We start from the raw sequence: 285,213 nt of genomic DNA, 5'->3' as shown, positions 1-285,213 counted from the left end.
TTCCCCTTCCTGACCTTATTACTGGCTCCTTCCTGACAGGTATGGAGTCCTGTGGCATCCATGAAACTACCTTCAACTCCATCATGAAGTGCGACGTAGATATCCGTAAAGACCTGTATGCCAACACTGTGCTGTCTGGTGGTACCACCATGTACCCAGGCATTGCTGACAGAATGCAGAAGGAGATCACAGCCCTGGCACCCAGCACAATGAAAATTAAGGTATGTTGGTGATCCCAGCACATGTGCTCTCTGTGTAGTTCCAGCAATGGGAGGGGTTGTCCTCACTCTGAGTTGGGTACTGGAGATACAATCTTAAATCCTGGGAATAGTAGGTAATAGTCTTTGCTGGTGATATCTGTGCCTGCCACTTCTGGGTCAGATGTCTGTCCAATTAAATACCAACATGGTGGTGGTTATGGTTGATCCTTTTTATCTGGCAAGTTTATGGGCTTGTACCAGGCCTGGTCTTCACATTAATCAGTGACACAAGGTCTTCCAAGTTGCAAGAGCTTTGAAGCAGTGTCCCCTCCTCTTTCTACCCACATATGGAATGAATTTATTTGTGCAACTCTGCACCACTAATGGGTACTCTGCTAAGCTGCTGGGCAGCAGCTGAATCTCTCTGGGGCTGCACAAGCACCCAACTCACTGCTGAAGGGTTGTGATGCAGCTAGAGTAGCACTGGTGGCATTGGTTGGCATCTGATAACCAGCATGTAACTTTTGTCTCCTACAGATCATTGCTCCCCCTGAGCGCAAGTACTCTGTCTGGATTGGTGGCTCCATCCTTGCCTCTCTGTCCACCTTCCAGCAGATGTGGATCAGCAAGCAGGAGTATGACGAATCCGGACCCTCCATTGTCCACCGCAAATGCTTCTAAACCGGACTGTTACCATATCCCACCTTTTTTGACAAAACCCATAATTGCGCATAAAACCAGATGAGATTGGCATGGCTTTATTTGTTTTTTTTGGCGCTTGACTCAGGATTTAAAAACTGGAAGGTGACAGCCGCAATCTTAATGTGTCGGAGCGATACATCCCCAAAGTTCTACGTCTGAAGGACTTTGATTGTACATTTGTCTTTTTTAAGTCATTCCAAATATTGCATAATGCGTTGTTACAGGAAGTTACCCGCCTCTCTAGAGGCAGCAGCCCTGTTCAAAGGAGCTCTCGCCAGCACTGGCGTTTGAGTATTGCTTGTTGGTAAAGTATGTAACCCAGCCAAGTGTCTTTGCATCTGCCGCCTTAAAACAAACCACACTTGATCTTTTGGTTTTTGTCAAGCAAATGGGCTGTATTTTCCCCAATGATAGATGTGAATGAAGGCTTTACAGTGCCCCTTCAGTCCCAGGAGAAGTGGTGCCAGTACACGGGTTAGGAGGGGGCTCCCTGTACACTGACTTTAAGACCAGTTCAAATAAAAGTGCACACAATAGAGGCTTGGCCGGTGACTCCTTTTTCTCCATTCACTGCACACATGGATCACTTCCAGGTACTGAACCTGTTCTCAGCAGGGTGGGGGTGAAAGTAAGACCAGGCCTGCGCCAGGGGGAAAGGCTTGGCTTTACAGTACCTGATTCCAGCTACATAAACATAGCTGGAGGCTTTTAAGGTACATTGAACTTTGGTACTGTCTTCTACAGCAGGAGGTTGGGAGAATGCTCCCGCCAACTCACCTTACTCATGGAAGCAAAGAGGGCTATTGGTTTGATTTGGTGGATTTTTGCTAGATCGAACACTGCAAGATCAACTACTGCAGTGTTCTTTTAAAACTTGCAGAAACGAGATTCTGTGCAGAGTGGGAATGCCTAGCTGAACGGTGCTGCAGCGTTACAGCAAGAGCAAGTTTCTCTTTGAGCATTCTCAGTTTTGCTATTGCTTACAGCTGTTAGGTGCCACTTGTGTTACAGCAGGCAGACACCTTGTATCTTTACCCCATCTCTCTACTTCCACACGTGTGTGTGAACAAAAGCGGATTGCTCTCTGGGGTTAAATATGAGAGCATCTTGGGGAGGGAGTGACAGAATCTGTCACTGCCATAAAGGAGTGGAGGAGTATTCTGCCTTGAATGCTCTAAGGCAGAGGTAGGGAACTGTTTTGGGGAGCCTGGAGGCTGCATGCAGATGGGGAGGGGGAGAGCACTAACATGGCCCCTGACACACCTCTTGCACACCAGAGCCTTAGGGCCAAGTTAGTAGACTTTGTGCTCTAGCCCCACAGAATGGAGGGAGGGGGGACAAGCAGAGGGGCTGGAGTGCCGGTGTGTTGTCCCCAAAGCTGGCTGAATCCAGGCAAACTGAGGCCCATGTCCAGCCACTGGGTTCCCTACCCTTGCTGTAAGGAGGTGGACAAAGAATCCCTGTTTCATTGGAAATGGAGGGACTACATCTCCAGTTCCTACTGTCTCCATTTCCTGCCCTAGCACACCCATGACTCCCACAAGGCTGTTCCACAGCTCAGAATCGAGCCCTGAGGTAATGAAAAGGGTCAGGAGAAATCTCATGCTGGAACTTGCAGGGGCTGGACAGTAGCTGCTGGATTGCTGTCTGCCCCATCCAATGGCTTTGAGCTCTGGTGGGGGTGAGAGAATGATGCCCCAGGCAGAGCTGTGACATCTGCTGTTGGGATACGCTTCCTTGAGGCAGAAGCCCGAGCCGGTACTAGAAGCACATGTTCATCTCATCCCTGCTAAAAATACCCAGGAATCTGGCATCTTACACATCACCCTCCATGTTTATAAGCAAGAGGATTTCTAGTAGCTATGTTGCCTGCAAGTAGTCACACAGGCATGAATGTACTGCGCAGCCCTTGCCCAGGCAATGGAAGAACAGACACACCCCTTGATATTTAACCCTTTTAGTCCAGGTGTATCTGCACTCGTTTCCCATGTGCCTGCTGGAACAGCTAATGAAGCCAACAGCAGAAACCCTGGGGGACTCTGGGATCAGGGGTTAGTTAGATAGGCGGGGCCCTGCTATAAAGTGTTTTCTATTTAAGGCAGGGGTGGGGAACCTAAGGCCTGGGGGCTGAATGTGGCCCCCTGGTTTGCCTGGATCTGGCCCCTGAGGCTTGGGGCTCCCTCCAGCATTGGGAACCTGTGCTAGTGCATCATAGAATCCTAGAAAGTGGAAGGGACCTTGAGAGACAATCAAGTCCAGTCCTGTGCCCTCGGCAGGACCAAGCACCATCTAGATCATCCCTGGTAGATGACTATCCCACCTGCTCTTAAATATCTCCAGTGATGGAGATTCCACAACCTCCCTAGGTAATTTTATTCCAGTGTTCAACCATCCTGACAGGAAGTTTTTCCTAATGTCCAACCTTAACCTCCCTTGTGCAATTTAAGCCCATTGCTTCTCATCCTATTATCAGAGGCCAAGGAGAACAGTCTTTCTCCCTCCTTGCAAAACCCTTTTAGATAGAGGAGACATGATAGCAGTTTCCCACTAAGTCTTTTCTAAACTAAACAAGCCCAGTTCTTTCAGTCTTCCCTCATGGGTCCTGTTTTCTAGACCTTTAATCATTTTTGTTGCTCTTCACTGAACCTCCAATTTCTCCACATCTTTCTTGAAATGTGGTGCCCAGAACTGGACACAATACTCCAACTGAGGCCTAATCAGCGCAGAATAGAGCGGACGAATGACTTCTTGTGTTTTGCTCACAACACTCCTGTTAATGCCTCCCAGAATCATGTTTGCTTTTTTTGCAAGTGTCACACCGTTGACTCATATTTAGCTTGTGGTCCACAATAACCCTTAGATCCCTTTCAGTAGTACTCCTTCTAAGACAATCACTTCCCATTCTGTATGCGTGAAACTGATTGTTCTTTCCTAAGTGGAATACTTTGCATTTGTCCTTATTAAACTTCATCCTATTTAGCTAGATTGTTTCTCTAGTTTGTCCAGATCATTTTGAATTATGACCCTATCCTCCAGTCCACTTGTAACCCCTCCCAGCTTCGTATCATCTGCAGACTTAATAAGTGTACTCTCTATGCCAACATCTAAATCCTTGATGAAGGTATTGAATAGAACTGGTCTCAAAACAGACCCCTGCAATATCCCATTTCTTATGCCCTTCCAGCATGATTGTGAACCGGTAATAACTACTCTCTGGCTATGTCTAGACTGACCAGTTTTTCCGGAAAAACTTGCCAGCTGTCTACACCGGCCGCTTGAATTTCCGCAAAAGCACTGACTTCCTACTGTGAGAAATCAGTGCTTCTTGCGGAAATACTATGCTGCTCCCGTTCAGGCAAAAGTCCCTTTTGTGCAAAACTTTTGTGCAAAAGGGCCAGTGTAGATAGCTCAGATTTGTTTTGCCCAAAAAAGCCCTGATTGCAAAAATGGCGATCGGGGCTTTTTTGCGCAAAAGCGCGCCTAGATTGGCCACGGACGCTTTTCCGCAAAAAGTGCTTTTGCGGAAAAGCGTCCGTGCCAATCTAGACGCTCTTTTCCGAAAATGCTTTTAATGGAAAACTTTTCCATTAAAAGCATTTCCGGAAAATCATGCCGGTCTAGACATAGCCTCTGAGAATGGTTATCCAGCCAGTTATGCACCCACCTTATAGTAGCCCCCATCTAAGTTGTATTTTCCTAGTTTATTGATAAGAAGATCATGCAAGACCGTGACAAATGTTTTATTAAAGTCTAGGTATACCATGTCCACCACTTCTCCCTTAGCCACGAGGCTTAATATCCTATCAAAGAAAGCTATCAGATTGGTTTGACATGATTTGTTCTTTACAGTTCCATGCTGGCAGTTTCCTATCACCTTATTATCTTCCAGCTGTTTGCAGATGAATTCTCTAATTACTTGCTCCATTATCTTCCCTGGCACAGAGGTTAAACTAACTGGTCTGTAGTTTCCTGGGTTGTTCTTATTTCCCTTTTTATAGATGGGCACTATATTTGCCCTTTTCCAGTTCTCTGGAATCTCTCCCAACTTCCATGATTTTTAAAGATGTTAGCTAAAGACTCAGATACCTCCTCTGTCAGCTCCTAGAGTATTTTAGGATGCATTTCATCAGGCCCTGGAGACTTGCAGACATCTAACTTTTCTAAGTAATTCTTAAGTTGTTCTTTTTTTTTATTTTAACTTCTAAACCTGCCCCATGTCCACTAGCATTCACTATGTTAGGCATCCTGTCACTATCAAACTTCTTGGTGAAAACAAACAAATAAGTCATTAAGCACCACAGCCATTTCCAAGTTTCCTGTTATTGTTTCTCCCTCTTCACTGAGCAGTGGGCCTACCCTGTCCTTGGTCTTCCTCCTGCATCTAATATATTTGTAGAATGTCTTCTTGTTACCCATTATGTCTTTAGCTAGACTGAGCTTGTTTTGTGCCTTTGCCTTTCTAATCCTTGACAGCTTGACAAAGCCCTGGCTGGGTTGATTGAGTTGGGATTGGTCCCGCCTTGGGCAGGGGGCTGGACTTGATGACCTCCAGAGGTCTCTTCCAGCTCTAAGATTCTATCACCCTAACTGAGCTCAAACCCCCATTATTTTGGCACTTACACAAACAACTCTTGCTCCAAAGACCTTGTCTAAACAAGATGGGCACAGAGGGAGAACTGACTGGAGTTACGTCCTTATGCTCTGTTGTCCAATCCAGTGGTTTTCAAACTAGGGGTTGCCACCCAGTACTGGCTGGTGGAATGTCGGGCAATGGGTCTCGTTGCTGCAGGTGGATCAGGTGACCAGTGGGGGGGGGGTGCCAAGGCAGCTACCTGCCTGTCCTGGCACCTGCTGCTGGCTGCTGCTGGGTGCAGCATGGTCTGGGGTGCCAGGAGAGACAGGAAGCTGCCTTAGCACCACCGCTGACTGGAAGCTGCTCAAGGAAAGCTCCTCCTGCCACTGCCCTGACGACCCAAAGCTGGAGCCCCCTCCTGCACCCCAAAGCTCTCATCTTCACCCCAATCCCAGAGCCAGCACTCTCGTCAACTTACGGTGGGTCGTGGGCATCGATAATTTTCTTCAGCTGGGTCATGAGAAAAAAAGTTTGAAAACTGACGCTCCAAACTGCTGCCTCTCCATTACATGCACTGTGACATGGTCTAGGCAGGACTTGGTCCTGCCATGAGGGCAGGGGAACTGGAGTCGATGACCTCTCGAGGCCCCTTCCAGTCCTAGTATTCTATGATCTCTATCGACTTTTTACACTGTTGGGTAGCTCGGAGGGATTCCAAGGAGGATGTTCCAGTATGAACCACACAGCCACGCAGGGACTGGGCCCTCGCCTCACATTCAGCTGAGAGCGCCTGACTAGAGACTGAGTCTGAGCTAGTGTGTGGAATGACTTTGCTAGTCTGCCTGCTGCCAGCGCGAAAGGCCTGCCAGCGGAACGCTCTTAAAACAGGATGAAGGCGGGAACCAGCTTCCCTTGGAGTCTCCTGGCCTTTGTCTGTCACCATATTAATATATACTCACATACAGAAGCTGTGTGTCCAAACACCTGTTTGGGGGCATTGGAGATGATCTAACCCGGGGGTGGGGAACCTTTTTTTGGGTCGGGGGCTGTTGACCCACAGGAAAATCCAGTTGGGGGCCGCATACAAGTGAGAAACACGCATACACCCCTCACTGAGATGACCCCCTGCCTGAGAAGAAAGACACACCCTGCATTCCCCTTGAATACCAGGGTCTTGCAGGGGCTGGCTAGTAGATTTTGTGTGCTCCAGTGCTGTGGGGGGCTGGAGTACCAGCACAGGCTCCCCAGTGCCGGAGAAGAACCCCGAACCTTGGGGGCTGGATCCAGGCAAGCCATGCAAACCCCGGGTCCTGAGGTTCCCCACTCCTGATAAACCCACGTCTCTTAGCTTCTTAGTATGTGGTGATGCCCTGGGATTAATGCATAAGGCTGTGTCCAGACTCAGGGTTTTTTTCGGGAAAAGTAGCCTTTTTCCGAAAAAACTTCACCTGCGTCTAGACTCATTTCACGAGGAAGAACGCCTTCTTTCGAAAGTGCTTCTTTCGAAAGAAGGCGTTCTTGAATGTAAATAGGGCTTCTTCGAAAGAGAGCATCCAGACTCACTGGGTGCTTTCTTTCGAAAAAGCGGCTTGCTCTTTCGAAAGTTCCGCGTGCAGTCTAGATGCTCTCTTTCGAAAGAGGCTTGCAGTCTAGACATAGCCTAAGAGTCCAACTTCTACTTTCCTTCCTGATCAAAGAAGTTGCTGTTGAAATGGTAGTTGCAATACACACAGAAACTAATGACTTAAGAAGGTGCAGAGGAGAGAAATGGGAGGAGGCAGCTATTTATGTAGCTCGAAGGGGCCAGACCCCTAAGAGACACAGGAAGATCAAATACACACATAGCTCTGTAACAATCAGGGGGAATGATTTCACTAGTGGATTTTTTCTTTGTAAGGTGGCAGCGCTTGTGTTTCCTGCTTACAGGGGCAAGTCAGTGAGGTCAGGGTTATAAAAGTGGTTTGGGTAATGCTTTTGCAAGTGCATCTCTTTGATTCTTTTCACTTGCAGCTACCGTCTGGTGAAATGCATGTGCTTCTTACTAGCTTCTTATGGTGTAGCTTATAGCTTGGGCTAGACAAGAACCTTCCGCATTTTGCCATGTGGAAGCAATGTGCATAGATTCTTATTTAGGTTCCTGGGATAAGGCTTGGCACTTATGTCTCCTTGGCTACATCTACATAGCGGAGCTATTTCAGGATACCAGAAGTATCCCAAAATAGCTATTCCATGTCTTTTGCACACGCCCGTTTTTTCGAAATGTAACTGGCTCGCTATTCCGACGTCCCTGTAAACCTCGTTCCACAAAGGTCAAAGGACGCTTCGGAATAGCGCTTTATTTCAAAATTACCTTGAAATAAACTATGCAATTTGTGTAGTGCAAATTGTGTAGGTTATTACAAGGTAAGAGTGCAGAGTAGACGCACCCGTAGTGATTACATGATGGAGAGAGGAAATTTGTGTCACCTTGAGGAAAACATTACTCACTCCTCAGGACTCTGAACTCCTGGGGTGTTTTCCTTCAGTGAGCTAGGGAATGTTTATTATACCTTGTCATCTCTTCCTAACGGGTTAAATAGTGTTGAGCTAAAGCTAGCCCTTTCATAGGGTTGTGGGTAATCTAACTAGTCCCACTGATTTAGTGTGGACTGGCCACTAGAAGAAGGCATGTCTTTGATCAGAAGCATTCATGCATGATGTACTGGTTGTGGCTGAGCCCTGGGAGTTAGGAGAACTTGACACTATTCCCTATGCTACCACTGACTCACAATGTGACCATGGGCGAGCTCACACTCACTGGGTTGATTTCTCAGCTGTAAATTAGAAAAGAAAACGAGAACCGCTGTGGCAGAGTGCCTTGAACTCCTTAGAAGAATGAGGCTATGGAAGGGCAACATGTTATTTGCAACATTGCATGAATTCATCAGTGAACCGTGACATGGACTCAGCGCTAAATATAGTACGTTTAGTCATCAAATGTATTTGCATTTCAAGTAGGACCCTCAGCTTCCCAGCTAGGGGAGTCCCTCTTGGTCCATTCTCTGCTTTCCCGCCTTATACCTCGTTGGGCTTCAGATCCAGGTCAGTGATCAGATGCGTCTCGTGTGATGCTTCTGGGAGTGCCTCAGTACATGCACAATACAGAATCCAAGTGAATCCCATTTATATGTGGCACTTTGGGAAGTGGATTTCTCAAACGTACCAATGGCAGCTGTGGCGAAAGCCTCCAAGCAGTGTGTATGTGCTCTGCTGTTCCTCTGGGGGTTTTTGGTGGGTGGGTCAGTATTGTGAGTGCTCATGACTAGCATCCACCCTCATTTAGATGTGTAGTGTTTTTTTCCACATCCTTCTGGAAGGCCCAAGAGTTCCCTTTTGTCTTAGCTTCACCTCCCTCAAACCTCTTTGAGATACCATGTCATGGGGTTAAATCTGCATCCTTCTAGTCTTCACTTTCCAGTCATTTGATCAGAAGAAAAAGGCTAACTGGGCCCAGATTTACCCAGTTTTTTGTCCTCCCCTAAGGCAATGCCGCAATGCCAATTATTTTCAGGAATAACGGCATTGCACAAGAGGGTTTTTCTTGTGCACGAAGGGTCAGAGTAGACAGCTCCTTCTGGTGCAAGAGCCTCTTCTGCAAAAATGGTGGCTCATTAGGTATGCAAATGAGGCTCGGCGATATTCCATGCTTATCCACATTTGCATATATCTTGCGCAAGAAGCCGCGGGTGTAGACATAGCCTAAGAGTGCTCAACTTTCACCAGTAATACAGGCAGACACCAGAAGCAAGAGGTGTGCTCTGCAATCTGCTTGGGAACAAGGATGTCACCTCACTGATCAGTTTATGGATGCAAACCATTGAAACAGTGATAGAAATGTAGCCGTGTTAGTCTGGGGTAGCTGAAGCAAAATGCAGGACAATGTAGCACTTTAAAGACTAACAAGATGGTTTATTAGATGATGAGCTTTCGTGGGCCAGACCCACAATTTGAGGAAGTGGGTCTGGCCCACGAAAGCTCATCATCTAATAAACCATCTTGTTAGTCTTTAAAGTGCTACATTGTCCTGCATTGAAACAGGTTAGTGATGTCCTTAGTAAAGGAGATTGTTTCTTCTTTTGGGATTTAACTCCTGAATGAATTGATCAACAGCCTCATTACTTATCAATGGTTCCCAAACACCTGGATTATTATTGGGTGCCACCAGATGGCACTGTTACAGATAGCCTTACAAGCTCAAATTAACGGAAAGCATAGCTAGTTATAAGGGTGTGTCTACACAGCAGGGCTTAACTCGAAATAAGCTATGCAAATGGAGCTACGTCAATTGCATAGCTTATTTTGAAATACCTTATTTTGAAATTGGGAGCATCTACACAGTACTTATGTTGAAATAGAGCATTCTTCCTCTGACTTCCCTTACTCCTCATACAGGTGTCGGAGAAAAAAGTCCTCCAGCTTGACAGTATTTCGACATTTCGAAATCACGCTAGTTACTTCGAAATAATGTTGCTGTGTAGACAGCAGAGAAATGCTTATTGTTACTTGTGGTACAATTCTTTTTAGCAGCTGGATATAACACCTGTGAAGTTGCAGAATGTCTGACTACAGGTTATACTCACGCAAACAAAGTAAACTACCACACGGGGTCTAAGCATTACATGCTGTCTTTGGGAAATGTCTATTGTCAAGCAGCTAATAGAGAATGCTGTGCCTGGGATTTAGGCACTGAAATGGGTTGTAAATACCCTTTGTGCTCAGAGGAAGTGTTCCATGTTCTGAAGCTAATGTGTGTCTTTTTTTTTAAGTAGCTGCTAAACTATGTTGAGGTGACATTGTGCTCTGGCTTGTCCCCTGTTGTCTATAACTCCTAAGTAGGTGGCAAACTGCTGATTTTCATCCCAATGCATGACTATCCCCAGGGAGATTACCGTAATTTACAGCCACACCCAAAGGGCCTAAATTACACTGGAAGCTTTAATATTCCCTCCACCTTTACTTCCTGGAGGTGCAGCCCAGATGCTGCCCTACCGTGCGGGCCCTGTTGTTTTCCTTGTTCATTTTGCTTGTATTTTACATTGGACATTTTGGACTTGTCTACCCCTTTTTCCTGAAAAATTCTATGGATGAGGAGAGAACGGGCAGGTTAGTGGTCTCACAGATACTGAACAAATCAAAGCTGATGGAGCAGGCTGTATGATGTTACTCGGACTTTAAAATATCAATTTGGTTTGGTTTTGCTACCCTCTATTTAACTCCAGTGCTTGCCAAACAGGGAGCTTAAAACATACCTTGTTAAAATGCTATACTGTCTGCCATCTTAAGTAAGCTCTCCTTCTATATTGCTGGGTCAACCAAGGGATGCTGCTAGCAAAACAGGTTTGACAAGACGTGAGGCTCCTGATATTTCTAAAAGGTTAACAATACAAGCAACCCCCTCATCTTTAAGTGCCTTGTTCATGACTTCATAAAGAATAGTGTGAGCTATTCATTTTTTGCCCTTTCTAGGTCATCTTTAAGGAGCCCTTTATCTGAAAACAAAATCTAAAATGATACGTGTAGGAACAGAAAATCCATCATTTGCAAATGAGGCAAGTTGTGCTCACCCTCTGAACAGGGCAATTTCAAGTGATCTATCCCCTCTCATCCAGGCCAGGTTTTGCAATTGGAAGTTTAGGGAGCCCTGGAATATGTTGGGCTTGCATCCCTGATGATATTGGCTGATAGCTATTAGTAGATGTGTCCTCCAAGAACTTGTCTAATTCTTTTCTGAACTCAGTTATACTTTGACCTTCACAGCTGCTGATGGGGAAAAAAGGTGGTGGGAAGGAGGCAGCTGTCCTGGAGCTCTGCGATTTAAAAAGGCTCAGGCAGTGCTGAGGGCCGACTGCTAATAATAATTTAGGTAAATGCACAATAAGAAGTTTCCCTTCAATGCGTTGAGCCATAGGGATGGATTCTTGACTAGACTTTACTGCTCATAAATTATTTAAACAATACACAGACAACTAACTAAAGTCAAATTAAATCTACAGAAACTTAACCCCACAATCAGCACTATGCAGACTGCATGCCCATTTTCATTTCATTGAGTGAACCTTGACTAAATGGACAGGTTTAATGTGTCGTAATAATATATGTTTATTTTTATGTCACTTGATATGGATTGAACGCATTGTCATTCATAATAGGATTATTCTGTGTATTGCAATAGCACATAGAGATCTACTACAAGGTCGGGGCCTCATAGTGCTTGGCACCATACAAACAGTTGGTAAGATGTAGCTCTGCGGGCGCCCCAATGTGATTACACTCTAAGGCTGCAGCTAGATCCACGCAAACAAAGAGCCCATTGGCACGGATTCAGCTTTAGGATTGAGGCTCAATGAATGAATAAATATCTGAAATCTTGTACTCTGTCTGCAACAGGGTACGATAATCACTGCCAATGAGGGAGTAGCCTGAGACAGCAGACAGACAGGCCATAAGTAGGGTTGCCAGATGGTTTCAGAAAAAATACCGAAAAAAAGGACCGTGAGAGTTGTTAAGCAAAAAAAAAAGGACCCTGAGCAGTCACCATCTTGCCTTCCTGCACGGGGCTGGACAGCTCCCCTGCGGAACCTGGGAAGCACTAGGGTTGCCAGGCTGCCTCCATATTGAGCCGACAGCCCATGATTTTCGCCCCCTGGCCAGGAAAAAATCAGAAAGTACCAGACATTTTAGCTGTCGAGGATTTTCTGAATTTTTTTACCAGACAGGAGGCAAACATACCGAACTGTCCGGTTCAATACCGGATACCTGGCAACCCTAGCTGTAAGGAAGAGTCCTATACAATAAAATAGGGCTGAAACCAATAGGAAGAAAGTCCTACAGAAACTAATCTGAAACCAGCATTGCCAGCTCTTAGGAGCTTATTTCAAATCTCACCCTATTTGCTCCTTGTCTTCAAGTCCCACCTCCCGGAGTCATGGGATTACATAACACACTTGGCTTTCATTGAACAAAGGAATGAATTGTTAGCTGCAGATGACTGTTTTAAAACATGCCTCTCTGTTGGCTCAGAAAACAGAAGGAAAATTAAAACCTCGCTGCCAGGTATTAATTTAATCATATCTGCGGCTTTCTGGTTGTGAGTTTTTTGGGGGGAGGATGATTTGTGCTGTTTGGAGCTGGCAATGTGAAAACCCTCTGGCTGCAGTAGGGAGTGGGATCTTTTCTAGAGGTTTACTTGGCCCAGGCTATGGGGCTCTATGGCAGAGAGAAGGATGCTCCCTATACCATTCCATAGCATGGCTCAAAGAGCAGCTGCCATTAAGGGAAGTGCCTACGGCCACTCCCAACATGGCGGCTAGAAAGGGGCGAGAGGCAAGATGGCGGCACGGGAAGTGCGCCAAGGCCACTCCTAAAATGGCGGCGCAGCCGGACCTGAGAAGCCGTTGGCCACTCTCGCGAAAGAAAGACGGGGACACGGATCTAGGAGAATGATACGTCCCCGGAAGTGAGGTCAGAGGTGCGCCGGAAGCGTGGGGGTGATCCTGAAGCCGGGGAAGCGGCTTGTTTAAGCGGCTTGGCAGGGCGGCCCGGGCTCTGGAGGCGGCGGCTGGGGGACCATGTTTGACCCTGGACAGGTGAAGCTGGGCTGGGGCGGGGCGGTCGGTCTCCATGGCAACGCCCTCTCTTCTGTGGCCTCCTCCGCCTGCTCGTGTGCCTCCCCCCAAAGCCTCTTCCCTCCGGCCCCCGCATCCCCTCAGCGCCCCCCCCACTCGCTGCCCCCCCCCCGCAGGGCCCGGCGCCTCCCCTAGCCCCACCCTCTGCCCGATGCCCCCTGGCGCGGCGGGTGCCGCCTCTCCCTTTGGCGGGACCTGGGGCTTGGGCAGCGGGGGCGCAGCAGAGCTCGCGTGTCCCGGGTTTGGGGGCTGCCCCGGTGCGCAGGCGGGGCGAGCTGCTGCCAAGGGAACGACGAGCTGATTGACAGAGAGACGGGAAGTTGCGGGGAGTCCTCCAGCAGGGAGGGCAGGTTGCGTGAGACGTCGCGGGAGTGAGCCCCGTGGAAAGTTGGGCGAGTGGCGTGGAGAGTGTGGTTGTGGGATGGAACCTGACCGTTTCCAGGGGATGGTGCTTAATGGATTTTGGTACCTGGTCATGAGCCGGCTCCACACCCGGAAGGGATGGAGTCTGGGGCAGAAAGGGGTGAGGCTGGGGATTAGCCTCCCCCCAGAGTTGTCGGGGCTGGAGGCTTTGATTTAAAAACACAGCAAAGGGCGCCTGGCTCCTGGCCCTACCACTACTGCATTGCCTGGCAGCTGTCCAGGATTGCTATGGAAAGGGCTCACAGCCATGGGTAGGGCCACAGCTGAGAGCTGTGCGCCATTTAAATAGGATCCGGCTGCCTGAGCCACTGTCTGGAAATTCAGTGGCATGGGCAGCAAAATATAAATAGAAAGCAGCCAGATGCAATCCACGGGCCAGATCAAAGTGTTAGGTGGGCTGGATCTGGCCCCTGGGATGCATCTTGCCCAGATGTGCCTTAAGGTATAAGTAGTGTAGTAGATATGCCTCTACTACACGAGCTAAAAGTCAACACGGTGTTAGGTAAAGCTGTAGATCAGACTTCACTTGCTCTTTCTCAACTGATCTCAGTGCCTCCTGAGTTATGCTTATAAACCATATAGGTGACCAGGGCTTGACAAACCACGGCAAGAGCTATTCGCCAGCCCTGCACCGCACATGCGCCAGACTGGCACTGCACATGCGCGCAGCGCTGGTGAATGGGGTGCACGGAGCAACTGGCTGAAATCTACTTACCGTGGGCGAGTAGAATCAGCGGTTTGTCGAGCCCTGCAGATGACATCCAGCTGGTGGGGATAGCACACGCTTTGTAGGAAAGGATTAGAATTCAGAATAACTTGGACGAATTTGAGAATTGATCTGAAATTAACAAGATGGAATTCAAAAAAGATAAGTGCAAAGTACTACATTTAGGAAGGAAAAATCAAATGCATGACTACAAAATGAGGATTAACTGGTGAGGTGGTAGTACTGCTATATAGAATCTGGGGGTCCTAATGGATCACAAATGGAATTAGTCAATTATGTGATGCTGTCTTGAAAAAGGCTAATATTCTGGGGTATATTAACAGGTATATTTAAGTAAGCTACAGGAGAAGATTATTCCACACTGTTTGCCCTAGAACAGACTCCTGATGGACTATGGGGCTGACCTTGCATGGGGGAGAACAGGCCCTGGGGGAGAGAGGCTGGAGTGGGAGAGAATGGGCCCTGGGTGGGGAGAGAACAGACCCCAGATGGACTGGGGGCGTGCACTTGGGGGTTGAGGACAGGCCAAGTGCAGTCTGGGGAGGGAGAAGAACAGATTCTGAGCAGACTGTGGCGGGGAGGGGAGAGCATACTGGTCTCTTGGTGGACTGTGGTGGGGGGTCAGTACTGTACTCTGGGCAGTCTGTAGCGGGTAGACTGCGGGAGTGGGTTGGGGGGATGGAGAACAGGCCCTGGGTGTGCTGGAGAGGTGGTGTGGGGGTAGAGAACAGGCTTTGGTGGTTTGGGAAGGGAGAGAACAGGCCTGGTGCGGGGAGAGAAGAGGTCCTGGAGGTGGTTTGTGGGGAGAGAGAACAGCCCCTGGAGGGGTGGTGGTGGTGGGCGAGAGAAGAGGCCCTGGGGTGATTGCAGGTGAGAAGATTGCAGAGAAAATAGGCCCCGGGTGGCCTGGGGATGCGGGGGGAGGGGAGGAGAGAGAACAGGCCCCATGTGAAATGAGGTCCCTGTTCCCCAGCCTCCTGCACCCTTCTATCCCCAAAGCCCTGCTCTGAAGGATCCAGGCGACGCCAGGTAAGTCTGCTAGTAATATATATATTCAGGGTATTGCACTGCTTTCAATCAGTTTAGCAAACTCAATTTGAGACCTGTGAAAGACAGGAGGAGAAATCCTGGCCCTCATCAAAATCAATGTCTAAACTTCTATTGACTTAAATGGGACAGGATTTCTGTGAGGTCTTTAATAATCTAGTTTGGTTCTTATCTCTGTCTAGGCATGCTGTGAAGGCCATGCACTCAAGCCTGGGTGGAGAGGGAGAATGCTGCATCACTGCAGTGTTGATGAGCTCTGGGATTAATAGTCTTTTAGCAGGGAATTCTAGCTACAACATGTGATCTCAAGGGAGGGGGAATATGGCTTTGCACTAACCATAGGGAGAATATGGCTTTGCAGTCTCTGTAGTTTCAAACAATGTCAGCATCTGACATAAAATGTACAAATAAACTGAAGACAGATGGTGGCATAAAAGAGGAGGCAAACTAAGAGGCTCTTACATATGTTGCATGTCTTGGCGGGAGGGGAATAGAGGTGATAGGAAACATTTCTGAAGGAGGGCGCAGTCACTTTCCCAACTTCAAAGCAGGGTTTGGGCAATACTGGAAATTAACTAATTTAATAACACCGTAACAATCAACTACAAGAGCAGAATGAGCACAAAGGGGTTTTCTTCTGTTTCCAAATCAGCACTTAGAAGGAGGCTGACGAATTGGCAAAATAGTGAAGCAGATGCTGCATTATTGGCAAGGAGTGCAAAATCTGATCTAGAGGGAAGTTTGGCTCTGTAGACAGAAGTAGCCAATCTTTCAGTATGTGAGGGTTAGTCCATTTCCACCTTTGCTTATTTTATAAATTCTGCTTTTCCCAGGTTGGTCTTTCCTCACCCATCTCACTAACTCCATGGGGCTTGTGGGCTGATGTGCTGCTCTTTCCTTCCAGGAGACGCTGAGCGCAGAGATTGCGGGAGTCAGTAATGGCATCAACTTGATGGAGTTCTCAGATGAGATCCTTTTGCACATCTTGAGCTATGTTCCTTGCACAGACCTTGTTCTAAATGTGAAGAGAACCTGCAGGAAGCTTGCGACTCTTTGTCTTGACAAGAGTTTAACCTACACTGTGCTACTTCATAAAGACTATCAGGTGAGGAAAAGCTGGTTTTATGGCCAGACGGGGTATGGAGATTGTGGCAGGCTGCCAGAGTGAGCATATGAAGACAGGCTGATTTCTCCAAGTACAAAACAAATCATAAACATGTTGACAAGTATCAGAGGGGCAGCCGTGTTAGTCAGAATCTGCATAAACAACAAGAAGTTCTGTGGCACCTTATAGACTAACAGATTTATAGAAGCATAAGTTTTCGTGGGCCAAGACCCACTTCGTAAGATGCATGTGACGAAGTGGGTCTTTGCCCACGAAAGCTTATGCTCCTATAAATCTGTTAGTCTATAAGGTACCACAGAACGTCTCATTGTTTATCATAAACATGGTTATATCCTACTAGCCTTGATTTGGAGGAAATTAGGACAGCTAGTATGGCTGCTCCAGAGACCTAAGTGGGATGAGCCAATGTTACAACCACTTGTAGATTTTCATATGGTTGCTTGCAGAGCTGGGTTTTTAAAAAAAATTCTTAACTAGAATGTACATTAGAACTATTTCAGAATATCAGCTGTATTCTAAATCACTTCAATTGTGTGTGTAAAATTTAGGGTTTTGTAAAGGGACAGTAACAACTTGAAAGCAAGTAGCTTTAAATAAAAGTTACATGTAGCTTTCATAACTTCTACCTTCCCAGGATGATGTTTTAAAGATTGTTACAGTGTTTCATATTTCTTCCCAATCTGTTTCTCTTCCTGTTAGTGAAACACCCACATAAACAGGGGGAAATGATTACATAAAGTGCTGTCAAATACATTGGGCTGTCATAGTTGACTTTGTGTATTTTTCTGACTCTTGGTTATAGAAAATCTTACGCGTTGTAATGGTAGTAGGTAGTAAGAACAACTGCCAGGTAGAAATGTGATTTAGGTTGACTGTTTCTCGAAGTATAAGAAAGGGAGAGCATATTTCATCAAATGTGGAATGGGCTGGAAAGTGGATGAAGCAGAGAGAAGCAATACTAGTTCCTGCAGCTGGAAGTGATGATTACCCTCAATGCCTGTTGAAGTAATTGTAACTTAGCACCTGTCAGGGTCAGTCAGAAATGCAGACTCAAGCTAGAAACTAAATGAAACGTGGTCTTCTAGCTCCTGAGACTGAAGGGTAAAATAAACTATCAGCAACTATAACAGTATGATACTTAGTACTTATTGTGCATTTCATCCAAACAGTCAATACAGGCTATGTGTCTTTATCCCCGTTGTCATGTGGGAAACTGAGTCACGGAGACTTAAGGCAGTATTAAGTATCCTTTTTAATATTATTGAAGTAATTTGTGTTTAAATGCAGGTGAGCAAGGACAAAGTGAGGCAGCTAATGAGGGAGATTGGAAAAGAGATCCACCAGCTGAACATGGCTGGCTGCTACTGGCTCCCTGGTTCCAGCATTGACCATGTAATACGATGCAAGAACCTGGTAAAGCTGAACTTGTCTGGCTGCCATCTCACCTCCCTTCGCCTCTCCAAGATGCTCTCAGCTCTCCAGCACTTGCGCTCACTGGCAATTGATGTAAACCCTGGTTTTGATGCCAGCCAATTGAGCAGTGAATGTAAAGCTACACTTAGTCATGTACTGGAGCTCAAGCAGACCCTTTACACGCCATCATATGGCGTGGTTCCATGCTGCACCAGCCTTGAGAAACTGCTGCTCTATTTTGAGATCCTAGACCGATCCCGAGAAGGCTTCATTTTGTCTGGCCAGCTGATGGTGGGTGAAAGTAATGTACCCCACTACCAGAGCCTTCGTGTCTTTTATGCTAGGTTGGCTCCTGGCTATGTCAATCAGGAGGTGGTGAGGCTGTATCTGGCAGTGCTAAGTGACCGGACCCCAGAAAATCTTCATGCCTTCCTCATTTCTGCCCCTGGAAGTTTTGCGGAGAGTGGAGCCACTAAAAACCTCTTGGACTCAATGGCTCGAAATGTATGTCTGGATGCTTTGCAGTTGCCCAAATCCTGGATTAATGGATCTGGCCTCCTTCAGCACTTGAAGTTCAACAACCCTTTCTACTTCAGCTTTAGCCGCTGCACCTTATCTGGTAGCCACCTGATCCTGCGGGTTATTAATGGTGGGAAGGACCTCAAAAGCTTGACTAGTTTGAATCTCAGTGGTTGCATTCACTGTCTGTCTTCCGACTCCTTGTTTCGGAAGGCAGAAGATTATATTGACAGCAGCATTCTGGAGAGTCTGGTTGTGTCCTGCTGCAATCTGAGACATCTGAATCTTTCTGCTGCTCACCATCACAGCTCAGAAAGCTTAGGGAAGCATTTGTGCCAGCTCCTGGCACGGCTAAGGCACCTGTTGTCTTTGGCACTACCAGTTTGCTCCATCGCAAATGTTGCTATAAACACAGACAAGCCACCTGTGCAGTCCGTAACAAATGTGGTGCCCCAAGGCCTTGGAAGGAAAATCCGGATTGGGGTGCCAACATACACCAAGAACTTCTTGGAGCAGTCAAATCAGAAGTCTCAATCCTCTGTGTTTTGGACTCTGTTGGAGAACCTCCTGTTTTTGAAAAACTTGGAGTTAATTGGGTCCAGCTTTTCCTCTGCCATGCCCCGGAATGAGCCAGCAATTCGGAACTCCCTACCCCCTTGCAGCCGGGCGCAGAGTGTTGGGGATTCAGACGTGGCTGCCATTGGCCAGTTGACCTTTTTACAGAGCCTCACTTTAGCACAGCTGCCTAATATCCTCACTGGTTCTGGGCTTGTTAACATTGGATTGCAGTGCCAGCATCTGCGGACTCTCTCGCTAGCCAACCTGGGCATGATGGGAAAGGTGGTCTATATGTCTGCCCTCCTGGACATGCTGAAGCACTGCAGGTGCTTGAGGGATCTCAGGTGAGGGCCTCTTCTTGATCTCCAGTTTCATTCATGCATGTCTAGAACGGTGTGTATGTGAGAGGGGGATCTTATTGGACCAACAGAAGAAGAACAATATACTAGATTTCCAATTCCACAGAAGGTAGCTGTGATGGTCTAAAAACTAGAGGGTTTTCTTCCATAATAGCAGGATTGTGGTGATGGGAGCAGATGATGTGTCCCATATTTTGCCCTTGAGCAGAACTGGTCTGTGTATCCTCCAAGTCCATATGGGTGCCAAGGAAGACATATTTGTAAAATTATTTTGGCAGTGTAGAGCATTAGAAGTCAAAATGTTGGCCTAGAGAGAGCAATCTCCTCTCTCTGATTTCATATCAGACCTCTGGTTAGCTTTCTTAGCTGGTATTTACTTTATAAGGCAGAACATTTACCTTTCAGAAGCTCTGTTCATTGGTGCTTCTGAATTGGCTTTTCTTCATAGAATCTGAGAGCATCATCTCTCACAAACATAAGGTAGCACAGCTCATTCAGATGAATAAAGAAACCTCAGCTATAGCTAAATAACAGTAATCAAAATGAAATGGTTTAAATTCAGTAAACGGTCTCAACTGATTTCTTCATGAGCTGTGTAGATGGCAGGTCAATAGAATGGTTTATTTTTAAAACTTCTTTGTGTTCGTGGAATAAAGCTGCTTGATTCAGAGCGCTGACTGACATCTGCCCAAAGCAGGTGCAGCATGGGTTGTCTACATGAGGGACTTCTTCTGGCACAGCTATGTTGGACAGAAGTGTGATTGCTGACCAATGTAGCTATGTCAGCAAAAATTCCTAGCACAGATGCAGCTATACTGTAAAGCCGTGTGTTTACTGATATAGCTTGTTTCACTGTGGGGTTGGATTTATGCCAGTATAAAACACAACTTTGTCATTATAGCTGTGATCACTCTAGGAGCATTTTGCCGGTATATTCTAGTGGTTGGTATTCCAATATTGGGAAAGGGCTTCTAATGTAGATCTGACCTTTTGAGAAGCTCAGCATTTGTCAGAGGCTGGAAATGGACGGCAGAAGAGGGATCACGTTCACTCTCTGGGGCATCTGGCATCAGCCACTGTTTGAAGACAGGATACTGGGCTAGATGGACCTTTGGTCTGACCCCGTATGGCTGTTCTTAAGTAAGAGCTAGTTGCACAGTAAGACAGGTGCAGCAGATGTGCAACAGTTGGATGCGTAGTGGTCATTTCCATTTGGCCAGGCCCAGAGAACTTTGCATCCAATGACTGTGTTATGCTTGTTCTCAGGAGTGCCCACTCTGTGGCAGAGAGGGTATATATTAAGGATGTTAAATAACTATTAATTTACCAGTCAAGTAGTCGATGGAATTTCCATTGACTACTCGACTAGTCGATGGGCAGTTCTGCATTCCTCCTTTGAAATGTACAAGAGCCCTAGCGGGGGTTCTTGTGCATTTCAAAACTGGAACTCCGTGTGCAGTCTAGGGCCTATGGGAAGTCCAGCTGACTCCAAGCTCCACGAGGGCACTTCCGCTCTGAAATGCACAAGAGCCCCAGGCTGCACGCAGTGTGCCAGCTATGAAATGTACAAGAGTCCCCATCATGAAGCCTGAGATCAGCTAGGGCAGTGCTGCATGGGCTCCCCAGCTGACTCCAGGTTCCACGGAAATGCTGTGGGGAGCCCAGGGTCAGCTGGGGAGTCCCCAGCTGACTCCAGGCTCCATGCAGCACTGCCGCTTTGAAACACTGCAGCAGCATTTCAAAGGGGCAATGCTGCATAGCTGATCCCGGGCTCTGTGTGGCGCTGCCCTTTTGAAATGCTGCTAAGGCATTTAAAAGTGGCAGCACCACACGGAGCCCGGAGGATGGGCTCCATGTGGCACTGTCGCTTTCAAGTACCCCCCTCTGCTCTCTCCTCCCCCCTTTTTGCTGCCTCTATCTATAGAGGCAACAAGGTGAGGGAATCGACTAGCTTATTCGACTGTCCGATAAGCGTTTGCTTATCGGATAGTCGACTAGTCCTTAACATCATTAGTATGTACCCCTTCCCACAAAGGAAATGCCTGTCTGTCTTGCATGGTAGTGACATCATAACCCTCTTCTTCAGATGTAATAACTTTCCCAGTGCTGTTGGGGAAGGTGTTGTGAAGGAATTACTCCACCTTCAAAACCTGGCAATACAGTTGTTAGCCAAATGACACCCAATCCATTTTTCAATTATCTCCCCTGCCCTCAAAATTTTTCTGCAACCGTAGAAATTAATTTCTGGTGATGTTACAAAGCAGCAGTGTCACCTAGTGAGTAAAATAGAGTATTGCTAGCATGCGTTTTTCTGCCACTTCTCCTATTCCTGCTTGGAAGTTATTAACCTAGAAGAGGGGTCAGCAACCTATGGTACACGTGCCATAGGTGGCACCCGAGCCAATTTTCACTGCCACGTGAGCCTTCCTGCTGGATCTGTGCCGAGATGCTGCAGGGGGCCAAGAAGGCCTTTCACAGCGGCAACTTCAAGCCGTTGGCCAAGATCTACGGCTTGCAGCTGGACAAGCTACCGCAGCCTGATCAAGGCCTCTGGCTTTGCCGAGGAGGAGCGGGGGATATGCTGAACCACACCAGCCTCGTGGCTGAGTCCCTGGAGGCCTTCAGCACCACCTGGCCCACCTGTGGTCAGAGGAGCTGAGGGAGCTGGCTAAGAGTCTGTCACTCAGCCTGCTCGAGAAGGCACTGCCAATGGGAGTGGCAGGGGCAGTGCTTGGGAGCAATGGGGGCGCAAAGCTAGGTAAGCTCCCCTGCTTATGCCCAGACCCCCGCACCTCAAGCTCCCCTCGTTCACCTCCTGTCCCCCTGCCAAAGCACCAAATCCCCAGCTTGCTCCTGCACCTTCCCTCCTGGCCATACTCTGCACCTTCCCTTGTTCCTATACCCTTCCTCCTGGCCAGACACCCTACTCCCAGCCTATTTCTGCACCCCATCTCCCACCCAGACCTTGCACCTTCACTGCTTCTGCACTCTATCTCCTGCCCAGATCCTGCACCCCCATCCCTATCCCACTCGCTGGCAGCCCTGTCCTGAACACTTGAACCCCGCATTTTTGTCCCTACCCAGAGCCTAAGGGGGTCCACAAAATCTACTCACTCTGGAACCTCAGAAAAGTAAATCTGGCCTATGGGAAGCCCTAAACCTCAGTCCTCCCTGACCCTCCCCCTTGCCCTATGGGGCTGGAGTGCCAGAATAGTGAGGTGTTTCAGTTGGGGGCCCCATCAGTGAGGGTTGGGGTTTTTTGGAAGAGTTTTTTTTTTTTTTGCTTCTCACTTGTGTGGTCCCCAACTGTATTTTCTGTGGGTCAGTGGCCCAAAAAAGGTTCTCCAGTCCAGCCATAAATAAATCAAACATTGAAATCTTTTGTGTTGGACATAAATTAATATTTTACGTTATTTAAAATGAAGTTCGATAAAGCATTTTAACTTTCTCATGTTAGTGTATCTGTTTAATAATATAAATTAAACCATTCTCCCTAGCTGCAGCACTAGCAAAATGGCTCGGGTGTAATAATGTAATTAATTGTGAGTTTCCAGTAGCAACTGGTGGTCCGTGGAAAGGTTTGCATTGACCCAGCTGGTCCACGAGGTGCATGATGGAGACAGCTCCCCCCTCCAGGAGAGCGGCACAGTCCAGGGCAGGAGGGTTAAATCTTGGCACGCCACTTCAGAAAGGTTGCCGACCCTGACCTAGAAAATGGGAGCCAATGTGTCTTTGTGTCAGATTCACAGTTGAATGATGACATTATGGCAGTTTTTCAGTTAACATAAGTGGAAAATTGAGTAAAATGCGGGCTCTCCCCCAGATATTTCTTACATCCACAGTGAATTGCTGGATAACTGTAGAATAGAAGCACCATACCACAAAGTCCTGGGTTGGCAGAACATGATTTTCCAGTTATCAGGATGAATTGTTTCTCAGGTACCCCACCATACCACAAAAGCCTAGATAGAGTATCCAGTGCAGGGTGGTTTTGCTTGCTGGATATCATCTAATGAATGACACTTATCCAAGCTCCTGGCTGTGCTGACCCAATGACTAAGTCTCCTAACTGCTTTGAGATCCTTCAAGCAAACGTGGACTGAGCAGCTATATATTTCTGGTGACTCTGACCTTTTGCAGTGGAGATACTTTTTGTAAAATGGTTATTTGCAAGTGTAGCATCTGGTTAGTCTGAGAGTTACAGCATTGAAACTGATAGTTTCCAGAAACTTCCAAAAGGGGAGGGAGGTATTTGGTAATTTCCACTGTGAATTTTAAAATTGACACATTCCTTTCTGAAATGAGCCATGTGCTGCAGACTGTCAGATTCCTTTATTTAATCAAATCCAGACCAGCTCTACAGCCCATGTGAAATATAGAAGAGGTTGCATAGAAGTTTATGCTGACAGATTAGTCTCCAGCCACTCCTTCTCCATCTCTCCGCTGCTGACCTATGAGTGCTTGAAGGTGCTCAGCCTGGTCGTTTAAAGCAGGAGGTCTCCATAAGTGTTTATTGTGAATCAGTTTTTCATGCTTGGTTTGTTTTGCCTGGAGTCTTACCTTGTTCTAGAGGCAATGAGCTCAATGTGATTACAGGTTCAACTTCTTAAATCTGGGACTCTGTTGCTGGATCAGAGAGTCCCGTGCCTGGGAGTGCCAGTCGGCCAGGTGGCACTGGCAAGCCCCATTCCCACGGAGCCCCAACAGGGTGGGGCAGCAACAGAATTGGCAAGCCCCATCCCTGGGGAACCGCAGCTGGCAAACCCTGTTCCTGGGGAGCTCCAGCTGGGCGGGGCTGGTGGCAGCTGGGGAGTTGGCTCCCCGGCTGACCAGCACAGTGGGGCCAGAGCCTGAGCAGGACTGGAGTCCAGTGGCAGTGGAGCCAGTTGCTGGGAGGCTGGTGGCAGGGGACCTCTCCTGATCCAGCAAATTCTCTCATTTGGAACCTGTTAGGTCCCAAGGGTGCCAGAACAGGCAACCTGTAGGTCGCTCAGCATTGGTCTGCTGGAGCAGCAAGCCCCATGGTCCATACCAGCTACTGGTCTCCTCACCAGATGCTAGGTAGCCAAGTCTGGGTGTCTCAGTCCCTGTTTGCTGCTGTCCATGTAAACAGCTCATTGTTAAAGGGTAGCACTCTGTAAGCAAGAGGGCTGAGACTGGAATATCAGTTTTGCTCTGGTGCTCCCACTCAGACATGACAGTTCTGTGCTGTGTATATAGATAGTGCCAGGCCACTTTTGATCTCTGAATCCATCAGCTGTTTTCAAGTGGGAACAACACATGGCTAAATTGGAGACATTGCGCTGTTCACAGCCCCATAGGAATGCTGCATCCCCCACTTGTTTTACAGCGGCAGACTTAAAATTCATCCTCTGACTTGTTTTTTTCTTGCAGGCTAGAGCAGCCGTACTTCAGTGCTAATGCCCAGTTCTTCCAGGCACTGAGTCATTGTTCTTCTCTTCAGCGCTTTTGTATCATCTCCCGGAGTGGGACTCTGCAGTTTGATGCAGTGATGTCATTCATGGCCAGTTGCTGTGAGGTCATCATGTGCCACATGTTTATGGGAGAATCTCTCACAGTTTGCAAAAATCTTCAACAGTCCATTGTACGGAGGTGAGTGAGAAGGGGGCTGAAGTCACATTTCTGGGGCTGATCAGCATTTATTCCCATTCCTTTTCCCTCCTGCTTTTATATTGGTAAAGTATGGGAGCACTGCATAATGTTCTCCTGACCTTTTAGCATGCAAAGAACATGACAAGGGAAATTTAACTCCTTGGCACAAATGGTGGCCTCTTATTTTAGTAAGAGCCAGTCAATGAGCTACTTGTAGGTATTCCATAAGGTTTTTAAATCCCCTTGTTCCATCGTTATTATAATTTGAAACGTCAAATCAATTACATGATAATTCAAGTGACAACTTCATGTAAACAAAACAAACAAAAAAATCTGGCGGCATTTTAAGGACTGAAGATGTCCGACTTTGAGCCTTTCCTTCTCTCCCACAAGTAACTACAGCTTATTCACCGACCACTAATCCCTTGTGAATGTCGCTTGCTGATTGTGCCCTAGTAGAGCGGTTCAAAGCCTTCTGATTGGCTGGGGGGGGGTTCTTTTTTGGTGTAGCTCTTGCATGTTTGGCAGTTCTTAAATAAGTCTTGTCTAGCCCCTTGCCGTTTTCTGAAGCTCCCATGATGGGAAGCGTTTGTGCATGAACCATGGACTGCTTTTGAAAATAAAGCTTTTAATTACACATGGCATTTCTAATGGTGGCAGCCATCCTGCAAAATATTTTCCATTCAATGGAGACTGCCTGCTATTTTTTTTCTTAAGGTATTTGGCGTGTTTTCTTAGTCACCTACTGTGGCTTTCCTCTGTTACATTTTCATAAAAATTTCAAATCAAATGGTATTACTATTATTATTGTATTCTAGATGGTAGCTCTACCCCAGCCTTTCCCCAGCTTCAGGCTGGTTTTCTAGGATTAAATCCAAAAGAGGCTATGTCTACATTATCTGCTAGCAAACTATGTACAAGGCTGCTTATTACTGCTTCTAGGAGCATGCCTTCTCCTTCGGGGTAGTAGCTATTAGAAAATGGACCAACATCTGAGTAAATAAAGTCCTTGTGATGTCAGACTTTTTTGTGTTTTCCTGAGCTTTCATATCTGTAAAAGCATTTCTTTATCTAATTCATCTGTGTGCCATGGGGATCTTTAGAAAGATCCAAAAATCCCCTGTCTGCTCTTCTCATTCTACATGCCTGTTCGAGATGTCACTGCAGTGCTGGCCAGAATTTTAATATCCTTTTATTATGCAGAACTATGCTATTCCTCACCCATGTTGCAGATCTCTTCTTCCTCCTCCTTTTCTGTGCTGTATCCCTTCTGTAAATTCTGTCTCTCTTTATATTTTAACCCCCCAGTAATTTTCCAAAGAGCAGCTGATGCCTGGTGGAAAATGCTGAAAACTGTCTTATATTTAGCAATAATTCTGCCTGTCATATTATTATTCTTCCCTTGTGTTTTATTAATGGGGATGTTTGTATAAAAAGGGTATCTTTGGGGGTTTTGTAAAGAGAGCATCTGCTCCTGCTGTTAATTCCCTACCTGAAGTCATAATCCTCTGACACTGTAATTGGTGGCTCTGGAAACGATTTTGATGTCACGTAAGATTATGACTTCAGGAAGAGGATAAGCAGCAGGAGCAGATGCTCTCTCAGCAACAAAGATCCTGTTCTCATGCAACTGTCTTGAGTAATAAAATACAAGGAAAGAAATACAGAAAATGATGTGTAAGCAGAACACGAAAGCTACCATGCCACATCAGCGAGTCTTTATTCATGTGACTTCCAGCGTTACCATTTTAGTCCTTGTACAAATATGCCTTCAAATGGGGTCAATAATTGACTTTCTTGACTGTGGTTTTATCTGCAACTGCGAGGGTAAAAAGATATGCAGTAAAATTGAGACGAGATTATTTTTGCTAGCTAGTTCATTGCTAGGTCTTTGAATGAGAATTCTGGTTTGCACAGCATAGCTCTTTTGTATGCTGTTGTTGTTCCCCCAAATCCATCAGTCTAATACTACAGAAAATGCACAAGGGTACAGCAAATATGAGATTAAAATACCCTTATTCTAAAGTAAGAAAATAGTGATTTTTGCTTTGGAAAATATTTATATGGTCTCCGTGTATCTGGGGACGGGGAAGGGATTCTAAAAGCTGAACATATCTTTGTTTTCTTCCTTCCCTCTGAGGCATGTGTCAGTACTTTGGGACCTTCTCTGTCACTGTTATGAACTAAACTTCCTTTTTTGAAATATGGGGATGATTTGATTCGGATACTGGAGGGCCCTGGGGATAGCTAGTTTTGAATGTGGAGGAAGGGTACACCTTATGTGAGCTTAATGGTCATTTTAAAGGGATTTTGAGAATTAAAGGGTAGCTCTGGAAAAGGTTACTATTAAACATGCTCTTGTAGGAGCCTGTAGAGTTTGGAACATTAAAAAACATGGTATAGTGCAGTGATATTCAGACACTGGTCCATGCCATGAAGAGACTCATGCTGCTAATCTGGGGAGAGTGGACTAGAGAATGAGCTGCAGAATTGTATTAGAAGAAACTGAAAACACATTTCTGTTACTATTTTTCTGTGTAGGTACTTGCTACCAGCTTCCCAGGGATGTTGATTGTTAGTGGGAGGGGAGGTGACCCATAATCATAAAGAGGAAGGAGACTGATGTCCAGAGTTTGAGAATCCTCGTCTGGTAGATGGAGTGCATGGGAGTAGAGGCAGGAACTCTGGTGTTTCAATACTAGTTTGGAGTTGCTGTGCTTTAAATCCTCAATTCTCTTCAACTTTCTCGTCATCTGCAAAATGAGCATCATATTTCAGTGCGTATCTCGCTGATTGACTAGTGGGAGGCCCCGCAGTTCAGCTCCTATTGAGTAGATATGAATTGTATCTTTTTAGTTTTGTGACTACAATAGGCAAGGAGCTGCATAGGTCCAGCTTTTCATGGAATTCATTCTCTCATAAGGTTTCTGCAACACTGTAATGTGGGCTGGGAGTTTTGCAGCTAGATCTATACTTAAAAAAATTAGGATTTTAACAAATGAATTTTCATATTTAAATCAGTGCAGTACCCTCTCTGCATTGGTATTAAATTCTATTTTATGTCCCACCATCTTTGATGCACTAGATATGTTTATATGAACAGCACAGTTATAACATAAAAGTGGCACAGGCGAAAGTGGGTTTCCTGCCAGTTGATAGGGAACAATTTTTTTTCATTAGATGAGAAGTAAAAAGATTAGGATCTGGGACAAGCACAGTCATTTAGATGCTGACACTAGAATAATCTGTGAAATAGCTAATGTTGAAACTGAAATTGTTGTAAGATTTGGACCGTTCACGCCTCTCAAAGCTATTCAGCAGAGTGAAGAAGAGATCACTGCCTCAATTTACACCTGGTTCATGTTTTCATGGTTTTCTTCCCATCGTAAGGTGTAGAAATATTTTTAAATTGAGTGCAACTCTGTGGTAGGGAGTTCCTTCCGTCACTGTGGAACATACTGTCCCCCGATTCTTGACAACTTTGTAACTGAAAGGTGTTGTGTAAATGTTGGCTTGCAGCCAGTTTCAGACATATAGTTGTCCTTGTTGGTAGCTGAGTATTAATGGTGTGTGTGTGTTTTATTTCTGTCTCTAATGTAGATGAATATTTTTGAGCTTTTAAACTTTGGTTTGTTTGTGGTATTTGGTTCTAGCTTCCCTCGCTGTCTGCTATACTGGGTTGGCTGCAGTGGTCACCTTTTCCTCCAGATGCCTGATAGAATTTTTTGTCCACTTCACTGAGACACAGTAGAGATTGTAGCACTGATATGGAGCTCTCCCCTTGTAGTTCATCAAACAAGATGACAAGACTATATTCCTCTCTGAGCTGCAGAGGAGACTCACTACTGCACTGTAAGCAAATATGTTTCTTGGTATTGGGGAGAGGTGAAGAGAGGGGTATTCTGTCATTCATTTCTCATGCCAAGCACATACACATCGCTCTTAGGAAAGGAAGGACAATCCAAGGATTAGAGCACTAACCTTGGATTTGGGAAACCCATGTTAAGTTCCCTGTGCTGCCATAGACTTTGTATGTGCTCATGGACAAATCCCTTAGATCTGTGTCTGTTCCCCATCTATAAAGCAAGGACAATGGCACTACCTCACCTCATGGAATGTTGTGAAAATAAATCTATAAAAAGGTGGTTGGGGTCCCAGATTCTTTGGTGATGGGTACCATCTGAGTACCTAGCCAAAAAGGGAGCGAATGAGAACACTGCTGTTTTCTTTTGAGATTTGCACATTATCACTACCAGAAATACACTTCTGAAATATTTCACTCCAGATGGGCACTGAATTTGCTTAAGTAGGTGTTCCATTAACACTGCTTCATGTGTTAATTCTAGAACCATACTGTAAATACTATGTTTCCTGATGAATATGGAGCATGACAGTTTTAGATTCCAGTCTGACCAATTCTGTTGAGCAAGAAAGTTTCCACAGGAGGCAAAATTAAATGTTTCCTTCTGAGACTTGTTTTACTAACTCTTGCTGTAGATTTAAAAACTAGTTGTAGATAGGGTGTCAAACCCTGTTACAGCCAGACACTTGGATAGCTTTGGACATGGCTTTCTCCAAACTGGTTTCCCAAAATAAACTTTTTAGTTGTAGCTCTCATAAATCTCCACTAGATGGAGCTGTGGTATATAGTAGATCTGTCACCAGTGTTGACTGTAGGTGCTTGTGTATGTTGCAGGCCATGTATTTCTTCACCCCAGAAATTTTGCAGAAGAGGAATTCATAACACTCTTCATAGTACTTCTGCATGGCACCATTAGTGGGCATGATACTTCACAAATGCTGAAAGAAGTTCCTTTTCCAGCAAAAGAATGGACTGCAGAAAGAGGTGTGGTATTCACTGTTTGGCAAATGTGTTACTGGCTCCAGAGACTTTTTTTTTCCAGTTTATTTCTAATAATTTGTAATTGGCAATCTTTAGGCTATTACACCTATCGCTGCAGCAGTTTTTAAGGACAATTTAATAGTAAACAGTAGAAATCTCTGAAAAATCCCTGACGCATCATAGAAACAGAATAGAAATGCAACTATATCTCAGTGATAAAAGGCATTTGTCAGAGAGAAGTATCACTGAGCATTTTTGGAATACAAAGCTAAAACACTGAGGAATGCATTCATGTTGATATTTATAGCAGTGGCATCACAATTAAGACAAGTGTCAGATCAGGGCTGTATAGCTTGTTTCACACTAACTGCAATGAGTATTTTGAAAAGGTGGATGATGAAGGGGGGTAATTGTACTGCTTGGTACAATTATCTCTCTCTCTCCAGAGTGCACTATTATAGTACTCAAAACTTGGTGCTACTACTGAAATCTGCTGGCTAGCAAGGCAGCCACCAGCCACTCTAGCAGCAAAGGTCCAGGGGATTGATTCAGGATTGGGAGCCAGATACCCTGGGACAAGTCAGCCCCTCTGCCTCCGTTTTCCCATCTGTACTGGCTACCTTTCTCCAGGGTGCTGTAGAAGATTGTTTTTACAGTGCTTTGTGTATTTAAAATGATGTTTAGTATTATACCTATGCTGCAGAGTGACTGACTCCGTAAGCCTATTACTCCAGCCACCACTGTTCTCAACCGCCCTTGTGAAACCTAGCAACTGGAGATTGGGGGGAGAGAAGAGCAAAAATAGTATTAAATCATCTTTTCCAATTCCCTCTCACCCCCTTACTCCCCACCAATGTAGGGTTCTTCCCAGCATTGCAAATTGAATGCTGTCAATTTTGCACTGATTTTGGCAATAGGATTCCTACTACTTCCCTTGAGTGGCTGTTCCACAGTCTAATTAGACCTCCCTGTTAAGCTAATACTAGGAAAGATTCCTAAATCTTCCCCTGCTTGCCTTCATCTTTTTCTAACCCTAAACTCTTAGATCCTCCTAAATTTTCCTATGGTGATGGTTATATCCTTAAAACTTTTATCCAATTCCCTTCCCCTGACTCTTAGGCATTATCTACACAGATAGATGTAAAGTATCAGGGGGTAGCCATGTTAGTTTGAATCTGCATAAACAATGAGAAGTCCTGTGGCACCTTATAGACTAACAGATTTATCGGAGCATAAGCTTTCGTGGGCAAAGACCCACTTTGTCAGATGCATGTAGTGAAAATTCCAGAAGCAGGTTTAAATATACAGGCACATGAAAAGAAAGGAGTACCGATCAAGAGGAAGGCCAGAGATGTAAAGTGTGAGCAATTACAGCACTGCTCACAGAGTGCAGCAGTGAAAACGCTATGGGGTGTCCACACTGTCAGCTGCCAGTGCATTAGTGTGACCACACTCACGGCATTTGCAGTGCCTTTTGGAGTGGTGCATTCTGGGCAGCTATCCCACAGTGCCCCAGTGTTTCCCTGTAAGCTGTGCAACAGTGCAGCTTCACTGGTGATTGATCAGCCCCATCCAGTCAGAGACTCGGGGCTCTGTGCAGGGAGTTGACTGACTGGGCAGGGCTGATTAATCTCCTGTGAAGCTGTGCTGTCTCACAGCTTAGAAGTTAACACTGCAGAGCACCTCTTCCTCTTCTGTAGAAGTATGTGGAGGGACAGGGGGCATCTCAGTTCTTGTCCCAATGACTTGGGGTACATTGTTTCACATCCAGTCATCCCTGCACTTCCATCTGCATTTGGTGCCATCTTTCTATGGCTTTTGTGCTGCACAGTCTGCCTCCTCGCTGTGCGGGAATGGATCTGCAGCTGTTCACAGAAATGCTGCTAGGTTTCACTAACACGTCATGAATGGCAGTTGAGCTATTCTTGAAGCTGCAAAATGGCGATGACAAATGCGTGCGGCGTTTGTATGATAGGAGATTTCTTGAGATATTGATGGAGGTGCTGACCACAGTGGAGCACTGCTTTTGGGCTTGAGTGGTGGGATCACATTGTCATGCAAGCCTGGGATGATGAGCAGTGGCAGCAAAACTTTTAGATGAGGAAAACCACTTTCTTGGGACAGTGAGCTGAGCTGAGCACAAAGACACATGAATGAGAGCTGCCCGGTGAGTGGAGAAGCATGTGGCAATTGCACTGTGGAGACTGGCTACTCCAGACAGCTTCTGCTTGGTCACCGATCATTTCTGAGTGGGAAAATCAACAGTTGGACTCATGCTGATGGAAGTGTTCAAGGCCATCAATCTCATCCTGCTCCGAAAGACCATGAGAGATCTAGGTTGGATATTAGGAAAAACTATTGCACTAGGAGGGTGGTGAAACACTGGAAGGGGTTACCTAGGGAGGAGGTGGAGTCTCCATCCCTAGAGGTTTTTAAGTCTCGGCTTGACAAAGCCCTGGCTGGGTTGATTTAGTTGGGATTGGTCCTCCTGAGGTTTCTTCCAGCTCTATGATTCTATGACTCTGGGCAACGTGTGGAATTATGGATGGCTTTGCATGGATGGGCTTCCCAAACTGCAGTGGGGCAATAGATGGCAGGCACATTCCAGTTCTGGCACCAGACCACCGAGTACATTAACTACAAGGGGTATTTCTCCATGGTTCTGCAGGTGCTTGTGGATCACCATGTACATTTCACAGACATTTATGCAGGCTGGTCTGGAAAAGTGCATAATGCACGCATCTTTCAGAACACTGCCCTCTTCAGGAAGCTGCAAGTGAGAACTTTCTTCCTGGACCAGAAGATCACCATGGGGAAGTGGAAATGCTCATTGTGGTCCTTGGAAACCCTTAATGTCATAGCTCATGAAACTTTACATGGGGAGCTGCAAGGAGAGTGGTTAAATAACAGGCTGGGCAGTTGGCAGAATTACCATGAAGTGTGCTTTTGGCTGTTTGAAAGCCTGTGGGCACTGTTTGTATGGGAAGCTGAACTTGGCTGATAACATCCCTACAGTTATCATTGCATGTTGTGTCCTGCATAACATTTGCAAAGGGAGGGGTGAAAGCTTCATTCAGGGCTGGCCTGCTGAGGAACAGCGTTTGGAGGCTGAGTTTGAACAGCTCCAGACCAGGGCTACTAGAGCAGCACAGTGCAGAGCTGTAAGGATCAGGGATGCCTCTAGGCAGCAATTTGATGTTGCAGGTCAGTGCAAGTTGTTGCTATGCATAAGGGAGTGCAGTGGCTGTGTTGCTAGGGGGTTACCCTGCTCCGTGCACTGAACGTGGTGCTTTAGCGACCATAGCTTTGGTGGGGTATGCTTGCTTGCTTATAAGGGAATAAAGATTTCTTTGAAATACATGATATTTTTTTATTAGACATAGTAAACTTGGACACCGATGAAACATGAAACATTGCATTGTGGGAGACAGGAAAGGAAGGCGGGGAGGCAGGTGGTCAGGCATGTGCTGAGAATATCACAGGTTTGTATATGTCCAAGGTTCATATGCAGCCCCGCCATCTGATGTGCTGTGCAAAGGGGGGTTGCAGTTCATCAGCGCTAAGCTGCATGCAGATCAGGAACCTGTGGGAGCCTACATAGCTGGAGGTTGGATGGGCAGGTGCGGAGCGTGGCAGATGGCGCCTGGGGACAGGGTGCTGCCCAAATGGCATTGGTGGTGACGAGGAGGTATATTGAAAACAGTTTTGGGGCACCAGTTGCTGGGGGGGGGGGGGGGAAGAAGGGAAGAGGAGGGTGCAGTTGTGCAGCTGCTTCAGGTACAGTGCTAGCATCGCCTCCAGCATGACCTCTTCCTGCTCTACAATGTTTAGGAGCTGCTGTGTGCTCTCCTTCCGCTCTTTCCTCCCGCTGTCCCTTCACTCCTGCAATTTTTCATGTTCTGCATCAGTGTGTCTCAGGACGTCTTGCAAAAACTCCCCTTTAGTCTTTCTTGGGCACTCCCATGCCAGCCTCAGACTTTCTGCGGGAGTTAGAACTTCCTAAGGGGGCTCTATTGAGGGCAGAATTGCAACAAGTTATAGATTAGGTCGGTTGTTAACACTAGACACAGCACTGCCCCAACCCTTATGAAACACTTGCACTGTTCACATACCTAGCACTGCCTGACTGTCCCAGAGCGAGCGTACATAACATACAGGAGCTCCACAAGGGTGAGTTCACTGCTAGGGCAGTGGGGGAAACCCTAAGTGCAGCAAGGCAGAGGAAAGGGCTGGGAAAACCCTTGCAGTGGGAGTATCTCTTGGGGTGGCTGGGCAGGGGAAAAGGAAGGAGAAACCCTTGCAGCAGACTGGCTGGGAAATCCCTTGCTGGGCTGGGTGCCAAGAAGCAGGGATTCTCATTCGCACTAGGCATGTAAATTGCGTTTAATCAACTAATCGAGTAGTCGATGGTATTTCCATCGACCACTCAATTAGTCGATAAGGAGGAAAACTGCAGAGCCACAGTGGAGGTAGCTGCCGGCATTTTAAATTCATTGAGATGCCAGGCTCTTTATACATTTAAAGGCAGAGTCGTAGCAGGGGACCGGGAGCGAGCTGAGAATTAGCTGATTCCTGCCTCATGCTGGTCCGTCCCCTCCCCCCGCTACTGCTCTGCCTCCCCATCCACCTGCAGAGACAGTGCTGGGGGGAGCTGGCTTTTAAGCTGGCATTCTCTAGCACTGGCTCCTGCTCCTTCCACCTTGCTTTTCCTCTCTGATAGATAGCATATGCTTATCAGGTAGTCGACTAGTCGCTTACATCCCTAATTTGCAGGAGTGAACTGGGAAGAGCATGGGGGGTGATGGGGAGAGCAAAAGTAGTAATGGCCACCCATTTGCACAGGCTGTTTGTGCCCTGGAATACAAGGAAGCAAAGGAGAGTCTTTTACTTAACTACAGGTTCCATCTGGGACCATCCAGGACTTGTCTTTGCATGGCAATTTCCCCCCTGAAGCAGTACAGTGGGGAGGGAATGCCAGCTTTCTGGGGTCAAGTACCATGTTTACTTTGCCAGCTAATTTGAGAAGGGTGGCAGAGCAGCTGCATGGAGCTTTCAGTGAGGTCTGTGAGGCAGATTACTGAGATGTAAGAGATGGTCTGTTTGCCATCTGCTGGTAGCAGCATCTCACCAAACCCAACCTCCTGTAACTCTCCTGCTCTGGGCAAGTTGCTTTTGAGTGCTTTGCAGCCCACTTACCAGTCTCCTCATCTGCAGCCTCTAAGGGCTGTGAGTGGTTTGCCTCTTCGGGAGTTCAAAACAGTTCCTGGCTGCAAGCCTCTATGGATGCCTAGTTCTCCTCTGGCTCGGGGTCCCTCTCCTCTCAGCACACTCTGCCACAGCTTTCTCCTCCTGTCTCAGTCCACTGCCAGATGCCTCCTGAGCCTCGGAGGTATCCAGGGGAGTCTTGGGAGTGGAGGTGGGGCCACCTCCAAGTGTATCATCCAGCTTTTGTACAGCCTGCAGGTCTTGGGCGCAGCGCCAGAGCATTGGTTTGCTTCCCACACCTTATGGAGGCGCTTCGCAGCTCCTTCACTTTGACCCTGCACTGCAGTATGTCCGAGTCCATGCCCCTTTTGGTCATGCATCTAGAGATGTGGCCATAGATACCATAATTCCTGTGGCTGAAGCGCAGCTGGGACTGGACTGTTTCTCTTTTCCCCAAATGCTGATGAGGTCCAGCACCTCGGCCTGGCTCCAAGCAGGGGATTTCCTGCTGCTTGGAGCAGGTATGGCCGGCTGGAGAGATGCTCTGAGAACACCACATGTTGCTGAGAAAACAGCAAGGGGACTTTCAAATCTCAAAAAGAGAGCCAAGGGTGGGTCTGAGGGTTGGCCACCTGAGAGCAGGGGACTAGTGGTCAAACAGATGACCAGAGAGACAAGAACAGGCATTATGGGAAGGGTGTCAGAGGCGCCACGACACAGTACTACACCAGGGTGTCCACTCTGGCACCTCAGCACACTATGCAGAGCGCAGCAAGCTCTACCTTTCTCTGTGGTGGTTTAACCAGAGCACACCAGCTGCAGAGCCGAAGCACACCAAGTGCCTTGCCAGTGTGGACACCTCGAAAGTTACAGCACCGAGGGCTGATTTACTGCTGATTTACTCCATTAATCGTGATATTTATACTTCTCTAACAGTCCCTCCAATTGGTCAGCTGCTTTCTAGTAAATGCACTGTTTTGACCCATTGGGTTCTTATTTTGCTTGATGCTCAGTTCAGAATTTGGTTGAAGCTCTGGCTGCTATGGATGTTACCTCTGACTTGCAGAACTAAAGCTCAGGGGGGAGCGTAACCCTGGGAAGGTGAAAAGCTAGCACAGAATTACAGATCTTCTTTGTGAATCCTGCAAAATTCTCCACCATCCTCTTCTGCGCTGCCCACCTGGCAGTTGCAATTATCTTGACATTGCAAAGAGCGGGTATTACTGCCTATGGCTTATGCTAGATTTAAAGCTCAGTCTTTGTCTTCTCTCCACTTCCTTCTGACCTTGAAAAACTACCTCCTAGCACACAGCTGTTCTTTGTGAGCCCAGTGTTGGCACATTAGCTGCCAAACCCACTTCACTAGCCTAAGTACGTTGTGGTCTTGGTCCCTGCCTCTGATTGCAAGAAGGTTTAATGTATTGCTAGATAGGTATAGTGAATCATTACACTCTGGTCCTAGCTTTCATTATCTGTTTCCTTTCCTGCTCTTAGAACCCCTGAATTGTCCTGTGTCAGACTGAATAATAATAAACTGCATCCATGTCCGCTTGCATTACCCTTTGGAGTGCTTGGTGAAATGGGACTGTATACTGGGCATGGCATTGCAATCATTATTCGCAGGGCTTGACAAATAATGCAATCTATTCGCCCATGGCAAGTAGATTGCAACCCGGAAGAGCCAGGTTTGGGCGATCTGTGCATGCACAGATCGCTGGACAGCACGGCTGGCGAGCAGGGCTCGCCGCAGTTCAGCGAGCCCTGATTATTAGTGCTGCCTAGCTTTGACACTGGCCAGGTAAAGGTGTCTCAGTATAGGCAAACTGGTCTGGTTTGTAGGTGCACTCCTGATGGGATGTTAATGTTTTCTTTTTAGAGCCACCCATTTATCCCCTTTTTGGCTGCATTCCTGTGGTTAATTCCCTAATTGCTGGTATGCATGCTGTGGTGGGTGCTTAGCTGGGAAAGTGTTGAGTAGGGGATGCAGCCCCCCGGCTTGCCTGGATCCAGTCCCCAAGGCTCAGGGCTCCCCCCCAGTATTTGGGAGCCTGTGTTGGCACACCCCCGCACACCACTGCGGGGCTGGAGCACATAAAATCTACTAGTCTGGGCCCATATAGGCTCTGGTGTGTGCAGGGAGTGTAGGGGAATGTCTGTCTCCTTTTCAGTCGGGGGCCACGTCAGTGAGGGTTTGTTCGTTTTGCTTCTCACTTGTGAGAAATCCCGACCGATTTTTTTGTTTTTTTTTCCTGTGGTTCAGTGGCTCCTGACCCAAAAAAGGTTCCCCATCCCTGTATTAGAGGGTTGTATGGTATGGACACAGTCCTCCTCAAATAGATCGATAGCCCTGTATCCCGAGCAGCATGATCTCTTATTTCCTTCTAGCTATGCAGTCATAGTGGGCTCTCTGCCCTGGTATCTCTTTGCACTCATGAATGTGGGTGTGAAGAGGTCTGAACAGAAACATTGCTTTACTATGTTTCCAAAGTAGAATTACACTTTAATTGAGCAGCTATTGCAATAACCTCTTATCTACAGAAGGTGTTAAGAAAAAACTTCCCACTATGCCTCAGTTTGTTCTAGCCCTAGATCTTGTGGTCAGTGCTGTGGTATCTTTCTTTTGGTTATCCCAGCTGCCCATTCATGTTTGACTGCTTAGTCTGCGTGTCAGTGGGCATAATAATTTCCTCTTGTTAAGTACTCCAAATCTTAAAATACTCTCTTATTAAGCCTCACAGCACCCATGTGGAGTTAGTGACATACTGTCCCCATTTTTCAGATGGACAAACTGAGGCAGAGAGCAATGTAGTAATTTGCCCACACTTTCACAATGAGTGACAGATCTCACTCACTGTTCGTATTTCCTACCCTCAACACTATCCTTTCCCTGCTGGGAAATGGTGTTGTCACTGAAACTGAGACAAGCAGCAGGATAATCTGTCTTATTACTTGACTGGCTTCCAAAGGGTCCTGTCCATACCTGTTTGTCAGAGTTTGGAGGTTGTAATTACGAGATTTAAAGTGAGGGAAATGATGGGATTCCTTAGGATGCTTCTGGAGACAGTTCTGGTCATGGCAGATGTGGGCAGTGCTTTTTTTGTGACGGTACTGCCCGGTACACAGTTCCGGCACCTCCAGATGCAGTACCGACACCTCCAGTCAGAGCTCAACACCTTTTCCCCTGGAGTACCGGCACTTTTTTTGGGGGGGGGAGAGGGGGAAGCACTGGATGTGGGTATGAAGGAACCCTGCTATCAAAAAGTACTTTCAGTGAGAGCTGTGCTGTAAATGTGGCTGGCTTGTTGAAGGGTATTTTAATGACCCAAGTATCTTGCTTTCCTGTGATGCTTTTGACTGCAACTCCTGCTCTGGGGTTATGAGCCAGAGTCTGCTAATCATTGATATTCCAAAGGGGTCCACAAAAAAAGGCACAGGGGAATTGGCCTACTTTACAGTGGCTACAAACCAGCTTTGTTCTCTCTTGGGAGGCTCAGTGAAAGACAGGTAGATGTAAATGGAGCTCTCTGTCTCCTGAAAGAAGGCACCTTGGGGATAATTATACCAGCACATTCCAGGGAGCCAGAGCTCTGGCATGGATGGAAATTAGCCCCATAGAAGTTGTTGGGGTAGGGAGGATGGGGTGTGCACACATGCGTGCATGTTTGCTTTGGAGAATGACATACCAGAGTGTGGTGACTGAAATTTCTGAATACCATTTAGGATGTAAGTGACTGGTTGACTGTCCAATAAGCATAAGCTTATTGATTAGTTGCTCTCCCACCCCCCACTCTTGCTGCCTCTCTTAGAGGCAGCCGTGGGGGGAGCTGGTGCTGGGGGAGCCAGCCTTAAAAGCCAGTTTTTTTCCCCCCAGCACCATCTCTGCGGGCAGCAGGGGAGGCAGAGGCATAGCAGGGGCTCACGCCTAGTCCCAGACACCGCGCCTCTGCTTTTTAAATACAGGCAGTCCCCGGGTTACGTACAAGATAGGGACTGTAGGTTTGTTCTTAAGTTGAATCTGTATGTAAGTCGGAACTGGCTTCCAGATTCAGACACTGCTGAAACTGACCGCCAGTTCTGACTTACATACAGAATCAACTTAAGAACCCCAGGCGTCCCCAAGTCAGCTGCTGCTGAAACTGATCAGCAGCTGATTCCAGGAAGCCCAGGGCAGAGCAACTCTGCCTGGGGCTTCTTGTAGTCAGCGCTGGTCAGTTTCAGCAGAAGCTGACTTGGGGACGCCTGGGGCAGAGCAGCTGGGGTGCTGCTGGGTTGCTCCAGTAGCTCCGCTCCTCGGTGCTACTGGACCAACACAGCAGCACCCCATCTGCTCTGCCCCAGGCGTCCTGATTCAGCCGCTGCTGAAACTGACCAGCAGCGGCTGAATCAGGACCTGGGGCACAGCAGTTGGGGTGCTGCCGGGTTGGTCCAGTAGTGCCCAGAGCTGGCGTTGCAGGACCAATCGGCAGCGCCCCAGCTGCTCTGCCCCAGAGTCCAAAACAAAAGCCTGGTCTGCTGGGGGGGGGGGGGGGAGCACACTAGCTGCGCCCCCCCCCCAGCAGACCAGGGACACGGGGAGCAGAGCCGCAGCGGGGTGCCGTGCCTCTGAGGCTTTGCTCTGGCAAAGCCTCAGAGGCGAGGGACCCCGCCGCGGCTGCGGCTTCAGTCTGGGTGCCTGTGGTCTGCTGGGGACCGTCCCCAGCAGACCACAGGCACCCAGACTTAAGCCGCAGCAGCGGCGGTTCCCCGCGCCTCTGAGGCTTTGCTCTGGCAAAGCCTCAGAAGCGCGGGAACCAGTCCGGTGCCCCTGGTCTGCTGGAGACGGTCTCCAGCAGACCAGGGGCACCGGAGCAGCTTATGAACGGGGCTTTCTCGCCCCGACCTTCGGGGCGAGAGAGCCCCGTTCGTAAGTGCGGATCCGACATAAGTCGGATCCGCGTAAGTCGGGGACTGCCTGTATATTAAGAGTCGGCAGGCTCTTAGCATATTTAAAAGGCTGAAATGCAGCAAGGGGAAACAGGCGTGAGCTGGGAATCAGTTGTTCCAGCTTGCGCCTGGTCCCCCCACCACTGCACTTCAGCCTTTTAAATGTATTAAGAGCCTACTGGCTCTTAATACATTTTAAAAAAAAAAGGCAGAGCCACAGCTCCTCAGCTTGTTGACTAATCAGCTAGTCGATGGAAATTCCATCTACTAGTCGATTAGTTGATTACACACAATTTAATATCCCTAGTACCAGTGCAATGTGCTAGAAGTGACCCAAGCTTCAGAACCTAATAGTATGGTTGCTTGATGTGATGGGAAGGAGTAAAGTGCATGTAGGTCATGCCACCTAAGATGACCTGTCTGCCACTCTCTGTCTCTCAGCCTTTATTATACTTAATTAATCCACCATGAACTGTGCACACTGTGTGCCCTACTGCTCATGTGCTCTTTGTAGCTTCTGCCATGCTGCTGTTCAGGGAAGAGCATTTCAAGCCCTGGCATCACTTGTATGCTTCAGCCCTACATTTCAGTCATGAATGTCTCTTCCAGTCAAAACCAAACTGCTGGAGTTTCTGGTTTAGGGTGAAACAATGCGCACCTATGTCCAGGTGCAGCCGAAACAATGTTAGAGGGCAACATTTGAGTTGTATTGCATTCCCCTTTCTTGGTTAATCAGCTGCTTTCTGGAGTAATGCTCCAAAGTCAGAAGTGATGTGTAAGTGCTGTTACCAAATGGTAAGTGGGTGTAAAGGAGGCTAAGATTGTATAATTTACACTCAGGGAGAGGCTGGCAGAAGGTAAGGCAGAGTGTAATAGGGCTGGAAGGATAGACGATTAATTCTAAAGGGAGACTTGATCTGGTTCATCCAAAGGTTACTCTGCTACCCCAAATCCAGGCCTCCTGCTCCCTACCAGTTCGTCGTCCTTCCTAGTCTCCCTGTAGGGTCCCAAAACTCCTAGATGGTGGATCTAAATTTGGTGTCTTCATGACCCTCCTAGCCCAGGTCCTGACTTTGTGCATTCATGGAGCCTGCCTTAATACCCTAGCAGAGGAGCTTGTTATCCTCCTGTTTTTTTTTTCTAGCTACATATCACTCCTCCATCCCCTCTTTGTGTTAGTTATACCAGCTAAGGTGCCCTTAAAACTACTTACTGGAATGCATGAAGTTGTGTGCCAAATTCAGAAGAAAATACTGTAACAGTACAGCACCTTTATTATATTCCTGTGGAGGTCCCTAAATAGCTGGTATCCCGAAATAGCTATTCCATGTCTTGGCAGTGTGTCTTGACAGCGTGCCTGTTATTTCAAAATATCTTTCGTAATAATGGGCGCACTGTTCTGACATCCCGGTAAACCTCGTTCCACAAGGATTAAGGGACATTTCGGAATAGTGGTTTATTTCAAAATTTGTGCTGTGCATACCGCGCCAAATTACAAAATAAGTTGTTTTGAAATACACTCAAAATAAGCTACACAATTTGCGTAGTGCAAATTGTGTAGCTTATTTTGAGCTAAGGGTGCTGTGTAGATGCGCACACAGGGAGGGGAAGATTTGTTTGAATGCAGGATGTCACCAAGTCTCTTCAAAGCCCCTCCTTACAACTAGGAGAAAATAAGTTTGTACAATGCCTATCACATTGGGGGCTTTTCCTAACGACAGTCTGAGAGCAGCTGCAGTACAAATAACTGAATTGAGATATTTAAAAATCTGTGCCTTAGTATTGCAGATTCTTTGCTAAACTTTGCTTGTTTTCAGCTGCTTGTTCTCTGCAACTCTAGTAGGTGGAGTTTAAGGGGCTCATTCTGTCTCCACTTTAAAAGTACATCTGACAGCACATACATGGGTATTTGCCATGAGATGATAAATTCAGTCTAGTGACTCTTTTGTCCTGCAAAAAATCAAGGAAATCTGATTGAAGTACAGATTTGCTTTCAACTTTCCCTTCCTTTTTGACTTTGTCCGTGACCTACATATTGGATCCTGCGGTGCCAGTTGGAAATAATTGAGATTGTAGTGTAGGTTATTTACCACACTGTTCCTTTGAAAATACTCTTACTGTGCCCAGTCCACACCCACTCTGACATAATTCTAGGGTGGGCGACAAAGCTCCATTAACCCTTTTTTGGCCAACAGGCTTGTGTAGCATATTAGGTGTAATTAAAGGATGGGATAGGGAAGCAAGGGTCTTGCCTTTACAAATGCCAGTAAGAATTTTAAGTGTGCTCTGCATCACAATGAGTGTGTCTATTTTTGAGCTCCATGGATGATAATAGCCAGTTGCAGATGTTCACATCCAAATACATACTATTTAGAAACCTGCTTTTGCAAAAAGAGCCATGGGGCTCTTGTTGGTTAGAGGCTAACTATATTGGATCAAAGGCTGCTTTGGAAGGATTGTCCTTTTCTTTATCTCAGAGGTTTTCCTTGGTTTAAAGATAAATACTAAAGAGCCAGCTAGTCAACGGCAGAGAGAACTTACTTTCATGTAATTAATCATGATCAGTCTAGTTTGGAGATTGATTGTAGGAGAAAGCAAGCAATCTTCACAGTTTTTGGCTTGTTTCCCTTTGAATAGAACAGGGACTCAAGTCTGGAACTGCAACACTTTTGTCTCCCCAGATCCATATCCCCCTTAATCTGACAGGTTTTCTAAACATACCATACACTTTCAGAAGTAGATCCTGTTTGAAAGCCATCCAGGTGTGGAATGAGGGAAGAATCTTCAAGAAGATTACAGCAGCTATGCTGCAACTCATTAACTCAATCTCTTCCCCTTCTCCCCATCTCCACCCCATGCCTGGGGTCTTTTAGTGCTAGTACTAAGTGCTGTTCACTTAATCTAGCCCACCTGGACAGGTATATGAAGAATGGAATTGCCTTCCGGCGGAGGACTGAAGGAACATTCACACAGCTTCTGCAGAGGAGTCTGCTTTTGGGAAATACTAATCCTGTTTTAACATTATGACAGCAGCTCGTTAAAAGCTGTTTTGAAATGTGCAGCTAAAGCAGTGGTTTTGCACGCACACACAGCTGAGAATACTGGTGAACCATGTGTGTTTCATTTTCATTTTAAATTGCACAAATTGAACATGGAAAGAATTTGCAGGCATAAACTTGCTGTGGTATGCAATTTACAAGTTTCAGAGCAACATACAGTTTCCAGTTTAAAAAAAAAAACACAGATCACAACATTCAAAGGCGTATTTGGGCTTTTTTTCCCTGCAGCTCATGTTCAAAGCCCTTCAAAAATATTTACATAAATCCAGCTTCTTGGAAGGCTTATTTAATGTGTATTTTTCCAATATTCCGAGGCAAATTATGTGTAAACTTGGTTAGTCCTGCTTTTTAAACTATGTATAAATACTGTTTGTCATTTGTATGGTATTACAGTAGCATCCAGAGACCTCAACTGAGATTGGGGTTTTGCTATGCTGGATGCTGTACAAACACAGAAATAGGAGATGCTTTTCTTTGCCATGAAGAACTTACAATCTAAGGCACCAGTTTTACAAAGAGAGCTGTGTGAGTGGACCCCAACATGGAGCCCCAGTGAAGTTGGGGTGAGGGGGCATACTTGCACGATTATTTCTGCAGCAGGAGTGTTGGCCTTAGTTGGTTACTTACTGAAGAGCTGAGGAGGAGAGAGAATATCCAATACGTTTGCTACATCCTAGTGCCGAAATTATATAAATACCAACTTTACCCAGATGTCTTTCAACTAACCATTATTTGTTGGCTAATTTCTTGCAAGCATTGCTGCAGAACTGGGTCATGAGATAGGAACTGGAGCAAGAATGGTAGGTTTATGGATCTGTTAGGAGGATGTTTCTATGCACAAGGGTTGGCATGGAAGGAAGCACAAATGTGTCGGTGGGAGGTGCTTCTTGGATCCATCACCCAGAGTGAAATGCCAGCCTCTTGAGGATCGAAGTGCAGCATGATATATCTGCCAGCATTAATCTTTAATCAGCAGCAATTACTCTGAAGTTTCATGTGGGATTCTAGCACTTGAACTTATAGTCTCTCTGCAGCACTGTAACACCATAATATGGATAATGATTTTAGTGTGATGGTTGTGCTCAGAATTGTACAGCATCTGCATAGACAAGAACCTTGGACTAGAGTGAACACCACTACAGTTCAGACACGATTCACAGACTGAATGTCAAACTAGATTGTGCCTCATTGGGTGTACGTTCTTACCTGGATCCAACCTACCTATAGCAGTTAAGAAATAACATGCTCTGGGCAACCCACTCAGGCAGATTGCTAGAACCCCGCTAGCAATAATCGATGTGCTTAAATATGGTTATATAACTATTCCAATAAAAGCAACATAGACATAACACAAGCCAATCAATATTAAAGAACTTACCTCTCTTCATTCTAATAGTCTTCTCATACTCTGTAGTCCTTCCCCCTGTCTATGTTCTTCTGTTACTTCTCTAAGTTGCTGTCAGGGTCCTGCTTTCATTTAAGAAAATATTGCATATAGATTTAACTTCTGGTTTTTCTCTTCCTGTAATTACAACCTTGCTGCTCCTGTCTCTCCTGTTGTCACATCAGTCTGCTTTCCATCGAAAGGTCTATGGTGCTTAATGTCTTCTGAATAAAGTGACACAAAAATTAAGAGCAAACAGGGCTGGGACTAAAGAGATTGGTGTAGAAAGAAATAGAGGTAAAGGCTAAAAGATTTTTTAAGAAGAGTAGCAAACCAAAGTTGTAGTGGCAAATGTGGCTATTTGCTTGTGGGTTCACTCAAGACTGGAATTGGTCACAGGCTGTTATGTGGCTTTTATAAAAAATGACACTGTAACCAGCGTATTATTCTAACACTCAGAAACATTTAGTATTTGCAGCTATACAGTTTCCAGCCTTTTATTTTTCTCTAATTGCAGTGTTTATACTCTATATGCTGTACAATTGAGCCTTCAGTGGTAATCCCAGGACCAGGTCAAATCCCAAGCAAGTTGGTCTTGAAGTTGGTGAGGGCTTACGTTGTTATCCATCAACATATGAATGTCTCAAGCAAAATTCTGAGAATCCTATCCTCTTCTCATAAGATCTCCATATTGTGGTCCCTGAGCTCCATTTTGGGTTTGGATCAGGCCTCCTTTCAGACTCCTTCTAAATTAGCCACATGGACCCACTGCGAAGTCCCACCCAAGTTGGAGAACTTGATCTAGACTACCTTCCTTTCCTGTCTTAAAGACTTCCTTTCCCCCTGTGCTGCCTCCAGCTGAGCCCCTGCATTTTTTCCCCTCATTGCAGAGCTAGCACTTCTCCTTGGCTAATAACCTGTGTCTGATTCAGTTTCCAGGCAGATCGCCCTGCATTAAATGTCGTCATTTTCCCTCTACTCCATGAGGATTTGACAGAGGTCATCAGAGATGTCCCCATGATGCACTTGGATGAAATTACCTTGTTTAAAAGCAGAGTGGCTGAGGAACCTCCAAACTTGTGGTGGTGATTGTGCCATAGCACACGTAGAACAGCTGGGATGAACATGTGAAACAGCTTCTTATTGGCCTGGATCCCCCTTCTCAAGCTTATGGCCGCCTTACAGGATGCTGTACAATCACTTTAAATCAGTGCAATTGAAAAGCAAAAGAGCCTTGACAGACACTGCTGTGGGCAAACACAGACCTGTCGGGTAATGCTTGCACATGAGAATACAATATCCAAGCCTTTTGGAACCATATGGATATTTCCTTGTGGCTAATAATGAATTTCTTTTTTACCTTATATCAGTTAAAGGTAAGAGAAACTAATTTAAAGAATGCTCCCATTCTTACCCATCCCTGCTTGTTGCCTAATCTATTTCTGTAGGGTTCCTGTGTACTTTGGTGGTATGCTCTGTTGTTTCCTCAGTGATCATTCTTTGAGTCTGTTATTAATGGTAAAGTAGGAGGCCTGGTTCTGTGTAGTGTTAGTATCCCTCATTTACAAGGAGCACAAAGATTAATTGCTCGAATGAAATTCATCATACCTCTTACTATAAATGTGTGTACATGGTTACGCATGTGTGATGAGAAATATTTAAGGGTATTTTCTTTAGGGAGAAGTACCTCAGGTTTTTGTTTTCCCTCAAGTAGCAAATCGTGATTGTTAACCTTTCGAGCCCATGGTCATATTAGTTTTTGGGCCGTTTGGCTTGTGGAGAGGTTTCTTCCTTTGTGTCTTGAGATTCCTCTCTAGATTTCACAAACTCCATGTTACCAAATCTCCAATATGGATCCCATCTACCATAAAAATAATAAATAAATAAAAGTGGTCTAGACATGGTAGAACACTGTTCCAACCTGCAGTGTACGGGGGAGCCTGGTGGACCAGTTCTGTCCCCAAATCATGTATATGAGCATGCATTAATTTCAGAGACTATTTGGAGTATTTTCAAAGTGTAACTCCATTAGCCTTGCCTGCTCTACGGAATGTCCTTAGGAGTTTGTGGTGGGGTGGATCACTTTTCAGAGTGCCTTATTGATGGAGCACTTTCTAAAGTGTCAAATAGTTGTGCCAAAAGCCAAAGAGTGCGTATTTAGCAGAAACGTTTTAGGTGGTAGTGGGATTTCCTTTTAAGTGAATATTCCATGGAAAAATGTGGGGCTAATCTTTTTCCTTAGAGGTTATCCACTGAGTTTGAACAGTTTCTATCTACTGGTGTGCTGAACAGCTGAGCTGTTGCATACTGCTTGGGACCTCACTACTTCCATGGGTGATATCACAGAATCAGCTAATCAGTATTTCCTACGTATTAGTGTCATAGTTTCATAAGCAGTGGCTCCTGGCAACAGTGTCGAAAACATGATTTCAAATGGATAGCAGAATACATCTTTATGCAGGCTTCAGACACTTTTCCCTAGTCCCCTTCCCACTACTTCGAAATTTCCAGATTTGTTTGTTCTGTTCTGCGTGTTAAATCATGGTCCAGCCTGATGAAACCCATATGTGTACAAATAGGATGTAACTATGCATGTGCTTGTTGATGCTTTCTCAGCATTAACCATTTATTAAGCGTGAGACTGCATGTTACCAGCTTAATTCTTGGAAGCACATTTGTACTCCTCTTTGCTTTAGATTCACCCGTATCTTGAAGAGCATCCTGTAGCTAGTTTTTGGCTTAACTTTCTGTACGCTTTCTTTTCAGCAGCTCCTTCGCTGACTAGGAATTCCAGATCAAAGCTCTCTTTCCCTTTACCTTCCCATGGGACAAATCAGCTAGCAAGGGTGTATGAGCGTACGCTTCTAGTCTTGTAGCTACCATATTAAATAAATGAGAAGATGGGTTCATGCTTTTACAAGAAGCAGCTGCTCTGTAACACTTCAGCAGAGGTAGCCAGAGCCCTCACAGATTGGCCACTAGATGTGTGCTCCAGAACTAAACTAGTTTCCAAATGACCTCTGACTTGTATGGGATTTCTTTAAATGTGAGTGATTAGGTAGATAGCTGCTACCCCTTCGCTGGAGTCCTACCCCTCTTTTCTGTCTAGTTCTCTCCAGAATCCTGTCTCTCTCTTCCAGCCTCTCTTTGTATCTGTGGCTTGTTGGAGCCCCACTCTGTCAGGATGGGCTCCTTTCTCCCTCACAAATCAGATGTGCTTTTTTGGGGAGGGGGGCGGAAACTAAGTCGCTGCTCTGTCCAGGTGAGGCCATTTCAGATCTGTACAGTTTCTGAGTAGATCCATGCTCCACCACAGATTGTCAAGGTCAGGCAATGAAGAGAGCTTGAAACATCACTAAAGCTGCATTTCTTTTCCTCCTGAACCCTTAGCAACTTCAGTACAGAGCAGAGAGACAGCTGAGGTAACAGGTTGGGAGATGGTTCTTTCCTATTCAGTTCATAATGGGAACTATCCTCACCAATAAACAATATCCTCAAGTAGTGCATAGAGTGATGCCTGAAAGCTATCGGTGAGAACTCTTTTGTATTTGAGCAGGGGTTTCTCTTTTTAACTGAGCACTGTTCAGAGATGCTTCAGTGGATTCTAGGAAACTTTCAGCTACCATTTTCTCCCTGCTAGAAGGCTCTGATTTCGTTGGTATCTGCTGAATAGGCAGAAAAAAATCTATTCAGATTTGTTTCTGTTGTTCACAAAGGCATGATGTTCTAATGGGTCAGTTCTTTTCCTAGTCTTTTCTTTTGAAGATTCTATTGATGTGATAACACAGGCTTCACTTAAAGTCACTTCCTTTGTAAAGAGATACCTAGAGGTTAAACAGAATACAGGTAAAATGGGAGTGGATCTTCTTTATCAAGTATGCAACCTTTATTGTATTGCCTCTGGCATGATGCTTAGACGTCTGCATTCAGGTGAGCAAGTCTGTGTTAATATGAATCATAATGTCCATAAAAAGAGCTAAGAAAGTCCAGTCACATACCTCAGGTCGTGATAAAGGCATCAAAAAGAACCTCCCCCTTCCAAACTGAGGGAGCATGCTCTGCATCCCTACTACAGATCTTCTGACTGAGAGTGAGAGTTTCCGCTGCTTTTGCACTCCAGGCAGAAGTCACCAGATGTTAATAATGTGCTTATTTTCGCTAAGTGCTATTTTGGCATCAGTGTTAATTACAATTTATATTCTGCAACATTTACACTGGGAAAAGAACCCACCCTAATAGTCCCCAATTGGCAGTGCTGGGCTATTAAACATAGCACCATATGTTCTGAGCAGAGAAGTATATGGGATTCAAAGCCTAGTCAGCATTAAGGTTCCATGTGCTGTTTCTGGAGAGGAGAAGGGAATAGAGGAGAGCTTCTTGTTCTTATTCCTAGTTTTTATTTGCTACAAAATTCCCTTTCTCCCCCCCCCCTTTACTCTCCATCCCCTCCCTCCAAAAATCCCTCCCTGCCAACTAGGGAAGTCTGGCTGAGACTGACACTGTTCTTTTGAGCTGCCTGAGCCACCTCAAGTGTCCTTCCCACTGGGGCTGCCTCAGTCAGAACTCTGTCAGTCAGTCTCCCACCTCAGTCAGAACTCTGACCTCTCCCCTGGCAGTGGGCTCCGTTGCTAGCCACATGCTGGCTGGATGAAAGCATTCTGACGCTTACAGGATTGGGTTGCTAAAGTTAAATTAAAAGGTACAGTCATAAGACCATTGATGCCAAAACATGTTTAACAAAGTGTCTTTCCAATCCTGCTCCCCAGTGGGTTCTAGATTTTTAAGGTGTTTTTATTTTTTGGTAAGGAGAAGCTCGCTAGGACAAATATCCCCCAAGTCAGAATAGGCAGCATGAAGGATATGTAATCCTATGAGGATCTCTTCCTCTGCCTTTTGGGCTCAGTTTGGGCTCCTTTTTGGCATGTTTGAAACCCTGGCATTCCTCCCTGATACAGCAATAATATGCCATGTTGTCAGGCTTTGCGAGTGCTGGGAGCAATGCTAACCTGTCCACATGGGGAGTGGCGCTTCAGCAGTAGGGGAAGAGATTAGAGAATTGAGAGAGCTTCATCTGTTGGCTGGGGCATCGGACTGCAAGCTGTTGCTCAGTTTCATCTCTGCCACTTGCTCATTGTGTGACCTTGGGCAAGTTGTTCAGCCTTTCTGTGCCTCAAGTCCCCCATCTTGCTCCCTGCCTCGCATTAGGCAACAGTAAAGTTTTTGAGTGTTGTCCATCTTGGAGGACAGATGAGCAGATTTGAGAGGAGGGGAAAAGGGGAGGAATAGCAGCAGGCGCGAGTTTCCTAAAGTGGCCTGACATGGAGCAGAGCCCTGATGCTGCCAGCTGCAATCCCAGTATGCATATCCTTATGGTCTCGGGTGACAGAGTTAAAAACGCAGAATAAAAAGGGCATTGGGGAGCGTCTCAACAATGGAGACTGCTGTTGAGCATTCTCTGTGAACGTCCACATGAACCATATACTACTAACACTCCTGCAAGTCGTGACTGTTTTCTTTATCTGTCCATTACTAGGACTGACTTGCTGCTGGCAACAGGATGCCCCGTGACTGTGGGCTAAAGGAATTCTCCATTCCTCTCCTTGTATTGAGGGGAAGGGATGCTACTGTAGTGCTTGCCAAGAGCTAAAGGCCCTCAACTCTTGTTTATTCCAGTGGGAATTGGGGGAGCTTAGCACCTTGTAGGACCAGTCTTCCATATTTTGCAGTGGGGTCTCCTAACTTCAGAAAGACAACCCCACTACTTAATTTAGCAAGAAACTAATACTCCAGATGGCGTGGTAACTTGTCTGATCTGCTCATGGGAGACTAAATCCTGTGCTGATCCTGCCTGACGCCATGTACAACCAAAACCTTTCCCTCCTATCTGGAGGAGAATAAGTCTGTAAAAGGAGCAACGTGAACATTATCTGGCTATTGCAGAGGGAAATCTCTCTCCAGTGCTGGGTCTGAAGGCTGCCTCTGTTCGATTAGAGGCATAGGCAGCCAGGGCACTCTAGCAGGAGAATCATTTCCATAGAAACCGATTGGGATGTTGTAGAAGGAATAATGATTAATAGCAAAGGGACGTTGCCTCAGGCCCTTTCATTTTTTAGGGGGCAGCGAGGGACAAACCAGAATGAAGCAGAGCCCAGGTATGGAGAGATGCAGTCTCTAACATTAATGAAAAACATCTCTTCCATTAATTTCCAGGGCAGCCTCTCCTCTTCTCCCTCCCTCAGCGGCAGCTTTCCAGCTTGCTTTGAATTTTCAAAATGGCTAACCTGGTTAGAAATAATGATAAAAGGATGGATGAGGCCTGGCTATTAACATGGTTGCTGTTAGCAGCAGGATCTCAGCCATAAAACATGAAGCAAGGGAGACATTGACCTTTCTGCTGTTTTGAAATGAATGGAGACATCAATATCTATTGTTTTCAGTGGCATTGACCTCTGACACTCTCACTTCTTCTCCCTCACGCTATTATTTCCCCCTGATGCTTGAGGAGAGGGGTCAGTTTGTACCATCTATTGATCCTGATTTTACTTGGTGATAGGGAAATAATTAGAACTGTAAAAGATCTACAACATACTAGTATTATATATTCACACATATATACCCTTCCCTTCCCCCCCCCCCCCCGTGGAAATTCAAAGCCGTTAGATCTGAAAGAAGGTCGATCAATTTAGATTTAATTACTATTCATTATTTTAGGTTTCTAAATGCTCAAGTGTAGCGTTGTATGTTACTGTCATAGGAATGTATGCTTGGTGCCTTGTTTTATTTATTTATTTTTGTAAGTAGCCTCTCTTATGTGAACAACTTCTACGTACTGAGAATGTGAAATCAGGCATTGCTAATTAGCTGTATGACAATTAAGTAATGTAGCACAAAACCATTAGGACATCGGATTTGTTTTTGAAGTTTGTCCTTTGAAGTGGAAGCTGCAACTCTGCCCAAGGCTGCTAGGGAAATGTTTTTCTATCAGAACTTTCTTTGTAAATGTCAGTGTAAAGTCCCAGTTCTGTTGAGAATCTGTATTCTCTCCTATATAAACAGAAGGTGAAACTTTGTCGTCAAAATGTTGATTTTTTTTTTTAAAGACATTAAAGGTGTGGTTGGTCTCTAAGTAACACCCACTCTTTTGGTATAACTGTTATGGCAAGCTGGAACAGCGGTTTGTCAGAGAATTGTGTTACGAGTGAATACGTATGTTATACCAGTAACATGAAAGCTGGAGGAGGTGGCTCCCAAAATCAAGATTTAGCTTGTAATGTGCTAAATGACACCAGGAACCCAAGCAGCCTGTTTGCAAATGACTGACAAACTCCTCAGTTCTAACAGCTCCATCTGTGCACTTGTTTTACACTTGTATCTACAGCTGGCTCTTTGTTCATAATAGTGAACCACATTTTCAATGTGCAGGTTTTCATGTACATTTGTGGCATGTAAAAGATTTCAAATAAAGAGTGAAACTGGTTTTAAAACTGGTCCAGTTCATTGCCTCTTGCCTTTTTATTGTCTTCAGCACCAATGGGGGTAGGGGAACACATGTTGCTAAGAGGCACACTTTAATACAAAAGTTAAACAGAAGCTATATGCGTATATTTAGGACTGTATTGGTACTGGCTACATCCATGCATGTTGTGGGTAGGAATCTTTTAAGCTTTAGGACACAGTTCTGCTAATTCACTTCAGTTTTGACTTTGAACACCCCTACTATTTGTAGTTAGGGGCTCAGTGACGTATTTATATAGCACCTTTCCTCCCTGGATCATAGAATCGTAGAATACTAGAACTGGAAGGGACCTCAAGAGGTCATTGATCCAGTCCCCTACCCTCATGGCAGGACCAAGCACCACCAAGATCGGGGTGGGCAATAATTTTTAATGGGGGGGGCCACGCTATGACTTTGGTAAATGGTCAAGGACTGCACTTCTGTGGAGGGGGTGCGGAGTCTGGGACAGAGGATAGGGTGTAGAAGTGAGCTTGGGACAGAGGACTGGGGTGCACAATGGAGTATGGGGTCTGAGAGGGAGTTTCGGTGAAGGAGATGATTATGATCTGGGGCACGGGAGTAAGAGGGGGTGAAGGGTCTGGAAGAGAGTTGTGACCTGGGGGAAGAGGGTGCAAAGGGTTTGGGTGGCAGCCTGGAGCAGATAGTTTGGGGTGGGGGAGAAGGAGGTAGGCTCTGGCTGGGAGTTGCTTACCTAGGCAGCTCGCAGCCAGCAGCTCTGCAGGAATCTGAGACAGGCTCTCTGCCTGTGTGTTGGTTGGGGTGCTCCATGTGGCTGTGCTCCAGCACTGGGAGGAGGGGAGTGAGCAGGCTTCAGTTGTTGCCCCTGCCGTCAACAAAATTTCTCAGCTCTTATTGTCCAGAAACTGGCCAATGGGAGATGGATTTTGCTAGGGGGAAGGAACAGCATGCAAAACTTTCTCCTCCCTGCCCAGACTGCATAGCAATTAGCAGCCTGCTATTTAAAGTGGCCGCAGCTGCTCTATAGTAAGGGTGCTGGTGAGGTGGCTGTGGGCCGAATCTTGCATCTTAGCAGGATGGATCTGGCCCACTAGCCGCCTCTTGCCCATTCCTGATCTAGATCATCCCTGATCGACATTTATCTAACCTGCTCTTAAATATCTGCAATGATGGAGATTCCACAAACCTCCGTAGGCAATTTATTCCAGTGCCAGAAATAAACAAACTGATAGGAAGTTTTTCCTAATGTCCAACCTAAACCTCCCTTGCTGCAATTTAAGCTCATTGCATCTTGATCACAAAGCACCTGACTAAATAAACCAAGCCTCACATCACCACCTGCCGTAGGGACTATTCTCAATTTACAGGTGAAAAAGCCGAGACACAGTGGGCTTACTGAAGGGAAATGATTTGCCCAAGTTCACTCAGTCTGTGGCAGAACCTGTAATAGAACCTAGCGCTCCTGCCCCCCAGCCTCTGAGTCTTATGGGACAAGCCTGGAGTTTCAGAATAATCTATGCAAAAAGGCACCTACTCAGGGTAACTTTTTGCACACAACCAGTTAAACTTGGAACGCATCACTTATTTTGTCTGCAGCAGTGCATACACCAATAGCAACTTCACACGCCCAAGTCCTGAAAATCCTCCCCCTCGTGTCTGGCATCAAGCTGAGACCCTAACTTACATTTGAACTTTGCCTACTCTGAATTTGAGCCCAAGTTCTCGGGGTGGGTAGTTAAGTAATACATTGTAGCCAGTTGGTCCCCATGCCCTGGCCAACATAAATAATGTGAATTTTTTTGAGATCTATGTACTGTTACCAGAGCTGGAGGGGAGAACCTTTTTGTAAAGATCTGCTTATTAGTCTACTGCCCCAGCAAGCATTCTCGCCAGTCCAGGACGGAGCTGATCAATCTGACTGCAGCAAAATGTGACCCTGGAGTCAATTTGTGTAGTTGAGTAAAATTACAGCATCCTTACTTCCGAGACTCATTTGACTTGAGATCATTGCTCTAATGGAGTGAGAGAGAAGGGAACCTGGAATTGAATAAATAAAAATGGAAAATGCAACAAAATGGTGAAAGCAATAAAAATAATCCGTTGTCTGAATCACGACCAATGAAACCTTTTTCTGCGATCTCCCTACTGGATGAGCACTTCTGGGTCCATTCATCTCTTCTTTGCCACGTTAGATAGAATCCTGATGTCATGAGGCACCTAGGGGCGGCCCATCCATATAGGCGAACTAGGCAGTTGCCTAGGGCGCCAAGTTAAATGGGGTGCCAAATGGTGGTGCAATATCATTGAGGGGTTTGGAGGTGGGGGGGCGCTGGTTGCATGGTTCGCCTAGGATGCCAGTTTCTGGCAGCTAGTCTAGGGCTGCCCCTGGAGGCACCTGTGTAGTTGTTGAAGGTGTATCTACCATCAACTGTCTAAGCCTGGTGTAGTGATATTTTTGGAGCAGTGTACCAAGTCCTCCTCATGCATGTATCAGCTGGAGTGGTGGCATCCTCTGTATCGGTCTACCATAGAACAACTTACAAGCTCTGGCTATGGTGGTAAAAAATTCCTGCATCCTGTTTATACTACAACTTCCATTGCTGTTTTTCCAGTAATGACCAATGGCTATGAAGTTTGCTACAGCAGATGTCTGAGACCAGGTCCACAATTGGAGTTGCACCTGTTTCACGAAAGTGTAATTTTGAACTAGTGAAAATGATGTTTGCACATGGTTAAATGATTGAGTTTAAATGCTCAAAAAATTAAGTGACTTGCCCAGCATAAGAGAGGCCCACCAGGAGCAGAACTGTTCCAATCTGTGACCATCTGGCTTACTAGAGTTGAGATGTTCAGGGGAAAGCTATGTTCAATAATCAGCTGTAAGTCTTATCCAGAAGACAGCATCTGTAGGAACTAGGGCATTTTGGATCAGTACTTAACCCTGTCCTGGGCTCTTGTTTATTAGGACACTCGGTATGTTTTAAGATGTGTTCAGCAGCCATGAATCACAGCTAGCAAACCGGTAACATCTAGCTAGAGATGTGCTACATAATCAGTTTTGAACAAGTGTCTACAGTGAGTGTTTCACCAGTAAAACTAATCCGCTGTAAATCTGTGTGTAAACAAATGCTTCAAATATTGAGCATCTTGTGTCTGGTAGAACAGCACCAAACAAGTCTCCTGAGAGTGGCTCATGGTTTCAGTAAACTTTTTCATAGATTCTAAGCCCGAAAGGGATCACTGATAATTTAGCCTGACCTCCTGCCTAATACGGGTCTACAGAACTCCCCCAAAATAACCAGCTTGAATTAGAGCATGTCGTCTTTTCTGCTTTGGCAGGTTTGACCTAAGATGCAACCTGTGAGGAGCCATCTCTACATTTCACTCAGAAATGCTTAAGTTATGGGGTAGGTTTTATCATTCCAATAACTGTTATCTAAATGTGCTTTCAGGGGAGAGGAAAGAGATAAAGAGAGGAGGAGGCTGAGGAAGGAATGTACTTTCTGAGTCCATTACAGAATGCCAAACATTATTGCCAAGGTTTGCCGCATTGTTTCAGCATTAATAAATCTGAGAGGAGGAATTGGGAAAAATGACTGAAACATTTTGGCCTGCAACTCTAGCATCAGATGTATTGGCAGAGAAGGGGGAGTCCCACTAGAATGAAATGTAAAAGAAACATATGCCTAGAGATAGCTAGCCTTTAAACTTTGTACTGCTAATGGTGCCTTTCAGCAGATTATCTAGGTGTGTTTTACCAAGATGGGATGGTATTTCTGTATTCTGAATAGAGACATATGCACAGACATTGACTTGCTTAGCATAAGAGAGGCCCAACTGGGAGCAGAACAGTTGAAATCTTGGACTCTCTTTCCATTCTGTCCAGCCACTTCTGTGCTATTAAGTTTTTTTAACAGTCTCATGACTTGGGAAAGGGAGGTAAAGAGGCTCTGCAGCTGCTTTTGGAGAAGAGGGAAACATCATAGTTGTATAACAGCCCGCATCAGACATCCAACTGCTTAGGACATGGAATAAAAACATATTCATGGCTACTTGAGTCTGATGCCAAGTGAAGGCAGGGAGGTCAAATTGACATGAACTTGGAGCTAGATTGCAGCACTAGGTAACAATCATAATGTAACTGGTTCACTGCCCACCTATTTGCCTAAGAAGCTTGTCAAAGAAAGCTGTCTCTGGGAGTGAGAGAGAAGGAATGTGTGAGTATCTAGGTTCAGCTACTCTGATGGTAGGTTCCAAGATCTCTCATCGCTCTCCAAAAGAGGTAGCGGGAGGGCAGGTGGGTATGTTGCAATCTATAAGGTGAAGTTTGGGAAGTGGGTGTGTGTGTGGGGGGGTGAGGATGGTTGTGCCTTGACTCACCTTAATGATTTCTACTTTTGTCTGCGTTGATCTGCCTCTGTGCATGCAGATCAATAGCAGCGTGTGTGAAGTGTAAAAAACTCCCGAGGTGGAGGTCTGTGTTGTGTAACGAGTCTCACTTGACTGGGAGTACTGGCTGGCGATGATAGATTAGAGCCTGCATTTTCGGGCCAAGGGAACATAAAGATGTCAGGTGCAAGGAATGGGCCTGCACAAATGTTTGCTTAGAGCTTTGCTTGGAAGGAGACCTGAATATTCCGAAAAGCATCTGCAGACGAGCTAATAAACCCAAGTATCTAAAAGAAATTGTGGCAAAGAAAGCAACCTCGGTGATGCACAAAGACATTCGGTGGCTTGCCATCAGTCAGGCAAGGGAGGGAACAATCCCTGCTGGTGTCAGAAGACGGAGGAGAGGCTCTAGGACACTTTCATCTCTGTGTCATCTGCTCCCAGTTTCTGTGCTGCTCTCAGATACTCTGGGTATGTCTAGACTGCATCCCTCTGTCGGCAGAGGGATGCAGATTAGGCAGGTCGACATTGCAAATAAGGCAGGGATTTAAATATCCCATGCCTAATTTGCATAAAAATGGCCACCGCGTTTTGCCGACTCAGCACGTTGCACGGACAGTGCATGCGAGGTCATGCTGCAGGGAGGATTCACTGGCATCCTCTATGGTGCATGCAAGGTCACACTGCAAGTATGAGGTGTACACTGTGTGAATGGTGCCATTTCGTTCTACATAACATCCACTAGGCTCTCTGGAGTCCTAGCAGGAAATACTTCATTAAAATGGGGTTGTACTCCGTGTTCCCTCTAAGCTGAGTACTTGGAGGGCCACCCAGGAGAGATACAAATGTCCCCAGCTGATTAGCAGAGAGTCCAGACCTGGCAGCATGTGTTCCTACTGGTGGTGCACAGCCACACATGCCTTTGTGCCTATAACAAAATGTATTCCACACATGGATGGAAAAACTAGAGGGAACACTGGCTGTGCTGGCAAAAAGTTTGGGACTTCCTGCCATAGATAAAAGCCAGTGTAGTCAGTGGAGTTACACAAGGGCTAAATTTGGCCTAAGATGTTTACACCAGAAGCCTGTTCTTAATAAATTGGAGAATTTCTCTGAAATCAACAAGATGTAAAAAGTGGGGAATAACTGGCCAAGCAGCAGTGCTGCAGACAAGGATCTGGGGGTGATAGTGGATCCCAAACTGAATGAGTTAAAATGTAACCGAGGAAAAATTTGAGCATGTTTCGTGTAGAGGAGAGATGGCTCAGGGAGACACAAGACTTTAAGTATGTGAAAGATTGTTATAAAGAGGACTGTGGTCAGTTGCTCACTGAGGCAGGATAAGAAATAATTGGCTTAGTTTGCAGCAAGGGAACTTTTGGTTAGATATTAGGGACGAGAGGTAATTCTAAGGATAGTTAAGCACTGGAAGAGATTACTTGGGGAGGTTGGGGGAATCTTTGGCAAGGGAGGCTTCTAGGAACAGGTTAGTCAAGCACTTGTGCATACCAATCTCTCTGCCTCAGTTCTGCATCTGTGAAGTGGACCTAATGATTCTGCCTTTCTCCCACTCTTTGCCTGTCTGGGCTATTCAGACTGTAAGTTCTTGGGAGACAGTCCCTGCTCCAGACATGTATGTCCTGCATCTAGCACAATATTGGGTAGGCTCTTTGGGTGCCATAGGTGTGGGAACTGGGGCTGTGGGAGGTGTTGCAGCACCTCCGGGTTCTCAGTCTAGCCCCAGGGATTCTGGCTGCCTCCCCATGCACCACAGGCTCTGCTGCTGGACCCCTGCCCAGGGACCCAGCTGCCACCGCTGCTGCCACACACTCTAGGGCTCTGCTGCTGGCTCCACACCTGAGATCCCGGCTGCCAGGGGCCTCTGCTTTGGCTCTGTGTGCTAAGGACTCTGCTGACAGCCCCATGTCCTGGGTCCTGGCTGCTGCCCCACACGCCAGGGCTTTTCTCTTGGCTCAGCTTGGAGGCCACAGGAAAAGGGGGGATGTCAGGGCCCCCTCCCTCCAAAATGTTCCCTTGCTGCTGTTAGGAGCCATTGGATTTCGCCTAGATTAGCATAGTTTGTTGTGTAACCAGCAGTATGGGCAACCGTGCAAAGGAGACACAAAGAGGCCAAGTGGGCAGGAGACATGGGAGGAACCGGCTTGGGAGGAGAGAGGGGGATAGGAAGAGTTGAGGACTGAGATATAGACAAGATAGAGCCCTGCATGGCCTGGAAAGTGAGGCTGAAAGGCCTGACTTGGATACTGAGAGAAGGAAGGCAGTGAAGAGATCTGAAGAGGAGAGTAGTGTGCTCCGAGCAGCAGGAGCGGGAGACTGTTTCATCAGCTGCCTCGTAGGTAGGTTGAAAGTGGTTGAAGTGAGATGTGTGCAGGGAGAAGGGGGTTGCAGTGTTTGGTTGAAGCAATGGCCAAAGTGAAAAGGGGTTTTTCGCAGTAGCGGGACAGCAACCTTGCTCAGCAGTCCCCACCCACAACCTCCTACCACACATCCTCTCCCCACCTCTGGCTGAAGGATGAAGATCCTACTGGATTTCTTGGCCCTCTTCGTGCCATATCCTTTTGGCTCTTCCTATCCATCCATTGGACAGACTTAGTCCCTAGCCTCCAAGGACACTAGTGATCGAGAACAAAAGGCCAGGTGCAAGGTGCTCTGTTGCTAACTTATTTCCATAAGCTCATCGTTCTGTACCCGGTTTCATGCTGGCCACCTTGTTCCAGTGGCCTCTTGTTTTCAGGGTGAAGCCTGAAACGAGGCTGGCCAATGCAGTGAATGAAGAGTGGGGACGCATGAGACTGACAGCACAAGCATGGAACTTACAAATGGGGGGAGCCGTATTTCCCTTTGAACAAACAAAGCTTTCAGCAGCACTTCCCAGAAGCCCCATTATCACAGAACCAGCATCGCGTTCCCCCAAATATAGAGGAATTAAAAAACAAAATTTAAAAAGTCCCTTTTGCTGTCTGCAGAACAAATACCTCGAAAATGTGAAAGGACACAAAGGGCATTCATGAAAGGGCTGACTGGTTGTTAGTGCAGCAGGGGGAAAAACAACATTATTTCACTGTGCAGATAAAAGGAAACGGAAAAGCGGCATATTTATAGCCAGGGAGCCTGGATTCCTTGTTAAGCCACTGTTATCAAATTAATGTCAAAATGCATCAAACAGGCATGAGTGTTCTGGGCTCCTTATGCAAAGTGCTTGCAAATTGGTTACAAATACGTTTGTTTACGGGGTACGAAGCAGGAGCTTGCTAATTAGTCATTGTACCAATTTTTTTGGCAATTACACAAATAAGCTGTTTTGAAGTATAAATAGAAGATATTTTATGGCCCCCTTTTTTAAAAACCAATAAAAAAGGAGGGTTGTTGAGGGCTTTCAAGTGAGCTGTGTGGTGCCAGGCATCCTGGGGTATGGTAGCTCTGGCAAACCGTGAACTGGAAATCCGGGGGGGCCTCTCTGAAGTACTGTAAGCTGGCTGAATGTCTGAGGCTGTGTTTCAGTGAGTAAGAGTGGTATTTGGAGAGGGAGAAGGCTTGGACTCTGGCATAGTCCTGGCTTTGTCTGGGCCTTTTGCAGTCCCAGCTCCTCAGGTGGGGGATGGGAGATTCTGCGCTGGAGTTACAGCTGGGAGAGATTTGGCCCATCATGTCCATATGTGTGGAAGTCAGTTTCTCACCTCTGCTGCAGCATGTTGTGCTGTGCAGCCATTGGCCTCGGGTCGCAGCAAATGGGAAGCAACGCAGTGCTCGGGGCAAAGACGGGCCCTTGCGAATCATGGCAGATGTTTTCAAAATGCACATTTAGAAGTAGCAGGTGCCCCGGCATTTGTGGTGCTACAGCCTGGCTTTCCACCACGCCACACAGGGCTGTCTCTGCCAGTGCTGGCGGCCTATGCAGACTAGCACCGGTACACCCCCAGGGGAAGTGGCTCCTCCACATGGTGGGGGCTGAAGCGGTGAGGAAAGTGGGTGGCCAACTCTCCTGGACTGGACTCCATTTACTGCAGTGCTGTCCAGTCTAGGAGAGTTGGCAACCAGGAGCATAGCCGGAAGGGAGGACTCTGGAGTAGCAGCCAGCGGCCATGCAGCTGGCTAGAGCAATGTTTCTTAAACTGTGTTTCTTAAGCAGTTGGAGGTGTGCTGTGGAGAACAACAGAATTCAAAATGGCCACCCTTAAAGGGGAGGCAACCTTTTTTTTTTTTTTTTTTTGCACGCCACAAAAAATCCTTGGCGTTCCTCATAAAAAAAATAATTATTGTTTGGTGTTCCTTAAGAAACACTAGGCTAGAGAGAAGCAGCACTTTTAAGGGAAAAGCGCCACTTCTCTGCAGCTACCCACAGCGTTGTTGCCCCTCTGCTCTGTCTGAGTCCTCCAGTCTGTGAGGGCTGCTCACCCCCACCTTGTGAGCGAGGGCTGGGTGCTGAGCCCTGTGGAGGTGGTGGAGGATGGTCAGGGAAAGGGGGTAGCCAGACTATCGCAGAGCCAGGGAGGGGGGTGGCTGGAGCCCATATACAGCATGTGTCTGCCTAGGGCACCATGGAATTTGGGGCAATTTGGTGCCCTAAATTCCACGGTGCTCTACACCGGCGGTTTTCAAACGGTGGGTGGCGACCTAGTGCTGGGTTGTGGAATGTCAGGCTCTGGGTCTCGTTGCTGCAGGGGGATCAGGTGACCAGCGGGGATGCTAAGGCAGCTCCTGTCTGCCCTGGCACCACACAATGTGCTGTGCCCCAGAAGCGGCTGGCAGCAGGCCCATCTCCTAGGAGGAGGGGGATGTGGGAGAGCGCACAGGGGTCCATGCATTGCACTGGCTTTGCACGCCCATTGGCTGGGAACCTGCCGCTGGTCTGCGGGGCCAGGAAGCTGCCTTAGCCCCCCCCAGCTGCACCACTGATTGGGAGCCACTCAAGGTAAGGCCCTTCTGCCCCAGCCCAGACCTCCAAAGCTGGAGCCTCCTTCTATGCCCCTGTGCTCTAACCCTAAGCCCCACTCTGGAGCCCACACTCTAGTCAAATTCTGTTAGGTTGTGGCATCAACAATTTTCTTCAGCTGGGTGACATCTTTGCTTCAGCACAGCTGAAGTGAGAGGCCTTTGTTCTGGTGAGTTTTCCGGGATCTGAAGTCCTTTCATCAGCTTGGTGTAGCCATAAGAAAACCAAGGGCCACCATTCCACATTGATCCGATCTGTGTTGCCTAAGGCTACGGCTCAAGGCTGGGTGGCAGGAGATCTGGGTTTTCTTCTGAGCTCTGACAGTGACCTGCTTGGTGATCTTAGATAAGTCACCTCTGTTGGCCTATCTGTAAAATAGGAATAATACTGGGAAGCAGAGCATTAAATGGGGCCAGCAATATAAGCTCAGTGTGTTTTGGTTTTAGCTTGATGTGTACATGGGAAATGAAGGATCAGGATTCACTGTAGGGTTGCCAGATGGCTGAAAGAAAAATACCAAACACCCTCCCCCCCCCCCCCCAAAAAAACAACAACGGGAAAAAATTTTGTTAAAGGAAAAAAAAAAGGGGGGGGGGGACCAAAGTTGAGGGGAAAAACAGACTCCGAGAATCTGGATCACTGCTAGCAGTTACCAGGTAATCCATTTAAAAAAAACCAAAAAACCCAAACACTTCATTGGGGGGGGAGCGGCCAGGAAGGGAGTGGTGCTGGCCAAGAAGGGGGGGGAGGAGCCTGGAAACAGCTAACGGGGGTAGGGGTGGCAACGGGGCTGGCCGGGGAAGATCAGGAGGGGAAGTGAGGGAGAACCCGCCGGCTGGGAAGCGGGGGGGTGAGCAAATTGGCTGGCAGGGAGCGGGACTGACCTAGACACTCGCTGCCTGTCCCGTGCAGGCTCCTGGCGATGCACGAGCGAGAAGAAGTCTTCCCCTCCTCTTCACACTCAACCAATTGAGGGCTTCTGGCACAATTGTGGCCCCGTCTCCCAGCTGGGACTCCCAGCCGCTCCCCCGCCCACGCCAGGCTTCCGTGCAGTGCGCAGTCGGAAAAATCAGAAAATACCGGATATTGCACATGTCCAGTATTTTCTGATTTCTTAACCAGACAGAGCGAGCAAATACCAGACTGTCCGGTACAATACCGGACACCTGGCAACCCTAGTTCACTGCAAGAACCACGCTTGCTTTCTGCATAGTGAGGATAGCCATAGAATACAGTACTAATGTAAAGGATCCTGGAAACCTCTTTTCTTAAGGCTTAAGGCCTGGCATAACCATCCGGGAGACAAGCTAGAACCTAACTAGCTAGAGACTAAGGCCATGTCAATACTACATGGAAGATTAACACTGCTGTGATAGATCTTCCGGGGTTTGATTTAGCAGGTCTAGTGAAGACCTGCTAAATCAAATTCAGAGAATTTCCCCTCCCTGATCTTCCCTGGCCAGCCCCAGTCAGCACTGGTAGTCACGCTCCTCACAAAGAGTAAGGAAAGCTGACAGGAGTGTTTGTTCCCTTCACCCTCCCCGCTGTGTGGACAGCAATTTAAGATACGTCGACTCCAGCTATGTAATTAATGTAGCTGGAGTTGCATATCTTAAATCGACCTTTTGGTCTAGTGTAGACCTGGCCTGACTGTGCCACCTTTAATAGGAAACATCCTCAGAGAGATTGCCTGGGTAGGAATAGTCAGTGTTGCATTTGTAATGGAGAGTGGCAGATGCTGGCCAGGTGCCCAGTCTTGAAGGCAGTGCCGCCGCGAGCAGCAGGACAGAAGTAAGGGTGGCATGATAGGATGTATCGCCACCCTGACGGCTGCACTGTTGCTGGTGGCAGTGCTTCCTGCAGAGCTGGGCAGCCAGAGAGCCACAGCTGCTGGCATGGAGCCCAGAAGTGTCAGGGCTATGAACTGCCAAGCCTAGAGGTGCCAGTCTCAGCCCTGGCAAAAATGAAGCACTGGAAGTAGATTATCCCGATCAGCCTGGGGGAAGTTGGGACAGTTTGGGAAGGAACTGAGGCTAAAAATCTATCTTTGTTCATCGCACCCACCTGTTAAGCTGCATTACAGCCCGCTGGACAGAGTGGAGAGTCTAATGAAATCGACCCACCCTCCCCTTCCCGGCCAGGGAGGGCCTAGTTGGAGGCTTTTTTAATGTTACAGAAAAAAGGAAAGAGAAGGAAAGGCAAAATACTGCCTCTTTACAAAGCAAAGCCTCAGGATCTCCACTGTCGGAAGGAACGTTAATAGCCCTGCGATATATTCTCCCTTTGCATCACTTCTGGTAAATTACCCTTCAGGCTGGAATAGCCTCCCTGACAGTGCTGGCCTCTGTGGCACTGTGCCAGGCAGGATCTCCACTACCTGAGGCAAGGGGAACGTTTGAGTTTAATGCCGTCGTAAAACACTGCTCTGGTTTCCAGTCCCTGCAGTCACCATGCAGGAAAGGCAATTTTGGCTCTGCGTTCACGCAGAAAGGCTTGAGTTTTCTCCACACCCAAGTCTATGTAGCATGGATAGGTGTTGCATGCACAGTCGGGGCCTCAGGAATTAGTATTGCAGGCATGTCACCCGCACAACGGGGACCTGCTCTTTGTGACCGTGTTCTTGGGGTGGTACTTTGGCAGGCGCTTGGATTTGTTGTTGTTGAATGGCTTTTAAACTTTAGCCACCAGAACAGGCGATACCCTAAAGCCAAAACCCTGATCTTGTCACTTAATACCTTAAATCTCCATGCCAACGCTACATTTCTTCGACAAAAATGTTACAGCCACACCTACAAATCTAGCAATAATCTGTAACCATGGATCTGGAACCTTCCATTTTGAAGACTCCCAAAAGCCTGTCTCAATATATATAGCGCACCACTGAAATGCAGCTATCTCTGGGGTGGAGAGTAGCAACCAACTAGCAAACAGCAGGAGCTGAAATTATGGCCAACCGTACTAAGGCAAACCCCTAGTGCTCTTTCCAAAATATCACAGACTCTTGGCTATCCCCTCAGGACTTGATTGTTTTATGATCTTGGGTAATATTTTCAGAGGGGCCTGAGTTACCTAAGAGTTGAAGCATTGTTTTCAAAGACGAATTAGGGGCTCTGGAGCAAAGATCTCCTTGATTTTTGTAGGTAAGTTTTCCTTGGAAGGGTGACTGTGCCTTCAGAGATTTAAACATGATTTTAGGATATCTTGCTCTTTCCAGCATCAATCAGCATCGCCTGACCTGGAGATCTGTGGTGTGTGTGTGTGTGTGTGTGTGTGTGTGTGTGTGTGTGACTCATCGGCAGCAGGCTGTGGGTTAATATCATCATGGCTCACCTAAGCCTTTAAATCCAGCCCCCTACACCGGGACCCTCAGGCAGGGAGCAGCCCCAGGCTTCTCAAAGCCTCTGGCTGCTCCTTATGTCTCTCTGTGCCACATGCTGCCCCCACCCCAGCACGATATCTCAGCTCCCATTGGCCAGAACAGAGAGGGAGCCTACCTGAGAGTCCTGCTGGGCTGCTGACCTGGAGCCACGTAAGTAAGTGTCTCCTGGCCAGAGTCCACATCTGACATCCCTTCTCCTTCTGCACTGCAACTCCCTGCCCTAAGTCACCCCCCTGCTTTCCCTCAAACCCAGATCCCTGTACCCCCTCCTACACTTCTCCTCCAGGCCGGAATCCTCTCCTGGATCCATACCCCCTCCTGAACCCCGCACCCAATCCCCTGCCTCAGGTCACAACCCCCTCCTTCATCCAAACTCCCAGACCCCACACCCTCTCCTGTATCCCAGCCCCCTACCCCGAGCTCCCTTCTGCACCCATCCCAGACCCCGCACCTCCGCCACAGAAAAGTGCAGCCCTTGACCACTTACCCAAATTTTGAAGTGCTCCCCCCCCCCATCAAAAATTATTACCCACCCCTGGCCTATGTTGCCAGCCAGATTTTAACTTAGGACCCTTGGTTGTTATAATCAGAAGGTGCCGCTCATTGTTTTTTGTAGGGTTGTGTCACTGCTTTGAATCTCTGCTTTCCCCAGATGTTCACAGAGAAGGCTTTCTGTGTGGGAGGCTTTCTGTGGCATGCTGTCACACCAGTGGTTATTACTGTAAGTAGCTAGATCCATGTGTCCCTCTTCCTGAACAGCAGTTCCTAGGATTGTACGTATTGCTATGTGCCACTGGCGTGTGCCTGAGGGTGAGGGATGTATATAATAATGGTGAGCAGAAGTTGGTGGCCAAGTTCAGCTTCCCTCCCATTACAATGATTCATCCAGAGCCCGCAGTAATCTGATTAATTCAGGGGAGCTCTATTAGTAACAGTATTAACGGCAAGAGTGCAGCTAGAGGCACCAGACCCCTGCCATGGAATTAATTCCATGAATCCAGCAGTGTTTGCAATTCTATCTAAAACCCAAAGAGAACATTAAAGTGGCACAATTAAGTACCTGAAAGTCAGGGCATGCCAGAGAAAGTTACATGTGCAACTGTCTCTTCCTCTTGGCATTAAGATGCAGCTTTTAATTACATGGGCTCATACCCTTTTCAAAAATAGAACAGGATAATACAGTTCTTTCTGCAACTTCAGATACACATGTAATCAGCATCTCCTCAGATGTATTGCTGTGTGTACACCAGACAAGTAAGGACCATGAAAAGTCTCTAACAGGAATGCATAGCGAATGAGGCAAGGGATTCCTGCTTTCTTTACTCTCCATCTTACAAGATGCACCTTTCAAAGCAGGAGAAAAAAGGGTGTATTGCATTATGTGAGAGAGAGCATGTGATCATGTAACAAAAGAAGTTTATGCCCAAGAGAACAGAGCTTTATAAGTGCTTAATTGGGGAACCCTATCTTGCATTTAACATTTTTAATGGAATTTCCTACATTGTTTTTCTTTAAAGAGCAACAAAATTGGTTGTCTGGAACTATTTGGCCAGGCACTACTGGAATGCCGTGGCCGTGGCCGGGCAAGGTATTCTGTGAGGCAAAGTCTGACTCAATGTATACTTTGTTCAAAGAGTGTTTGCTTCACCAAGGGCTCTTTTTGTGCAGTTGAAAACTCGCTGTACCCATCGTACTGTAGTTTCCCAAAGAGTCTCCAGCTAACATCCTTCCTGGTTAGATGACATGGAGTCAAGTGCCAGTAACATGCAGATGATGCACAGTTCTACCTGTCCTTCCCCACCTACGGATGCACCACTACCATCAAGCTGGCCCAGAGCTTGCATGATAGCGTGCAAGTTCCTAGGATTGTACGTATTGCTATATGCTATGTGAAGAACGGTTTTAACCCAAGCAAGACAGATGATGCTGGTGGGCAGAAGAAAGCTTTCAGAAGAGTTTGTGCCACAGTGTGAGTCATCTGTGTCTAAAGCTACACATCCACACTTAGTCCAGTAGATCCATCACTTTGATTCCTAACTGGCACAGATATCCTCTTGCAACATCTGCAAGGAATGCTTACTACCATCTCCAGTTTCCTAGAAGACTTATGCCATCCCAGCAAATGATCACCTCCCCTCAGAGGTCATCTCTCAGGTGGACAATAGCTGGGCATTAAATCTTCAGCACTTAGAAAATGCCAAAGTGTGTCTTCTCAGCAACCCAGGCTACCGCAAACACATAACACCCATCCTGCGCTCCCTCCCTGGCTTCTCATAGATGAGCAAATCAAGTCTGAGTGTCTTAGGCCTTATCTTCAAAGTGCTCCGTGGCCTGGACCGAGGGTAACTAAATGATCAGCTGAAGCTCTGGGATGAAGATAGCAGCTGATCATTCTTCTCCTCTGGCACTATAAGGTAAAGCTTGTCTGTGCAGGAGACAGGATGTTCTTGGGAGTCAGCCCAAGACTGGTGAATTAGCTCCCCCAGAACTAAGGACCATCACAAACATCCCCGCTACCCACTCCAAGTGCCAGATGCATCCTTTGACCTTGGGCTTCTCTAACATACACACTTAGCAACATGCATGTGTCTCTATTATAATCAATTTCAAAACAAAACTCTCGCCTGCCCACAGTTCTCCCTCTAGAGAGAGGCGGAGAGAACAGACGCATGACAGCTGTTAGTCATGTAGCTTAATGCACTATTGGAAGGCACTCAGAGACTGTAGAGAGGACTGCAGTGTAAGAACCTGAATAGAATAGAAATAGTGACAACAAGAGTAAAAGTGGAGCCAAGGAGGGAGCATTTGAGATGAGATTTAATTCTTGTTTTCTGATTTAATGTGAGATCTTTGAGATGGAGAAACAGAGGGGTAGGAGCTGTGAAGGACAAAGCGATAGCTCCAGTAGGGACTATAACAGGACAGGGGAGGGGAGTGCTAGATTTTTTTCACAACGTGAATGAATGGAACAAAGTTGAAGGTGTTCTTGGAAGGATTAAAGTCATCACTGGTTGAGTTAAGATGACAGGATGCAGGCCCGTACTCAGGAATTTCGGGGGGGGAATGCTTTTTTTGTAAATGTGGTTCACAAGGGTGTGACTGCAGCCCCCCATGGTCCCCTAAGTAAGTGGGGAATTCAGCCTCAGCCCTCCTCTGGCTGGCTGGAGCATGCTTACTTGGAGGTCCGGGGGGAGTGTGCTTTCACACCCTTCACAGTCCCCCTGCGTACGGGTCTGGGATGGCAGTGATGCTCTGAAGGGCCATTTGAGCCCTTTAAACTACTGCTCCCAAAATGCTTGTGCAAGTGAAATATCTGTGGGTGTGTCTAGACGACATGGCTCCATTGACAGAGCCATGTAAAATAGTTTACTTGACGTAGTCAAAGAAGTGGGGATTTAAATAATCCCCGCTTCGTTAAAATAAAAATGGCCACCGCGCTGTGCCGACGATCAGCTGATCCGGCACAGCGCAGCAGTCTAGACGCGGCGCGGTTGACAAGGGAAGCCTTTGTCGACCGCTTTGTTATACCTCATGAAACAAGGTTTACTGGAGCGGTCGACAAAGGCTTCCCTTGTTGACCGTGCCGCGTCTAGACTGCCACGCTGTGCCGGATCAGCTGATCGTCGGCACAGCGCGGCGGCCATTTTTATTTTAATGAAGCGGGGATTATTTAAATCCCTGCTTCTTTGACTACGTCAACGGAGCCATGTCGTCTAGACCTACCCTGTTAGTCTCAACCAATACGCTGCCCGTTGTTCTAACACCAGATCTGAGCGTTGTGGCTGTTCTAAGCACAGCTTGCTGCGCAGTCTTCGTCACAATCCACTATGACTTCCCATTTTGTAAGACATGCAAGAAGCCACGTTTAGCTAAGGTGATTTCAGCACAGCTCCACCTGGCTGGTCCAGAGAACAGCTTTGCTGCAGCTCACCTATTTAAGCTGCTGGTTGTGGTTCAAGTTAGACCTGTAGTAACATTCCCAGGACACACACAAGAGGTCCAGACATATGAAGCATAAGACCCGAAGAGTACAAGATGGAATCCGGACTGCTAGCAGCTGTGCCGAGCTGTACCACTGTCTGGCTGTCATACTGTAGGCAAGTCAATTAACCTTGCAGTGCCAGTTTGCTGACTGTAGTATGGGGATAATTATACTAAATGAGAGGAAATAGGGTGTTGAGTCTCAGTAGACTGGGACTCGGGGGAGATAGGTTCCTCTTTCAGCTCTGCCACTGATTTCCTTTGTCACCTTGGGCACATCACTTTCTCTCTCCATGCCTCAGTTTCCCGACAAGTAAAATAACGATACTGATACTTCCTTTTGCCCACCCTTTCTCTGTCTCATGTCTTTAGACTGCAAGCTCTTTGGGTTAGGGACCCGTTTTTGCTATGTTTGTACAGTGCCTAGCATAATGAGACTCTGAGCTTCGTGGGGGCCTCTCTGTGCTATAGTCATACAAAATAATAATCACCTACATTGCTGGGCTGTTGCGGGGAGGGGGTTCTAAAATGTGTGGTGAGTCTCAGATTGAAAGCTGCAGTGTGGTTGTTGCCTGGGAAACTTATGAGGCTGGATTTATTGATCCAAATTAATCCCTGATGACTTCCCAGGAGTTACAGCAAACAGTTCTTCTCCAAGCCGAGAGAATGTACCATTCAATCGTTACGTGACAAAGCCGGAGCAGAAGGTATATGGTATGGAGATGTTTATATATGTGTGGGAGGGCAAGGGAGAGATGAAACACTAGCACAATACAGAGAAGTGGCAGTGGTAGGAGGAGGATTTTTGGAGCATAGAGCAGAATAGGGTCTGGATTAAGTCCCCCAAACCAAGTGCATGGAGACTCCCACCTTCCCCACAATGTAGTCCCTTCCCCAGGTCAGATCACCAGCTGCTGGACAGGGGGCATTCCATTACAAGTGCTATTAAAGCAACAATTAGTATTAGCGGAGTGTCACCGGGAATGTGACGCTTAACAGATGCTGAGCATCCCATGTCGATCTGATAAGGAAATGAGCCTGATTGTGGTTAATATTAAACAGGTATCCTCTTTCTCCTGAAGCTGTGCGGGGAAAGCCCTGCCTGCGCTTAGGTGTGAGAGCGCCTCCCTGAGCTTTGCGCTGCCCCGGGCCCCTGAATTCAGCAGTATGTACGCACCACAGCGCAGTGGGCAGGGCTAAGCGCTGTGTGGGGTGTATACCTGGACTCTAATGATAAATCCCTCCAGGAATATGGGGTGATGCCTCAGTTTTCTTTCACCATGGCACAGTTTTCTTTTCTGCAGTTTATCGCATTTCAGCATCGGTTTCCTTTCCCAGCCAAGTCCTTGATTTTCCCTCCTTTTACAGATGGGCTAAGTAACGAGGAAGTTAACTGACTTGCCCGAGATCCCGGTGCATCGGTGACTTGAGGCCCTTTCTGATTCCATGGCCTTAGCAGCACTCACTTTGTTACACTGATTCCCACTACTCTGCCAGCCTGTCCAGCACCCGCGTGATAACTCGCAGCTGGGCATGGTAATTTCTGTAACAAGCCAAGTCAGCCAGGGACTTTTCTGTACTGTTGCAATGAAGAGGCAAAGGTTTTATCCAAGCTGGGCTTTTTCTGGCCCAGGGTTTCCTGCTGTTGTTCCCAGGGCAACAGCTGTTGCGTGAAGTGCCCAGCGGCTGGATCCAGACAGCCTCACTAGTGGCTGGTTTATAGATGCAGGTGAGTCCGCTCTCTTGTATTCAGATTGGCTGCAAGCCATGGTTCCTAGCAATTTCACAATAATAGCCGGGCCAGGCATTTTTAGAGTGTAGAGTGAAGCCAGAAGGAAGAGAGTGGCTTTGAGACCTCGGTTTGCCCTTGGATGGTCAGAATCATGGTGCTCCACAGAGTAACTCATGGTTTGTCTTTGATGCTCCAGATAACGATCTTCTGGGGTTTGATTTAGCAGGACTAGTAAAGACCCGCTAACTCAACTGCTGATGCCCTGCCTACCCCATTGACCCCGGTACTCCACTAGGTCACGAGGAGTAAGGGAAATCAATGGGAGAATTTCTACCATCAACTTCCTGCTGTGGGGAGGCTGTGGAAATTCGACCTAATGTATGTCAACTCCAGCTACGCTAGTCACGAAGCTGAAGTTGTGTATCTTGGGGGTCAACTTTCTCCCCTATTGTAGACTTGGCCTCAAATCTCCATGGCAATATGTGCTATAGAGATCCCCCTCCTTCACCATGCACCAGGGAGAGTCTCTGCACAGGAGGTGTTCTTCCTTGGCCCCCTTGTAGGGCCTTCCAGACTGCTGTCCAGCAGCATACATGGGCTGGAGCAGACAAGAACTGATTGGCCAGCCAAAGGGTAGCATTATAGCTGCATTTTACAAGGGGAGGATCTGAGGTAGACGTGAAGAAACTTACTCATGGTCACCCAGGGAGTCTGCAACAGAGTGTGCAGATCAGGGCCCCAACCCAGTGCGTTAACCACAAGACCAGATCTGCAATGGAGCAGGAGCAGGGCCATGAGAAGCTTGAAGAATCAGTCATGGCAACCAATGTTCCTTCTAATCTCTTCCATCCACGTGCGGATTTTTTCCCATTTGTTTGTGAAATACATTTTACGTGCACCGAGTAGTGATGTGAAGGACTAGTCAACTCTCCGATAAGCAAATGGTTATTGGATAGTCGAAAGGGCTAGTCGACTAGTCGCTCCCCCCCTGCTTGCTGCCTCTATCAGAAAGAGGCAGTGTGGGTGGACTTCAAAATGTCAGCGCCACATGGAGCCTGGGGCCAGACCCCGAGCTCCACACGGCGCTGCTGCTTTGAAACGCCGCATGAAGCCCGAGGCCAGCTGTGGTGTCCCCAGGCTGCACGTGGCGTTTCAAAGCGGCAGCGCTGCACAGAGCCTGGGGTCAGCAGGGAAGTCTCCAGCTGACTCCTGGCTCCACGCGGCGCAGCTGCTTCAAAACGCCGCATGCAGCCTGACACTGGGCTCCCCACAACGTTTCAAAGCAGCAGCGCCGCAGGGAGCCCAGGATCAGTGGGGGATTCCCCAGCTGACCCTGGACTCCATGCAGCACTTTCGCCTTCGAAGTGTAGCACTAGTAAAGACCCGCTAAATCGGTTGACCCTAAGACCCGCTAAGGCTGTTGCTACACTTCAAAGGTGGAGGTGCCCTATCGACTAATCAAATAGTTGATGCAAAAATGCATTGACTATTCTATTAGTCAATTACTCGATACTGGACATCCCGAGCACTGAGGCATGTGTGAATGTGCACCACCAGTAGAAACAAAAATGGAGCCATGGGCTCTCTGCTCCTCATCTGGGCGGCACTGGGATCTCTCCTGAGTGGCCGCACAAGCGCCCGGCTTACAGGGAACACTGATGCTAACTGAAAATGCCAAACATTTTAGGCACTGCTTGGGGCAAAAGCCTTTCCCAGCTTTTGAGTAGTAATCATCAGCCATTCTTCAGTGCCGAGAGAGGGCCTGAAACTGGCCCCATTGATGTGAGTAGCAAACCTCCGGTAGCAGGGTTGAATAGGGCCTGTTCTGTATCTGTTAAAGCCTTTTAGCTCTCAACCTGAGCTCTTCGAAAGCGCCTAAAAGGGAGAAAGCAGTGGCAGCCGCATCCAGACATCTGATGCTCCACAGACCCAATAACCTGCTGGGTTTCAAACCAGGCCATGCTGTTGCAGCAGCTGTCTTCTTCCCAGCCTGGCTAAGTTCCACCGCCAAATTCCAGCCTGGCTGGCTCAGAAAGAGACCCACCCGCTCTTCAGTTTGTTTTGTGACATAAACACAGTTGAACCAGCAAAAGGCCCATTCCTGGGAGGGAACAATAAGGCCACAGATGCAACCAGGCAAGGCCAGGTGCAATGTTCAGCTTCACAGGTGCAACAAAGCTTTTTAACTCTTTGGTGTTCCCTCCCCAAATGCTTCTAGGCTCTGAGCCTGTCAGAGACACAAGTGAGGTGAATTTCGGGTGATCAGCTCAAGACTCTGGACTGATTGTGGCTCATCTCCCCAAGAGAGAGGCCACAAAGCAAACTGAGCCACACCCTAAGCAGCTGCAATGAACGCTGTACAGTTACTTGGTTAAGAGTTGCATTTGAGTCAGGCCTGGGAATGCCAGACGACCCCTCTTGGAGGAGAAGAAAGGCTGTGCATAGCCACTATGGTTCATTTCAAAGCTCAGCCTCTGCTTGGGTGAGTTTCCTAGCCCTTCTGTTTTGTTTTAAATGCCGCACAGGGCCCCAAACAGTTCCAGAAAGTCCTTACCATGCAGTGTTTTATTGGCATATGGAAATAGTTCTGGCTGGTTTTAGGTCTGGCTGGTTTTTAATCTCCACCTCTTTCTTACTTCCAGAAAGGAGTCAACAACTGAGATCAGAAAAGAGAGGCCCACACTTAACCGCGCTTGTCTTTTCCCTTCTTTTCCCTTCTTCCGAGAAGTCCCAGCTGTTGTTTTTAGGACATAAGTTGGATTGTCATTCCAATGCCTTTTTCATATACAATGTTCTTTTTGTTTGCACTTTGCTCTGGATGTTTCACCCGAGCCCTCCTGAGGCAGTGCAGGGTCCAGGCGTTACCTCTCATAAATACTCCCTCCCCCCGATCCATCTGAGTTTTTGCACATAGCCCTTGAGGCAGGAACAGGGGAAAGTGTGGGTTTCAAAGTCTAGGGCCTGCAGAAGGAGGCTTATAATGTCAATAGAGTCTCAGAGGGGTAGCCGTGTTAGTCTGTAACTTAAAAAAACCCTTAAAAATGAGTGATCCTGTAGCACCTTAGAGACTAATAAAAAAAATAGTATTATGAGCTTTTTTTCTCCTCCTCGACTCCCCTCTTTTTCTGCTTTAAATCGGTCCCTCTGTGCCTCTTGCTGCACTTATCATCTGAAGAAGTGGGTTGTGCCCACAAAAGCTCATGATACCATCTATATTTTTGTTAGTTCCTAAGGTGCTACAGGACCACTTGTTTTTAAGGTTTTTTTTTTTTTTAATGTTAATAGAGGTTTGTAAGAATGAAAGCTCTGGCAATAAGCAGGGGCAACTCCCATTCGTGATGCTGGAAACTGGGCCAGCTGATGCCAAAGCTGGATATGGAAAGGAACAGAGTGAAAAGCACATGGATTTCCTTCACCTGTAGGCATATAAGTCAAAGAATGAGGGCGGAAGTCCCTGGAGTTTCCCGTTGGAGCTAGAATTTAGTTTCCTGAGGAATCTGGCGCAGGCAGCAAAAAGAGACAAACAAATTAGCTTTAGGTAATCCAGCCTCCCAGAAAGACCTGGTGCATTTAAGAGAGCAGTGTACACACCGGGTTTGTCTAGACTACAGAGTTTTGTCGACAAAAGTGGACTTTTGTCGACAAAACTATACCTGCGTCTACACTACCGCTGAGTTCTGTCGACATAATGTCGACAGAACTCAGCAGTTTTGTCGACGCTGGTAAACCTCATTTTACGAGGCATAACGCCTTTTGTCGACAGAGTTCTGTCGACAGAAGGTGTTATTGCATCTAGGGTTGTATCTAGACTACAGGGTTTTGTCGACAAAGCAGCTTGCTTTGTCCACAGAACTGAATATAGTTTAGACGCTCTTTGTCGACAGAAGTTTTGTCGACAGATACAGTATCTGTTGACAAAACTTCTGTCAACAAAAGCCTGTAGTCTAGACATACCCACAGTCTCCACACAGCCCCTAACATCTCTGCCTCACAGCTCCATAATTCTTTCTTGCATGGATATATGGAAAAACTCCCCGTCTTTATAGTACACACACTTGGTTTGGGAAAGGGTGTCTGCAGAGTTCTTATTACATCTTTAAAAAGGACACTGGCAAATCCTGCCGGCCAAGAATGTCACATTCCTTCCTTATTTATTAGCTCATAAGTGCTGACATTCAACATTCTTTTAAAGCCGGTTCCCTGTGTGAATGTGGAGTTCCTAATTGTTATGGGATGGAGGGGGGCTAGTTATATTGATTCTTCCAGCACTGAATAATTAGCCATGAAAATTAGCATTTACTTCAGCTCTTGCACCTAAATGAAACAGCTTGTGAGTGTGCGCTACCTTGGCAGGAGGGGCCAGCTTTGTGAGGGAAGCAGAAAAGAAGGGCCCAACCCTAAACTGGAGGTGTGGGTGCCTTGTATGTGGTGGGAGGATGGGTAGAGAGCTGTCCCACCCTTAGGATGTTTCGGGGCAGCTGCCCCAGTCCCTGCACTTTGGGGAGCCTCACAACAACTGCCTCAACCACCCTATGGACGGGCCCAGGACAGCCTGGGAGATGACCTGGGGGCCTGGTACAGGGTGGCAGCAGGGATCAGCCCCCTTCCTTCCCTCCCTCAGCTGGTGATGGGAGCTGGAGCAAGCTGGCCTGATCTGCTCTGGCCCCGGAGTGCCCCTACTTCCCACCGCCTCAGTGAAGCAGAGCACAGCAGGCTGGGTGATCGCAGCAGGGCAGACGCGGATCAGTCAACAAGGGACCCTGATGCCGTCCCTTGTTGACTGATCCACATCTTGACTCGCGCGCTGTGCCGACGATCAGCTGAGCTGGCACAGTGCGGCAGCCATTTTTATTTTAATGAAGCCAGGGATATTTAAATCCCGGCTTCATTGACTATGTCGGGTAGTCTAATTCACATGCCTCTGGTGACAGAGGCATGTAGTCTAGACATACCCAAAGTGACTGTGTGTGTTGGTCCCAGCTGGCCTTGTCACCTGACCTCAGGAACATGTGGCCATCAGAGTGCAACGTGCTCAGAAAGGTGGAAGCTGAATTTCCCACTGGTAAATGGAAAGTGCAGTCAGCCACTTGCTCCTTCCCGCTTTCATGCCGAGAGCAAAGCTCCCTCGTTTGTTATCACTTTTGTCCTTCAAGAAATACTCAGAGGAGATGGACTGGAGCCAGGGCTGCAGGCAGGAATAAACAAGCTGGAAAGGGCTGGAGATATTTCAAATAACTGCAGATTACTCACTTTGTGTTGGAATGAACCATGTCTCCTGTTAACGGGCACTTCAGCAAGGCTGCTGTGAATGGCCATTTACTGGCTACTCTTTCCAAGTAACCAAGGGCTTCTCTCCACGTGGCACATTACAGCCGCAGCTGTATAGCTCCAATGTGGATGCTACCTACACCAGTGGGAGGGACCCTCCTTTCGGTGTAGGCAATCCACCTCCTTGAAAGGCAGCGTCTAGGGCCACAGAAGAATTCTTCCATCGACCTAGCGCAGTCTAGACTGACTTAACTATGTTGCTCAGGGATATGGATTTTTCATACCCCGGAGGCGTGGTCTATCCTAGGAACATCACTCGGGAGTGTGGCTTTTCCATATGCCTGAGCAGGGGAGTCGACAGCCACGCAGGGCCCCTGGGCAGTGTTGGGGGAGGCAGGTTTGATGTGTTTGGGCTGTGGGTGATCCCCACTGGCCTGTATCTCTAAGCACTGCCCAGCAGGAGGGCAGCCTGAGGTCACGTAGACAGTAACCGGACCGGATTCTACCTGTTGAGGGCAGAGACTGAACAAAGGAAGTGAGTGTTCGGGGAAAGGGTCAGTTTCAGCTGGGGGAAACCATGAAGGGAACAGACTAAGCAGAGAGTTGGGAGTTTAGGGGTCTAGGCACCCCATTCCAAGGGGTCTACGGCATCCTGGCCCTGACTCCTGTAGCCACATCACGTCTATGCTGTGCTGTATCCTGGAGAAACAGTAAACCCTCTCTATTCTACCGGCTGGCAGAGTCTGTTCTTGCTGCTACGGAGGTGCAGGATCGGAGGGTCCCCGATGTGCCATCACAGCAGGCTCCGCGCTCCTGGAAGCGATGGAGCCTTCGGCAGAAGGGGTGGGCCTGGTTTAGCTAGCTCTGTGCCACCTGGAGCATGCCACGTTGCCTCCCCCCAGCCTTTCGCGCTGCCTGAAGTGTGGCACGCGGCAATCTGGCAACAATTTAAAGGGCCTGGGGTCCCAGGTGCAGCTGCAGTGGCCAGGATCCCCAGGCCCTTTAAAATCAACCAGTCCTGGGACAGTGGCCCCCTTTGTCCCTCCCTCCCCTGTCAGCAGATCTGCGCTGAGCGATCTCGTTATACCACCCTAGCCCCTGGTGTTGACAGTGCTGAATCCATGGGCGTTTCACACGGGGAGGTAGGGTATGTCTACACTACAAAGTTAATTCAAACTAACAGCCGTTAATTTGAATTAACTTTAATAGGCGCTACACATACGAACCGCTAGTTCGAACTTAATTCGAACTAGCGGAGCGCTTAATTCGAACTAGGAAAACCTCATTCTACGAGGACTAACACCTAGTTTGAATTAAGTAGTTCGAATTAAGGGCTGTGTAGCCACTTAATTCGAACTAGTGGGAGGCTAGCCCTCCCCAGCTTGCCCTGGTGGCCACTCTGGGCACCACCAGGGAAACTTGTCTTCCCCCCTCCTGGCCCCAGAGCCCTTAAAGGGCCACGGTCTGGCTACGGTGCCCATGCCAGGTGCAAGCCTGCCAGCACCCAGCCAGCAGACCCTGCACCTGGCACAGCATGAACCAGCCACCCGCTGCCACCCAGCCCTCTGCCTCTTCCCAGGACCAGGCTGGCAGCTCCCAGGAGCCTGCCCAGGGCCGCAAGAGGCAGGAGCCCGCCTGGTCTAGTGTGGAGATCGTGGACCTCATCGAGGTTTGGGGGGAAGCTTCCAACATCCATGACCTCCACACTAAACACAGGAAAGTGGCCGTCTAGGGCAGGATAGCTGCCAGCCTGGCCACCCAGGAGCAGATTTGCATGAAAATCAAGGTGGTCCAGTGAGACCCCCCACCCTGAGCTTAGAACATAAGAATGGCCGTACTGGGTCAGACCAAAGGTCCTTCTAGCCCAGTAGCCTGTCTGCCGACAGCGGCCAACACTAGGTACCCTGGAGGGGATGGACCAAAGACAATGACCAAGCCATTTGTCTCGTGCCATCCATCTCCAGCCTTCCACAAACAGAGGCCAGGGACACCATTTCTACCCCCTGGCTAATAGCACTCCATGGACCCAACCTACATGAATTTATCTAACTTATCTTTAAACTCTGTTCTAGTTGTAGCCTTCACAGCCTCCTGCAGCAAGGAGTTCCACAGGTTGACTATTTGCTTTGTGAAGAAGAACTTTCTGTTATTAGTTTGAAGCCTGCTACCCATTCATTTCATTTGGTGTCCTCTAGTCCTCCTTTTATGGGAACTAATGAAGAACTTTTCTTTATGCACCCTCTCCACACCACTCATGCTTTTATCATATCTATCATATCCCCCCTCAGTCTCCTCTTTTCTAAGCTGAAAAGTCCCAGTCTCTTTAGCCTCTCTTCATATGGGACCTGTTCCAAACCCCTGATCATTTTAGTTGCCCTCCCCTCTCCCACCCTCTCTCTTCCCCTCTCCCACCTCCTTTTCCCAGTCTCCCCGAGTTTTGTTAAATAAAGAGAGTTTCTATTTTTGACCACACGTGTCCTTTATTTTGTACATCACGAAGGGGGGCTAGGGAGGGGTAAGTGGAAGGAGGAGGTGAGGGAGGAATGGGGTATGAGCCCCCGATGAGGAGGACTGGAGTGGCTTTGCGGGCTTCTCGGGGTGGAAACTCTCCTGCAGCCCCCGATTGACCCTCCTGGATGGCAGCCTGTGGCAAGTGCAGCCGGGCTGATGGCCGAGTGCTGTGATGTGCCAAGTGTGGGCACTCAGGGCACTCCAAGCCAGGACTGCTTTGCAAGCGGGGAACCCCTGAGAACTGTCTGTCCGGGGTGGGGGTATTACGTAAGGGTGTGTCTACACTGCACTGTAACTCGAAACAAGATACGCAATTTGAGCTACGCAAATTGTGTATCTTATTTCGATGCTATTTTGAAATAGCTTATTTTGTCATTTGGTGCTGTCTACACAGTGCCAAATTTCGAAATAACCCGCTATTCTGAAATGTCCCTTACTCCTCGTGGAATGAGGTCTACAGGGACATTGGAATAGCGAGCCCGAAATAACAGGCTTGCTGTGAAGATACGGGATAGCTATTTCAGGATACTCCAGGATCTTGAAATAGCGTTACTGTGTAGACGTACCCAAAAAGTGACCACATGTAAAGCAAGTGCACATGAAGTGATTGCATACAACGTTTACTGGGAGAGCCGTGCACATTCATTCAAAGTGCTGCTACATTTCAATTGGAACGTTCCAGAAATTCTAGGTACGCAAGCGCGGTTAGCAAAACCACCCTATCCAGGAGCCTGCCTTGGTCACAACAATCTTGCAGTCCACTGAGATGGAGAGCCACCGATGTGGCCCATTCACTAGCCTAAGTTGCCCATTGCTGTCATAGAATCCCTCCCCAGTCACAGATTTCACTGAGGACACTTAATACCATCCAAGACAGGGAGTCAGGATGCCTGGGTTCTGATCCTAATTTGCAGCATGACACTAGGCAAGTCACTTAGCTGTTCTGTGCCTCAGTTTCCCCAGCAGTAAAAGTGGAAGGAACACTTACCAGGGTTGTTAGGAACCTTTGTTAACTGGTGCTTTAATAGAGCTCTCATGGAAGGTACCAGAAAAAGGGAAGGTATTGTTATTTCATGCATTGACTCTAGCTTTGTTTCACTTACCAGTGATCATCTTGCACTTGTATAGCATCTTTCAGCAACGGAGATAGAGGTCCATGTTCATCACACCATACCATCTCCCTTTGGAGTTGGGATTCTTACCTGATCCTCCACTAGGTCCTCAGGGATACAGCTGTTAGCGGCAGAAGTGGGAGAGAGCCCTGAAGTCCCAGCTCCAATGACCAGACTGCACTTAATTTCCCAGTGCAGCTAAATAATGTTTCAGAAAGGCACTGCAGGGTCTGGAGACTCAGCATACATGAGCTGGGATATTTCACTCCCCATGCATGCCTTGAGGCAAGTTACCACAAATATCGACACTTACGTTTAATATATTTCAACATTTTGTACCACAGTCTAGTCTCACATGCTCAACTGTCCCTTGTTCCCTTCAAAATGCACACCCAAAAACGCCACACATTTCTCCCATCCAGCAACTTCACATTCATTTACTGCCTGTTCCAAAGCCCATTTAAATCCATGGAGAAAGCACACGTTGGCTTTTGTAGGTTTTGGATCAGGCCCTTGTTACTCCAGTACCATACACAGGAATGGATGCTGGCTTTTTCTGCACTAGTAACTAGACCCTGTTAGCCATGTTAATACACTCCTGATATAATTGTTCCTGTGACTTTTTAAGTGTGACTGACAAATCGAGAAAAAGAATGCATTTTGAACAAGAGCTTCTTATTATTCAGAATATCAATACAGCAGGAAAAAAATGTTCCTTTTGTATAATGAAACATCTGTCAGGAAATAGGCATGAAGCTTTCTTGTTCTTTTCTTATTTTTCTCCTGTTTAGTTTATCCTACGTGAACATTAACCCACAGTAGCCTGTAGCACATTGCTCATTTAAGAACCGGTCTGCTTCAAGTCACTGCAGTCTTCCAGAAATGCCATTTCAGAGTATGTTATGTGCCCTCTGCCTAGGGAGGCTAAACTACATTCCTCTTTCGAAAGAGGGATGTAAATTAGGCAGATCGAAAGTACAAATAAAGCAGGGATTTAAATATCCCGCGCTTAGAGTCTGTGACAGCTCCCAGCTAGGGGACGTAGGCCACATCTTCAAAGATATTTACACTGCTCTTCTGTTGGTGCAGCGAAAGTTAGGTTGATCTGATTCTTAGTTCTTCAGCTCGCATTGCATACGTTGGTGCTTTTAGTTCGGGAAGTCTGTGACTCAGGCCCTGGGATGATCAGGATAACAGTTGTTACATCAGCACTTCATAACAATAGCACCACCCTGTCCTATGGGACAGCAGATGGTGTCGGAAAAAGCCTTCGGACACTTGGCTGTTGATTCGCTGCGCACTGTGGCCTCTCGGAAATAACAAGGAGAGAATTCAAAACCACTACTCAAATGAAAACCAAACCAAACCCACAATCCCCTGCCATTTGAGCTCAAGGAGAATGTTCACGAAGGGTAAGGCTGGTAAGGCGTATAGGAGCAATGCCACACAACGGAGCAGTTCCGAATCCATTCAGTAGAGGGCAGTGTGTTGCACATACAGGTTGCACCTCTATAAACCGCGATGCTCTGGTACAGCAACATCCGCGGTCTGGCAGGCTCACAGATGTTCCAAGGTCAGAGAGTCCCGGTGGGGTGGGGGTTGGGGGTGTGAGGCAGGAGCCTGGTGGTGTGCTGGGGGGCTGGGGGTGGGGGGCAGAAGCCCAGTGTGCAGTGGGGGAGCCAGGAGCCCGGCACACTGCCAAGAGGGAGCCCGTACTGTCAGCTGGGAAGCCCAATGCATGGCTCAGCTGGGCTGCAGCGGAGCAGGGGTAGGCAGGAAGCCTGATGCACGACCCAGCTGGGCTGCCTGAGGGAGCCAAGAACCCAGTGGGGTGGCAGGGCAGGGTGTGGGGCTGGCAGCAGAGGGGCCAAAAATGACCTCCCCAGATCCAGCAAAATTGCTCATCCAGTCAGGTCCTGAGGGTGCCAGACCAGGGAGGTCCAACCTGTACCTACCAGCGTTCAGTGATAGCTATAGATTGCAACTGAATAACAGCAGCCAAAGATGAGACTGTTTGTTTATTCAGTGTTCAGGAGGGGGAAGAAAAATTATACACATCTTCAAACCAGGCGCGCTCTTCATGCAGGGATGGTTTCTGCTACAGATCACTTGTAGCAGGCAGTACCTCCCCCCGGCTGGCACCCGTTTGGGTAAGTTGCTTCCCACGTCTGGAAATTACAAAGGCTTTAGTTTCACTCTGCAGGAGGAATCTTCTGTAGTCAGAAGATGTAACTTTGCCAACCCCAAGCATTCAATAATCATGAGTAAATCTCATGCTTTTGGGAGCCTACCTTAAAAATGATATGATTTTAAAAAAAAGTCGTACATTTTAGATTCCTTTCATTTGCCTTGTAATGTTTGCGCTTTTAGTGGCCATGTTTCCAAGCCATTCTTTGTAGCCATTTTTCCATAATCACCTGACTCCTGGACCTTGAGCTTTAGAAAAGTACCACATTTGGTGAGATCAGTGATCAAGTCATGAACCGGCAACACTGGAGTATTTATTTTGGGTCTTCTCACTTAGCAATATTTCCCCCTTACATTGCAGAAGGGACTGAAATATTAAGAGCTCCGTATGTGCTATGGCCAAATACAAATATTAGAAGAGCTCCCTTGTTCTTACAAAAGGGCTTTTCTGCTCTGGGAGTGGGAGGCGCAAAGCCTCCAGTTTCTTGTAAATATGAGCTGATTCAGCAATCCTGTCCTTAAAGAGACCGCAGTCACAATATTTTATCTTGTACTAGTCTAAAATGATGTCAGCTCTTCAGATAATAAAATACACAATTGCACCCTTTTAGTTTCTGAATTGGTCTCATGCATCAAGCAAGAATGTGCATCTTCCATTTGAAATAAGGCTGTTTGAAACCTCTTTAAGTTCATTATGCAGGCAAATTTATGTTTTTGCCCTTTTTTTAAAACTGTAGGAAGCAAAATCTAGCAGAACATTAAGTTTAGTAGCAGCAGATGACTCCAATGTGAACGAATATTTAGCTTTTGTGTGTATTTTTGTGAGTTATTAAAGACAGCATGGTGAACACCTTATTTAAACAACGACACTTGAGTTTGTTTTCCTTGAACTCTCGTTCCCTTTGTGTTCTTTTCTGCAGGTCTTCCAGTGAACAAATTTAGCAGCAGGAATGTTTGCAGGAAACAGAAAATTTTAAGGAATATTAGAGAGTATTGAGGGAAGGTGAATTTATGATCAGGAATGTTTGCACCGGAAACGTGATTATTCTGAGAGTTATAGTCAGCCAATCAGATAACAAAAACCAGGTTATTGTCACCTGACTGTGGTCCTAAAGGTATTGCCACAATATAAATGTTAAATAATAACAATATCCAATTCAAACTAAACAACACAGCTTGATTTTTTTCATTTCAGGTATTTCATTTCGCTTTCCACAAGCATCTCCTCAGTGATCTATAGACCGAATGATTTTCCTAAATTATTTAGTTAATGATTCCGAGTAACAAATAAATATGGGATAATTGTAACCAGCTCACTGACAGTGATAGGCTAAATTCATAGTGAATAATTGATTCACTATGAATTATTCGCTCAGCTCTGTTACTGAAGAACAAAATCTTCCCAGCTTTTTGCTGCCAAATGGTCTGTCTCTCACAGTGACTTGTCTGAAGCTGAATCAGCTGTTTGCATGAAAGGCTCATGCTGGGTCTTAGAGACACAGGGGTTTTGCTGCTCTCAGTTGGTGGGGTGCAACCCCATTTCCAGGTCATGACCCACTGGTGGAGCTCCTCTATAGTCTTCAGGGTCCTAAAGCCAGTTATCTGTTACTGTATGTTGTCAGATAGTTCAGGCCCAAGATGCAGCTCTTGTGTAAAGTTTCTATAAGATCTGATACTAAAAGGAATGTGTTTGTGGAATTTAGGAATGTAGGAACAGCCAGGCTGGATCAGACCAAAGGTCCAGCTAGCCCATATCCTGTCTTCTAACAGTGGCCAGTGCCAGGTGCCCCAGGGGGAATGAACAGAACAAATGATCCATCCCCTGTTGCCCATTTCCATCTTTAGGCAAACAGAGGCTAGGGACACCATCCCTGCCCATCCTGGCTAATAGCCATTGAATTTAAAGGGGGGGATTAATGGAAACATCTGCCTTTATATACAGGCTGCCCCCGACTTGTGACACAATCGGTTCCAGAGATCATGTCGCAAGTCGAGGGCGTCATAACTTGAGTCCGCATTTACGACAGATGCCGTACGCTGTCGTAAATGCGGGGCCGAGGACGTAAGTCGGGGTTTTTCGGCTCCTTCTGCACTTACAGAAAAGGCCGTAAGTGCAGGGGTCATAACTCAGGCCGTCGCAAAGCGGGGGCCTCCTGTAATTTCCCCCCTCTGTTCCTCCTTCAGATCAAACATTGCAGCTTTGTGTAGTATTTGAGGACCAGAAACTAAAATTGGCAAGTGGCCCTCATTGCTTTTTGCACATCATTCAGCTTGGGCAGACATCATGAGCGACTAAAAGTAAATTAGACATCCAACATTATTTCAGTGTTAATCATACACATCTGTTATTAATGCAGGGAAGTAACAGTATTTTCCAACATTTTTATAAGCTGATGACCTCCCTTTAAAACAAGGGAGAATTCAAATGTGGACAGAAAGTTGATTTTAACCCTAGAGGTTCTTTGACTCTTTCATGGACACAACTGGTTTGGGTGAGAGCCATGTGGGTAGTGAGTTCTGACCTGTGGAGTCAACAGGACCTGGTCAGTGTTCCCTGTAAGCTGGGTGCTTGTGCAGCCGCTCAGGAGAGATTCCAGTGCCCCCCAGCTGATTAGCAGAGCACCCACAGCTCGGTTTGTGTTTCTCCTGGTGGTGGTTATTCTGCACATAGATGGAAAAGTTTAGAGGGAACATTGCGCGTGATCCGTCTCCAACTGAAACCAATAGCAAAACTCCCCTTGACTTCCATTAGCGGTACAGGACCAAGCCTGTGCAAGCCTGAACCTCTCTAGCCTGGCGCTCTCGGGACCTGACTGGTGCTGAACCAGAGACTTTGCCGAACAACGAGAGGTCAGTATCGTCCAGCAGCACTACCAACACTTCCACTGCATACTGGACTCTTAGAAGACAATTGGGGAAATTAGAGCTAAATAACAGCACAGAACACTGAGAACCAGGTCTGGTGGCTGTAAACAAACTTTACGGGACTGCAGGCACACCCATGATAAGTGGACATCTGGCTAACTACAAAATTGCCGAACCACTAATGTTGCTGGACCAGGGAATGCCAGATTAGAGAGATTCAACCTGTAGTGCGATAGGCTCAGATCCACAGAGATGTTTAGGCTTCTGATTTCCACTGATGGTCCACAAGTCTGCAATCAGTTTTGCCACATGCTTAAGGTGTGTACACAAATAGTCCCATTGACTTGAATGAGCTTCCTCCAATTGAAGCATGTGCAGGCCTTGGTTAGGGCCAGCTAACAGACAGGTAAGTCTTGCACAGCTGCTTCGAGAAAGGACTGACCATTACAAAGAAGGTCAGAAAACTTGCCTCCATGCTTGAGTGAAACCACGTTTTATCCTCAGCAGCGGTGCACCAGGGTCCATTTGTGCAACTCAAGTTCTGCTGTCGCATTGCCTACTTGCATGGACGTGTGACAGTCAAGCTGGGTGACAGTCCGATCTTTTATTGGACCAGCTTCTGTTGGTGAGAGAGACGAGCTTTCGAGCAGACTGACATAGTTCTAAAATGATGTGATTGAGAAAAAGGGGAGTCAACCTCATTTTATTCAAGGGCTAGTCTCCGGGGACTAGTCACCTTACTTTGCAGACGTGCTGGGTTGGAGAGTTATTTTGAAGAAAAGAAAATGTGTCTTGGTGTGACATGAATCCCCTTGGAAGATTCTGCTCAAAAACCTATCTGATCTGCAGACTCTGTACAAAATATACCCGACTTTACACTTCTCTAGTGTTTTCTATCCCAGGAACCATGGTGAGTTAGATTATGTCTGCACTAGAGACCTTACAGTGTTACAGCTGAACTGATGCAGCTGCACCGCTGTAAGATCTCTCATGTAGCCGCTCCATGCCGAAGGGAGAAAGCTCTTCTGTTGGCGTAATTAGGCAACCCCCAATAAGTAGCAGTGGCTTTGCCACTGGGAGAAGCTCTCCTGATGACAGCGCTGTGCACACTACCATTTACGCCAGCACAACTTACATCACTTGGGAGGTGTTTTATCACTACATAGTGGTTATTACAGCATCTAGCGCACTGGAGGAAGTACACTGCATGCTATGATGGGACTTATGAATCGTGAAAGGTGTGCTGTAGAAGGAACCGAGGATTGTAGCAATGGATCAGTCTGTGGGTTTGGCTTCTGTTGGCATGGCAGGGTCTGGTGGCACTTTTTGGACATGCATCCTGGTCTGTGAGGTGCTTGTTTCTGATAATGAGGGTTTAGGGGAGTTGTTTGAAGGCCAGAAGAGAGGGTTTGGGAAAGTGTCACTCACTTACCTACCTTGTGACTCGAAGAAGAATCTTCAGGATGAGTGAAATGCCTGAGAACTTTTCACCTCTGTGCTGCCCTACACAGACTTGCAGACTGTAGATCTTGTGTGTTGACTCTACACTCAGTGAGCGCACATAGTTAATTACCCTCAAAGGCAGAGTAAAGAACCCCCCAAACTCTTCTTACAGGCTGCAAAGTTTGCTTGGTATGGCAGATCCTAGCTAACTCACTAACCTTCAGTTGCATTGAAAGAAGACTCGGGAGAGAGATCAAAATTAAAAAAGCATCATTAACATGCATGACATACTTTCTGTACCAACAGTTCTGCAAGCCTGCCTCTTTCTTTTTTCTCTTTTTTGTGTGTGAGAGAGAAATGTACAGAAAAAGAGAACAAGATAATGAGTCTAATTCATATGTGTCACACTGGCGCAAACCAGGAGAGGTCAGTGGAGTTGCTCTGGATTTACGTCATCGTAACTGAGATCAGTATCTGGCCCAACATGTAAAATCTTTGGTTTCTTATGGGCCAATGGAAGAAGGAAGTGTTCTTTAGAGGGGAGGCTATTATCTAATTCTATGCCTGCTTTCAGTCTCCCTCCCCCCCCGCCTTTATTGGCATTCCATGCTCAAACAGCTAAGCCCTTGTCTAAATCCAAAGTTGCACCAGTGTAAGTACTGTACAGGTGTGTTTTTAAACTGATGGAGTTAAATTGGTGCAAACCCTCTTGTGTGAAGATCTTTAATGTGATATAAGCCATCCAAATAAGAGTGTCCATGCAAGGATGGGTGAAATGAAAAGTGGCCTATTTCTGAATTGTTTGTGGTGCCATTTTAGGTTTCACTGTAAAAAATCTTCACCTACCTCTACTCTTTGAGGCTATGTCTACACTATGAGTTTTCTCAGCAAAAAATATACTAATGAGGGACTCATTTGCATGAGTCGCGATCTCATTTGCATATTTTCTGCCAATCCGTTTTTGAACTAGGAGTTTTTATGCAAAAACAAGAAGTGTGGACGTTTTCTTTTTGCGCAAAACCCCCTTTTCCACAAGATCAATATACCCCTACCGATCTTGCGGAAAAAGGGTTTTTTTGCACAAAAGGAAAACGTCCACACTGCTTTTTTTGGTGCAAAAACCCCTCGTGCAAAAATGGATTGGCAAAAAATATGCAAATGAGATGGTGACTCTCTCATTCGCATATTTTTTGCCGAGAAAACTCGTAGGCCACGTCTACACTGGCATAATTTTCCAGAAATGCTTTTAACGGAAAAGTTTTCCGTTAAAAGCATTTTCGGAAAAGAGCATCTAGATTGGCACGGACGCTTTGCCGCAAAAGCACTTTAATGCGCAAAAAAGCCCCAATCACCATTTTAGCCATCGGGGCTTTTTTGCGCAAAACAGTGCTGTGCTGTCTACACTGGCCCTCTTGCGCAAATGATTTGCACAAGAGGGCTTTTGCCTGAACGGGAGCAGCACAGTATTTCTGCAAGAACACTGATGATCTTACATGAGATCATCAGTGTTCTTGCGGAAATTCAAGCGGCCAGTGTAGACAGCTGGCAAGTTTTTCCGCAAAAGCAAATGATTTTGCGGAAAAACTTGCCAGTCTAGACACAGCCGCAGTGTAGACGTAGCCTGATACCCGCATGAGGGGAATCTAGCTTTGGTCTATACTCAGCATTTAGACTGGTATAGCTACATTGCTCAGGAACAGCTCCCACGGTAGACACAGCTAGAATGCATCCATCAACTGAGCTACTGCCTCTCAGGGAGGTGGATTATCTGCAGCTTCTGTATCTTCGCTACGGGGCTATGGCGGCATAGCTACAGCACCATAGCGATGTTGCTGCCGTGGCCATCCTATCGACATTGCCCTATTTTCATGCAAGGTCCTTGTCTCCCCGGAGCATTATTTTCCATGGAATGTTATGGTGCCCAGAGCACGTTAAAAGGACACTCCCTGGGGATGGAGATTAAAGAGACTTTCTGCGATCTGAGAATTTCTTTATGTAACACAAAATAAAACACAAAGTTGTTTACTTTCCCTAACGGCAACATCCACCCGAGTCTGAGTCACAGAGAGAGACGGAGCCCAGCAACATAAGCCCCCCTTGTTATTCTTCTCATGTCGCAGGAAGAATTTCTGAGAGCACCATAAACTACATCACGTGGCGAGAGCCTGGGTGAGCTCTAATTGCTTCTATTTGCATAATGAGGCTGGGCTCAGCATCCTGCTGATCTTTGAAAGAGGAAAATCAAAATCAGCTCTAGATAAACAGCTCCCCCTCCTCTAATTTGATCATGCTCTCTCTTAATGCCCAATGCAATCTTTCAGCTCCCCTGTCTTCCAGAGGACACCGCAAAGTCTTGGTAACGCTCTTCTGCCTGTTCAGCAGGCCACCCTGAAACCACTGGCTCCTCTGATCAGAAGGGGTCCAAGGCTCCATGCTACAACTGGGATCACCTGGGGACAGGTGCCAGTGCCAAGAAATAATGCTGAAACTTTTGCTCTGTAGCTGCAGAGGTGCGAGGGCGAGTCCCTGAAGCCAGCGCGATGAAGCAGTTCATAACTGAAAAAATATGTATCGGACCCTCAGTGTTGCAGAATGGAGGCCTCAAAGAAGCAGCATTCTTACTGGGAGCCGGGAAGGATCAGATCGGGGAACCTTTTTTGGGTCGGGGGCCACACACAAGTGAGAAGTACCAACTGAGAAGGAGACACTCCTCACATTCCCCTCCACCCCAGAGCCTACGGGGTCTCAGCCTAGTAGATTTTGTGTGCTCCCATCCCGTGAAAGGGTGGTGGGGTGGCTGAAGCATCAGCCTGGGTTCCCCAATGTTGGGGGAGAGCTCCAAGCCTCAGGGGTTGGATCCAGGCAAGCCAGGGCCGTATCTAGTCCCCGGACATTAGGTTCTCCCCATGGATTAGAACTTGGCTTGAAACCAACACCCCAGTCCTCTGGTTTTACCCACTGGCCTCAGCACACTGGAAGGAAGCTGTGTCAAAAATGATGGGGGCGAGGGGTGAGCCACAAGCCCAGCTTTCAGACCTGGTGCTCAGAGTCGCTTGTTTTTTTCCTGTTCCGCTTCTCAGGTAGGGTTGCCAGATGTCCGGTTTTGAACCAGACAGTCTAGTATTTTAGCTTTCTGTTCGGGAAACAAATTGAGACAATAGAAATGAGAAAATAGAAATGTCTGGTATTTTCTAAATAAGATGGAACGTAGATTATGATGTAATGTCAAGTGTGTCCGGTATTTTTGTTGAAACTATCTGGCAACCCTGTTCTCGGGGCCTGATCCAGCTCCAGCGGAAGACCCCACTGAGAGTTGATTCAAGCCCTCTGTCCCTAAAACAGGTGGCTGTGCTCCTGCCCTGGGCTTTCTGGATATCCAAGATGGAGGTTGGCAAGTACAGTAACATGTACGCACACTTATTAATTCACTGCTGAAATCTGATGAGCTAGTTTCAGGCCTTTAATGTAAGCACCACTTGTGTCAGCATGTAGCTGTTTCTGTGTCTGGATAAGACCCCAGAATACAGACAGGGGAAAAGTGCTTGTTTGTTTTTACAATCTGTGACAATCCTACAGTCTTGCAACCTTTAATTTACATTATCAGGAATTTTCCCTGCTAAGGCTGCAGAGCAATCCAGCCTTGGCCACAACTACAGTCATTGGGAGTGCACTACATGTTTTATGGAGAGGGCAGAATTTTGAGGCACCTGCAATGGGGACAGCCGCTACAGAATGTTCTTGTTGCTGCGAGGGGGGGACAGTTTAAGAATCAAGGCTGGACTAGGGATGTGAATGTTTAACACTTAACTGGTTAAGGTTAACCAGTGGGGGCTGGAGCAGTTCCCTGCCTGCCATGGGCCCTGCTGTGGACAGGGGCTGCTCTGACCGGGTTTGTGATTCCCAACCTGACTCTAATTTAATCATGTACTCACCATTTCCTGCTGCAAAATCATTTCCATCCATTGCCAGTCATAGTAGCATTTCCTTGGAAATATGCAGGTGGGGGGAAAATAAACGTGACAGGAAAGAAAATGGTGACTGGAGAGATGATGTCAAGACACACATACACACACACTCTCTCTCTCCCCACCCCTGGACACAGATCCTTACCTTGTATGTGTCTTGCTGTAGTTCTGTTGAGTTTAACGAAGTGATGCTGTTCAGCACCATCTGAGGATTGTCTCTTTATTGTCTGAACACGTTTAGGGGAGGGGCAATGACTCAGGGAGAGGAAATTCCAAAAATTGTTTCTGTTGTAAAGCCAGGTCCCCACTACAGGAGAAGGTTGGTTTAAGGTACGCAATTCCAGGTATGTAAAAAATGTAGCTGGAGTCAGCATATCTTAAGCTGAGCTTCAGTGCCGTCCTCACGGCGGGAAGTCGATAGGAGAAATGCTTCTGTCAACTTCCCTTACTCCTCATGAAGAGTAGGAGTTCTGGCATTGATGGAGGTGCCATCAGTGTTCGATTCAGCGGGTCTTTACTAGATCCGCTAAGTCAAACTCTGGAAGATCGATTACGGTAGCGTCGATTTTCTGGGAAGTGAAGACATGGCCTAAGACAAGGCAGAAAAACTCAAGAACTACTGGTCCAGAAAGATGGCATGACATGGCCAGGCTGCACTGGGCCACTACAATTCATTGTAAAGGTTTAAATATGTTGTTGGAGGTGCGGTCAGAGTACCTGAAACGTTCTATTCCAGCTTCCCTTGCAGAATCAAATTTCGTTTTCCTCTTTAAAACCTGGTAAATGAGGCCCTAATAGCCATGTTATTAGAAATAATGGTATCCCTCGTGGCTGCTTCATGTTAATTATAGGTGAGTGTTCATTAAGGGAATCCCAGAGGTTAAATCCTAAATGGGGTGCTCCAAAGAAAGAGGCTTCTTTTAGTGCAGTCTCAGGAGCATCAATGTTTTCTGCAGAGCCTCTGTGCCATTTCTTTCACACTGTCTCTCCTATGGAAGAAAAATCTTAAAGCACCACAGCAGGGTGATCATGGGTCAGATCTGTTCTCAGGTCTACACCATGGGAGATGTTTGGCCTGCGTTACACAATTCCAGCTATGTAAATAACCAGGGCTCGCCGAAAAACGGCAAGCCCCGCTCGCCAGCTGCACTGTCCGGCGATCTGCGCATGCAACCAGCTCTTCCGGGCTGCAATCTATTGCAGACTTCAGCACCATTCCCGCAGCGGGAGGTCGACAGGAGAAACACTCCCATCAGCTTCCTTTACTCCTCACAACAGCGAGGAGTACTGGTGCCGACGAAGGCGCCTTCAGTGTTCAATTTAGTGGGTCTTTACTAGACCCGCTAAATCAAATGCAGGAAGATTGATCGTGGCAGTGTCGATCTTCCTGCAAATCTAGACATGGGAATGCCAGGAGACTTTATTATAATATTTTTATTGCCTTCTGCTGGGGCACCAGTAGCTCTAAAGACCACTAGCCTAGCAGAGTCATTGGTCTGTCCTCAAACTGAGCTGACCATTGGAAGTGGGAGGCACCTTCTGAAGATGTTCCACTGGAGTTTCCATTGGGATTAGTCCCTTGGTGACATCAGAGACCCTTCCCATTGACTTCAGTGGGTGCAGGACAGATCCCTTATTAGAGAAGAATGAATTGACTAGCATAAAGAAGGACTCATGGCTGGACTCAGCTGGAGCTAGCTCCATTATGGAAAGAACATAGGAGCTGTATCTTGAGTCGGGTTGGCTGTGCAGGTTGGGTGGACCCTAGGAGCATGGACAAATCTTCACAGAGCCCTGATATCTCTGTCATAGGGGCCAAAACTTGGGCCCTTTCTCCTGCACCCAGCTTTGGCTTACGAGACCTTGTAACGGAGTTAGTTCATTGCCATGGCGCCACCTTCTGGTCAGTATCTCGCCTGTCCTCACTTCCCTCTACTGTCTCTGCTCTCTGCTTTGGGACCCATGTCACTCTGTGGACCACAGTGTCCTCTTTAGGACACTGCCCTCTGGCAGTGCCCACCACTCCGTTCTTGGCACCTTCTGGGGAGTGTCAGCAGTCCTCAATCAATACATCTGATCTGCGGACAGCTGCAGCCCCAAGGTCTAGCCCCTTGCCTCAGGGCAAGCCAAAGTCTATAGGCCGCACTCCTTGGTGACAAGGTGTGGTGCAAGAGAGAAGGACTCAGGCCCATCCACTACTCTGGGTCTTGGCCCAGGAACCCTCTGGTGACAGCCTTATCCTGCTCTCCTTCTCTCCCTTTGACTGCCCTCAGTGTTCCCTGGGCTACTTCCCCCCGACCTTTGCACCTTCTCGGCCCTTGTATTAAGGCCACAGCCTGGAAGGTATCAGGCTGGAGCTCCTCAGCAGCTCCCTTGAGCCTGCCCAATGCTGCCTTCTCCAGGTGCTGCTGATTCCCTCCCCTACTGGAACCCAGCTCCTTCTCCCTTTGCTGGTCAGGACCCAACTGCCCTCTGCTCTGCTGAGCAACTCCTTATAAACCGTTCCCCTGCAGGCTGCCCTTTGATTGGCTCCCTATAAGCCTCTCTCTGATTGGAGGGGTTTGCGCAGGCTCGCTCTGGTTTGGATTTAACCCCTTCCTTGCCACAGTGGGGCAGCCATCCCACTACAGACCTGCAGGGGGAAGGGTGACTTGTCAGCGGTAAATATCTATGGCGGGAAAAGCCCCAGTGCAGGGGAGACATTCCTGGTCCCTCCCTTACACTTTGTCAGCATGGTTCATGCTACCTAACTACTTATCACCACCCATCCTGGCTTTTCTACCCACTGTCTGTCCGACATCTCCTCCACCTTTGGAACAAACAGTGGAGCAGCAACTAGCAGGCTCCAAACCCAATATGCTAAGCCAGTGGTTGGCATCCTGCGGCCCATTGGGGTTCCAGGTGTGGCCTACACAACACTGTGTTTACCATTGCCCACATGCAGGTTTGCCAGACTCTGCTGATTTCCATCCGTGTACAGGCTGCTCCCGACTTGCGACGCAATCGGCTCCGGGGATAGAGTCGCAAGTGGGGGGGCGTCGTAACTCGAGCCAGGTGTCATACGCCATCGTAAATGCGGGGCCGAGGACGTAAGTCAGGGGATTTCAGCCCCTTCTGCACTTACAGAAAAGGTCGTAAGTGTGGGAGGCCATAAATCGGGCTGTCGTAAAGCGGGGGCCTCTTGTAGTTTTTTTCCTTCCGATGTTACAAAAGTGACACGCACATAAAGCCAGGGCACGTGAAGTGAGGTATCTGCTGTTTGCACACATCATTGACAGTGAGCGCCATCTCTCCCTGTACATCCAATCAAAGTGTTGCTACAGTCCAGTCGGCACATCCTGAAAATTCTAAGTACACAGAAAAACTACCCTAACCCAGGAGGCCATCTTGGTTATCATAGAATCATAGAACTGGGAGGGAAATCGAGGTCATCAAGTCCAGTCCCCTGCCCTCACAGCAGAACCAAGCACCATCTAGATCATCCCTGACAGGTGTCTGTCTAACGTGCTCTTCAATATCTCCAGTGATGGAGATTCCACAACCTCCTTGATAGGAAATTTTTCTTAATGTCCAATCTAAATCTCCCTTGCTGCAATTTAAGCCCATTGCTTCTTGTCCTATCCTCAGAGGTCAAAGAGAACCATTTTTCTCCCTCCTCTTTGTAACACCCTTTTCGATACTTATAACAATCTTGCAGCTCACTGAGATGAAGAAGGCCATTCATACAGCCCACTCACAGGCCTCGGTTGCCCCTCATTGTGCTAATCCCTATGTGTTGTGGGACGAGTGCTGGTGTGGTGGATGGAAACCATGTGTCATTTCTTGAATAAGTAGCTTGTTGTTTCTGGTTCTCGTAGCCTGGGCATTAGGACCCTGAATCTTTTTCTGCACCAAAAGGCTCTCAGATCTCAGCTAAGATGAAGCATGAAGCTTGCATGTTCAAAGAAACATACAAGGTTAAAAGGACACTGCTGAGACAAGAAATCTGTCTGTGTAGATATGCCTTTACCAATGTTGCAAACAGATTTACAGACCATTTCCTTATGGGAATGCAGGCTCTTTGTTTACTGCCGGCATCATGCTCAGACCAGGACTCCTGTCCAGCCTGGTTAGTTTCACAGATGGTTCTGATCCATTTCATTCTCTGGTTCTGGTGCTTTAGGATAGAGATACGACACCAGCAGTCATTGTAGGGCACTTGGCCGATTGCCAGCACAATGTTGGAGCCGGAGGGACATTCCTGATTGGCCGGTACAGTAACGTCCGTCCGTCCGTCAGTGAGAAATAAATGCCTGTAATCATAATAACAGCTTATTGCCCTACATCTGCCGTTATGGGGAGAGAGAAGCAGTGGGAAGGGAGATGCTTCCTAGTCTCTATTGGCTCCATGTTTGCATCCCTGCCCCTGCAGTGTTGTTTGGCTTCTATTGTGTGTGTACGGCTTGCTCAGCTCACATGCAAATAACCCTGGAAATTCTGTTCCTGGAAGATTTTCTAAAACCCTTTCAAAATGTGGGGCTTAACTTACGTGGCCTATTAAAGCATGTGAAACATGATGGTGTTTTGGTGGATCTTTGTCTTTTACAGCTTAAATGGCTGCAATATTACTTATCTTTAGTGTTGGGGGGGTTGTTTGTGGGGGGTGGTTGTGGGGACAACGTGATAGGACATTTACCCAAAACCAGGCCCTGCTTCATTGAAGTCAATGGGAGTTTTGCCCATAGTGTGATAATGGGAGTTTTGCCCATAGCGTGATACTCTCTGCAAGGAAGAATTAGCCATCGCTGTGTCACAACGACACAATATACAAACAAGTAAAATGGCTGACCTGGAAGCTGTCCCTAGTCCTCTTGTCTCCTTGCAATGCGATGGGTACGGTAGCAACCTGTTCATCTGTGAACTCCTAAAATATTTTGAGTGGAGGTGTGGACCCCGTTGGAAATCTTAAACCTAATTTGCAGATCCCTGGGGGTCTGCAGACCATACATTGAAAATCACTGGGCTAAATTAATCTCTGATGGAACCACACTGACTGCAGTGGAGTTCCCCCACCAGGCCAGATTCTCAGGCGGTGTAAACTGACTTTGGTGGAGTTATGCTGATTTACCCCTACTAAAGATCTGTTTTGGTTTTGCCAGCCCCTCCTTTCTGAATAGGAGGGAATGGAGAGAAAAAAACCAAATAGATAGAAAATGTTCTAGTAGCTCCGTGATTTTAGCAGAGCAGGAAGTGGAGCGCTGCTCTGTATAGGCTGTGTAGTCTAAGAATATGTGCACATTAAATCCACACACTTAACGAAACATGCTGTCTGTAATGGAGCAATGCACAGAATGGCCACTTATTGCTACAAAATAGAACAATAACTGCAGCTCAGAATTACATAAATGTCTTGCCTCTGGACTTCTGCACATTACAAATAACTCAGCCATTCCAGGGCTAACACTTGCATAAACAGTTATGATCATGTACAGGAGACATTCCAGCAAAATATCCAGGGCTTTGAGACTTGCTTCAAAAGCAGCCAACAAGCCATGAATAGTTCATGTCCTACCCTTCTGATGTTGCAATTCTCAGCATCTACAAGCAGCCCAGTTTCCTTCTTGGCTGCTTTATTGTTACTTGGGAACAAATTGTTCCAGTGAGGCAGAATTCCCAAAAATATCAGGGTGCTGACCCCAAGTAAAAGGGTAACATCAAACCCCTGCTACAGCATGTGGTTAGCAGTTAAAGTTCCCACCTTCTGAGAGGTAGATGAAGCGCCTGCTGGATATTTTTTGCTCCTTTCCAATCCCTTACTTTTCCTTCCCCAATCCCTGACTGTCTTTCCAATTGGTTTGTGAAATCCTATAAGCTCGAATGACATTGAATGGATCTGGCTTAGTGTTCATTTTCAACAGAGCCAAGAGCTCATCCTCCAAGGAAGTATAACCCACCCTCCCCACTCCACTCTGCCGGCTAGACCCAGAGCATGGAGCGAGCGGACGCTTTGATCATCTTCCTTGATTGATTGGCCAGGCATTCTAGACATCTTTTCAATATTTTATAATCCTTCATTCTTCCAGAAGGCAGCGAGGTAAAATAAAAAAAAAGATCTATCTCCAGGTCTGTTGCTTTAATGCTGCTTGTTGCCTCTTGTTTTTCCTCCACCTCCCCTGTTCCTAATTGTCACTACTCAGTCCCATTTTCTCTAGGTTAGATCCCCCATGCTGAAAGCTGGCTGAGGTCTCCCAGGCATCTCTTGTTAAGCCTCTGGACCCGTTGACTTCATGTGCTTTGGCATTAGCAGTTTTTTCTTCACATGCCCTGGTATATCATAGCTCCTGTAACCCTGACATGCCAACCCAGCCAAACCCATCTTGCTTCCATGTGCGAGTTCTTTTCACTCCTCTCAGTCCATCTGATCCTGGCTGATCAGGAGAGAGGGCGATAGTGAAGTTTCCCATCCACCTAAAGCCCCAATCCTGTAATGAACTCAGTGTAGATCAGTGTTTCTCAACCAGCGGTACGAGTGGCACCCTTAGGGGTACTCGAGAGAAGTCAGGGGGGTATGTCAACACAACTGAGATTTGGAGAAAACTGAATTTTTGTTTTAAGTTTTACACCATTTTATTATGTGTGTACTTTTTACACCCAAAAATGTCATTGCCCACCCAGCTATGATTAAGTTGTTTAAACAAATGTGTTGCAATGGTAGAAAAAAATTGTGTGTGTCTGAAAACTGTAGGTACTGGGGGTACTTATAATTTTTTAAGGGGTACTTTATAAAAAAAGGTTGAGAAACACTGGTGTAGATGACCCACGTGGAGTACTGCTGTAGTGAAAGGGGTTCTGTGCAGGCCTACCCATGTGAAGCTATTACAGGATCAGGCCGATAGGGGGCCACACTCCAATGCAAGGGAGCCACCATGAACTCCCCATGTTACAAACAGATATTCACATCATTGCCGGGCTGAGAGCAGGGGCGTGTCTCATCTCTGCCTTCAGCCCCAAGGAGTGCTGCGATTCTTGAGGGGGAAGGAGGAATCTGGTGTTTCCTACCCTGCCCAGGTTGTTAACGCAACATTCCTGCTCATCCTCATCTCTTTCATAGCCGGTGATGTGAACATGCAGGACAATCTCTTCACAAGAATGGAGTTTGATTGTCTGATTACATCTGCCAGGAGTGTGAGGCCCCTCCGAGGGCATGTCTATATTTACAAGATCGATCGATCTTCTAGTGTTCGATTTAGTGGGTCTAGTATAGACCCGTAAATTGAACGCTGAAGGCAGCCCCCGCCGGTGTCCGGTACTCCGCCTTCTGCAAGGAATAAGGGAAGTCGATGGGAGCGTTTGCTCCTGTCAGCCTCCCAGTGTGTGGACACCACTACAGCTCGGCTTCAGGTAAGCCAACTCCAGCTATGTATTTTGTGTAGCTGGAGTTGTGTACCTTAAGCCGACCTTCCTGGTCTAGTGTAGACCAAGCCTGACAGCAGCAGTGTTATGGGATGACAGTGGCATGAAAAGATTCTTGCTGCCGTTTGCAAGATTTTTGTTGTCCGTGTCTTATCGGCCAGAAAAACTGTTGATGTCCCCAGTGAGTGCCAGGGTAAGATAGGAAAGCTCAGAGTGAGGAGCCTGCCTGCAAGTTGTGTGGTGCTGCACTTGCTGGAATGGAAACCTCACGGCTCAGGTCTTAGGGCAGAGGGGCAGGCTGGTTCAATGGTGAGTGCCCTAGCTTAGCATTTGGGAAACCCAGGTTCAATTCTGTTTTCTGCCACAGGATTCCTGTGTGATATGGGGCAAGTCACTTAGCCTCTCAGTGCCTTAGTTCCCCCTCTGTATGATGGGGATAGCAGCTGCCTGACCTTATGGGGAGTTGTGAGGATAAATACGCTCAGTTGTGGTGGTAAAAGAGGCCACATAAGTATCAGAGAGGACAAAACATGCATTAGTATTACAATGATAAGCAGGGGTGGCTGCAAAGCATGTTACTAACTTTTGAGGGCCATTTGCTATAGCACTAGTTTTGTTGAGTTGACAGCAGCACCTCTAATTAGGCAAATGGCTTTTGTGGCACCTTTCCTCTAGCACAGACTGGGGCACCTCAGAGATGCACCTTGAAGTCCTGCCAATAAACTGATTTCTTTTTTTAAAAAAAAGCCCTTGTACGCATTAAAAAACATTGTGTTGCCCTACACAATGTGTAAGACAGACATGTGCAGCTCTTGCTATACTATGCACCATGGTGACATGCTTGGAACTCCATCATGACAGTAGGGAGAAAATCCACATCCTCTTGCTCCAAAAGCACAGACCTCAGCCACTTAAACTAAGAGAATCTCCATTAGCGATACCCATACAGGGTTTTTGACACACAGTCAAGTAGTCCCAAATCTACCCAATAGAGGGCAGCAGTGCTCAAATACACATGCCAGTTCCTCACAGAATCATGATGTGTAATTCTCCGGCTGGTGTGTTGGAGATCCCACGCTGTACACACAACTCAGAGAATATGGGTCTGTTACATCTCCCACCTAAACAGCCTGGTTTATTAGCTCATACTGCAGAGACTCATGTCAGTAGTTCTGTAGGTCCTTGGTGTGTTGGCCAAGAGGTGGCTATCACAGGTGCACATGGCCTGTTGCGCTTATGTGTGGGCCCGACCTCTAGCAAAGCAAAGATTGCCCAGAAAAGGGAGGGGATGGATGCTCTTTACAGGTTTCCTTCTTTTCCGGGCCCTTTCTGAATTCAATTTACTTTTTTAATAAAACAACTCTGAACGTGACCTAAAGAACTCTGCATAAGCTTGAAATGTTGTCTTTCTCACCAACAAGTTAGCCCAATAAAGACACTACCTCACCCACCTGATTTTTCTATCTTGAGACCCACACAGCTACAACCACAAGGTAGAATCCCATACGGGTCAGCTGTGTTTCTTTCTTCCTGTGTCACACATGCTGTTGAATTGTGCTGCATTCTTTCCCAACCCTCCCTGCTTTGGGATGTAGATATACCCAGCAGAAGGAAAACAGAGGTCTTTCCTGGAGCCCCTGCAGAGCTGACTGGAGCAGAAAACTTGTTTTGACTGGTTACTTATCAAGCAGACATGCCAGACCTGAAGGGCTTTTATAGGTACTTGCAACAGCAAAATGTTTTGGAGAAAAATGTGGGTTTTTTTTTTTTTTCTGTCTGTTGAAAGAAGTGTGTGTGGGGGGGGGACCTGTCAACTTTACACTGTTCTGTAATGGGAGTGCATTAGAAAAAGAAATTCCATGGCAGCTATTAAGGAGGAAGAAAGGGAACGAGATGCAAGGACAAAGTTCAAAACCAGATTTGCCTGCAGCCAGGAGATTGCTGATTCCTGCAGAGACTCTCCTTTGGGGAGGGGAGAGGGGGGTTGATCTCCCCGATTAAAGGGCTGAGGTTTCTTTAAGGCCAGGCCAAGTAACCTGTGGCTCAGCTGGTCTTTGCAGGGGGAGGAGGGGACTGTTTACTGAAGAGCATTGGGAAAGGCTCTGCAAGGAAGCGGAGGAGGCCAGGTATTTGATTGCAAGAGCCTGGCAAGGAGGCACTGGGTTTCAAGGCACAGTGCTCGCTGGAGGAGGGCGAGCGAGCCGCCGCGGCAGCAGCAGCAGCAGCAGGCGCAGGGCTGTGTGCTGGACTCAAGGGGGACAAACACTTCGCAGCCTCCAAACCCAAATCAGGCTCCACTTTCCCTGCCCTTGTGGGGGCCTGGTTCCTTGGCGGGGTCGCTTGCGTTTCTCCTCGCCCTGCACTGAGCCGTGTGGGTTCAGTTCCCTAAGGGGGCCCGTGCCCCTCGCTCAGGGGTGCCAATCAGGCCGTGGGGGACTGCTCCGCTTGCTGCCCAATGGTGCATTCAGCAGCATAGGCCGCTGTCCTGGCTCCTGGGGGAAAGCAGCTGCCTGTGATCTTCCCTGCGCCAGGCTGAGCGGGGGCGCGCGTTGGAGTCGGGGCGAGCTGGGAGCCAGCTGACGCTGAACTGGAGTCGCTCAAGTCCTTGGGTCTTCTGCGTTCTCAGAGCTCGCTGTGGGGTGGGGTCGGGTCCCCCCCCCTGAAGCGCAGCAACAAAAAAGCGCAGTGGGGTTTGTGGCTCGTGTGGCCCCTCCCCCCATTTTCTGCTGGGATTAGATGAGGGGGATTTATTTATTTTAATCAGCAGTGAAAGTAATTTACAATTTCTTACAGGTCCTGTCCTATTGCAGCCCGGGTCCCTGCCAGCTCTCTAAATAGCTTCCCTGCTGGCTTTTGCAGCAGCTCAGCCCGCTCTTGCCGGAGCTGCGCACCAGGGCGCACCCGCTTATTTTCACCTCTGATTTTAGTTCTTCCCCATCAGCAAAAAACAACCCGCTGGATGCTTCCGTGCTGGGGGCTGGCCCGGTGTATTCTGCATGTGCGCGGGGTTCTCTGCGTTTTCTGAGCTGCACACTTTCTTTGTTGTTGTTTTCTTTGGTCTCGGGGTACCGCTTGTGCACCAGCTGGGTCTGCCGAGCTGCGGGTTGGCTCGGAAATAGCCCAACATGCAGCCGCCGACTCCAGGGGTGGAATTGATGTGAATGGATTGCATTGAATAAACACCCCCTCCCCGCTTCCAGGGGAAGAAGAAGATGGGGGTGTGTGTGTGAAAAAGAATAGTTAATGGGCAAATTGGTTTTCGGGAAGGAAGGCAGTTGTCATGGTCTGTAAGTGCCATACAAATGTTCGGGAGATGTTGTAGTTAGAGGTGGAGAAGTGGAATTTCACTCTGCAATGCATCTTGCTCCTATTTTAAAAAAATGCATGAGAACAGCGGGGCAGGCATTTTTTAAATTAGCTTTCTTCGCTGGGATATTTTGCAAAGGACGCAGCTGGAATGGTGTGTGTGTGTGTGATATATATATTCAGGCTGGGTGAAGTAGCCCTTGACTGGGCTGGAAACAGCCTAGCCAGAATCGGACACCACCCAAGCTGCTCCGATAGAAGGAGAGGGGGGTTAATGGACATTTTGTACCCATATGGTGTGTGTTACAAGAGCCTTTCTAGTTGTGAAGATTAATTTTAAAACCTCCTCCCCCTCCTTCATTGAATGCTGCCGGGTTCTTATCAAAGCGTGTTTTCATAAACATTGTCTGCAGCATTTATGAATGTGACACTTTTTCATACTGTTCCCTGTTTGAATGTGCTTTGCAATTCTATTAAGACACTAAATAAATAGCCCCCTTCAATATTTATGATACCTTGTTGGATTTCGCCCCCCTCTTTTCCCCTAGCTTTTTGCCTCCTGGGGTTTTTAATGGCTTTTTCTTTTCTGTATGGAAGTTGGGTCTGGGGATAATTTTTTAAAAAATTAATTATTTAAAGATAAGCAAAAATTATTTTGTTTTTTTTTCTGATGCAGATTTCAGAAAGCAGATTCAAACATTGGTCTTGTGCAAAGCAGCAGTCGCCCAATTTTTCTTAAATGTCAGTTTCCCTCCAACTAGCATAAATGGGATTTGAAATATGTATGCACAAATCATCTGGGATGACAAAATTACAAAAGCCCTAACCCTGGCCTCTCAGACGGGCGGAGAAGTTATTTTTCAGTGAATTCCGGTCTGTGTCTCAAATGGATTTAAAATCAGGAAGGCCGTGGTAGAACACAGCTCCAGGATTCACAGAGAGCTCCAAGTACCTAGTGAGTTCCTTGCCTGTATGTTAGATACATCATTGTGACTACCTCAGCAGCATTCCCACCAGCTAAAGAAATGGGACTTGTATGGTTGTGTCCCTATGAAATCTGACAAGCCGAGCCAATAGAGATTTGATTTCCAAAAGATGTATTCCTGGTTAGATCAGGCCTCAGACTGAAGCTGCCTTATTTAAAGCCAGCTTTTTAAAAGCCTGAGATCAATAAACATTTTAATTATTTAAAATAAAACCCATTGGAAAACATTTAATGATTAAAAAAACAAAACACCCTCCTCTCTTAAAATTTCTTGTAGGATTTGCAACTCCTAGTAAGGTAGTGCAAGAGAGAAACTGAAATGGTCAAGGAACTGACTTTAAACAAAAGTGAAACTGCCTCACTTCCAGTATTTTCACAGTCTAAACTGTAAATGCCGCAAGCAGGAGAAAAGCGAACTAGATTTCAAAAATCATGTCAGATGCACTAATGGAAGATGATAGTAACAGAGGGCAGGATTTTTAAACAGGATTTCTTTTCAATGCATTTAACATACAAATGGTGCAAACTGAAGAAATGGGCAGGGGCAGATTCCTGTTTGGTGCAGGCAAAACCACCACAGCATTGGTCTGGATCAACACAGAGCCTTGGGAACATTTTCTGGAACAGGGATGCCTGAAGAAGGACCCCCAAATGCTCTAAATCCAGTTTGCTATAAGAATTCAGATTCCTTTCTTGCAGATCTTTGTTTTTCCCATGTAAGTTTAGATTTGGAAGAATTTTCGAAAGTTTTTTTTAGCTATCTAGATGCTTAACAGCATTCGCCTTGCATGCTATGTAAGTGGAGAGGAATGGTACTTGAGACTTATGTCTGAATACTATAAAAACACATCATGTTTCCTTTCCAAAAAGGCATAAAAGTGCCAGTTAGGCGAGTTAATCTCCGTGGCCAGTGATTCATATGGGCCAAGGGATGGGGTTCACCAAAATTAGGCATTGTCCCATCGCTCAGATCAGGGAGAAAGCTGGGAAGAGGGACCCAGTAAGTCTTAAGGAGGCATTTTTAAAGCAAAAAAAATGTTCTTTCTCAGACCATATTTCTACACGGTAGGGATCCCATTAAAGTTCCTGAGGCATGGAAGAGAAATTACAATGCAAACAAACAAGAAATTTAAGAGGGGTGAGAAGCCAAATGTGAATTCAGCTGCATTTGTGTAACCAGTAGACAACTCTCTGGCATGTCTTCCCTAAATACCCAGTATTTATACCATTTTAAAGTTGGGGAAAGTAAATCTGTTGTCTGTCTTAGACTTTTCCCCTCTCCTTTGGCATAAATTTAAGCTTAGGTTATTTACCCCTTGAGATATATTAATTAAAGTATGTTATTTCATGCCTTTTAAAACCTCAAGGACACACCATGATTATACTGTGTGTGTGGTGTTATTGTGATATTAATTAAAAAGTCTTACATGAGGTAAAAAAAACACTTCTCTCAGTGGTTTTTGCTTCTCCTTGACTGTCAAAATAAAGGGAGCAATGTGAGTTCTTTATACGTCAGAGGCTGCAGTGTGCAGACAAACACACGTGTGAAATGCGTCTGGTGACTCGAGGGGTTTCATACCCATAGGGAGGCGCTGACCTGTTAAAAGAAATAACCAGGGCGGGTGAGTTATCGTTTATTTTAAAACCTGAAGCGGAACCGAATTGATCAGTAGCAGGGATAATTGCGGGAAGCGGTGTGAAAGAATAAGATTTAAACAAGAAAACGCTGCAGGTGCACAGAGCCAGCGGTGGGAAGATGCCTCCAAGAGGAATTGCACAATGCTCTCTATGCTCCTCAAGGACATCACTTAGCTTCCCTAGATAACATGGATTATAGTGGAGATAGGAGAACAGCTCGGATCTATTGCTCCTCTTCTGCACACAAGTACTAGTAGAAATACCTTGTCACTGTGGGTTGCTTTGGAGCAAGGAAGCTTTGGTCTGCTAGCCAATGGAGTAGCTACACTGGTGCAGCTCCCTAGTGTTGAATGTTATCTAATGGAATTGCTCATTCCTGTTTGAAACCAACGTAACTGCATCAGTGTTAATCTCTCCGTACTGGAGTAAATCCTGTCTACATTTAGGATTGCACTCGTTCTCAGTGCTTTTTTTCTGAAATCCATCACAGCCTCCCTAGTATGAAACTAACCAGGAACTGCAGGAGACTGAGGACTTTGTGGAGTAGGAAAAGGGCATTAGCAACACCAAAACTGTCTACTACCTGGGAACCCCAGCATAGCACAGAACTGAAGAATCTGCACAGGGATCAGGTGAAATATTTCTAATTAGAGATCCATTGGAGTTAGGAGGAGGAAGGAGGCTCTTGGTGCCAGATGTCTAACCACTTCAGCTTTAACCCTGAGGCTCAGGAGCTGTGGAAGACAGCTTAGGATTTTTTATGGCGTCACTGCCCCCTGCAGAGACAAGCAGTCACTCGGCTCTGAGCAGGACCCGGCTTTTGTTGGCGAAGGGGGACAGGGGCGCCAAGAACTTTTGTCACAAAGATACGGCTCCGCCAGCAGTTTCAGAGCTTATTCAAAGCAGCTTCTAACAAAGTAAAGTCCCCAGTTAGGTTCTGCATGCCAGCCTGTTTGGGAGTCTTTGAAAAGGCTTTGGATCAGGCCGTGGGAGCCTCATTCCCGGTGACTGTGTTATCGCAACAAGTGAACAACTTTTAGAATTTTACATTTGTCACAAAAGCTGGTGGCGAGGCTGCCCAGCGGGCCTGAATCAAAGCCAGCAAAAGCAACAGCAAGACTCAAAGGCCTCGTCTACACTACCATGGGCCGTCCATCTAAGTTACACAACTTCAGCTACGTGAATAACATAGCTGACGTCGATATACTTAGATCTACTTACTGTGGTATCTTCACTGGGGTAACTTGCCCACCAAGCACGGTCCCGTTCGTTCCCTTGACTCTTCTCATTCTTGGGAGTACAGGAGTCAAGGAGAGAGCGCTTGAAGTGGCCCCCGGCCACACTGGAAGGGGCGTGGCCTCGAGTGGAAGGGGCAGGACCAGGATATTTCCGGATTCCCCACACCATGATTGGTTTGGGGGTGGGGGAGTGCCTTTGCCCCCTTCTCCCTAAGTGCCCATGCCCCTGGCTGGGGAAGACTTCCCACGCTCTCCCGCCCCTCAGTCTTCTCCCGCCCTCTCAGGAGCCGCGCGCTCCTCACAGGGCAGGGCCAGGGCGGAGGAAACTTCGCCTGATTGGCCTGGGGGTGGAGGAGTGCGCGAAGTCCCCGGGGCCCCTGGCACTGCAGACTTTGTAGTCTTAGGAATAACTCAAGCACCATTCACAATGTGTTAGTGAGACCCGTCAGCATTAACAGGTCGGGATCCATTCCTGCCGACTGAAGAGACAGAACGGGCAGTACCAAAGCCTGCTGAAGATGGCACCAAATGCAAATGGAAGCTGAGGGTTGCCAGGGTGCAAAGTGGTGCATCATGGGACACTGGGTCAGGATCCAGAATGCCCCACAACCCCACCTCTGCCATCCCACAAACCTCAGTACCAGACTAGGAAGAGATGCTCTGTGTAATGGCTGCCCAGACAACCGCTCCCAATGCAAGTGCCACAAGTGTGGCCATGCGATTGCGCTGACAGCTGACACTGTGAACACACAGTTGCGGTTTCCTTGCAGCGCTCTCTGAGTGGCCCTGTACCTACCAGTGTTGTACATCTGCCAGTGTAGACAAATCGTAAGGCTCTGCCTTCACCCATGGTATGTCACTCTCCTGGTTTCTGGGTATTTCAGGGAGCTGGGGGAGATGGACAGAGAAGTAAGAGCCTTGCTTTGAACACTGCAAGCCTCCCGAATCCACGTGAGTAGAGGCTCAACGGTACAGACAATAAAGTTCAATAAACTAGACCAGAACTCCAACAGACTTGTCTGCTTCCTTTCATCTCCAGACCTCCAGCCAATGAAAGGAGTCCTCAAAGCCCAGCTTCCTGGCTTAGGCAGAGCTCCTAAGAGCCCAATATCCTCAGGAAGGCGATTTTCTCCTTTTTTAAGTTCTGTTAGTTAATTCCAGTGCTTATGAAAGAGGGACAGGGAGGCGGCAGCTCTGCAGGGTTCCTCCACACAGCTGGACTCATTTCTGATCTGTATCCCACCCCCCATGCTGCTCCAAATTCTGGTCCCTTGACTGCTCTGCCAGTTCATGCAATTCCTGACCTACAGTGATGCTGGCACCCAGGAGAGCTGCCCTTCTTGTGAGCAGCGATGGCTCAGTGATGGGTTTGGAGAGAGCTATCTACTGGAGACTGAGATAAGGCCACCTGCTTATTTCACATCTGGGCCACCAGATCATTGTCAAATGGTCATCTGATCTGTATCAGTCACCAGTCCCCTGCCTCGATTGTCAAATCCCTGGCCCCATTTAGTCCTTCGTGATGGTCTGATCCTCCATCTCTGTTTTTTATATATATTTAAATTGTCATGCCCTCCATGCTTTATAAAAATTGGCTTATGAATATGCATAACTGGAAGATACTTTAGGCAAAATGCATCATGTAACATAACTTTTAATGTTCAAATCTGCTGTATGTGTATATCCTATTCTTGTATGTGAAGTTAGAAATATGAAGTGTGGATCTGTTTATAGTTCTAAATGTGCTAATGGGGGCTATTACTGAGAGTCCAGAAACGTAATGACTCGGCGCTCAAGGTAACAATTTGTGAGTGGTTTGGGTTTTTCTGCAAGCCTGGATTGTGATTGGTCATGTCAGCACATGTGGCCAGGCTAACTGATGCTGGAATCCATTTTGGATCTAACACTTCTCCATTCAAGGTGAGGAAAATTTGAACTGAGCACAAAGAATTCCCAGCTTGGGCAAAAGGTGGGGTGCAGGTTGAACCTCTGCGGTCTAGGATTTGCTGGTCTGGCAACATCCATGGTCAGGCAGAACCACAGATGTTGCTGGATTAGAGAGCCCCAGTGCAGGGGTTGCTGGAAGCTTGGAGCAGAGCTGGCAGGTAGGGCAGTGGAGTCTATGGGGCACCAGAGTGCACAGCTGGCTGGGCCAGGAAGCTGGTGGGGAGGCTGCTGAGCTCACAGCCAGAAGGGGAGGGCATGGAGCTCTCAGCTGATGGGGCCAGGAAGAGAGTGCTGCTGGTGTTGGCGGGGACGGCTGCTGAGCCTGCAGCTGGTGGGGCTGCAGAGTTTGCAGGGCCGTGAGCACTGGAAGGGCTGCTAAGGCTACCAGAGCTTGCAGAGTCAGGAGGGCTGCCGGAACCACCACAGCTCGCGGGGCTGCAGAGCCCACAGGGCTGCTGCATCCAGGAGATTGGGGCAGTAGTGCCAGGTGGCTAGGGAGAGGAACCCAGTGGAGAGGCTGGTGGCCACCCCTCCCAGATCTTCCCCGGTCTGTCAAACTCCCTTTTCCAGGACCAGTCAGGTCCCGTGGGTGCTGGACCGGGGAGGTTCAACCTTTAGTGGCCAGACACCAGGAGACCTCCGCTTGCCATCCAAGATGCTTGCTGGAAACATCTAAGACTAAAGAGGGGGAAGGCTTAAGCCCAAGCTAGGTGGTTGCTTAGCTTGTGCAAGGGATGATTAGAACCACAGGTAGGGTAAGAATTTGCATGTAACACGTTTCTTAGTGTATTTGGATTAGCTGGCGTGTTTTGTTTATTTTGGCTCAACTTACTTTGGTCTGTCTGTTTTCACTTGCAATCATTGAAATCCGACTTTTTATACTTAGTAAACACTTTTGTTTGTTATCAGGCCCAGTGTGTCCTGGGGGGAACAACCACTGTGCATATCTCTCTTTCATTGATAAAGAGGGCAAACTTATGAGCTTTCTCTGTGTAAAACTTGTATACAGAGTAAGACAAATTGATCTGGGATTTTGGTCCCATTGGGGCTGTGTTCTTGGGTTCTGGTAACGGTCTCCCTAAGCTAAACTGGTTCTGTGTTTGTGTTCCTTTGCTAGAGGCCTCTTACCTCAACTCTGCCTTGGATGGAGGAGACTAGAGCTTCTGGCCCAGTTGAACAGGGTGGTGGAGCACCCCTGTGGGCTAGTAGGTGGGCTCAGTGACATGACCAGCACATCAGGTGACAGTCTCACAGGGATCCCTGTTATTGAATCGGTCATGTATATATCCCTATCCCCATCCCTTTCCACAAAGTGTAAATGTTCTGAGTTCACACAGCTCCCAGTGATATCAGTAGGACTGAGGGTGCTCAGGCCCTTGGAAATCAGGCCTAACGATGGATTTAGGGACCTTGCTTCAGGCATCTGTGGCTGGAAAATCAGGTCCCTTTCTCTCTTCCTGTTTTTAAAAAGTGTAACATTTATTTAACTACAATGACTAACTGACACTTTGGATAAAGGAAACCAGTCCATTCGATTCTATAGCTCACCACAAATACAAGCAGATAGGTGCAGTCAGAATTGAAGAAGAAGATAGGAAAACAAACCCTTTTTTTTTTTTTTTTAAAGACGTTTCATTCTTCTGCATATGTCTTAAAGAACCCTAAAAGGACTCAGAGCCCTTTTTTTCCTTTCTCCTTTCCAGCATTCAAGACTCTGGGACCCCACTCTTTTCCAGCATTCTGCTGGGTCTGTGCTGACGCTCTGTTTATTCAGCCATCTGGTTTTGTTCCAAGCAAGTTGGGGAAGGGAATATTTTCGGTTGCTTTGTGGTGCTGCATTTGTTCCAGCTACGCTAGTCTTGGCTAAAGGATGGCTCAGGAGCCAATATGCAGTCTGCCTCCCGCGCTTGCTTGCGTGCATTCTTTTCACATGACATTCCCTCTCCCCCCCATCATTTTGTATCTGAGCGCGCCAGGGCAGTGCCAGGCCGTTTTCTTTTCTTTTTTACTCACTGCACACAATTGATTCCGCTGTTCTGACAATCAAACACCAACATGAAAACCCAGGCTGGGGCGAGGGAGGGGAAAGAGAAGCCTGTTGGCCATGAACGGTGTTAAAATAAATGGACCCTTTAATCTAGAGGTCGTCGGCCACCTCTTGCATCACTCCCCAGATGAAAAATCACATCTGGGGTTAGATCGGCAAACTGCAGTCCGGTGTCAAAGGTTGGTTGGATTTATGGGTTTTAATATTTGCACTATTGATTGCCTGGCTGGCTCAGGGGTTGTTGCAACAAGCCCAATTACTGCACTTTTGACAGAGGTGGTGATTTTGAAGATGGTTGTGGTGGGGGAGCAGTGTGTGTGGGGGGGAGGATTGTAGGGGGGAGGATAGTCCTGGGAAAGAGATTTAGAAACCCTACTATGCTGTGTCTGGAATTCCCCCCAGCCCTCTGCTTCATTCTCTAGCCTTCTCTCTCACCCTTTCTCCCATCCCCATGTCTTGGCCTCATGCAGATGGACATTTAGGGTTATGACCTGAAAGTGCCCATGTAAGTCCAAGTCCTGCCCCCACGCCTAGGGTGGTTGTGGAATCTCCATCACTGGAGATATTTAAGAGCAGGTTGGACAGACATCTATCAGGGATGATCTAGATCCGTGGTCACTAACCAGTAGATCGCGATCTACCGGTAGATCTCGGAGGCTCTAAGAGTAGCTCTTGAGCCCTCTCTGAACTGCGCACCTGCTCAGTACATTTACATTAGATTTCCTCATTTGAGGAGCAGCTACTCACCGAGCAACAGCACAGGTGAGTAGCTGCGAGGAATGGTGGGAATTTTTTTTTAAAGTAGCAGTATAAGGATTGGGGATAGCAAGTGATGGAGAGGAGGAGAATAGAGAGGGCGGGGCGGTAGATCTTGGCTTGATCTGTCATTTAAAAAGTGATCTTGGATGTAAAAAGGTTGGAGACCACTGCTCTAGATGGTGCTTGGTCCTGCCGTGAGGGCAGGGGACTGGATTCGATGACCTCTCGAGGTCCCTTCCGGTTCTAGTGTTCTATGATTCCTCCTTCCTATCAGCCTGGGGGTGCACCTCAGTCCTGACCTGTGTTACTGCAGCTGTTGCCCTGTTGGGCCTTGCACAAGTGGCTGTATCAGATCATACACACTCACAGCTGTGGACCAATGCTCTCCGAGCTTGATAAGTTTATGGAAGGTATGGTATGATTGCCTACAATGGCACATAGATGACTTGCAACTCCTGGCAACAAATATCTCCAAGGGCCAGTGATGGGACACTAGACAGGGAGGGCTCTGAGGGTACGTCTAGACTACATGCCTCTGTCGCCAGAGGCATGTAGATTAGGCTACCAGACATAGGAAAATGAAGCGGCGATTTAAATAATCGCCTCTTCATTTAAATTTACATGGCTGCCGCGCTGAGCTGACAAACAGCTGATCAGCTGTTTGTCGGCTCAACGCGATAGTCTGGACACGCGGGTGTCGACATCAAAGGTATTTGTCGACCACCCAGGTAAACCTCATCCCAGGAGGCATACCTGGGTGGTCAACAAATACCTTTGATGTCAACACCCGCGCGTCCAGACTATCGCGCTGAGCCAACAAACAGCTGATCAGCTGTTTGTCGGCTCAGCGCGGCAGCCATGTAAATTTAAATGAAGTGGTGATTATTTAAATCGCCGCTTCATTTTCCTATGTCTGGTAGCCTAATCTACATGCCTCTGGTGACAGAGGCATGTAGTCTAGACGTACCCTGAGTTATTACTGAGAATTCTTTCCTAGTTGTCTGGTGGGTTTAACCCATATGCTCTAGGTCTAACTGATTGCCATATCTGGGGTCAGGAATGAATTTTCCCTCAGATCAGATTTGTAGAAATCTATGGGTTGGGGGGTGGAGGTTTTGCCTTCCTCTCCAACATTAGGCACAGATCACCTGCTAGTTTGAACTAGAGCAAACGGTGGATTCTTTGACACTTGATGTCTTTAAATCATGGTTCGAGGACTTTCCGTAACTCAGCCAGAGGCTAGGGGTCTATTACAGGAGTGGGTGGTTGGTGGTTGAGGTTCTGTGGCCTGCAATGTGCAGGAGGTCAAACTAGTTGCATGCTGGTGCCATCTGGCTGAGACCATTTGATTCTAGGATACTCTTTCTCCCATCACAAGACACAGGTCACTTCCATTGGGAGTGAATTCAATGGGATTTATTCCTGTGGGATATGATAGAGGATATGATAGAGAGCGATAAAATCATGACTGGTGTGGAGAAAGTGAATAAAGAAGTTATTTACTTGTTCCCATAACACAAGAACTACGGATCACCAAATGAAATTAATAGGTAGCTGGTTTAAAACAATCAAAAGGAAGTATTTGTTCACACAGCTTGTGGAACTCCTTGCCAGAGGATGTTGTGAAGGCCAGGACGTTAACAGGGTTCAAAAAAGAACCAGTCAAGTTCATGGAAGATAGGTCCATCAATGGCTATTAGCTAGATGGGCAGGAACAGTGTCCCTAGCCTCTGTTCGTCAGAAGCTGGGAATGAGCAACAGGGAAGGGATCACTTGAGGATTCTCTGTTCTGTTCATTTTTTGGGGGCACCTGGCATTGGCACTGTCAGAAGGCAAGATATTGGATTGGTCTGACCTAGAATGGCCGTCCTTATGTTCTTATGTCTGTAGGGTGAAAGTGGTCTTCCATTTCTGGACATGGATTGGGCGAACAGTCGGTGTCCCTGCAATGGTGCCCACTGGGCATTGGCAGAGGTCTGTGAAAATGCTTGCATTAGCTCACAGTGTTCAGGACAGACTGGCTCTCTTTTTGTGTCTGTACCGTACGAGTTCTTAATATTGGGAAGCCCCTAAAATAGCTCAAGAGGTTGCATTTTCTAGTGTGAGCTCAGCACAGATTTGGTAAGTGGAGCCTTCTCTGGGTTCACATGCTAGCCAAACCTCTGGTTGAGCAGGAAGCTTTGAAGGAGAAAGTCTCCCATGCCATTGGAGAACAGACTCAAAGCAAGAGCCTTGCTTGAATTCCCGGAGCTGAGCATCTCTAGGAACTAAAAGGCAAATCAAGCCCAGTGATATTTTTGATTTGACATGTGTTGTATGTGACGAGCATTGGGGGTGGGGGCATATCTTGTTGCAAAGCATCTCCTTTGGCAGGTGTAATATTATGAAATGCAATCTCAACCATCCTTGGGCACAACCCGCTAGCTTGGCTGATACCCTAGTGCTGGTCCTCTTATAAAGGCTGGATGCATGATCCGGATCTCAGGGCCAGAGGGGACTGAGACCGGTTTAGCAAGAAGTAGCGCGGTCACGCCTGGCATGGGGGAAGTGTCAGTGGTTGCTCATTAAAAAGCACTGAAAGGCTAACACTGACAAGTGTGGGAGGGAGAACTGGCCAGTCTATGTAGGCAGGAAGTCTGATGGGTGAGAGAAATGGGGGGAGCCTGGGGCTCTAGCAGAGTTTCTGCTAGGAAAGGATGGAACACCAGGAGTCTCTGGGGACTGTCCAGTGATGAGGCCTTTGTAAGGCCTGAACCCAGCATGTCTATGGGGGGATTCCAAATCCAGGGGAGTGGTGTGCCCCACCCCTTCTCCAGCTCCATGGTGACGAGCTGGATGGACTAGTCATGGTGGGGAGCAAACCCGTGTCTCCCAGCAATGGGAGCTCCTAGCCAGACTCCCAATCTTCGGGAGGCCCTCAGCCAGCTCGGCGCTGCCTCGTGGGTTTTCCTGCACAGTATTGGTTTCTTTCCTCCTTCCTTTTCTGCAAACCGACTCTGCAGTCAGATTGAGGCAGGCTCCCAGACACCAAGAGCACCTGGAAGGAGGGTGGGTTTGCGCTGGCGGTGTCTTGTTTGCACTTACCTGAATATTTTCTCTTGGCTTCTTTGAGGGAGACAGAGGAGTTCGTGGGACTGAAAGTCCTTGTGTCCATCTCTTCCAAAGCCAGTGAGTGAAGTTTTTCTGTCCATCCCCCGTGGATAAATGGCTGCTCCTCTTATTGAAAGACCTGGCATAGAATCTGGGATATAGGGACATCATCCTGCACCAGTGACCCACCTAACCTGCCTATCCCCAGCACCAGAGGAAGGTGCAAGAAATCTCACAGGAAGCTATGATAGGATAATCTGCCTCCAGAGAAATCTCCTCCTTTCCCCTTCCCCATAATTAGAGGCTGGCTTATGCCTTGAAGCCTGTAGGTTTCTGTCCCTTCCAGGGTTTGGAAGGCTTTTTTAACCCTTGCTCCTCTAGTGCGGGTTGTTGTCACGCAAGCTGAGGGAACATATTGCAACGGCTTTGTGGGAACCAAGATTCTGGGCAACGCCGTTTAAGGACAGTGAAGAATCGAGAGATCCAAGCACCATCATGAATGAGGAGCTAGACACAGAATCAAGTGTCTCAGAGTTGTCGCTGTGCACTTACTCTGTAACTCTGGCTGGGGAGATACTCGATTGACCTTTGGCTCACAATAGCACAAAGAGCAAGTCTGAGTTTGCCTCTCTTCCTCTCTTCCTTTTTTTTTTTATCTCAGGGCTCTGCCCTGCTGCTCATCTGATACAGAACCCCTCTCAGTGTGAGGGCTTCTCTTCACGGGCTGTGCCACAGGGGCACAGCTGCTTCTTGGGAGGCAGGAGCTATGTGAACAGGAGATGCTCTCCTGCCCAGAGTGTTGTCTACAGGGGGGGGGGGGGGCAATATAACTACACCACACAGGGAAGTGGATTTTTCACACCCCTGAGCGACTTAGTTATGCCACTGTAGGTCTGTGGTGTAGAGCTGGCTTTGAACTGACAATTGTGAAGTCCCTGGGGGATTTTATAGCCTCTCCCACTCTTCCATTTTGGGGTGCTCTGCTTCTAAGAGGGTGCAGAGGTGAGTGAAGTGGGAGACGTTGCAGTGAATGGCTCTTGCTCTTGTCCTTTGGGTGGAGGCTACAGCTTCACTCCCCAAAGCTGCTTGGCTATCCTCATTAATAGGGTGTTATGACTGGGAGTCAAACACTGCGGAAGTTAAGGAAGGTTTGGAGCCAACGGTGGGGTCCTGGCACATCTCTGATGAATTAAGGCTAAGGCCCAGCCCCGCATTGGCATTAGGTGCCTTACTTCCATTGATTTCAATGAAAGTTAGGAACCTAAATACTTGTGAAGATCTGAGCCCACATCCCTCTGTTGGACAGCAGCAGGGATAGGAATGCATCTGTGAATACACTCTGAGGCTACTGCCTGTATTTTCCTCCTTAGCTTTTATCACCCAAGGCACATGTGGTTGTAGTGGGGAGTGGTGAATGACCAGGGAATCAATCGAAATCCCCTTGGAAACACACATGCTTTCTAACAACCGAGGAAGAAGGCAAAAAAACATATACAAAGGGCACATCAGCTGGGAAAGTTTATGCTTTTGTTCCTCAGAAATATGCCCAGTGTAAAAGAGTACAGAAGCCTGACTCATTAAGGGTGAGGCTCAGGAAATAGTTCTTCCCACCCCGCCCCAGGGAACATTTTGAAAATGGCATTTTGCAGTCTGCAGGGCTCCAAGGGCAAAAGGCAGTGCTCTGGGAAGGACTTGGATGAGGCTCTGAGAAAAGCCACCTCTGGCAGGGGTCATGTAGCATCACTGGCTATGTCTAGACTGCAGGCTTCTTTTGGAAGAAGCTTTTCTGGAAGAGATCTTCAGGAAAAACCTCTTTTGAAAGAGAGTATCTACACAGCAAAAGCTCAACAACAAAGCACTGTACTTTTTCAAAAGATAGCGTCCACATTAAATCTCAGATTTAAGTTGTGATTACTGTGGATGGAGTGGCCATCAGGACACCTGTGCTTTTTCCTGGAGGCCTCTTCTTTCAAAACAACTCCCTCTTCCGCATCCACGCATGCCTTTTTCCGAAAAAGCTTTTTTTGGAAAAAGTCTTCTTCCTCATAGAAAGAGATTTACTGTTGTTGGAAAAACCCCTCTGTTCTTTTGACTTTCTGTCAAAAGAATGCAATAGCTGTGTGGATGTAAGTATCGTTTTTCTGGGAAAACAGCCGTTTTTCTGGAAAAACTCTGCAGTGTTGACATACCCACTGAGTAGGAGTGACTATGTGCGGCTGAGAGATCAACCCTTCAGTTTGTGCCTGAGGTTTTTCCAACTTGTTCCATAGGACCCAGCATGGAGCAAGGATGTATCTAGTAGCCAAGTGTGCAACCAGAGTAGCCAAAGCCTGGATTACGTAGTGTGGTAGGTGAAAGAGCCCATCGGGGCCCAGAGAAGAATTCTCATTGTCCTGATCTTGAATCCCCCTATGCCAACATTTCACTAAAAGCATGGGCAGATGACCGTGTTGCGGGGCCCCGGGCAGCATAATTCCGCGGGGCCCCCCTTTGCCACGGCGCATGCGCGGGGCTTTCTTAAGCACGGGGCCCGGGGCGGCCACCCCGTTTGCCCTGTCATATATCCGCCCCTGACTAAAAGGAATGTTTAGACCCAGAGGAAACCTTTAAGCAGCTCTAGGGAGGAGGGCAGGGTTGCTGGATCCAGTTTAGTGGATTCTAGGCCACCCTGGGTAAAAGGCTATTACTACTATTATGGAGATGGGGAGTTGTCTTTCTATGCCTTGCAGGGAGAAGCTGTAAAATCTACATACTCTTTCTGGTTTGTTTTATATTGTGATTCATGTTCATTACCCTGGTGAACTGACGGCTTTGTTAACTCACGAGTGAGTGTGGAAGATACCGAGCTTCAGGCTGCAAAGGCAGTTTCCTCTTTTTGACACCAAACCTGAACCTTTCTGCAGCGTTATAGAAAGGACAGTGGGTCTCAGACCTGCCAGCTGGAGTGCAAAACTGGCAAGATGATCACAATTGTCTTTCCCAAAGATGGAAAGTAGGGATGTTAGCGAGTTGGTTAACTGTTTAACCAGTAAGTGATTGTTTATTGGTGAATAGACCCCGTTAACTGCAACAAACCTCCCCCCATGTATATTTAAAACTCAGACTCGCAGGCTGGCTCAGTCCCAGCTTTTAAATGAAGAGCATGCAGGGGAGCTGCCTGCCACTTTGTGCTGCTGCTGCTGTATCAGAGGCAGCAGTGCGGGGTGGCAGGTGGGACCCGGTACGTACGGGGACCTAGTTTAAAACACAGCTCCCGCCTGCCACCCCATGCTGCTGCCTCGGTATCAGATGCAGCAGCTCCTGTCTGAGGCGGGGGCCTGAGCTCCCTGTGGACAGAGACTGCTCCAGCATCCCATGGAGCAGCCCCAGGAACCCCACAGACAGGGGCTGCTCTGTGGGGTGTTGGAGCAGCCTCTGTCCGTGGGGAGCTTGGAACCCCCATGGCCAGGGGCTGATAGAGAGGCAGCCACGTGGTGTGGCAGGGAGTTCCCTGGGAGTGGGGCTTGGAGCGCACTGGCTACCAGCCCTATCCACAGGGAAGGGGGGGAAGCATTTTAGCATTTAGCTAAGAATTGTTGCAGTTAAACGATTGCTAAAATAAAGGATTTCTAACATACCTAATTGAAAGCAGAATTAAACTGCTTAACTGTGTAAGTGACTGTGTTTTTACAGTTCCTGTATTTATACCATCAGGCCGGACTTCAAGCAGCCTAAAGCCTCTTTCATTCCTGCCGTGGACAGTGCCTCTCCTGGGGGTAAAAATGGCTTCCAAGTTTTGAAAACAAGCTGTCTGTGGGCCCATCTACACAGCAGGGCTAAGGCCAAAATGAGCTACGCAACTTCAGCTATGTCAATTGCATAGCCTAAATCGAAATAGCTTAACCCAGCTTTTGGCGCTGTCTACACAGCAGGAAGTCCGAGGTAGAGCATTCTTCCTCCGACTTCCTTACTCCTTGAAAAATCAGGGTTACAGGAGTCAGAGTAAGAAGTCCTCCAGCTCTCCATTATTTCGACCTTGTGTTGAAGTAACTGCTTGTAGTATAGATGTGGACTGTATTATTTCAGAATAATGCCAGTTATTCCGAAATAATACTGCTATGTGGACGTACCCTGTGTGCTTGCTTCTTCCCGTTTGTAGCTCCAGAGCTGCGCTTCCCATTTCTTTTCTGAAGGATCTTAGGAAGATCTTTGGAAGACTGTGCCAGTGATGGGCTATGAGACTATAACTTGAACTATAGCTCTCTTACCATTTTGCTTTGCCAGGCTTCCCCAGCGTAGCAAGTGAAACGGGGACCTGACCATTCTAACTGTGAAAAGTAAGCCAGAATTAATAGCTTTTAAAATGCCAAAGGTGCTTGTACATCACGCAGAAGCAGGTGAGGGCAACCCATCTTTATTTTTCATTTTTTGCCTTTACTGTCCACAGTTGATCCAAGATTTATCATCGACCTCTGTTCAGAAAACAGTTTGTCTTTTTTGTTCGCTTCTCTTGGATTTAACAAGGCTTCCCAATTCGTGCATAGCCAAATCCTCGCTGGAGCTGCCAGGAAATGCAGCCAGATACAAGTATGTGCTGATTGTACCCACAGCAAAACAATCTTTTTGTTTGTTTTTTGATTGATTGGGAGGGGGTTTAAGTTGCCTCAAACCCACCCGGAAGCATCTGTTACTTTTTGATCTTGCTGGTATTCAGCCCTGTGAGGTGCCTACGCTAGCAGAGCATTTAAGTGCATGCTTAATTTTAAGCACATAGAATCATAGAACACTAGAACTGGAAGAGATCATCAAGTCCAGTCCCCTGCCCTCACAGCAGGACCAAGCTCCATCTAGATTATCCCTGACAGGTGTCTGTCTAACCTGCTCTTAAATATCTCCAGTGATGGAGATTCCACAACCACCCTAGGCAATTTATTCCAGTGTTTAACCACCCTGACAGTTGGGAATTTTTTCCTAATGTCCAACCTAACCCACCCACCCCCTTGCTGCAATTTAAAGCCCATTGCTTCTTGTCCTGTCCTCAGAAGTTAAGGAGAATAATTTTTCTCCCTTCTCCTTATGATGCCCTTTTAGGTATTCGAAAGCTGTTACCATGTCCCAAAGCTCTGTTGATTTCAGTGGGCTACAAGTGCTTTTCTGGATTGAAGCTGGAGTGCACAGGTCCTTCTAGAATCAAGGCTGTAGTGACTGATTCATTAGGACTCTCAGTTCTTTGCTTTCTTCCCTGGATTGTTCAGAGATGTTTCTGGCTACCTATTACTGTACCATTTAAGCTCTAAGATGGGGTGACATGCAGTGTTCCCTCTGATTTTTTCCATCCATGTGTGGAATAAATTGTATGTGCACCAAGGCATGGGGAGATGTGCACTACCAGTAGATACACCTGCTGCTGGCTGTGGGCGCTCTGCTAATCAGCCGGGGCGGGGGGGGCATTTGAACATCTCCTGGGTAGCTCCCCAAGTGCTCAGCTTGCTAACAAGGAACGCTAGTCACATGCTCTGCCCCTAACCAAACTCTCCCATGCGAGGAATGACTCTTTGTTGTAGTAAAATCCCTACTGGCAGAAGGCATGAATCATGGTTTTACCATGAGCCCCAAGCAAAGGTCAGGCGCAGTGCCCTGCCCCGGAGCAGGCCAGGAGGAAGCCCTGACCTACTGTGTTTCTTGTGGGCTCTCTACAGCTACAGGGAAAGACTAAACTGTGCTGGGTGGATAAGCACCTCAGCACCATGACACATATTGGGGTGGAGCCACTTCCTGCCCCCTACCACCTACATGCATGGGGGCAATGGGGAAGTACAGGCTTTCCAGCACCTGCTTCCCCTTTCATGCAGCTGCCCACAAAGCAGGATCCCGTGTGCCCTGTGGCACTGCCATAACCAAGCTACAACATTGCCCAGGGTTAATAACAGGTGTGTGGTTCGGCCCTCCAATGTGTGCCCACGTAATGGTGAAGGCTGCTTCTCTTTCCTTCCCTCTCTGCATTAGGAGAGCTAGGAGCATCCTGCTCCAGGAGCTGTGTGTGTCATCCAGACAACGTACTCTCCTGCTAGCTGCAGTGCTAAGGAGTAGCTGCTGCGGGCACACCAGTGCAGACACAGTGAGGGAATGCGATAGGCTGTGATGCATGGCTGTGTTGTGAGAACGTGGCTGTGTAGGGCTTTAATCTCCATTTTGCTTGGCTTTGAGACTAAGCCATGCCTTAGCCATGTTCCCAGACAACGCTCTTTCACTGCAAGGACAAGCGCAGAGTCCTGCACTTGGGAGGGAAGAATCCCAAGCACTGCTACAGGCTGGGACCGATGGGCTAAGCAGCAGTTTGGCAGAAAAGGACTTAGGGATTACAGTGGATGAGAAGCTGGATATGAGTCAACAGTGTGTCCTTGCAGCCAAGAAGGCCAACAGCATATTGGGGTGTATTAGTAGGAGCATTGCCAGCAGATCTAGGGAAGTGATTATTCCCCTTTATTTGGCCCTGGTGAGGTCACATCTGGAGTATTGCATCCAATTCTGGGCCCCCTACTACAGAAACGATTTGGATGCATTGGAGAGTGTCCAGCGAAGGGCAACAAAAATGGGACTGGAGCACATGACTTACAAGGAGCAGCTGAGGGATTTGGGCTTATTGGCTACGTCTAGAGTGGCATGATTTTCCGGAAATGCTTTTAACGGAAAAGTTTTTCATTAAAAGCATTTTCGGAACAGAGCGTCTATATTGGCATGGAAGCTTTTCCGCAAAAAGTGCTTTTGCTGAAAACAAATCTGAACTGTCTACACTGGCACTTTTGCGCAAAACTTTTGCGCAAAAGGACTTTTGCCCGAACGGGAGCAGCATCGTATTTCCGCAAGAAACACTGACAATCTTACATGAGATCGTCAGTGCTTTTGCGGAAATTCAAGCGGCCAGTGTAGACAGCTGGCAAGTTTTTCCGGAAAAGTGGCTGATTTTCCGGAAAAACTGGCCAGTCTAGACACAGCCATTTAGTCTGCAGATGAGAAGAGTGAGGAGGGATTTGATGGCAGCCTTCAACAACTACCTGAAGGAGGGTTCCAAAGAGGATGGAGAGAGGCTGTTCTCTGTTGTGACAGATGCCAGAATGAGGAGCAATAGTCTCAAGTTGTGGTGGGAGAGGCCTAGGTTGGATATTAGGAAAAACTATGTCTCCAGGAGGGTGGGAAAGCACTGGAATGAGTTACCTAAGGAGGGGGTGGACTCTCCACCCCTAATGGTTTGTAAGTCCCAACTTGACAAAGCCCTGGCTGGGATGATTCAGTTGGTATTGGTCCTGCTTTTAGCAGGGGTTGAACTCGATGAGATCTCTCCCAATCTTATGATTCTATGAAAAGCCTTTGGCTGCGGCATAGAGGCCCCATTCATGGTCCTGAACTGAAGACTTTTCAAAGCAGGGACTGTCTATTGTATTCTATAGTGTCTACCATCCCCCGAGGTGCTACTGCAGTAAAAGTAATAAAGAACAGCCTCCAAGGTAAGGTCCCCCCGGCATATCCCTGTGCCCCTCTATGATCCCAACTGCAGTATAGACAGGGCTTCAGTAGAGAGCAAATGTAGGGGAGAGGAGCAGCAACTGAAGCTTAGGAGCCGTGCCAGTTGTTTAGCCCTCTCCTTGTAACTACTGGGAAATGAGACGGCTGAAGGCTTATTGCTGATGAATGCAAAGTAGCAATTTCTAGTCATCCGCCTCGGAAAAGTCAAGTACAAGCAAATATTAGGGTTGTGTGCATTGCTCTTCTGTAAACATGTATGCTAATTACGTGCAGGCTCTGGGCTGCTGTCAAGTTGCCAGGGCCGCTCTGTGTTCCAAACTCTGGCCACCCCCGATTTAGCGGGGTGCTCACAAAATTTCCCTCTCCCTTTCAAATGCTGGCGGGAGTCTTATTTGTAAATTTCATTAAAAGCAGAGGCAGTGAAGGCGAAGCAGAGGCAGTGACTGGCTTTGTAATAATTGCTCCGAAACAAAGTCTCTAAACTTTAATCGGCCGCCCGCCCTTCCAATAACCCCCTTGCTGTCCCCAAGAATTGAAGCATGTTTTCTTTATCTGCTCTTAAACGGGATTTATTATCCCCAGGACTTCCTGTGCTTTCTTTCAACATGCTCCATTTCTTTTCGAGAACAATAAATCAAAACTGTTTGTTTCATTTTACTGCCATGGCCTCTCTCTGAGCTGTAAATGCACTTGTGTGACAGTGTGGGGACACCCTGGCTCTCTGCAGAGCTAGAGTCCACGGGCATGTGGGGAATCTCTCCCTGACTGGGAGTAGGAGGGTGGAAAAGGTGTGAAAAATTCCACCCCCTCCCCACCACCAATTTTTCATTGAAATGTATCTCTCATTTAACATAAAAATAAACCAGAGCGAGGTACAGGTTGAACCTCTCTAGTCCAGCTCTCTTGAGACCCGACCAATTTTGGATCAGAAAATTTTCCAGACCATGGGAGATCAGTATTGTCTAGCAGCATTACCAACACTTCTACTGCTTACTGGGCTGTTAAAGGATATTTAGGGGTAAATTATAGCTAAATAACAGCCCAGAAGACTGAGAGCCAGAACTGGTAGCTGTAAACAAACTTGGCCACACCCATGAAAAGTGGACGTCCGGCTAACTAAAATCATGCCAGAGCATGGATGTTTCTGGACCAGAGACTTCTGGACTAGAGAGGTTCCACCTGTATTAAAACTCAGCAGATATCATCTAGAGGTTGCTGCCCGACTGAGTTTAGGGTTGTGCTTTGACTAGATCCTGGATGTCTTGGTTGCAGGGGTCTAAGGATCCTCTAAGCCCCATAAAACTTAACGTAATGGATACAGACTGGAACCACTCTTCTGCAAACAAGTGTCTTGCACTGATTAGCTGGATTGCGACTGCCTGGTGTGTGGGCTTTGCCCACCAAAACCCAAACAAGGAGAGTTAACCAAACAGTCCTGGTCTGGCCCCCGTAGAAAGGCGCTCCAAGAGGAAACATGAGAAAACCCGCTAAGCATCACATGCTGAACACGGCTCTGATTTATAAACACTCCAAGTGCGCTGAGCAGCCCGAGGGAGCCCAGCTCTGTTTGGGGCCTGGCGGATTCTTTCTTTGGAAAAGAAGAAGTGTCTTTTCCACGTCCAGAGAAAGTGAGACGCTGCATGGAACACACTGGGAGAGACGCCTTGCTCCATGGAACTTGGTTTAAACGTGACGGCACAATATCTTTTTGGCCAGAGAGGTTACTCAGTGCCATAAGTTTGTCTGGTGCTGCCTAGAAAGACTGAAGAGTTGGCCTCCGTCCCAAGGAGCCCTCAGCAGAGTGCTTTGAATGTAGCTGAGCTAATACTGGTGGGAGAAGGGTGGGGTTATGTGAAGAGACCATGACAGCCTTGTGCAGCTGTGAATTCCCAAAGCCAGAAGAAATACGAAAGGAAGGGGGAGGATCCAGAGGGTGTGGTGAAGCAGGAAGATGGCTGGGAACTGGGAAGAAATAGGAACAAGGGTGTATAAATGAGGCCAGGTCTACACTACACACTACTTTGGGATAACAACATCGGGTGTGAAAAATCCCACCCCGAGCGACGTCATCCCACCGACCTTCACCCGCCATGTAGCCAGCGCTACGTTGTATTTCTCCCTCCAGTGCAGCTACTGCTCTTGTGGAGATGAAATTGTTACGCCGATGTGAGCGCGCTCTCTTGTGAGCTTACAGCCTCTTCCCCAGAATGACTACAGCGGCGTAGCTGCACCAATGCAGGTTTGGAGTGTAGATCCGCCCGGAGCTGGCCAGTGGAGGAACAGTTGTCTGCTGAGCGATCTGTTCTGACCAGGCTCAGGAAGACCCAATTGTGACGCATGCAAAATACTTCATGTGCAGAGACAGCACTGCCTGTCACATTTTCCATCTCTTGTCCTGTTGGATTTTTTTTCCCCCTAGGGAGGTTAGCATGAACACTTCCAGGATCCTTGCCCTGAAGAGCCGACTTACTCATTTCCCCACCTGAAGGCATCTCTCGGTCTGGAACGCTTGCTGTGGAAATGTTGATGCCACTGATGGAGGATTACACTTTTGGGTGGGGAATGAGCTGACTGGTCTTTTAGAGGCAGCGCCTGAATTCAGCCCTGAAACTGCAGAGAGAATCTGGCTTATTTCCATCTTGCATTTCAGAGCTTTGTATCTGCACGTACAAGAATTTGCACTACGCACACACAAGTGCAGGGGCGTACGTGTGCCCAGTTGCGGTTTGTCTGGGCCGCGGTGAGGTTTCCCGTGAACCAAAGCACAGCTATGCAAAATCAGAGTGCAAAATTGCATTTGCAAATCTAGCGGCTCAGAAGAGGCCCCTTTGGAAACATTACTCAGACTAATGTGCTGCTAGCCTGTTTTCATGCAAATATCCCTACTAATATAAATGAGTGCAGAAAAATACGGAACATATGGTCTAGCTGCATCTCAACAGAATGTTTTTTCCTAAGCTTCCCGTGAGTTGGCCTGCCCTGAGTTTTGAAATATGTGGTGTTGCCAAACTGCCATCCAAAAACTAGAGATGGGTCTGAACCAGAGCTCCGGATCTCGGCAGCCTGAAGCTCTGGGGGTGTTTAAATCTCACATTCCTGACTGCCCCCCATTTCTGCAGTGGGCTCAGTCAAACCCCAGAGTTTGCAAAATCTCAGATTTTGGAGCAGTGTACATCTAGATCTGAATGCTGCAGTCTGAGCTCACCTGTACTGGAAAATAAAGGTGTAAAAGAGTCTCGACTAACTCACCACAAAAAGGGCTGCTGTCGCTTGTGTTTATTGGTCACCCGGGCCAGTCCTATAGCCCTAGGCACAACCCACGGCGCAAACCCGCCCTGTCCCCAGTCCCTTGTTTATATTGATGAACGCCCGAGGCTGCCTTTCCGGCCAGCGGAGTAGGGGGGTTTGGACCCACCCCCTCTCCGAACCCCGGCCCAGGGCCCTGAAGGCAGGGACTCACGGTCCCTCCCTAGCGGATGGGGGAAGTACCCCAAAACACACCCGCTCACGGGCTACACGACCCCGCCCTGGACCGCTTCCTACTCCGTCCTTTCCTAAGGGCCGGGCCGGTCCGCGTCTCCCGGCCTCACCTCTCCTTCCTCCTGCTCCTCGGCTCTCCGTTTCTCCCTCCTCCCCTCCGCGGTGCCAGACCCGTTTTTAAATCCCCCACCGGCCCTGGCCCTGCACGTCATCTCCTCCCCGCCACCCAGCAACCCCCCTTCCCCTGTGACGTCACACGCCGGCGCCTCCCTAGCTCCTCCTCTCGGGGCCTCGCTCAGAGGCGCCTCTTGCCCCCCGTCGCACGCCACGCCAAGCCCCTGCCCGGCAGCGCGGCCTGCCGTCCCGGCAGCGCACCGGCTCTCCACCCCCCAGCACGTCCATCTGCCGTTGCCCTGGGCACCCCGAGTGCGGGGCGGGAGCGCCCCGTCACAAAAGGATTGAAAACCCTCATCTGTAAGAAGTCCTTGTTTCCCAGTGCTCCTGTTTTGATTTCCATCTCCTACCCTACTTTGGCATCTCCTAAGGATGGGATGTGTCTCCAGCTCGGCAGCTGGTACTTACTGTGTCTTCTACTCAGCCTTTTTTTAGTCGTCTCATGATCCTAACGTCCAGAAACTCTCTTGATCCTTCTGAGCTCTTGGTTTGCTTTGAAACTTCCAAGTTTGGATGGTGCTATTCCGGGGTCCAGGTCAAGTGAGCCCCAGACTAGTTTGTCTCCTGTTGTGCTGCATGGGGCAGGTGCCTGCGCTTGGCTGGGGAATCCCACCATTGCAATGCTAAATTAGAACCAGTGGTCCCTGTAAACTGGGCACTTGTGCGGCCGTCATGAGATTCCAGCGCTGCCCAGCTGATTCGCAGAGCGCCCACGGCTAGATTTGTGTTTTGTGTGCACATCCCCACACGCCTCAGTGCATGTAACACAATGTATTCTGCACATGGATGGAAAAGACTAAAGGAAACATTGGTTAGGACTCTCTGAAAATGGCACTGGGTTTGGTTGCTGTTGGAGGGACGGAGAGTGGAGGAACTGGTAACATCCAGAGGCCATTTCTTTCCAGACTCATTTTCTTTTCCCTTGTGAGATTGATCTTGGGCCAGTTTGCATGCAGAATCCCTGGGATGACACCATCTTGGATCAAAGTTTGCCCACTGGGACTAGAAAGGAAATGTCAAGAGCACGATTAAGCCATCTAATTCTAGGGGCTCATTGAGACTGCTTTTATGTTTAACTGCTCTGTTTTTTCTTGGGATCATTTACAGATAAGTGGCAATCATCTCCCCCTCTCCCCCCTTGCCGTTTTCCACTAACCTCTGTCTTGTCATCCTTTCCCTTCTCACGCCGTCTTCTCAGCGGTTTTCTGGAATGACGACTTTCTGGCTTAGTTTGGAAGGGAGGATGGAAAGTTATTTTCAACCCCCAAATTAGAAACAGAATGATATTTCATGTTGTGCATTGGACAGGACGGAGTGTGTCATGCTCCAGCAATGAAGGGCCCTCACTAAGGAGCAGTGCACATAAAAAACAAATCTATTTTGACTCCTGAGACCTGGTTTCCATCGTGTGGCTCCATAGGATCAGATCTCTTACGAAGTGCTGAGCACCCATGGGAGCTGGGAATGTTTGCAGGGAGGGCCTGGCTCCTTGAAGAACTGAGTCCTAGCCCCACCTCCAGGCCCACCGATGGGGGAGAAAAAGGGGCAACTGCTTCGGGGCCCAGCAATTCAAAAGGGCCCGAGGCTACTGCTGCAGCCGGAGCCCTGGGCCCTTTAAATCGCAGCTGGAGCACTGTGCTGCAATCTCCAGGCAGCTCCGAGGGCTGGGAGAAGGGCACCACAGTCTGGGCAGCACTGAGGACTGGTAACCCTGGTCCTGCCTCTTCTACCTGAGGCTCCGCCCCTTCTGGGAGCATGGAGCCACACCCCTGCATACCTTGCCCAAAGGCCCGGTAAGGCTGTCAGCTCCCTCTGAGCAAGTTCCTTCTCCCTGCAGAAAATGAAAGGGCCTGAAATAGAGCCCCAAAACTCTGCATTCTCCTTCTCCTTGGACAGCCTCATCACCGCAGCAGCCATCCTGGCTACAAATTGAAATGGAGAGTCAGGCACTCTTGCAGGTTGCGGTCCTCTTCTGTCACTTAGGGTACATCTACACTGCACGCTTATTTCAAAATAAACTATTCCGGAATAGTTAATGCGAAATAGCTTATTTCAAAATAGCATGTCTACACTGCAGGGAAGCCCCAAAATGAGTCCAAGGCAGGCTTCCCCAATGTAGACGTGCTATCTCGATTTAGAGCCCTAGGAGGCATTGGGGAGGAATAACTTAGAATGGCTCTGATGAGGGGCTATTTCGAAAGAGCAGTAGTGGAGTGTCTACACACGCCTTATTTCGAAATAGCTATTTTGGAATAGGTGTTATTCCTCATAGAAAGAGGTTTACAGATTTTGGAATAAGCTGTCTGTTATTTCGAAATTATCTTGAAATAACGGAACAGCTATATAGACGCTTGCATGGTTATTTAAAAATAACATTAGTTACTTCGAAACAACAGTGCAGTGTAGATGCACAACAGGCCTTCACTGGAAGGGCTGAGCAAATTAAAGCAATTAAGAAGCTTCCAGGCAAGGGACTCCGATTTCATTCCATCACCACAGGTTGCTGTGCCGAAGGAGAGCACCATGCATGGATGCCCTGTCTTTAGATGGCTCTTTGGTTCAGTTTGCATGTATTTTGGTTCTGCGGGGTCATTCAGCCTTTGTTTGACTGGATTAGTCAGCGGAGAGAGAGAGAGAGAAGGAGCAGAAGGATCTCAGCCAAATAGGAGCCTGTCAACATGTATTTGGCAGTGCTATTTTGGATGAAAATGGAGGAGGGGGGCTTGCAGAAAAGTTCTCCATCTTTGTTATGAGCAAATGTGAAAAAGTGGGGAAGGAGGGGAAGGCGTTCTTTTTAAAGTGCAGGAGTGAAATGGTCTTCAGTCTGAAGAGGGATTTTTCAAAGTGCAACCGGTTTTTTCTTTTTTTCCCCACTTCAATTTGGTTTTGAATTAAAAGTGAGCAATTTCAAATGAAATGAAAATTGTGCATTTTCTCTCAGTCTTTCATGGGGGAAAAAAACCAACCCTGTTGCGACTAGGTCTGCTTCCAAACATCCCTTCGCCCTCAGTCCTTTTTAGCAGCTGTGGGGCTCTCCAGAGATGCAGGAAAGGCAGAGAGGATAGTAGAAACATCAGCCTTACAAGGCAACACCACCACCTCAGCCCTGAGGCCGAGGCCCCATTTCCAGCACCACAGGGAGGTGGGGCAGTGCACAGCACCAGCCTCCCTCCCCCAGCACCATGGGGCGGGAAGTGGGCACGCAGCCCCAGCCTCCCCATTCCTGGAGCATGGGGAGGGCAGGAGATGGGGGCAGCAACACTCCGCCCCCAGTACGCCTACACTAGGAATTCTTGGGGGCAGAGTGTGGGCGGGGCCATGCCTGGCCATTTGGAAAGGCAATGCCTCCCCCAGCTTATGATACCCCCCACCTCTGCTTGTGGCCTTGTCACTCAATCTCCTTCCCTCGGTCTGGCCGCCGCGATACCCACTCACCCGCTGTGGTCTCTTGGGGAAATTGTGGGTGCTCCGTCCACTCCTGGGTCCCCAACCCCAGCTCTGAATGCCCAGCAGATCATCCTGGGCAACCTTGCGTTGGGCCCATTGCTTTCGGCCTTCAAACGGGTGCCCTTCTCCCAGAGCTGGGGTGACGTTTTCTCTTCCAGTCCAGTCATGCCGGGAGCACGTTGCGATGCTCCTTGACCGAGATGGCCATGGAAGACACACCACTTCAGGCAACGTGCAGCTTCCCCTGGACAAAGGGATTGAAGTTTTTCTCGTGAGGCCTGAGGAAAAAATGATTCTGCGGGAGGAGGGGATCCCAACTCCGACCCCTACGTTACTTCCTGTGTGGGCGTGTAATTGCCTGGCATTGCTGCTAATGTAGCCTTTCCTTTAGGATGACCACCCATCCTGTCGGTTAATAGACGTCCCCCAGGCAGGGCTACGGCTTTAACGTTCCATTATCGGTATCCAGGAGTTGCCGAGGAGTGGCCGATCAGATTAAAAAGTCTGTTTCTAAGCAACTGTATGAAGGTCAGATGCTGATAAAAATGTAGCTGTGTGTGTGTGTAGGGGTGTCTCATTAGAAAATAATGAGTCTCGTTTTCCTGCAGTTATGTTCTAGATGGTCCAGGGAGCCGACAGCCTCCGTAGGCCAGAGGGCAGAGTGCGGGGAGGGGCTGGCTCCGCACTCCCTGAAGGGGTGGGGCCTTGAGTGGAAGGGCGGGGCCAGGGCAGCCAGCCCTCTGTGCTGCACAAAGCCCTCAGAGATGCATGGAGCATGGGAGGTGGTGCTCTGGTGGCTATTTAAAGGGCCCAGGGTTCCGGATGCTGCAGTAGCAGGGGTAATGTAGGCATACCGCACTTGCAAATGAAGCCCAGGATTTGAATTTCCCGGGCTTCATTTGCATAAGCCGGGCGCCGCCATTTTTAAATCCCGGCTAGTTCGAACCCCGTGCCGCGCGGCTACACGCGGCATGGAGTAGCTAGTTCGCATTAGGCTTTCTAATCCGAACTAGCTGTACTCCTCATTCCACGAGGAGTACAGCTAGTTTGGATTAGAAGCCTAATCCGAACTAGTTACTCCGTGCCGCGTGTAGCCGCGCGGCACGGGGTTCGAACTAGCCGGCATTTAAAAATGGCGGCGCCCGGCTTATGCAAATGAAGCCTGGGAAATTCAAATCCCGGGCTTCATGTGCAAGTGCGGTATGCCTACATTACCCTCCTAGTTCGAATTAGGAGGGTAGTATAGACATACCCTTAGTCTTGTTCACCCTGCTTCATGACATTGGTGCTCTCCCCCAGTCTCCATGTGCAAACCTAGGCTTGTCACTTCCACTTTTGACCCAAGTCCGTTTTGCTTCTTGGCTGCCCCACTGCTCGGGTAAGGCTTGATCCTGCACATGCTGAAGTCCATTGCAGAGCTCCCTGGGACTTTAGTGGCACAGGATCAAGGCCCTGTGCCTTAGGGATGTGAAATCCTGTTTAATCCCTTAACCAGCTAAACGCTAAGTTTAACCGATTAAACGGGATCCTGGGGTGGAAACCACCCCAGCTGGGGTGGGAGCATCCCTGAGCCCACAGCTCTGCTGGCTCCTGGCGATAGTGGGGCTGCTGGTTCTCTCCCGGCTCTATGTGGCAGAGAAGCCAGGTAGGGGTGGAGCAGCCCTCTGCCTGCAGTGGGTGGGGGGCTGCTCGTAGGCGCTGGTTAACTGTTACCCAGTAAGCATCACCCGGCCAGGTTAACTGGATACCCGTTGACATCGCTCGTATGGCTACAGGAATAGCCAGGGCTGGAATGCTTAGCACACAGGTACTACCCTGCGGATGTTTAAATCCAACCAAAATCAGTATTTTAAAAAGGCATAAATCAAACTATGAATAGTAACTGTCTGTTGAAATGTTTCTTAACACAATCCACAGGCTGAGTTCACACCCCATGCCAGGCGACAGCTTTGCTTTTTAATTTTTCAACCAGTCTAAAAACCTGCTCCATTATAAACTGTTCTGGAGGTCTGCAAAGCTGTGAGCGCCAAAGGGCAGGTCAGAGTCTCTGTCAAAGTGAAGTTCTGTACAAAACTGTGCTCAGGAAAGCTCCTCCTCCTGCAAGCCTTTTCCCTCCAGGCTTTGTCCGAGAGTCAGCGCTCGTACTTGCTGTCCTGCCCTACAATAGCACGAACCAGAATGCCAGAGCTTTCATTCCTGCCCTTGTGTCCCAGTGCCTGGCCTGTTGGAGTGACAGGAAGCAGGTGTTCTGAGAGTCAGCCCTTCCTAGGATGTTGAGAATGTGCAGCATTGAGAGGAAACAAAGTACCACGTTATGACGGGCGGGATCAGACAGAGGGGTGCTGTGTTTCCAGAAAGGACCTGTGTAGTCCTTGCAACTCCCTTTTGCAGCATGTTCCGGTGTGGGAGGTAACAGAGACCTGCTCTGAACACCTTAGATGGGTATCAAGACCTTTATTCCATGGTACCTGTCCACACATCAGGGATTGTACTGCTCTCACCAGACTGACACAGTTAATGGCCTACAACAGGGGTGGGGAACCTTTTTTGGGTCGAGGGCCGCTAACCCACTGAAAAATCAGTCAGGGGCTGAACACAAGTGAGGAGCAAAACAAACAAACCCCCCTCAAAAAACACCTCACTGATGTGGCCCCCTGACTGAATAGAAAGATATTTCCCTCGCACACCAGAGTCTTGGGGGGCCCAGGCTAGTACATTTTGTGTGCTCCAGCCCCAGGACTGGCCTTACCATGAGGCGAACTGAGGCGGCCGCCTCAGGTGCCAGACTGTGGGGGAGGAGGGCGCCACTAGGACCCAGAATGTAGAAAATTGTGTCTGCTTCTGGTGCATATGTAGGTAGCAGAGCAGGGCCATGAGAGGAGTAGAACAGGAAGAAGGCAGAATTGAGACCTTTCAAACTTTTGGCCCAAGCAAGGGGGCATGGAGGCGTCATTTGAGCTTCCCACCTCAGATGCCAAAATGTTGTGGGCCGGCCCTGTCCAGCCCCATGGAGGAACGTGTGGGCGGGGGGGGGGGGGGGGGGAGCACCAATACAGGCTCCCCAGTGTTGGGGGGGAGGGAGAGCCCTGAGCCTTGGGGGCCAGATCCAGAGGCCACATTCAGCCCCTAAGCCTTAGATTTCTCGTCCCTGCCTTACAACGTTCCAGCCCAGGCAAGGCCTGACTCTCCCACACATTCCCATGTCTGCGAGTTCAGCCCTAGCATCTGATAAATGGTACCAGACCCCACGTCTGCAGAGCTAAAATGCTGGAGTCTCAGCTCTAGTGCGTAAGCAAACTTGGCTTATACACAGCACCACTGCGTGCTTCCCAGCCTCCCTGAATATTTCATGCCCTTGGGATGCTCAGGTGAGCATGCCTCTGCCTAATGCTGGCGAATGCCTGCCAGGAAAGCATTCCCTTCCCCTGAATATCTCAAGGGGGGAGCCCACAGACAGCACAGTCCGTTCTTTTTTAATTCTCCGTGTCTTGGGTAACACTGTATGGAGGCTCCAAAAATAACCCAATAGTTTAGATTTAATAAGACATGTATTGTATGTTAAATACCAATGGCTGATAGGCCACATGTGTCCTGAGGTTTAACAGCTGTGTAAAAGATAAAGTGCAGCGTTAAACCTCAGAAGAGCATGTTTCAAATAATCCATTGCTGAGGCAAAATGGTGCAGTGACTATTGTAACAAACAGCGCTCAACTCATTGGAAAAGACAGATACTGTATGTTCCAGATCACCTGGTTATTGACCTCGCTTGGTGACGTCACAGCAGCACTATCAAGGGTAAAGGAGCTGGCCTGTAGCTCAAGAAAAGATTGGTCCTTTTGGGTCTAATCTTTTTAATTAATTGTGCTCCTTCCATATATAATAACTAGCATGCTAGAAAGCCAGTGGTACACTTTATTTAAAGAGGATGATCTCGTGGTTAAGGCATTCAATCTGAATATAGGTATAGGGTCACAGACTTGGGCAATTCCGTTTAATTTCTTTGTGCCTCAGTTCCCTCTTTGTAAAATGAGGGTCATATTCCCTTCTACCCTGTCTTAACTGCTGAAGTTATAAGATTTACAGGGTAGAGACTCTCATACTGTGTCTGACAGTGTGAAGGATCTGATTCTAGTTGTTACGTACAAACACACACACACACACACACAGAGTGAAGGATCTGATTCTAGTTGTTACGTACAAACACACACACAGAGTGAAGGATCTGATTCTAGTTGTTGCGTACACACACACACACACACACACACACACTGTGAAGGACCCCTCATTCTAGTTGGTACATACACACATACGCACACACTCACTGTGAAGGACCTGATTCTAGTTGTTACGCGTGTGCACGCGCGCGCGCGCACACACACACACACACTGTGAAGGACCTCATTCTAGTTGGTATGTACACATACCCCATTGGGACCCAAACCTACAAGCTGTGCAGGTGGACCTCTGGCCATGTGTTTTGGGGCATAGTTTGCCCTTTTTAATAATTATATTTCATAGTTAATTGTATGTAGAAACACTGGGGAAAGAAGAGCCAATGGGTGCTACCTGGCTTAGCCCATTTCAAGAGGTTCCATGTCATATTTGCAAGGGAACTGTGTTTAATCTGTGGGTCCTTTTCCCATACTGGAGGAGCTGTCTGGGTATGTAGCTGGGTACTGGGAAGTCCTAGGCCAATGGGCTGAATGCTGATCCAGTCTCCAGCTTGAGACAGAAATAGCCGTCAAAGGAGCATGTTGCATGCAGCACGCTGCAAGCCAGAGATGCCCATTCCAGGAGACAAAGCCCAGTTTTCAGTTGTTCTTAACTCATTCCTTATAGAGCCTGAGGTGACATTTCTCACATTTCTGCAAAACCAGGCGCTGACTTCTAAGGGGCGGGCGGGAGGGGAATGCGAAGACCCTGAGTTGTCGGAAGGTGTAAAACTGTCCTTCGCCTTCGCTAATCCAATACAACTCCCCTAAATAGCAGCAAAGTGGGCAACAGAGAACCCTCTGCTGTTCTGCTTCCTCCTGCCCCAGCCAATGTCCCCTTCAATTTTATCTCTGTCAGTTTTAACTCCCCTTCCCCAGTCCATCTGCTCACCAGTTTTCCCTGTAAACTGAGGGTATGTTTACACTACAGAGTTTTGTCAGAAAAACAGCCTTTTTTCTGACAAAATCTGAGGAACGTTCACACTGCAATTGCGTTCTTCCGCAAGAAAATCGAAAGAACAGAGGGGTTTTTCCGACATTGATAATCCTCATTCTACAAGGAAGAAGCCTTTTTGCAAAAGAGCTCTTTTGCAAAAAGGTGTGTGTGGACGGGGAAGAGGGCATTCTTTCGGAAGAAGAGGAAACAGGAAAAAGCACAAGTGCCTTGGTGGCCATTCCGTCCATAGCAATTACAGCTTACATGCGAGAGAGCGTCCATTCAGTCTGGACGCTATCTGTCGAAAAAGCAGATCACTTTTTCAGTGCACTTTTGCAGTGTGAAAGCGATGAGGAGTCCTGTGGCACCTTATACACTTAGGCTGTGTCTACATTGGCACCCCTTTCCGGAAAAGGGATGCTAATGAGACCAGTCGGAATTGCAAAGTAGGAATAAGGGATCTTCCGGAAAAGGGCTTATTTTCTGCAAGATCCCGTCTAGACTGGTGCTTTTCTCTGGCAAAACCCCGAGCCGGAAAAAAGCAGCAGCCATGTTCATGCAAATGCCGCGGGGGATATTTAAATCCCCCGCGGAATTTGCAATTCCGACTGGTCTCATTAGCATCCCTTTTCCGGAAAGGGGTGCCACTGTAGACACAGCCTAACAGATTTATGAGAGCATAAGCTTTCATGGGCAAAGACCCGCTTTGTCAGATGCATCTAATGAAGCGAGTCTTTGCCCACGAAAGCTTATGCTCCAATAAATCTGTTAGTCTATAAGGTGCCACAGGACTCCTTGTCGCTTTTACAGATTCAGACTAACACGACTACCCCCTGATACTTTTGCAGTGTGGATACTCTCTTTTGGAAGATCTCTTCCGAAAAAAGCTTCTTCTGAAAGAAGCCTGTAGTCTAGATGTACTGCCTGGGCAGCTACCCAGGAGAGAGTCAAATGCTGCTCAACTGGTCAGTAGAGCGCCCACAACACCAACAGCAAGCAGCATGTGTTCCTAGTGGTGGTGCACATGCACACATGCCTCGGTACAGACAACAAAAATTATTCCAGTCATGGATGTTAAAAATTAGAGAGAATATTGCTCCTCACTATGCCCAGGGTGTGGGAATAAGAGATCTGCGCTCTGCTACAGCTCCACCATGTTCAGAGAGCCTTCAAACTGGTTAGCTGACCCTGCTCCCACTGACCACAAGGCAGGAGTGGGTTCTGATCATCTACTCGCTCACTGGTAGAGCGGTAGGTGACATGTGCCTTCCTCATGGGAACTTGGGAGCCTTATGCGTTAATGTTGGTAACGTGCTTTGAGATCCTAGTGGATGATGCTAGAGAAGGGCAAAGGGGAAGGAGGGCTGTGGTACTGGTTTGCACCGTGATGTCCCAATGCTGGAACCCCGGCATCACTGGGATAAATGGGAGACTGATTCCAGTACTAGCCGAGATAAAAGAGGGGTCGTGGGAGGAGAGCAGCGGCTGATCTCTGCAGTGCTGAGAAAGGGAAACAAACAAAGCAGCGTCTCTTGCTCTCGCCTCCCTCTTCCTTCTCCCCACAGATCCTTCTGTGACTGAGTTCTAGTCACTCGCTGTCTCACTCAACTCTGCCTGGTGCTGCCACTCTGCTATTAGAGCACGTGGGAACTTTTCTGGTCCCAAGCTCTTAGGCTATGTCTACACTACGAGTTTTCTTGGCCAAAAATATGCTAATGAGGGACACATTTGCATGAGCTGCGATCTCATTTGCATATTTTCCATTTTTGCGCTAGGGGTTTTTGCGCAAAAACAAGCAGTGTGGATGTTTTCTTTTTGTGCAAAACCCACTTTTTCCACAAGATTGGTATCCCTCCTTTGGGCCATAAGGATCTTGCGGAAAAAGAGGTTTTTTGCGCAAAAAGAAAATATCCACACTGCTTGTTTTTGCGCAAAAACACCTAGTGCAAAAATGGATCGGCAGAAAATACGCAAATGAGATCATGACTCGTGCAAATGAGTCCCTCATTAGCATATTTTTTGCCGAGAAAACTTGTAGTGTAGATGTAGCCTTGGGTATGTCTACATTGCAGTTAGGAGCAGGCCTCCCAGCCCAGGAGACAGACTTGTGCTCTTTGCTCAAGCTAGTAAGCTACAAATAATGTGGATATTGCAACAAGGGCAGCTGTTCAGACTAACCAACCGCCTAAGACCAAGCCCACTCGACCCTCCTTGGTCCAAGCTCAGGTGGCTAATCCAAGCCTCCTCCAGTGCTGCAGTGTCTGCACAGCTATTTTTAGCAGACAAGCTCAACCAGAGCTAGTGGGGGTCCAGCTGTTTGGACCAGGTAGGCTGGTTGACAGCTGCAGTGTAGACCCATTCTTCAGCTTTCCAACATTAAGGAGTCACCCTATTTTCTAGTGACGGCAAGGCTGTGCCTCTGTTCTAGGAGAAAGCTTGTCTTCCCCCTTGGAAGGAGAAACTCTGCTCCTTTCTCTGATCAATTTGCCCAGATCCCAGTGTTCTCACCTGCAGCCAATTTTTTGTTATCTGGGAAAATGTCTCCAGACTCTCTGGCTCTGACCTGTTTGAGTTCGGTACAGCTTCTTAGTTGTGACTGCTGTATAAACTACATGAGAGTATTTCTGTTCCCAATTGGATAAGCCTGACTTTTACAACTGGATTTTGTCTGTGAATGGTTGCACAAAGTCAACGCAAGCAGCCCTGCCTGAGATAGGAGGTGCTAGCTTAAAACTGGTTCTTGTGACCATTCCTACTGGTGTCGTGAGCCTTGGTCACATAAGTGATCTCAAGGTATGTTGGGGAAGGAGCCTTTACTGTTCAAGCCACAGGAGAATTCTGCTTCTCATAAGAGATGAAGATGGAGTCCTAGAGCCAGCCAGCAGAGGAGTTGTGCTAGCATCCACTAAGCTAGTGCATTGCACTAGTGATCTTGCACCGATGTTCTCGGAAAGCAAATCCACGAGGATACAAGGCAGATGGAAAGAATTCAGTTAAAAGTCAAATGGATAGTCCCAGAAAACATTGCCATCTCCAGGCCAGATACAGTGAGTCTGACTCGACTCATTCTTTTGCCCCAGTGAACTCATCAAGCTAGCTTTTCAGTGCTTGTAAGCTACTGTCTGTGGCTGTATTGATGGTGCACTTGTTCTCTGAAGCAAGCCTCAAATTCTTGTGCCACTGCCTTCTATTGGGTTTCCTAACAAATCTTATGACCCAGCTGCAAATCTATTGGAGTCCATAGCATAGGACTGCCCTGCTCTCACAGATCTGACCCCCTGACTAAGCACTGTACCAGATATTACTGCATGCAATCAGTCTCCATGTTCCTCTCCTGCTTATTACTGATATGGCAATGGAACAGCCCAATTCCCTTATTAGCACTTAGCTATCATGCCGCCCCATGGGTCACAAAACCGACCTGCTACCAATGTTCTCTTGTTAAAGACAGCAACAGAACAAAATGTTTCCTTGCTTTGTCCATATTTGAAACCTCTCTTTTGTCTGTGTGCAAATAATGAATGGGGATAGGTGGCTATCGAGGTGTAAATCAGTCTCTGATTTCAGAAGCTATTGAAAGCCTGTAGCATCATCAAACCCTGTTCTCTGATTTACAGTCTAGCAATCGTCTTTTCCCTTGCCATTCTCCAAAGCACGCTGGCTGCCTTTGCATTCTTTTTTGTGCCTGTCCTTTTGTGTAGTACTCTAACTCAGGAACCAATCCCTGCAACAAACCTTGGTGCCAACTCTGCCCACATATCTACACCCGTGACACCATCACAGAACCTAACCAGATCAGCCACATCATCACAGGTTCATTCACCTGCACAACTACCAATGTAATATACGCACATCAGATATCAGGAATGGTAATATACAAAAACCTGTAGGAGAGCACTTCAGTCTCCCTGGACACACAGTAGCAGATTTAAAAGTAGCCATCTTTCAACAAAATAAGAACGGATGTCAAAGAGAAACTGCTGAGCTACAGTTCATCTGCAAATTTGATACCATCAGTTTAGGATTAAACAAAGACTTTTGACTGGCTAGCCAACTACAAAAGCAGTTTCTCCTCTCTTGATTTTCACACCTCCACATCAGCTGCTAGAAGTGGACCTCATCCTCTGACTGAATTGACCTCATTATCCCTAGCCTTATTCTTGTAAGTGAAAGTTCTTGTTGCTAGAGGATCTCTAGCAAAGTAAAACTCTCCATTGAAAAGAGTAGCTTGATTATAGGTGTGGTGTGTGTGTGTGTGTGTGTGTGTGTGTGTGTGTGTGTTTCCTTTATAAATTAAAAGGGTGACTGTTTTTGCCCTTATGCAAGAGGTAAGACTAGAGTGTCTTGATGGTCCTTCTGGCAATAAAATCTGTGAAAGAAATAATAATAATAATAACAATAGAATAGAATAGAATAGAATAGAATAGAATAGAAGAGCAGTAGCTGGCCATGTAATCTCCACTTTAAAAAAAAATTACCCACATCTGAGAATTCTGAGCTTTGCCACGAATGTTTCTGTACACGTTAATGAAAGTTGGGGCTTCCCATGTTTGGATTCTAAATAGCCCTTTGCTGGCTTTATAGCTCAGACTGTTTGGCACTGTCTCAATGCATGAAAAAAAAATGAACTGGCCTTTTTTCAGTATCCAAGTAGAGTGACAGGCAGGAAAATGTAGAAATGTTGATAAGTCAACTGTCTTTCAAATCTCTTTGGTTGCAATAATCTTGCTGTGTTGGTAAGAAGACATCTGGAACCTGATTCTTTTCCTCTTGAAGTTACTTGGAGTTCTGCTAGCCCATGATCTGTAACCTAAAGAGTGTCCCTTTGCAGTAAGAACCTGTGGAAAATGTGGTACATTGGGTGGACCTCTGATATCACGTCCTGTCTTTTGAATACTGACATTCCTGCTGCAAATGGAGTCATAAAGTTGCACTGTGGTAGGGAATGGCTACCTCTGACATGCCTCTAAGGCCAGGTCTACACTCTCTCTTACTTTGGTATGATTTATGTCACTCATACAAACATAAGAATGTCTGCACTGGATCAGACCAAAGGTCCATCTAGCCCAGTGTCCTGTCTTCCGACAGTGGCCAATGCCAGGTGTCCCCAGAGGAAATAAAAAGAGCAGGGAATCATCAAGTGATCCTTCTGACCAGCTTCTGACAAACAGAGGCTAGGGATACCATCCCTGCCCATCCTGGCTAATAGCCATTGATGGACCTATCCTCATGAGTGTATCTAGCTCTTTCCTGAACCCTGTTAAAGTCCTGGCCTTCACAACATCCTGTGGCAAGGAGTTCCACAGGCTGACTATGCATTGAATGAAGAAATACACTCAGTTATGTGAATAAGTCACCCCTCTCAGCAATACAAGTTACATTGACTTAGGAGCCAGTGTAAACAGCGCTATGTCAGCAGGAGAACTTTATGGAGAGAGTGTGCACTCCCCTGGCTCACAAGTTGTTCTTGCTTGGCTTTGTCATTCACACCCAGCAGGGAATTTACCTTGTCACTCAACTTCTCATGGAGGTTGATTTGTTATGCTGACGGGAGAGCTCTCCTGTCAGCATAGTGTGTCTTCACCAGACGACAGTGCAGCTGCACCTATGCAGCACTTCTCATGTAGACTTGCCCTTAGTGAAGGCTGCACCAGCAGAAAGGCTGAAATTCACGTAATTGAGGAATTTGAGGCCAGGAAATTAATGCCGGGTGGTCAAAAAGCATAGTCCTGTTGCAAGGGGAGCGCTTGCTCCTTTCATGTTGCAAATTTATAATTTAGGTGACAAATGGGGAACAAACTGTTCATCTCTTTAACGACATCTCAGCACAGATCTTGTTCAAAGAATTTGGAAGCCAAAGGGTTGGATCAAAGTTGTAGCAGTCTCAGGCAATTTTCCCTCTATTTTTTTTCCAACCATATGCAGAATAAATTTTGTTATGTGCACCAAGACATGTACAGATGTGCACCACCAGTAGAAACACATAGTGCCGGCTGTTGGAGGCTGTGAGCAGTCCGCTAATCAGCTGGGCAGCATTGGAATGTCTTTGGGGTGGCTCAGCTTACTGGGAACACTGATCTCAGGCTTAATAGATGGCTTCCCCCTTCTTTCTATTCAGCCTGGAGTGGGAATTTGAAATATACTTTAAATAACTAATAATACCTGTGAGGAAAGAGACAGGCTTGTCCACCATGTCTCCTTTTTGGGAGGTCACTTTGGAGATGCAAAGACTTGGTGACATTTTTCACAGACACATGCTCCTAGGTCATGAGCAGAGCTTGTGATGTTTGGGTGTAGCCGACAAGCATGGATAACACATCCCTTTAAAAAAAGAAAGCAGAGTTTACCAAATAAACACCAGAAAAACTCTAGAAATGGTTACTTGTCTCCACAGAGGGCTTGTCTCCACGGAGGGGGAAGTGTGATTTGTCGCAGCATGTTGTGCGATAAATTGGTCCGTGCACAGCCTGCTGGCATGCACCGAAGGTTCGGCAGTGTGCAATGCAATGGGGTTTGAAACAGTACTGTGTTACGGTGCATTAGGGAACACAACAAGGAGATGAATGTACTAATATACATTGCTCGTTACTGTGCGTACAAAGAAAGCCCTAACCCCTCCCCCAATTTGGGGGGGGATCAACATAAAATTCAAAAATTACTAACAATAAAGTCCGCAAAATGAAACTAATCAGTCTCAAAACCCAGAATCCCTATAACGAGCTTACTGCGGTAAACGACTGGCTTGGGGGAGGGGGTCTCCCAGCCAGGAGCGGCCCGTGCGTATAGGCTGACTAGGCCGTCGCCTAGGGCACCGTGTTAAATGGACGCCCAGTGATGACATCACACCATTGAGGGTTGTGGAGGTGGGGGCACCGATCATGCATTCCGCCTGGCGCGCCAGCTGCCGGCAGCCCGCCTCGGGCCGCCCCTGCTCCCAGCTCTTTACTGGGCATCATCCCATGCTCCCTTGAGCCTGCTCCTTCTAGTTGTCAGGTTTCCTTCCCCTGAGTATGATGCTCATTTGGGGCACTCCTGCTTGGAGAAAGGGGTTGTGGGGGAGCTGGAATATACTATATATCTGCAAAAGCAGTTTTGCCCATGAAGCTGCACCCACACAAGGGGCATATCTACACTACAGAGATCAGCCCGCCAGAGGTCGATCTTCTGGCGTTCGATTTAGCGGGTCTAGCGTAGACCCTTAAATTGAATGCTGAGGGCAGCCCCTGCCGACGTCCTGTACTCTTCATCTGTGAGGAGTAAGGGAAGCCAAAGGGAGCGTGTGCTTGCACCGGTCTCCCATAGTGTAGATGCTGCAGCAGCTCGGCTTAAGGTAAGCTGAATCCAGCTACACATTTCCTGTAGCTGGACAGTGTACCTTAAGCCGACCTGCCTGATCTAGTGTGGACCTGGCCAAGGAGTGTTTTGTCAGGCTTGTATTCTGGGTGCAGTTATATTGGCACAATGCGCCTAGTATGGACCTGGCCTGAATCTCCTTTCTTAATGGGCATCTTGCAGTACTCGCTCAATGGTACATAAGAACAGCCATACGAGGTCAGATCAAAGGTCCATCTAGCCCAGTATCCTGTACAAGATGCCCCAGAGGGAGGGAACACAACAGGTAATCCTCATATGATCCCTCTCCTGTCAGACAACAGACAACAGAGGCTAGGGACACCATTCCTACTCATCCTGGCTAATAGCCATTAATAGACCTAACCTCCATGAATCTATCTAGCTCTTTTTTGAACCCTACTAAAGTACTAGTCTTCACCACATCCTCTGGCAAGGAGTTCCACAGGTTGACTGTGTGCTGAGTGAAGAAAAACTTCCTTTTGTTTGTTTTAAATCTGCTGCCTATTAACAGCACTTGGCTGTTTGGCTTCACTGTCCCTCTGACTTGTCCTGATGGGCAAAACCAGTGTATTAGCTCATTCACGTAACCTTCACGAGGCTGACACATGCCCCATCAAAAAGCAGGTGAACCCCTTTGAAGCAGTGTGAACTGGATGTGGTTTAGGCTATGTCTACACTAGCACTTTGGTCAGTAAAATTTCTGTTGTTCAAGGGTGTGGCGGAAAAAATCCCTTGTTACATTGACAGATGCACTTGTGTGGACAGCACTGTGTCAGCTGGAGATGGTCGTAGCCCCGACTGCTTCTTAGGGATGAGCTCATTATGCTGATGGGAGAGCTGTCTCCTGCCAGCATGGAGCATCTGTGCGGGAGACCATCCAGCGGTGCAGCTGTGCCACTGTAAAACCTCTAGGCTATGTCTAGACTGGCATGATTTTGTGGAAATACTTTTAACGGAAAAGCATCCGTGCCAATCTAGAGACACGTTTGCGCAAGAAAGCTCCGATGGCCATTTTAGCCACCGGGCTTTCTTGCGCAAAAAATTAAGGTGCCTGTCTATACTGTCCCTCTTGTGCAAGAGGGCTTATCCCTGAGCGGGAGCGTGAAAGTATTTGTGCAAGAAGCACTGATTTTGTACATTACAAAGTCAGTGCTCTTGTGCAAATTCAAGCAGCCAGTGTAGACAACTGGCAAAATCTTGCCAGTCTAGACGCACCCCTAATGTAGACATGGCCTGACTCCTTTCTATGGTGCCACTGGCTAACCCTGCTTCAAACATATTCACCTTCATCTTGATGTGGCTTTTCAGTCATGTTAAGCTTGCTCGCTCTTTTGGCCTCTCGGGATACACCTGTAAATCTGGAATCTACATTCGATTTAGTAAAATCCTTAGATTCACTGGCATCCCAAAAGACCAACTCTTCTCCTCACTTGTTAGCTGAGGCTCATGGGGAGTGGGTGAAGATAAGGCTGCGGGAGACAAGCCCCCACCAGTGCCAGCCCCAACCCTGCATCTTCTGCCCAAGCCCCGCTCCCCCTACACCATGGGGTGGTGCACAGCTCCAGCCCCCTCCACTCCCCAGCACCATGGGCAGGGAGGAGGGTGTGCGGCCCCAGATTCTCCAGCCCTGGAGTACTGGAATGGCAGGCACAAGGGCAGCAACACTCCGCCTACAGTAGATGTTCTGGGGGCGGAGTGTAGGCGGGGCCATGCCTGGCGGTTTGATACCCACTTTCCCCTGCTTATGGTACCCGCTGCCCCTGTTGAGGTTTACATAGGAGAAAAATCCCCATCTCTGTTCTGGACTGGAATATCTGGTTATAGGGCTGCCGGTCTGAGTGCCTCGCTTGTGGCAGGGTGGTTTGCCTGAGTGTTCGGTGGGTAGACCTGAATACTTATTGGACTGTGCAATTGGAATTTGCAAGCGAAAGCTAGGTGTGACAGGGCATTCGCCCTGCACTGGCCCTTTAAGAGCAAACCCCAGCCCGAAGCAGGATCTGGGAATTTGGCCCCAGCTGAGGCCATGTTAGCTGATTGGGGCCCAGCTGGGAACCATATAAGACGATGGGCTGCTGCTCCTGGAGGAGAGTAGTGAGAGCCTGGCTGCTGGGGGAGTAGGAGGCTCCCTGGAGCTAAGGCAAGGGGAGCTCTGGCCAAGCAAACCCTCAGACTGCAGGGCCTGAAGAAAGAACAACCCCCGGAAGGGGGGCTCAGAGACTGACATGGGCACTGCCGGAGGGCAGTGTCCTGAAGAGGATGCTGCAGCCTGGACAGAAAAGGGGAAATGCCACCTGAGGGAAGGTACCCTGCCAGCTGAAGGAGCTAATTCTGTGGACAAATGGCAGGGGGTGCTATTGTGGTGAGTGAACCCCCTCACACTAGGAAATCCCTCCCTTCATTCTCTCTCCCAAGAGTGTCCTCAAAAGACCCAGGTCCTCTTCTAATCCTAAGTCACCTACAAAACCCCAACTGCCCCTGAGCAAAACCCTCAGTGTAACCTCTCTCTGAACTTTCCAGCTCTTCCCCTTACAAAGGGACTGAATCTTCACTCTTACTCCTTGGAGTTTCACTTGTAGACAAGCCCTGAGTTATGAAAGTTATTTCAAAACAAAGTAGGGTGTGTGCTCGTTTTAAGCAGAATAGTTACTCCAGAATAGCTGTTCTGCTTTACATTCATGTGTAGACAAGCCCTTAGAAGGGAAAGGAAAGAATGTGGGATGTTACTGAATCATTCATCAAAACAGCACAACATGGTGGTTTCTGGCTGTGCTGGAAACTATTTACCCTAATGACCACTGTCTACAAATGTCTGGAATAGTTAGAAAATTGCATGCATCTCCTACATGTGCCAAGAAGTTGGTACCTTCTCCCTCTCTTTGGCAATAGAATGCTACATACAACGTAGTGCTAGCTACAGAATTTGGAATGGAAACGAGATGTTTGTAATAGAAATACCTTGCCTATTCTGTAGTAGCTTATCCAAGTAACACAGTCAGAGAGGCAGTTATTCCAGGTGCCCACATACCTCTCTTTCATGATCTCTGGGATTTCGGATGACTTATCAAAGTGCATTCCAAAAATAGGTTGATTACTACCCTATGTTAAGGTTAAGATTATAGGTTATTATAATACTGTCTTATGTATACCCTAGTATACACATGGGGAAACTAAGGCACAGATTGGTTCCATGCTTTGCTGACGGCTACATGGTCATTAGCAGAGTTTGAAGCAGACCCAGGCTCCCTGACTAATCCCTAATTCACAAAGCCTTCCATCAGATAAGCGCGATGGGGCACAGTTACAACCCATAAAGCTGCTTTGTTTTTAGAAAGACTGTTTTGTAACATTTGTCTGACAAGTCCAGACCCGGTGGGTCAGGCATGGCGGGAACCTTTGTTAGCCAATCATATTTCTCTCTGCATCTCAGAGTAAATCCAGATCTGACAGCCTTATCTTCCCACCCCACTGTGCACACACTCCCTTCCCTGCCAATATTCTTGGAATCCTGTCCCCACACGCTCTGGAAAGGTTGCCCAGAAGGTTGCACTCTGTCTCATGCCACTTTAACTTCTTATGCCAAGAGGACGAATCCTTGTTCGTGTAGCTGTGCTTCAAAATTAACAGCAGAATCTTCCTATGGAAACTGAAAATGGTATCTCTCTCCCCAGTCTCTGAAGTGCTCTGCAGGCGGATTTTACTGCTGTCAGATTTTTCTTTTCTTCTAAAGACTGTCAGCAAAGGGTTAGATCTGAAAATAAAAAACTGTTAGATGCCTTCCTAAACCATCCCTAAGCCTCAACAACTGGCTTCTATTATGGCACAGCGTTGATTTTCCTCTGTCCCCTTTTCCTTCTAGACTTCAATTTCTTAAAGGTGGAGAGTGGGGAAAGCCATAGAGATAGTTGTGGTGTATGCATTGAGAGGGAGGGAACCTTGTCCATGCCCTCTAGCATTGTTGTCCAGCTTTGTGAGCAAAGAAAGGCACCCAGCTTTCTAAAATTAATAATAAAAACCCCCTTGAAAACACACCTCCTCTTTATTCCACTTAATTCAGATGCAGAGGCAGCAAGTCTGAGCAACAATGACAGATTCACACCTGATGGTGAATGGGGGCTATTAGCCAAACATTAACAAGCATTGAAATGCATTTCTCCTTAGCTGATCACTTCAATCATAGGGCATCTATTATGATTGGAGGAATTTATGACCAAAACGTTAACAAAACCCCAAAAACTCTTTTAATGGAAGGAGGAAATGTCACACATTCTAACATGCTAATTAGCATGAAATGTCACATGCACTTAGACTTTAGAATCAAGAGAACAGGCTCTTTCAACTCTACAATAGGGCTGTGTCTAGACTGGCAAGTTTTTCTGCAAAAGCGGAAAAATTTGCCAGCTGTCTACACTGGCCACTTGAATTTCCGCAAGAACACTGATCTCATGTAAGAAATCAGTGCTTCTTGCGGAAATACTATGCTGCTCCTGTTCGGGCAAAAGTCCTTTTGCGCAAAGCTTTTGCACAAAAGGGCCAGTGTAGACCGCTCATATTAGTTTTGCGCAAAAAAGCCCTGATCGCGAAAATGGAGATCGGGGCTTTTTTTGCAGAAAAGCGTATCTAGATTGGTATAGACACTTTTCTGCAAATGCTCTTAACGGAAAATTTTCCGTTAAGAGCATTTGCAGAAAATCATGCCAGTCTAGACATAGCCTAGATGTTTAGCTAGAGATAGAATAGATTATAGCTTAGAACATCTGATCACATTGGTCCCTCCTGGATTTACAACCTATGCATGTCTCAGTCCAGGATTGGGATTTGACTAGCACATTGTCCTTCTCCTGTTGAGCTTGAAAGGAAAACCAAAGTAGAATATTGTGTCTATAGGTGCAGTTCCTGCTCTCCCACAGCAGTGCCAATGGAGTTACTCCTTCCTGTGCAAGTTTTAAGAGATCAGAAATTGGCCCATCGTGTCTAGAGATGGAAAATTCCTTTTAGGCCATCGGACCAGATTCTGATCTCACTCCTACCAGTGTAAAGCCAGGGTAATTATACTGATTTTGGTGTAGTTACTCCAGCTGCAGCTTTGTAAGACAATGCCTATGCTTGTGGGGGAGGGGAACGAAGTACTCATAAGCCAGGTCTATGCTACGAAAGAAAATTGACCTAAGATTTGCAACTCCAGCTAAGAATTGCATAGCTGGAATCAATGTAGCTTAAGTTGAATTTCTGCAGCATTTCCACTGTGGAAGGTTGATGGGAAAAACTTCCTGTCAACTTCCCTTACTCCTCACAACCCAAGTGGACTACCTTGGTTGAAGGGGGTGCCATCAGCAGTCGATATAGAAGGTCCTTACTAGACCCACTAAATCAAACCCCAGGAGATAAATCTCTGCAGCATCCATCTCCGGGGAAGTGTAGACAAGCCCTTAGAATGAGAGAGTTCACATAAAAGTCTAATGGAGACAGGGCAAATTGTACTTGACCTCTATGTAACTAGTTGATATTAACTTTAGCTCCTTTTTAAAAGGAAATCATGCATCTTCTGTGGAGATTATAGGGATGGGAGATGTTTTTCCGGGAAGCTGTGGCTCTGAAAGGCTTGAGGGGTCCTGGTGGATAATCAACTCACCCTGAACACTTAGGCTACATCTACACTGGCCCCTTTTCCGGAAAGGGCATGTTAATTTCAGAAGCCGTAATAGGGAAATCCGCGGGGGATTTAAATATCCCCCGCGGCATTTAAATAAAAATGTCTGCCGCTTTTTTCCGGCTTTTAAAAAAGCCGGAAAAGAGCGTCTACATTGGCCCCGATCCTCCGGAAAAAAAGCCCTTTTCCGGAGGATCTTATTCCTACTTCAAAGTAGGTGCAACGGCAACTGGAGAACTGCGTCCAATTTTGGTGTCAACAATTCAAGAATGATGCTGATAAACTGGAAAGACTTCGGGGAAGAGACATAATGATTAGAGAATTGGAAAAGGTGCCTTAAATCTGTGCCAATCTATTTCTCTTAAAGGAAAGTTACGGGTTACTTGATCTCAGTTTAAATACCTGCATGTGGAACAAACATGTGATAATGGGCTATTTAGTCTAGCTGGCAGAGACATAAAATCCAATGGAAGTCTAAGCTGGACAAATTCAGACTTGAAATAAAGGTGCACACTTTTTAACACTGAGGGCAAATAACAATTGGAATAACTTAACAAGGACTGTGGTGGATTCTCCATCACCAGAGATTTCTAGATCAAGGTTTTGATGTTCTAAAACAGGGGTCTCCAGCCTCTTTAAGCATTAGATCACTTTTTTGAATTGAAGTGCAATCCAAAATCTACCTCAAATCCAAATACCCTTGCCCTGCCTCCTTTGTGCCCCTTCTCCAAGGCCCCTGTACCTGCTCACTCCATCCTCCCTCTGGGTATGTCTACACTACAAAGTTAATTCGAACTAACAGACGTTAGTTTGAATTAACTTTGATAGGCGCTACACATACAAACGGCTAGTTCGAACTTAATTCGAACTAGCGGAGCGCTTAATTCGAACTAGGTAAACCTCATTCTACGAGGACTAACGCCTAGTTCGAATTAAGTAGTTCGAATTAAGGGCTGTGTAGCCACTTAATTCGAACTAGTGGGAGGCTAGCCCTCCCCAGCTTTTCCTGGTGGCCACTCTGGGCACCACCAGGGAAACTCTTCTGCCCCCCTCCCAGCCCCGGAGCCCTTAAAGGGGCACGGTCTGGCTACAGTGTCCGTGCCAGGTGCAAGCCTGCCAGCACCCAACCAGCAGACCCTGCACCTGGCATGTCATGAACCAGCCACCTGCTGCCACCCAGCCCTGCGTCTCTTCCCGGGACCAGGCTGGCGGCTCCCAGGAGCCTGCCCGAGGCCGCAAGAGGCGGGCGCCCGCCTGATCTAGTGCGGAGATCGTGGACCTCATCCACGACCTCCGCACTAGGCACAGGAAAGTGGCCGTCTAGGGCAGGATAGCTGCCAGCCTGGCCACCCAGGAGCAGGTCTGCATGAAAATCAAGGTGGTCCAGTGAGACCCCTGGCCCTGAGCTTACAATGGCTGTACTGGGTCAGACCAAAGGTCCATCTAGCCCAGTAGCCTGTCTGCCGACAGCGGCCAACACCAGCTACCCCAGAGGGGATGGACCGAAGACAATAACCAAGCCATTTGTCTCATGCCATCCATCTCCAGCCTTCCAAAACAGAGGCCAGGGACACCATTTCTATCCCCTGGCTAATACCACTCCATGGACCCAGCCTCCATGAATTTATCTAACTTCTCTTTAAACTCTGTTCTAGTTCTAGCCTTCACAGCCTCCTGCGGCAAGGAGTTCCACAGGTTGACTATTTGCTTTGTGAAGAACTTTCTGTTAGTTTGAAGCCTGCTACCCATTCATTTCATTTGGTGTCCTCTAGTCCTTCTATGGGTGTGTCTAGACTACATGCCTCCGTCGACGGAGGCATGTAGATTAGCCAGATCGGCAGAGGGAAATGAAGCCGCGATTAAAATAATCGCGGCTTCATTTTAAATTTAAATGGCTGCCCCGCTCTGCCGATCAGCTGTTTGTCGGCCGATCGGGGCAGTCTGGATGCGCCGCGCCGACAAAGAAGCCTTTCTTGATCGGCACAGGTAAACCTGGTTTCACGAGGCATACCTGTGCCGATCAAGAAAGGCTTCTTTGTCGGCGCGGCGCGTCCAGACTGCCCCGATCTGCCGACAAACAGCTGATCGGCAGAGCGGGGCAGCCATTTAAATTTAAATGAAGCCGCGATTATTTTAATCGCGGCTTCATTTCCCTCTGCCGATCTGGCTAATCTACATGCCTCCGTCGATGGAGGCATGTAGTTTAGACATACCCTATTATGGGAACTAATGAAGAACTTTTCTTTATGCACCCTCTCCACCCAACTCCTGCTTTTATAGACCTCTATCATATCCCCCCTCAGTCTCCTCTTTTCTAAGCTGAAAAGTCCCAGTCTCTTTAGCCTTTCTTCATATGGGACCTGTTCCAAACCCCTGATCATTTTAGTTGCCCTCCCCTCTCCTGCCCTCTTTCTTCCCCTTTCCCAGCTCCTTTTCCCAGTCTCCCTGAGTTTTGTTCAATAAAGTTTCTATTTTTGAACACACGTGTCCTTTATTTTGTACATCAAGAAGAGGGGCTAGAGAGGGGTAAGTGGAAGGAGGTGAGGGAGGACTGGGGCACGAGCCCCCGATGGGGAGGACTGGGGTGGCTCTGCGGGCTCCTCAGGGTGGAAGCTCTCTTGCAGCCCCCCGATTGACCCCACTGCCCCCGAATGGCAGCCTGCGGCAAGTGCAGCCGGGCTGATGGCCGAGTGCTGTGATGTGCCGAGTGTGGGCATTCAGGGCACTCCAAGCCAGGACTGCTTTGCAAGCGGGGAACCCCTGAGAACTGTCTGTCTGGGGTGGGGGTCAGGTCCCTTTAAGCACAGCCCTCGGCTAGCCTGAGGCAGCAGCTCCACGCTCTAAGTCCTCCTCTGATGCCCTGCCGGCACTGCTTCCGGCCATCCTTAACCTCAGTTCAGTGTCCACTCAATGTGGACATGCTAGTTCAAATTAGCAAAACGGTAATTCGAACTAATTTTTAGGTCTAGATGCACTAGTTCGAATTAGCTTAGTTTGAATTAACTAATTCGAATTAAGTTAGTTCGAATTAGTGCTGTAGTGTAGATGTACCCTCTCTCTCTCTCTCTCCCTTCCTTTCATCAGGCAGAGGGTTGGGGCACTGGCTCTGGTTCTGGGCTAAGGGATTTGGAGTGTGAGGGGCTCTGAGCCGAGCCTGGGGCAGGGAGTTGGGGTGCAGGAGGAGGTTCAGGGTACAGGCTCTGTAACGGCATTTGGGTCGGGGGGAGGCTCAGGGCTAGGGCAGGGGCTTGGGGTGCAGGAGAGGGTTTATGATTGGGGCAGAGGTTCAGGATGCAGGCTCCAGCTGGACACTGCTTAGGACAGGTGGTACAATGGGGCTAAGGCAGGCTCACCCTTGCCCTGGCCTTGCACCACGCTCAAAAGCAGCCAGCAAACTCCCTCCATCCCAAGTCCTGTTGTGCCCCCCTCGGTTCTGTGGAGATAGGGTGCTCCCTCTCCCACCTTGTAGTCTGACATCAGCGCCCCCTTCCTTCTCTGCCCTGGGAGGGGAGAGGGGAACAGCTCCAAGGCAAAGGGGAGAGGAGGCAGCTGAAGTGCCAGCATTTGATAGCCTCTTGACCAGACTAGTCATGATCACTTGTCAGACTCCAAGATCTACCAGTAGATCATTGGTCTAAAAGATCTGCTCTAGTTCCAACAGGAATGAATTCAGGGAAGCCCTGTAGTCTGTTATAAAAGAACCATGATAATGACTAGAGAATTGGAAAACGTACCTTAAATCTGTGTCACTCTATTTATCTTAACAAAGGGAAAGTTGGTCACAATTAAGTACCTGCGCGTGGAATAAACATGACAATAGCTGTCTAGCTAGAGATAGAACAGAATAGATAATAGTTTAGAACCTTGGTCCTTCCTGGTCTTAGAAACTCTGGATGTCTTATCCCAGGACTGGGATTTGACCAGTGAATTGTTCATCTCCTGTTGAGTTTGGCAAATGTGTCTCACCACTGGCTCAAAAGCCAGAGTGATGTATCCCCAAATCTCAGGGCAGCGTTAGAATGAAATGCATAGTGGGGTTGTAAAAGGGAAATTTATGATCCCACGGCAGGGGTCTTTCTCTAAAGAAATGTTCCCCATGGAGATGAAGGGGAATGACTCAAACCATTGCAAAACAAAAAACCAAAATCGGTGAGACCTTTGGTGGGTTTTGTGGACCTGTAGAAAAGGGACATCCTATAAAAAGGGGAGAGTTGTGAATCAGGAAGGAACAATTGCTATAATGAAAGGTGCAAACCTTAGACTCAGAAATGGTGAAAGTGAGGAGGCAGCCATGTTTAAATATGGCTACTACTAGCAAGGTTCTAACATCACCTTGCAAATGAGCGTCCCCCGGGGAATGTCCTTCCAGAAAACGGTGATAGCCATGTTGGATCCAAGTTTCAGAAAAGCTCAGCAGATTGGGTGCATGGTAAGTGCTGAATCCTTTAAGGATCTGGCCCAGTTTTGGGTGCTGTTGGGAACTCAAAGTCTAATCCCCAAGTTCTTCTGAAAACCTGGCCCTCTGTGCCACAGCCCTGCATACTGGGTCAGATCAGGGATCCACCTAGCCCACTGTCTTCAGTGGCCATTGCCAGGTGCCTCGAGGGAATGAACAGAGCAGGCAATCATCAAACAATCCCTCTCTTGTCACCCATTCCCAGCTTCTGACAAACAGGCTAGGGACACCATTCCTACCCATCCTGACTATAGCCATTAATGCACCTATTCTCCATGAATTTATCTAGCTCTTTTTTGAATCGTGCTAAAGTCCTGGTCTTCATAACATCCTCTGGCAAGGAGTTCCACAGATTGACTGTGTTGCATTAAGAAATACTTCCTTTTGTCTGTTTTAAACCTACTGCCTATTAATTGTGTAGCATTCTAGCTTTATAAAAAACAAGGCTTCAATTCAATTATAGCTGACTCGGGGCTGCAATTCTGCCCTAGTCTGAGTTGTAATGTCTGCACCCTGCCACTTCCAATGCTGCTTGTGATGCCCTAGTTTGCTTCAGTGTATCAAAGCTGTAGCATCTCCCTTTGTAGAGTTAGGAATACATAGAATGGTACAGTACTGTATGGCCCACCACCAATGGGCCTGAACTGAAGCTTAAAAGTTCCATGGGGGATCCAAAGTGCAGGGAGCAGATACATGGGGCTTTCTGGGAGCCCCCCTCTAGGTCTGAGACCACTGTACTGAAAAAAACCATGTGCTGATGCCTCTAATGCAGGGCTACTCAATATGTGGCCTGTGGGCCACATGCAGCCGGCGGCCTGTCTTTTTTGCAGCCCGCGGTGCGGTTTGGGTTTGTGGGGCTCAACACACAGCCCGCGGGTGGGATCCTTTGAACATGGTCTACACTGGGAAAACACTCCACAATGGCGAGTCAATATAATGGTCTTTTGTTGAGATGCATTTTAGTAGTTAAATTCCTGGATGTCCTTGCTCATTAAAAGTGCTGTCATATGGGTAGAAATCAGGTAAATAATGCATTTTATCAGCAGAACTGACTTAAATGGGGCCTGCATGTTGTGTAGTCTTGCTTTAATCTTTGTAATCGTGCCCATCGGTGTGAAATAAGCTATTTGCATTTATATTTGCATGTATATGCAACGGCCTGTGATGTGAGTATCATTGTGGCCCCAGAGGCTTCCAAAGTCAAGTAGCTCCGCTCTAATAGATCTAATCTATCCCCTCTTCTTATAGGCAAAAGTTTGCCCCAGCTGGCCAAACAAGACTTGCAGAATCTCCCAATGAGTTCACTCCTCCCACCCTCCAGATTATTTTAAAGGTCTAAGAATAGCAAATTTCTATGGGCTGGACAGAAATTTGGATCTTAAAATGGGACTGGTTTCAGCAGAAGGCTTAACTCTGGACTGCGGGCGGTTTGGCAGCATGATTAACGTTAATGGCTGAAGCATAACATCATAGGAACCAAAATGTCAAAGGGTGACCTGGGCACGTAGTGATTCACAGCTGAGCAACTGCCAGGTGCACATTGGCCAGGTGCCACCAGCCATAGGCACCACTGGGCCCTGTGCAGGAGAAGCCGGGTCACATAACACCAAACTCTACTGGCCAGTTTTCCAGGTGAATGGCGTCAGATCAGCTCTGAAGCAGCCGCTCTCTTTCATATCACCTCTCATTCTTCCCGACTGGCCTCCGGCCAAAAGCTTTGCTGCTCGCAGGCAAATCCCCAGACACTGGAGGGGAGAGCCAGCATGAATGTAGCCCATATATCTCCAGCCTCACCACCCAATGAAGGAGGTGGGTTTGTGACTTCCAGCGCACACAGCTGGACAAGTGGCATGTTTGATTGGGACCCAGTCTGGCCAAAGATTCTGATCTGGGGGGGAAGGATGGCACAGAAGAACCTTTTAAATGTTGCCAGAGGGATGTAAATTAGACATATCGACGTTGCAAATGAAGCGGGGATTTAAATCTCCCGCGCTTCCTTTGAATAAAAATGGTCGCCACATTTTGCCGAGTAAGCAGTTTGTCGGCAAAAAGTGGCTGTCAAGACGGGGAAAAGCCTTTGTCGGCCAATCCCTTTGCCTTGTAAAATGAGGTTTACAGGATCGGCCGACAAAGGCTTTCTTTGTTGCCCGATCCCTGTCTTAACAGCTGCTTTTTGCCGACAAACTGCTGACTTGGCAAAATGCGGTGGTCATTTTTATTCAAATGAAGCGCGGGAGATTTAAATCCCCCGCGCTTCATTAGCAATTTCAGTATGTCTAATTTACATCCCTCTGGTGACAGAGGGATGTGGTCTAGACATACCCCTGGGGTCAAATTCTGTCCCTATTTCAAGTCAGAATCAGATGTTTCACTGGTGCCAGAGGGAGACCATCTCAAACATTGAGGGGAGAGGGGGAAGCGTGTATCATCCCGCCCCCTTTGCTGGCAGCTTGTGCAACAGGATAGCAGTCAATCTTCCCCTGGCTCCCTCTGGTGCTCACCAATAAGGCCCTGGATTCTGAGAAAATGACCAATGTGTGTCCCAGCTGGTGCTAGCAGCAGGCACCATCATGGGACAGAGCCAAAAGAGTGCGCAGAGAAGCTCTGTCTGTAAGGAGGCAGGGTGGAAGGGCACTGGTGAAAAATGGCCTGTAAAGTTTCGGTGACTCTTTTATCCAGTCCCTTTTCTTCAGAGTCTGCTGCTGCCTTCCGACACGACAGTGATTGGGCTCAGTGATGGGAACTCCTCTGGCTCGCTGCACTTGCACTGGTAGTTCTTCAGCTACGCAGCAAATGGGAACAAGCCCAAAGCAAGTTGCACACAGCCCCTGTGATTCCCCCACGTAGACAGCGAGTTACATGGGCCCGTGGGGTCCGTGCTCCACCAATATTCAGGAACACGGGCCTAGATCTACCAATGTCTGTCTGGGCTTGTATATTCAGAGCCATCCCATCCACAGGATGGACAGATGGAGGCCTGGATGGTTCCCCTTGTCCATCCTATGGACAAGACAGCTCTACTTGGACCCATTCTGGGCACTACCCAAAATTATACAAACCTGGTGCTGATGGCTGCACAGCCTTAAACAGTCCTCCTTCTGTGACATGGGGTGTGCTGAAACCACAGATTGGCTCTGTCTTGGTAAATGCCACAAGACGCTCTGTTTCCAAAGCACCACAAGTTAATTCTTGGGCCCAAATGCCCCCATTTGTCCACGGCTACCCAATGAGAGAGCTGTGAAAGCAGCTTTCTATGTGTAAAGACAAACGGGGAGGGTGAGAAGGGTCCTGTGTTCTTGGTTCATGGCTGTTCGCCTTCCCCCTTATTTAAATGTCATGCTGATCAGAGCTGCAGTTTAATGTAGAAGGCACAGGGGTGCTACACGCTTTGCAAAGCAAAGAAAGCAGAGGGGCACAAGGGTATGGCTGGGAGCAGGGCCTCTCCTCTGATGCAGAACGCACCCTCTCTTGCCTGTGGATGTGTCCTTCTGGGAGCAGAGGGTGTCTGTAACTGTGCTCCCACCAACTTCACGCCCTGGCCTTGCTGGCCCTAAATGAACACGTCAGAGCAGCTAAACTAACTGCTGAGGCCTTTCTCTGTAAGCTCTTATGGGAGCCTGCCTAGCAATTGGAGATGGGGCGAGGAGATTTCGAATCCCTGGCATAGAAATATGAGCTATGACCGGGCAATGTCCTGCCTTACTCCCAGTCTGTAAAATGGAGATCCCCGCAAGGTCCTAATCCTGCTGCCCTTATGCAGGAATAGCCTCAGTATGCCAACTGACTCCTCACATGACTAAGGGCTGTGGGACAGGGCTCAAGACTTGTAGAAAGCTAGGTCTACACTGGTGAAGAAAATCAATGTAAGATACGCCACTCCAACCATGTGAAATTGTGTTGCAGGAGTTGATTTACCTTGCATCCATTTTTTTGGAACAGCCCACAGCAGGAGGTTGACGGGAGAAATGCTCCCATTGACTTCCCATACTCATGATAACGAGGAGTCCTGGTGCTGACAGGGGTGCCCTCAGTGTTTGATTTCATGGGTCTTTTCTAGACCTACTAAATCGAACGCTGGAAGAACGATCCTCCAGTAAGTGGGAACATGGCCAAAGTCTGTAAGGCCAGGATAATTACATAACTGGAGTCAATGTACTTTGTTTTGTTCCCCACTGTCCCCACAGTGTCCCTTACTCTTGCATGTGAAAGGAGTATCAGCAGACAGCAGGGATGCCCTCTGAGTTTGATTTAGCGAGTCTTAACTAGACTTGCTAAATCAAACTCCAAAAGATCGATCACAGCAGCATCAATCTTCTATCCGGTGAAGACACGGCCTAAGTCATATGCCTTTATCAGATGCTCTTGTGTTACATAGAAAGCTTGCACCACTTACTGTGATAACTTGGTTCTACAAAGTTGTATTGGGCACAAGGGCTATATCACCTGAGGGCGGGTAGGAAAGTGCTTTTAGACATACACTTGTGTCGTGGTTATAGGTTCCCCCCCTTAGGTCTCAGTCATCGTGCCTTTGTCCTCATGGGATAGAATACTAGGTATCAACCTTCTTACCCAGCACATCTGACACCTCTGGCTCTTCCTTTGAAGAACCTGCCTGAGCAATGGTGAATAGAGCATGAGACAGCCACCTTAAACAAAAGTAGTGCTTGTTTGAATAGTAGGAACTAAGCACTTAAAGGAATAGGGATTTCAAAACAAGTCTACACAGGTCTGTCTTACCCTCCCATGCAGGTAAGCAGAGCAGGCCCAACTTCAGACCGCCCCCGCAGGTGTCTGTGTCGTCTGAGTTCTGTCATCTTGAAAGAAAGGTCTATTTTCAAACTGTCAATCCTTTCATTCTTCCAGTTCCCAGGCATGGCCCGTAATGGCTTCATCTGTTAACACCCCTCACGTGGTTGCAGAGAAGTGCAAAAGCCATTTTGTTTCCTTCCTGCTAGTCTTCCTTCCAATTAATTTTCTAAACCAACATATCCATACAGTAAACATCCTCATAACCGGGTCAACATAAGTGGAATGTCTATACAATCATGATGGGTGTGTAGAGTGAACTGCGAAGTGTTATTTACCCCTTCCCATAACACAAGAATTAATAGTCGGCAGGTAGGAAACAAACACAAAGAAGTGCTTCCTCACACAATGCACAGGCAAGTTGTGGCATTCATTGCCGGGGATGTTTTGAAGACCAAAAGCACAGGCAGTGGGTATCATAGGCATGGGAAGGAGTTACCTTCCCAGACTGCTTGTTGAGGCCCTACCCATGTTCCAACTCTAGGCCCTTTCCTACCTATTGCTAGAGGCTGGGGCAGGCTGGTTGGGAGCTGTGGGGCACCCTTAGGGCTGCTTCAGTGGGGCTGGAGGCTCGGCTGGTAGGGGCTTCGTGGGTGGGTGCTCCAGGGGCAGCTGGGGCCACACTACCTGCCCCACCTGTCCTGGCTCTCGGGCACTCCAGGACTGGGGTCAGTTGGAGCCACACTGCCCAGCCTGGCTCTTGGGTGCTCTGGGACTGAGGATGGTGTAGTTCTCAGGCACTCCAGGACCGGGAAGCTGGGGACAGTGGGCACAATGCAGGGGATGGGATGACAGAAGGGGTATGGGGGCTAGGCTGCCTCTCCAAGCCAGGAGTTCAACCACCGCCCATGACCAAAGTGTAACAACCCCATGTTCTGAGTGTTCCTAACCCTCTGACTAGCAAAAGCTGGGACTGGATGAATCTCTCAACATTGCCCTGGTCTGTTCATTCCCTCTGAAGCATCTGGCACTGGCCACTGTGAGAAGGCAGGATACCAGGCTACATGAACCATTGGCCTGACCAGTATGTTCTTATCTTATGTATATTTAGCTGTCTCACAAAACAAACTGTTTCCTTGAGCCCAGTTTACCAAAGCAGTCCAGATCGCTCTGTACCAGTGACCCATCCTCTTTATTATTTACCCCTTTCCCCCCCCCTAATTTTTGTCTCATCTGCAAAATTTAGTGGTGATTTTAAGTTTTATGTCGATTAAAAACATTAAGTAGCGTGGGGCCAATAACTGACCCCTATGGGGGGAACAGACTCAGTCAATAATGACTCCCCTTTTACAGCTACAAGGCGAGACCTAGCCATTAGCCTGTTTTTAATCCATTTAAAATGTGTGCCGTGTTAATTTTATCATTTTTGTTTTTCATCAAAATGTTGTGTGGTACCAGGTCAAATGCCTTCCAGAAATCTAAGTGTACTACAGCAGCACTAGTACCATAATCCACCAAACTTGTAATCTCATCAAGAAAAGCTACCAAGTAAGTTTGACAGGGTCTATGTTCCATAAGCCCATGTCGATTTGCATTAGTTACATTACCCTTCTATAGTTCTTTATTAATCAAATCCCATATTAGACGCTCCATTATCTTAGCTGGGATCGATGTTAGGCCGGAGGGCCTATAATTACCCAAGTCATCCCATTTGCCCTTTTAAAAATTGGCACAACGTTCGCTTTCTTCTAGAACTTCCCCAGTGTGCCAAGGCTTACTGAAAATCAACACTTACGGTCCGGTTTATTCCTCAGCCCCGGCGCGTTCCTCTCTCCTCCCCCAGTCCTTCTCACAGAGTGGCCTCCGTGTCTGCCTGCGATTATAGCAAAGCAATAACATCAGGTATGCTAATGCTTTACTTACCCATACTCATCCATCACTGAGGTTAGACATGCTTTATATTACATAACAGAGTTGCACATTTCCATTAACATCAATCTCCTAAGCAATGTAATGCACAGATGTGTGGAGATTACCTTAAAGGGACTTCGTCAAGGACTCATGGCCCCACATCTCACCTCCCTTTCAAACCGGTACTGTATACAACTATTGCCAGTGTGCTTTGTTTTCTAGCTTGGAGAGAAGATCGGAAAGAAAGGGTCATTCTGTATGTGAAGCTGGTGACCAGAGGGGATAAAGCCATGTGCCTCTGTCGCATGAGCTAAAAGCCAAATGATGCTCAGATAAGGCTGTAGAGCAGACTTCACTCCCTTGTCAGTGGTCTCAGGGCCTCTTGGTTACATGCATCCTAGGAACAAAATTAGCACACTTATTGTAAATCCAAAACGTAAGCCACGCCAAGCTGCGTGTGTGGTGTCTGTGACTAGACCCAGCTCTGTTTATACGCACATGGACAGAACCTTAAAATAAATAAATAAACAACATTTTCGAAAGCCAGGGATGCACCCTTCAGCAGAATCTTCCTAGAAAAAAAATCAACACAACATACACTGGCTTTTAAAAACATGTGCGCCAGGAAAAAAATGGCCGAGAGGCATTAAACATCCACAGCCAAACCCACCGGAGGTAATGATGATTACAGCTCGTTACCAGTGTTTCATTTTCTGCGATGGAGGATGCCTTTCGTTGTTTAACGCCCTACTTTAAAGTAGTACATTTGTTACTAAAACAATAAAAGACAAGGGCAGAAGAGAGCAACTAGTCTGACCTTCTGTTACCCCGGCCACAGGACTTCCTTGAATTAATAGTGTGTATTTTTTTTAAAAGCTACAATCCCTAGGCTGAAATAACCAACACTCTACCACATTTACATTTAAAGGCAGATAGATACAAGTGAACTTTCTCTCCTGGGAGATCTGAGTGGAACTCCCAGATCTGCCACAAACTTTGTATGTGACTTTGGGCAAGTGATTTAATCTTTGTGCTTCACTTTTGTAGATACTGGAATAACACTTGCCTACTCCCAAGGGATGTTAGGCTAATTTTATTAATATCTGCTCTGTTGCAACCCTCAGTAGTCAAAAATAGACCGCAAACAATCAGACTATTTTTTTTAAAATATAGTTCTCTTTCTTTGCCTTCTGATTCTGACCTTTGGGTTACTTTCAAGTTACATTTTCAAGCTTTTTCTCTGCAACCATGAGGGTTGGAAGCTTGCTTTAAAAAAAAAAAAAAGACGAAGATTTGCATGTAATCGCATGATCAAGAGTGGGCAACACTGCTGTACTGACAGTAGTGACGGGTGCCATAAGAAGATAGATGACAGATGCTGGTACCATAAATGTCTTTGTACTTAAAGCTCCGAGTAACTTGAAAACTTAGCAACAGCTAACGGATTCTGTGATCTGTCTCTAGGGGGCTTAATTGTATCCACACATACCAGGCAGAGAGTGAAAACACAAGTTACAGTCTCTGGGTAAAGCATAAAGAGTCACTCTGCTAAGGCTAAGGGAGTCTGCCTAAGTAAGGGTACTTTGCTAGGTTTTCTTATAGGACTCTTTGAAGAAGTAAACAGGACTTTGGGCTTAATAAGCCATTTGTAAAACTTTCTAGATAAACAACAGTGTGTGTGTCAGGCTGAAGCTGCCTTGTAAAGGCTCCCTGGTAGTGTGGGGGACCTCAGCACAGAAATATTTTTAAGATAAACAAGGGAAAATGAGTTCTGGAGGCTGCTGAGGCTGCCTGCAATCACCCAGCAAGAAGCTGATTTTAGAAATATTTTCTAGCAAGAAACTTGCTTTTAATGCACCATCGCTGAAAAGTGTATTTTTAAAAGAAACGTTCAGACTTTTCAAATCTCTGAGTCAGTAGGCAGCAGGACGTGTTACTAACCCAGCAGATGGAGGCTTTTTGAGTTCTTAGGGAAGAAGTTTCATAGTGATAGTAAGGGGAAGAGTACCTGATCCGGTCACCCTTTCTCTTGGGAATTATCCCAGGGGCTTCTTTTGGATCATCTGCATGGAACTGCAGAATTGGGACTCTAATTGCTGCTGATTCTATCCAATCTGGGGTAGGGAACCTTTGCTGGGTCAGGAGCTGCTGACCCATAGAAAAATCATCACTAATGTGGCCCCCAACTGAGAAGCAGAAAGATATTCCCCTTGCACACTAGAGCCTAGTAGATTTTGTGGGTCCTGATTGGCTCTGGGGTGGGGTCAAAAATGAGGGGTGTGGTGAGTGGGAGGGGGCTGCCAGGAACTGGCTTGGGGTCTGGTTGGCAGTAGCCTCAGGGGCCAGATCAAGCCCGGGCTGTATGTTCCCCACCCCTACTCTAAATGGCTGGAGATCTGTCGCAATAAGGATAATTGGTCTGGTCTCTAGAGGGGACCAACAAATGGCGGAAAGAAAATGTTTTCCTGCGTGAACCTTTGGGGAAACAAACCCAGAGGGCTGCTGTACACAAGGATGAAACCCAACCAAAAGCAAAGGGCATACTGGACTCCCTTCCAGTGGGTTCTACCATGCCTAGAAAGTGCAGCTTCAGTGCTTTGAAAGTCCTTGCAAATACTGGCCGAGCAGGGGCCTGGCGTGGAGAAAAGGAAAGGAAGAAGGGACGGCTAAGTTCAAGGAATTCTCTAGAGCATGGGGGGGAGGGGGGAACAAACAATTGCCTAAGCAAAAAATACAAGAGAAGATTGTAGGCCTCTGAAGACAGTAGGAAGAACAACCCATCATTATCTTTTAAATTCTCTTAGACTGAAAGAAAATGCAAGGTTATTGCAGGCTTGCTGCAGACTGAAGCCGGGGTGAATTTCCTGGGGGAAAAAGTGGGGAGGTGCTGAATAAAAGGGCTTTTTAAATGTATTAACATTTGACAGGGAAGGACAGTACCAAATCATGTCAGCACAGTGCACGAAAGGAGCTAAAGAAGATGTAATATCACAGCTCACAGTGCTTTTCTCTAACCAAACAATCCAGTCCAGGAAAGCACCTCACCAGCTTTGTTATAAACTCTTGAGTGATGTCTTCACTGCAGAGTTCACTCAACGGATCAACATCAGCATTCGCCTCACCTTAGTGAGCAGCTACACTGCAGTGCCACGCCTGGTCAATAACCAGTGCTTTAACCCTGCCCACCTCCATCTGTGTTGCTAAGACTTCTGGGGGAACATCCCTTGGGTCCTTGGGCTGAAGTAAGCTGAGCTGCTCTGAGGCTTCCTCTGGAGATTGTGGTAGAGCTTGTCTGTCTTTCCAGGAGAAGGGAGATAACTGAGGGAAGGCACTTGCTTCGTCTTTTTTTTTTTTTAAAGCAAGCTTCCAACCTTCGTGGTTGCAGAGAAAAAGCTTGAAAATGCAAAATGAGTGAGTTACTGGCATGGGTTGAAAGCAGCACCTAAAATCTATACCCTCAGCCAGGCCGGGTAGTCTGGCTCGAAAGCGCCACCCACCTGTGGTGAAAGGGTTTTGTGTGTGGAGGGGAGGGAGTTAGGGTTTGCAGTGAAGACATATCGTTGAGGTGAAAACACTTTGGGAGAGGCAGGGACTTTGGTGGTGGTTGTGCTAGGTGCTGTACAAAACAGAACAACACCCCTGTAAGCATTGTGGGTCCATGTTAGGTCGGATGGGCAAGTGAATCGAGCAAACGTTTCCCCCACAGCTGTGGACGGTGGGTGAAGGTGGGGCAGGGGGCTCAGCCCCATTGCCAAGGCCCCACCTCCATGGGAGCCAAGCCACCTCCCTCTCCTCCCCCCTCCTCGCACCATGGGGAGGCAGGGCAATGCTCTGCCTTACCCCCCCAGCACAGGGAGGGTGGGCGCGCAGCCCCAAAGAGCATGGGAAGAGCTTGCGGCATGTGGCCCCAGCCTCCGAGCATGGGGAGGGTGGGTGCTCAGGGCAGCAATACTCTCCCCCACCCCCAGTACGCCTACAGTAGGCATTCTGGGGGCAAAGTGTGGGCAGGGCCTGGCTGGCAGTTTGGGAAGACAGTGTCTTCTCCCACCTAGCATACCTGCCGGCTATGCCCACACCCCCCAATCTGATTGATTTATTCATTTATTTCTGGCAGCAGCCCTCATGAGCCGGGCATTTTTTTTTTCGAAACAGACAAAATGGTCTGACCCATGTCCCGACCAGCTCACAATCCGAAGTGCTCATAAAATAAAATGTCTAATGACGTGCTACACTTGCATCAATATCTCCTCCCTCCCTGCTTTGCCAGGGTCCATGGTGTTTTGTTGTTCCCACTGACACAATGATTGGCACCACAGATGTTCCTGAGGTGGGCTTAACCCAGAATATGCCCAGAAAGGATTTTTTTGCATCCTGCTCCAAGTCACTTTAAAAAAAAATACATTAGCGATTGATTCTAATGAGTTGCAAACAGCTGTAGTTTTCTGCTTTGTGCCTGGTCTGGAGAGTCTGTGCTGAAATGAGTTACCCAAGGGGGTAGCCTCAGGTGGGCCTAAGTGGGCTGTGCCCCCCCCCTTATAGTTTGTCTGGAGAGCCAGCCAGAAAAAGGAACCATGGCAGCGAGTCAGCTGAAGAGCAGGGCAGGGCTTGCTCTCCTTTGGCTTGTGCAGGGCAGGCTTTAGGACGGGCGGGGCCCAATTTGAACAGTTTCGACGGGGCCCTGGCAGCCAGGATTTTTGAGCCAAAAAAAAAAAGCACAAAAAAAGAGTCTCAGCCCTTTTAAATCCCCAGCTACAGGGTAGAGTCCTGCGCTTCCCTGCGCTCGACTCACCCCTCCTGTGGAGCAGGGAAGCCGCCTCGCTCCTCCTCCAGGGCCGACACCCCCTCCCACAGTGTGCCTAGCACGCCAGCACACTTCTGGCTTTAGGGTGCGGGGCCCTTTAGGCGAATCGGCCTAAAACTGGCCCTGCTCCTGTGCTCCAGCCAGGGAGCAGAACCAGGCACAGCTCCACTTGGGGAGTGGGGTTGGGGCTTACCTCACTCTGCCCTGGCGCTTCAGCTGAGGAGCGGGGGTTGGGGCTTCCCCCACCCTCATCTGTCCTGTCCCACTCTTCCCCACTCCTTAGTCTTGCTCACCCACACCAAGTCACAGCCCATCCAAGTGGGCCCTTCTGGCCATGCCAGTATTACCAGTTGTCTTTCATTAACCCTGGCACCAGCCATGAAGCAAACAACAACCCAAGCTACAAATATCATCTTTGTTGGGTTTTTTTATTTCTCCACCCCCAACAAATTTAATTAAGTCATTCTGATTCCTTTGAAAGAAAATGTCATCTGCCGACACAATTACATTTTAACTAACCAAAGCTGTTATGGTTCCTATATATACTGGAATCAGGCTGTCGTTATTAGTTCTAAGTAAGTAATTTATTCCTGTTACTGTGTTCAAATTACAGAATATTACCCCCCGGGGGAAATAATCTTGTTATCTGAAATTCTTTTTTGCATGGGCATGGACAACAGTGGATTCCTAAATGAAACTAACAACCTGTACAAAAACTAAGTGCTGCTTAGCTCACATGGGCTGGGGAAAATATCAAGTCCCTTCTTAATATTTCTCTCTTCCAGACAGAGGGAAATCAAACTTTCAACCTTAGTGGATGTTTATGGGGAAAATCTAAATAAATAAGCTGGAATTGGTTTCCTAAGGTTGAGTATAAGGGAAGAAGTATTTTCCCCATTTCTTTCTCATGCAAACTTGCAAGGGTAGAAAATCCTGAAGAGGAGGAGGATGGGGAAGCCACATATGGGTGACCGGTATGTTAGATGCGGGAAGGGATTGCCTTCCCAAACTTCCAGCCTGGCTCTACTCAGACTCCACTCTCAGAACCCTTACAGGGAGACTAGGGCTGCCCCACCTCCACGTAATGCTGGGCGACAGGGGGACAGGACGTGGGCAGAAGGGGTCGGGTTGGGGGGCAGGGTTGAGGATTACCCCCCCAGCCCTACCTTCCCCCACCATCCATGAAGCTACGCCGCCCCTAACCTTTTTGCTCAAGATGCATCTGTCAGATGTCTGCATAGTCCTGGTGCATGTTTATTTCCAGGGCAAAGAGCTGCAATGGTTTCTTTTCTGAAGTGTTGCTCCCTTGGTCAAAATCTCCTTCAGAGAAGCCAAATAACAGCTTGTCTCAGAGACACCCAAACATTCACGACTAATTTGGGCCACCAAAAAAAAAAAAAAAAACCAGAAAATCAGATACACTTGTAACCTGATTACAGCAGCCAGCTATGTGTGCAAAATCACAATGCAGCTCTATAATTAAATCTTTCCTTCCCCCTCCTGCAGAGCTCTTTCTTCTAACAGGCATGGTACAAAAACAGTTGTTATGACATCAGATTCCAGCGCAGTACAAGAAGGGACTTTTTGCCTATTGTGGCTCTCCTTGTCTTTAAGGAAATAATAATTAAAAGACAAATGCTGGTGTCTGAAAAGCATTGCCAAGCAGAGACGGCTTGCTGAGCTGTTGTCCACACTCCTCCCTCTTCTCCCCCCGCTAACGGGTTGTGCTACTTCAACCTTGCCACTTGGATCATAGTTTATAAAGGCAAGTGCCTGGATGGAAGCCAATCAATAACAATGATTGATGTTATTGATGGCAATCACTAACAATCAAAAAGGGAAAACACCAGCTGATAAACATTAATTCCTGACAGAGACTTCACGCTATTAAATACAGAACTGCCAGACTGGATCAGACCCATGGATCTAGTCCAGTAGCCTGTTTCCTGCAGGGACCAGTGCCAAGATGTCCATCCATCATCAAGACGCTGGTTAGGATGTTGCTTTCCAACCAAGGGACCTATTTCTAGACTCTTATTTGGTCACAGCTTTGGGCAGCGTTTCTCTCTAGGCATTGCCCACTGACTCCTGGGTTGTCTTTGAAGGTTGGATGCTGTCTGAAGTTCTCTGCCGTGTGCCCCTCTGCAGGGTTGTCCTTATGACTTCCGGTGCCCTACGCAGCCTAAGGACCTACACCCCACATCCCCCACCAGGGAGTGGGGTAGCATCTCTGCAAGGAGGAGCATTGCTCCAGGCTGCGGGGGCAGGAACAGGGCAGGGAGGCTGGTGAAGGAACAGGCAGAAGGGACAGCGGTGCAGTCCGCCAGAGCTGCAGGCCAAGGAAGTGGAGCGGGGGCAAGGGATTAGGGCTTCCAGAACTGGGGAACAGTCAGAGCAGAGGCTGGGGGACTGGGAGGCAGAGCAGGAGGCTGGAGGATTCAGACACCAGGGGTTGGAGGTGGAGCAGGAGGCCGGGGCACTGACGGTTTGGGCAACCAGGGCCACGAGGCAGTTGGAGCAGGAGGTGGGAACTGGGGAATTTGGCCACTAAGGCTGGGAGGCAGAGAGAGGCGCTGTGGGATTCAACCGGCAGGACCAGGACGTGGAGCAAGGGCTGAGGGGCCAGGGGATTGGGCCTCCAGAGCCAGGAGGCAGAGCGAGGGCCAGGAATTGGGCCATCTGGGCCAAGAGGTGGAGCAGGGGCTTGGATTTGCTTGAGCTGGCACTGTCCTTGGCTGGCACTAGGCATATGCAGCATAGGGCATGTTACTGGTGTCCTATGCAACTGCGTAATCTGCATATGCCTAAGGACAGCCCTGCCCCTCTGGCTCCCTAGTTCTCATCATGTGCCCCGACTCCCATTCCTGTTTTTCCTCCATTGTCCCACTTACTCAACTGCAGCCCGGGCTCAGTGGTGCCTCTCCAGTTGAAGCAACAGGCCTAGACCTACGGCTGCCAACACTCCAGGGCTAAGTCTCCCGGAATTAAAGGTTGAATTGGGGGTGGGCAATGATTTTTGGTGAGGGCCACTCCAAGAATTTGGAAAGTGGTCGAGGGCCGCACTCTTCTAGGATATTAATGGTGGAGGTGCAGAAGGAAGCTTGGGGTAAGGAGGCAGTTGTGACCTGGGGCACTGGACTAGGGTGCAGGGGGTTGGATTATGACTTAGGGAAAGGAATTGGGGTATAGGAAGGGGTGCAGGGATTTGAGTTGTGTGCGAGGGCAGGAGGGGACTATGATCTGGGGCAGGGAATTGGGGTGCCAGATCTGGGAGGGGATATAAGTACAGGCGGGAGCAGAGGATTTGGTATGTGGAGTGGGGAGTAGAGGGTTGGGGAAGGGAGGGACTGGGGTGCCACAGGTAAGCTCTGCCAGGAGACTTATAACCAGCGCTGTTTCTTAATCAGCCGCCCTCCCAGCCCCACCCTCGCACAAGCTGCAGCCATGTGCTCTGGTAGCTGCTTGTTATTGAAACAGGCAGCTCCCATTGGCCAGAAACTGGCCAATGGAATTGTGCTGGGGGCGGGAGCAGCTCCTAAAGCTTTTGCCCCTCTCCCCTCCAGACTCACAGTTTTTAAAGAAAAATTGCCCTGCAGCCGCGTTTCTGAGCGGCGTGTGGGTGGGGCGAGGCAAGCGTCCACGGACCAGATCCGGTGGCTTGGCAGGCCGGATGTGGCCCACAGGCCATATTTTGCCCAGGCCTGAGTTAAATAAAGATTGTGTCATGTGATTAAACCTCCAGGGATCCATCCCACCAAAACTGGCAACCCAGCCTAGATCCATGTGCCCCAGTCCTACGAATAGCACAGCGGCTAGCAGCAGATGCTGCAGAGGGAGGTACAAGAAACCTTATCATGGGTTGGGGGCAGTGTTCCCTGTAAGCTGAGCACTTGGGCGGCTGCCCAGGAGACATTCCAATGCCAGCCAGCTGATTAGCAGAGTGCCCACAGCCTCCTACAGCCAGTGGCATATGTTTTGGTTGTTGGGTGCACATCTGCACATGCTTTGGTGCACATAACAACATTTATTTTGCACATGGATGGATAAAATTAGAGGGAACATTGATTGGTGTGTGATAATTTGCCCACTACGAGTTGGTGATTGGTTTAAGCCTTGATGCGTGAGGTTTTTAGATAATCCTTCCCAATACATAAAACAGGAAATATTACAAAAGAAAAAAAGATCTGTGGAGCATCCAAGATGTAATAGTTATCTGTGCAGCTGGTGGCCACAATGCCCATTTGCTTGAACTAGATTCCTAGGTGATAGTTCTATTTATCATGAAGACACAATGTTTAAAAATAAAGAAAGAAAGAAACGTTGCAGCCAATTGGATGGGGACTTGGGCTTTAACTTTGTTCTGTGCAGAAAATGTATATGCCTGAGATAAAAGGAAGGAAGGGGAAGGGCAGAGAAGGTAGGCATTCAAGCCTGATCTCTAGCTATAGGATTTTCTCGCACTGAGTTTGTGTTTAGACTTTGAGACACGCACAGAAGAGGACTGGAGAGATGAAAAAGAAGAGAGAATTATTTCAAAGAATTAGCCATGGGAAATTCTTTTTCTTTTTTCTTTTTTGGTTCCTGCATAAAAGCAAATGCAGAAGAATAATAACAAGCTAGGAAAGGGAGTATGTGGGAGGGAAGGGATGAAACGGAGCATCTTCCTGCAAACTCCAAAGACCTTCAAGAAGACAATGAAACAGTTTGTTCCCTCTTTCTCTCTCTCTCACTGAATCCCTCTCTTGTCTTTTAATGCAAGTAAGTACTCTTTGCACACCAGCACCAGTTGTTACAGAAGGATATATGTCCTTGAATGATCAGAGGAGACGGACGCTCTCCTGGAAATGGGGACTATGCTAGATAGTCTGTTCTGTTTTTCCCAAGGATTTCTCCTACATATCAGGAAAGCCTCTGAATACGGTTACCTCCCTCTAACCTGATTTGTAGGTTGCACAGATGAATTGTGTGAACTGGAACAGGTGTCTCCTAAGCAGTGCCATCTATGGAATGGCATTATTTCTTATAATTCTCTTTGCCCGCTGACTGTTGGACTGGCCAAGCAAACACTGAAGTGAAAAAAAGACTAATAGGGCTAATAAATGAGCTGGATAATGTATGAAAAGAGAGGGAAAATAAAGCATTGTCATGGGGGAACAGAGCTGGACCAGTGAGGGGCTCAAGGGCATAGGTGGTGTGCCTTGTTTGTTTAGACAGCCATGGTGACAACTTCAGTAGCAGAATTCAGTAGGCCTGAGCTCCCCGTGTGGTCCAGATTCAGAAAGAGGAGGAAGCATTAGTCAAAAGCAGCTTTGAGCAGGGTGGACATGAAGCGTCACCACATGAGAGAGGGGCTTTCGTGCAATGCCCAGCTGCAGCGCGCGCACACACTTTTCTAGCCTCTTTCTAGGCATAGATCAGTCAGTGAAAAATGTCAGGCTGGTCTCTCTTGCACATGTTGGAATCTGGGAGCCCCTCCCCAGCAGATAAGCAGTTATCCAACACAAGGGGAGATCACGCACCTGAAACTACCGCACACCTCCCTGGAGATTTGTTTTGCAAAATAGTGGCTGGGAGATAATTCATTTGAATCTTTTCTGAGAGCTGTTTTTACTATTGTGGGACCCTCTTTCTGATGGCAACATGCCTGTGATGTGTTACCAATAATCACCAGGCCTGCTTGGTTGTCTATTTCTGGGTATCTTCTTGAACTTATGTATCTTTTGTTCAATGGCGATTATTTGAGCTCCCCTTCATCCCAGATCCCTCTACTCCACAACAAGGACTCACCGCCTGGCATCTATGATGTGCCAGGTCTCTCTGTTCTCTAAACTCTTGATTTACTACAGTTACTTGGGGGGTCTCCCCAAAATGGCTGGGGATATTGCACTGGGCATCCGGTTATCACTGCATGCTGGGTGAATGTAGATAAACCCCAGAAAGACCCTAGGGCCACTGGCCATAATCTGCAGTGATCAGCATGGCAATTTACCACACCCAGGGTCTTGGGCAGGGGTGGGAAAACTTTTTTGGGTCTGGGGCCTCTGACCCACAGAAAAATCAGTTGGGGGCTGCACACAAGCAAGAAGCAAAAAAAAAAAAAAAAAAAAATCCCCCCCAAAACAAGAAACAACCCCTCACTGACATGGCCCCTGACTGTGGAGAAAGACACTCCCTACATTCCCCTCACATCCCAGAGTCTAGCAGGGCTGGAGTACCAGCATGGGTTCCCCAATACTGGAAGGGGCCCTGGATTTCAGGGGCCAGATCCAGGCAAGCTGGGGGCCACATCCGGCCCCTGGGCCTGAAGTTCTCCACCCCTGGTCTAAGGGGAGGGATTGTGCAGCATCCTTACACTCTGTAGTTAGGCTAAAGTGTCTGTTAGTGGCTATTCAGTAGGGGGCACTATTGGCTTATTGGCCTTTTCCACCCTTCAGCATTTTCTTATCATGCATTCAACTGCCTTCTGGCCTACATAGGGCCAGGGAGGCCCCTGAATGATGGCAGCTGTCTGGGAACATTTGGCAAAAAGTTAAAAGAAGGCAAATAAATTTTGGAACGATGTATGCCAAAGGGAACTATAAATATAGAAACAGGAAAGCATCCCTCTGCAGCAGACCACCTAGAGCCAAACTAGGAGTTGTTCTTGCTTTCAATAGCTTTCCGCTGTCTTTTAAAATCCGGTGTGTAGAGATGAGCTGTTTAAGGGATTTAGTCGGAAAACTACTGAAATCTGAACTAAGGTGACTGGGTTATAGAAATTAATTCTGGAGCAGCCTAGAAAGAGGCAGAAGAGCATCAGCTTTTATTACGATTGTTCTTGAAATGAAACCCATCCATTCATGACTGAAGCAGTCTGGATGTGCCATGACAAACACTCATGGTAATCTGTTACGGGCTGTGTTTTTTTCAGCTGGTCAGGTGGCATGACCATCATTTTACATTTGGTTTTCAAGCTGGGATAGTTTGCTTTGCTTCAACCCTTAGGACAAAGTTTCCTGGCAAGGCAGAGTTTTCTACTGAGCCCCTTTTTCCTTTAACAGATACAGATTTTGAGTTGCTTGGAATTTGTACAAGCCCAGCATAGCGACTCTTAAAGCTTTGCTAAGGAATTGGAAAGGAACCGACGTAGTCTGGACACCCAAATGTAGAAATACAACTTGACATGTAGAATAGCCTCCGCTGGTGCATGATTTATTGATTGCACCTTGTCCTGACAGGCCCAGAGCTAGTAAATTTATATTGTGTGTGCAGGCTTTGAAATACACAGAGTAGAATGGAAATGCAGATTCTCTTAAAAATAAAGCTATAGATGCTTTTTTTAATGGCCATTAGCAGCTGTTAAAAGCTTAAGATATTTTATAATATTAATACTCTGTGCTTATATAATGTCCTTCTTCCAGAGATTTCAAAGTACATTTACAAGCACTAAATGAATAATCACAATGTTCTTGGGAAAGGGAGGCAGTATTATTCCTATTTTTTAAGATGGGAAAACAGAGGTACGATTGGGCTTGCTCTTGCAAAAACAACAGAGTGCAATGGTTATTACCCAGAGTAGTAGCACTGAAAGCAACGTTTGCCTGTTTGTCCCCATGGAAGGTAAATTACACCAGATCACAACTCATTGGCAGAGCTTGGGGGCAGAATGTAGGTGTTTCCTGCTGGAACAACTAGACCACACTTGCTTCCAATCACCCTGAACTCCAGACACCGCTTTGCTAGGTCTGCCTCTACCCAAGGATCTTCAGGGAGCTGCTTATTCATATGGACATTATCTAATTGGCTTCCCTCTGATAAGAAGGTAGCCATTGGACTGTTGTGAGTCCACTCCAGTTTGGATGCAGTCTGTGGGAGCCCAGAGCTAGCTCTGAACCTTTTTGGTGTTTCTGTCTGGCACAAAAGGCATGTGTGCAGCAAAAGGACGTTGAGACTGGTGACTCTGCACTTCCAATATGTTTTATTTATGGCCATATGTGAACTGTTTACAGAGCTTTTCTGGTTTAACCCTTTACATGGATCCCTGAGCTAAACTGATGGGGGAAGAGAGAGAGAGAGTGTGTCTGTGTGTGTTTTTAAGGGACCAAAATGCAAGTCGCCGAAGGTTACTGATCAGGCTTCGGAGAGTTTGTTTTTAGGTAAACATGAATGTATTTACTTCCACAAGCATTCCACAGAGCTCTTTATTTTGAGAAATATTATCTTTGATTTGCTGTAAACGTTTGCATCTGGAATTCAACCTTGGGCAGAAACTGTTTGTATGTGTGTATATATATATATATTTTTTAATTTAAGAAGGCTGCATTATCAGGATGATGTTGCAAATCTGGATTTTCCAGTTCACAGTGTTTGGTTTGTTTAAATAGTACCAGATAGGAGAGGGGAAGTGTAAAAAGGACAGAGCTGTGCAGCTAACTTTCTTTCTCAGTGTTTCCTGCTGAGTAAATGCTGTATGAACTCCCAAGCACAGCTCTTAGTATCTTTAACACGCTGTGCTAGCATTCCCCATCCTCTAAATGGCAAGAGCAGTTGTGAATATTTTCCATTTTAAAATCAGATTTGTGTGCATATTAAAATATCTGCAGCTGTTGTTGGGTTGGAGATGGGGAGAAAAGTTTAAAGCAAACTAGATATATTTTATATACAGGCAGTCCCCGGGTTACGTACAAGATAGGGACTGTAGGTTTGTTCTTAAGTTGAATTTGTATGCAAGTCGGAACTGGTACATATTGTAGGGGAAACTCTACCCAAACATTTCTCCAGAGCTCAGTTTTATTCTCCCGCACCTCACTTCCCTCAGTCCTTTATTTTCAAGCTGACATGTCTGCTGAGAAAAGCCGCTCCGCGTCTCCCTGGTCTGCTGGGGTGGGGGGGGCACTAGCTTTGTGTCTCCCTGGTCTGTTGGGGTGGGGGGGGGGCGCTAGTTTCGTGTCTCCCTGGTCTGCTGGAGGGAAGCAGCTAGTGCGGGGTTGCCTCACCCCGTTTGTAAGTAGGGATCCGATGTAAGTTGGATCCATGTAACCCGGGGACTGCCTGTAATATCTTTATATAGCACTTGTGATCACTCTCATTCACATGTCCCTCCTCCCCTATTCTAATTCACTGTGATGACCTAAAAATTTTGCCATTCAGGAGTGAAAATTCCCATTTGCCTGGACATACCATTGTGTTAAATGAGCATATTGAGTCCTATCATAACCTTGAGTTCTACAGAGACTGGAAATGTGGATAGAAAATGTTTTACATTTCCCTGCTAAAAGAAAGTGTTTCCCAGGGAGAGGTGTAATTGCATGCTCCTTGTATTAGACTGGTTTTAAAAACAGAGGAGCTATGACAATGTCCTAAGAATCCAAGCAGTAATTTGAGCCTTGGAATTCACAGTTGGCTAATAATCCATATTTTTTTCTGACATTGGGTGAAAATTTTACTTTTGTTTGGAAAATAATATAAGATCTACGATCTCCCTCATATAGATACGGTGTGGGAAAAGATGCTTCTCAATTACAGGGTTTTTTTTACCCCTTGTACTTTACACTGTGATATCTTCCACTGGGACAACACACTATGTTGTTTCAGAAGATGATGCCAGCCTCAAGTTCAAATGTTTAACCCAAACTGGAAATTCTAACCATCAGCAGCATGGCGGGGATGGAGGGGGAGGGGGACATAATTGCTGGGACCCTGGGCAAGATGCGGGAGGCCTGGTACCATGTTGCTGGAAGAGGTGGGGCTTTGGGGAGAAGGGGTGGGGTTGGAGTAGCTGGCCCTTGGCTCAGCACTATGCTGCCTCTGCCCCCTCCCAAGCCTGCCCTCAGAGCTGCCTGGGGTGCTCCAGTGACATCTAACGGGTCCAGAGCTCCAGTGACCGCCGCTGCACCCCAGAGCCTTTTGAATTGCTGGGCCCCAGGGTAGTTGGGCCCTTTGCTCCCTCCCTGGCTATGTCTATACTCGCGGCTTCTTGCACGAAAAATATGCAAATGAGGCTAAGCATGGAATATCGCCAAGCCTCATTTGCATATCTAATGAGCTGCCATTTTTGCAGAAGAGGCTCTTGCACCAGAAGGAGCTGTCTACACTGCCCCTTCTTGCGCAATGCCGTAATTCCTGAAAATAATCAGCGTAGCGGCATTGCGCAGGAAGGTTTTTCTTGCCCAAGAAGGGGCAGGGTAGACAGCTCCTTCTGGCGCAAGAGCCTCTTCTGCAAAACTGGCGGCTCATTAGATATGCAAATGAGGCTCGGCAATATTCCATGCTTGGCCTCATTTGCATATTTCTCACGCAAGAAGCCGCAAGTGTAGACATAGCCCCTGTGAGCAGGCCTGGCAGCATATCTTCAAAAGTGCCCAAACACCCGTAGAACAGAAAAGACAGGAAGACCTAAGTGACTGGGCTCAGGTGGGTGTGCGAATATTTTGTATTGGACCAACTTGTGTTGGTTCTCTTCAGGGTAGGGAAAGGTGATCAGGTGTTGTCGAGGTTCATTTGAGGATGAGGACTAAGAAGTCAGATGTGAAACCATCACTTTGTGAATTGGGTTCACCCCTGAATAATGCAGCATTTGGGGTTGATTCTTTATTGATTTAAAGAATAACCCTGACATATAGCAAAAGTATGCTTATTAGAAGGCTGATACTTACTTTATCTGGCAGAGATTGTGTGGCTATGGATTATGGCTCCAGCCACTTTTAATAAAACTACAACAGTATCTGTCCATGAAAGTGCCCTTTATTCTCTCTGTGTGTAAACACAGGTACTTGTAAAAAGACACCTGGATCGGTGAGCTCACTTCTGACCTTTTTCACCACTGAGGAAGAATGACATAAATTGTTCCCTCCCACAGTACATGTCTCAACTGGTGAGTTCTCACATCGCAGCCAGAATGAACTCTTGAGATAATGGTACTGTAAAGAATACAAGGTGTGGATGAATGTGTAGTCATACATGGTGCAATGGAATTGGAAGAACTTTTATTTGGCTTGTTAATACTTCTTCAAGCCAGCACCCCAAAATTCCATCCCATATGACACAGTGTTCTTTGTATAGTAAGCATCACTAAAAGTTACACTGTTTTAATCTACTTTAGTTACAAAATTTCAAACATTCTAACCAAAGCCATTCAATGTAAGTTTGACAGGACAGGATTTAGACTAACATACATATTACTTACAAATAAAGGTAAAGGTATTTGTCGGGGGCCCTCGGGAATACCTGTGAGGGAGGGAATATTTTTACACAGGTATTAAAAGCAAAATCAAGTTTGCAAACTGACCGTGTTGATAGACTTGTGAGATGTTGATGAAGGACCTGGAACAGTTGATATAACAACCTAGCATTTTTAAAGGCAAACCTTTTATGCTCTGAAGAGCATTAATGCACCTAGAAGCCAGCCAACAAGTTCCCATAAACAGGACTTTTTGCTGATATGAGTGCTGTAGCCGGAGCCAGGATAACATTGCTTAACTGTGGCACTTTGCACCTTGAACTAAGAGTCTAGAGGGAATTTTAAATATGACACTAGCCTCTTTCAAAGCTACCCTCTTTCCTTTTTCGGTTTGATCACCTTGGTCAGGAAGGCCTCCTTAAAGGGAATGTAGCTTGCTGTTTTGTGACGTTCCCATCATCTTGCATTATTTGTTTTAATTATTATTTTAGGATTTATTAATGTACTTGTATGTATTTTTTCAGCCTGCTCTTGCTACCTTTCCGTCTTTGCTCATCACCAGCTTTTCCTTATTCGTACCGATTGTTCATCCTTGCATAACGCAGTAACCACGTGGGGCCAAGAGGGAAGAGGTGCTGGGTTTAATCAGCCAGTATTTATGAAGAAAAAAGAGCCTGTTGCCATTAATCTTAATATAGCAGGAATACTTTCCTATTAAAAAGACATAAACCCGACTGATTTCCAAAGTGCCTAGTTAAATACCTGCACACCCACCCCTGCCTCTCTGGCGTGTATTTTAGGTTTTGCTATAAATTTTTCACCTATTGTCAGCAGCGTGTTCAGCAGGTTTCTTCTTACAAATTAGGAAGTGGCCTCTCCTAGGATCAGGGTGCATGTGTTGGGGATAAGTGGGGTCAGGAATGGGGGTGGGGGTGTATGAGTTGGGGGTGAAGCGAGCTTCCCTGGGGTTTGAACGTTGTGCTGCTTTGAAAGCCAGATGGGTTTGCCATGCCCCATAAACGAAACCCTAAGTGTGATCAGCCATAGAGACATGTCTCCCAGCTCCCAAATGTCACTTTAAAGACTAACAGATTTATTTGGTCATAAGCTTTTGGTTTTGCCCATGAAAACTTATGCCCAAATAAATCTGTTATTCTAAGGTGCTACAGGACTCCTTGTTGTTTTGCGGATATAGGCTAACAGGGCTACCTGTCTGATCTTCATCTCCCAAATAACACCTATTAATACATGTCTGAAAGGCCTTTAGCATCCACGCTTCCTTTTCAAATCAGCATCAACTTTGCAGCTTTATTTCACCTTGCAGGACGATGTTATGGTGTGGGGGGGAGCAATTGCTTGGTTACCTTCATTGCTACAAGGGGTGTGTGTTAGATTTTAATTCCTCATCTAGAGTTTTTCATCCATTGAGAAGCACAGGCTCCGCTCTCCTTCCTTTCGAAAGTGGCTCAAGAGTAAAACACCTCCTTGCCTGCTGCAGTTTCAGGTAATTGCTCTTTCTGAAAGCTGCCATTCTGCTGCTTCCATGCAGGGGCCAGGCTCAGCCTGGTGTGCATTTCCCATGCCTCTTAGGCCTTTTATTGCCATGTTGTATAGTTTGTTTATAAGTTCTGTAATCAATTGGTGCATTAGAGGAGTCCAGCCCCATCATGCTCCCTCTCCCCCCGCTTTCCCTACTGGTCTTGGCAGTCTGATGCGTGAGCAACCCCATTCCTCTTTTCAGGAGTAACCATTTCTGAGTGACTATCAAAGCATAGTGTGGGGGGTGAGGTGCTATGCTCCCTCTATATTTATGTCTGGTTTTCTATATAAAGTCCCTGGCTCTACTCTTGAAATACAGCTTGGCAGTTCAAAACACCCTGAAAACGTGTAGTAAGCACGTTAAAAATGCATCGTGAAATGCATGCACAGCATCTGACACTTCTGGAAATGTGATTGCAGCTCTTCAGTTAGAAGAAGAGGGACTTTTTGCTAGCTAAATACATACATGTGATGGCAGCAGATGTAGGGGTGGAGAGGGAGAAAGGAGGCATATTCTGTTCCCAGCAAAGGTAGAGATTTCATAGAAAAAGAGGATATGGATGAGGAAAAGGGGACAGAAAGAGATTGCAGGGAAGGGGCAAAACAAATGCCAGCAAGGTTAGCTTTTGCAGTTTTCCCATCAGAGACGAAGGAGGCCTCCAAAGTTTTTTAAAGATCAGAGGGTTATCCTGAAATAGCCTGTTCCTCTTCCTACAACCAAACCAACCCGCCGCTAAGGCTGCTTTCTTGGCCATGTTTAAAGCCTCTGTCCTGGAAAAGCTACAAGGCAGGAGAGAAAGGAACCCTGCGAATAATCTATCCAGGGTGATCTCATCAGCTGGCAATTGAGTTTCCTAAAAATGGTACGTGAATGACCCTGATGGTATTGTCTGGACACAGTCCCTGCACTCAGAGCACCAGCAGCTATTCCCAGGGCCTGAGTAAAAGGCAGCTTGCTTCCCAGAAAGGACAGTGCAAGAGTGGCACGGTGCCTTGATTTCCAAACGGGATGGAAGGTGTGTTTAGAACCCCCTCAAGGTTTTGTGGAAGCACCTGCCCATTCTACAATGTCCGTGCACAATAATTAAACGTGTGTGAAGCCTATGTCTGCCGAAACACACTTCCCCTGTGTTTTCTGATCAATAGCCACTGTCCTCCACAGACAGCTGCCGCCAGAGAGATTTCCCAGACACACTGTGGAATTTCTAATCAGACCCAGGGCAGCTATTGCAGATCAATTTTTTGCCTTGGTAAGCGATTGACTCCTGTGACTTATTGTCACCTGCTGGGCGATCCCCCGGAGAAGCAAAGAAATAGAAGGGGAGTGTGTGTGGAGGTGGTGGAAGTGGATTGGCACCGAATCCCGTGTAAACAGATAAACCTGGTTCTAGTTTTTGTGTGAAAGCCAAGTCCCCTTCTGCATTTCGGTGCTACTTAAGAAATCATGTGGCTTCCCCCATCCTCCATGTATCTTTTTTTTCTCTCTCCCAGGGACCGATCTGCCACGTGTTCTGCTAATGCCTGCCAGAGGTAAACAAGAGAGATACATTTGTGAACAACTGCTCTCCTGGCAAATCATACTCCGCCTGTCAGGGACTGGCCGACTCAGTCAGGCTGTGTCCCCTTATCTGGGGAAACTGTTCTTGCCGCCTCCACCACAACTTGGGGGATGATTTCAAGTCAACAAGGCTGGAAAAGGGGGACGGGGTAGAGGGAAGTTCTCAGAAGGTCCCAGGGTAACCTTTCAGAGGCCCTCCTGTTAGACTTTCATTTCAGGGGGAGGAGGGAGAGAGAGAGACCCATTTAGCAAACAGAAGATTTATGGCTGGACATTTCAGAGAGCTCCTTTCATTCTTTTTTTCCAATCCAAACGCAGAATTGTGTTCGCAAAGCCAGCGAGATGCAGGATTGCAGAAAAGCAATATGGAAAAAAGGGGATTGCACAAGATATCCATTATCTTTTCTAGATCTATCTCCTGACCTAGGCAACACTGTACAATTCAATTATTCTAGCTGCAAGTATTTACTGCTCAGATCTGCTTACTAGACAAGCTAAATTTGGCTGGGGAATGACAGACTTACTAGAAACACCAGTTGTTTTTTTGCTTCAGTACATTGTTTCATGGAAGGCATTAGTTGCGAGGGAGAGGGGGAAATTAGTCCCTTTTATTCCCACACCGGTCTTTGTAGCAAAACCCATCCTGGCCCCTGTTAATTAGCTCTTCCGAAGAATAAATTTCGACCAGCTACTCAAGGCGCCAAGCAAAAACGAACCAAACTCAGTTTTTTTAAAAAATAGCAACAGATTTCAGAAGGGAACAAAGAAAAATCCCCCCATTCCATATATTTGTGAGCAAATGACCAGGACCACAGTGGGGGAAAAGAGGTCTATAAGAATAAGCCTAAAATCATTGTAACTAGCGCTGGGGTTCAAATTCTCAACCTTACAAGCAAAAAAACAAGGGGGGGAGCCTTTGATCTTCTAGATGAAAGAAAGCTTTATCATTTTTTTAAAAAGCAGCAGCCCAACGCTTTCACTTACAAGCCTTTGGTACACTGTAAGGTTTGTACATGAAGTGCTACTCTTTTTTCAAAGGCCTTTTATGACTATGAATCACTAAAATAAAATGAGTAAATAGTTCTAAAAGTATCAAAAAGAAAACAAGTTTCTGAAGAGCTAGGCTGGCTGTTGCTGGTATCCCGCTGGTTTTTTAGCTCAACATTAAACTACAGTTCAGAAAAAAGCAAGGGGAAGGGGTTCTTTCCCACCTGAAACAAGCTACTATTGTGTTCTTGAGGTGAGTGTGAATGTATTGCAGTCAGGGATTTATACACACAAGATACCCGTCCTCCTACCTATAGATAAACTACAAAGGATAGTATTAAAACCGGCGCTGGTCTTCAAATTTGTATTTACACCTGGGCTAAGCGATTAGGTTTCTGCTAGGAATTCTTTCATAAAAGCTGATTAAAATAGCTCCAAAGAGGCAGCTAAAGATCAGTATCATAGCCCAGGACCTGGAGAGGGAAACGAACACAAAGGAGGTGCCTCTGAAGGCAAACGGCTTTGGCTTTTGTGGGAAAACAGTGGAAAGACCGCTTCAAGGTTGGAGTGTCCTTTGATAAGAAAAAGTATTTTGTCAACCCAGCTGGGAATAATTGTGTGTTTATTGTACAGTGCCTCAAAAAGCAACCTGAGATTTCCACTGTATAGAACAAACAATATCAAAACAAAAGAAAGTCTAATCTAATTAACGCCGACTAGAACAATGAAGAGAGGGGGAAAATCCCTAATGCGCTTTAATTCAGTTCAATGTATTTTGCAAAATACAAATACAGATCAGATCGGCTTGTTCGAAGGGCACTGTGACTCTGAAAAGAAATTGAGTCAATGAGCTCTGTTGAGTTTCTTCTATGCACACTCCCGCTCAGGAAGAAAAAAAAAACCCAGCAAGCTGGAAATAACAAAACTCAAAACCGAAAAGAGATGGGGAGAAGAGGGTTCATGTTTGGTTTGGTGGGTTGCGTAGATCTGAAAGCAGGAGAAGAACAGGCATCGTGTTTATGGTTTGAAAGAAACCGAAAGGGGGCAGGAGAAAAATGGCTCCCTCCGCTTAGTCCGAATAATGGATTTCTGGGGTTTGGGTTTAGATAGTGGGGCTGGAAAACGGGTCACGGACACACAAGACGGTAAAGGAAAACTAAAGGTCACTGGTAAAACCGTGGTGACCAGGAAAATGTTTGGAATCTTCACTCCAACTTTATTTAAAGGGGTTACTTACTAACCTGGCTAGTCTCATATACTTTGGAGGGGGAGGAGAAAAGTTTCACAGAAAAGAATAGCAGGCTTAAGAAATGTTGTTTTCCCCCTTTGCTACTCCACCCAGCCTACAAGATGGCTCCCAGCTGGTACCGATCAGTCAGACTGCACCAAACAGAGGATGGGGGGAAAATCCAAGATTTTGTTATCAGTGGCAAAGATCAAAGCAATTAAATATTTGCTACAGACTAAGACTGCAGTTGGCGATGTAGAGCTAGATATTTAGTGTTGTTTTTTTCCGAGGGGGAAGGAAAAACAACCCACCCGGTATTGTTTACAGCGGAAGGCAGCCCGTGTTATGGGATTTGCCTCGCATTTTTTTCCTCCATAACATCTCGAAAGCCTCGTCTAGATAACCATTTGATTACATAAAATGCTATTAAAAATAGCTGCAAGGTTCCGCTTGCATTGAGAGCTGACCTAGTACATTTTCCCAACGTAAAGCTTTTGGGGTTTTGGGTGGTTGACAAAGCGGGGTGGGGGGGAGGAAGGAAGATTGATCAACAGAGAAATTGCAGCTTTAATGAAATGCAGATTCCCTTCTCAACTGATGAGAAACACACTTGAAAAAATGCAAGCGCCACTGGCAAACTTAACGACAAATAGGCAGAATTTTTTATTAGCAACTAAATGATTTATTGCATACATACCCCACCATCACAATTACAGCGTCTTGTAGGATCCGGGTGTGAAAACATTAAACATTTATACAATATGCTTTCAAAGCCACGTAAAAACCATTAAAAAACAAAACAAAAACCTTTGGTCTGCTAAAGGAGAACGAAAACGAAACCTTCCCAATCCAGGAGTGGAGAAGTCCAAAGAGAATGGCGTGGAGAGCTCTTGCCTGAATCGTTAGGGTATTTATGAACGATGGACTTTTTTAAATCAAGTGCATTTAGAATTTGCAAGCTTTTCGAGGAATAAAGCGGTATATTTTTTTTAAAGCGTAAACTTAGAGGGAAACTGTCACTCATTGCTGCTTCAGTGATCATTCAAAATCTCTCAGCATTCTGCGCAGGCAGCCATCAGCCATGGACTTGCATTAATTTCCTTTGCAATCCTATCCTCTTCCCCCCCCCCCCTCCCACCAGGCCTCTCTCTCTCTCGCCCTTTCTCCCCCTTTCTTCTTGTTGATCCTTTGGCTAATTTGGGATCACTCCACTGGTGAGGAGTCCCGCTGAAATTTGCCATTTTCCCCTTTTCACGGGGGTTTCAGAAGAAGCCGGGGTGATATTTGGATGAGATCTTCTTTGCTTTATCGTACAGAAGCGCTTTTTCCTCTTGGCTCATTACTATTTTAGGTTTTGGGGGAGGGGAGAGCTTCCTTTCCTTTCCTCGCTTCTCTCCCTGCTCCTCTGTTTCCAAAAGAGGGCAGCCTAGAAACCAGCCAGTACAGTTTAGCTATGGGCAACTTGAAACTATCCTGCTGGCTCGAGTTTTTTTTTTTTTTTTTAATTTATACTAGAATTAAATTCGATTTCTCCTCCCCCCCTTAAATACCCAAGGTGTGTGTGGGGGGGAGAAGAGTTTCTGATTGCTTGGCTGGGGGAAAAGAGGACTTAGACGCCTAAAATGAAGGCTTTTTTAAAAAAAATAAACAAAAACCTAAACCGTAGAGCAGTTAATCCAAAACTGGGGTAACAAAGCTGTGTACAGAGTCCCTCGCCAATTCGCAGCCTTGGTTAACCATTGCAGTATCAGAGCCTTCCAGATCGCATTTGGAGGTTACAATAAGGCTTGCTGTTAAAAATAGTTTTAAACGCTTTTTTTTCCCCTTGAGGAAGGCATTTGCAGATAGGGTCTCCGTTTACATGGGGCGTCTCTCTCTCTCTCTAAAAACAAAGTCTGTTCATCTTCCTAGGCGGGGAAAACAACCACAGACCAACAACGCAGTGTGAAAACGGATTATACTGAAAGAGGCATTGTAAAATCAAATACAAAGTCGTTTGGTTCTCTCTCGTCCCCCTCCCTTTCTCCTCCAGCTAGGGCAGCTTTTATAGCATAGCAGTTCTCTGCACAACGCTGGTTTTTCCCACCTAAGCAGATTTCGCGGGGGGGGGGAGGAGAGGGAGGGAGGTGGCGGCAGTATCGCCTTTGAAACTTAACACAAGGTGGAAAAAGCAAAGCCAACAACATTTATTAAAACGGGGAGGGGGCAGGGAAAAGGGTCTCGTAGGAGCCCTACAGTGAAATGCAAATGAACTGAAATGTCACTGGGGATTTTTTTGGACCACAGATCATTGCTTTCTAATCGTGTTTTCAGTTCGGATTTTTTTGAGGGTGGGGGTTGGGTTTGTTTGCCTTTAAAGGGGCTATATAAAGGGACTGTTTACTCTCGCCTAACGTGCATTTATTCTGGGATTATTTTAACGAAGAGTGCTGCAGTTTGCTCTTATCACCTATACCACGTTTCTATAGGAACCTCTGTTGAAAAGGTTATACACACACTCACCGGCGGGCGACAGCCTCTCGAAAATATTAAAGATTAGCTGCCTTCCATTAAGGTCTAGTGAAGGATTTTTTTAAGCTCCCCCCCCCCAGTGGTCCCCAAGAGCCTGCTTTGTCCCCTTTTCTCCCAGCCTTTTTGGGACTCAATTCAAGCGGTCTGAAAGTATAATAAAAATCCTACTCTAAAGAGAGGTTTAAAAAAAACAAATTGGAAAATATGTCCCAGTAGATCTGAGCAAAGCGCCGACCAGTAACTGCAGAAAGGAGGACGAATTACCCCCCTCCCCATGCATTATTTGTCCTGGGTGCTGCAAGCTTATTTTTCAACCAAACCTCGCCCCCCCCCCCATCGCCCTGTTCCATAGAAAGAGGGGGAACGTTCACTCAATGCAGCATTTTCACTAAATAGAGCGCAATGAAAAGACCCGAAATGCAGTTACAACCACCTTCTATTTTGATCAGTCAGCCCAGACTGGGGAAAGGAGGAGGGTGCGGGGGAAGCCTTGAAACGGCCTCTAAAAATTCTCACCACCAGTTTTGATCATTCAGCCCTGTTAGGGGAGCCTAGAAACCGGTCGAGTTCTTGGTCCATAATTGGTTTTATAGGAATGGCTGAGGGCCAAAATGTTTACATGAGAGTGAGTGGCAGTGCGAGCAGCCAATGGGAGACTTACTATGAAATTTTGGCTGGCCAGCTTGGAGAGGGGTGGAACGGGAGGAACAATGCTTGTTTCATTGCTAAAGAGTTTTTTTTTTAAAGATTCAGCGAGAGGAACTTGAAAGGGGGTTTGTGTAATGTACCTTTTCCAATCCCGGGCTGTATATGGAGATTCGGCATTCTCTAAACCAGCGCTACCTGGATTTTATTAAAAAGCAGAGACCTTTGGAGCAGGAAAGCTGGATTTTAAAGGAAAGCAGAGTGATCGTGGCTTGCGCTCCTTTTTCTTTCAGGGTGGAGGAGAGGGTGAGCCCGACTTATGGACTAAAAGAACATTTTTATACCAAAAAAAGGCAAGACGGGCAAAAAGTACTGTTCTTGCTTGGATCTAATTTCTGAGACGGGTGGCGAGCAGAGGGAAAGAGCTAAAGAATGCCAAAGAAGAGAGTTGCCTAGAGGAGAAAAGCGGATTCTTCAGGGTTTAGAAAGGTAGAATTTTCCCCGTTTATTTTTGCTGCAAGTGAACTAGTTTTTGTTTGCATTTTTGGTGACTGGCTTTGCTAGAGGAGCCGCGCTCCCTCCGAAAACCTTTCCGTAGCTTAGTTGGTTTTGATTTCACCACTTTACCCCCTCCCCCCGCTTATTCCCATACCCCCGCCCCCGATACACACACGAAAGAGGGAGAAAAAAAATAAAAAATAAGGTTTCCAAAGCGACTCCCCAACTCCTTTGCTGATACAGGCTTGGAAGGGAGGTAAGAGACAGACATGTTATGCTTATGGGCTGTTTTTAATTAAAAGCAGGAATGCAGCCATTTTAACTGCGTTAAAGAGGAAGGAAAAATAAGGAGATTTTGAAACAAACATTTGAATGAAGGCAGATAAATTAACACACGCACCACCTCAAAAAAAAACTATAATCAGAAGGGTCGGCTGAACTTGTCCATTTTGTCCTGATGTTATTTCATTCCACTGTAAAATAAACGAGTAAGAGGTGGGCTTTTTTAAATGCAGCAGCACCCTCGGCTTAAAATGGAAAGCATGTTGCTAAGGATATCCAATATTGTGGGTTTTTTTTAAGTAAATGTTTAATCTGGTGACCAGAAGAGACACTTCTTAATAAAGCTGGTGGAATATAGTAACTAAAACCAGGTCAAAATAAGAAACTAAGCTGGTAAGAAAACTTCGTGTTAAATGTATTTTCTGGACAGTGCATTCCATTTTTAAATTGTGTAGGTTAAAGAGGTGGAAATAATTACAATTCATTTCAGATATTGTGAGAATTGGCTTTCTCTCGAAAACACGGAATGCATGAGTATTTTTGACTTGATCTCGAAACCAATGCTCTTTAGACAGCTTGGATAACATATATATACACACACACACACGTTAGGGAATGATTTCATGTCATTTAAAATAAATAGCTGAGGGAGAAAACAGATTTAAAATATTGTGCTTCCGTCTACCACCCATTTTTCCCTCGGTAAATTCTAGAAATCTTAACATTTTAACTGAAATCTGACGAAGAATCCAAAAGAGGATTCTCGAATTAGGTATGTCTTGTATAGTATCGAAGAGTAATTTTTCGCTAATTTCACTAGCAAGCAATTCTGCGTGTCGAAAGTATGTAAGAATATTCCTTAATAACCCAGTAACTGAAAATGAAACTAAGGATAATATTGGTTTTTATAAGACTGCCAAAATGCATTCACATCTCTAGGTAGTCTCAGAATTACAAATAAAATATTATTTTCTCTTTTAAATCTCTTGTTCCAGAATAAATCCACTCCCCCCCAAAAAAGCTTATGTGAAGTGGATTAAGGAACACAAATTTAAAAACAAAATAATACAAATCGTTTTGAAATCCTCTCAAGGGCTAAAAAGTTAAATATTAAATGCTTTCAGGATAAGGTAACGAGTAAATGTGTAGTGGGACATTTTTAATCTGGGGGAAGAGAAGGTTCGCGGTTTGGGAATCTAAAGTTGGGTGATTATGGAGAATCATAAATACTGCGGTGGCTGGTTTCAACCAGATTCGTAGGGCAGAAGACTCTGGAATGCCTGAGTTAGGCTTTTATTATTTGTCAAAAATAATTTTAAGACGGTGGGGTGGGTTTCGCAGGACTTGTTGAATTAATTCCCCCTTGGTTTTGGGTAGAGGAGGAGCAAAGAGGAAGGTTCTTTTAATTAAACCGAATTATCTCGCTGCTGTGATTGCACCAAAAATATCGGATTCTCCCAAGCAACAATGTGGGTCCCCCCCTCTCAAGCTCCCCTCTCTTTTTTCTCCCTAAAGGCGAGGATTTTTAAAAAGTGATTTATATCGGGGAGTTTTTTGAAGGGGGAAATAACCCAACTTCGGGGTGACTGACTTGATGAATAGTATAAATCATTTAGCTTCCCTTTGCATATTGAAAGAGTGTGTGAGGTTTGGCTGGGAGGGTGAATTCACCGGAGGGATGGTAACCCGCCCTGTGTTTGTGTCTGTCTCTCCCCTGCAGGGCTCTCGCCTCGCCAGGACCCCGGCACCCCACCGCGCCATGGGACGCGTTCACACCTTCGTTTTAAAAAACATCTGAAGCCAGGGGTGGGGAGGGGGGGGAGAGAAAGTCAACGCGAAGCCCGCGAGTGGATGATGGATGGCAGAGATTTTGGGCTTCCTCGATCTGTCCACGTTCCCCCTCCTCTGCTGTCCGGGCTGGCTATGGAGAGTCACCGAGTCGGACCGGCCAGCGCAGCCGGGCGCATCGCCCCATCCGCCGGACACATGGCTGCGGGGCTGCCGGCCCCGCTGGCACCGGGCAAATACCTCGCCTCCGGCATCAACATCCATTCCCACCCGGGTAAGGCGCTTTGGCGGGGGGTGAGTCAGTGGCTGAGCGGACCAGAAAGCTCTTCGAGAGCCCCCAGCCCCTTGCAGAACCCGGGGAAGGCTGCGGGATGTTTTTTTTGAAGGGGGGACGACGAACAAAATAGATTCGAATTGGTTTCTCTTCCCCCAGATGTTACCTTTTCATGAGCAGGAGGAAGAAAACTGGCCCCTGGGGTGTGAAATCCAGACGGAGGGAGCTTTTAATCCCCCCCCCTCGAAGAAACTGGCCTGAAACGCATCCCATTGCCTTTCCTAAACCTTCTCCCAAGTTTGCAATATTTTGCCGGGATCCCTTTTGAAACTTGTCCCCAGGTTTCTTAAACAACCCTCCAAAACGCCAAGTTTTCCCCCCCCCCGTCCTGGATTCCGGACAGACACTCTCCCCCTTATATATTTTTAACTTGATTAAACTCTCCCTCCCCAGCAATGTTTATCGAAATCTGGGACATCTCTCTTCTTCCTAGTCCGGATTTTTGTTTACACCGAAGGATTACCGTGTTTCTAGTTCAACTAGTCCCCCCACCCCCGATGTAATAATCCGTCATATTTTCTAGCATCGCATTTAAATCTCCTGCCGGAACAGAATTTTTTTAAAGGTTGAATCTTTATTTCAAGCGCTGCTTAATCGTTCTCTGGTTTTCTTGCCTGATCGCTGGTGATTTCAGTTGAGCAGGGACTTTGTTAAAAAACGCGCATTTCAGCTGACTGGCAAAAGAGGGGGAGGGAGGCAGGACGAGTTTCCCACCCCCAGTTTCTAAGCGAGGCAGTGAGTAAAACCCGCTTTGTTTTGCTAAAGTCTGTGTGTGTTAGCGTCCGAGAACTCCGCTTTCATTCCCCAGCGTCTCCGTGGCGTCCTGGGAAGTTCGTTAAGTTTGGCAGGATTTTTTTTTTTTTTTGGAGAGGGGATTCAACAACCTAAAAAGTAAACGGTTTAATAGACACCATCTGGGTTTTAAAAATGAACGAAACTGGCTGGAAGGAAAAGAAAAGACGCAGGGTCGAGCTGGGGGGCTGCTTGTTTTTTTTCCTCAGTGCATCGACTATAAATACCCCCAATATTCCACATGGGTTAACTTTAGCAGCCTTATTTCTTTAATTGCACGGCGGTGGGGCGGGCTACAAAGAATGCATGCTAAGAATATGGGATCGAGCCTTCCTCCTCTCCCCCCCACTAGTAATTTATTGTCTGGATTTTGAGCTTCAGCGGCAGTCGGTTGCTTTGGGGGTGATTCAAGGCAGATGAAAAGTTTTAGTGTTCTCTGAAATTCCCTGCTTCCAGACCTCCCCTTATCCCTTCGAGGGAGAGGGTAGTGGAGGAAGGCAGTCAGAAATAACACACACACACCGCATTATGAATCTCTGGGGCTTGCTGCATGTCCAACTTTTGCACATTAACCGAGGATGCATTTTTGTGGTTGTGTGTGTGACTCCGTTAAAAGCTGTTTAGCTGGAAGTGTTTTTATATATATTAAAAAAAAACCCTCTGTAGACAGAAAACTGTTGTGTGAAGGGTATTTTACTCTTTTAAAGAATCAATCCTTTACCAGCCTGATGGATGCAATGTCTAAAGTGCTTTGGGGCTATTTCTTATTAAGACATAAAAACTATTCTGTAGCGCCTGGCTTTTTGTTTAAATTCTTATAAGACAATATAGCTGGTTATCGGTCTGTACATGTGCCAGCCAGCTGCTTTTCTTTCACTGCATATTTAAAAAAAATATGTTGCTTTTCCAGATATTTAGTGTTGTGAAGCCTGTGTTTGTGGACAGAAGTGAAGTTGCTTTGCGGTCCAAGACTCAGATATTTCTGCAGTTCAATTTCTTTTTTTTTCTGGGCGTGGAAAGGTGACTCTGAGTTTACTTTAGGCGTTGGTAGGGGACAAGTTTTGCAATAATAAGCCTGCTTTTCTCCATGCCGCATGGAATGAATGACTCTGAAATTTGCAAACCTGATTGCCAACATCTGCAAAAAAGGAAGCAGCTCGAATCGAGGGAGAGATTTATTGCTTTTAGAATAGGTGGCAGTGCCAATTTTCCAGGTGCTAAAACAAGAGGTGTAAAATGAAGAGCAATAAAAGGAAGCACATGGGCAAACACTGCATGTCCCACCTCCTCTTGCTACAGCAAAATGTAATATCTCTAAAACTGATCTCCCTGTGTGGACAAACAGGTTTGACCCTAAGATCAGCTTCTAGGGTGGTTTTTTTTTTTGTTTTATTTTAAAAGCCGTACAGGCATTTAATTCTTTGCTGTGGAAGATGTGTACAGTTACCTTTCCAAGTTATATTAATAAAGCTGCCACCGTTTTTGTTTTCGGGGCTTTTTTGTTTTTAGCCCATTGCTTACTTGGGCTATCTCATGAAATAATTGCTTTATGTTTATCCTTTGGCCCTGAGGTGCAAACAATGTCCTTTGAAAGGGGGTTCAGAGAAAACTTCCCTAGAGGCTGGTAAGCCAGTGCGGAAAACTGGTCCTTATTTAAAAGGAATTTAGTCTCCCTCCCTCCCTCCCACCACTAGAAATTCAGATTTTTGCATCTAAGCCACTGCTAAGATAACTCCCCATCAGTTCTACAATTTGTTTCTCTGCATTCCCTCACCAACTCTCTACCCTGCTATTAAAACAAAGCTCTCTCGCCCAGGTTGGCTACAGTAGGGAGTGGTAATTCCCAGACAGGCTAAATTGCATTAAAAAGATATGTACAATTAACAGTTTAAACTTCCATTATACCGTGGCAGTTGGTAGACAGGGATTTTTTATGGCTTTAACAATTTCATTTTAAATGACAATTGCTTCCTGCTATTTAGAGCCTTTTTTTTTAGGCTGTCATTTTGAGTTGGTAAAGGAGGGAGGGGTAGCATTTTAATAGAGCATCTTAAAACCAGTCATTGAATAATGCAGGACTAAAGGCAGGCACTGCTGAATCCCTCCCCAAGTCATCTTAAACTAAATTCATCCCTTTCAAAATAGCCTGAATTACTGTGCTTCTGGATCTAGTTCTTTTAGCCAATCGATTTCAAAATTCTTTGCCGTGAAGCCGTTCTTTGCTAGAAAACCCTGAGTTGAAGGAAGCCTTCGTTCTGGCTCACTTAAGAGATTCTTGGCTATGTATGTATATTTCATATGAACTTGCCAATAATCCTGATCCACTGAAGATTTTTTTTGTCTGGAGAAGGGGAGACAGTCTTTTGTTTGATAAAGGACACAGTATGGGTTTCTGTGGCTGTGGGAAAAGGGAGCACTTACGGGGGCAGTGAGAAGGTAGAACTGGTTTCTCTTCTACCTGGTCGTTCCCATGGTTTCTTATCAGATTTACCCGGCGTTGCTTGGGTCCATAATTTGGGAATTCCATCAAGTGTAATTTATTTCTCGTCCTTCTAAACTCTGATAATTCACTATATTTTAACAAAAAAGGGCTATAGTCAATTTGGTTTCCAATAACATTTTCGTCTCGTTTTCAAACCTTAAGCATTGATTTAGCTGTGCCAGAACAGAGCAGTACTCCATATTTCTCCGTGCTATCTCTTTTCTGTAAGTCTTATTGAGAAGCAATCCTATTCCAGGTTCATCCTAATTTTCTGGCGCATCTTGGTTCGGTCTCTTTCAACATTTGCTTATTTATGTCAATTTTGAGGACTGTACTTGCTTTGATGATTCTGTCTCTTTTTTTTTCTATTTGGTTTTATGAAACGCAATCCCATTTTCCTGGCACAACCAAACCCTTACACTGCTTTCAGTTATGATCAGAGCAAGCTGTATACCAAATTTGGTGGTCCATGCTCTTACTGTTTAGGAGGAGTTCTTGATCAGACAAACTCTCTAAAATATATAGTAGATAGGTAGGTTGTTCATGTCAGAGTTGGATGGCAGGGGATAGGATGTACATGGCAGCCAGGAGGTAGCATGGAGCCTTCACAAAGGTCCTACTAAATGTCCATAAAAAGAGTTAAGAGGGTGATGTTCTGCAATGGAATCTCATCCAGAGCAGCAGAGGTGTTTGGCAACAAATGGCAGGCTCCTTTTAATAAAAGAGAAGGTAATTGTAATCAGTGGTACCAGCCTGCAGAGTCCAATAATAGGCTAGCCTTTCATCTCTGGAGACCTGAGTTCAAAATCTGGTGGATTATTGGTTTTTGCTGTAGGTCACAAATGATTAGGAGTTCAGTGGGCTCATCTGAATCCATTCAGTAATCTTATTTCCAGGACAAAATCGAGAGTTAGTGTGTTCCTATTGGCAATCTCAGCATAGGAAAGGCCTGAGACTGAGTGGCATGGGTAGATTCAGGACGTTGTGGATGTCAAGGAGCAGAGATGCGTGAGAGAAATTTGCCCAGCATCTGACTATACCAATATGTAGCAAACTCCCTGAAAAACAAACACCTCCAATGCTGTTCCCCCAGTGTCAAGATGATATTTTTCTCTATGTGTGGGTGTGTGTGTTTGTGCATGCGAGAGAGAGAGAGAAATGATCTGGTGAGTGCTCTTTTTAGGTATTACTACCCAACAAAGTTGGATTCACTAAGTCTTCCTTAATCCACAAGAAGGGACTTAAATATAATAGCAAGACAATATTAAATAAAACAGGGAAGTCCACCGGCCAAAGAAGAAGGTACAGATTGAGGGAAGCAATGCTTTTATAGTTCCGCCTTAAGTATTTGTCTCCAGATAGAGGAAATTTGGGAGTTTTAAAGTGGATTGGAAACTATGTATGTCCTTGCAGTGACAGGCAGACAATCTGTTGCATGCATTAACTGAGTATATGACTTAGGCCTGCATACAATTTATAATTTTTGTCAGCATAGCTACATTAGTTAGGAGTGTTTAGAAAAAAAATCACATCTCATCTGACAGCGGTGCCAGCAAAAGCCCCTGTAACTGCAGTTTTACTGGCAAAAGTGCAGTTTTGCTGAGATATGCTGCATCCACATGAGGAGTGCTTTGCTGGCATAGCATCTGGTATAGCTGTACTGGCCAAATGCTCTTAAAACAGACCTGGTCTTGCTGTATTTTCTGCCTGTCAATTGCCTATCACGCTGGTTAGCGCTAGACAAATGGTAAGACGAAATAACCTGCCACCTCTAGATCAGCCTGCCGCAAGCTGGGATTGGGATGTGGACACTAAAGTTACCCAGGGCTGTAAATTCAGCTGATCAGCTTTGTGGTTTAGCACAGGTATTTTTGTAATTATGATACATTCTGGGAAACTTTCATTGTATTCAATGGGGAAATTTTTATTGTGTTCAATGGCCCTTGAAATCACACTTCCCCTCTGGGTAGTGTGGTAGGTATGGTGCTGGCTTGTAATACAAAATGTAAAGGAATGTTAACTGACTAGAGATCTGCCAGAGGTTGTATTTCTCCCTCTCATGCCCCAAACTAGGCATTTTTTTCATAAACTTACACCGCTGCAGCTCCACCAGTAGTAGTTGTGAAGAGACCCTTGTGCAAACAGGGCCTCACACTAAGGATGTGAATGACTAGTTGACTATCCGATAAGCAAATACTTATCCGATAGTCGACATGTTAGTTGACTCGCTGCTGCTGCTCCCTCCGCTGCCTCTATCAGAAAGAGGCAGCGGGGGGGGGGGGAAGGAGGAGGTGTTTCAAAGTGGCAGACCCTGGGCTCCATGCAGCGCTGCTGCTTTGAAATGCTGTGTGAAACCCAGGGCAAGCTAAGAATCTCCAGCTGGCCTGGGCTACACGCAGTGTTTCAAAGCGGCAGTGCTGCGCTGACCGCAGGCTCCTTGCGGTGCTGCCACTTTGAAACGCCTTGTGGAGCCTGACGCCGGGCTCCCTGCGGCATTTCAAAGCGACAGTGCCTCATGGAGCCCGGAGTCAGATGGGGACTCAGAGCCTGCAGTCAGCAGGGGACCCTATGTGGCGCTGCCGCATTGAAAAGCCGCTGGAGCACGGGGCCACGGGGGGACTGCTTGAGCTCCCCGCTGGCCCTGTGCTCCCTGCAGCGCTTTCATCTTTGAAGTTTCAAAAGCAGAGACGCCCGTATTGAATAGTCTATGCAAATTGCATCAACTATTCAATTAGCCAAGTATCGAAATTTTACATCTCTATTTCACACCACTGTGACCTGGATCTGCTCTGAATGGAGTTAGATGATCTAGTGCTTGAACCAGTGGTATGCAGCCCTGTCTACATTCATGGTTCGACTGGTGGATCTGTTGCAGTAGCAACACAAGTGGGAAGTTTTTGGCAATGAAATCTAGTGTAGGAACCCCCTCCCTCTCCCAACACATGTGCTATCTGGATGACCAACTTGTTGCCAAAAAGTAGCTGAAGATGGATAGAGGAATAATGACAGCTCTATGTGTATTCATTCCAAGGCGACGTTGTGATTGCGGTAGTTAGGCCATGTTTGACTTTTGTCCCCTGGCTTTTTATAAATATTTTGAGCATAAATTAGTAAATTCTCGTGCAAGAAGAATAGTTGTATACATGAGGGCTGCAGTGTTGATTCACTGGCTGTTGATTTGTCATGTCCGCTTAGATGTGATAGATCAATCTCTGAGCGCTCTCCTGTCCACACCGGTACTCCACCAGGATGAGAAGAGTAGATGGAGTCAACGGGAGAACAGCTCCCACCAATCTTATTGCCGTGGTTAGTACTTTAACTTCATCTATGGGTTGTTCGGGAGAGGGGCATAGTGTAGACTAATCCTACAATTGGGATGGGAATGGATTGAGTTTCCCTGTCCCTCCTTCCTTCAACTACCAATTTTTGCACCAATTTAAGCTGAGATCACTCCAACACTTGCAAAGCCAGAGAATGTTATAAGAACCGACGTCTGCGGAGTAGTCTTCGTTTTGGGGACTTTCCCATAGGTGCAGCACTTCTTCCAGTGCAGTGACCATCACTGTGGCATTGTGAAGCCAAGGTTTGCAGTGGTGTAACAAACACCAGGGCTACGTCTACACTGGCCCCTTCTTCGGAAGGGGCATGCTAATTTTGAACTTGGGAATAGGGAAATCCGCGGGGGATTTAAATATCCCCCGCGGGATTTAAATAAACATGGCCGCCGCTTTTTTCCCGGCTTGGGGAAAAGCCGGAAAAAAGCGTCTCGACTGGCGCGATCCTCCGGAATAAAGCCCTTTTCCGGAGGATCTCTTATTCCTACTTCAAAAGTAGGAATAAGAGATCCTCCGGAAAAGGGCTTTATTCCGGAGGATCGCGCCAGTCGAGACGCTTTTTTCCGGCTTTTCCCCAAGCCGGGAAAAAAGCGGCGGCCATGTTTATTTAAATCCCGCGGGGGATATTTAAATCCCCCGCGGATTTCCCTATTCCCAAGTTCAAAATTAGCATGCCCCTTCCGAAGAAGGGGCCAGTGTAGACGTAGCCCAGGACAGAATGCTAGTGTGGACTCCTACTGTTGGTGCAACAGTCTTACTTTTTAAACTACAGGGTGAATTGACTGATCTAGACAAGCCGAATAAAAAGGGCACCAGCATTTATACCCCTGTGTCCTCTAAATCTGTTCCACGCAAGACCACAGAATGCTGGTGACCACCTGTCATATTAGTGCTCCCATCATTGCAACTACCGCTGGAGTTGAATATGTAGTAGTGGCCCTAGGAAATTCTATAGATTAGCTCTAATTCACAACAGAATCATTCCTTTCCAGTCCTTCTACTGGTCGGGTAATGGAACTTGTTGGAGGAAAGAGGGGAATTAAACTTGTTGTTTAGCTTTTCTACTGTAGCAACATTGGTAAGCAGAGTGGTTGTTTGCACAAGGGAAAATCTAAATTTCATTTCCTTCCTAAATATTGCAGCAACGTTCAGGCTGGCTTATTATTATATTATAATAGTGGTTATTTAAGGAAATTAATGTAAGGTTCCTGCAACAGTGTTAACATAACATGTATTTTATGGCTTTGCCTGCACTATGATTTCAAGGCGTGATGGTAGAATTAGTTAGCTAATGTGATCTAACACCAAGCTATAGTCAAGGCAAGTTATTCATAAGCAAATGCTGAACTTGTCCAGTTATAACTTGGCTGCACCACTTATCAAATTTTGACTGTCCCAGTTTAGCAGGAGCTGAGGTACAATTTTACAGTGTTTAGGCCAGATTTAAGAGGTGTTAAGCTCAATTTAACTAGCATAATCAATCCTGTGTATGGTTGTACCAGTGTCTGGTTTAAATGAATGGCTTAAGCTAGCACTGTCACACAATGTATAGCTTGCAAAGTAAGAGACATGTGAGTTTGCTGAGTTACTATTACTGTAAGAACTCATGCATTTTTGCTTTTATCTTAATGATAAAACGTTACCTCAGTTTTTACAAGTACAGGTTGAACCTCTCTAGTCCAGGACCTTACACCTCCTTCATTTAATGATGGCGACGTTTAAGGGATCCCAAGTAGATTTAAGCATCCTCGGGACCTGGTTGATGCCGAACCAGAGAATTTGCCGGTACATGGGAAGTCAATATTGTCTAGCAGTATTACCAACACTTCCACTTACTAGGCTCTTAGAAGACATTTAGGGGTAAATTAGAGCTAAATAACAGCACAAAACATTGAGAGCCACGACTGGTGGCTGTAAACAAATGCTGTGGGACTGCGTGAACCTTGGCCACAGCCATGATAAGTGGACATCCGGCTCACTAAAATCATGCCAGGCCACTGACATGTTGCTGGACTAGAGAGATTCAACCTGTTCCTTTTTAAGAAAAAGGAAGATAGGCCAGAGTGTGTGTGTGTAAGATGGAGGGTGTGTTTGTGGATTAGGAGCAGAGAGAGACACACACAGTCTTGCGCTACGGTTTGCCTGAAAATAGTTTTCTGCAGTTGTGGATTGGCAGAATAGCCTCTCATCTGCTTGTATAGTGATCCCTGCATCTTACCGATGGGGGTTTTAAATAAATTCAGGCAAGTCTGGAATGGCAGGAATACTGCTCAGTGCAGCAGAATTTGCAGAGATCTCCCTAAACTCATCCATCCCATAATTCTCACCCTCCCCATTTTCTCCTGTTTTCACTGTTGAGGCAGAATCAGGACAGGATTTCACTGTTTGGATTTCAGTGAAACATTTGGATTTCTATGAAGCGTTCAATGGGTCAGCCCTTGTTGGCTGTTAACCGAAAGGATGGTGGTTGGAGCCCACACAGGGACAGGGTTAAGGTTGTTCTTCTCGGTGTCTCCTCCCTGCAGGGATCTTCCAAGGTCCCCTTTCTTTTAAATGGTATCAGCATGTCATTTAAAAACTCTAGCCTGCTGATACTGTGTGGGCATGAGATTTTCTGCACCTAGCAATTTATAGTATCATGCTCTCTTGTGATCCCCCCCCCCCAGTCTCGGCACAGGGAAAGCTTCACCAGTACAAATTCCCTTTATACACTAGTATGTCACAAGTGAACCGGAGGTGTGAGAGTGGCGGGGAAAAAAAAAACCTCCTGTAGACAAGCTTCCGAAAGTGATGTAGCACAGAAGTTTGGCTTGCAATGTCACATATGTAGTATCCTTCTGTATTCCTTTTCAAACGTTTTTAGATGATGATTATGGGAAGCTAAACGGGATCATTTTGGTATCACTCTAAATCTGAGGTGCATTGAGAAGAAATTGGGAGGTGAGAGATGATTCTAAATGGACATTGCTGGGGATCTGAAGAATTTTATTGTTTTAATCTGGCCAGAGTTGAATTTTATTGCTTTAATCTGGCAAGATGCTGATGGAAGATGTAGGTGACCTTGGGAACAATTTTGATTACGAGCATCAGTAGTGGCCAAAAGAATCATTTTAAGGGAATTGGAAATTGGAAGGATTGTGGGACTGGTACAATAAAATGAGTGATGTGGCAGCTCTGGAAAAGATATGGTGACCTCAGATAAATGACTGAAGGAGGATTTTAAGGTGATTTGGACCCCCATTCTAGATCTGTACTCCCAGTAATTTCAAAATGGTCACAGTTCCATATATCTAACTACCCTTTTTTATCCGGGAACATTATTGAATGTTAGATTCTTTTTATACTTGATGGTTATATATTGAGTCTTGCCCCGCTCGCTGTTCATTACTACTTTTCTCCTCCCTGCTGTGTTCTGTTCAGCCTTTTGCCATTTTTTAAGCTGAATGCCCCCTGGTTTGAATGCACTTTTAACACATTTTGGTTATAATTTGATTCCAGTGATGAAAATCATTTACATGATGGGCAGTCTCGGAAGGGTTAAACTCATCTTGACTTTGCGCGTATCTTTTCTGTAAAAAAGTGTGTTCTTAACTCCACGGTGCTCAGTCAGGTTAAAGATCCAAGAACTCAAATTTTAATTCAAGGGTGCAGCTTGATGTTAAAGCCCTTATGGAAGCCTGAGGTTGAACTTGCTGAGTTAAAAACTAAGCTGCCGGGCCTTTGCTACTATTTTAACATAGATTAATTAGCCTGAGTTAAGAACACAGTTTTTTCCCCTCTCTGGTTCCCTTTGTGAATGGCAAGAATAGAGATGCATGTGACATAAACTAGAAATCAGTAACACCTGGTGCTCCCTCCATGGACTGAGAGACCATTATGTAATTCTCTGTTTCATGGATAGATCGGCTATGTCAGTATAAATCATATGGGCAATATTAGGCCAAATCAAGTTCTATAGCATTCAAGTGCATAAAAATCTGTGTGGAATGGGTGATCTCTCCCACTAGACCCTGTCTCTGGGTTTTGGTGAAATACCAAATCAATTTTTCTCCTTTTTATGCTCCAATAGCTATACACACCACACATCATTTCAATCCTATGTTACACTCAGGGGTTTCCCTTCACAATCCCACTGCTGCAGCAGAGCCTTCTCCGTAATGAGATTAGTAGCACAAAGCAAGCGATTCTTCTGCTTCTTTTAATGTATGTTCTGGGTTTGGGTGGGATCGGAAATTCCTACTTTCATCAGATGAGTCCTCTCTGTAACTTTTTGTGGACAGATCTTCCTCCTCTCCTCCGTACAATGACATTTTGTGTTGGTACAACCATTGTATACCCCCCCCTCTCCCCGGCCATTGTTAAAGTTAATTTTACCTTATTTTCGTCTCTAAATCCCTGCACATAACTGAGTTGCCTCTATCCTGTCTGGCACAAGAAAGCTCTCTGTCTTTTCCTAGCCAGGTTAAACATAGTTCTGAGAATAATAACACCATGTTTTGTATCATTCTGACAAATGTTTCATGCCTATAGGTACAAACGTAAGCGATGCCAAGAGATTGCAGTGCACCACACAAGTCGCATCTGTAGCTGGGTGGCTGAACTTTGCAACATCAGGGGGCACACTGGCAATTTGTCAAGAGCCCCAGGGCTGTGTTTTAATTTGAATATGTATTTGCATAATTTATCAACATTAAAATGCACACAATCTAATATTTGCTTATACTTTTATCTCCTTTGATCAGCACCTAGAAAACACTTCTTGTTTTGAACATTTTTTTTGTCGGTCGTAAAAACGTGGCCATTTCCAGTTAGGCCATCTTTCTAATGGTAGGGAGATGTTGGCAAAGGTTTAGCAGGGCATGAACTGGCCATCCTTGATATGGAATGACGTTTCAATCAAGATGGTTAAGCATAAGGACACATGGAGCGTGCAGAATGTGCTTATTTCACTCAGTGGTTTGGAATGCCAGGGCAGGTGGTAGAACTACAGTGTGAAGAGAAGCCGGGAGGCGATTGCAGATGGTGCTGGTTAGCAGGAGGGAAGATTCCCTTGCCCAGAGTGATGAGACACGTAAGGATGGGCTGGTGGAGTATGAGAGGACAGGGGAGGTTGATGGCACTCGCTGGAAGGTGTTGTCAGCCCCATTGAAGAGGGGTTTGCAGAAGGAATGAAAAGGACTAGAAGAGTGGTGTCTGGTTATGCCGTTGTTATTAATGGGTCTTTTTTCTTAAAAATGGATGGAGCGTTATGGTCCATGGGCAGGAGATAATATGGTGAAATTCAACATGGTGGAAAAACTCCTGCTACTTAATCCGGGGAGGTGGAGAACAACCCAAAACGTAGAATTAATGGACGTGGAAAGGTGTAGTGCTGAAAGAGACACGGGGAGCTAGTGATAGCAAATAAAAAGGTATCCAACACCGACCAGAGAGGTGGGTAGTGCTCCTTGAAGCCATCCTGGTGAGAGAGCTTTGAGAACTGCACGTGGTGGTGTGTGCACCTCCATCCCGCCCACAAAAAGCACAAACGTGATGGGCAGCTTGACTAAGGAGGAAAGATGAAAGGACTAAAATCTGAACAGGTTGTCCGAAAAAAAGACCTATCTGTGTAGATGGCAACATATATTTGAAGGATAAATCCGCAAGTACAGAGGAATGGTCCAAAGAATAAGTGGGTTGAGATTAAGAGGAGAATTATTTAGTGTAAATTCCAGTAAGATATCTTAAAGGTGACACAGTCTATTCTTGTTTGCCCAAATTAGGGACAATATAAGTCCCTGGTATAGATCTCTGTATGTTTCAGGACCAGAGTAAATCACATCAGTGTAAACCCATGCTATACACCTGTATAGAGCAAAGCTATGTAGGGATCATTGGCAGGAAGAATGTCTATTGGTTGGCTTCTCTGACTTCTGTGATTTTAGGAAGACTGTAAAGGAGGAAGGGAGGGGAGATGAAATGAGAGGAGATGGAAAGTATGAAGAGGGAGAATTGTGCTTGAGTCAAATCCTGTCTTCTTTGTGTGAGCAGTCCGAAAGAAATTCTGAAGTCGAGGGAACTCTTACATGAGTAAGGCATGTGGTATTTGGCTTTTTTCAGCAGATGTTTGGAAGAGGACGGTACAGAGCCACAAGAATTAAGGGGTGGGAGATGGAGGAACGTTGGTCTTGTCCACTATAGCCAACCAGTTTAAATCAGTTTAGAAATCTAGCTTGTAAACCAGCACAAACTCCTCACCTGGATGTTCTTGAGGTTGTGTAACTTTGCCTGTTTCAACTGACCCCACAGTTAGGCTCATTTAAGGGGGTATTAAAGTTACTCACAAGACCTTTATTACCACAGGGTCTAACTGCTTCACAGTTGTAAGCGTGGTGTAGGGAGGTATTCCTGTTCCTAAGTACTGGTGGGAAACTGAGGCACAAGTGTGGCTTGCTTCAGCTCATATGGGAAATCTGTTATCATGCAGAGACTGGAACTTGGGTCTCCTGACTCCAGCTTAGGGCCTTAACCACTTGACCATCCTTTACCCCCTCCCCCATGGAATCCTTCAGCCTGGTCTGTCTGGTTTCAGAAGTAGGCTTTCCCTGTGTGGGTTAAGTGCTAGGAGTCATTGCTACCGCAGAGACATGGCTTAAGGAAGCTGGAGTCCCAATGAATTGAAAAACTCTTAAGAAAGTTGGGACTGTCTCTTCCTTTTTCAGTTTTGCTGTCCCCTCTGAGTTCTGAGGGGTGTGTGTATGAGTGTGTGTGTGTCCCCTTTGTGGGTCAGATCCTGGACTTTATGTACTCTGAGTAGCCCCATTGACTTCCAAGTATTTGCAGATGTTTCTTACAGCCATGTCTTGTCTTCTCTGCCGTAAGGAACTGCAAGTTGCACAGTTTATATGAGACTCCTCACCCTGCTTCCCCTTAAAGTGACCTAGAATTCCATTAATGCTGAATATGCTAAGGAGTCAAACAGACATCTCCTGAGGAAGGGGATTTCTGATAATTGGGGATGGTGGGGCAGTATGCCCTAGTGCAGTGTTTCTCAACCTTTTTTTTATAAAGTACCCCTTTAAAAAAATGTAAGTACTCTCAGTACCTACAGTTTTCAGACACACAATTTTTTTTCTACTACAGGCAGTCCCCGAGTTACGCGGATCCGACTTACGAACAGGGCTTTTCTCGCCCCGGAACTCGCGGGCGGCGGGACCACCCAGACGCGCAGTGATCCTGCCACCGCGTCCTCCGGGGCGAGGAAAGCTGCTCCGGGTGTCCCTGGTCTGTTGGGGGGGTCCCCAGCAGACCAGGGACATCCCGAGCAGACCAGGGACACCCAGAGCAAAGCCGCAGAGGCGACGGGGTCCCCGCCTCCAAGGCTTTGCTCCGGAGCAAAGCCGCAGAGGTGCGGGACCCCGCCGCCTCCACGGCTTTGCTCCGGGTCTCTCTGGTCTGCTGGGGGGGGGGGAGGGGTGCAACTAGTGCGCCCCCCCCCCCAGCAGACCAGGCTTTTGTTGTGGACGCCTGGGGTAGAGCAACTGGGGTGCTGCCGGGTTGGTCCTGGGGGGACCTACCCGGCAGCGCCCCAGCTGTTCTGTCCCAGGCTCCAGATTCAGCCGCTGTTGAAACTGATCACTGGCTGATTCCAGGAAGCTGGGGGCAGAGCAACTCTGCCTTTGGCTTCCTGTAGTCAGCCCCTGGTCAGTTTCAGCAGCAGCGGCTGAATCTGGAGCCAGTTCCGAGTTATGTACAAATTCAACTTAAGAACAAACCTATAGTCCCTATCTTGTACGTAACCCGGGGACTGCCTGTATTGAAAAACATTTGTCTAAACAACTTAATTGTAGCTAGGCGGGTGATGAAATTTTTGGGTGTAAAAAAGTACAAAAATAATAAAGCGCAGTAAAACATAACAAAAATTCAGTTTTCTCCCAAATTTCAGTTGTGTTGACGTACCCCCCAGAGTTCTCTCGAGTACCCCTAAGAGTACTTGTACCACTGGTTGAGAAACACTGCCTTAGTGTATAGTGCATTGGACCAGGACTTAGGAGACACTTGGGTTCTGTTCCCAGCTCTGCCTCAGTTGAACTGCTTCCTTTCCCATGTGCCTCAGTTTCCCCATGTGTAAAACCGAGATAATGATGCTGATCTCCCCTGTAAAGCACATGGAAATCTGCTGTTGAAACGCCCAGGACCAGAGCTAGTTGTTGTTGTTGCTCTGAAAGTTTAGCCATCAGGTTTAAAATAAGCTGTCGAGAAAGGCAGGTCTGCTGTAGCTTTGAGTCATAGCTGCTCATGCCAGCTCCGTCTGGCTTTTCCTTTTGTGTTGTTCTCTTGGCATGGTCCTTGAAGTCAAAACAAATCCAACTCCAGCTGCCACCTTATAACCTACTTTTAATGACTGAAGTTGGGTGTTTGTTATTTTTGGCAATGGCTAGGTACATAATAGGTACTAAATACCTGTTCAGGGAGGAGGAGAGGCACCTTGTGGTGCCAGTTGTTGTCAGTATGTCTGGTTGCAGCCCCAGCCAGCGGGCTACTTTGCACAGTGACAATTCCTTGCCCCAAGGAGCACAGGAAACCTCCATGGAGAAAATGCAGAAAAATATCTCCCAGCCTGGGCCATATGGGTATTTTCACTGTTACAAGTTTAGATACTAACCATCCCCAGGGCTGGTGAGCTCTGGCAGATAGGTATGAAGAGACAGGAACAGTCCTTTCCCTGTGGGGTGTGTCTTCAGGACAGAGGTAACCGCTGATTGGCTGGCTTAGCCTGGGTCTGAACAGCTGCATTGGGCAGCTCTGTTTGTACACGCCCACTCAGCTGCCTCAGGTATGTCCCATGGTTCCTAGTTCTGCAGTAAACTGGGCCACTCTCTGATTCTTTATTCAGTGAGGAGAAGTTCTGGGAGAACTTGTCTCTTCTTGTGGGGGCGGGGTGGATAGTGGAGAAAGGCACCAATAGTCATCACATGAGCTCTCAACTAGAAATGCTAAAATGTGTTCGTTTATGTAACCATGTAACACTTGCTCCCTCCCGCTGCCGCTGTATCAGAGGCAGCAGTGCTGGGCTGGGGCAGGTGGGAGCTAGTGCTCAAGGGGAGCTGGCTTAAAAGCTGGCTCACGATGCACACCAGCTCCCACCTGTCTCCCCTCCCGCCTCCCCACGTGCGCTGGGGCGTGTGTATGCTGCATGTAACTGTGTACATGGGTATACCTTCACGTCCCTACTTTCAACCTTCACGTCTTGCCTACCCCCCAGTTTCACCTCACTTAAAAACTCCTTGTTTACAAAATCAGAACTAACAATACAAGTGTCACAGCTCACAATTACTGAAAAATCACCAACTTTCTCCTTTTTACTGTATCATTATAAAATAAATAAATTGGAATATAAATATTGTACTTGCATTTCAGTGTCCAGTATATAGAGGAGTATAAAATCATTGTCTGTATGAAATTTAGTTGGTACTGACTTTGCTAGTGCTTTTTATGGAGCCTGTTGTAAAACTAGGCAAATATCTAGTTGAGTTGATGTACTCCCTGGAAGACCTTTGTGTACCCGCAAGGGTACATGTGCCCCTGGTTGAAAACCACTGGTCTACTCTGTGTCTTCACTGAAAAATGGAGGAATTTTCAGCCCGGGCCTGCTGGCACCACCACAATTGAGAGAGAGGGATGGGAGTAGCGTAGGAGCAATGCCCAAGTTAACTCTTGGATGAAAACAAGCCTCTGGAATGCAGCATCAGCTGAGCACTAGGGATGTGAAAGGTTAACCAGTTAATCAGTAAGCATCATCTGTTAAGGGGTGATCCTTACTGCTTCTGGTTAACTAGTGGGAGCTGGAGCAACTCCCCACCTGCTGAGAGTAGGGGGCTGCTCCAGATCTGTGGGGCCCACTGTGGCGGCTTGGAAATGTCATAGGCAGGGGCACATCGCTTCCCCAATTGGTTAACCAGTTAAACTTTACGTTTAACTGATTAACCAACTAAACTGGATTTTACATCCCTACTGGGCACCTCGTGGTCCCTGGGTCTGGGCCCAGGCAGACAATGGCAGATGAAAGCGTGAAGGATACAACACAGAGCAGAGCGTACTCAGGAATATGTTAAAGAACAAGAAAAGGGGAGAGGTCTTCCATAATTCACCACAGATAATAGCTTTGTTCAAAGAATAGTGGCAGAAAGGGAAGAGAGGGCAGATGGTATTTACCTTTCTAAGCTCAGCCGCTTCCTCCAGTTTCCCTTTCAGGCACCCTGTTGTGAGTACTCAGGGTTGGCTAGTGCCCATCAGGCAGGAGTATTTAATTTCTCAATGGGAGGGGAGGGAGATAATGCTGCATAGTTTAATTTAACCTCCTGGTGACCTGGTCTTAAGTCATCACGTCTGAAAATAGACTGTGTTCCCCTCCGGGCATGGCTAATGACTCTGGGAAGGCTGGATTCAGTCTCTGAAGGCTGACTTAATTGCTGTTGCCAGAAACGTAGCACAGGTGATTGTGGGACCCACGCCTGTGCTATCTCATAATAAACACACCCCAAATGTTTGCAGCCTTCCCTGAGAAAAAGGTAGCAGATGTGGTGCTCCCTTTTTAATTAAAGGGACACTGTCATGTAGTTTGGGCATGGTGTTGGCCTACTTCAGCTGCACATTAAGTGGGGTGGGCAGGGCTCGGGACAACCAGTGAATTCTGTGCCATTGACGTTTCTTCTAATCCCTTTGCAATTTTGATTGTAAAAAGTTGTGGCGTTAACGTGTCATTTGTAGATTGCCTTGTAGGGTGCTCTAACCTTTCCTCCACCTATTTAGTCCATTTAGTTTGTAAGGTCATCAGGGCACCGACTTCATGTTGGAACAACACCGTGAGGTTTCATTCTTGGCAGATGCTCGGGCACATCCGTAATAAACGTGATTGGTGATTATTGATCAGTATGAATACTCAGGGCTTGACAAATAATGCAATCTACTAGCCCTTGGCGAGTAGATTGCAACCCGGAAGAGCCGGGTTCGGGCGATCTGCGCATGCGCAGATCGCCGGACAGCATGGCTGGAGAGCAGAGCTCGCCGCGGTTCAGCGAGCCCTGTGAATAATTATTTTAATAAACTGGTGTATATTGAATCTCCCACTGCCACCAGGCCAAGTTGGGATTCAGTCTCTGAAGGCTGGGAATGAATGCATTCATGTGCAGCTGTTCTCAGCGGGGAATAAGGAATTGTGCTATAAAACATGTTACCTAGTATGATACCAAGGGCCACTGGCCCTTAGTGTGGGCAGAAGCTGGTCCTGGCTGACCCTCAATGTGGTTAATATCCGTATTTGTTAATGTGTTTTCTCACAAGGAGCATTCTCCCAGCCAGGCTGGCCAACACTTCCCACACTGTGTAGGGATATACAGTGAGGCTCCTAGAGCACCCAGAAGCTCTGACTGTTCCTCCAATCTGTTCTCCACTGCAAGCGTGGATTCCACTAGAGAAAGGGCAAACTTTGTCCTTGAATGAGCTTGAAATAACAGATGGGTTTGAAAAAGGGTTTAATTTTTTAGCGACACTGCAGACATGCAGGTAATGGTGTGTCAGCATAAATTGGAGTTATCTATCCACCTGATCCATGGTGTCCAATGTGGCTACTGTTATAGTGAACTAGCCACACTCAACCGGCCAAATAGCCACATGTGGGGTTGGGGATGAGGGTTTTGGGGTACAGGTTCCCACAGAGGAAAGGGCTCCCCCCAGTCCTCTCTCACCATAGCAGCTCTGGGCCAGGTGAGGGGTGCCTCTCTGTCCGCTGTGGCAGTTTTGATGAGGCTGGGTTGGGCTGGGGGAGGGGCCCTGCAGAGGACTTATTAGGGCATTTGTAGGGTCACGCAGCTTAAATGGAACTTTGGTGGCAGCATGGTTTAGTGGGTAGAGCATTGTTGTGGGACTTGGAAGATGTGGATTTTGTTCCCAGCTGAGCCTGCTGGATGATCTCAGGCAAGTCCCTTCCCTCCTCTGTGCCTCATTTTCCCATGTGCAACATGGGGCTAGTGATCCTGATGTTCTTTACCAAAACATCGTAAGATCTACTGATTGTACCGTGCAGAGTATTAAAAGGTCTTGAGGCAGGGGCTGGCTTTTTTATTCTGTGTCTGTACTGTGAGCAGGGCTCCTAGGCTCTATGTAATACAATAATAATAATAATAATCCCCCTTTAAGGTGTGCTCATTGAGGCACATGGCCAATACTTTTAAAGGTAATCTGCAGGAGAATCCCATGCATGGCTGTTTGGTTTACTTTCATGTCCACTCACCATCAGGGTCTGCTCATTCAGCAAATAGGGTTTGTTGTCTGATTGTTACTGCAGCTGCGGCAGAAGGGCAAAGGCACCAGAGGATAAAAATAATAGAAATTCAGATTGGAGAGATGGAAAAGATCAATTAGGTCTCCTCTGTCTAGTCAGTCTTCCAGCTTGTGCAGGATTGTTCCTTGACATCTGCCAGAGCAATATATCCAATAGGTGGTGCACATAATTTCCTGAGGGGCTTTTTTCCTGTGTGTATGGGCAAAAAAATCTTCAGTCTTGGGCAGACATGGTTGTGGTGTTAGATTTTGTTATGCAAAGTGCTCTGTTAATGCAGTGTCCCATGGCGTGGGAGCAGTGAGACCAGCAGAAGAGTTTGCTCCCTGCCTTTAGCTCTGATTACAATTGATTCTTGAGGCTGATTTGCTGACTGAGAACTTGGGCAGTAGTAATGGGCTGGGAGAAGAGATTGCCCTGCATGCTGTTTGACCACCTCTGTTCCAGGACTGGTGTATTTTAGTGTGTGTATATATAAATTAACAAGTTAGTCTTAAAATATAATTAGGCTCCACTTCCCTGATTTCCCATCTAGTTGGAAGACAATCTTCCTGGCCTTGGACACATGCTACTGCTTGGCAGAAGAGTGACATTGGTGTCAGGACAGAGTAACAATATTCAGACTAAAATGTTAATAGCCTTAATTTTATCCCATTCTCTTTAGGACCATCCTTAACATTTCCCCTCTCTCTTGGAAGGTTTTTGTTCTCTAGATATCTGCAGACAGTTGTCACTGATGTATATTCCATGTGTCCTCAAGTGAATCTTAGAAATGTTCAGCAAAGAAGACTATTTAGCACATAAAGACTTTCCCTTCCAGGACTCAACAGATCTTTGTGAATCGTGGCATGTATGGGGAGGAGGGAAGAAATAATTCATTTGAACAATTTACCTGTTTCATGCTCCAACAGTGTTCTCTGGGGTGGGTAACATCTGGTGTAGTGGTTGTGACTTAATTTTTTTGTTTGGCATTGGATGCATCTCTGAGCACGTGTAATGTTGGGTGCAGAAGGAGGAATCAATGTTATTTGAGTGATCTGTTTAAGGACCAATCTAATGTAAAGAAATCTTGCTCGCTATTGGTGGCTTGCTATCTTAGGCACCCCCATATGGTTTTTCAGAGCAAGGCCATGGTGGGCTGGACCTAAATTCCAAGGAAAAGCCCCTGGACTCTACAGCACTCTGAGGCAGTTGGGTTTAATTTAAAAATAGAAGTTTTTGTTGAATTAAAGACAAGGTGGAAGAATGCAGTCAGCTCAGTATCCCTGAGGCTATTAAAACTAAATAGTGAAGTTGTCAGGGGAGAAGCTGGAAGTTTGAGTTCTTAGGTAGGAGACAATTGGGGTATTGGGTGCCCAGGAAGGTGTTACAAATAAATTGGGATTGTGGGCTAAATGCTTTTAGGGCCTGTCTATGGAAGGAGTTATGTCAGAATAAGAGTGTCAACACTGAGTTAACCAGGAATAGTTTATATGCTTTAAATTCATACCCTATTGAATGGGATTAATTTGCATGTACAGACAAGCCCATGCTAGATGATTTTGCTCTCAGCAATGAGAGAGTCAGTCCTTGACACTGACATTATCATCCTTAACATCCAACTGAGACAATGTGGGTGGTTCACACATCTTTGAGCTATTGGCTATTGTTTCAGGCTTTTTGCAGACTGAGTGCACTCATTCAGCCACTAGGTGCCTCCATGCTGCACACAGTTCTAATGTAGACCATACATAGTCTGGTAAACAAAGGAGACAAAGTTGAGGCTCAATGTTGTATCTGTGGTTTGTCTTTTGAAGGGGGACAGTGACACTCAGGAAGATCTCACTGCCTTACTTACCCATGTTTTCTTTGCAATCATTAGGACTAGAGATTCTCCCCCCCCCCCAAAAAAAAAACCCCACCCCTGAGATTCTGGAGCCAAGGGGTGAATTTTTAAAGCTGAAGAAAGAACTAGGTGAAAGTAAATTGTCTGATCCCAAGGCTTTGGAATGAGATTTCCTACTGCAGTCATCTCCCTGAGAGCGCCCTGGCTAACAAATGGCTTTACAATCTCTGTCTGTTGGCATAAGTCTTGTGCCCCTGTCAGCAATGGGCATTAGTCAGTGGACTGGTTCTCTCTCCCTTTTCTGCCACCGCTGAATGTACCTCCCTTGGATGGACTCTTAGCAGCTGAGGGTGATGCCGTTGGTGGCTGCACATGCATCGCAGGCAAATGGAATCTGATCCATCAAGCAACAAAGCAACCTTCAGATGCTGGCTTTGCCAGCCACTTTGTGGTTTGGAAAGAGAGTTGGAGGATGACAGCAGGGAAATTCTGTCATACCAAACTGAAGCCATTGCTGTCTATTTCACAGCTCCCAAAAGGGGGTAGAGTGCCCATGAGCCATGCAGATGGCTAGCCTTAGAATTATGAAATACTGCCTTTTTTGGGCCCCGGAGAGTCTAAGGAATTGGCTCACAGCTGGTGCGAGTTCCTGGCAGCTCCCGTTCATGTGGAGTAAGCTGGGGAAACTGAGGCAGGAAGGCTCGGTCTGGGAATGAGCCTTGGGACATTAGAACTCTTGTTTCCCCATAGAAAGGGAGAGAGAACAGGACCGAGAGCGCTGTAAATCAGGAGTGGCTCAGTGGTGGGTGTTGAGGGAAAGCCATCAGATTTTGAACAGATTTATTGGCAACCCGGGTGAATGGGCCACTGAGCCAGGAGAGGCAGCTCAGTGCAGATGTAGGTGCTGACAGACTTACCCCCAGCCTGCCTTGCACCCCCCTCCCCCCCAGTCTGCCTTCATCCTCTTTTCTCTTGACCTGTGACCCGAAGGCGGGCGGGCAGAATGGGGAAGTGGTGGGGAGGTGGAAGGTCGGGAGAGTCTGAGCAGATTGCAGGCAGGCTGGCTCAGCTGCCTTAATTTCCTGTTGCTCAATCAGGCCTTCATAAGGGCCATGGAATGAGAGTTCCCAGCACTGTCCTGCCTGAAGCTCATGTTGATGCCTGGCCTGGCTGCGTTCTCTTCTCCCTCTCCCAGTTTGCTCCTGTCCGCACATTCCCCCTAGGCCAGGACCTCACAGCTGGCTTCTTGCTTGTTAGTTTTCCTTCTTCACTCTTTTCTGTTAGGGGAGCTGCGTGAAGCCCACGTTATAGTCCCGACTCTGCCATGGGCTTCCTTCCGTGGGATGGCGGAGCAGCCTCTGTCTGCAGGGAGCTCAGTTCTCCCCACCCAGCGTGGACAAGGGGCTGCTGCTGCCTCACGCTGAGTCCTGCCCCTTCTGCCAAAGACCCTGCTTCTTCTGGGAGTCTGGAACCAGCCCCATCCACCTTGCCCAGGAGCCAGGCAATTCTGTCGATCCCCCCGATTGTCACAGTGTCTGAGCACCTCTCAGTCTATAAGGCAGTTGTCTTCTTCGCAGCCCAATGACGTAGGGTGGGGCTGGAGCAGTGTCACGGGTTGGGGAGCGAGGTGTCCAGAGAGTTTGGGACAGCTGGGAACTGAATTGCTAACCACAGATGGTTCGTCCTCGCCTCCTCAATGTTACTGGGTGTGTCTTGCATCCCCTCCTGGAACCAGCCAATATCACAAGGAGTCTCAGTAGCTGTGCCAGTTGTGGGTATAGATGGCTGGAGCTTTTATGAAGCAACAACCTGATTTTGCTGTGCTTAGAATCCCCCGCTGCCTTTTCCCTAGACCGCTGGTTCCCAACTTGCGTCTGGGGTGGTACTGGAGAGGGTCCACATGGAACTTCTCGCAGCCAGCACAACCTTCAACCTGCGTTGCTTCCCACGGCTCAGGAAGCAGCATGAACTGAGGAACGTGCTGGCAGCCGACTTCCTGAGCCACAGGAAGCAACACAGGTTGAAGGGCATGCTGGCAGCCAGCACGTCGAGAAGGGGTCTGTATCCTCGAAAAGGTCGGGAGCCACTATCCTAGACTTTGGGTACAAAAGGCTCAGTAGTATCTGCAATGGGTCACCGAGGGAGGCTGTTGTAAGAAGTCCCTGCCTACCATTCGGCAGAGCTAATAGATGCAGAAGTACTTGCAGAGCATTCTGGATAAGAAAGCCACTTCTGTTCACTAAGACAGTGGTTCCCTACCATTTTTATACTGCGGACCGGCAAACCCAGTCGCAAAGGATATGTTTAGACTACATGGCTCTGGTGACAGAGCCATGTAGATTAGTTTGCTAGACCTACCCAAATGAAATGGCGATTTAAATAATAATTTTATGAACATATTCATTATGCAAATAACAAATATGCAAATAAAATGTTACCAGTCCGCTAAAAACTCTGGCCCCCAGTAGGGATGCAATAGTGTAGTCGATTAACCAATAAGCAAAAGCTTATTAATTAATGCTATAGACTACATGCATTCTCCCCTCCTTCCCCCGCCAGTAAATTTTTTAGCGAGCTGGCCAGCAGTGCAGATCAGTCCCAGTTTGTAACAGGCTGGGGACGCACCCTGCTGTGGCTCTGCACTTAAAGTGTATTAGGAGCTGAGTGGGCAGGCAGCCCAGCTCAGTCCCAGCTTGTGCCATGTCCGGGAGCTCAGACCACCCCTGGACAGAGGGTGGTGTAATCCTGTGCTGCTGCCTCTGCAACACGGGGTGACAGGCAGCCAGTCCGTGAGGGGAGCTGGTTTTTAAACTGCCTCCCTCGCAGACCAGCTCCCACCTGGCACCTCACACTGCTGCCTCTGAAACAGAGGCAGCAGTGCAGAGTGGCAGGGGGAGGGATGCACTGGCTGCTGGCCCAGCGCCCGGGGACTATAGAATATTCAAGTAACCAATAAGAATTCAGGAGGTTAACTGACTATTTAATTAACTGATATTTAACATCCCTACCCCCCATAGCCTCCACGAGCAGCCAGCTACAGCTGCAACAGTGGCCACGTGGCAAGTGGCTGCTGCAGCTGAAGCTGGCTGTTCATGGCAGCTCTGGAGGACAGGGCTAGGGTACGCTCCAGCCCCTGAACCCCCCCCAGTGCCAGCCCTACCCCCTTAGAGCTCCCCCCCCACTACCTCCCAGCCTCCTGCCCTTAGAGCCCCCAGTGCCAGTCCCCCATCCCAAATGCCTCTGTGCCAGCCCCCTGCCCCTTAGATCCCCCCACCAGACTCCCCCAGTGCCAGCTGCCTTTTTTCCAGAGCCCCACTGCACCTAGCCCCCCAAGAGTCCTCCTGTGCCAGCCCCCAGTCCTCAATATTAGCCTTGTCCCCAGAGCCTCCTAGTGCCAGACCTGCGCCCATATCCCCCACTACTATCCCCGACCCCAGAATCCCCCAGTGTCAGCTCCCCGCCCCAGTGCTCCCCAGTGTCAGCCCCCTGCCTCTTAGAGCCCCCATCTCTTAGAGCTCCCCAGTACTAGTCCCGCCCCCCAAGCCTCCCACTGCGTGCCCCACCCCCCTCACCTAGCCCTGCGCTGCCTCCCAGTTGAGCGCTGCTGCCCGGGTCTTGGCTGCTCAAAGGCTGCCATGCCAGGCTCCGTACGGCCCCTCCTCTGCATCTGGGAGGTGACTCCCGCCCCGGCTGATTGGCTGAGAGGCAGGGCAGGACACGCCTTTCCCAACGCTGCAGCGGGAGGGGCAGCGCTAGGCAGTGTATCCTAGCCCCCAGAGCTGCCAAGGCCCGGCAGCCCGCGGTTCGTGGACCGGCGGTTGGGAACCACTGAACTAAGGGACTTGTTTTTTTCATACCAGGGCAAGCTGCTCTGGTCTCTGTCTCCCGCACTAGTCCTGGCCATACACCTCCCCCTCTTCCCCCCAGTTGGGGCTGGAGGACCATGGAAGCAGCCAGAAGACGGACACGGTTGAACACCAAGCTTTTAAGATGGCTCCCCCGAGCACCCGCTCCTTTCTGCCCCCCTGTGCCGCTGCCTCTGTGGGAGGCAGTGAGGGTGGGAGGGGAGGCGGCTCTGCACTGTCTCCTGCCTCCCCCACCTCTTGCTGCCTCTGTATCAGGGGCAGCAAGAGGTGTGTTTGCGTGTCGTCGTTCGGATTAACCTATAATCCCAGCTTTATCGGTTAATCATTTAAACAACTATACGCTAGCATCCCTAGTTAGGAAACTCAGCCTGTGGATTCAGGGGGCGGTTCTGGCCCTGGTTTGTAGAGAGCAAGATGAATTGTTAAATGGCCTGGATCTAGACTCCCCAGTGTATTCATCAGGTGGTGATTTGGCAGCAAAGGGATGAAAGCTTGAAGCACTAAAGACTAAGAATGTCCCATCACCTGTTCAGCTGCATGGTTCGTTTATTCCCGGGAAGATTAAACATTGAGTTACATTGGTCTCCTGGCTATGTGTCGAAGCCTGCATGACGCTCAAGGGGCTATGGAGGATCAATGCTCCAAATTAACTCTTGGAAGCAATTGTTAGCCCCAGAACATGGTCTGGTAATAAGGCAGTGTCAGACGAAGCAAGACTTTATGGAGGACATTTGCATGCAAAGATTGATGAACTTTCTAACGCAGGGCAATGGTAAAAGCTATTAGAATCGCTGTCTGGAAGTAGGCTGGTACTGAAGTGGAAAGGGCCATGGGCAGTAGGTATAAGGCGTGGGGGGAGGGCAATGCCTTCCCAAATGGCCAGGCGTGGCCCCACCCATGCTCTGCCCTCACAGTGTCTCCTGCTTCAGCCGTAGGTGTTCTGGGAGCGGAGTGTTGCTGCCCTCGGGCTTCAGCCATGCTGAGGCTGCAGACACTAGGTGAGAGCACCTGGGGCCAGGGAGGTGGGGGCTGTGAGTTGCCTGCCTTCCCCATGATGCTCCAGGCTGGGGAGGCTCCCATGCAGGGGGTAAGGCTTGCCCTGTGGTGGTGGTGGCGGCTTGGCTCTTGTGGGAGGGGCGGGGCCCCAGGCAGAAGGGGCGGGGCCCCAGGCAGAAGGGGCGGGGCCCCAGGCAGAAGGGGCGGGGCTGGGATCTTGCCTTCCCTGGCCCTACATTCACCCACTGCCCACAGAAAAGGGGAACAGCCTCTAGCAAGGTAGCTGATGAGAGAGGCTTTCGTTTGCATGTGCTAGCGCCGTGTTGCGCTGTTGCCTTGTGTATGGCACAGAGTCAAACCTCTTCGGTACCTAACGTATAAAACTAGAACTGACCCGAGAGACAAAGGAGGAGGCGGCAAAGATTTACGCAGTCCTGCCATCTGTCTCTCAGCTGTTTGGAGCCATTACTGTGGGAGTGTGAAGTAGCTGCTGTTTGGAGCAAGCTGGTGTATCCCAGAGCAGAGAGCGGGAAGGGAAAATGGTTTCTATTCGGTAATCGGCCTGAAGAATCTGCTTTTCTGCCAAGTGATCTGTGGACCTGATAGTTGCTCAGCTGCTTGTTTCTGGAGCGTCTCTTGCTCAGGATCTTGCGTTCTGCACATTCTTTAGATGGGTTCCCCTATTGGCCTGTAGGTGCTTTGCTGCTGGGCCTGCCAGTGGGGAGGCTGGATTTCAGGCTATGTGTGTAATACACTTTTGCCCCACATGGCACCTGCCGGGGTCAGAAAGAGTCTTGCTGCTTCCTTTATCCCAGCTCAACCCTGCTCACCTGGTGATCAGAAACAGACAGACAGGATGAGCCAAGTGCTTGGGTGGAAGAGGGCTTACTCGAGAGGGTGTGAAACTCCAGAGATGGTCTCAGATGGGTGGCTGGCAGTTGGTGAAATAATAATAAACTTCCATGATACCATCCAGGGAGTCCATCTGCATCGATTAGGTCTCAACTGGAGGACCAGGTTCAGTTCTGGGTGCCATTTGTCCTGAAAGATGTGGACAAATTGGAGAAGGTCCAGCAACAAAAAATGATTAAAGGTGTAGAAACTATGAGGGAAGATTGAAAAAAAACTTGAGTTAATTGTGTCTAGAGAAGAGATGACTGAGGGGGGGGGGGGGGGGCTTGTAATTGTTTTCAAGCATGTAAATGGCTGTTATGAGGAGGGAGACAATTTGTTCTCGTTAATATCTGAGGATAGGACAAGAAGCAGTGGGCTTACATTGGAGCAAAGGAGGTTTAGGTTGGACATTAGGAAAAACTTCCTAGCTGTCAGGGTGGTAAAGCACTGAATTAATTGCCTAGGGAGGAGGGATGTAAAAGGTTACCTGGTAAGCATTAGCCTTACTGGAATGCCTATCCAGAGGGCTAGGTGTGGGGAGTAGCCCCTCATCCGCTGTGGTCCAGCTGGCTGGACCCTGGCCAGCCAGAATAATCTCTTACTTGCAGTGCAGTGGAGTACTGACTGGCCGCGACAGCGCCCCCACCTGCAGAGGCTGGGCTGGAGGAGCCCCCTGCCCATGGTGGGCTGGCTGGACCCCAGCTGCCTGGTTAACTGGTTAAACAATGACAATGATATCCTTTAACCGGTTAATTTTTTCAATGGAAATTTACATCCCGAAGGGGGGTTGTGGAATCTCCATTATTGGAGGCTGTTAAGAACAAGTTAGACCGGGGCAGGCAATGAGCCGGATGCGGCTCCCTGGCAGGCTGCCTCCCCTTGAAGTTCCCATTGGCAGTGGGTTGCCATTCCCAGCGAATAGGAGCTTTGGGAAGCAGTGTCCCGGTCCATGCCGCTTCCCGCAGCTCCCATTGGCTGGGAACGGCGATCTGCAGCCAATGAGAGCTTCAAGCGGCTGTAGTTGGCCTGCGGGCTGATTCTTGCCCATCGCTGGGTTAGACAGACACCTGTTGGGAATGATTATTAGTTAGTCCTGTCTTCAGGGCAAGGGACTGGACTAGATCACCTGTTGAAGTCCCTTTCAGTCCTGGGCTTCTGAGGTCAGAGCACATTAGAAACACCAATGGATTCGTGCTCCCAGCAGTGTATTATCACGACCATTTTATCATGGGCAAACTGGGGCTCAGAGGCAGACCCAGGACGAGAACTCTGCTTTGGCCATAACCCCTTCCTGCTCCGTGGCCGCTGGCCACTGGTCAGGTAGATTATTTTGTCTCTAGGGCGAAGCGACCTGACAAAGCTCATTCTAGTCTAGGTTGCTCCCTAGATCCTTGAAGGAGAATGGGGGCCAGGCACCATCCCGTGACGGTTTGCTTCCCAAAAGGGCTCAATTTGGAAATGCAGGCCAAAGCTGGGGGTGCCAGGGAATTGGCCTTTGGCTGAAACCCCTGCTTGTGCCTCGAAGTCACTTGCTGCCTCCTTACTGTTCTCCAATGTGGTGGCCCGACTTGCAGTGTCTGGGCTGGGCTAGCAGAGCCGAGGCATTGCAGGCGTGCACAGGAGTGCGCCCGGACTCCCTTCTAGCACAGCCACGGGTGGCTCTGTCCATGCCTCACCTCTCTGTGGGCACTGTAAAAATAGCGAACCTGTGGGGGCTACTTTGCCAAGGAGGGCCCCAAAGGGGGGGACATTTCATCGAGGTTTTCGGAGGGTGAGTTGCCAGCTCAAGTCCTTGTCTGGACGTTGCTGCAACCCGTCAGTGCCGGGGAAGGTGCAGAAGGCTGAGCTTGTGGGCCGACCCATTCCTCGGTGGTGCTCGCGGGCACATCTCCTTGCAGGCCTTTACTCGGGGCTACTCGGGGCTTCTCGGTCTGAACCCCCTACTTCCCGAGTGCCGTTGAGGGGGCCCGCGTGGCGTCGGCAGTTAGCAGTATTTCATAAGTGGGAGAAACCCCAGCACTGGCCAACCGGCAGCATCTGTGCACACAGGGGTGGGGCGGGGGGAAAGTTACTTAACCTCCTGCACTGCCTCAGAGGCCACTGAGCTTCCGGCGAACAGTCTGTGGCTTCTGAGGGGAAGAGGCGGCTGTAGCTCAGAGCAGCGTCTCCCTGCACCCGCTTTGTGCATGAGCCGTTCTGGTGGTGGGTTCCCCCCTAGCACTGTCCCCCGCTATGCTGGAGACCAGGGATATCTAGGTGAGCATGCTGCCTCCCAGCTGGTCCTTGGAGCCCTGTCCTGCAGGAGTTCTGGTGGGCCGTGGCGTGTGTGGCCCGAATCCTGCGCCTGCATTGCGGTTGTAATGCTGCAGGAGGGGTCGTTAGCAAAAGGGCAGGAATGGAACGGAGAGCGGGGCCACTGGACTTGATAACCCTGCGTGGTAGGGGAGGAGTGACCTTCCCTGGGGCCCCATTTCTCTCACATTTGCCTCTCGGCTTTATCTCTGGGGAGGGGCCCTTTTTTAAAGGTCTCGTTCTGCTTTTCGCCCTTCACATCCTATCCAGGGAGCTAGTTCACCGTGTTCTGGCAGCCGCTCTTGCGGAGCCGGGTCGGCAGCCTCTGTCTGATGGGGGTGATGGGGCTCCTCAAAGGTGCGGGGCTACCGCTGCATCCATCGGGGCGCGGGCGTCCCTTGGAGATGGGCGCGCGGCAGCGGCATGTGCGGCAGTCTGGCCCGTGCTCCCTGTCCCCGTGGGCTGTGGATCCCTGTACATGTAGACGATCCTTTCTGAAGATTTTCTCCTGGGGACTGTTAACCCAAACCTGGTATGGCTGGGCATGTTCTCCCTCCCTCCCCCGACCTGCACCCGGCCTCCAGTCCTTTGGAGCAAAGAGCCGCCCTTGGCCCTGTGGTATGTGCGGTTGGCTGTGTTTAATCTTCTGATCAGTCGCATCCCCTCTCCCCGGGGAGCCACCGGGCCAAGCCCCTCCCTGCTGCAGTTTAGAAGGCCACGCAAAGACGATGTGTTTTCTGCTGGGCTGGTGCAGCTGCGTCCACCAAATTCCTGTGACCTTACCAGCCCCTGTCTTTGCAGTGTTCCCGTGAGGCCCGGCTATTTCATGGCCCCCGTGTGCAGTGAGGGCCACAGGGGGGAAGCAGTCTTGCCCAGGGTATTGGCATGAGAGCAATGGATGGGACCCCGGCGTTGCTGCCTGCCAGCCCCACTCCCCGTGCACCGCCCATGTGTCTCTGCTCCCTACAGATCACCAGGGTTCTGTAGGGAGACTTGCTCTTCTTGCAGCGCTTTTTCATTAGTTCCTCCTAACGGGCAATAGGGGCGTGGGCGCTGGGGGGGAGGGGGCAGGGGGTGAGCTCTGCTTTAAAGCTGGTACCTAACCCTGACTTTCTTCTCCATCCTCCCCCATTCAGGTGAGGCCTTCCTGGGTGGGTATGTGGCCAGCGGACTAGGGACCTCCTCCACACCCCATGGAAGCCCCGCCCCTTTGCCCTCTGACTTGTCCTTCAGGTCACCCACCCCCGCTGACCTACAGATGGTGCAACTCTGGGCTGCTCATGCCCATGAAGGTAAAGAGAGAGAGAGAGAGAGAACCTGTCTGCTGATTGCAGGGGCTGGTTGCTGGGGCGTCTCCCTCCCCCCCCCCAGCCAGGTGGAGGGCAACATTGCATCCTTCAGTTGGGAGACAGGGTTGGGTCATCGTGTAGCCAGAGGTGCTCAAGAATAGCTTCTTGCCGCTGCAAGCTGGCAGAGCTGCCCTGTCGAGGGCCAGGGCTGCGCAATCAGACAGACCAGCGCTTGTGGGAACGTCTGGCGGTCCAGGACGTTGCGCTGGATTGCAAAGCTTTCTGCTCCATTGACTCCAGGGGGTGTGGGCTGGGTTTCCCCCTTCCTGTGCAGCAGCCTGTGGCTGGGGTGAGCTGTCTGTTGCTTGTTGCAATTAAGCTCTTCCCTCTGGCCTGGCATGGGGGAGTGGCCAGCGAGGGATCTGGTGCCTTTCTCACGGCCGGCAAAAGGAGCAAAGTGTGTTAAGCCTCCAGGTCCCTGCTTGGGAGCCTGGCTGCACTGGGGTGAGTGTGTATCTCGCCGGCCTCTGCATGAATGGGCATGTGGCGGGGAGTGATTCCCAGGCTGGCGCGCACAGCCACAGAACTGATACCCGACATGCCCCGTCCCCACCAGGAGTCCCCTGACAGACCTGCTGCCTTTGCGTTTTGTTTGGACCAGCTTCATCCCTTTCCCCGCATTTGCCCTTGTGCAGCGCCGCCCAGGGGAGGCATTGGTCCCTGTCTCACTCCCTGCATCCGTTTACAGTCCGGGGCCTGTTGCAGGCGAAGTACCTGGTCTGCCTCCTCCTCTCCCTGCCTTTTGGCTTGTGTGCCTGGGCTGCCCCCTCCCCACAGACACGTTCCACAAGTCTCTGCACAGGGGGAGACTCTTGCCTGGCAGCTCTTTGCCTCCCCCCCCCCCCCCCCCCCCCCGCCCCAGATCCTTTATTGTCTGCTCGCCCAGCATCCGCTGGCTGCATTTGGCACTCAGGCAAACAAGACTGATCTGGAGGCAGATGTAAGTGTCGGAGCCCAAGGCTCTGCCAGTGCCCCTTGCGTGGCCTAGCAGCTATGGTTGCTTTTGTGATGCGGCCCTTGGTGGGGGAGCACTAAAGCCGGGTATAGGGTGGCTTTGGTTCAGTGAAATGGATGCTAGCCACCCCTAGCCTGGGAGGCAGCTCCCACACTGTTTATTTTAGGGAGAGGGTGGAGATAAATGAAGCCACTAACTTCTCTGGACGCGTCACCCCCAGGTGTCCAAGCAGCAGCCAGGACTGGGGAAACGTGCCTCTCCAATGTCCTTCCCTTCTGTCTCCCCTCCATGCGGAGCTGTGTAGCTTCCCTGCAGGTTGTGGTGGGGAACGGAGGGGCACATTCCTGGCATAGACTCCTTCTGCCATCGAGGGAGCTTAAAGCAGAGGGGAGACCGAGCCCCAAGCTGAAGGAGGCTGTGAAAGTCCTGCGCTGTTCTTAATTTTCAGCCAAACAAGGCAGCCAGCGCCCAGTTCAGGGGAGCTCAGAGCGAGGGTTCTGGTGAGAAATGGGAAGGTCCCCCTTGTGTCTTCTTTTGTGGTTGGCATGGGGTCTCAGCGGGAAGCTGCGTGTGGGTGTGCTGGTCTGAGCCTTGTGCACCTTGTCTTACAGGGGTGCACTAGTGCTAGAGACACTGGAGGGGGGCTTGGTGGCAGAACTGGGATTTGTCTCCATGTTGAAGTTGTTTGGATCTGGGTTTTGGGCCCAAGCTGCAAAATTCTGGCTTCAAGCTCGCCGGCGTTGGGAACGTGTGGAGGGGCGTCCTGTTACAGCCACTTGCTGAATGCACCCCGTGTTACAGCCTGTGCTGGGTGCTCCGGCTGGTGTGTGTTTAGGGTTGCCAGGTGTCCGGTTTTGAACCGGACAGTCCAGTATTTGAGCTTTCTGGCAACCCTATGTGTGTTCAGTGTGTCTTCCCACCATGGCGTGGATTCCCCTTGGAAAGCCAGGGCTGATGGGAGACCTCCGTGCCTGCAGTTTACTCTGGTCCCCTGCATTCCTTCCCAAACGGATCCCCGCTGTGTGTGCCCATCTCCTCCCTTGTTCTGATCTGCTGTGAGGTGCTGGCCCTTTGGCTTCCCCAATGTTGTTCCAGCTGAGTCCTAGGCTTGTCCGCTAGCCCCGGAGCTTCTCCAGGGAGTTTTTTTCCTACAAAGCGGGCTGGTGCTTCCTGGGTCGTGAACATGCACAGGGGACTGGTTTGTCAGCCACCCTGCTCCTTGCTTCTGTTACCCTGACGTATAAAACATCGGTAACAACTTCCATCCCGGGGAGAGGGGGGACAGAAAAGTGTCTTCATCTAGCCTGTGACCTTCTATGCGTCCCTTGGTTTCCCTCCCCTATTCCTCAGGCCAACCCCTCCAGTGCTTCCAGCAGCTGGCTGGAGGAAGCCACTGAATGGAGCTAGCATGGGGAGCGGGGGGAGAAGTTGAGGGGCAGTGGCTTCCACAGGGAGTGGGGCTGCAGAAAGCCGGAAGTGTGGTGTGGGCTCTGCGTAGAGGGAGGGGGAATCGATAACGTGTGATTAGGGACATTCAGCAAGTGGCTAGCCAGTAGCAAACTGATACCAGGTTCTGCTTAAGCCTGGTCTTTCAAACTGCTTTTGGTGCCACCAGCGGGAAGGGGGACCCAGCTGAAGTAGCCTTCTCTGGGCCACTGCCCTCATCCCGCTGTACAGTCTGGACTGAGGTGACCCCATAGAGCAGAGCTAGGTTTAAAAAAACTAGCCATTTAGAAACCACTTCAACCCTTGCTTGACCCAGGCTTCCATCACTCGTGCTCACTTGGGCTTTAAAGACAGTTCGGCCCCATCCTCCCCAGCTGCTAAATCCTATTCTTCTCCAGGGTTGCAGCGAGCACTGTTTGACGTCAGGTCTTGGGCTTCCACACTAGCTCCCCCCCCCCCCCCTTAATTTCATACCATGGCTGGTAGTGGGGGGAGTTCTGGTGACGTTGCCAGAGTGGACAGGCTGCTAGGAAGTCCTGCATGAGTGGAGTTGCTTCAAGTGGGAAATCTTCAGGAAAGAGCCTGGATAAGGCCTTTGTGCAGAGATGGCTGTGGGCAATGAAAAAAAAACAAAACAGCAAGTCATGGGATGGTGCCCTGCAGGCAGCCCCTTAGAGCAGCTGCTTCTTCAACACATTCTTGGCACCAGAGATTCGTCTCCCCAAATACTAGAATCTGTGTTGCCCCTTCTGCCTCATGCCCACGAAGGCCCGGGCAAACGCCTGGTGGGGGCGGCCAGGTCAGCTGTGTAGCCGAGAGCGTAGCTTGGAGAGTATTTGCTCCCTTGTGTTGATTTGCAGGCTGCAAAATGTCCATGTTCTCATGACTGAGTCTGCTCCGTGTGCAGAACTCCCATGGACTTCGGCTGGTCTCTGCTCACAGCAGTTGTGGAATTGAAACTCAAGCCCGAGGTCAGGAGGGAAATGGGTTTGGGTCTCCTCCCTTTGTTGTAATCATAGGCCCTGCCAGATGGGACACTTTCAGTTCCAGCTAAGTTGGCTGTAATTTGTTCCCAGAGCTGGCTTATTCCTCACCCTCCCCCCCCATGCCTGGTGAGGTACTCGAGAATAAATCTCCTCGTTGCACCAGTGCTCATGAGGTCTACAACTCTCTCCAGCCCATGGAATAAAAAGGCACGTTTTGCTGTCCGCACGTAGTGTGAATGTTCCTGTGTGAACACTTCATGGCTGGCAAAGGGCAAATGTGCCCTGTTTTCATATAATTGTATGCACAGAACTGTAGCAAATCCACCTCCCCTCATCTACCCCCACTCTGGGATGCAGCAATTGTCTGTGCACCTCAGCCACTTGGAATATCACGGTGACTGCGAGAATAAAGTTCAAGCCATCCTGCTCTGAAAAAAACTCGGGCTGAAGAAAGATCTCCATGAGGAGTGAGCCATATAGAGGTTATAACCAGGGCTTGGGGGTTTTGGTTTTAATCAGTAAAGGCCAGTAAAAATAAATGCAATTGCTGTTCATCCAGTGCGCACCAGAAAAATACCAGAAATCATTATTCACTTTGGGTTGACTTCACCCCTTTCCCAGTTTGGTTTGTTGGCACAGGTCATGTTCCTGATCCCAGACTTGTCTCTGTGCATGTTTACACGGAGCAGGGGGCGAGATTTCTAAAGCACAGTGATGTGTTGCCCATGAATTGTTCTGTGCACACCAGCGGTTTTCAAACTTTTTTTTTTTCCTTGTGACCCCGTTGAAGAAAATTGTTGATGCCCTTGACCCAATGTAATTAGACTAGAGTGCAGGCTCCGAGGTGAGGCTGAGGATGAGAGCTCTGGGTATAGAAGGGGGCTCTGGCTTTGGGGTGAGGTGGGTCGGGGCTGGGGAAGGAGCAGCTTTCCTTGAGTGGGCTCCCAGTCAGTGGTGGAGGGGCGGGGGACCTAAGGCAGCTTGCACCCCATTCTGCACCCCAGAAACAGCCAGCAGCATGTTCCCAACCAATGGAAATGTGGAGTTAGTGCTCATGGCAGGGGCAATGCATGGAGCCCTATGCAATCTATACCCTCCCTCCCCTCCTGGATCCAAGCCTGTTGCAGGCTGCTTCTGGGGGACAGCGTGGTCAGTGGTGCTAGCACAGGCAGGTAGCTGCCTTAGCACCCCCGGTCTCCTGATCTCCCTGATATTCCATGGCCCCCGTACTGGGTCGCACGCCATAGTTTGAAAAACACTGCTTTAACGTACTGCTGTTTGAACCAGCGCTGTGTGTACTGACGAAGACAAAGTCCGCCTTGGATATCTACTGAAAATGTAAAAATTGCTAAAAAAAAAAGCAAGCAAGCAAACTAGTAAGCCCGGAAAACAAGTTGGAACACAAAAATGAAGCCATTCTGAGTCCATCCAGTAGGTCTATCCATATAAAGAGATCATGATTAGTGTCTAAATAATTGGAAATGTTAACTAAGGCATCCAGAGGCTGCTCTGAGCACAGGCTGCCGTTCTTGTCTGTCTCCATTCAGGTTCTGGGGTGGCTCTTTGCATGAGCTGTCTTGCGGAGTCTCTCGCTAGTATTGTGGCTACAACTCTGGGGACAGTGGGATTGCTGCTGTGGGCGGGGGTGTGGCAAATGTTGACATGTTGTTGGGTCCCTGTGTCCTGGGGCAACACCTCTTCGCAGGGGGATGGCTAGGGGCAGGTATGCCATGCGATCTGTAGCTGCTGAAGTGCCCTCCTTCAAAGGGGGCTATGAGGGCAGCAGGCAGTGCCCTCTGCTGGGCGGATCTCCATGGTGCACCTGCAGTATGACTCGGACGCTCCATGCCCTGGCAGCTTGGCATGACGCGGCGGGTTGTTGGAGCCGAGTGGCACTGAGTCTAGCAGCTGCTTCTTGTGGGGAGGGGGGGGGTTGCCAGCCATAACAGTCTGTAGCTCTGTGGGGTTTGTTCCAACACAGGGAGCCGGCTGTTCTGAAACATGTTTCCTCTTCTGTTTTTCAGGCTTCTCCCATCTGCCCAATGGGCTGTACCCGTCGTTCATTCCCCTGAGCCACCTTGAACCTCCCCGCAGTGGTAGCCCCCTCCTGGCCCAGCTGGGGCAGCATAGCATCTTTGAGTCGCAGAAAGGTCAGTCTGCTTGCAGTGGGGTGTTTTGCACTGGGGGGTGAGGGTGGGTGTTGCTGTCTGTATGAATGGCACGGGGTCGTCCATTATTCCATCCTCGCCTCTCCTTCCCCATCTGGCTTCCCCATGTGCTGACGCCGCTGCAGCCACCCTCCTTCCCGCTCCCTGCATGGGAGCCCAAACTTGGCATCTGTTAACAGAAGGGGTGCTCCCTTGGGAGGGGGTGGCTTTATCAAAGATCACAGCTGCGCTGGGGCTTTGCCATGCTGGTTGCAGTTGGCGCCCTGCCACCAGCGTAGTGGCACCCACGCAAACCACCAGCACCAACGGGTCAAATGCTCTGGGTACAGAACAACCACTGCTGGAAAATGGGGGTCAGCCGCTGAGGTGCAAATCACAGCTTATGGGGACTTCCCTTGTCCGCATGGGTGTCCGGTTGTCAGTGACTCTAACTACAGACCCTTGGTGGCCCTCCAATTTCACCAGTGTGCTCTTCTGTGTCCAGAGACCCCCGTCCAGCAGCCAGACTGTGTCTGCCCTTGGATTGCACTCATCCTTACCCTGCTCCCTAGAAGGGCGAGGCCTTGGCAGGGAACTTAAATACCAAAGTGTGGATGCCTTCAGGGACAAGCCTCTCAGCCTGGCCTCTTGAGTTAACTCTTTGATGCTTGGAGCCGGCCCATCCCTGGATGCTTCATGCTGTTGTATTGAAGGGGTTTCCAGCCAGGGTGACAGTGGAGGAAGGGATGTATGGGAGAGCAGGACGAGGTGGGAGTTGTTCTATTCACAGCTGGTACGATGGGGACGTGAATCTCGCTCCTGGTGGCCATTGCCCTAGACTGTGACCCCTTCCCAGGCTACCTGCCAGCTGTCATACAGTTGCCACTTTGCTCTGGTCCCCAAAGAGTTAAGGGGGTGGTGCTGTTCAATGGTTACAGTACAGCACTGGGCAAGGGAGAGGCATTTCCAGCTGAGCGCAGTCTGGAATTAAAATGCAGAACCCCCCTGCCAGCTGGGTGATGCTCTGTAAAGTACCTTGAGAAGAATCTTGGCCAATCAAATGATAAGCATGAACCCTTCACGAGTGTAGTTAACCCATCTCGGTCCTGGCAGCAGGTTCCCGGGTTGTTCTGATGTGCCCGTGGTGCCCTCTCCTTGAGAACGAGAGAGGCTGGTGTGTACCTCCCAAAAAGGCACAGGCAGATTCTCTGTTGCATCACTGCTGTGCTGAGGACCTGCCTTTGACAGAGGTGCTGTGGTTGGGGGAGGGGGCGGGATTCTTGGCAAAACCTTCCCCTTCAATCTGATGGTCCCATGTTCTGAGAACACCAGAAGTCCTGGCTCTCTGCTAATATCAAGGACTAAAGGTGGGTGATCTGTCCTGCCCCTTGCTACGATCCCTGAAATGCGTGTCCCACATTGGCGTGGCCCTGTCTTCCCATGTTCATGAGTCACAGCCTAGAGTTTGGGGGCTCCTCATGGGAGCCATCATGGCTGGGAGTCTGCAGTGAAAGAAACCAAGATAATCCTGTTCCATTTAATTTTGCAGATGGGTTTTACTTCTCTGGCCATGCAGGCCAGTCTACCCTGCACCCCCAAGCTCCCGTCTCGAGGACAGCGGCCAACCACACACCCAGCGCCCTGCTCCGTGAGAAGGACCTCGTGCACCTGCACAAGAGCACCAAGGAGGGTCTGAAAGACACCCCCAACAAGGAGCGGGCCTGCCGGAGCGACCTCTCCCTTCCCTTCCCCAAGAAAGATGGCAGGCCGAAAGAGGAGCCCCGGCCTCGCAGCGTGGTGGATCTCACGCAGGAACCCAGATCCGACGGTGACCGGAAGGGGACTGGCTTGGAGAAGCCGGTGAAGGCAGGGGAGCGGCTGTCCCCATTCCTAGCCGAGCACATGCCAAACCGGGGGGCCAGCAGCGGCGAACCAAAGTCCAAGAATCCGCTGCAGACCTCTTCACTCAACAACTGCAACGGCGGTGGGGACCCCATGCTGAAAATGCTGGGGAGCGAGCAGGACCGCTGTGCCAAGGACCCCAACCGCCATGACGAGAACATGAGGCCTTCTGCTCTTGCCCACTCGGACAGGCTGAAAAGGAGTGACTCCGCCATGACCCTGGGAGGTGCTTTGCACGTCTCCTGCAGCTGCCCCTCCCCGCACCCTTCCCAGCCAGGGAAAATGACTCCCTCCTCCGCCTTCCCACCCCAGTCTGTCCATTCCAGCATGTATACCATCTTCCCGCCGGCCAAGGAGCCCGGGAGGGAGCACAAAGTCGTCGCCCCCACCTTCGTGCCTTCGGTCGAGGCCTACGACGAGAGGAACGGGCCTATCCAGATTGCCTCCCAGGCCCGGGACAACAAAGCGAAGGACAGGGATGTGGGCAAAGTGGGTGTGTTGCAGTCACCCTCAGAGCGGGGTCACTCCGACGCCTCCCGCATACTCTCGTCCCAGGACTTCTCTTGTCACAGCGATGCCAAAAGGATGGAGGCCCTGAGGGAGAAGGGGTCCGTGATCAGGGCCAACTCCATGGCGCTGAAGAGGCAAGTGGCTTCGGAGCCCTTTCTGAATCGGCCTGGGCTGGGATCTCCAGAAAGCAGGGAGTTCCTGGCCACCAAAGACTTCCTGAAGCCGTGCCCGGAGCCAGAACGCCGCACCTGCGAACGAGACCGCTTCCAAAGGGCCGGCTCCAAAGAAGCAGCTAAGGTATATGGCACTTTGGACTCTTCCAGGCAACACCTGGACCACCGGCAGCTGAAGCCGCCCGAGCACAAGTGGAAGCCCTTTGAAATGGGCAACTTTGCCACCACCCAGATGGCCGTGCTGGCCGCTCAGCACCACCAGGTGGAGGAGGAAGTCAAGAAGGCGTACCTCGACCCCAGTGGCCTGCAGAGGTCTTCGGTGGTAGGGTCCCGGGGCACGGCTGACATTCTACACCCCACCTCCCACAGCGAAGGGTCTGCCATGCAGAACCTCATCAAATACAGTGGCAGCTTTGTCAAGGAGACAACGGCTCGGCAAAGCAACGGCAAGAAGAGCCCCTTCGGCGGGCTTGGCAATATGAAACTGGACCCCGCCCAGCTGGGCACCTCCAAGATCCAGCAGCTGCTGTCCCAACAAGCTGGGAAACAGTTGAAGAGAGACCTGGAGAGACCAGAAAGTGCCAAGTCCTTTGGCCGCGAGAGCATTGGGTCTCAGGGCGAGGTGGAGGTCAGGCACCTGCCCGTGGGCATCGCGGTGGCAGTTGCTCGGCAAAAGGACAATAGCGGCAGCAAAGTGGGGTCCAGCCTGGCAGACCGGGATCGCTCCCTCTCCCTGAGCAGCATAAAAGGTAGGATCCTGGGGTGTGTCCAAGAGCTTCGAGCTCCCTCCCAGGGGACTGAACTCTGCCGTGCTGGGGTGTGCCCAGAGGGAAGGGATGTCTGGAGAGCCAAGGCCGATCAGGGTGAGTTCAGCCAGTGTGGTAGCAAAACCTGCCCTCTGTTGGCTGTACCGCAGGAGCAGAGTTTGGTAGCCTCAGTCTGCTTCCCCGTGCACCACAAACCAGGGAGACTCATCAACTTCCCCTTGTGAGCAGCCTCTCCGGGAGGCCAGGGATTGAAGGGGCATGGGAAATCCTGCCCTTTCATACCTCCAAGACCTTAGCAGGCTGAGGTGTTGAGGCAGCTGGCGCTGCAGCTGCCTGAGCTGTTCCCATTCTTGGAATCCCTAGTTCTAGTGAGCCGTACAGGGTGGAACATGCCACTCGCCAGTAATAATGGGTGCATTTCCTACTCGTTTTTTTTAATGTAGGACATGCAAAGGGTTGAAACCAAGTAGGACCAAATTCAGCCCTTGCTCAGGGAAGGGACTACAGTGAATGCAGCTTTTGTCGGCTAAGACCAAACCGCTGCAGTAGCAGAAGCAAGGCAGATGGCACTGAAGTCAAGTAACTGTTCAGCTAGGCTAAGGGTGCTCAGGGAGGTTTTGCATATGTAACTTTCCCCGGGCATCAGTTATACAATAGATTCTCTGAAGATTGGGAACTAAATGCACTCATCCGCTGCGCTCTTGGCCCTTTATTTGGTGTTAGTAAAAAGGCATGATAGATGGATCTGCACAGCTTTAAAGCCAGAGTGTTGCAAATATGCCATTCACGTCCTCATTTAACTTGTGAAGTGTTATTTTTATACCAGGCTTCTTATGTTCATTTTGTCCTGTGTCCTGGTTGCGGTGTGCCCCCGGATCCCCCCTTCCCCCCCCGAAACACGCTCTTTTACTCTAATTGGTTTTAACATGTTTCCTTTTAAATCTAGAACCTGCCTATTTGATTTCCACTGTCTTTAGCCTTTCTACAGTGCAGTGCTCACCAGAGCGGGCTGCTGCCTGACTGAGTTTGCACCTTGGGCCTTGTTTTAAATAGATGCAAGGCCTTTAAGAGAGAATCCCTGAAAATTCATACTTGCAATTGTCCAGCTGGCCACTGGAGGCTGCTGTTGTGCAGCACAAATGTGGCTGGGAAGCACACCTGTTGGTCTGTGCCTTGTGAAATAAATCCCGAAGTTGATGTTGGTTAATCATTAGGATCAGTTTGAGTGCCCATGAAAACAAGACAGTTGCTGCTATTGGTTGAGCCAGGGTGGGTGTACAAGCTGCCACCTGCTCCACGGAATGCTCTGCTCTCCCCATGGCAAACCCTGATGAGCTGTTGGCAGTGTTTCTGTTAATCTTTTCCATGTAAGTGCAATTTTTTTCCATCCATGTGTGTAATAAATTTTTTTGTGCACTGAGACGTGCGGATGTGCACCACCAGTAGAAACACAAAACCTAGTGGTGGGTACTCTGCTAATCAGCTGAGAAGCATTGGAATCTCTCCTGAGTGGCTGCACAAGCACCCTGCTTACAGCAGTGGTGGACAACCTGGGGTCTGTGAACCCCCAGTCTTCCCCCCTCCTCCACACTCTTCTTGCACTCACTGGAGTCCCGCACTTCCTATTCTGCTCCTTTCTCTCCCTCCAGCACTTTCAATGCACCACAAATTGCCTGGTTCGCACTTCATCCCTACTCTTCCCTTTCCTTCCCAGAGCTTGAAAGCTGGTCTAGAGTTTTCCTTTGAAATGTTTTGGACAAAAAAGGGCTTTTTCATCGGAACTGACATTTCTCTAGGAAATGTACATTTTCAACAACATTTTTCAGGTTTTTCATCTCCAAACTGAAGCGTTGGAGTTGTCAGTCATTAAAAACCAACAAATTTCAGCTAGTTGGGAGGGAATTTTCAGTGAAACCAAATAATCTGAGCCCCTGAAAAATTCTCTTGAAAACTTTTTTTTTATTTAAGTGGGGTCTTTTTGTCAAAATCTTTTGCAGGGGGAAAAAATGCTTTAGCACCCTACTGATGCCATTTGCTTGGGTTTCCAAAGTCAGGTGACCAAATTGAGAGTGGAACTCACACTCACTGACTTACTCATCTCACCACACGAATTTGAATTAATTTAAATGAAGGCCTGAGGGTTCTTTTTCTTTTTTCGTTTTCAACCCACTGTAGTGAAGCAAGTGTACGTGCCTAAGTAGATCCTTTTTCTTTCAGTTCAGTTTGATTTTTAGTTGTATCTGGTTTTAAAGTAGATTAAGAGACACCTACACAAGCCAAAATCAGAGCAGCTACGGAGGTGAAGAGGTGGCTTGAATCAGTTTAACTAAATCAGTGAAAAACCCAATGTAAGTTAAGCTGATGCAGTGTCTTGCAGAGTAGCCATGACTGCCCTTCCCTGGCTTCCCAAGGATATTGTCGGGTGAGGAAGCTTCGTTTCCAGAATGAATTTATCTTTTTCTGCTTTATCAGTTCCCCAAGATGTGCCTCTGCTTGTACCATCCTGCTCTAAGCCTACACAGGGGATTTGGGGTGCATTTTAGAACAGTGTTGATGCATCCTTGAAACTCATGCTCCCAATTAGAGTAAACATACGCTCAGTCCAGGGAAACAGAATTGGAGTCAATGAATAGAAGAGTCAGAGGGGATAGCGACCTTGAGTTTTCAGGGTAAATAGATTCATGGAGGTTAGGTCCATCAATGACTATTAGCCAGGATGGGTAGGAATGGTGTCTCTAGCCTCGGTTTCTCTGGAGGTGAGTGATAGGGGAGGGATCACATGGGGATTACCTGCTGTGATCCCTCCCTCTGGGCTTCTGGTATTGGCCACTGTCAGAAGACAGGATACTGGGCTGAATGGACCTTTGGTCTGACCCAGTGTGGCCGTTCTTATGGTCAGGGTTACACTAAAATCCACTTCCAAAGTGAGGCTACAAATATTGGAATCCGCCCCCTTGCAGCCACTCCCATTGCAGCAAAAACAGATCCAAGGGAGTGCTGACCACAAAGCTTGGGGCTGGCAGGACTTGTGCTGAAAGACGCCTGGGTCGGGGAGGAGGGGCGGAATGGGTCCAAGAGCCTAGCAGGGAGAGAGTTGAGGCTTGGGAGAGCTGAGCCGAGGAGGAACGCAGCACATGTTGAGAGGCTGAAGTCTCTGTTATAAAGCCAAAATGCCCCTTTGCCAGTGGAACAGGCCCCTGTTCTGATCTTTGTGCCAGCCCCATTAACGCAGCCAAGGCCTGGCCCCCAAGGTCAGTGTGCCGAAGGGGTGCAAGCTGTGGACCTAAGATCATCCGTACTCCTGAGCAGAGGGAGGAAAGCCACAGAGGGAGGAAAGCATGAGGGGATTTGCCGTTAGTGTCTGGGAATTTATGGCAGAGATGCTCGCGGGAGTCCAGTGGTGGACACCTCTGAACCCAGCTGTCAGACTTGGGCACCCTGTCTTCTTGAAACGCCAACTCCCCTGACCTTAACACCGCTCTTCCGTATTCCTCCTTTTGGCACCTCCTCTCTGTCAGCACGCCGCCTCCCCCATCACTGTCTGTGTCAGACCTCACGTCTGGGCCGGCGTGGATTGATTTATTTTTGGCAGTACTGAGGGAGCCCGAGTGAGATAAACACGTTCATTCAGCTTAGCGTTTTAATTCTCCAGAGGGACAGAGATTGATCGCCCCGGCCATCACATCCCTAGCCTAAACCTTTGTCTGGAGGGTCATTTTTCTCTCTGTTAGCAGCCTCCTCCCCAGTAAACCGCTCCACCCCATCCCATTCCCATAGCCCCCTTCAGTCTTTCCACGCTCTCCTCTGGTGTGGCTCGAACCATCCGAAGGCATCCTAGCCATCACAGGGGGCTGTTTGTTAAGCCATTCAGGCACCCATACCCTCCCAGCCTGCGGTAAATGTAATTTACGGAGCCAAACGAAAAGGCTGCAAACAAAGGTTGAATTCTAACAGGCCTCCGGGTCTGTTGCTAAGTGATGGAATTGGCTTTCATACAGAAAACAAGGCCGTTCTTTTTCTTTCTCTTCCCTCCCTTCCCCTTATGCGCCAAGAGATATTCTACTAATAACATTAGCTTGCTCGCGCTGAGTGGCCAGTGCATGAATGTTTAGACCTTTTAAGAAAGAGAAAGCAGGCTTTAGTTGGCTAATCTGTAGTATTTGGCAAGTAAAATGCAGGTATTTAGTCTTAGGCATTGGTTGCCAAGGAAACAGGCCTAAGCTTTTCCTCTGTGCATAAGTGATTGAATTTTGTATGCGCGCCATGCGTCATGTTCATATAGATGGACAAAATGGGCATTCACGGACAGGGACAATTGCTGGTTTGTACAGAAAAGAGACCGTCCCTTCATGGGAAGGGGAGCAGTGTAATCAAGGAAGAGTTGGCATTGGGGGGGATTGTTTTTTTGTTTTTGTTTTGTTAAATAAAAAGCTCAGCTATAAATAGTGGATCTGAAATAATATAGACCGGGGGAGGAGGGAGAGATGAGCCACGGAGGGAAAATAGCTTGAAAGGTCATTAGCCAAAGTTCTGCCCCAATTTCAGCTGCCAGAGAGACTGCCAGGCCTTGATTAAAATGAAATAAATAAAAAGGGCTCTGAATAGAAGGACCTGGGTGATTGGGCTGTGGGTACGTGTACGTTGGCCGCGTTAGAAGGCTCTTAAAATAGTCCCAGCCCTGAGATCAGCTGGCATTGGAGCATACATCAGTGTTCTGTTGTGCATGAGCAGGGTTTGCTGTACGCTCCCTCTATGCTGCCAGCTAACGTGCTGGAAAAATCCATCTCCTCTCCTCTCTCTTTTCCTCTTGCTCCATCTTCCACGACCATCAGACAGTCCCTTTGGTGCTGCCTGTTTGAATGTGGGGAGGACTGATTGGTCTCCCAGTGTAGCAGGGAGACGCACGAGGGCGTGAAGCAGCGCAGCAGAGAATGCCACTGGAGTGTAACTTTTTACGTGCCAGAGAGAGGATCCGAATGCCGTACCCATCAGCCCGTCCCAGCAGGGCCTGTGCTCTGAAGCTGAGCTCCTGAGAGATTCGACATTGGAGGGAGTCTGTCTCTGTCCTCTGAGAAGTCACTCACAGGGGCACCAGAGAGGATGCTGCTCTCTACCCTGGAACATCAGGCCACAGCCGTAGCCTTTGTCTCATGCCATCCTTTCCCCTCTTAGGGAAACATATGGAAGCCATTAAAACTAGGGAAGGATTGGCTGTCGGGCGCCAGAAACTGGTATCCAGCGTGATCTGCTGGCTCAGGGAAGCAGCAGCCTGTGGAAACGATTGTCCATAAAATGTGGTGTCCATCGGGCTTCAAGCTCTGTGCAGACACCAAAGCCCCTTGGTTGAGATGCTGATGCCCCCCTGCAAGCGGGTTGGGGGAAGCAGTTGGGGAGATGTGGTTGCTGTTTCACTGCAGTACTCATCCTGACAGTAAAAGCTGAGGGGTCGGGAGTCTTGACAGCTACAGAGTGCAGACTGTCCAGGTCTGCTGAAACACGCAGCCGAGCCTTCCCATGAAAGGATCCCTGTCAGCAGAGTACACTTGATGTTGAGAGACACTTCCCAGTGCACCAGGCCCCGCCAGAAGGGAGAGCGAGGGCCTTGGGAAATGGAAAAAGGTGCAATTCTGTGAGGCAGCGCAGCCTGGCGGAAAGCTGCCCCTGTTCTATGGGAGCCAGCTGTTCGGCGTTTGGGGCGAAGGCTGGACCTGATAAAGGGATCCTGCCCATGTCGCCTCCGGGGAACGAAGAGACGTCATCCTGCTGCCATTGATTTACGGGGAACGGGGCTGGGCTTTGTCAGTCACCCCAAAAAAGTACAAGACAAGGGCAGTAATGAATTGTGTGAGGGCCTGGAAGGGGGTGGGGGTGGGGACAAAGGCTTCAGAAAAAGACGAGGAAAATATAAGGCAACTCAGGTGAGCTAAAAATAGCCTGGGACATGGAATTGCCAGACTGGATCAGCCCCAAGGTTAGGGATGTTAAATAGAGGTTACTACGCTAATTGAGTCGTCAATGGAATTTCCATCGACTACTTGATTAGTCAATAGGGGAGTTAACTCCTGGGGTGGCGCGCATTGGGACTGAACAGTCCCAACTCACACTGGCTCTGGGTCTGCTGCGCCTCTGCTTCTTAAATGTAGTAAGTCATCAGGCTCTTACTACATTTAAAAGGCAGAGTTGCAGCGGGGGACCAGGTGTGAGCCAGGACTCCGCTGTCCTGGCTCGTGCCCAGTCCCAGACTGCTGCGGCTTTGCTTTTTAAATGGTATCCCACTGCACCTTTGCCTCCCCTGCCCACCTGCAAAGACAGTACTGGGGGGAACCGGCTTTTATTAGAGGCACGTGAGGGCAGGGGACTGGATTTGATGATCTCTCAAGGTCCCTTCCAGTTCTAGAATTCCATGATTCTAGAGTGGGTGTGCATGTCCATGTGTGTGTATGGCCATAGATTTGTAGACTGTAATGCCAGAATGGCCCATTAGGTTCATCGTCTGTTCACTGTGGTACAGCACAGGCCCAAGAACCTAACCCCAGCACATCTGCTATAGTTCGTGCTATAGACTCTCCATGTAGATAGTGTATCTTGAGTGTGTCTCTGATCAACAGGTACATTTCAGTCCCTGCACCTACTCTGGTCCTCCTAACTCTGTGCTGTCCAACCCATTCTGAAGTTCGCTATAACAAACTACACTCAACCGGCCAAATAGTCATGTGTCTAGGGACTAGCATGTTGGACACTATGGCTCTAGCTGATTTTACTAGCTACTTGGGGGCTTAGAGCTGCATCTCTCTGGAGATCCCAGATGCGGACGGTAGCCCTTGAAATGAAGTTACAGTGGGGAGGGTAGTTGGTCCATCTCAGACTGGAGGAGAGCTGCTTGTGTGTTCAGGGACAGCACCTGTGTTAACTCCTGATGGTTTGTGTCGTAGGGCATGGCCGCTCAGATGACGACTGTGGGGAGGACCGCACCCGCCATCGGGACAGTCACTTCTTGGCAGGGCGTTTGGAGCGAGACCAGGAGAAGCTGCTCCGGTGAGGTTCTGGGTTTTGCTCCTTCAGGCATGGACTAGGCCGACTTGCGAAGCACACGGGGATGCACCTAGCGAATTGTGCTTGAGTGCCTGGCCATGTATCTCTTGAGTGAAGTCTCAGATTTAATCAGCAGCGTGGCAGGCACGTGTGTTTGGGCTGAGCCAGCACTCTGGGATCAGTAGCCTTGCAGCTCTCCCCTGGTTCAGCAGGGCGCATTGGTCTTTAGGACCCCACAGATAAAGACCCGGCCTTGAGAGGATGGAGCGGGGAGCTAGCATGCATTCAAACTTCAGGCATCGTGTATGTGTCCAGAGCTCCCTGAATCTGCACACAAAGTGATCCTTTCACACACCCGTGCAAAATCCAAAAGACACTGGTGCACACCCAAAACTGCTCCAAATGAGAAGCAATGTAGGGAGACACAGCTCTGGGTTGACAGAGGAAAAGGATCAGTGTAGAGAATGCAGGTGGGGCCTGCTATTAACCTTCCTCTTTACTGGAAGGGACCCCAGGGCACTGTATGTGCACCCCTGGCCTCTCTTTGCATCTCTCACCCATACTTTGAGGACTGATTCTTGGGAGTTCCACTTACCTTCCTTCCCCTTCCTCCTCAGTGTGCTGCTTCCTTGCTAGTTGACTTCCTAGTGTGTCCCTTTAGCTGCCCAATACTCTCAGTACTAAGCCTGCCTCTAACTCTTCTGCATTTGCCTCCCAATGAGCAGAGAAAGCAAGGAGCTGGCGGACTTTGCCCGGCTACATCCCTCCAGCTGTACCGCCAACGGTTTGAACTCCAACCTCATGGTGACGGGGGGGCCAACCCTGACTGGCTCGGGGCGCTGGTCTGCCGACCCGGCTTCGCACTTGGCAGCTCACCCATGGCTACCCAGGACTGGCAGCCCTTCCATGTGGCTAGCTGGCCATCCCTACGGTGAGTCTTTCCGGGAGGGGGAGGGTTGCGTGAAGCCCTTGACTTGCCCATAAGAATAAAAGAGGAACAAGATTGCTGTGGCGGAGCATGGTGATGAGTGGCAGTTCCCTGATTTCAAGAGGGGTGTTTCTTGGAAAGCCCCCCTCTGAAAATAACCTGCAGTATTGAATGCACCTGTAAGTGCAGTGCTGCTGAGTCCCTGTGGGCAGCTGGACTTTGCAGTGCCCTTTTTCTCTCCCTGTCCCCTCATTTGTCTATGTCCGGTGCATGAGTGTCTGAGGGAGCTCTCGTTGACTGGCTGACTGACCCGAGTGTTGATGGTGATTCTCCTTCTAGGACTCGGCCACCCATCCTTGCATCAAGGCATGACTCCAGGCTTCCCCCCGAGCATGGCGGGTGCTCTCCCTTCAGCCTACCAGTTTGCCAGAGATCCTCAGTCGGGGCAGCTAGTTGTGATCTCCAGTGAGCACTTGCCACACTTCGGTAAGCACACAAAGATGGTTCAGGGCACCTGTCTTGAAGGACACTAACAAAGTTCAGTGGAGACGAACATGGGACCGAGTCTGCCCATGGTAACAGACCTTGAGCGCACACATACAATGCCTAGTTGGAAACACTGGGGCTTAGAGCCTGCGCTACGGGCCCAGAGAGGAGACACCTGTCGGAAGGCACTCCTCTTCTGTTTTCCAGGATAAAATTCTAGGGCAGGGTCTGGGTGTGTTGAGGCGAGGGGGAGGGTGGTGAAGCTGCGTGGTGGTGGTCGTGCATTGATGGATAGTTCTCGCTCTTCATTCTTTGGACCACTGTGTACAAGTTTTGTAGTCCATTTCCTTTCCCAGTCTGACCATCTCCTATCGCTCCATTCGGGTCCCTTCTGTGGCCCTGCAAGATGGGCCCTGCAGGCTGCTGCAGATCCTTACAGAATAATAGAAATATAGGGCTGGACAGACCTCGGGAGGTCAACTAGTCCATCCCTCCATGCTGAAGCAGGGCCAAATATACATTTCCCCCATCCCTGACAGATGTTTGTCCAGCTTGTTCTTAAAAACCTCCAGTGATGGGGAGATTCCTCAAGGTTCCTTGATGATAGCTTGGGGAAAACACCTGTCTCGGAAGCTGCTGTAGAGCTGAGGAAAGATTTGTCATCAGTATTGCTTCTAAGGAGTTTTAGTTTGGCAGGGAGCTGGCTGGGTAAGGCCTGACAACAGCTTTGAAAACAGCACTGTTGACCTGTCCCATGCTACATGGGAAACGCTAGCCGTGTTCTGTAGCTACAGCCAGTCTGGGATTCAGCTGTCTGCTTGTTAAATTATTTCAGCCGTTGCAAATGTGCTATATCAGTTCTTCAGCCATGGCACTGGCATCCTTATCTCTGGTAGAGCCCCGTGAAGCTTGGGGCTTGGCTGTCTGAGACAGTATAGTCGAGGTCGGCTGGGGGCATTCAAGCTAGATGTAAATGCAAGCGGGATGAAGCCTTGGAGCCTTCAAGACTAGGAGGCTCAACTAGGGCACTTCCTTTGTCCTCCGAGTCTGAAACAGAGTAGGTTTGTTAGGCTCTCCGGCATGGCCACGCCCCTTTTGTTGGGTGTTGCCTAGATATGGTGAGGTGCAGGAGAGTGTGTGTGTGGTGAGGGGGGAGAGACTTTATTAAAGAGAAGAGTTTCTTACATTTCTGTGTGAACTAACAAATGCACTCCAAGGAGGGAGCACTACATAAATCTACTACGAATATTAAATCCACCTCTGTAGCTGCTCCATGCACTTGGGTTTTGTGTGTTGTAACCACATGGTTGTGATGTCCTTTGTGTCTTCCCTAGCTGAACTGATGGATCGGGCACCCCCACTCTGGCCTGCAATGTACCCTCCCACGAGAAGCACCCTCCAGCACGCTCACCAGCTCCAGCTGCTATCTCATCAGCAGCTGCTTCGGCAGCATGAGCTGTACATCCTGCAGCAGCAAGCTGCCCATGCCATGGAACTCCAGAGGAACGCACAGCTGGTGGTATGTTCTAAGCGCTGGGGCAAGCGGGGGGACCCCCTTGTTTTAAAGTGGGCCAAGTTCCAAGTCTGTACCTGGGTGGGGTGACCAGGTGCCCCAATTTTATAGTGACAGTTCGGATATTTGGGGCTTTGTCTTATATAGATGCCTATTACCTTCTACCCCGATCCCGATTTTCCAAACTTGTCATCTGGTCACCCTATTCCTGGGACAGCATATGTCCGTGACCTGTCTGATTTGTGTGTGTGTCCTCTGCATTCAGAGGGAGAAATTTCCTTAGTAATTCCCAGGCCCTAAGGAAACCTCAAGTTCTGGGATCATTTGGCATGTTTTAAAGAGCCGAGTTTAGATTTTTAGCATCCCTGAAGATGGAGGTATTTGGATGCAGGGTTTTGGGTTGGGGCCATGTAAGCCAGAAGGTCAGCTCACCTACCAGTACAGCTTCCAGCAGCAACAGAAGTTCAGTTGCCATCTTACAAAATGAGTTGGTGTTGACTCAGCTCTAAACAAATCTTTTCCTTCCTGAAATCTGGGACCCAATATTACCAATCCCAAGTGCTCAACAACCACGAGGCAGGCCCCAGAAATCATAAGATTGGCTTCTAAATCATGAGACTTTTATAAAAATATGTTTGGGGCCTTTTTGTAATTTGCCTCCTTGATCTTAAACTTTTAAAGGCACATGTTTTCCATGGTCACAAAGTTCATGATCAAAATCAGAAAAGCTGCCTGCAAACACAGAGGCTCTACTACTTGGGCTCTCCTGAAACCTCTTCTAGTTAAAGCATTTACCTCTGCTTGCTGCACGTACCTTCTGCCAGACTTTCCACCTGCCTTTTGCAAAGAACCATTCCTAGGTCCTGGTTCTGCATCTCCATCTCTGACTGCACGGCCCCCTTGCTAGGAAGTCCTGCTTCTGGTCTCGTTGAGTCTTTTAGGACTTTTTTTGCTTTCGGGTTCTATCCTGATGCCCCAGGAAGCATCATGCCCTGATGGCCTTCTCTGTTCTTTCGCAACAGGAGAGGTTAAAAGTAACTGAGCAGCGAGCAGACATGGAAGAGAAGGTTACTAAACGAAGCCTGGACAATGCAAAATCAGGCCTTTCCTCCTCTGCGTCAGGGCTGCTGCACCGAAAGCCACCTGTTCTGTCTCCAAGCACCTCCACGTCCTACAGCAAGGCTGTGAGTCCACCTCCCCTGTCTCCCAGGGCCTCACCCGTGTCTGTGCTCAAAGCTGAGGTTATTCAAAAGATGGAGGAGCCACCTACGCAGCCGGCCTACTCTTATCCGGCCACCCCCAGCTCCCACCCTTCCAGCCCACCCCCTGCCTCTCCACCCCCTGCCCCTGCCATCCCTCCAAAAGAAGAGGTGCCTGAGAACGTAGAGAAGAAGGACTTGGATTTGGAAAAAGAAGCTGCCAGTCCCTTCCAAGCGCTGTTCCCAGGTAAGAGAGCCCTGCTTTGGAAGAGTGCCCTTTTCTTTGTGCCTGGCTCCCTTTCGTTCCTCCTCTCCTTACCTCTTCCCTGCCTCAAACCCTTCCCCAAGAGAAGACCAGGTAGGGCCTTTTTAAAGGAAGGCGAACATGCAAGGGACCAATCCGCACTTGGCAAGTGTGGCGTTAGCAAGGAGGGTGCGAGACAGCACCGTGGGGAATGCTGGAGCCTTGGTCCTGTATCGTGCGTTCTCTTCTCACCTTGGGAGGGGTTTGTTCCTCAACACTGAAGTCTATTGAGGGATCAGAGTGGAGGAGCCCAGCACTGATAGAATGGAAGATGAAGTCTCCTTTCAACCCAGGGGTGGGTTGGGTGACTCTTTTGGTCTTCCATTGTAGGTGGAGGGTGATGTTCTGGGCAGCTGGGAAGTCCAGTAAGCAGCTGCCACCGAGAAGGGAAGTGGGTTGGTGAGGGGGAAGTTGAGTAAGTAGGAGCCTTCCCGAGGGATGAGCTCCATGGGTGCCAGCCACTGAGAGTCATATTCCTTTGGATCTCTTGCAGAGATTCCACCAGGATATCCATTTCCGTCCCTTCCAGCCTCCTTTGGAAGACATTATCCCTACCTCCTTCAGCCCACCGCGGCCTCTGATGCAGATGGCCTGGCTCCTGATGTCCCGCTGCCTGCAGAAGGGCCCGAGCACATGGAGCTTTCTCCAGAAGTCAAGCCCATCCGCCTGTCTCCATCCAAAATGCTAGAGCCTATTCCGGCTGCGGCAGAAGAGGAGTCCTTGGAAGACCGGGTGAAAACCGAGGTGGAGCTGGACGAAAGCCAGGGAGCCATCTGCGAGGAGGACATGGAGGCTCTGAACACGGGTGCCTCCAGTGCCGCCCCAGGGCAGACTGTGAACAGTTGCGATCTCCTGTTGCACCAAGATGAAGCTCTGAGAGCTTTGGAGCAGGAGCAAGAGGCCCTCCAGAACTGTCAAGACACGTATCCGGTAGCAGCCTGCCCGGCAGAAACAGAGGCTGTGGCGGAAGCTGGGAGTGGGGTGGAAACTTGTTCTGTACATATGGACTATGATGATTCCCTAATGCACCCTGATAGCGAGCAGCCTGGGTTGGACCTGGCACCCCAGAGAGAGGAGCCTTCTCTAGCCATGGAACTGCAGAGCAGCGACTTGCCCCAGGAAGGAGGGTTTCCGAGCCTGCCATCAGAGGAGGGCGGGCAGGAGGCGGAGCTCTCATATGCAGAGGAGGCGATGTCTTGTCAAATCCCAGCTCTGGACATCAAGCTGGAAGACCCACTGGCCGGCATGAATGCCTTAGTGGCTGCCACGGAGCTGCCTCAGGCTTGTTCCTTGTTGACAACCGGCAGTAGCCTAACCCAAGCCCAGGTGGACCTGGAGGTGTCGCCTGTCCTGTCCCTGGAGCACTCCTTCCTGCAGGGGATTACGCTGCTGAGTGAAATAGCAGAGCTGGAACTGGAGAAGAGGAAGCAGGAATTTCAAAGTGAGTTGGGACAGTGTGCTGTCTGCCCTACCCATGCAGAGCTGGGGGACCTGCAAGGGCCCATAATACACAGATGATTAAGTTTGCAGATGATACCAAACTGGGTGGGGTTGCAACTTCTTTGGAGGATAGGGACATAATTCAAAATGACCTTAGAAAGTTAGAGAAATGGTCAGAGGTAAACAGGATGAGGTTTAATAAAGAGAAATGCAAAGTGCTCCACTTAGGAAGGAACAATCAGTTCCATACATACAAGATGGGAAGCGACTGTCTAGGAAGGAGCATGGCGGAAAGGGATCTAGGGGTCATAGTGGACCACAAGTTGAATATGAGTCAACAGTGTGATGCTGTTGCAAAAAAAGCAAATATGATTCTAGGTTGTATCAACAGGTGTGTTGTAAGCAAAACTCGTGAAGTCATTCTGCCGCTCTACTCTGCATTAGTTAGGCCTCAGCTGGAGTACTGTGTCCAGTTCTGGGCGCCACATTTCAAGAAAGATGTGGAGAAATTGGAAAGGGTGCAGAGAAGAGCGACAAGAATGATTAAAGGTTTAGAGAACATGACCTATGAAGCCAGGCTTCATGAACTGGGCTTGTTTAGTTTGGAAAAAAGAAGATTAAGGGGGGACATGATAGCGGTTTTCAAATATCTAAAAGGGTGTCACAAGGAGGAAGGCGAAAATTTGTTCCTCTTGGTTTCTGAGGACAGGACAAGGAGTAATGGGCTTAAAGTGCAGCAGGGGAGGTTTAGATTGGACATTAGGAAAAAATTCCTAACTGTCAGGGTGGTCAAATATTGGAATAAATTGCCAAGGGAGGTGGTGGAATCTCCCTCTCTGGAGATATTTAAGAACAGGTTAGATAGACATCTGTCAGGGATGGTGTAGACGGAGCTTGATCCTGCCTTGAGGGCGGGGGGCTGGACTCGATGACCTCTTGAGGTCCCTTCCAGTCCTAGTATTCTATGATTCTATGATTCTATGACAGACTCCCCTCTGGGTAGGGCAATGATGTCTCTGTACTCTCAGCCTTGCTGTGGTGTCATGGCCAGCAACTCTTCAGGGCTCCTGGCATGAGTTTCCTCTATGGCGGCTGCTCTAGACTGAGTTGGGTGAGAGGCTGAGGTTTGGGTGGTTTCTGGGCTGTTCTTCTGTGTCTGCACAGCTACAGTATGGAGACTACATGGTACATAGGTAGGATTGACTTCTGTGGTCCCGACTTCCCTAGTTCAGCTGCATCATGGTCCAGCATCCCTGTGGGCACATCTGGGAAAAAGCCAGGCCCTGTGCTCAGCAATTCCTCCCCCACCCTCCCAGAGTGTGAGACAGGGTGGCTGCAGAGCCCTGCAACCAGTGGCCTCGGTGCACCCCGCAGGGCTGCGCTCTAGCCAACACTGCCTCTTCCCCCCCGCCAATACCAGCTCGGTCAATGATGGCCCATCTGCTGCCACCAGAGCAGAGCCTGGCAGCTGGCAGGAACCAGCATCAGCCTCCCTTGGTCTGGCAGATTTCCCCAGTCTGGAGCTGGTCCAGTGTCAGGGTGCTGCACAGTCTGTATGAGAGAGATGCACCTTCCACTTTTATGCTTGCAGTGCTGCCAGGTTAACACCCATTTGGCAGCAGAAAAGCTCCCACAGGTCAACACGACTCTCGTTGCTAATGATTCCTGTGGATCCTGAGAAGGTCTTGTCTCCCAGTAGCTTCCAAGTGGAAGGAAAACTGAATCTCCCAGCAGCCGGAAGAGTTCTAGACCCCTGAGCACAGGTCGTAACAGGCTGGATCTCAGGTGTAGGGCAATGAGACATTTGTGAAGGCAGAGAAGAGGTAGCTGGTCTTTTTGATGCCTCTGGAAGATGTGCTCTTCCCTTGCTGAATGCTGAATCCTACATTTTCTCTTAAGCAGGTCCGGAGAGCTGCCTGGTCCGACCAACGCTAGAGAGCTTGCTGGCTGCCAGCACTCATGTGCTAATGGAGGTTCTATCAGCCCCCTTTATGGACAGTCTAAAAACCATCCGGCTGCCTCGAGAGTTGAATCCCAACAAAAAGTACAGCTGGATGCAAAAAAAAGATGAACCTGTAAGTAGCTGAGCTAGATGGGATGTTGCGAACCTACCTCTATTTCCTCCTCCCGCCACTTGTCATTCCTATGACCTATTTCCCTATTGGCATTCTCCTTCTCAGCATGGCAAACCTAGACCTTCCTCCCAGTTGAGCAAAAGTCAGTGGGGTGTGGCTTCATTCCATTTCTTGTTTGTGCATCGGCCGCATTGATTTCTGCAGGGAGGGACACAGCTTTGGAGACCCTGTGTATTTGTTGTTTGGAGCCAGCAGGAGAAGCTCTTCCGCTAGCCATTTGGGGACAAAGAAAGATGGCAGCAGGCTTCCCCTTCTTGGAGATGCAGCTGCAGGTTCTTTAGCACCCGGAGGTTTAGGGATAGAGGCAGAACGCCCAGGGACATTTCTCCAGCTGGGTGTTTGAAGGCGGGTTGTGGTTTGAACCATATTTAAATCTGACCTGGAAGAGAAAGAGATCTTTGGTTTATCCAGCCCTAAAGCCTTCTCACTTAAGAATCAAAGACAATAGAGGCCGTCACTGGTGGCTCAATGTCTCCCAGCAGAACAGGAGCCTTCCCAGGCCAGATTGAAACCTCCAGCAGCAAGTGAGAAATTGCTGAATGCGTATGAACCTCCACGCTCCTGCCTGGTCTGCAAATCCCATGCCAGCTGGGGGGCTTTCACCGTAAGGTCCCTTTCCTGAAGTCGCTTGCTTGTCTGCCCTGAGACATTTAATACTGTTATTATGTTAAACCCTAAAAATCCCTGTATGTTTTTAATAATCCACGGGTATGGAATGGCAGTAGAGGTATGTCCTAGATGCACCCCCATTCCAAGCCCTACATTGCATCCAGCACCTTTCCAGCCAACAAAGAGGAGGATGTGACCTAGTTTAGATCCGGTCTGTTCTGACCCAGACTTAGTTGGAAGACACTCGCTGCTCAGCTGTGGTGACCCTTTGCTCCCCGGGGCTGGTCAAGCTGCCTCTGCAGGGCTTTGTAGCTCTAACTCACTTGGAGAGTAGTAGTTTCCCCGTGGTCCCCTCATGATAGTACAGAGTGCTGCTATGAGGCAACCTGGCCGGCCAGCCAGCCTGTTAATGCTCCCTCCCTTAAAAGTTAACATATAGTCTCCATTTGAAATATGACTCTCTGGCCAGTAGTAACACGAGGTAGGTCCCTTCCCTTCTGCAGCTAATGTGCCGCTGGCTGTCTAAACGGTTGCACCCGTGGGACATCTTGGCCCTTGCGGAGCTGTGAGATTAGAGAACAATAACACATGTTCTAGTCTTGTGGCTGGCATCTGCATCCCCTCTTCAGCCTCACCTCCTCTGTGAAATCTCTCTTACCTCTCCACCCCAGATGTATTCCATCAAGTCTGCCATAGAGAACATGGATGCCATGGAGCTGGACTACAGGATGAGACTGGCAGAGCTGCAGCGGCGCTACAAGGAGAAGCAGAGGGAGCTGGTAAAGCTACAGCGACGCAGAGACTCCGAGTAAGTCGTACGGGTTGCTGCTTTTTTTTTTTTTTTTTTTTTTTTTTTTTTTGGCCGAGCAACTTCTCTGCCTCCAGGTCCAGCAGACCATTCGCTTCCCCCGTCTTCCCTCCAGTGGTGCGTCTGCCAAAGCTTTGCAAAGTGCTGCTAGGCTAGGAGAAGGGCAACCTGACGGCTCGATGAATGCAAGTGGGCGTGCTTGGCGTCTCGGTCGTTGGCGATCAGTGGGCGACCCGGTTAGGGAACCTTTGGCTTCCAGGGCTCGGCTTAGCGGTTTGGTGCCAGACCACGGTTCTGGGTTGGCTTGCGCTGGTTCAATTGATTGCATGTGATTTTGCTGCTGCCTTGGCTAACGGTCAAGCGTGTGGTTTTTTTAAAGGGAAAAGCATGACGAGAAAAGTAGAAGCTTGGCGAGAAGAGGCCCTGGAAGGCCCAGGAAGAGGAAGCATGGATCAAGCGCTCTGTCGCCCCCTAAGGAGAGAGGGAAGAGTGACAGCAAGAGCGGAAAGTAAGGCTGGAATACGGGGAGGAGGGGTTGTTGCACGGCGTCCTGCCGGGGACGGCCTCTCGTACGCAGTGGGGGTCCCTGCGTGGTGGTGTGCTGGCAGGGCGCGTCCATGGCAGCAGGCCGAGGGCACGGCATTGTGGTTAGAAATGTGTGTGTAGCCCCCCGGTGGCGGTGCACGCATGTGGCTGCAGCAGCAGGGCTGGCACGTTGGTCGTGTGTGTCTGGTGGAGCCGTGCGCGCAGGCGGCGGAGAGGTTCTGTGGAAGGCGGAGCCAGGGGCAGGCGGACTGCGAGGCGCACGCAGAGCTGAACGGGAGCTGCCCGAGGCAGGGGCTGTGTCTTTGGCCGTGTTTTGTACAGCGATTAGTGCACGGTGGCCATCCGAGCCCTGCCGCCACGCAGTGAGCGTCAGTCAGTAGTGAGGCTAATGAGTTTGATGGAAATGATTTCACAAATCTGGATGACTTCTGTTCTGCGGCATTCGTTTCCTAGGGCTTTTCTCCTGTGCTTCTGCCATCTTTCCTGTCCCCTCTGTCCCTTAATCAGTTGGAAATGGTTTGGTACCAGCACCTCCCTCGCCTGGGGTGCCCACTCATTGCAAGCCCAGCAGGTTTATTTGGGCACCCTGTGCAAAGCCCCGCTGTATTTCTCTGCTCTACTTGCTCTCACTGGCTGAGTCTCTGATCCTGGTAGCTTGGCACAGGCTAGCTCCCCAAGCTCTGCGTTGTCTTCACAGGACTTTTTTCAAAGGGAGGAAGGTGCCTGACGTCCATTGACTTTGACCTGCTCCAGCCTGCCTTTGAAAAGTTGCCTCCTTCATGTTTTGCTTCTGTGCTTTGGTGATTGGAAAGGCTTGGGGGGTCGCCGCCAGGGGTCTTGTGTGTGCATTTCCATTGGGGCCAGTTGTCATGGGAACTTCCGGCCTGGCACTGGGAGCGAAGCCATGTACACAGCTGGCTTCAGCTCACCTGACTCAAGTAACACGGTGTTGGTTTGGTTTTGGGTTGGGAGCTACCAGGGGAAGTGAGGCGGAGAAAAGGCTGCTGTTTGCTACTTCTGGGAAGTGAGGGTGCTCTGTGACATCAGTGATTTCATAGACACGGTAGCCGCTGGATCACAGGCTGAGTATACTATGAAAGTGGCGGGGGGGTTTGTCTCTACGTAATTATATGGTAATTGGCAAGGATGGGAATGGGGAACTACAGGCCGTGTCCAGCCTTGTGAAGGCGTGGCCGTGGCGCTTTCACCATCGGCTCACCTCTTCATCTGCATTCGTCAGAAACCGGATGGGGAGCACTGCAACCTGTCCTCCGTACTCCTTGCTGAAATGCCCATCTCCCATGTGCTCAGGAGCAGCCATTTCTGTCGGCACGCAGCTAGTCGGACACCTTTCAAGTCTCCTTAGATCCACAGAATCTTAAACGTTAGAGGTGGGAACAGACCTAACTGGGTGTCACATCCTTTCTTCCCCCTCCTGGTCCTAACCAGAGCAGATGATGCTCTACAGCTTTTTTTTTTCCAGTGCACTTTCCAGGCCACTGAGTGGGTCTCACCACTTTACAGGCATACGGATCTCTGACTTGGGCTTATAGTCTAGAGAAGGCAAAGGGAGCTCACTGGCATGAATCCAGACAATGGGCTGGATTCTCGGCTAGTGTAGGTTGATGCAAGTCCATTGAAGTCAGTGGATTTTCCCCAGCCGAGGATATAACCCCAGGTGGCTCATAAGATCCTTTAACTGGGGAGCTGACCACACTTCAGTATTTGCTAGTGATTCGCAAGTGGGGCGGGGGAGGGAAAGGGCGATCTCGGTGACCGATTCTTTGCCTGGCTTGCAGACTGAGCAAGTCCTTGCTGCTGTCCGAAGACTCTGAGACTGGCGAGGGGATGAAGAAGAGACACAAAGGGCCCCTCCCTGAGGAGGACGAGGATGCAGAGAGCAGTGGTGGGAAAATGAAAGGGAGAAACCAGAGCTGGGACGAGCATGATGGAGCATCGAGCTTTTCCAGTGAGGTCAGTGCTCTTGTGGTGCGTGGGGGGCTGGCGTTCCAAAGAAAGAGGTAGCATGGTCTAGTGGATGGGGCATTGGCTTGGGATTCTGGAGGTGTGTGTGGGGGGGAGAGGAGCTGTTTCTCTCTCTGCCACTGCTTTGTTGTGTGACGTTGGGGATATCACCTCACCTCCCCGAGCTGCTATTTCCCCTCCCACCCCTTCCCTGTGTAGACTGGATGCCCTTCATGGGACAGACTCTCTGGGTGTATGTGCACCTAGCAAAAGGCATCCCCGGTCTCAGATGAGGATTGTAGATGCTCCTGTATCAATAATAAGATCATTGTCAGGAGGCTAGAGACAGAAACTACCTAGCAAATCTCAAAGCAGCCGCCTTTGTGTTCCTGTTGGAGCAGTGTGTTCAAGGCTGAATGCAAAACCCAATACACCTAGTCAATATCATATCCCCATGCCTGCACGGGTACTGTAATTAGTACAACTGTTAATTGACTACATTAAAAAGTAATCTTTTGAAACCACAAGGCAATGCTGACACGGTTAAAATATATCAGCGTTGCCGTTTCTCACAAATGTATCCTGAGTCTCATGACATTTGGTATTTTTCTGAAAGCCTCCACTCCTGGAGTCAAGCGATTAGCTGAGAGACTCAGCTGTCACTTTGCAAAATAAGGAAGTGCCTGGCCTTTCTGGCAGTGGAATAAAGCTTGGATACAGGGCCTGACTGTACCCTGAAGGTTCAAAATTAAGCGGGCAAATAAAAAGAACCCCAAATGCATTGATTTTTTTTTAAACAACCTCATGATTTTGGCATGACTGGTACCAAGTATCACAGGGCAAAGCATATTTTCTGTTCCGTCCTGTGTGTGGCACATGCCCACAGAAATGCCCTTGGAACGTCAAGCCTGAGGAGACTGTTCAAAGGGAAGAGGACACAGCAGAGGCTACAGCCGGCTATGGGTTAAGTCAACGATGGGCAACGTAGACTAGTGAGTGGGCCAAGTGAGAGTCCTTCCTTCATTTCAGGAGGCTGCAAGGCTGTTGTAACCAAGATGGTCTCCCGGGATAAGGTAGTTTTGTACCTAGAATTTGCAGGATGCGCTGACTGAACCCTAGCAGCTCATAGATTGGATGCACAAGTCGCAGCAGGCTGCTTTCACAGTCAGTGTTGTGTGCAATCTCCCTTCCCGCTTAAAGTGCGTGTCACTTGAGTAATAGGAGTAGGAAAAAAAACCTAAGTGGACGGAAACCAGTGGAATCCTGATCAGTGATAAACAGAATATCTTGTGGGCCACACACAGAATCCTGATGGGTTTCATGCCGCTCTTGGGCTGCAGATGCTCACCACGGGGTTAAGTCATCCTTTACTAGGCCTTTTTGGCGGGGGAGGGGTGAGGAGGAGGGAAGTGCCCAGTGAACCGAAATCTGGTTCATCGTGAGAGTTAAGGCTCAGGGGTATTCATATGTGGCCATTCTCTCTCCCTTCCCTGCAGCTGAAGATCAAGAAGAAGAAGGTGGCGTCAGATCAGGAGCAGCTGGCAAGCAAGCTCGACAAGGCCCTGTCCCTTACCAAACAGGACAAGCTCAAATCCCCCTTCAAGTTTGCAGACTGTTCTGGAGGGAAACAGAAAACCAGTGGAGGTGGCAGCAGATACCTGTCCCCCCACGAGCACCTGCCGGGCAAGGACGAGAAGAGAAATCTAGCCAAGAGCCTGAGCCTGGTGCTAAAAAGTGCCAAGGAAGGTAAAAACAAAATGGCCACCAAAGTGCAGAAGATGGAGGTGGGGTTAAAAGTCAAAAGTCAGCTGAAGGTTTCCCATTCACCAGCAATTTCGGAAGTTAGCAGCTACTCCTATAGTAAGTAACCTCCCGGTTTCTCTCTCTCAATTGTGAATGGTTGTTGGGTTTTGTGGGAGCTTTTAGCCTTTAAGTGACAGCATCTTGGGCCAGTGTGAGATGGATTTAATTTTGCTTTCCAGTGGAAAAACTCACCTCCTCCTTGGTTGACTGTAGACTCTTGGGGCTTGTTTGGAGTGAATTGGCAGGGAGGGGGGAGCGGGATGGGGGATTGTTCTTTCCAAAGGCAGCGAACATTCAAATGCATGTTGTGCATCTTGTGCTGGATATTCTGCCTATGTTGAATTCTGCTGACTTTACAAAGCAGGGAAGGCAGGTTTTTCAAATACATTGTTTCCATCCAGGGCTGTGGACTGTCTTAAATCCTAAACTTTCCTCTCCCTTCCAGCTTCACTTGCTACTGATCCCTGGTTTTTTGCTAATACATGCTCTCCATTCATCTGCAAGACCAGCCTTCAGGGTGTTTGCCTCAAAGGTTGAGTAGTAGTTGTCTTACTACTTTGTTCTTAGGGGGTTATGTAGGGTTGACTGTAGGTATATGCTAAAGAGACAGCTGTCCAAAGGTTTATAACAGGTTGCAGGGATAGTCCTGAGAATGGCATGGTCATTAAAAAGCCTGTCACTGCCCTTCCTTTCAGTCCCTTTGGTGCCTGCACTCCTCCTAAGCACATTTCCCTGTTCCTGCCTAGCTGTCTGCTCCAAGCGTCACCAGCTCTCATTTGGACCCCAAAATATTTTATGTTGTCTTCAACTTCCCCTTTTTGAAATAGAATTGCAGCTGATGCACAAGATTCTGACTTTGGGAATAAAGTTTTCCTGTGACCTCAGGACATCCTTTTGGAGGAGAAAAGGCCACAGACTGAAAATGGAGTTGAGTTGGTGGGGAAAAAGGAACAATGAGCAATCACAATGCTTGGAGGAGGAGGAGGAGGAGGAGGGCAGCACGAGTTCATCGCTGCAGGAATAAATGCACCTACAGCTGGTCCCTTGTGCCTGTGTGAAGAACATTCGGCACTCATGCCCAGACGATACTGCCCAAGGGGGACAGGGTCTTGTCAGCTGTGAAAGTGGTACTAACCTAGCCACCCGGGTTCATAAATTCTCCCCCCAAATCAGCCCCCCGCAAGGATTTCATTCTCCTGTTGCTGGTCTTAATAGTCTGGCTGTTGTCCACTTTTATGTGGAACAAAAAGCAGTCGTCATGGGACAAAAGAAAAGGAGAGGTGGGGGAGAGAATCTGGGGAAACAGCAAGATCTTTTGCATGCTGCTTGGTGCCATTGGAAGGGGGGAGAAGACTTTATCAAAAAATAAGCCAAGCTAGGCCAGGAAACTGTCTCTAATGGCTTAGACAGAAATTTGGGTGTGATGGCGGGGGCAGAGGCCTCCTAGGTTTGGGATATTCTTAGGGAGCTGGTCAGAATTATGTGCTTAAAGTCAATCGAACAAAAAATGAAAACCTTCTTTTACTGTTATGCAGTTACCAAAGTCCTATGTGAAAACCCTTGTAGGGGTGTAGCTACAGATCCCACGACTGGAGAAGGAGATTCTAACACTGCTCTGATCAAATTAATGTGTTCAATCCAATTGGCTATTGAAGCGGCAAAGTGGAGGGGGAGCTGTTACAGCTTCTGAAAGGGAACGGAGCAGCTTGTTACTGAACCAGAAATGTCCCAGCAGGGAGTTGGATGGGGTTCTCTGAGAAGGATAAGCAGTGATGGTGCCAGACCAGGGGTGGGCAGTACTGGTCATTGGCCATGGTTTGCCATTCCCTATCAATGGGAGCTGCGGGAAGCAGTGCAGGCTGGGCAATTGCTTTCCACAGCTCCCACTGGCCTGGAAGAGCAAATCGCAGCCAACGGGCGCTGCAAGTGGCCATGCCTGCGAACGCGCAGGTAAACAGTGTATGACAGCCTGCCAGGTGTTAATCCTGGTGAGCTATGTCTGGCCCACGGTAGGAATATGAAAGTGTAACAGCTTCATGGTTACACACAGGCCCCCGTCAGCCCCATGCTGATACAGAGTTAGCAGTGCGGGGGGCACACGGGCAGGAACAAGTTACGTGCTTTTAAGCCAGCTCCCCGTGTCTATTGGCTCCCTGGGAGTCATCTGCCCTCCCCCCATATAACTGCTGAAATTTTCAGTGGTTACATGGTTAATTAATTAAACACATTTTAACATCTCTAGCCCGTGAGCCACTTATTGCCCACCCTTGTACCAGAGCCTGCTGGTTTTTACCTATAGTCTTAAAAAGACTCAGGGCTCCTAGACATGCTCCACACCCCAAAATGGAGAATGATCCTGCACAGGGCTGACTGGAGACCAGCTGCTGATTCAAACCAGTTAGAACTGTCCCCACTATAGTGTCCACGACACTTTGGAATTAATGGGGCATTCACGAGTAGGGATGTAATAATTCATATCCACTCTTATTGGATCCTTTGGGTACCAAATACTTCGTTGTTCTACTCCTCAGATATGTGTGGAAATATTGGGCAACCTGTGGTCGTTATATGCCCATGGGAAAATATTAGTTGTGTAAAACATACTAATCCAGACCCAACATCGTTTATCATCAGACTGAGGGAAGAATTCCAAATGCCCCCTCCTCTTTTGGTGTCATTCTATCATAGCTCATAATGGAGGCCTTGTTCTAAGTACTGCAGTTTGAACAATGATTAATCAGTCAATCCACCAATCAGCAGATGGGATGTGGGCTATCCCTATTATTTCCTGGTTTGCAAGATCAAAATACCTTCATGGCTTCTGGATTCATGTACAATAAAGACCAGAGCTGTCATCCTCTAGTGCAATGTTTCTCAACCAGTGGTACGAGTATCCTTAGGGGCACTTGAGAAGTATAGGGGGTAAGTCAACACAACTGAAATTTGGAGAAAACTGAATTATTGTTTTAAATTTTACAGCACTTTATAATTTTTGTATTTTTTACACCCAAAAATTTCATTGCCCGCCCTGCTACGATTAAGTTGTTTAAACAAATATGTTGCAATGGTAGAAAAAAATGTTGTGTGTCTGAAAACTGTAGGTACTTATAATTTTGTTTTGAAAAAGGGGGTACTTATGTTATTTTGTGTGTTGTAAATGGGGTACTTTATAAGAAAAGATTGAGAAACATTGCTCTCGGGCACTCTGACTCCTGCCACCTATCAGTTTTGAATGGATGTGTTCAAGGAGGATTTTTTGTTGTTTTTACAAAAAATCAAACTGGGCTTTACTAGAGATGTTAAATTTAGTTTTAATCAACTAGTCGATGGAATTTCCATCGATTAGTGGATAAGCACGGGAGCTGCAGCGGGGTTAGTTTCCGACCCCAGGAGCTAACCCCGCTGTGGTTCTGCCTTTTAAATGTATTAAGAGCCAGCAGGCTCTTAATACATTTAAAAAGCAGAAACACAGCAGCGGAGGAACCTGGCATGAGTCGTGAATCATCTGTCTCGGCTCGCGCTGGGTCCCCCTCGCTGCGCACCAGCTTTTTAAATGTATTAAGAGCCAGCAGGCTCTTAATACATTTAAAAAGCAGAAACACAGCAGCGGAGGAACCTGGTGTGAGTCGTGAATCATCTGTCTCGGCTCGCGCTGGGTCCCCCTCGCTGCGCACCAGCCGTTTAAATGTATTAAGAGCCAGCAGGCTCTTACTACATTTAAAAAGCAGAGGCACAGCGTCTGAGACTGGGCGAAAGCCAGGAATCAGTTGATTCTCAGCTCGCGCCTGGTCCCTGCTACCTCTCTCCTCTGCCTTCCCTGCCCCCTGCGGAGACAGTGCTGGGGGGAACTGGCTTTTAAGCCGATTCTCCCCAGCACCAGCTTCTGCTCCCCCGCCCTTGCTGCCTCTGATAGTGGCAGCAAGACGGGGAGAAGCAACTAATCGAGGGACTAGTTGACTATCTGCTAAGCAATGCTTATCAGATAATCAACTAGGCTGTGTCCAGACTCCATGCCTCCGTCGACGGAGGCATGTAGATTAGCCAGCTCGGAAGAGGGAAATGAAGCCGCGATTAAAATAATCGCGGCTTCATTTAAATTTAAATGGCCGCCCCGATCTGCCGATCAGCTGTTTGTCGGCAGATCGGGAGAGTCTGGACGCGATGCCCCGACAAAGAAGCCTTTCTTCATCGACACAGGTAAGCCTCGTGAAACCAGGTTTACCTGTGTCGATGAAGAAAGGCTTCTTTGTCGGGGCATCGCGTCCAGACTCTCCCGATCTGCCGACAAACAGCTGATCGGCAGATCGGGGCGGCCATTTAAATTTAAATGAAGCCGCGATTATTTTAATCGCGGCTTCATTTCCCTCTTCCGAGCTGGCTAATCTACATGCCTCCGTCGACGGAGGCATGGAGTCTGGACACAGCCCTAGTCACTTACGTCCATAGCTTTTACACTGGAGGGAATTGCAGGAGCAATTTGAGGAAGGAATATCTGTGCTTTTCTTGCAGATTTCCTTGCAATGGAATAGGGATGCCATAGTAAGAGTGGGAGCACCAAAGAAATCCGTTTGTGCTTTGAGAATGTTCCCTTCCTCCAGCTTCCAAGAGCCTGCAGTTGGGGGTTGGCATTTGTCAAAACTAAAGGCTTTAAGAAGATTGGAGCTTTTCAGAACCCCATTTGCCCAGCAGACGATGAATCTGCTGTACAGCATATTCTTAATTAAATGAAATTTTGAGAAAAGGCTCTGAATGGTGCCAAACCAGAGAATTTGCCGAACTATGGGAGGTCAGTATTATCGAGCAGCATTTCCAACGCTTCTACTGCTTACTGGGCTCTTAGAAGATATTTAGGGCTAAATTGGAGCTAAATAATAGCCCAGAACACTGAGCGCCGGGACTGGTGGCTGCAAACAAACTTTATGGGAGTGCGGGAAACTTGGGCTATGTTTAGACTGTAGGCTTCTTTCGGAAGAGATCTTCTGGAAAAACTTCTTCCGAAAGAGAGTGTCCACACAGCCAAAGTGCATCGAAAAAGCGATCTGCTTTTTTGAAAGATAGCGCCCATTCAGTGTGGACTCTATCTCACATTTCAGCTGTGATTACTATGGATGGAGTGGCCACCAGAGCACTGTGCTTTTTCCTCTTCCCTCTTCTTCCGAAGTAATTCCCTCTTCCCCGTCCACACGTCTTTTTCCAAAAGAACTCTTTCGGAAAAAGGCTTCTTCCTCATAGGTTACCAATGTCGGAAAACCCCCTCTGTTCTTTCAATTTTTTTTGGAAGAATGCAATTGCAGTATGGCTGTAATTGAAGTTTTTTTTTTGGAAAAACGGCCATTTTTCCGAAAAAAACTCTGTAGCATAGACATATCCTGGGTCACATCCATGATAAGTGGACATCCAGCTCACTAAAATCATGCCAGACCATGGATGTTGCTAGACCAGAGAATGCTGGCCTAGGGAGGTTCAGTCTGTAGTTTTCATGAACATCATGAGTTTTCCATTTAACTCTAAAACAGGTGAAGACTTCTAGCTTAAAATAAAGAAAGACCTGTGTTGTTTGTCCTGGACATAGTATGCTGACTTCTAACCTAGAAAGGCCTGTGTAGAGGCCATGTATTATTATTATTTATTATTAATACATTTAATTTTATTAGCTTCTGGATATCAGTTCACAAAGTAATGATGGCTCTGGACTGTAATAGGAAGGCTAGACTTGAGGTACATCATCAGAGCCATTTAGGGGAAGCTTGCTCTACACAACATCTGATGCGCTCTATAAAGCATTTTCAGTCGCTCACTTTCATAGGCACCGAAATGTCAATTTTAAGACAATTAAGAAAAAAGCCTTGAGAAAATTAACGGACTTAATGCTATTTAAATATTACTTTGACTGCAGATACGGACTCAGAGGAAGATGATGAATCCCTGAAGGACGAGTGGCCTTTACAGTCTCCCTCCAGCTCCAAAGCGAGAGCACCCAGTCTCTACAGCGTAGGAGCCAAAAAGAGCAGCAAGCAAGGTGGAGGTCTCAAGTCAGCCAAGAGGGGCGTGCCTGCCACTAGAACTCTGAAATCTAAACAGGCCGCAAGCAGCAAGCCGCAGTTTTGCTTGCTGCTTCGGGAGGCTGGATCTTCATTCAGTGACTCTTCGGAGGACTCGTTCGATCAAGGTTACTAGATTATAACAAACACAAAACAAAAACAACACTTATCTTCCATGTTTGTAGAGTGAGAGAGTGTGTGTGTGTGAGAGAGAGAGATGGCAACACTTGAGGTCAGCCATTTTTGCTGGTCAAAGTAGGGGCGGCCATCTTTGTTCTTGGCAGCGTAGGCTGCTTTATCAATATCATTTTTTTATATATTTGTATCATTGTGATATTATTATTGGCTGGCTCTTTTAGAGCTTTTATACTGACTGGATTTTAGGCTTCACCTTTCCCCTAGCTTTCCTCTTACCCTTCTTCCCTTCCCTCCCTCCCCCTCCTATTCCTTGATGCCACAGCCACTACCATTTATATTATTTTTTTAAAAAATTATATTTTATTTGGCCTGGGCCTTGTAGAGGTTTGGAAAGAGCAGTTTGGTTTGGTTTATAATGGGATTCTGTTGTGTGGGTGTGTGATGTGATGTTTGTACTGCGATTTGGTATACCAAGTTTTATTAAACATATCGAGTTCATTTTTAACTAAACCTGTGTACCTTGTCTCTCTTGCTGTGTCTCTTATTAGGCGATTTAGGATGCCGCTTCCACTTCATCCCGCTCTGCCTACCCCTTTCCCCCACTCCCACCCAGTAGAACTGGAATTAACATAGTATTGGGCGTTCTCTATTATTCAAATATCCCTATTTGCATTGGCACTTGCTACATTTTCCAGGATGAAACAAACATACTTGTTCTGTCCTCTTCCCTGCTTGTAATTTCATTTGTATTTTGCATAGGTTGTTCATTTTATTTTTTTCCTAATAGTCTTTTGAGACAGGCACTAAAGTATAAATTATTTATTGATATTTATCTTTCTGCTTCAGACGGGTGGCTTAATATATGGTCGACAATATTTAGAAGCCAAAGTTTTTTTTATCTTTTATTTAAATTGTTTGCATCATCTACTTTAACCCACAAATGTTCAAGGATGTGAAAATTAGTGAATTGAATTTGATTTTGCTGGGGAAAAATTCTCTTCCCCACCCCAGCTCCCAAAATATTTGGCTTATTGTCTGCCAGTTGTTAGCTCTTATGTAGGAAAGGAGGTCACACAAAACTTTTCCTCAAGAGACACAAGGTGGTTTCTCTTGTAGAGAGCACACTCATCAAATAATAGTCATGTGGGAGAAAAGTCAAGAGTGTCCTGGAATTTTGGGGCTCAAAATCGCAAAGAAATTAAATAATCTGGACTGTTGAGTAAGGGTAATGGAGTTCCCCATTGTTCACAGCAAAGTATTAGGTTAACAAAACATTATAAATTTGCACATAGTGTAGCGAAAATCTTTGTAACTGTTACGGTCTACGTCAGAGAGCTTCTGATTTGTTAGAGGTTTTTGATGGAAGCTTTTGATCTGATTTATCTTAACTTCTCCTCTCTTCTCTCCCCCAGACCCACCCTCCCAACAAAAACAAGTTACCCATTTTTAAGAATCAGAACACAGCATAAAAGCTAGAGAGAGTGTTAATTGAGTTCTGAAATCACCTTGCGGATGAATTTAAGAAAAAAAACCCATAAGAAACAACGTATGTTTCAGAAAAGAGATGTTTTATTCCTTAGAAAACCTGAAATGATTGGTGGATTGCCTTTAAGGGCACGGGCTCTGCATTTTCCTTGAAGAATTGGATTTAGCTTCCATTCTGTTTTACCTCCTTTCCCTCCCTCACCTGCTTCTTCATTATTTATTTATTTGCTGCTGCTGCTGCTGCTGCTACTGCTACTGCTGTTGGAAATTTTGAGGATATCAATCCCTTTTAGATGCCAAGTTCTTCAGGTTTATCTATTTAACTTGTTCCAGAAAAAGCAGATAGATAACTTGACCAGAGTCTTAAGAACCCAAACTGGCTGTGGGAATATTTCAAGCAACTATTTAAGATCCTGATTTCAGAGAGGACAGGGAAATCTGGAATAAGGGTGGGGAAGAAATGCATGTAATTAAAGAAAATTCTCTGATGTAATTTAGTGGCTGGTGAGACAAAATGCAAACCATTGTGGAGGGGAAGGGAAGTTTGGTGGGGAAGGGAGGAGGGATTATTGATTGTGAGTTTCCTGCAAACGAACTTTTCTCCAAAGTATTTATTTAAGGGATATTTGGGTAATAGGGTTTCTAATGGCTTTCCCTGATACTAAAACGATTAATAACCTCAGCTTTTCTGGAAGTGCTCGCTTTCTTCTTGCAGCTGCTTGGCCAACCCCTTCACCCCTGACCCCTATCCATGATGCTTTGAATGTCTGTATCGGTCTCTTGCATTTGCTCTCACGCTGCACTAAAGAAGCAAAGTGATTGGCTGGGAGTAGGGCAGACACTGCTCAGCGAGGGGTCACTAACCATGAACCTGAACCTTGAACATTGTTATGTAGGTAGGCAAAATACCTTTTCTTTATGTCATCTGTAAACCTGAGACGTTTCACTGTTAAACCCCATTAATAACAACACTTAGAACATTTGCATTTTCTGGGTGATTTTAGTTTGAAGATGGTCAATGTTCACTTTGATTTCTCTGTCGTGAAGAATCTTGAAAGGAAGCCTTGCTTGAGTGTGTATGTGTGCTGAGGACTCCAGAAAAAGCCCCACCGTTGTAAAACTTCCTTATGGGAAATTTCCTGCTCCCAAGAAAAGGGAAGGACTTGGCAGGCCGTACCCAATATAGGAAGCTATACCACCTCCTGTAATGGTACTGCCTTTGTCCTGGGGCCATGATCCACTGATGCATTACCAGAACCAATGATATCAATTTCTTAGACTCAACTTCAGAGGCAGGGTAATTGAATCCCACTGGTTTATTATGGGATAAACATCTCCAGCTGGGGTGTGTGTGGGAGGAGAATAAGGAGTAGGAAAGGGGGTGATTTAAAAAAAAAACCATCATAGTGATTGGGGAAATGTGGATCTTTTGTTCTGGAAAGTTCATATTATTTACTTTTTTTCTGGCTTTCAAGGTTGTTACCTGGTTGTAGAAAGTTGACCACAGAAAACCATGTTTTTTGTTTTGTTTTGTTTTCTTAATGGGGACATTTTTTTTTCTTGGAGAGTGAAGAGTGTCACTGTGTTCTGATGTGAGCAAATCTTGCATGGTGAGAAACCCATCATTTGGTAACAACAAACTTTGCAAGCTGTCAGAATGGTAATATTGTAAACTTAGACTCACATTTCTCCGACCCTTTGTGATCTTTTGTTTTCCTTATAAACAGATCATGCTTCTTTTTTCCCATTCTTCCCCCGATCTAGAGAAGTTTTATGCCATAATAAACCAGTTGGACTTAACCACAAGCCTCTGAAACAGATCCTAAGGAACTGGTATAATTTTTTTTTTTTGTGATACACCTCATTTCTGGAGTCAGCAGCAGAACACTGGGGAGGGAGAGGGGAAATCTTAAAAGAATGGGAGATTGTGTTTGAGAAACTATGTGTAATCTTATGAGGGGAAAATTTTAAAAACAATGTCCAGAACTGGACAGATCATTCCAGTCTGGATGTGAAGGACCCATCAGCTGTCTAAAGTCTGCCTACACTTAGCCTGCTTTGTGCGCTGTAGGCCTGCTTGGCATTATGACAATACCATGCTGGTTTTTTTTCAGTATGAAATAAATTTTTGTGTGTTTTTACTCTCCTTTCTCCTCTACTCATCCTCTCTACCCTTTTCCAAATCTATCCTGTCTCATCAGTCTCTGCAAACTAAATAACATGCCAGTTTCTGTCCATCATTAACAAAACCTACTCACTTATTACTGTTCTCCTAACAACAAGAAGCTAGGCTAATATAAATAATAAATATTAACAAAACCTCACACCAGCTCAGTCACTTTGAAAGACTAAAGAACAAAGAGAGAAGATAGTTCAGTTTTTCTCTCTTTTTTTTCTTTAATTTGGACACACACATTGAAATTTTGTCCAAAAGGTATTTGGTGGTTCTATTTTATTTGCCGTTGATAGCATTGAGAAACAAGTGAGTGTGTGTTTGTGTGCGTGTGCACGTGCCTATATAGTGTATATGCATCGGTATGTGTGTATATATGTATACTTGAAAGTTGCAGGTAAAATTTTGAGTCTTGGGTACATTCCTCTCTTTACTTCACAAAGTCTTGGTTGGTTAATGATGTGTGAGAAAAAGTATAATGTGTTGGCATTTTTTTTTCTATATTTGACCAGAGATCAACTTTTTTTTCTCCTGAATATGTTACGTCCCTGATCCTGAAACAACTTATGTACTTGCTTTATTTTAAGTAGTCCCATTAATTTCAGTGGTAACACCTGCATGTGTGAGAGCAATTATCAGTGTTTAATTATAAAGTAGCCTTTGTTTTTGGCTTTGAAGTGTTGGAGTTCAGCGAGAAGTTTAAAAATACTTTTAATTGTTTCTTGTCCATGAAAAAGTGAAGGGGGAAGGAGTACACGGTTGTGAGAAGAGGGAAGGCTATTTAATGCAGAAATAAATGGTATGAGAGGTGGGAATAGGAAAAATGATCAGTTTTTAGTGGCTTTTATATCTGCTTTACCTTAGTGCATTTGAAATGCTGTAGCCGTTTAAGACATCTTACGGACTCGCATATGCTAAATGAATCGTTGGGCTCGTTGACGAGGAACTTGAGCACTAAATGAGAAGCATTCCCTTAGTCCAGCTGAACTACTCATTTCTTTTTATGATTTCATGTTGGTGGCAGGCTTCCTTCCTTCCCTCCTCATCCACCAGATCTGAACAGCAGACCCCAGAGAGCTCCTAGCCATCAATCTGGCTGGATGCTGTTTGTCTGGGTGTGGTTGTTTGGCTTCCCATTTGAAGTATAGAGGCTGAGCTAAAAGGATAGTAGTATGATGGTTGCCATCTTGGCCTGGAGACTGAAGTGAGGGCCTACAGATACTATGAGCTGCTGAAGTTTAAGCAAGTATCAGAGGGGTAGCCGTGTTAGTCTGGATCTGCAAAAGCGACAAGGAGTCCTGTAGCACCTTATAGACTAACAGATGTTTTGGAGCATAAGCTTTCGTAGGCAAAGACCATCTGACGAAGTGGGTCTTTGCCCATGAAAGCTTATGCTCCAATACATCTGTTAGTCTATAAGGTGCTACAGGACTCCTTGTCGCTTTTGAAGTTTGATCAGGAGCTCTTAAGCTGTGTACCAGATTCATATCCATCACAGAGGGCACCTCTGAGGTATGCTTGCCAGCTGGTGTTGGCTGCTTCCTGTCCAGTGCTGAAATATTCTCTGCCACTCCTGCCAGAAAGAGTTGTTAGAGCCAAGACTCTGAAACAGGTAGCGTGAATGATCCACCCTAACCTCTTAGCCAAGGAGTGTGTAAACAGAACAGGTGCAGTCCCAGTAACCAAGCTACTGTGCAGTTCACCTGGAAATGGGCTCTTTATCAGACAGGGCAGATTTTTGGGGATAGGTAATGAGAGAGATTTCTCCATTTTTCCAAACCCCTTGGGCTAGTAACTCTTCCCCAGCTCGATGCTGTTGATTTTTAGAGATGGGTTCAGCAGACTACTGTTCATTGCTTTCTGCTTGTGAATTATCGAACATGTGAAACCCTTGAGGGAAATCCCGTATCTTTGTCCTTCCCAAGGATTGTGGAAGAGGGGAAAAGGAAGGCTGTGACAAACTAGTCTCTCTGATTTAAGCAAATCCAACAAGCATGGCAGGGCATCAGCATTAGCCGAAAATGGTTGTATCTCATGGGCCTCAAGAACTAGGCTGTTGGTCATGTGACTCTAGATAACAGTCAAGACAAAGCTCCACCTTGGGAGTTTCTGTGGTAGATGGGCCAACGGTGGCCGGTGTGTAGTATGGAGGAGGGAAAGGGGCATCTATAGCTGATGCATCTTCAATGGTCTCCATTTTTCCTTCATTGTTAATAAAAATATCATGGGACCTGCAGGCTGGCATTTAGTCTGTGGGAACTTTTGCAAGGAGGGCAGGCCTCAGTTGATGATGAAAGTTTGGGGTTGGGGTTCAGTGCTAGGGATTCAATACTGTCTGCCTGCGCCATGTTAATGGGAGTGTCTCAGATGCAAGTCTCTGTATGCGGGTAACTTTTGTCTCACTGGTAGGGATGCATCTGAGTTTAAAGGTTGAGCTGCAAAGGAATAAAAGTAGCGCCCCTTTCTGCTTGTTTCTGAGAGACATAAAGCTAGGAAATAGTCTTATTTCTCTCTCTCTCTCACACACACACACTTTTTTTTGTCTTTTCCTTGCGTGGTGTTAACATCAGAAATACCAGGTTCTGGATTTCCCTGTTTTGTTGGAGGACTGGAGAACTAATGGGATTTTGACACCCCAAACAACCAGGCTGAGCAACTGAAGGGGGGAAGGAATTTTTAGTGATCTAAAATGCTCCGGTTTGTTAGTAGCGATTAAACTCTGACTCCTGACGTATGTGCTGCCTCTGAAAAATTCAATATGCCCATTCAACTGCTGAGTGACAGAACTCCAGTAAAAATAGGGAAGGCAAAACTGTTTTCTGGTTTCCTGTTGTTTTTAAGATTAAAAACAAGACGAGACAAAAACAACCATTGCTTTTCATGGGTTTTGGGGAGGGGGGTGTCATTGAGGTCATTTATATTCATATTATAGAGATCACAAGTGGAAGTAAAAGTATTTTGCTGTTCAGTTAATCTTTGAAATAGGTTGATGGGTTGATGTCTAGGTTGGCTGTCTTTCAGAATGGAAAGACCTTAACCCTTAGAGAACTGAGAGCTAGACATTTGGTGGTGCCAATAACATTCCTACTACTGAAGGAAACTGGCCATTCTTGAGGATCATTTCTCCTTCTGAACTAGAGCTCTGAAATAGGTTCAGATCTATTTTGGTGCAATTAACTATACAGATAAATTCCTTTCTAACCAGTATCTACTAGATCACACATTCAGTAACTAATCACCTTCAAGCTGCTTTACAGACTGACTAGCATGAATGTGCTACAGGTTAGAGAGTGATGCATGTTTCTGAGTTTGCAGTCTTCCCCTAACCTCCCCCCCCAAAAAATCTCTACACACACACACACACTCTCTCTCTCTTCTGAGTTTGCAGTCTTCCCCTAACTCCCCCCCCCAAATCTCTCTCCAAACACACACATGCACACCCCCACGATGATATTTGCTTTAGTATTTGTTCTGTTAAAAATAGACACATGCCCACCTGCAAATGATTCTGCCTTACTGGGCTGGGACCAACTGGACATAAATTGAAAGTTTTAGGCAGTGTGTTAGCAGAACAATTTTCACCCCCCACCTCCAAAACAGTCTGCTGAAAATGGACCCCTTATAACTGCCATTCTCTTCCCTTACGCCTCTCTCCATCTGCAATTATTTATCTTAAGTCTTCAAGTTTCATTGCTCTTGATACCCCACCCCCCATCCTTGCTGTCTTGCCATTTCTGTCTTTGTCTCTGTCTTGCTCTGTGTGTCTCTTCCCTCCCTGCCAGGGCACGTGCTAATTTCTGGTATTCCCCTTCAGTGAAGGAGCACTCTCTCCCAGTTACAGAGCCGGTCCAGTGCAGTGACAAAGCAAAGGTTTTCATTGTGAAGAGGGAGAAGCAAAAAGCAATAATAAAATCTGAAGATCTTAGCTTAAGTCTCTTTCCAACTTTTGCCCCATATGGTTTCTTGTTTTTTGTTTTTGACCACACGCTACCATGAGCTATGTCCCTCTGTTTGAACAAGGCTGCTATCACCAGGCATGTCTTAGTAGCTGAGTTATGTGCTCTGTGGCCAATGTTCCCGCTAAGCTTTTCCATCCATATGTGGATTTTTTCCAGCTATGTGTACAATAATTTTGTATGTGCGCTGAGGCGTGTGCCAATGTGCACCACCACTGGGGGAAAAAACCCTAGCTGAGAGCACTGTGCTAATCAGCGGGGCGGCATTTGAATTTCTCCTGAGTGGCCGCACATGCGCTCAGCTTACGGGGAACACTGTCTGTGACTGCAAGGACTTGTTTTCTGTGGTCTAAGATGTGTAGCTCAGTTTGGGTGGCTCTGCAGCGCAAGAGGACACCACAGGTTTTATAGTGATAGAAACCCTGGCACTCGCTTTGCTAGGAAGCTGCAACCTGATGCCCCAGGGCGGAAGGATGGACAGTGGAAGCCTGATAAGACTTTTAATGAGCTTCCTTTTTTTCTGCATGCTAGATTCTAGCTCCGAGGAGGAAGAGGAGGAAGCAGAGGATTATGGGATGGACAGCAATGACAGGCTTTCGTCCCCAGCCCTGGATGAGAGCGGTTTGGGCCTGCTAGCGAGGTTTGCTGCTAGTGCTATGCCGAGCCCCATTGTTCCCCCTCCTCTTTCCATCGTCCAGCTGGAGGCCAAGCAGAAAGCTAAGAAGAAAGAAGAGCGACAGAATCTGATGGGTAAGTCACATGCGGGCGTGGATGGCAGCTGTCGGGGACCAGAAGAAGCAAATTCATGGGAGTAGAGGGTCCCTGTGCTGAACATGGTGGGGGGGAGTGGCAACCTTTGGCTGAGGAGCATGGATGGAAATATTGGCTCAAGGTTTTCATTCCGTGATGGCTTTTAAAGGGAGGGACCAGAACCTCCCCCCAGCACCCCGCTCCTGCATCTTGCTCCCCACACTGGAACACCCAACTGAAGCACCGGAGTTGAGGCTACAAGGGTTGTCTTACAGGGCCACCGCCCTTGGAGAGGGAGGTGGTGGCTTCAGTCCATCTGGCAGTGGCTGCTGGCCTGTGTGCCCGGATGTCAAGGCGTTGCAGAGGGAGCGCCAGCACGGTGGGGATTGCAAGCCAGTGTGTCAAGACTAAACCTGTGGCCTGGCAAAGTGCGTCCAGTTGTTTGCTGCTGGTCGCCTGCATCAGCGGCTTTCCTTGGGGCTTCTAAACTGACACGACCTGGCTTCCCTTGGGCGGGGCCCCCGAGTGGGGCGGATTGTCACCATCCTCTTTCTTTCTCCCCCGCCGCCCTCCCCAAGTTCTGCTGAGCCCCTGAGTGAAATGGCACTGAACATGCCACTTGGTATGGCAGTGGTGGGGGTGGGAGTAGAGGAGGGGAAAGCCATGTGGCTGTAATTAAGGGTGGGTCAGGGAGGTTTCCTGCAGAGCATGTGGGGCAAGGAGCCGTGTTTGTGCCTGCTAGAAGGGCCCCGTTACCTGTGCTCTGTGCTGCAGGCTACAGAAGTGCCTGGTTCACAACCCACTGAAGTCAGTGGAAAGTCTTCTGTGGAAAGCACGTCGCCAGAGTGGGTCCCGGCAAGGTTGTGGGATCGCAATGCAGGGCTGCCCCATTCGGATACACGTAGGCTACCCTGGGCAAGCAGCAAAGGCAACTGGAGGAAGCCCCATGCTGGCAGCAGACCACCTAAACCTTGAAGCAGCATTTCTCTGCCCAATAGTGTGTTCTTCAGGGTGCAGGACAGAGGAGAAGTTGGAACAAGGAAAGGTGCTGAACTCCCAGTTCACCTCCTCCCGGCCTCCCCTCCCTGTTCCCAGGGAAGCTCTGAATGCAGTCAGCATGGGAGCAGCTCACAAATAACAAGGCCACATTCCACCAGCCAAAGGCTCTCTCCTATTCTGCTTTCCTTGCAGCCATCTCAGCCGCGAGAACATGTACGACCTGGAGAGCCCGTCTCCCAGAGCTATCACCTTTCGCTTTCTTGTCCTGGTCTGTAATGGGGGAGAGCCACAAAATAAGAACATGGGGCGGGAGGAGACTTTAAAATAGGTGGGGAAGGATTATCTCCATTTTATAAATGAGGAAACTGAGGCAGGCAATGTACGTGATTTGTCCAAAGCCATAGAGGGAGTCATTAGACTGGGACTCAGGAGCTCCTTATGCTAGGATGTCCACTCAGATTGCTAGCACCCGTGTCTCTCTGTCCCTAGTCTCTCTGGTCTACGTTCATCTTTTCCTCCCCATGCACCGTGCTGCAAAAGGTATCCCAGGGTGACATCTTTCTCAGCCGTCAGCTCTATAAAGGTTCCATTTATAAACTCTTTATTAATATTTATTAAATGAGAATGGAAAAAGACATCTTTCCAGGGAGGCCTGCTTATTTTAGCACCGTTTCCATGCTATATTAGGCTTTCGCCAGCTTGTTCCAGTCACCTCCGTTAAGAATTTATAACAACTGCCTCTCGTAACCTGGCCCTGTTAAAACCCAGAGCATCTAGAACCTGTCTAATTTGTATGAATAAAAAGGAGAGTTAATGTCGTAACTATGAATGGATCCTTCATTTCAGGCATTGCCTGCTTTGTCTGATTTTGCCTAGCCCTCTTCCGAAGCATGTTTGCAATGTCTCACTGAGGAAGAGGGGAGGCAAAAAACGGTTTTTTAGCTAATGAAGGAGGGAGAAAAACAGAGTGTTTGACATTCTCTCACGTGCACAAACGGGGGGTAACTCTCATCCCAGTTTCATGCCCTGGAGAGCATCTTCATTCAAGGAAGTGACCGTTGTAAATCCAAGATCATGTATTTTTAATACAGTAGACTTCCGATAATCCGGAATCTATGGGATTTAGGTGGTGCTGGATTATCAGATATGCCGGACTATCAGGAGGTACTATAAGCAGGTTATATATATGCTGTATACATTATATACTGTATATAAAGTGTTCTTAACCCTTTTTATTGTACATACTGTATACAGTATACTGTAATGTTTTCGGTTTTTTAAGCTTTTTTTACCCTTCTTGCTCAGTTCAGCTGCTGCCGCTGTTACCTTGTGACTCATTTTTTGCCGAAGTTCACTCACTAGGCTCTTGCCATTTGGATGCCGGACTATTGGATGCCGGACTATTGGAGTTTTACTGTAGCTCCTTCCTGCAAACAAAATGTTGTGATGGGTTCAGTCAGAGACACGCACCCTCTTTTGCACTTGATGTGCTGAAATACCACTCGGCCCACTTACCTACCCTTAGGGGCACCCCACCCCCCTGTCCTGTAGAGCCAGGCACTCTGGCCGGGACGCAGAGCGAGGGTGACTGCCCTTTGCACTAGAACACAGACCCTGAGATCAGATCAGCTCTGGGAAGGCTCAGCCAAAGGGACTTGTTTCAGCACCCAAATGCACAGGCTCAGTGGGACCTGAACCCCAGATAAACCCACTGTATGAAGTTTTACAGAGGGTAAGCTCATGTTCGCCTTCTTTCTCAGGGTAAAGAGATGTGCCCAGTTGCTTGCCCCTTGTCCCCAGCTAACAATTACTTACGCTGGGTTTGTTAATACACAAAGTGATTTTATTAAGTATAAAAGGTCTGATTTCAGTGGCCATAAGATCTAGTAGACAACAGTATAGGTTACTAAATAAAACAAAACAAAACACACAAGCTAAGCCTAATATACCACATGGAATATCTTCACCCTCAGTTATTCTGCTAGGCTGTCTGGTCTGCGAAAGAAACTTCCTAGTCTAGGCTCAAATCTTCCCCATGTTCAGTCTTAGATGTTTACAGAAGTCATCTTGGGCCATCACCAGGGGGGCCTGCCATCTGGTAGCCGCTGCTGTTGTTTGGCTTCCCACCTTTATATAGCTTTTGCCCAAGGCGGTAATCCTTTGTGTTAAATTTAAACCTTTCCCCTCACTTACAGTGGAAAAGCGCAGCATCCACTTTGGCCAGGTGTCTTGGTAGGATCAACCATAGCCCCTCTGTCCCAGGAAAAACTAGTCCATTTACAATTCATTGTTTTCTTGCCAAAGGGCCATCAAGATCCTGGAAGGACATTAATGTCTCGCTTAGCTTGTCTGTTAGTAAAACAGGTTTATACCCTATATTTCTAACTTCAAACACAGGAATGATACGTGCATACAAATGGGGTAATCCTATTTAGTCGGCTCAGAGGGTAGCTGTGTTAGTCTGTGTCTGCAAAAACAATGAGGAGTCCTGTGGCACCTTAGAAGCATAAGCTTCCGTGGGTAAAACCCACTTTGTCAGATGAATTGGAGTGGAGGTTAGAGGCTGTGCGTGTGTATGGACAGCAGAAGAAAGATTACAAGCTTTCCAATGATACCTTATATGAGGTATTTTGCATAAACCCTACTCCAGTTATGTCATATTCATATTCAAAAGCATGTTTCCATAAAGCCTATGGGATGCCCGGGACAAATGTACCACACAGATGCCAGTCGTTGTTAGCCCTGGGAAGGATTTGGGCCAAGCTTAGGTATGGACGGGTGTTGCCTATTTTGGCAAAGAGGGCAGGCAGGAATGAGTTTTGCCTTTGGCTCTCCAGGTGTGAAGTCGCAGCTCTGGTCTCTCGAGCCTGAAAATCGGTGGATGGATGCAGATATCCGTGACTCATTTTTGTGGATACAGATTTTGTATCCACCCAGATGTCTACTAGTCTCCTTCCCCCCAGGCAGCTGTATTTGTTGTTCTAAAGGCAAGGTGGAGCTCTCGCACCCCCACCATCTGTGAGATAGGCAGACTCGCGGAAATCCCTTGGGCATGTTTGTCAGAGGAGGAGAACTGCAGGCATTGAAGACATTTCCTTGTGGAGGGTTGAACTTTTAGCATCAAGAGAGGGAGGAACAGATGCATCAAGGCTAGGAGGTTATCTTAGCACTCGGGAAACCTGGGGTCAATTCTCTGCACTGTCACAGCATTCCTTGGTGACCCGGAGCCTGTCACTATAATGTCTCAGTACCTCCATTCCCCCTCTGTGCAATGGGGAGAATAGCACAGCCTGACATCACAGGGGGTTGTCAGGATGAATGCCTCAAAGTCTGTGAGGTACCTGGATACTGCGGGAGGGGGAGCCAGAAAGGACCTTAATCGGATCCTGTCTCAGATCTTTGCTGTGGTGCAGGCAGGAGGGGATTTCCACTCGCTAACAACGAGAGATCATTTACCTCGCTGAACTTTGCAGTGGCTACTCAAGCCAATAGACGGGTCCCTCAGCTCTCCCTGGCTAATCCGAAAACATCTCTTGAAGTCTGGGGAGTTTTTTTTAATTAATAAAACATTTCATCCAAATCCAATGGGCCAAGTGGATCTGTGTGAGGAGCCCGGCCATTAAATCAGTCAGCCTTAGCCAGGAGGAGTTTGCATTTCTTGTCAGCCATCAAACCCTTTCCTACCAAGCCCGGTCTGTAAAAAGAGTACAGGCTTTTCTGGACAGGAGGGGAGAAAGTAGGGGTGGCGAGGACCCCACAGGCAGCAGTCTGGGAAGCTTGGATTGATACGTCTCTGGGGAGGTAGGGAATGGGGAAGTGATGGGAATGGTCATTAATTCGGAGCGATATTGTGTTGGTGGGTGCTTGTGGAGGTAGTTCCTTACTTGTAGCTGCTCACAGAGCTCTCAGCAGGACCGACTTGAGAAGGAGAATTCTCTTGTTTCTTCCTGGGAATTGGCGTCCATTTCCTGGTGTGGCTCCTTGCAATGAACGAGGGTGGATTTTCTTGAGGGGTTTGGCCATGCTCTGCAGAGCAAGTGTAAAGTCTGGCATCAACGCCAAAGGAGACTGGGTCAGATGCAGTCCACAGTTGATTGATGGCTCAACCCCCTTGCATTTAGGAACAGAGTTTGAATACACCGACTCGGAGAGCGAGATAAAGATCCGGAAGAAATCTCCCTCCGGGATGCTGCGTGGAAAGAAGGGGCTGATGGAACAAGGCAGCGCCACCCCTATCCCAGCAGCCAGCAGCATGGACCCCAACCCTGGGAGCACGGACAAAGTCAAAATTGGGGCAGAGAAGGGCCGGAAGCTGAAAAAATTCAAGTCTCCCAAGGACCTCAGCTTTGAGTTCGGGCTGGAGGCGAGTGATGACGACTTGTGGAACCGGCGCCGGAGCGAGCGCATCTTCCTCCACGACGCCAGCACTTCCTTGCCTGGGCCAATGCCCAGCACCCCAACCAGCTCCACCCCTGTTTCCAAGCCCAGCCGCTGCGGGAAGGGGGCGCCGCTGAGCCCCAAAAAGGAAGGGAGCAAAGGGAAGGAAAGGAAAGAGCTGAGCAAGGTAAGGGCCACTTTTCTGGGGTGGGGGGGCCGGGCAGGAAAGTGGGGCTGGGAGGTGAATTGCCTTGATCCTGGCACTTGAAAGGAGGTGAGTTTAATGGCTGTCTCATCTCAGCAACTGGTTGCTGCTTCTTGGAAACCCGCTGCTCGTAAAGAAGCTTCCTTTATCCACAGCTGTCCAGTGAAATGCTGCAACCAGGCCTGCCGACGGGTGGGCAAAAGGGACAGTGGCCCCAGGGCCTGGCGATTCAGAGGGGCCATAAGTTCCTGGCCACTGCCACTACTGCAGCCGTGGCTAATGGCTCTGACTATATCAGACCTTGGTTTAGGGATGCGGAGGGAGTTCCTGCCCCTGCTGAAAGGGTGGTAAAACTCCCACTGACTGCAGTGGGGCAGGGTCTAACCCCCTGGCTAGCCATGTAATCCTTTCTCTGCCCCACTGTAAAATGAGAGATTGGAAAATGTGCCCTGCCTCACCAGAGAAACCCAGTACTGCAGCAATACGGAAAACCTCCCCTGGTTTGGCTCTCTCTGCTTCCCTCACCCACCACATGGCCTTTTGAGCGCTTTCCCTTTCGCATAGCGATGTCCTAAATCTTTGTGTTGTCTGGGAACAGAAGTGAACCTCTCCCAATCACCGGCTAATTAGTTTGCTGAGGCATTAGGTTCCTTTGGCTCCAGTTGGGCTCATTGGCCGGTCACTAGGGAGACTGGATTACGGGAGGAATAAGACAAGTTGTGACACCACATCAGCAAGGGTCCTTTTCCAGCCGTTCTGGGGGAAGAATTGGTCGGCAGGAGGTGCCACCCGGGATAATGAAAAGCTCTCGATGGAATGTCTATGCTGTACGCAGAGAGGCAGTGAGAGCCTCTTGCAGTGCAAGCGTCTGGCAAGCTGCCCGCTTGCGCTCAGCCCCATAGGGACTGGCGTCTTTACTTTTGTCTCCGTTTCAATATGAAGTGCTGCACGCTCCTTTGCTCCATCTTTCCCTGTAACTGGGTAGTGAGCCTTACTGAGCAAGCCTTTTGATGGGTGGGCGTTGTTCTGTATTTGCTTTTAGCAGCGGAAGAAAGCTAAAGAGGCCCCTTGCTGCTCCTCCTCCTCTTCCATGTCTCCCCCTGGCATCTCCAGCCCCCCCTCCGATGCCCGAGTCAGCCTGGCCAACTCCCTGAGCTCCAGCAAGAAGAGTAAAGCCAAGGTGAAAGCAAAGGAAGTGAAGAAAGAGGTGAGGGTTGACTCCACAGATTGAAGTCAGGTTGTAGCAAGACAGTGGGGTGTTTGCTCCCTCCGTACACTGGGAGGGGGGGAAGACAGATGCACCCTTTTGGGAGCTGGGACATTTGTCGCACTGTCAAGTACTCTCACTAATGGGACTGGGGCAGGCTGACATAGAAACTTGAACAAACACCCCTTCTGGGAAGAAAGGCTTTGTTCTTTTAAGTTCTCCTCTTCTTGGGAAGCTTAAAGACTCAGATGAATGGAGAGCATCACCGTGGTGTGATTCTTCTAGGGCCTGAGGGAAGGTGCGTCCTGGTGACAGTGCAGGGTGCTCAGGAGGGAGTGGGCTTGCAAACCCAATTCTGCGTGTGAAGAAAATGGCCCCATTCGGGCAGCACGGAGGGGTGTTGCTGGACCAGTGGACAAGAGTTCAAGACGGAGTGGGAGGGTGTGACTGAACTGCCACCCTCACCATGGAGTCCCATCTGTCCAGGTCCAGGTTTTGAGAGACACCGAGGGTACGTCTACACTAGCTCGTTAGTTCGAGCTAGGTAGGGTAATTAGGGCAAGCGGAGTTGCAAATGAAGCCCGGGATTTAAATATCCCAGGCTTTATTTGCATGTTCCTGTGCACCGCCATTTTTAAATCCCCCTTAGTCAGAACTCCGTGCCCGCAGCTACACGCAGCACGGAGTAGGTTGTTCGAATTAAAGATCTTTCATTCGAATTAGGATCGAACTAACGAGCTAGTGTAGACGTACCCTGAGACTGTGGACCCTGCCACAGTAGCTTGCTTTCAGTACCTTGTCCCGTGTAGAGGCAGGCCAGTCCTACGGCTGTCTGGTTCTGTTCTGCATTCCCTTTAATGTCCAGACAGGTCCAGAAATGCAGCTAGAATGTACGAAAGGGCTCTCTGAGCCCTGGGCCCACTGACAGCCACAGTGAGGAATAAACACACCAAATAAAGCAAGGAAGCTCCCAAAAGGCGACTGGAACTTTGGGTGCAGCATTGGCAGGGCCGGCTGACTACGGTGGTTCACGCTGAGGCAGTCTGCCTCCTAATTGTCAGGTTGCTTACCCCAGGAGGGAGAATAGCAGGTATGGCACAGGAACATTGCACCTTGGCATCCGAGCACAGAACTGTCCACATCTAATGGGTCACTTAGAGCTTGTCTATACTTACCAGAGAGCGAAGCTCTGGAGATCGATCTCCCGGGGGTTTGATTTAGTGAGTCTAGTAAAGACCCACTAAATCAACTGCTGATTGTGTCCCTGGTGAGTCACGAGGAGTAAGGGAAGTCAACGGAACAAACTCTCCCGTCGACCTCCTGCAGGGGAAATGCTGCAGAAATTCAATTTAAGGTACGCCAACTCCAGCTATGCTATTCTCATAGCTAGAGTTGTGTCTCTTAAGTCGACTTTCTCCCGTAGTGTAGACCTGGCCTTAGGAAGGAAACTTCAGAGCTGGGAAGGAGGGTTTTTAAAATGGCTCCTAAGCCCCGAGGCTCCATGCCAGACGTGACCGAGTTTTCTGATGTGCTCGTTTGTTTCCTTCTCCAGAACCGAGGGAAGGGCGGGGCCGTCAGCAAACTGATGGAAAGCATGGCAGCTGAAGAGGACTTTGAGCCCAATCAAGACAGTAGCTTCTCAGAGGATGAGAATCTGCCCCTGAGCATGCTTGTAGAGCGGCCGCCTACCCCAGGTGAGAGCAGGAGGCTGTAGCTGTTGGGGGAGAGGAAGCTTTATCTGAGCATGCCTGGCTTTTCTGCTGCAGTGGGTGGGAGAATTGGATGGGATTTTCCCAGCTGGATAAAGAGCAGCCAGCTCAGTTATACAGGGGATGCTGCTCTGCTCTGAGGCTAGGTAGGAGCAGAGCTCTCATTAGTGTGCCCTGAGTCCCCAAGCGCTGGGCCTGCCTTGCTCAGCAATTGCAGGAATGCATCATCAGTCCCTAAGGAGGGCTGTGCTTACTAGCAGTCAGAGCAAAGGGCTGGGTCCCAGGAGGGCTGTGAGTTCTAGTCCCCATTTGAACCACTGACCAATATTTTGGCTCCCAGCAAGTTTCTTGATCTTCCTTGTGCCTCAGTGAGTGCAGTGGCAAAGCTGGGTCAGTAGCAGGGCTGCGTGGAGAATCAGGCAGGGTCTCCAAGCTGCATTCACCTGGGAATAGGATGATGATCATACAGACCCCTCTCTTTGGGTTCTCTGCCTTTGCCCGGCCGGAGATCAGGGACGGCTCGTTGTGTTCCATGTGTTAGCCCCTAGTTGGTTTCTACCGGCATAAGGAACCATGAGCCTCACATGGGTCGCCACCAATAAAGAGCTGCCATTTATTCCTTTAAAGCACCCTAGAGGTTTCTAGGTAAAGACCAGTCTCTGCGAGGGGCCGGGGTTCGGCTGACCTGTTGGTATTATGATGGTGTCACAGACCTGCCAGAGGGCCAGCTGAGAATAGGACCTTGTTATGCTGGGAGCTGTATGAAGAAAGACAACCCATACCCCAAATAGCTGGCAGTCTGAGGCTGATGGGGGTGGGGTGTTTGGAAGTTGTGGCAAGGCCTTTCCTGGGTCTTCTCTCACCCTACGTGTGTTTAGACTACAGGGATTTCTCGAAAAAAGTGGTCTAGACTGCTGCCGTGTTCTTTCGAAAGTAAATCGAAAGAACGCGGCAGTTTTTTCGACCGCGGAAAACCTTGTTTTACGAGGAATAACGCCTTTTTTCGAAAGAGAGCATCCAGACTGCCTGGGTGCTCTCTTTCGAAAAAGCAACTCGCTTTTTCCAAAGTCCTGGTTGTAGTCTAGACGCTCTTTTCCGAAAGAGGCTTGCAGTCTAGCCGTAGCCCCAGTGAGCTCTGCCCCTTTCTGTTGTGAATGGAGCCGCTAACTCCCATGTCTTGCTCCATGGCCCTGCAGCCCCCCGCTCCTGTATCATTGACAAGGATGAGCTGAAGGATGGGCTGCGTGTCCTCATTCCCATGGATGACAAGCTGCTGTATGCCGGACACGTGAAGACCGTGCACTCTCCTGACATGTGAGTAAAAGGGCAGCCTCTCCCAGATGAACCCTGCTATGGTGGAGGGGAGGGGTCGCACACGCTTCGAGGCTCCCGCAGGGCTGCATGTACGCACAGGGCTGCTGCCTTGTCCTTCAGGCACAGTGGAATCTGCTCAGTACTTTCTGGGACCTGGTGGGTGAGCCAGCACCCCCTGATTCTGCACCAAGCAAGCTGAGTACTGGTGAGATGCAGGTGTCTAAGAGCTGCAAGGTTGGAGGGTAGCCGCTGAGTTTGGCTGGGTGGAGGAATTCACCATAATGAGCCACCTTCGTTAACCAGTGAATTTCTCAGCTGGGAAAATGCAGCCTCCCTTTAAATGGCATCTGGGGACTGTGAGGTGTAAGACGACAGTGCCTGGCGAAGATACGACAGCGGGGAAGGAGCCGCAGCCCAGGGAAGGGCCACAGGGACGCGCGGGGTCCTTCTTAAGAAGCGTTGATCTCTCATGATGCTTGTGATTTCAGATACCGAGTGGTGGTGGAAGGGGAGAGGGGAAATCGCCCCCATATCTATTGTCTGGAGCAGCTGCTGCAGGAAGCAGTAAGTCGGGCTGTTTGACTCTCCATATGCGGACTGTGACGTTCATATCTGGGCTGGGGGAGGCAAAAGGAAAATCCCTCCTGTCTGGTGGGTAGTGGCGGGTTGCAGCAGTACCCCCAAATCCTACCCCTTGTACCGCATCTGGTTGGAGAGGGTACCAGATGGATTGTTATTCCCGTCCCAGCATGTAGATTCAGCCTCCCGTCGCTGGCATTGGGCTAACGCCCCAGGGCCGAAGGCTCAACCCTGTTCTGCCAGGGACGGTACAGGTTGAACCTCTGTAGCCTGGGACTCTCTGGTCCAGCAATACCTCTGGTCTGGCATCCTCGGGGACTCCCTGGGGTCTCTGGGGTTGGAGCAGTCAGGGGGGAAAACTGTGGCAGCAGGACCACTCATGTTGCTGGACCAGAGAGCCCCAGTGGCCGGATGTAGAACCTGTTGGCGGGGGGGCCAACCAGGAGTGGGGGCTGGTGGCGTGGAGGTCTGGGAGCTGGGGCCGGCAGCTGGTGAGGGCTAGTGGATTCCCAGGAGCAGAGCAGAGGGGCCAGTCTTGCCCTCCCCTGATCCGGCAAACTCCCTGGTTCAGGACTGGTCAGGTCCCGAGGGTGCCGGACCAGGGAGGTCCAACATCGGTGCTGCACTGCATTGTATCACGTGGAGAAATGTGCCCCTTTGCTTTGCTGTAGCAGTCTCCCCTTCCCACTCTACAGCCTTCAGCAGCTGCACCTTTGACTCCTGGGGGAAGGGGGAAGTGCAGCCGGGCCTGGCTCAGTCCTGCCTGAGGAGGGCTCAACAATGCCCATTGGCAGCCAGTCTCCTGAAACACTAGTGGGCAGGGGGAGGGGGGGACAGGAGAGCAGGAAGGCTTTGGATGGGTTAGTAAGTTGCTGTCCCACCCCAAACAGATTATTGACGTGAAGCCGCCCTCCGTGAGGTTCCTGCCTGAAGGCACAAGGATTGCTGCCTACTGGAGCCAGCAGTACCGCTGCCTCTACCCAGGGACTGTGGTCCGAGGTGAGAACGTCCCTCAGACGCGCACAAGCCAGAAGCGTCTTAGCACACAACTTGACGGCTCAGTGGGATAGTACAGTGCAGCCCCACAACCTGGCAGGGTAGCCCTGTGGTGCCAGATTCCTTCCTTGGAGTAGTGCCTGCTGAGTTTTCGGCAGAGGTTTAAGGTGCTTAAATACCATAGAATTCAACAGACGATGGAAGGGGGGGATTTCAAAAGCCTGTAAGGGAGGTAGGAGTCTAACTCCAAGTGACTTCCCAGAGGTTTAGGTTTCTACGTCAGACGGGTACTTTGAAAATTGTACCCTGAATATGCCTGACTCCGTTCGGCCTCTTTGAGGATCTTAGCTGTAAAGAGCGCAGCGAGAAGAGCTGTGAGCGGCTCCCGTCTGACTGCAAAGCGCTTTCTCCTTCCGTACAACGCCCTCGTCACGTGGTTTCATGTCGATTGGCTTGGAAAGTGGCCGTCGGCGAAGAAGCTGCCAGTTGGGATGCTAGTATCAGTGACACGATGGCTCTAGGAGGGCAAGACGCCGAGTTAAAAAAGGGGGCTGCACACAGTTAACAGACTGAGGAGAGATGGATGAAATAGCGATTCTGTCCCGGGGTGGGAAGATGAATAAGAGGCAGCCGATGCTAGCAGAATGCATTGGACAGGCAGGAACCAAGGGGCATCCGTGCACAGGAAGAGTGAATCTGTGTGAGAAGAGAATTGGGGGGTAGAATCATGTAGTCATCCTGTGGGTAAGCACTTGGGAGGACTGTTGAAAGGGAAGTTTTGTGCTTGAAGGTGGGGCATGTGATTGGACCACAGGCTGTTTGCCCCACGTGGGTCTGGTTTAGTAGCAGGTTCTGAACTGGCCCTTCCTCCCACCATCATAACTTTCAAGTGTCAGAACTCTCCATTCTGCAGCTCCTGCTACGTGTGTGCCTAATCCTCTCTCCTTCATCTCTTTCCCCCCAAACCACAGGGGCCCTGGATCTGGAGGAGGATGGGGATCTGATAACAGTGGAATTTGATGATGGAGACACTGGCCGGATTCCCCTGTCTCATATCCGGCTCCTACCCCCGGATTACAAGATCCAGTGTAAGTCTGGACTCCTGAATTGGGTTCTTCTGGGATGTATCCCTCAGAATCCTGGTCTTTTTGCCCATGAGACGCTAGCAGTTTCCTTTTAAGGCTGCTCCTAGGCTAAGGAACTATCCTGTAAGATTCCAAGGATCGTTCACAGCTGTTCCAGGATTGTGTCCTAAGATATCTGCATGTGGATCAGGACTGAGCTTTCTAAGGCTGGGGAGTTGGGAGGAGAACTGATTTGGGGGTGATGGGGTGAATCCCTGTCTGCCCAGTGTTAGTAAGGTAGCAGTTTCCCAGTAGCACTTAATGTGCATCCCTCATAGGCATAGTGTGGTCCCAGGAAAAATCTGGGGACAGCAACATGCTCCTTTAATGGCTTCTGCTGAGAATCCAGACCTCCAGTTTTGGCTATGGGGTGGTTTTAGTTTGGCTTTCGTAGCAGGCAGGCTTGCTGCTAACCATCTGCGTGACTGGACGTTACAGGTGCCGAGCCCTCCCCGGCCCTCTTGGTGCCCAGTACAAAGCGCCGCAGCCGAAAGTCCAGCAAGGATGCTGGGGATGGAAAAGAGAGCAGCACACTAGGGTCAGAGGAGCCAGTGGCCAAGGGCAAAGGCCGTGGGAGAAAGCCAAGCATCAAGCTGAAAGCTGGTATGTTGATTCGCCCTATTTTATTACACAGTCCAGTGTGTCCTTGCACCAGCTGTTAATCCAGTAGTTCTCCAAACACACCCACCTCCACTAGTCCAGGTCTGAACCTGGTCTTTTCTGCTCAACTTCCTAATCTTCATCCTTCCCTAGAAGCAGTGTTCCCTGTAAGCTGATCACTTGGACAGCCATCCAGGAGAGATTCAGGTGCCGCCCAGATGATTAGCAGAGCGCCCACAGCTGGCAGCATGTGTTTCTGTTGGTGGTGCACATCTGCACATGCTGTGGTGCATGAAACAAAATTTATTCTGCTCGTGGATGGAACATATTAGAGGCAACATTGCCTAGAAGGCTGCTTCCATCCAGCACTGTGACCCAAAGTGTCCAGCGGCTGCTGGGTTTCTCACCCTCTCACAGGAGTTTGTTAAAGAGCTAGTTATTTACCAGCAGGGCTATTGAATTCAGTGCTGCAAGCCAGGTTTGGAGACTCCGTTTTCTCAGTGGAGCATCTGTGGGGATGCGCCTCCATCTTGTGCTGCGAGGGTGCGCGTGTTCCTAGCAGCAGGGAGCGCGCTGCACCCGTGGGGAGCTGGAGCACCTGCCAGGGCTACGCTTGTAAAGGAGGGAAAGGGGCTGCAACATTGCAGCTGCTCCTCCCTGCGGATGCAGCCGGTGAGTCTCCCAGTGTGTCCACAACAAGGGGCTGAGCTGGCGTCTGCTGTGCCCTCCAGCGGCTAAGGCTGCCCTCTCAGTGCTGCTCGTAGGCCACAAGAAGTGTCATGAGGTCGGCTCGCGCCATGGCCCACGCCACCCGTAGTAGCTTAATATGCCACAGAATGAGCTGGTATCTCAGCTTAAGGCGAGGTGTCAGCAGCAGTAAGTGCAGCGTAGATCAGTGAGACCGTGTGTTCTCAGCCCGGTTTGCGCTAGAGGCAACCCCTCGTGCGCCCTCTCGATAGTGATCAGCAGTTCACTGGTGTCCGCTTCAGATCTGCAGGCTTGTAGGATTTATTAAGTCCACAGAAAGGGCCCTGCTAAGATGGCCACTTGCGGGAGTGAACAGTGGGGTAAAAAAGCAAGCCCCCTCCCCACTGCCTCAACTTCCGCGTTACGTGCCAGGAATATTCAGCCGCTGGTGTGACTTGAGGGAGCCCATCCCGGCTTACTGAACGTGTCCGGGGGGTAATATTTGCATCGCTCAGTCTAACTACTTTCTCTTCCTTTCCAGAAGAAGCAGTCCTGCCGGAAGAGACGAACCAGGCAGATCCCACAGCGAGCAACCCTTCTGCTCCAGAGACGACAGTCTGCCTCAGCAAGCAAAGCGTGAAGGGGTCAAGGAAAAGCCAGCAGAATCCTGCGGGGGGTTCTCCCACCCCCACAGAGGAAAAGCGGAATAAAGCCGGCAAAATGAAGATCTCTGCGAAACTCCATAGCCCACCTCAGCCTTCTTTTCAGCCCCCAGTGTTCAGCAATGTTCTTGGACCAGAGCCCTATAGTGAGCTCCCGGGGACACTGGGACCCTTCAGTGCCAGTGACAACCCCTCTGGGAAAACCAAAGCCAAGAAGGGAAGGCCTGCCGAGGAGTCGCCGGAGTTTGCTTCCACAGCCAAGGCCCAGAGAAAGCAACTGGACAATGAAATCCTCATCAAGCTGGACCACGAAGGGGTGATGTCTCCAAAGACCAAGAAAACAAAGGAGGCCATGAGGATGCTGGAGGATTCAAACCTGACCAGCAGGAGGGACGGCAAGAGTGTCGTGGGGCTGGGCTACTCCACTGCGTTGGGCAGCGAAGCCAAGCAGAAATCTTCAAGAGCTAAAGCCGCGGAAGGGGACGCTCCAGCTTCTAATTTCGGAGGCAAGGATCCGGAAGTCAAAACTACCGCCGCTGCGGCAGCGGAGGAGTCTGAAAGTAACAGCAGCGGCAGCAGCTCGGAGTCTGAGGGCGAGGAGGAAGCTGAGAAGAACGGAGGCGAAGCCCAGGACAGCAGCTCAACCAGCTCCAGAGCGTCCACCCCCGTGTCTTCCTCTAATTCCTCCTCTTCCTCCTCCTCTTCCAGCAGTAGCAGCTCCTCTTCATCCTCTTCCTCATCCTCGTCATCAGCATCGTCCACCTCCTCGTCATCGAGCTCCAGTTCCTCCTCCTCTTCCACCACAGACGAAGACTCCTCTTGTAGCTCAGACGAGGAGACGGCTGAAGCCCAGCCGAGCTCCTCAGTCCAGCAGGCTCTCGCTCCGAAGCAGACCAAGCAGGCGGGAAAGTCCCGCGTGTCTTCACACCCTCAAGGCCAGAAGCAGCAGCAGCAGCAGCCACCGCAGCAGCAGCCACCGCAGCAGCAACAGCAGAAGCAGCCACAGCAGGCCAGCAACAAGAGCAGGCCCAAAAAGCGGGAGGGAATCCATCTTCCCACCACCAAGGAGCTTGCCAAACGGCAGAGGCTGCCCTCGGTGGAAAACAGACCCAAGATCGCCGCTTTCCTCCCTGCACGGCAGCTTTGGAAGTGGTTTGGCAAACCCACCCAGGTGAGCACAGCCCTCCGGCTCGTTCTTTTGGTGCTTGCTCTCTCTATTTTCATAATCCCCGCCACCTTTCCACTCTGCCTCCTTTCCTGCCCAACCAGCTGTTTCATCCCCACCTTCTTCCTGCTGGCAAAGGTGTCCCCAGTGGCGAGGTTTGGTGTGTTCCCCACCTGGTCTGTAACCAGGGTTATTCCAAGCAGGAAGGAAGAAGCTCAAAGAAGTTTTAGGCAGATTTACAAGAGACCCTCCGGAAAGACCCTCCAGCGACAGCTGCAGTGCTTCTGTTGGGACTGCCTAGCCCCCCGTCTATGAGCATCGGCACCTAGGTGTCCTGAAACTATAAAGAGAGCAGCTATCTTTTGGTGGGTTGAGATCTTCAGGTTCGGTTTTGTTGCTTGGAATCACAGAATCATAGAATCCCAGACCTGGAAGGGACCTCAAAAGGTCGTCAAGTCCAGTCCCCTGCATTCACCAAGCACCGTCCATTCTAGATCATCCCTAAAAGGTGTTTAACCTACTTTTAAATATCTCCAATGATGGGGATTTCACAACCTCCCTAGGCAATTTATTCCAGTGTTTAACCACCCTGACAGTTAAGAAGTTTTTCCTAATATCCAACCTAAACCTCCCTTGCTGAAATTTAAGCCCATTGCTTCTTGTCCTATCCTCAGAAGTTAAGGAGAACAATTTTTCTTCCTCCTCCTTGTGACACCCTTTTAGGCATTGGAAAGCTGTTACCATGTTCCCTCAGTCTTCTCTTTTCTAAACTAAACAAGGCCAATTCTTTCAGCCTTCCCTCGTAACTCATGTTTTCTAGGCCTTCAGTCATTTTTGTTGCTTTTTTCTGGACCTTCTCCAATTTCTCCACACCTTTCCTGAAATGTGGTGCCCAGAACTGGACACAATGCTCCAGTTGTTTCTGGAGGAGCAGGTACCCCACTGAAATACGGTCTTTATGTACTTCCCACTCCCTTCTCAATTAGGGGTCCTCAGATCACCCTTTAACTGTTTTATTAGTTGCTGTGTCACTTGCACTCTGGCAAGCAAGGGATAAATACCTGCCACCATTTCTGTTCTGTTAGCCAGTAGGGGCTGCTTAAAAGGGGGAGGTCGGACTCAGTGTCTCGTCCAAGGTCACATGCCTCATCTGGAGCCTCTCACCAGAGCGGTGTCCTCAGGTTGGTTTGCCATTCCATTTGGCTGACCGTTGGTGCTCTGATTATCCATAGAGGGATGCAGGCAGGGGAGAGCAAGCTGTGCCGGAGCGGGCGAGGGGGACGTGTGAGACTGGCTTGCACCTGATACTCTGTTTGCTCAGCTTTGCGCTCCTCATTCCCACAGAGACGAGGCATGAAAGGGAAGGCCAGGAAGCTGTTCTACAAGGCCATTGTCCGGGGCAAGGAGATCATCCGGATTGGAGACTGCGCAGTCTTCTTATCAGCTGGCCGGCCCAACCTGCCTTACATTGGCCGGATCCAGAGCATGTGGGAGTCCTGGGGGAACAACATGGTAGTCAGGGTCAAGTGGTTTTACCACCCAGAGGAAACCAACCCCGGCAAAAAGCTCAACGAAGGCAAGGTACGTCGACCGAATGCTGCCCACCCTGGGAACGGTGGTGCTGCAAAGCTCTCCTCATGCCTCATCACTGCACAGGAGTGAGGTGGCTTCCACTGGTCTTTATGAAGTGCAAAATATAGATTTGGTTCCATTTGATCAGTAACGGGCAGGCATGTCGATTGTGTGCGATCCAGGCTGTCGGTGCACGGGCACGCCTGGGGGGTTTCTAAAGTCCCTTGAGGAGGGAGAGGTGGTTTTTACACTTCTAAGTTACCACTGGGAAACACAAGAAGCAGCCTTTTGCAGGAGCCCATCAAATGTCTGTTTGTCTCCCCGGTGCGCAGAGCAAAGCGGTTGATTCCTGCCGTCTGCTATGCGAAGGGGGGAGGAAGCTTCGTTGCACGGGAAGGCTGCGGGTCTGATGTTCAGGAGTGCTGTGCGCCCACAGCTCTCATTGACATTACTGGGAGTTCCTACTGCTTGGCTGCTCTAAAGAATGGGTTCCCAAACGGGGGGGGTATGCCATGAAGAAATTCCAGGGGGAGGTGCGAGGTGGCTCAGCCTCCTCCCCGATCAAGTTTTGCTATCCTATTTAGTTCCCTTTTTTTTTTTTTCCTTTCCCTCAACAAGTTTTGCTGCTGTTTTGGGGGGGCAGGCGTGAGGGTTTTTCAAAAATCAAAAAGGGGGCATGATGCCCAAAAGTTTGAGAACCCCTGCTCTAAAGATTGGCTCTGTTTATGCTGATGACTCAAGCCCAAGTTGTAAGCTGAGGGGATGCACATCTTTATCTAGCAAAGGAGAAGCCTTTGAAAATTGCCTGCTTTAATTTGTCTCCCTCTCCATTTTTCCTTCTTGGCGTAGCGTTGGGATCAGAAATCTGGGCGCAGCTTATCTGCTGCTCTGCAGGCCTCCAACCAGCGGAAGGACTTCATGGAGGTAAGACAGGGATGCAGAAGGCCAGGCCTTGGAGAAGGTTTTATGACGTGCTGTTGACTGCTCCGATGTTTATAAGTGGAGCAAAAAGTGTTAACAAGGGAAAGGCCATCGGATTGGATCTGGTGATTCAGTGCCAAGATGAACCTCAGCCTCAAAGGCCACAGGTTTGGCAGAGCATTTTACAGAGGGGGAAGAGCCTGCAACGGTCCATTTGTAAACATCCCCAGATTTCAGTGGTGGTCGGCAGCAGGGTTGTCGTTCAGACCCATCGGTGGTCAGCTTCATTTAAATTCTGGCAAAATGACACCTGGTTGATTCTGAGGCTCACAGAGAAGCTGAGAAACGTGCAAAGACCAAGTCACCAGATTGGGTTGAAACTGGGGGAAATATGCTGTGAAACTTTTCGCCACGTTCCATTCCGTGCTCTGTCTGCCTGTGGGGATGTAGCAAATAAAATCTGAGGGGTCACCTCGTGCATCCCATCATATTCACACCCTCTGTGTAGCTCTCCCGTCCTTCCATGGCAAAAACACCTAATCTGTGGGGAAGGAGTGTATTCTAAGTGCTGTAAAGTGATCGCTAATGACGCTCTTTCTCTCTCCCCTCCTCTTCCCCTCTCCTTTAATGCAGAGAGCACTGTACCAGTCCTCTCACGTGGATGAAAACGATGTCCAGACCATTTCTCACAAGTGTTTGGTGGTTGGTCTCGACCAGTACGAGCAGATGCTAAAGACCAAGAAATACCAGGACAGCGAGGATCTTTACTACCTAGCAGGGACGTATGAGCCCACTACAGGCATGATTTTCAATACAGATGGCGTCCCAGTCATCTGCTGACTGTGTAGGAAGCAGGAATTCAGGGACATGTGCCATGCACCTGGAGAGTCCTGATTTCGCTTTGGAAGAGGAGCACGGCCAATCTGAGGATGCACCTCATCAGACATGATTTATTCCTGCTTGTGACTTCTGTGTCGCACTAAGGACAGTCTTTGAAAAGAGAAGAGACAAAGGGTAGGAAGGAATCAAGCACAGGACTTTCAGAAGATGCCTTTGGGATGGCATTGGCGAGTGGATCCCATCCTTTTCAAGATGGGATCAAGAATCAGATGGTTTTAATGAAGGCAAAATGAACCAGCTTCTCCCTTCTGCTCCTGGACAGTCGATGATTCTCAGATCCCTGCACAGTGGATAACATCAAACCAGAAACCCTGGCAGCAGAGGCAGCTGCTTTTGTTGTGCTTGACCCCCTAAAAAATTCAGATGGTGACAGAAGAACATCTACGAGCCCTCAGGGTATCTGCACCTACTTGGCTCCTTCCTCGCCAACTGCACGTGACTTCCTGGGAAGTTTGAAGTGGAAGAGAAAGGAGCGTGATCTCTAAGCACCTCTGCTCAAACAGGGGGGGCACCTTTCGTCCACTTCCCTTCCTCTTAAGTCTGCTGCCTGGGACCTAATAGAGAGCTAACGCGACTGGACAGCCAAGCAGGAATGGAGTCCTTTGGACGTAGCTGTTGACCAATGTCCTTTCTGGAGAGGAGCGGAGGAGGAGAGAAGAGAATCTCAGAAGCTGCATTCGCCTGCCCTTATCTCTCACTGAACAAATGGATTCACTCCGTAGATTCATCCAAGAACTCAAGAGAATGTCTGTGATGGGGGGATAGGGAGGAAGGGGAGGGCTCTCATCCAAGAGGGAGGGTACAGGGTGGAATGTAACGAACAAAAATCTCCCTTCAGGAGGTGAAACACCTGGGGAAGTTGCTACAACCTGCTCACGAACGAGGAAGCCACTTCTGGTGGCTCGAAGGAGGCCATAGTCCATCACAGACACACAGCACCTTGGATTTCACACGGTGCTGCGGGGCTGCGTGCTCCCGGGCAGAGAGGATCCTGACGTTCAAGCAGAAGTGCACGCTCAAAGGGATGAAAGAGAACTACTCCCGGCAGTGTCGATGCAGGTGATGCATGGTGCATTTCCACAGTGGGGAGCCAGAACCTAGCTGTCGTCAGGAGCAGGCATTCAGCTTAGTGGATCTCCGTGGCCCCTTGAGAGCAGTCAGTCTCCCTCCTCCAAAAAGCCGACCTACCTATCTCGTTCATCTGTCACAGGCCAGAGCCTTCCGCTTTGGCCATTTGCCTTCAAGCAGCTGCGCCAGGGAGTCAGGTTTGCGTTCCGGAGTGCCAGTACACAGCCTGGCTCTCGGGCAGCTTGCAGGGAGCCAGGGGAGTGGAGCCTAACAACACAACAGCGCAATGTCCTTGCACTTAACTGCAATCTCAAAAGATGCACTGATCCTTGCAACGAACCGATTCGCACTACATATTTCTAGGACACCGAGAGATCCAGCTTGGATCGGAGCAGAGCGACCAACCCAGAGCTCCAGGGGAGAGACTTACAAGGACAGATTTTTAGCTATCTGCCATGGTACTATCTGAGTACTAGAAACTTGCAGCCTCTATGGGAAGGGCAGAGGGGCACCCCCTAAAAGATGATCCCTCATACTTTAAAAGAACCACAATGGTGCTGAATTCCGGCCACCTCTGCTCCAGCCAGTGGCTCGCCAAGACTTGGTGGATATTAATGTTTCTACGCTGTACAGTTTTAATGTACCAAAAGACTCTTTAAGCCCGTCTGTATTATAAGTCTTTAAATGGATTCAACTTTTTAATTATAAATATAAATATATATATATAAAAATATAAACTTTTTAAAACTGTGAAAAAATTATGAAATTATAAAGAAGAACACAGTCTGACGTTTAGAATATTATTTTTTATTTCCAGTTGGATTGTGAATGTAAATGATCTGGGAACAGGCACACACAGACAGCCACACACAAAGTGTACTGTACTTATAGAAGCAAATTGTGTGAGCAAATTTTAAAGAGAGCGCGCGCGAAAGAGAGAGAGAGATTTTATGCTAATGTTAAATAGAAAGCACTTACTGCCCGATGCCTTCTATGGAACACAAGGATTTTTCAGACAATCGAGAGGAAAGGAGAGCCAGGTTTTTGTCTTTTGTTTTCTGTTTTTGCTTTTTGTTTAAAAATAATTTTTTTGGCATTATGTTTGTTGGAGAATTCCGTGTGACCGTTTTTTTCATAAAAAAGAAAAAAAATCAATTGGAAAAAATGAAGCATCTTTCTTTGTCTCGTTTTTTTATAGTTGCGTTTTTGTGTTGTCATGGTCACCCACAGGAGGTGACGCATGGGAGGGTTATGCCAGGGTCATGTACCCCTCCCCCCAAATGGCCAGCACACTCGGCCCTGCCCCTTGCATCCAGATCTGGGCAGGCGGTGAGTGGAAGAGTGGGACCAGCCACTTCTCAGGCCAGCTGTTGGGTTGCTCCTCTGTTGCAGCGGGTGCCTGGCTGGGGAGGCGGTACCTCAGAAAGGGACCCTGGTAGCTCTGGTCAGCACCACTGATGGGTCCATTAATTGTCTGGTCATCCGTGCTGCAGAGCCCAGGCGGGCTAGTCCCTACCTGTCCTGGCTACATGCTGCACCCCGGAAGCAGCCAGTGGGTCCAGCTCCTAGGCCGGGGGCCCACAGGGCTCCATGTGCTGGCTCTGCCCTGAGCATTGGCTCTGCACTCCCATTGGCTAGTTTCTGGCCAGTGGGAGTGTGTAGGGAGGGTGATGCCTGTGGGCAAGAGCAGTGCTAATGTCATGGAGCCCTCCTCTCCCTCTCGCCCGCCCAAGGAGCTGGACCTGCTGGCTGCTTCTGGGGCGCAGCACGGAGCCAGGACAGGCAGGCAGCCTGCCTTGGACCAGCTGACCAGGAGCCACCCAAGGTAACCCTGAACCCCAATCTTCTGTCCCAGTCCTGAGCCCCCACCTGCACCCCAAACACCTCATCCCTGACCCCAGCCCAGAGCCCTCATCTGCACCCCAAGCTCCTCATCCCTGACCCCAGCCCAGAGCCCTTATCTGCACCCCAAGCTCCTCATCCCTGACCCCAGCCCAGAGCCCTCATCCCCACCCTGTCCTGAGCCCCCTCCTGCATCCCAGAGCCTGCACCCTTCCACACGCCAAGTCCCTGCCTCCACCTGCAGTCCCTTCCCACATTCGGAATCCCACAGCCCAGCCTGTAGCCTCCTCCTGTACCCCCAGCCCCGCTGCAGAGCCCTCACCCACTCCTGCACCCCATCTACCTGCTCCCAGCCCACACCCTGAACCCCTCATCCTAGAGCCTGCACCCTATGTAGAGACCTCACCTCCCACACCCTCACCCCCAGCAAAAGGGAGGGAGGGGGAATGTAGTGAGTGGGGGCGGGGCCATGGGGAAGGGGCGGGGCTAGGGTGTTAGGTTTTATGCCAATAGAAAGTTGGCGACCCTAAGCAATAGGCTGTGTGCTGCCTGAGCCAGGCTGCTGGGGACAGAGACACAGTGAGCCAGAGTGCCCCCCGGCACCGGGAACAGCCCAGGCAGGGAGCAGACTGCTGTCACCTCCCCAGCCAGGTTCTCTCAGAGCAGCCCTGAGCAGCCAGCTAGAGCCCTGTGAGACCTGGCTCCTTCCCTCTTGCTGCCCGGCCTTGCTGCCAGGGAAAGCTGCTGGATGTGGAGTGGGGGGAAGGCTCAGCAGGAGAAGACAAAATGCCCCCCCTCCCAGGTAACTTGGGCTGGACACAAGGCGGTGTGGGGAGGCTCCAACCCTATTCTCTCGGCAATGCAGCAGAAGCCATCCTGCTCTCAATAGTGACTGTAAATGCAGCAGCCTCCGCCTGCTGGCTTGTCTCTGGCTGCTTGGTCCCTCCAGTGTGCTGAGAGGTGCCGCTCCAGAGCCCAGGTACGTCTGAATCCATCCCTGTTCAGGCCCCTGGGCTTCAATGAAAACGCAGCACGTGCTCAAGTGCTTTCCTGAGTCTGCGTGAACAGAGATCTCCCTCTCCCACCTGCACGCTCAGCTGAGGATCCTCCGCCAAGCTGCACTCCTTCCATTTCCTCTGACCCCCCCCATTTCTAAAGGTGCTGCCGGCCAAATCATGCTGAGCATTACAGCTGGGCCGCGCTGGTGGATGACTGTGCATCAGTCCGATTGTTCCCTACGTTTCCATCGGGAACAGACTCCTCAGCAGTGTTTGCTGGGCAGGGATCGGAGGCAGCGGGAAGGGAGTTGATGCTCTGGATCAGTAAAGCGCTTCCATGTGGTTTACCTGAGGCGCCTGTCACGTGCGCTGACACCCGCAGGAGGCTGGATTGGAGTGAGCAGGTGGTGGTCTTGTTGAGTCGCTTGTCAGGGTAGGACTGTGCTGTTGGCTGCCACTGAGGGACCAGCCGAAGTTGCTTTGCTGGCTTTCTCATCGAGTGGCTAAAATTTGCTCCTTGTCTTCGGGGAGGTAGAGGTGCAGTCTCCACACCGAGAGGTGCCCCGTGTCAGTGTATTTGCTTATGCGCTAAGATTTACCATGGAACAGCCTGTAGAGCAGCAGGTCCTAAACACGTTCCCAGATTGGGCCTGCTCTTGCCTCTCCTATGCCCATCCTATTACAGCTTCTCAGCTGAGCTCTCTGCCCTCAGTGCACTGACTGGCAATGGAGCGTGGCCAGCTCCAAACACTGGCTGCTCCTCCCTTGTAAATGGGTGTCCTTGGCCAGGACCCTTTGCTACTAAAGCCTCTTATGGCTGATTTTTGCTCTGCCGTTGGCATTTCAGCCCCATCTCTGACCCCGCCCCACCCCCCACCCCCCCAAGCCAAGGGTTGGCTGCTTGTTCCATCGCCATCATTCAGCGCTGGCTGGACTCCACCACGTCAAACAGCGCTGTGTGAAAACAGGACCAGCGAGAACTTGGGGGGGGGGGGAGGGGAGGAGAGAATAGCCTCTTGGTTGGCTTCCTCTCTCCGCTGCGTCTCCAAAAGCCCCTGGGCAAGCGACCAGGCTTCACCCCCCTTGCCAATGGCAGTCGGATGTGGAAATCTCTAGCAACGTGCCAAACTGGAGGGGTTTTTTCCTGCACATGTAAAACCAGCTTTGTCAACGTGTCCTAGACGTAATTTATGGGGGAGGGGAGAGAACATTTGGGATACGCCCCCTACTGTTTCACCCCCAGAATTCTCAAAGAGGAGACCTGGCTCTTACCAACTCCTCTGCAGCTCTCGTTCATGGAAGAGACAGACTGGATTTCCCGTCATCTCCCTGGGCCTCAGAACTGCTCCCAGCCCCGTGTCCTACTCTGAGGTGGCCTAAGGAGGAAGTAAGGTTGTCCTTGGGCTGCTGACCTCTACTCAGGGCCCTCCTCTTCTTCAATCTCTCATGGCCTAATGCAAGCTCCTTCTCGTGTCATCCCTCTACGGTTCCTCGGACCCCACCTCGAAGTAGCCTCCTGGGTCCGCAGGAGCTCATTCACCATCACCACAGGTGCTACATGGAAATGATGAACTAGCCCGGTTTACACCCCAGCCCTCATTAAGCAGCCAAACGAGTCCCAACAGAACAGGGGTTGTGTTCTGCCCTTTCCAGCGTGAGGATAGGCCAAGGGCAGGTGGCTTGTGGGACTTGGGGTGAATGCGCTTTCTAGAAGCAGAAAGCCACACTCCGCTGACAATCTTCAGTTCCCCGGGGCTCCTAGAGGCCAACCCAGCAAGAAGCTGCAATGGGAATGTACCTCCTGGTGCAGTACAGCCGAGGGTGGGCACAGGGCAGAGCTGCTCCTGCCACGGCATGGTGAGGGTAGTATCACACCATTAGCGCCTTACAGCACTATCCCTCTGCTTCAGGTGCCGGCGGTGGCTTTCTCGGCTAGATGCAGCCTTCACGCTAGCGGTCCTGGGCTCAGTCCACGCTGGGCTCCCCTAGGCCTGGGGAAAGCCGAGATGCTGACACAGAGCGATGTATCCCAGCGGGCCCAGCTACCCCCGGCCATGGTACACGTATTTTCAGGAACTCTGGTGACTGCACCTTGTTGTCTCCTGGCTTTCCCAGGAAGGACCATGGGATTGGAGCAATTCAGGATGGGGCAAGAACCATTGGCAGTGTCATTTCCTACAGGAGCCAGATGTGGCCCTCTAGCAGAAGCTGCAGCTAACAGCCAGTGCTGTGGGGCAAGGATGAGTCTGTCACTGGGACCACACAGCCTAGGATGAGACAGGACAACGCAGCAGCTGGAGGGGGGCAAGGACGGAAGACAGCTGTTAAAATGAGACTGGCTTTCCTCTGGTTAAATGTTGGCATATTAGCAGCCCTGCTTCCCACCAGCTGCTCTGGTACCACAGCTAAGCCATGACATTCAGTTGCATTCTCCATAGCCCAGGGGAGTCCCATTGGATTGGCTATGACACCTGTTCCCATTTCAGGTGAGTCACCTGCCCATCTGGCATGTAGCCTCAAGCCCTGGGCTCACAGCACTAGCTTTTTCCTCCCAGGTCAGGTAAGCTTCCAAACACATCCATCACAGACCTCCCAGGGCCTTCCGGAGCCAGCTTAGAAAGGGCCTCTAATTAGGGCTGCCTCTGATGTTGGAATGACTTAAGTTAGTCACCTGCCTTTCAGCATGGCTGTGTGCCCACTGACTGTGGGTTTGGACTGCAGCCACTAGCGAAGGCACTGGTACCATCTGGCCTCTACGGTGCCTCTTACTCCCACCCTGCCACCTTCCCACATGTGCTTTCCGCCAGTGAGAGAAATGCACCATTTCAACCTTGGGGGGTAAAGCAACGCTAGTGAAAAGCCCATGGATGGGGACCCCTATTCTGGTTTTGTTCCAAGGGGGAAAAGAGAACACAACCGCACAATACTCTTGCACAGGTCGAATCTCTCTAGTGCAGCGCCCATGGGACCCACCTGGTGCTGAACCAGAGAATTTGTCAAACCACCAGAGGACAGTATTGTGTAGCAGCATTACCAACCCTTCCACTGCAAACTGGACTCTTGGAAAACACTTAGGCTGTGTCTGCATTGCACGCTTGCTGGCTGTCTACACTGCACGTGAGTTCTTGCGCAAGTACATTTACAGTAAAACATCGGAAAACAGGGCTTCTTCCAGAAGAGTTATTCCTCTCCCTACGAGGAATAAGCCTTCTTGCACAAGAGCTCTTCCACAAGAGGGCAGTGTAGACAGGCAACATGAATTTCTTGCGCAAGAAGCCCCTATGGTTAAAATGGCCATCAGAGCTTTCTTGCACAAGAGAGCGTCCACACGGCCATGCATGCTCTTGAGCAAAAGCATGTGGCAGTATGGACGTGCTCTTGTGGAAGATTTTTTTGCACAAGAACTCTTCCGCAAAACAGTTCTTGCGCAAGAAGCCTGCAGTGTAGACGTAGCCTTAGGGGTAAATTAGAGTGAAATCATAGCACAGAACACAGAGCCAGGACTGGTGGCTGTAAATAAACTTCATGGGCTCACTGAAAACTTGACCACGTATGTGGCAAGGAGCCATCCAGCTAACTAAAATGTTGCTGGACTGTGGATATTGCTGGACCAGAGTGCTGGATTAGAGAGGTTCAACCTGAAGCAAAATGAAGGTCATGCAGGTGATTTAACTGAGTCAGTTTATAGTCTCACACTTGCATTTTTTTCTCCAAGACCTTAGCTAACACATTCAGGCTTCTGCATTAGAAATTAACAGAGCAAGGTCCAATCTCTTTTTCCCTGCAACATGAATGACCCCAGCTCTCCAGCATAACCCTTCAGGGTCGGGCCCGGGGGAAGGATTCTTGGTTATTTTTGCTTGGGTGTGCCGTAACACTGTGGTTGCTTTGCCAGGAGACCATTAGCTCCTGCCCAAGTCTGCTTGTGTGGCTGTTACGCAGCCGCCCCTTCGCCCTGGCGCTGAATGCTAAGTGAGGTGCTATGCTTCAGCTGGAAACTTCCTAAAGGCAGATGCCCCTTTCTTCAGCATCCAGCCATGCCCGGACTGACTGGGCCAGCCCAATTTGTGGTGTACCCAAGGCGCACATCTGTAACTGCAGGGCGGGGAGTCTGTGGCGTCACAGAGGGCTTTTATTGTTGGCACAAGCCCAAGGTGAACGCGCTGCATTTGTGGAGGCAATAGCAATGCAAGGTTATTTTAGAGCAGGGGAGGGGAACCTAAGACCCATGTTGTAGAATCATGTTTAGGGGTGACCCTCAAGCTCCTGGCAAGAAGCTCACACCCCTCAGGGCGGCTGGCCCCTGCTATAATGCAGTGCCCACCTCTCCCTTGTTCGGAAAGGCCTCATGGTGGCTGCATGGCGGTTAGGTTGGCTTTGTTTCTCACGGCTGTTGCAGCGGGGCCTTTGCCTAACATCATGGAGGACGCATGCACACTTTTGTTCCCTAAGGACTAGCCCTTGCCCCCCTGGTGAGCCTGAACCCACCATGCAATGTGCCTATTCATTTGGGAGCAAAGCAGCAGGGTTAAGTAGCGAAGGCTGGGGTTGCCAGGCGTCCGGGTACTACCGGACAGTCCTGTTTTTGGGCCCTCTGTCCGGTAAAAAAAATCCAGAAAATACCGGACATGTGCAATGTCCGGTATTTCCTGGATTTCTGGCTGGGCACACGACAGAAGCCTGGCGGGGGCTGGGGGAGTGGCTGAGAGGCGGGGCGCGATCGGCACTGGGAGCCCTGGCAGCATCT

The 285,213-nt window shown here is 48.3% G+C and overlaps 3 protein-coding genes across 18 annotated transcripts in view; all 3 read left to right on the top strand.

The window, feature by feature from the left end:
- ACTB (actin beta) overlaps positions 1–1,438 on the top strand; it is a 5,797-nt gene extending 4,359 nt beyond the window's left edge. Inside the window, exons 5-6 of the mRNA XM_006112915.5 lie at positions 40–221; positions 738–1,438. Of these exons, the coding sequence (XP_006112977.1) occupies positions 40–221; positions 738–881 (326 nt within the window). The 3' untranslated portion in view covers positions 882–1,438. The remainder of the gene's footprint in view (positions 1–39; positions 222–737) is intronic.
- Positions 1,439–12,861: 11,423 nt separating this feature from the next.
- FBXL18 (F-box and leucine rich repeat protein 18) lies at positions 12,862–56,737 on the top strand. Of its 6 annotated transcripts, XR_016346900.1 has the most exons (7): positions 12,965–13,100; positions 16,241–16,441; positions 17,750–19,296; positions 24,706–24,924; positions 28,578–28,776; positions 29,621–29,770; positions 45,271–45,406. XR_016346900.1 is itself a non-coding variant. In XM_089769298.1 (5 exons), exons 2-5 carry the CDS (start codon positions 16,289–16,291, stop codon positions 45,425–45,427), a joined length of 2,076 nt encoding a protein of 691 aa, XP_089625424.1. In that variant the 5' UTR covers positions 12,862–12,975; positions 16,241–16,288; the 3' UTR covers positions 45,428–48,887. The 6 variants fall into 6 exon arrangements, 3 of the variants coding, with proteins under 3 accessions (XP_089625424.1, XP_006112976.1, XP_089625423.1); XR_016346898.1 differs by lacking the exons at positions 28,578–28,776; positions 29,621–29,770 and adding an exon at positions 55,152–56,737 and having other exon boundaries at positions 45,271–45,714; XR_016346899.1 differs by having other exon boundaries at positions 28,578–29,770.
- Positions 56,738–98,690: 41,953 nt separating this feature from the next.
- Positions 98,691–278,795, top strand: TNRC18 (trinucleotide repeat containing 18). Of its 11 annotated transcripts, none has more exons than XM_075899657.2 (30): positions 98,691–98,709; positions 182,793–183,134; positions 213,132–213,287; positions 218,756–218,881; positions 220,428–222,212; positions 229,163–229,265; positions 229,988–230,193; positions 230,530–230,676; positions 232,011–232,195; positions 233,212–233,635; positions 234,186–235,133; positions 237,032–237,207; positions 238,548–238,684; positions 239,064–239,192; positions 241,030–241,204; positions 242,692–243,055; positions 248,895–249,167; positions 257,323–257,541; positions 262,662–263,104; positions 264,165–264,329; positions 265,882–266,023; positions 267,235–267,352; positions 267,841–267,916; positions 268,822–268,930; positions 269,899–270,015; positions 270,490–270,654; positions 271,880–273,171; positions 274,510–274,746; positions 275,587–275,661; positions 276,292–278,795. In XM_075899657.2, exons 2-30 carry the CDS (start codon positions 182,924–182,926, stop codon positions 276,496–276,498), a joined length of 8,910 nt encoding a protein of 2,969 aa, XP_075755772.2. In that variant the 5' UTR covers positions 98,691–98,709; positions 182,793–182,923; the 3' UTR covers positions 276,499–278,795. The 11 variants fall into 11 exon arrangements, with proteins under 11 accessions (XP_075755772.2, XP_075755777.2, XP_075755776.2 ...); XM_075899662.2 differs by lacking the exon at positions 98,691–98,709 and adding an exon at positions 180,366–180,781 and having other exon boundaries at positions 237,035–237,207; positions 264,168–264,329; XM_075899661.2 differs by lacking the exon at positions 98,691–98,709 and adding an exon at positions 180,366–180,781 and having other exon boundaries at positions 264,168–264,329.
- The last annotated feature ends 6,418 nt before the right edge of the window (positions 278,796–285,213 follow it).

This window comes from Pelodiscus sinensis, chromosome 15 (genome assembly GCF_052426305.1).
Source record: "Pelodiscus sinensis isolate ZL-2025 chromosome 15, ASM5242630v1, whole genome shotgun sequence".
In the NCBI taxonomy this organism is placed as follows: Eukaryota; Metazoa; Chordata; order Testudines; family Trionychidae; genus Pelodiscus; species Pelodiscus sinensis.
Note: the sequence above shows the minus strand (reverse complement) of the source record. Positions and strands in the feature narration are given on the sequence as shown.

What these genes read in the sequence shown, in the direction of transcription:
- FBXL18 (XM_006112914.5), top strand. An exon ending in AGGTGCTTGAGGGATCTCAG is followed by an intron (nt 19,297 to 24,705) that starts GTGAGGGCCTCT and finishes TTTTTCTTGCAG; the next exon opens with GCTAGAGCAGCCGTACTTCA. An exon ending in CAACAGTCCATTGTACGGAG is followed by an intron (nt 24,925 to 45,270) that starts GTGAGTGAGAAG and finishes TGTCTGATTCAG; the next exon opens with TTTCCAGGCAGATCGCCCTG.
- TNRC18 (XM_075899657.2), top strand. Translation starts at nt 182,924, where the DNA reads ATGATGGATGGCAGAGATTTTGGGCTTCCTCGATCTGTCCACGTTCCC. An exon ending in CAACATCCATTCCCACCCGG is followed by an intron (nt 183,135 to 213,131) that starts GTAAGGCGCTTT and finishes TCCCCCATTCAG; the next exon opens with GTGAGGCCTTCCTGGGTGGG. An exon ending in GAGGAAGCAGGAATTTCAAA is followed by an intron (nt 235,134 to 237,031) that starts GTGAGTTGGGAC and finishes TTTTCTCTTAAG; the next exon opens with CAGGTCCGGAGAGCTGCCTG.